Here is a 235,378-nt window from a genome sequence, read left to right as displayed (position 1 = left end):
TTCTCCATGTGTAAAATGAGTGCAGGACTGTTCCCAGGAATCAGCCAAGTTCTTGGCCTCCGTGGAGAAAATTCTGGGGAAGACCAGTTGTCAAATATTGCTGGAAAGAAATTCAGAACAATTGCAGTCTCTTGGACACAGGGACAGCCACCCACCTACCCACCTTTCTGACTCCCCTGCAGCCCCCAGAGGCACTGTTACCCCCGCTGTAAGGAAGAAGAAAGAGAGACTGGGAGAAGGGATCCCACTGGGAGCTATTTCCTTGCCCTGTGCCTCACCCAGTAACGTGATTTGGGACCCTTCTGAGGCAGGTAGGAGGGAAGACTAGAGAATCCCTTCCATGGAGCTCATAGAATGGTGACCCTTCCTGGGGACTCAGACTGCCATCTGGAAACACATGTCTAAACCGAAAGTCGGGGCTCAATACAGAGATGGCTGAGAGAGGAGGAGTGACTCACCCAAGATCACACAGTGAGCCAGTGACAGAGCTGGTCCTGCAGCCTAGGCCAGGGCAGGCCTAGTTCCGAGGAGGGTTGGAGATGCTCTCAGGCGCTGGTGCTGGAGACCACAGAGCAGCCACTATGGAGAGGGGAGCCTTGCTGGGGTGATAAGATACAGGGAGGAGGAAGGACCACCCAAACCCTGCCAGGACTCTGTTCTGCCTCAGGCCCTCCCTGCCCACCACTAGACAACCATCCAATGCCCAAATGCCAGCAACCCACTCCTTTGTACCTCACTGCCTCTGAGGTCTGCTCCCCTTCCCTGTCATCAGAATTTGCTCTTCCTATTGAGACTGCAATCAGAGAATCATTATTTGGACAGCATCCATTAGGTCTTTCCCATTTACCCCCACCGACTGCCCAGGGTCCATCATAATGCCTGGTCACAGGGAACAGGAATTCCTCTTCAGGAGAACCGGGAAGCAGGGGCACTTCAAATGGATGCCTTCCAAAACTTCGAGCTCAGCCGTCAGCCGCAGCTTGGAGCAACTCACCTTTCATCCATGTCTATCTGTTCCCAAATTCAGCAGAATATTATTACCTGGCTCTGACCAAGCAGAGCCCCTGCCGTCAGGGAACATCTAGTCTGGTCTGGAAGTGAGCTGATTCACAGCAAAAGTCCAGCCCTGAAACCCCAGCTGCAGGCAGCCAGCCTGTGCCAATTTCCAAAAGTGAAGTCTGTCAATGAGCAAATCTGAAAAGTGAGGAGGAGGAAGGACCCGAAGTACTAAAGGACTTCAAAGGAGGGAAAGAGCTGTCCTCTGATCTTTCTCAGACAGCAGAACATGACCAGAGAAGGAAAGAAATGGCAGCTTGGAAGAGACCAGAAAATGTATTCATTCATTCATTCATTCATTCATTCATTCATTCATTCATTCATTCTTGCAACAGAAGAACAGCTTCTATGTGCCAGGTCATGTGTGCCAACACTGGGGATACAGCTGTGCACAAGATTCACAGGGTTCTTGCCCTCACAAGGCTTCTAGCCCAGTGGGGGGAGTTGACCATCATCAAAAATGAGACAAATACCTATAAACTTAGCATTGTGATATGTGCTTTGAAAGAGACATACTAATGTTCCAAATGTGTAGCAAGGATTTTGACCTGGGAGTGAGGTGGAGTTGGGGAAAGGCCTAGAACGGTCTAGTTTGAAAAGGGCCATGAAAGAGGAGTGAGCCAGGTAAGGTGGGAGGGAGGGATGTACCAGGAGAGGACAAGCTGGGGCTAAAAATAACTAATTGAATATAATTTTAAAAAGTTTTTAAAAATAAAATAAAAAATAAAGACACAAGTGACATTTTGATACATTCTAAAAATAAATAACTAAATAGGGGTGCCTGGATGGCTCAGTTGGTTAAGCATCCGACTCCTGATTTTGACTCAGGTCAAATCAGGTCATGATCTCAGGGCTGTGAGATTGAGCCCCATGTCGGGCTCCACACTGGTGGTAGAGCTTGCTTAGGATTCTCTCTCTGCCTCTGCCCTTCCCCCCTCCCTCTAAATAAATAAATAAATAAATAAATAAATAAATAAATAAATAAGTATGTCACCAGCAAGTAACGCCCCCCCCCATGGGGGTGAGGGCTGCAGGGGATCTCCAGGATGTCTGAAGCCCTTCTGTAATTTCTGTTCCTCACTGGTCTCCTCTAAAAGGACAATTTAACTCAAGAAAACGGCACAGAGATTCCTCAAAAAATTAAAAATAAAACTACCGTGTGATCCAGGAATCCCACTTCTGGGTTTATATCCAAAGGAAATTAAATCCGTATCTCAAAGAGATATCAGCACTCCCATGTTCATTGAAGCATTATTCACAATAGCCAAGTTGGAAACAACTTAAATTGTCCAACAACAGATGACTGGTTGAAGGAAATGTGGTAAAAATACGTATCACATATATGTATATGTGTTTGCGGTGGAATATTATTCAGCCATAAAAAAAATAAGGAAATTGTGCCCTTTACAAAACTATGGATGAACCTGGAGGACATTATGCTAAGTAAAATAAGCCAGACAGATATGTGCAACCTAAAAATACTCAAACTCATAGAACCAGAAAATAGATGATGGTTGCCAGGGGCTAGGGGTGGGAGAAATGGGGAGATGTTGGGCAAAGGTTATAAACTTACAATTATAAGATGAATAAGTTCTGGGATCTGATGTACAGTATGATTACTATAGTAAACGATACTGTATTGTATACTTGAAAGTCGCTAAGGGAGTAGATTTTAAGTGTTCTCACCGTAAACACATACACACACACAGGCACACAAAATGGTAACTATGTGAGGTGCTGAATGTGTTAGTTAACTTAATTGTGGTAATCATATCACACTGTATGCATATGTTAAATCATCACATTGTATACCTTTTTAAAAATTACGCTATACAACCTACTTTTTAAAGGAAAGAATTATTTCCCCTACACAGATGCTTCCAGGGAAACACAGTATGATGCATCGCCTGCCCCCGACAGCTGGTCAGAGCTGCTGAGCCACTGCTAATTAGTAAGGATCCTGTTGGCCTCCCTCCTGCCCTCAATGGTGCCAACCCAAATCAGGGTCTAGTCACAAAAAAGGGACGTCATTACCAGAACCTCAAGAGAAAGAAAAAAGCTGGCCAAAAAGCCAGACTGTGGGGAAGAGGAGGCTGATGAGGAAAGATAGACATAAAAGCAAGATGCAGACATCACCTAAATCCACAGAGGTTCACAGTCTCAGGTCAGACTGGGGTCCTAAGCTTGAAAAACCAGGTGCCCACAGATTCACAGCTAAACCTGACAGTTGGGAGAAGATGATTCAAATGACTCTGAGGTCACTAAGCTAACATCTCCAGATGGCAGGGGAGGAACCCAGGATTTGGAGTGTAGTGACTCATCACTGAGTAGGGATTCTCCTGTTTCCTCTTCTCTGCCTCCCTTCCACACTACTTATCTGTCCAGGTCTCAGAGGAGTCCCTACCTGTTTCTACCAGCTCAGGAGCTCTTCCCCAGCAGGCCTCAAATGTGCAGTGTCCACCTCTCACTGACCAAACTGTGCTCCATGCCGAGGAATCCCATCGTGCAATGGCCAGCTCCTGAGCTCCTGTCATGCAGTGAGATTAACAGCCTAGGTGCAGAGGCTATGAGTTTGGGAAGTTACCTGGAGAGGGGAAACCACATGGCAGGTTTGAGTCTTAGCTCAGCCATCATCCAGCAGCAGACCATGGGTAGCTCATTTGACATCTGTGATCCTCCATTTGAACACCTGTAAAATGGCATAGACAAGGACCGTCTTCTGTACCTATGAGGTCTAAATGAGAGGAAGGTGCAAAGGGGCCTCACTAACAACAAAAAGGCAAAGGTGAAGGACTTAGAGAGCTGCTATGATTTTCTCTCCTTTTTCCTTTTCCTTGTTGGAAGCTCAATTGTGGGAATCAGTGTATTAGCTTCCTGTGGCTGCTGTTAACAAATTACCACAAATATGGCAGCTCAGAACAACAGAAATGTATCCTCTCAGGGTTCTGGAAGGCAGAAGTCCAAAATTGATTTCGCTGGGTGAAACCCAGGTTTCAGCAGGGCTGCACTGTTCAGATTTTAGGGGAGGATCCTTCCTTGCCTCTTCCAGCTCCCGGGGCTGCCAGCATTCCTTGGCTTGTGGTCAGATCTCTCCAATCTCTATCTCCATCTGTGTGTGTGTGTGTGTGTGTGTGTGTGTGTGTGTGTGTGTGTGTGTGTGTGTGTGTTAAAATATACATAACATAAATTGCCCATGTTAACCCTTTTTAAGTGCACTAATATATTCACAATGTTGTGCTACCATCACTACTATCCATACCCTAAGACTTTTTCGTCATCCTTCTCACCTTTCCCTGGAAACCACCATTCATTTTTCTGTCTCTATGAATTTGACTAATCTAGGTACCTTTATACAAGAGGAATAATACAATCTACCTCTATCTTCACAATGCCTTCTCTTCTTTGTCTGCCAAATCGCCCTCTGTCTCTAAGGGCATTTGTGATGGTGTTTAGGGCCCATGAGGGTAATCCAGGATCATCTATCCTCATCTCAAGATCCTTAACTTAATCACATGTGCAAAGAACTTTCTTCTAAATAAGGTAGCATTTACAGGTTCTAACAATGAGGACCTGGTATCTTTGGAGGGTCATTATTCAGTTACTGCAATCAGTGATGGTGAGGGAGTCTGGATGTGGAAGGATTTGATGAAGGAAGCAGGACTGCAGCTGCTTTGGGAAGGGTGGAGTGAGGAGGAAGGCACTGCTGGAGGGAATGAATCTAGGCCTAGAAGGATAAAAGCCAAAAAGCTGCTAGGCAAAGAGGAGGTGAGGATAAGTGAGACGGGCCAGGAAAGGGAATCAGTGAGCTGTCCCCAGGCTGCCTGCCCTTCCTCTCCAGCCCCCAACCTGTATCTGGGCATGAAGGAAGTAAAGGGAGGGACAGAAAGCTAAAAAGGACAAAATGCTCCTGGCCCTCCCTCTAAAGTTGAAACCAATAAGGAGTTGACCCCTGGTGGTCTCCATCCAATCATCTGAGCCCTGACTAGGCCTCTGCCATGCCAGGTCATGTTGGGCAAGCCCCCAGTGTTCGAGAATCACCTCTACAGTGGGGATCCAGAGGCTTACTTAGTGCCCACCATGCATACCAGCTTTGGGCTGGAACCAAAAGCCAGGTTGCTTGGTGGTGGGCTGTAGCTCTTTCCTCTATATTCCAAATCCCAGATAAGCTTCAGGAAGAAGCTACAGGATGAGATGCTGCAAGATGTCTTAGCCTACCTTCCCCAGAGCCCTGGGGTACTGACTCAGCCCTGGTCCTTAGCCTGGGGCAGCAGAAATAGCACATGGCCCAGAATCAGGAGACCTGGGTTCAGGCATTTGTTACTCTGCCAAGTGGCCTTAGACAAGTCTCTTCACCCTCTAAGACTGTTTTCTTACCTATCAAATTGGCAGAATTTGAATAACTGGTCTCTTAAGAAAGATCCTGGTATCAATTCTATGACTCTAGTCAGGGCCCTGAATTTCTCTGAACCTCTGTCTCTCAATTATAAACTGGGGACAATAAGCCCTGGACAGCTGCATGTCACAAGCATGTCAACCCCACTTCATCCTAAATCTCATCCCTCACTACATCAGCTGGCCCCAGGGCTGACTTTTTCTGTTGCTCACCATCATTTCTAAAATTGTAAAGGAAGACTATCACCCTCCCTAGACACTCCTCACCCTTGAGCTTCACAGATCTAAAGCAGGGTGGGAAGCATACCTGGCTGGAATTGTGCCTTGTACGGAAAATATCTCAGCACACCTCCAAGCACATATTTGGTACTCAATAAAATGTTAACTTTAATCTTCATCTTGGGGTGCCCAGGTGGCTCGGCCAGCTAACTGTCTGCCTTCAGCTCGGGTCACGATCCCGGGGTCCTGGGATGGAGCCCCATGTAGGGCTCTTGGCTTATCTGGGAGCCTGCCTCTCCCTCTCCTTCTGCAGCTCCCCCTGCTTGTGCACGCGAGCTCTCTCTGTCAAATAAATAAATAAAATCTTTTTTTTAAGAAGACTTTATTTATTTATTTATTTATGAGAGACAGAGAGAAAAAGGGAGGCAGAGGGAGAAGCAAGCCCCCCAAGGAGCAGGGAGCCCGATGCGGGACTCAATCCCAGGACTCTGGGATCATGACCCAAGCTAAAGGCAGACACTAAACCAACTGAGCCACCCAGGTGCCCTAAATAAAATCTTTTTTAAAAAAATCTTTATCTTCATCACCTATCTAGACTCAAAGTCATGGGACCTTGAGCTGGGGCTCTGCCCTCAAAGAGAGAAGAAAGATATGGAAAGGAAAACCTATACTGTGTGTTGGAACAAGTGGTACAACTTGAAGCTTTACAATGACCTTATTGTTATCCCATTTTATGGATGAAGCACTGAAACTCAAAAGTAGTTAAGTAACTTGCCCAAGCTGGTAAATGGCCAAGCCAGGGCTCAACCCCATGTGGGTGTAATACCAAAGCCTATATTTTAACTACTGGAAAAGAGGGTAGGGAGAGAAGGGGAGAAGGGAAAGTGAAGCCTTAGCCCTGATTCCAAGCCTACTCACCAGGCAGCATCCTTCTATTCCTCCCCTGTCTCATCCCTGTGTTGGCATTTGGCCCCAGCTATCTGTAGACGTGAGACATTTCACTGATTCACTAGTTATAGCAAATGCAGGCAAAAGCCAGCAGTATTACAGGCACTATCTTCTGTCGGACACCCTGGTGTTTTGAAACCTGAAGTCCAGAATGAGAGCAGGTGAAGCAGCAAAGTTAACTGTCACTCAAGTCCCGGAAAAGGCTTTCTGACAGCTTTCTGACAGCCACAGCTCAGTGTGACTGTCACCCCAGGTGTTCTAACTCCCTCTGCAAGATAAGACAGAGAAGCAGCTCCCAGGTAGCCAGAGGCCTGCAGGTATTGGCTGAGGAACTCATCGAAGCTCACACCTGTGAACCTTAGGCCCCCACAGCCAACTGCCACCCATCCATCAACCCACATTGAGTCTAGGATTCCAGGAACATGAAAACCAGGCTCAGAAATCCTTGGGCAACTGAAAAACCCACAAAGGTAACAGTGGAAATGGCAAGTCATTCATGTATTCAACAAATACCAGTTGAACATCTGTCTAGGGATCAGGGGTACAAAGTGAACAAAATAAATGTAGTCCCTGTCTTTCAGGAGCTTAAAACCTATGCATGTGCTTAATGGGCACAGAGTTTCCTTTTGGGATAATGACAGTGTTTTGGAAATTAATAGAAGTAACAGTTACATGCACTTGATGCCACTGAATTTTTCACTTTCAAATGATTATTTTTATATTATGTGAATTTTACCTCAATTAAAAAATAAAAAACAAAAACCCATAACCATGCACAAGGCATCAGGCCTGGAAACAATAAAAATATAATGCCCACCCAGATAATTTCTTGCCAACCTGTTGACTGGTCCTAAAATTTGTGAGTTTCATTCATTTGTTCAACAAGTCATTTGAGGAGAAAGAAAACATGAATTTATCTCACCATCAAAAGAACATCCTCTCCCATCTAATGGCTGGCTCTGATAATTCTACATTAAGAAACTTCATTCATTCATTCCTTCAGAGTATCCATTCTACACCAGACACTGGGGTTACAGCCTTGAGCAAGGCAGTCTCTGCAACGAATGTAAAAGTGCAGCTATCTCTTCAAGATATGGATTTCATTTCCTTGGTATATATACCCAGAAGTGGGAATGCTGGATCATATAGCAGTTCTATTTTTATTATTTTTATCTTTTTAAAAATATTTTTATTTGGGGGCAGTGCCTGGGTGGTGTAGTCAGTCAAGCTTCCAGTTCTTGGTTTTGGCTCAGATTATGATCCTAGGGTCCTGAGCAAACCCCAGGTCGGGCTCCATGCTCGGCGTGAAGTCTGGTTGGGATTCTCTCTCCTCTCTCCCTCTAACATAGTGATTCAACTTCTCTATATGTTACGCTATGCTCACCACAATTGTAGCTAGCATCTGTCACCATACAACACTTTGACATATCACTGACTATACTCCCTCTGCTGTGCCTTTTATTCCTGTGACTTATTCATTCCAAAACTTGAAGCCTGTACTTCCCAATCCCTTTCACCCATTTTGCCCATCCCTCCACCCTCCTTCTCTCAGGCAACCATCATTCTGTTCTCTGTATCTACAGGTCTGATTCTGCTTTTTGTTTGCTTGTTTATTCACTTGTGTTTTTTTTTTTTTTAGATATGGAAGTGACCCAAGTGTCCATCAATAGGCAAATAGATAAGGAATATGTGATACACACACACGCATGCACACACACACACACACACACACACACACACACACACACAGGAATATTACACAGTCATAAAAATGGATGAGATCTTGCCATTTGCAACAACATGCATGGACCTAGAGAGTATTATGCTAAATGAAATAAGTCAAACTGAGAAAGACAAACACCATATTATTTTACTCATATGTGGACACTATTCTTAATTTTTTGAGGAAACTCCATGTTTTCCATAGGGGCTACACCAATTTACATTACAACTGTGCCCAAATTTCCCTTTTCTCCTCATCCTCACCAACACTTATCTCTTGTTTTTGTGATAATAGCCATTTAAAAAAGCATGGGATAATATTTCGTGTGGTTTTGGTTTGCATTTCCCTGATGATTAGTGATGTCAAGTACTTTTCATGTACTTGTTGACTTCTCAGTGTTCCTTATATATTTTTGGATATTAAAAAATGATAACTATGTGAGGTAATGGATGCATTAATTAACTTACTTGTAGTAGTCATTTATATATATATATATATATATACACACATATATAATCATCACATTGTGCACCTTAAATATATATAATTTTACCAATTACACCTCAAGAAAGTAAGGGGGGAGAAAAGAAGAAAATACACACTAGTTGAAAGAGAAAGAAAAAAAAAAAGACAATCTCTGCCTTGGGGCCCTCCCAGTTCATCAAGGAAAGTTTACATCTGATATGCACATGCTGTTCCCTGTGCAAGGACACGTTCTTCCCTGCTCTTCACCTGGCTAACTGTCATAATCCTTTCATCTTAACTTAAATTTTTTCCAAGAAGCGTTTTGATCTGCACCCCACCCCTAGCCTGAAAGTCTCTGAGAACTTAGTTCTCAAGCCCTATTCTCATCCTTCCTGTCTCAATTTATAATTCACATTTAGTTGCGTAGCTCTATTTACTGTCTATGAACCCCACAAGACTATAAGCATCACGAGGGAAGTACCAGTGTCTCTTGGCCATCACTGTGCCTAGTACTGGGGTTGGCATATAGTAGATGCTCAATAAATATTAGTTTGGTAGAAGTGAATTAAAATAATGAACAAACAATTAAAATGTGATAGATGCTGTAACAGTGAGGGAAGGTGAGACAGAACATGCCTTACTTTACCTCGCTAAGGGATATAGAGAGAGGCGTAAAAGAAATAATCATTAAGAGGGTATATTTGCACTGAATCTGATAAGTAGGAATTCCTGAGGCAACACCGCTGAGATGAGGTTTTGAGATGTGAGAGCACACAGTATGCATATTCAGAGAACGGTTAAGTTGTTGTGGTCTGCATGACTGGGCAGAACAGCAAGAGATAAGGCCAGAGATGTGGGCAGGAATTAGACCACAGGAGAACTTGTGTGGCATACTAAGCATCCTGGAATTCATCCCATAGAATACTGGGAAGCCCGTAAAACAGGGGTTCCTGACCCTAGACTCATAGATCCCTTAGAGGTGGATTTTGAACATCCATGGATTCTAAAATTGTATGTACAATTATGCTCAGATTTGTGTTTTCAGTTTTTATCAGGTTCTCAGATCAGTGACTCCAAAAAAAGTTAAGAACCATCACCTTCCCTGACCACGCTAACTGAAACAGCCCCACCCCCACCCCAATTCAGTGACTTTCATGGTATTCATAACAAAATGTAAGTATCTTGTTGATTTCTTTGCTACTTGCTTACTGCCTATTTTCACCTCTGAGAGGACTTTGTCTTGTTCAAGGTTCTATCTCCAGTGCGTATCACACATGGCCTAGAACATACAATGCTCAATAAATATCTGTTGACTAAATAAATTTAACTGTAGGTGTTTTTTAATTGTGGTAAAATATACATAATATAAAATTTACCATCTTAACCATTTTTTTAAAAGATTTTATTTATTTATTCGACAGAGATAGAGACAGCCAGCGAGAGAGGGAACACAAGCAGGAGGAGTGGGAGAGGAAGAAGCAGGCTCATAGCGGAGGAGCCCGATGTGGGGCTCGATCCCATAATGCTGGGATTACTCCCTGAGCCGAAGGCAGACGCTTAACCGCTGTGCCACCCAGGCGCCCCACCTCTTAACCATTTTTAAGTGCGTGGTTTAGTGGCATTAAATACATTCACAGTGTTGTGCAGCCATCACCACCATCCATCCACAGAACTCCCTTCACCTTGAAACTCTATACCCATTAAAAAATAACTCCCGGCCCCTGACAACCACCATTGTATTTTCTGTCTATATGAGTAGTCACTCCAGGTATCTCGTAGAAGTGAAATCATATAATATTTGTCCTCTTGTGACTGGCTTATTTCACTTAGCATAATGTCCTCGAAGTTCATCCATGTTGTAGCATGTGTTAGAATTTCCTTCCTTTTTAAGGCTAAAGAATTCATGTGTGGATATGGTACATTTTATTTAGCCATTCATTCAGTGATGGACACTTGGATTTCTTCCATCTGTCAGTCATTGTGAATAATGCTGTTATGAACATGATGTGTGAGTATTTTCTTAGTCCTTTTTGAAATTAAAAGTCGTCACGGGTTGGGTGAGTGGATGAATGGATAATGGATGGATAGATGGATGAATGGATGGATAGATACATGAATGGATGATGGCTGGATTGATAAATGAAAGCTCTCTGAACTGAGAGTTAGATCTGCTTCCTATTCTGACTGTGACACTTTCCATCTGCATGACACACCAGATATCAGGGATACTGTGAAGTACCAGTAACCCCCATTGTAAGAATGGCAGTAGTATTGAGTTACAGAGAATTTCAAAATATTTATTTTTTTACTATGTTCAGTTAGCCAACATATAGTACATCATTAGTTTTTGATGTGGTGTACAATGATTCATTAGTTGTGTATAACACCCATGCTCATCACCGTACCTGCCCTCCTTAATACCCATCACCCAGCTACCCCATCCCCTCACCCCCTCCCTTCTATAACCCTCAGTTTGTTTCCTAGAGTCCAGAGTCTCTCATGGTTTGTCTCCCTCTCTGATTTCTTCCCATTCAGTTTTCCCTCCCTTCCTCTACGGTCCTCCGCACTATTCCTTATGTTCCACATGTGAGTGAAACCATATGATAATTGTCTTTCTCTGCTTGACTTATTTCACCAAGCGTAATCCCCTCCAGTTCCATCTATGTTGATGCAAATGGTAGGTATTCATCCTTTCGGATGGCTGAGTAATATTCTTTTGTATATATGAACCACATCTTCTTTATCCATTAACAAAATATTTATAAAGATGAGTAACTCTGTGCTATTTCATGATCACAACTGGCGTGTATCAGTAAAAGGATTATGTACTGGACTTGAAGGTGTTGCTGACTAAGAAGAATGGGGTTTCCCAGAGTGGTAACCCTGGGAAAAAAAGGTAGAGATTCCAGTTGGGCAAAAAACCCAACAAATATGAAACAAGCATAACATGAGTCAAAATAGCAAAAACAGAGTCACTGAAAATTCAGGACCTTGAGCCAGAAGAAGATACTGGCAGGAAAGAGATCCAAATGCCAAAGAGGTGTGTATAGATGAAGGGTATAGGGAGAGGAGATTTTGAGGATATTGAGCTCTGCTCTGAACTGGCCCACAAGATTTGTTCATCCATAATCTCACCATCCATAGCAACTGTAAGAACCAACCCCAACAGAAAAATTAACAAAAAAATATAAACCATCCAAGCCTCTCTCTATATATATATATAGACAGTCTATATTAAAGGAACACAGGAGCGCCTGGGTGGCTCAGACGGTTAAGCGGTCAACTTTTGATTTCTGCCCAGGTCATGATCTCAGGGTCGTGGGATCAAGCCCCACATCTGGCTCTGTCCTGGGCATGGAGCCTGCTTAAGATCCTCTTTCTCAGGGCACATGGATGGGTCAGTCAGTTGAGTGTCCAACTCTTGATTTTGGCTCAGGCCATGATCTTGGTGTTGTAGAATTGAGGGCTCAGGTCATGATCTCCGGGTCATGGGATTGAGCCCCACATCAGGCTCCACACTCAGTGTGGAGTCTGCTTGAGAGTCTCTCCTTCTCCCCCAGCCCCTCCCCCCACTCATGTTCTCTCTCTCTCTCTCCCCCTCTAAAATAAATAAATAAATAAATGAAATCTTTTTAAAAAATCCTCTTTTTCCCTCTACCTCTGCCCCTTCTCCCCCCACTGAATTCTCTCTCTCAAAAAAAAAGGAATACAAATGACATATAAACATATTAAAAGATGTCCAATCTCTTTCCAAAATGACAAACACAAATTAAAACTATAGTGAGATACTATTATTTACCTATCAGACTGGAGAAGATCACAAACAAATTCATAATGCATCATGTTATAAGAGAAAACATGTACTCTCACACATCACAGGTTGGAGCATAAATTGATACCATCTCCAACAGATAATTTGAGGACATCCATCAAAATTATATCTAGAGAGGGGCGCCTGGGTGGCTCAGTCGGTTAAGAGTCTGCCTTCAGCTTAGGTCATGATCCTGGAGTCCTGGGATGGAGCCCTGCATCAGACTCCTTGCTCATCAGGAAGCCTGCTTCTCCCTCTGCCTCTGCCTGCTGCTCCCCCTGCTTGTGTTCTCACTCTCTCACTAGCTCTCTCTCTGTGTCAAATAAATAAATAAAATCTTTTAAAAAAATTATATCAAGAGAATGGGAAGACAAGCTGAAGACGGGGAGAAAATACTTACAAAGGACATATCTGATAAAGGACTGCTAAACAAACTATCAAAGAATTCTTAAAACTTAACAATAAGAAAATGAGTAACCCAACTAAGAAGTAGGCAAAAGATCTGAACAGACTCCACCTCAAAGAAGATATACAGATATCTTTTGATATGCAAATAAAGATATGCAAATAAGCATATGAAAAGATGCTCAACATCATGTCATTAGATAATTACAAACTAAAACAACAAGATGCCACTACACACCTATTAGAATGACCAAAACCCAACACACTGACAACAACAAACGCCGGCAAGGATGTGGAACAACAGGAACTCTCATTCATTTCTGGTGCAAACGAAAAATGTACAGCCACTTCGAAAGACTCTGGACTCTGGGAAGCAAACTGAAAGTTACAGAAGGGAGGGGGGTGGGGGATGGGGTAACAGGGTGAAGGGTATTAAGGAGGGCACATGTGGTGACGAGCACTGGGTGTTATACGCAACTAATGAATTGTTGAACACTGTATCAAAAACTAATGATGTATTACATGTTGGTTAATTGAACATAATAAAAAAATCAATCAATCAGTCAAAAAAAAAAAAAGAAAAGAAAGGCAGTTTCTTACAAAACTAAACATATTCCTACCATACAATTCAGCAGTTGTGTTCTTTGGTATTTACTCAAAGGAGCTGAAAACATGTTTGCATAAAAACCTGCACACAGATGTTTATAGCAGCTTTATTCATAATTGCCAAAACTTGGAAGCAACCAAGATGTCTTTCAGTAGGTGAATGAATAAGTAAACTGTGGTGCATGCAGAAAATGGAATATTATTTAATGATAAAAAGAAGTAAGCTATTAAGTCATGAAAAGACATGGAGGAATGTTTAAAGTATATTAATAAGTGAAAAAAGCCAATCTGAAAAAAAGTATATGCTGTATAATTCTAACTATATGACTTTTCATAAAAGACAAAACTATGGAAGCAGTCAAAAGACCCATGGTTGCCAGGAGTTAGACTGGAAAAGCAGATGAATACCTGAGCACAGAGAATTTATTCTGTATGATATTATAATGGTGGATACAAGTTATTACACATTTGTCAAAACTCATAGAGTGATGAGCACTGACTGTTATACCCAACTAACGAATCGTTGAATGCTACATCAAAAACTAACAATGTAGTATATGTTGGCTAACTGAACATAATAAAAGAAACACTCATAGAATGAACAACACCAAGAGTGAACTCTAATGTAAGCTATGGACTTTGGGTGATAATGAGGCGTTAATGTATATTCATCAATTATAACAAATGTTTGACTTTGATACAGGATATTGATGGTGACACAGGCTGAGAATGGGGCTAAAGGGGTGGTAATATGGGAACTTCGTTCTTTCACTCAATTTTGCTGTCACCTAACACTGCTCAAAAAATAAAGTCTATTTTTAAAATTATAGATGTATATTACCTTTGACCCAACAATTTTACTTCTAAGAATTTGTATTACAGATAGGCTTACATAAAGGTTAAATGATCTATGTTCAAAGTTATTTATTGCAACACTAGTTGTAATAGAAAAAGATTAGAAGCAACTTAAACGCCCATCCATAAACGACCGGTTGAATATATTACGGTTTATCCACTTAGTGGATACAATGCAGCCATTAAAAAAAAAAAAGGAAAAGAAAACTCTTTTGTATGAATCTGGATTGATCTCAAAGTGATTTTGTTAGGTTAAAAAATCAAAGTGTGCAGAACAATATATAGTATGCTAACATTAGTATTAAAATAGAGGGTGGGGAAGAATATAGGTACAGAACTGCCTATGTGTACATTAAAAATCTCTTGGATACTGGAAAACTGGCAAAATTGATTGGCTTCAGGGGGAAAAGTTGGGTGACTGGGAGGCTTTCTCCTTATATACTTATGTATTTTATGAACCATGGGAATGTATTGTTTACTGGACCCATAGATAGCAGGAGGAAGGGAGGGAAGAAAGTCAAGAGAGAGAAGGAGACTAAATACTACACTAGGATCACTGAATATCCAAGCAGTTAGGGACTTCAGAGATCTTCAAATTTGCCTCAATAATATACTTACTTACTCAACAAATGTATCTTGAGTGTCCTGTATATGCCTGGCATTATTCCAGTTGCCATAGATAGCAAGATGCAAGGGTACAAAGGTACACAATCTAATGGGGAAAGACCTTACAGTTTACTAGTGAGACACTGAGGCCCAGAGAATGGATGGACCCTGGACAAGGTCAAGCAGTTTGTTGGTGGGAAAGCCAGGGCTAAACCCCAGGTCTATGGGCTCCTGTTTGGTTTTATTATCTCCCCTGGGCTTAAAGTAAAGCAAAGGAAATGGACTTGATTACACAGGCAATGTTTATGAGTGTGAAGATAACTGAACCACAAAACTGGCTTCTCAAAAAGAGCTTTCCTTTCCTACACATAGAAAACTTTCTAATAGTCATTGCCAGCCAAAGTACAGATCTCTCAATGCTATTTAATACCATCTTCATCCTATACTTGCATGATTATTTGGGAGTCATTATAAATAATTACTGTTCATACACACACACACACACACACACACACACGCCCCTTCCCAAACGATGATTCATCTGTTTCCGCTGAGACACCAAAAATACTAAGGAAAAACAATAAAGCAGAGACCCAGCTAAAGAATGATCTTCTGTACGAGCAAGAGGGAAAAACCTAACTCACAGTCAAGTGTCCCTGATCTCCTGGATTTTCTGAGTCTTAGGCAAACTCCTCAATAGGTTTTTTCCAAGTTTGGGAAATCCTTCCAGGAAACAAGAAAAGAAGAGTGTCATTCTCGCTACCTTGGATGACAGAGGTGCAACAGCAACAGCCTGAGGCTTAGCCTGATGTTTTAGGTTGGTTTTTATTAAATTATTATATAACATGTTTCAGAATAAAACCTTACATACACAAACACATATATACCCACATGGGCATATACACAAATGTATACCCCAAAGCACATGATAAAAATCTAAGATGAAGAACCATTCGTTTTAGATGGGCTACACTTACAGAAAGAACCGCTGTGATGACCCAAAATGCAAAATCCTAAAATCTCTGTCTTTGGAGTGATTCTACAATTGGAGGAGGGCCTGTGGTTTGATCTTTCAAACTCTGACAGGTAGGCAGGACAAGGAATTGGTCCTTGCTAAGACTGCAATTGCTGATAGAGAAAGGATTTTGTTTAGGGGTTGTACTTGAAAAGAGTGGAGAAGCCAGATTTTGTTATATGAGCTTGGGCCATGGACCCAAGCATAGGGCCTCATTTCTAATGGAGGGCCACCGTAAAGCCCATTTGCTCTGCTCTCCAGCCAGCGGTAGTCATTCCAGGTCCCAGTTTCAATGTCTTATTTTGACTCATTGTGAGTCACTCCCCACTTGTTTCCCACTTCCACTCCTTGGGAAAGCACCGGGGCTGGGAGGGCTTCCTCTGGTATTCACCAAAGTAATGGTCCCATGTGAAAGAGCTGTGAGCTCTTTGGGGCAAAGGCCTACTTAATACAACTGTCATTAACATGATTACACCCACACAGCCCTGATATGGGAGGACTGTTTGTACCTTCTTGAGCATAGGACGCTGCTGATGAGTAGCCTTAAGAGCCAATTCTGTAATGCCTGAATAGGGCATGTGTCAGGTTCACCATTTCTACAACCTGTAAGAATAATAGACTCTTGGGTTGAAAAGAGTTAAGAGCATTCAACGGACCCCCTCATTCTATAGTGGAAATTGATACCCAAAGAGGAAGGGTTACTTGTCCAAAGCCATAGCATGGTCTCTGAACTCCTAATCCAATGCTCTGCCTTCTCCAAAAACATTGTTCAAAACAAATTCACAATTTCTTATAAAGTTAAAACTATACTTATCCTATGACTTATAATTACACTCTTAAATATTTATTCAAGAGAAGTCAAAGCATATACTATGATCTGAATGTGCCCCCCAAATTCATATGTTGATGAGTAGTGATGGTTGCACAATAGTATGAATGTAGTGAAAACCATTGAACTTTGCACTTGAAAATGGTTAAGATTATAAATTTTAAGTTATGTCTATTTTACCACAATAAAAGTGGAAGGAGAAAAAGAAAAGAAAAGGAACATGGGGCTTTCTTGCTGGTCTGTAAAGCCACAGAGGAAAAACACTGTATGATTCCACTTAAATGAGGCATCTAGAATAGGCAAATTCACAGAAATTGAAAGTAGAATAGAGATTTCCATGAGCTGGGAAGAGGGGAAATAGAGAGCTAGGTTTAAGGATATAGAATTTCAGTTTGGGATGATGGAAAAGTTCTGAAGATGGATTGCAGTCACGGTTTCTCAGCAGTATGAATGTACTTAATGCCACTAAACTTAAAATGGTTAAAATGGTAAATTTTATGTTATATACACTCTACCACAATAAAAAAAGAAAAATTCCTGCGAAAAAAAAAATCTAAATCCCACTATGGTAAGAATATGCGAGAACCCACAATTTCACACTCTGCTGAGGGGAGTGCCATCTGTAGAGCTGCTTGGTGTCACATATAAAAATCTTAAAAATAGGGGCGCCTGGGTGGCGCAGTTGTTAAGCATCTGCCTTCGGCTCAGGGCGTGAGCCCAGCATTCTGGGATCGAGCCCCACATTGGGCTCCTCCACTAGGAGCCTGCTTCTTCCTCTCCCACTCCCCCGCTTGTGCTCCCTCTCTCGCTGGCTGTCTCTGTCAAATAAATAAATAAATAAATAATCTTAAAAAAAAATCTTAAAAATAATCAAGTCCTTTGACTAACAGATTCTGTCCTAGGAATTTATCCTAAAAAAAAATAATCAGACAAGTGTGAGAGACATTCATCTCAGTAATATCGACAATCATAACAACTTTAAATGGCCTAAACATCAAAAACTAAGATATGTATTAAATAAACATAAATATATCAATATGCTAAATTAATTTATGGTCATAAAAAGAATGTTTAGATCTACAAAATGTTATTCATAGTGCATCTCATTTTGTAAACATGTGATGCTTATTTATAAGTAGATAATATAAATATGAATATATTTAATACATAGCTGTGTTGCATTTAATACATATTTTAAAGTCTGAAAGGATATATACACCAAATGTTAACAGTAGCAATTTATAGGATATGGGCTTAAGAATAACTGTTTTTCTTTTGGCTTGTCAATATGGCCTTTTTTTTTCAAATAAAATTATGTATTGCAGGCATAATTAGAAAAAAAAACAAATGAATACAGGCAAGATTCACATCTAACCTGTCCTCTTACTGCTGGATGTCAAAGGGGCTATCTGTGGGACAAGAAGTGACTCTGTTGGCAAGATTTGTTCTGTTGCAATCAACAAAAGAGTAACCTGACATTTGGGCTCAATGGTCCAACATTGCGATTTTTATAATGCCTGATAAAAAGATTTACCTAAGTACACACTTACATAAGTACAGGTGTAGGCAGAAGATGATCTCCACAGTGATTTTCTATTCTGAATTTAACACAGATTTATTAGTATCTTTGAGGAATCAAGAAAGGCTTTACAGAGAAGGCAACATAAAAATACCTATTTAAAAGTCAGAGGAAAGACAAATACCATATGATCTCACGTATATGTGGAATCTAAAAACAAGAAGAATTTATAGACACAGAGAACAGACTGGTGGTTGCCAGAGGCAGGGGCTTTGGGGATGGGCAAAATGGGCAAAGGTGGTCAAAAGGTACAAACTTCCAGTTGTAAAATAAATAAGTCCTGGGGACGTAATAAACAACATTGGGACTATAGTTAATAATACTGATTGTATATTTGAAAAGTTGCTAAGAGAGTATTTCTTAAAAGTTTTCATCACAAGGAAAAAAAAACTGTAACTATGTGTGGTGATACATGTTAACTAGACTTATTGTGATTATCATTTTGCAATATGCATAATATAAAATAATTACACTATACACCTGAAACTAACATAATATTATATGCCAATTATACCTCAATAAAAAGAAGAAAGAAACCTATCTAATTAAATATAGCTATTTTATGTATAAAGCTTGTCTGATATGACAGGTGGAGGGAACTGCATGGGCAAAAGCCAGGGATCACAAATAGTCCGAGTTGGATGGAAATGTACTGTATCTGTTTATATAATTGCATAAATTGCTATTGAATAATTTCTATGTGCCACACACACACTGCTCTAGGCATTAGAGGGACCACAGTGAAGAAGACACAGTCCTCATTCACATTCTAATTGTAAAAGATAAATCTTTTAAAAATAAGCAAATAGTACATATAATATATTAGGCAATGATAGGTCCGAGAAAGGAAAATAAAGCAGAATACAAAGATAAAGATGGCCAGAAAAAGGCAGGGGGATCAAGTAGGACCCCTAATGAACAGTATGGAAGGAATGAGGGACTAAGCCACGGGATGTCCGGGGGAAGGCCCTCCCAGGTAGGGAGAGCAAATGCAAGGCCCCTGAGAGAATAAGAATAAGTATTTGACAGACAGACTCCAGACTATGTTATTAAAGACCTTGGATGCCCCTTAATCCAGGGGCAGGAATTCTTCCAGGAATTTAACGCAAGGCAAAAACTTTGGACTAGGAACCAAGTTTCCTGGATTCAAGTCCTGAGTCTGCTTCTAATTTGCTTTTAGATCTTGGGCTAATGACTTATTCAGTTTCTACATGCATCAAATGCAAGCAACTATCCGTCTTCAGGGGAGGCTCAAAGGAAGATGGAGGGTGTGGAAGTGTTTAGAACGGGCACAGTTCTTTTCAAAGAGGGAAAGGGTATGACTGCGGCACGTGTAGAAGGGCTGGGAGAACAACGGGTCCTCACCATTTGGAGAAAGCTCTCTTTTAAAAAGGTATTGAATGAGGAAGTCAGTTGTTCTAAAAGATGGAAGGGAGAGGTAGCATGAATATCCCCCAAATCACCTTGCAGCCCCCACTCAAGGCCAGAATATAAGACTCAGAGACTATGAGAAAGACCATCCATGGAAACCACCTACAAAAAATGCTGAGATGACCTGAGATGGCCTGAAGCACTCCAGATTTCTGGAGTCATATGTGTGTGTGTTAGGGGATGGTCACGGCCAGGACAAGTCCTAATCTGTAGGAGAAAGGAGATAAAGTGTACAGGCCAGGGGAGCAGAGCCAAACAATAGGGCAAAGTTCAAGGTCTTGCACTAAACCCCCACTCCCTTAGACCCAGGGAATGATTCTCTGGAGACCATTGTTAGAATAACAACAAAAGAACTATCATTAAGCAATGGGTTTGCTATCATTTATTGACCACTGTAACAAGTGATTTACAAACATTACCCTCCCCTTTAATCCTTACAACACCCTTATGTGATAGGTGATATTATCCTCAATTTGTAGATAAGAACACTGAGACTTAGAAAGATTATGTAACTCGTAAAGGACAGAACTAGAATTTGAACCCATTGCTCTTAACACACATTAAAAATATGTGCCCACAAAGTATACATATATCAAATCATTGCAATGCACACTTTAAATATATACAATTTTATTTGTCAATTATATCTAAGTAAAGGGGGCGGGGAGTAGGAAAATAAAAGATGTGCCCAAAGAAGGTATCCAGGGGAGGAAAAAAAAAATCCTGGTCAGGAACTCAGAATGTTGGCTTCCAGTCCCTGCTCCACTCCTCACTCACCATGTCACCCCGACAAATCTTCCCCTCTCTGACCTACTCGTCCTCTGTGAAACCATCAGAGTCTCAGCAACACAGCTCCACCAGCATCTCCCTGCCTCCTTGGCTCATTGTCTTCCTTCATCCTCTTGGAGATCCCAACATCGTGCTACCACCCCTTTTCCCACATCCGCTGCGCCAGAGTCAGGTTCTGATGGGGGCTTGTGGGCGGAGGGTTGGAGAGGAGATTTCAGAGAGCTCTGCTCAGCTCAGGACCCTTGGCTCTTTCCTTGCGACCTTTAGCAAAGCTCATAACTTGAGCCTTATCACATAACGAGTCTGGTTCTTTCAGAGGTCAATAAACCACACACTCCCCTCTCAGAAGGTACACAATTTATGTGATAACCTAAGTCATGCCAACACACCCCACTGCAAAAATGTTTAACAGGAGCAGAGTCTTGAATACTGTTATCACAGCTCCCTGGTTACACATGTGTAACAAAGCCACTGTGGCTCCTCAGCTACCTCACTGAGGAGCCCAGAGCTAAAGTCTTGAGAAGCCAACTCACTGCACCCAGAAAGTCAACTGGTCTGCCCTTCTAAATCTGCTCTCCTTGGTTGCAACTCACTAAGCTCCCTTTGAAGACCCGGAAATTACATAGCTTGAATGTGAGCTCTGGGAAGTTCACTAGAGAGGGCATAAATCATTCTCCAGCTTTCACAAACGGGACACTGAGGCCCAGTGAGGCCTCCTGGCTCAGCTGGAACCAGAACTCAAGTCTTCTGCTCCCACGCCGCCACCTTGATATTTGCCCTCATTTCACTCCTCAGCAGGTTTGATAAGTCAGTGCTATGACAAAGACACCCACGCAGTGCTCTAGAGCTTTCAGATAGGGCATTGAATGAAGGCTGTGTTCTGGGAGGCAGGGGTTCAGAAAAAGCTCCCCAGAAGAGTGATGTAAGCAGTGTCACAAAAGATCAGTGATAATGACGCAGGGGAAGGGAGCTAACTGAGCTAGACGGAGAGAAGGTACAGCATGTGACTAGAAATATAGAGGCAATTTGGAGCACACAGCTGGTGCTCAATAAGTATTTACCAAATAAGAGACAGCCTGGGTCAAGGGCAGAGCCCTGGGATTCTCTGCCACAGTCATTACATATAAACTTGGATAAGTCTCACTTCTTCCCTGAGCTCACTGTGCTCAGATGATCCATGAGGATAGCCCCAGTTCCATGATGCTTTATTTGGAAAGGAACACTAGGCCTTGGGATAGTATGCCTTCGTTCCTCCAGCTGAGTCAGGCAGGGGCATGTTTTTACCTGCTCAATTCAGGAAGAATTTGGCCTAAGAGGCTGGCACCACCCTCTTCAGGTCATACCTGTCTCTTAAGCAAAAAACACTGATCACCTTATGGGCACTGGCACACCCTCTTCCTGGGAAATTTTCCTCTTCACAGCTGGGGTGAGGAGCCCAGATATTTCAGGGAGCTACTTGGCCTCAGAGTCTATTCACAGAACACCTGGAGTGGAGCAAGGGCAGTCATTGAATTCAGGGCAAAAATAAGCAACTTCAGTGAATGTAAATTTGATTATTCTGGTGAGAAACAAATAAATTACATTTTAAAACTATCATTTTGAAGGGGAAAGTACTGATTAATATAAAACTAGTCAACTTTGTCAATTCAGTATTTTTTCCAGTTTTATTGAGATACAACCGACATATAACATTAAGTTTAAGGCGTACAATGTGATGGTTTGATACATGTATATATTGCAAAATGATAACTATTATAAAATTAGTTAACACCTCCATTACCTCACATAATTACCATTTTGTACTGTGCCAAGAACAAAGTAGATTTAAGATCTACTCCTTAGCAACTCTCAAGTCTATAATAGAGTATTGTTAACTATAGTTTAATTCAGTATTAAATTAGCTACTTAGGAAAAAAAGGTCATTGTATTTGGTGAAAAACTCCATCTGAATTATTTGCATCGTATAACCCAAAAGATCTGGTTCATTCTTTCCATTTATTAACTGTTTCAGTATTGCATGTGGTCCTAGAGAAAGAGTAATAGACAAGATCTCAAACACAGCCCATGTTAGGACTGACAAATGCAAGAGTAGCATCTTGAATACCCACCTGCTCCAAGAAGGAAAAGGGGTGAAGATGGCAGGGGGCACATGTATTAGTTCCCTATAAATGCTATAACAAATTACCACAAACCTGGCAACCTAAAACAACACACAGATTAGATTCAAGCAACAAAACTCAGTTTAAATCTACATAAGGCAAAGCAAAACATCAAAAAACAAGTGTGAGTAACATATTTGTATATTGAACAAAATCATGAGAAGGGCAATAAGGGAGCTAGATTTATGCATGACTGGATCCAGAAAGCTAAATGATACCAAGACTCCCTTGTTCTTTAAAAAAAAAAAAAAATTCCCTTGTTGTAACTGTGTATCTCATCTCTGCTCCTTCGGTGTTGACTATAAACTGTGGCCAAGCATTTCCATATGGTGTGGAACAGGGTTACTACTGAAAAGTATTTTTAAATCATCCAGCATCCAGAGATAAACTCTATTTTCCTTACAGGTTTTATTTATGTTATTGTATGTAAAACCTTACAGGTTCTATTGTACGTTACTGTATTTTTATTTATGTTATTGTTATGTTATCTTACAGCCCCTGCAATATGCATGCACACACACACACACACACACACACCGACACACACAGAGGCATACATAATTATAATTATTAGGGGATCAAACTGTGTACATATAATTTTGTACCCTGCTTTTGTTACTCAGCACTTTTTAATAAAAATTTTCCTTGTGGGGCGCCTGGGTGGCACAGCGGTTAAGCGTCTGCCTTCGGCTCAGGGCGTGATCCCGGCGATCAGGGATCGAGCCCCACATCAGGCTCTTCTGCTATGAGCCTGCTTCTTCCTCTCCCACTCCCCCTGCTTGTGTTCCCTCTCTCGCTGGCTGTCTCTATCTCTGTCAAATAAATAAATAAAATCTTTAAAAAAAAAAAAATAAAAAAATAAAAATTTTCCTTGTTATTAAGTTATATTTGAAAATGAAAACATACACATCTATTCTCTTACAGTTTTGACTCTAAGTTCAGAAGTCTAAAATCAGTTTCACTGGGGCGAAATCAAGCTATCAGCAGGACTGCAACTCCTCCAGAGGCTCTGGAAGAGAATCTGTTTGCTTGTCTTTTCTGGCTTCTAGAACTGCATTCCTTGCGGCTCATGGTCTCTTTTTCCATTTTTGAAACCAAAAGCTTTGAAGCATCTTGCTGCAGTGACCACATTGCCTTCTTCTATGTCAAGCCTCCCTCTGTCTCTCTCTTACAAGAATACCCGTGATGACATTGGAACCATTGGGATAATCCAGGATAATCTCCCCCATCTCAATCCTTAATCACATCAGCAAAGTCCCATATAAGGTAACATTCACAGGTTCCAGGGATTCAAATGTGAATATCTTCACAGGCCATTATTCAGCCTCCTATGGCAAGGGAGCCACCGCAGCTAACACGGGGAAACCGGTCTCACACCAGGTCTAGTCAGAAAGAGGCAGCCAAGCCAGATGCTGGAGAGTCACATGCCAGTCTTGTGGAAAGTCATGAATCTAAAAGGAAACTCTTGGCTACCATATAATCTTGTGGGTTTGTATTTAAATAAACTTTCCCGTAGCCCCCCAGTATGTATTTAAAACAGAAACACATCAAGGGGAGTACACTTTGCTGTGCCCTCACTCCTAACAAAGGGTCCCATGCTTCTCCTAGGACTCCTCACAACACCAGCTGAGTACGACTCATGAAGCCCACTTCCCATGATTTTAGATACTATTCCTCTGGTAGAGCACTCTTCCCCTAAATACCCCATTGCTGACTCTCATCACTGTCCTGAACAACACTCTGCATATAGCTCAGCACTGGAGAAGCCAAGGGTGAGTCAGATATATACAGTCCTCAATCTCATGGAGAAATGTTACTTACATAACTCACCGTTCCTTCCTCAACAGCTTTATTCCTGCTCAGAATACTCTGCCCTTTAATAATAATATGAATAAAAATACTAACACTACCATGCTAATATTATGGCAGCTACTATGTGCTAGGCACTAGCCTAGGCATTTTTCAATATTTTGGTTAGTTTAACTTTCACAAGAATCCTATTAGGTGAGATTTATTACCAGGTTTCATAGATGAAGAAATTTACTCAGAGAAGTGAGGTGAATGGCCCAAAATCACAGGTAGTAAGAGGCATAGCTGGCGTCTGAATTTATATCTTAGTCTGTGCCTTTGGCCCAAGTAACCATCATTCAAGGCCCAGCCAAAGTCCTACCTTACCTAATTGACCCCACCCAGCAGGATTCGACCCTTATTCTAAAGTCCCAAAGCCCAGGTTTTCTCAACCTGGCTGCATATTATAACCAACTGGAGAGTTTCTGTTGTATGTTTAACATGTCAATGTGCTAGTCTCCCCTCTACCCAACTTAATAGAAAATTGTGAAGTGAGGCCCGGGGGTAGTTTTTAAAAACTCTCTCAGGCCAAAACAATTGGTCTTTACTCTTCTGAAATATCCATGTAATGCAATACAAAGACTGAGCAACTGCTCAAGATGAAAAGAAACTAAAGAGACATGACAACTGAATGCAACACATGATCTGGGTTTTTCTTTTCATTTGGGATGCTTGCCAAAATATGAATAAGGTCTGTAAATTAGATAATAGTATTACATCAATGTTAATCCCTGATTTGTTGTGGTTTTGTAAAAATAATGGCCTTGCTTTTAGAAAATCACACTAAAGGGGGCACCTGGGTGGCTCAGTTGGTTACGCATCCAACTCTTGACTCAGCTCAAGTCATGATCTCAGGGTTGTGAGATCAAGTGCCATGTCAGGCTTGACACTGGGCATGGAGCCTGCTTAAGATTCTCTCTCTCCCTCTGCTCTCCCCCACACCTCTACCTCTCTGAAAGAAAAAAAAAAAGAAAATAAAATCACACTGAGGTATTTAGGGGTAAAGAGGTATCATGCTTACAATTAACTCTGAAATCGTTCAGAAAAAAAAATTGTGTGTATGTATATACATACATATATACATATATATGGAGAGAGAGGAAACAGATGTGAGAAAATTAAAAGTTAGTGTGGCAAAATGTTACATTTGGAAGATCTGGGTGAAAGGTGTATGGGAATTCTTTGTACTATTCTTGCAACTTTTTTAAAGTTTATAACTACGTCAAAATTAAAAGTTCAAAGAATGTGAACCTTGAAAGCATTACACTAAGTGAAATAAGCCAGACATATAAGTACAAATATTGCATGATTCCACTTATAAGAGGCATCTAAAAGAGGCAAATGCAGAGACAGAAGGTAGGATAGAGATTACCAAAGGATGAAAGTACGGCAGAATGGAGTTATTGCTTCATAGGTACAGAATTTCTCTTTGGGATGATGAAAAAGTTCTTGAAATGGATAGTGGTGATGGCAGCACAACATTTTAAGCATAATTAATGCCACTGAATTGCACATTGAAAATGGTTAAAATGATAAATTTTGTGTTATTTGTATTTTACCACAATAAAAAATGTTTTTAAAAAATTGTCCAACATGGGGCACCTGGGTGGCTCAGTTGGTTAAGCATCTGCTTTTGGCTCAAGTCATAATCCTTGGGTCCTGGGATTGAGCCCCACATCAGTCTCCTTGCTTAGCGGGGAGCCAGCTTCTCCCTCTCCCTCTGCCTGCCACTCCCCCTGCTTGTGCTGTCTCCCTCACTATCTTTCTCTCTGTGTCAAATAAATAAAATCTTTTTTAAAAATTATCCAACAATGGGTTTTAATAGGCATCTGAGCCCATTTGTAGAAAATATAAGACTACAAAATTTATAATAACAATTGATTAATATCAAGCACAAATAAGACAAGACAAAGCAAAGATGAAGACCTGACTGCTTCAGTCAGTAGAGATACAATGAGCCACTTTTAGATTCAAGTAGTTCATTACTACATGAACAGCAAAAAGAAGGGCTGGCAAAGGTGCCAACTCCCTTTGGTACTTGTCTTACACACCAAAAGATGACACCAAAATAAAAAGGACCAGATGACTGCAATGTAAGTTGTGAGATATCCCATTGCTGAGGAGATAATTCTAGACTGCAGCTAAGTGATTCTACATTCTGCAGCTCTATTCCAAGGGGATGCAGAACAGCAAGCCCCATATCTCATCAGACTCTGGGAGGCAATGAAAAACTGTTTCACAACAGCCTCCCAGGGGAGATAAGAAGGTGAGTAGGAGGTGGTCTCATAGCAGCACTCCATAGGTCTTCCACCCTCAGGTGTTCCAGGAGGATCACTAGGCATTCTGCAAAGACTCAGATGTGCTTCAAGTCTTTGCTGCATCTATTAATATTTTTGAAAATTCAAAGAAAAATTCCAAAGTCTTACGGTTTAGATAAAGATTAAATAAACCCAATGAAACCTATCTCTTCACTGATTAAAACTAAAAACTCCAGACAAAATATAAAAAACAACTACCTAAATAGAAAGACATCCATGTTCATGGATTGGAGGAATTACAAAGCAATCTACAGATTCAATGCAATCGCTATCAAAATCCCAAAGACTTTTTTACAGAAATTAGAAAAACAGTCTTAAGTTTCATATGGAACCACATATGAACCACTTTTTGGTGGTCCAAAAAGTTAAAGCAATTTGGTCAAGAACAACAAAGCTGGAGGCATCACATTTCCTGATTCAAAATCTATTACAAAGCTACAGAAATAAAAATAGTATGGTATTAACATAAAAACAGACATATAGACCAATGGAACAGAAAAGAAATTTGAGGAATAAACCCAAAAGTATATAGACAATTGATCGTTGAAAAGGGTGCCAAAAACACACAATGGAAAAAGGATAGTCTCTTCAATAAATGCTTTGGGAAAACTACATATCTACACCCAAAAGAATAAAATTGAACCCTTATCTTTCATCACACACAAAACTAACTGAAAATGAATTAAAAATTTGAGCCAAAAATCTGAAACCATAAAACTCCTAGAAGAAAACATAGGGGAAATCCTCTTGACACTGGTCTCAGCAATGATTTCTTGGATATAACACCAAAAGCATAGGTAACAAAAGTAAAAGTAGGTAAATGGGGTGACATCAAACTAAAAAGCTTCCACACAGCAAAGAAAACAGTCAGTAGAATGAAAAAGGCAACCTGCAGAACGGGAGAAAATATTTGCAAACCGTATATCTGATAAGCGGTTAATTTTCAAAATATACAAGGAACTCCTACAACTCAATAACAAAAAACAAAACAAACAAATAAACAAAACATGACTTTAAAAATGTTCAAAGGATCTAAATATTTTTCCAAAGAAGACATGCAAATAACCAACAGGTATATGAGAAGATGCTCAACATCACTAATCATCAGGGAAATGCAAATCAAAACCACAATGAGACAACATCTCATATCTGTTAGGATGGCTATTATTAAAAAATAAATACAAAGTTTAGAGAGGTCATGGGGAAATTGAAACCCTTGTACATTTGGTAAGAATGTAAAACGTTACAGCCACTATAAAAAAACAGTATGGAGGTACTTCAAAAATTTTAAGAAAGAACTACCCAGCAATCCCACTTCTGGGTATATATCGAAAGGAAATCAGGGTCTCAAAAAGATATGTTCACTCCCATGTTCATTACAACCTTATCCACAATAGCCAAAATATGGGAACAACCCAATGTGTCTCTCAACAGATGAATAGAGAAAACGTCACACACACACGCGCGCACACACACACGCAAACACACACAGAGAGAGAGAGAGAGGAATATTATTCTGCCTTTAAAAAAGAAGGAAAATCCTGCCATTTGGGGCAACATGGATGAATCTGGAGGACCATGTGCTAAATGAAATAGTCACAGAAGGACAAATACTACTTGATTCCTCTTACATGAAGCATCTAAAATAGTCCAAGATATGCAGCCACTCTGGAAAACAGTATGGAGATTCCTCAAAAAGTTGAAAATAGAGCTACCCTATGACCCTGCAATTGCACTACTGGATATTTACCCCAAAGATGCAAATGCAGTGATCCAAAGGGGCACCTGCACTCCAACGTTTATAGCAGCAATGTCCACAACAGCCAAACTATGGAAAAGAGCCCAGATGTCCACTGACAGACAAATGGATAAAGAAGATGTGATATATTATATATATGTATATATATAGAGAGAGAGATGTGATATATTAATATATATTATATAATATATATATGTAATGGAATATTATGCAGCCATCAAAAATGAAATCTTGCCATTTGCAATGATATGGATAGAACTAGAGGGTATTATGTTAAGCGATATAAGTCGATAAGAGAAAGAAATTATCATAAGATCTCACCGATACGTGGAATTTAAGAAACAAGGCAGAGGATCATACAGGAAGAGAGGAAAAAATGAAACAAGATGAAACCAGAGAGGGAGACAAACCATATCATAGGAAACACACTGAGGGTTTCTGAAGGAGAGAGGGGTAGAGGGATGGGGTAACTGCGTGATCGACATTGGGGAGGGTTTGTGTTGGAATGAGCACTGGGTATTATATAAGACTGATGAATCACAGACCTGTACCCCTGAGACAAATAATACATTATAGATTAATTGAATTTGAATTAAAAAATAAATAAAATCTATAGTTGTAAACCATTAAAAAAATAATATAACCATATTGTATAAGGTAAAGACAGACACCCTTGAAATGAATGGAAAGACAGAAATTCTCAATAGAAAAATAGGAAATATTGAGAAAATAAGCCAAATGGAAAATTTAGAACTGAGAAATATAGTATTTGTAACAAAAAAAAAATCACTGGATGGCCTCAATAACAGAATGAAGATGTAGAGAAAATAGCAATTTTGAAGATTTTTCAATAAAAATTATCCAAACTGAAGAACAAAAAGGAAAAAATTGAAAAAACTAACAGAGCCTCAGGGACTTGTGGGACAATATCAAAAGGTCTGGCATTCATGTAATTAGAGTCCCTGAAGAAAAGGAGAAAAGACTGGTGCAGGAAAAATAATAATAATGGAGAAATAATGGCTGCAATTTTCCTAAATTGGAGGAAAGACACAAATTTTTCTGATTCAAGAACCTCAAAAATCTCCAAACAGGATAAACTTGAAGAAAACCATGTCCAAATACATAATAATTAAACTGAAAACCAAAAAAAATTTTTTTTAAGATTTATTTATATATTTGAGAGAGAGAGAAAGATGAGTGGGGGGAGGGGGAGAGGGAGAGAATCTCAAGCAGACTCCCCACTGAGCATGGAGCCCTGTGTGGGGCTCGATCCCACAACCCATAAGATCATGAACTTAGCTGAAACCAAGAGTCAGATGCTCAACTGACTGAGCCACCCAGGTGCCCTCCTAAAAAACTTTTTTAAAGATCTTGAAAGCAGCCAGAGAAAAACAACACATTGAATGTAGGGGAAACACAGTTTTTGTGACAAAATGTTTCTCACCAGAAATCACAGAGGCTAGAAAACAGTAAAACAACGTTTTTAATTGTTGAAAGAAAAGAACCATCAACCCAGAATTCTATATCCAGTGAAAATATCCTTTAGAAAGAAGGTGAAACAAAGACATTCTCAGATTAAAGAAAACTAAGAGAAATTTGACAGCAGACAAACCTGCTCTAAAAGAAATGCAGATACAAGCCCTTCATCTGTAATGTCATTTGCAAATATCTTCTCCCATTTCATAGGTTGCCTCTTAGTTTTGTTGACTGTTTTCTTTGTTGTGCAGAAGCTTTTTATCTTAATGAAGTTCCAAAAGTTTTTTTGCTTTTGTTTCCCTTGTCTTTGGAGACGTGTCTTGAAAGAAATTGCTGTGGTCTCGGTCAAAGAGGTTGCTGCCTATATTCTCCTCTAGGATTTTGATGGTTTCCTGTCTCACATTGAGATCTTTCATCCATTTTAAGTTTATCTTTGTGTTTGGTGTAAGAGAATGGTCGAGATTCATTCTTCTATATATAGCTGTCCAATTTTCCCAGCACCATTTATTGAAGAGACTATTTTTTTTCCATTGGCTATTTTTCCTGATTTGTCAAAGATTAGTTGACCATAGAGTTGAGGGTCCATATCTGAGCTCTCTATTCTGTTCTATTGATCTATGTGTCTATTTTTGTGCCAATACCATGCTGTGTTGGTGATCACAGCTTTGTAATATAGCTTGAAATCAGGCAATGTGATGCCCTCAGCTTTGTTTTTAAACTTTTTCAACGTTTCCTTGGTGATTCAGGGTCTTTTCTGGTTCCATACAAATTTTAGGATTGTTTGTCCCAGCTCTTTGAAAAATGCCATTGGTATTTTGATCGGGATGGTGTGGAAAGTATAGATTGCTCTGGGCAGCATAGACATTTTAATAATGTTTATTCTTCCAGTCCATGAGCATGGAATGTTTTTCCAACTTTTTGTGTCTTTCTCAATTTCTTTCACAAGTGTTCTGTAGTTTCTAGAGTATAGATCCTTTACCTCTTTGGTTAGGTTTATTCCTAGGTATCTTATGGGTTCTGGTGCTATTGTAAATGGAATCGATTCCCTAATTTCTCTGTCTGCGGTTATATCATTAGTGCAACTGATTTCTGTGCATTGATTTTGTATCCTGCCACATTACTGAATTGCTATATGAGTTCTAATAATTTGGGGTTGGAGTCTTATGGGTTTTCCACATAAAGAATCATGTCATTTGCAAAGAGAGAGAGTTTGACTTTTTCTTTGCCAATTTGAATACCTTTTCTTTCTTTTTGTTGTCTGATTGCTGATGCTAGGACTTCTAGTACTATGTTGAACAATAGTCGTGAGAGTGGGCATCATTTTCATTTTCCTGATCTTAAGGGAAAAGCTCTCAGCTTTTCCCCATTGAGAATGATATTTGCTGTGGACTTTTCATAGAAGGTTTTTATGAGATTGAGGAATGTTCCCTCTGTCCCTACACTCTGAAGAGTTCTAATCAGGAAGGGCGCTGTAGTTTGTCAAATGCTTTTTCTGCATCAATTGAGAGGATCATATAGTTCTTGTCTTTTCTATTATTAATGTGTTCTATCATATTGATTGATTTGTGAATGTTGAATGACTCTTGCATCCCAGGAATAACTCCCACCTGGTTGTGGGCTGGTATCCAAGATCTATAGAGCTTCTCAAATGCAACCCCCCAAAAAACAAATAATCAAGTCAAAAAATGGGCAGAAGACATGAACAGACACTTCTCCAAAGACATACAAATGGCTAACAGACACATGAAAAAATGTTCAACATCATTAGTCATCAGGAAAATTCAAATCAAAACCACTTTGAGATACCACCTTACACCAGTTAGAAGGGCAAAAATTAACAAGGCAGGAAACAACAAGCGTTGGAGAGGATGTAAAGAAATGGGAACCCTCTTACACTGCTGGTGGGAATGCGAGTTGGTACAGTCACTTTGGAAAACAGTATGGAGGTTCCTCAAAAAGTTAAAAATAGAGCTACCCTACGACCCAGCAAATGCACTAGTGGGTATTTACCCCAAAGATACGGAGATAGTGAAAAGAAGGGGCACATGCACCCTGATGTTCATAGCAGCAATATCCACAATAGCCAAACTGTGGAAGGAGCCAAGATGCCCTTCAACAGATAAACGGATAAAGAAGATGTGGTTCGTATATACAATGCAATATTACTCAACCATCAGAAAGGATGAATACCCACCATTTGCATCAACATGGATGGAATTGGAGGGGATTATGCTAAGTGAAATAAGTCAAGAAGAGAAATACAATTATCATATGGTTTCACTCATATGTAGAGCATAAGGAATAGCATGGAGGACATTAGGGTAAAGGAAGGGAAAACTGAAGGGGGGAATCAGAGGGGGAGACAAATCATGACAGACTATGGACTCCAGGAAATAAACTGAGGGTTTCAGGGCAGGGGGGATGGGTTAGCCCAGTGATGGGTATTAAGGAGGGCACGTATTACAATGAACACTGGGTGTTATATGCAAATAATGACTCATGGAACACTACATCAAAGACTAATGAAATACTGTATGGTAACTAACATAACATAATAAAAATAAAGAAAGAATAAAAGAAATGCAGAAAGAAAGTCTTTAAGTTGAAGAGAAGTAATCCCAGAGGAAAACCTGAAACTTCAGGAGTAAAGAAAAGGCAACAGGAATGGCAAATATTTGGGTAAGCAAACCTTACACTTCACAAAAATTAACTCAAAATGGATCCTAGACCTAAATGAAAATGCAAAACTATAAAACTCCTAGAAGACAACATAGGAGAAAATCTAGGTGGTCTTAGGTGTGTGATGACTTTTTAGATACAACCAGATAAGGTCAATCCATAAAAGAAATCATTGACAGGATGGACTTCATTAAAATTTAAAACCTGTGCTCTGCAAAAGACACTGTCAAGAGAATGAGAAGACAAGCCACAGTCTAGGAGAAAATATTTGCAAAATGCACATCTGATAAAGGACTATCATTCGAAATGCACAAGGAACTCCTAAAACTCAACAATAAGAAAAAATTTTTCAAATAAACCAAAGATCTCATCTCATGAAAGAAGACACACAGATGGAACACAGCACATGAAAAGATACTCAACATCATAATTCACTGTGGAATTGTAAATTAAAACAAATAGTGCTGGGGGAAAAAGGAACGCAGGGTTTCAGTCCAACTCCAGATCTGCTGGATCAGAAACAGCATTAAACAGATCCCCAGGTAACATGTGCACATGAAGGTCTGGGAAGCGTTGAGTTAGAGAAGGGCACAGTTGGGACATTGGCACTGCTCCCTGCTCATTAGACTAATAGAAGTTACTTCTGCTTGACTAAAAAAATAAAGTTAAATTAAAATTTTAAATAATAAAACAAATGGTGCTAGAGCAATTAGACATTCACATGCAAAAAAAAAATAACTTCAGTCTAAACCTCACACCTTATATAAAAACTCAGAATAGGGGCACCTGGCTGGCCCAGTTGGTAAAGCATGACTCTTGATCTCAGGGTTATGAGTTCGAGCCCCATGTTGGGTGTAGAGATTACCTAAAAATAAAATCTTTAGCAGGAAGATCAGTATGAGAAGGAAGGGAAGAATGAAGGGGGGTAAACAGAAGGGGGAATGAACCATGAGAGACTATGGACTCTGGGAAACAAACTGAGGACTTCAGAGGGGAGGGGGGTGGGGGACTGGGATAGGCCAGTGATGGGTATTAAGGAGGGCACGTATTGCATGGTGCACTGGGTGTTATAAGCAAATAATGAATCATGGAACACTACATCAAAAACTAAGGATATACTGTATGGTGACTAACATAACATAATAAAAAATTATTATAAAAAACTCAAAATAAAAATAGAAAAGTTAAAAATAATAGTAATAAAAATAAAATCTTTAAAAAAACTCCAAATAGACCATAGATGTAAATGTAAAACTATAAAACTTTAAAACATAGGAGAAACTCTTTGGTATCTAGAGCTAGGCAGAGTTCTTGACACCAAAAGCATTCATAAAAATAAAAATTGATAAATTGGGCCTCATCAAAGTTAAAAAAAGAACACTTCGCTCTGCTAGAGGGAAACAAACCATAACAGACGTTAATGATAGAGAACAAACTAAGGGTTAATAGAGGGAGATGGATGGAGGATGGGCTAGATGGGTGATGGGTATTAAGGAGGGCACTTGTTATGATGAGTCCTGGCTGTTGTAGGTAGGTGATGAATCACTGAATTCTACTCCTAAAACCAATATTGCACTGTATATTAACTGGAATTTAAATAAAAATTTGAAAAAAAAAAGATTATGTGCAGGATCTGTATGCTGAAAACTACAAAACATTGATGAAATACATAATAAAGGGAGAAATTTATGAGGTTTGCTTAAAGAAGCAAAATTCAACTGAGTGAATTTAAAGATCTGATTGGCTTTATTCCACGATTTCATGAATTGGGCAGCATCCCACTCAGCAGAAGATCCAAGGAGCTGTACAAAATGGAAATGGAATTCATCTGCCTTTATAGGCAGAAAGGGGTGGGACAAGAAAGTTCCTAGCAAAGAGTGGATTGTTTCAGGCAAGGTCATCTTCTTTTAGAGTAGGACAGGGCGTCTATCAGTCGGATTACCTCACTACTGCAGACCAGGTAGATTCAGATTAATTGGTTAAAAAAGAGATTGAAACTGCAATTAGGATGGAAATTTCCTCAGAATGGAAATGTGGGCTTAGCACAAATGACTCCAATTTGTACCTTTTGTCTCTTTTTTAACAGGTTCATGCATTAGAAGACTCAATATTGTTAAAAAGTCAGTTCTTCCCAAATCTAATGGATTCAACGCAATCCCAGTCAAAAATCCCAGCAGAAGGGGATGGGACAAGAAAGTTACTAGCAAAGTAAAATTTTTTGTAGATATTGAAAAGAAAGACAATTATCATATGATTTCTCTCATCTATGGAACATAGGAACTAGGAAGATCGGTAGGGGAAGAAAGGGATAAAGAAAGGGGGTAATCAGAAGGGGAAATGAAGCATGAGAGACTATGGACTCTGAGAAACAAACTGAGGGCTTCAGAGGGGAGGGGTGGGGAAATGGGATAGACCGGTGATGGGTAGTAAGGAGGGCACGTATTGCATGGTGCACTGGGTGTTATACGCGACTAATGAATCATTGAACTTTACATCAGAAATCAGGGATGTACTGTATGGTGACTAACATAATAAAAAAAATTAAAATTTAAAAAAAAAAGAAAAAAGAAAAGATCATTCTATAATTTAGAAAGGCAAAGGAATGTGAATAGCCAAAACAATTTTGAGGTAGAATAACAAAGTTGGAGAATTTACACTGTCTGTTTCAAGACTTACTGATATAAAGCTATAGTAATCAAGACAGCATTGGTGAAGGGATATATACATAGATCAACAGAAGAAAAAAAGGAGTCTAGAAATAGACTCATGCAAATATGGTCAATCGATTATATTTTTAATTAATGAATTTTATTTCTTTGAGAAGTTTTAGGTTTACAGGAAAATTGAACAGAAAGTACAGAGAGTTCTCATATACTCCCTCTCCTCTGACCTCAGTTTCCCCCATTATTAGTATCTCTCATTAGTGTGATACATTTGTTACCACTGATAAACTGATACGGATACATTATCATTAACTAAAGTCAATAGCTTGCATCAGGGTTCACTCTTTGTGTTGTATAATTCTATGGGTTTTGTGAAAGGCATAATATCATGTATCCACCATTACAGTATCACGCAAAATAGTTTCATTGTCCTCAATATCCCATGTTCCACTATTCATAACCTCCCCCATCTCCCCAACCCTTGGCAATTATTGATCTTTTTACTGTCACTACAGTTTTGCCTTATCTAGAATGTCAAATAGTTGGAATCGTACAGTAGGTAGCCTTTCCAGATGGATTTTTTTTCACTTAGCAATATGCATTTAAGTTTCCTCCATGTCTTTTCATGGCTTCATTGCTCATTTCTTTTTATTACTGTATAATATTCTGTTGTATGGATGTACCAGTTTCTTTATCCACTCACCTATTGAAGGATGACAGCTTAGCTGCTTCCAATTTTTGGCAATTATGAATAAAACTGCTATAGACATTTGTGTGCAGGTTTGTGTGGACATAAGTCTTTGACTCATTTGTGTAAATATCTAAGGAACATAATTGCTGAATCCTATGGTAAGACTATGGTTAGCTTTGTAAGAAACTTCCAAACTGTCATCCAAGGTTTCTGTACCATTTTGCTTCCCGACCAGCAGTGAATGAGTGTGCCCATTGCTCCACATCTTCATTAGTCTTTGGTGTTGTCCATGTCCATTTGATTTTTTTTAAGATTTTATTTTTAGGTAATCTTTACACCCAATGTGAGGCTCAAACCTATAACCCCAAGATCAAGAGTCATGTGCTCCACTGACTGAGCCAGCCAGGCACCCCCCATTTGATTTTTTTTTTTAACAAAGCAGCAAAGGCAATTCAATAGGTAAACAATACTATTTTCAACTTAGGGTACTGGAAAAATTGACCACCCACATGCAAAAGAATGAACTTCAACTTACACCTCACACCATATACAAAAAAAAAAAAAAAGCTCTACATGGATCATAAACATAAATGTAAAACTATAACCTTTAAAGAAATCAAAAGAGAAAATCTTCATGATCTTATATTAGGCAAAGAGTTTTTAGATATCACCCAAAAGCATAGTCCATAAAAGAAAAATTGATAAAATAGGATTTTTCAAAATTTTAAATTTTGTTTTCTAAAGACACCCACAATTTAGGAGAAAATATTAGCTAATCACATTATCTGATAAAGGACTTACTTGTATGCAGAATATATTACTTTCTAAATTCAAGAAGAAGAGAAGGGGCACCTGGGTGGCTCAGTAGGTTAAGCATCTGATTTCGGCTCAGGTCATGATCTCAAGGTCCTAGGATCAAGCCCCGCATCAGACTGTGCACTCAGCAGGGAGTCTGCTTGTCCCTCTCTCTCTTTCCCTCCCCCAGATTGTGCTCTCTCTGTCTCTCTCCCAAATAAATAAAATCTTCTTAAAAAAATTTTTTAAAGAAGAATAAGAGAACTCAATTTTTTTAATGACAAAAGATTTCAACAGACACTTCATCAAAAAAGATTATGGACAGCAAATAAGCACATAAAAAGATGCTCAACACGTCCAGTCATTAGTAATGTAAAATGAAACCACAATAAGATACCACTACAAAACTATTAAAATGATTTTTTCAAAAAACTAAAAACTGACAATACCAAGTATTGGAGAGGATGCGGAGCAACTAAAACTCTCATACATTGCCAGTGGGAATGTAAAATGATACAGTCACTCTGGAAAACAATTTGGCAGTTTCTTATCAAATTAAACATGTAATTAGCATGTGACCTAGAAATGCCCTTCATACCTATTTACTCAAATGAAATGAAAACCTGTGTTCACACAAAAACCTATACATGCCAAAAATTGGAAACAGTGTCCCTTAACTAGGGAAAGGATAAACAAACAATAGTATATTCATAAAATGGATTATTATTTCATCAATAAAAATTAAGAAACTACTACTGGTATATGGAACAACGTTAAAGATCTCATATGTATTTTGTTAAGTGAAAGAAATCAGAGTCAAGGCTACATACTATAGTATTCCATTTATGCAACATTCTAGAAAACACATAACTATAGTAATGGAGAACAAATCAGCAGTTGCCAGTGGTTGGTGGTGGGGCTTTACTACAAATAGACAGAATTGGGGGGGAGGGGTGATGGAAGTTTTCTGTATCTGTGGTGATAGTTACATGACTCTATGTTTTTGTCAAAACTCATAGAACGAAACACCCCAAAACAGTGAGTTTTAGTCTATTTTGTATATTACAAATAATTTTGGGGGGGTGCCGGGCTGACTCAGTTGGTGGAGCTGATCTCAGGGTTGTAAGTTCAAGCCCCATGTTGGGTGTAGAGATCACTTAAAAATAAAATCTTAAAAAATAATAATAACAATTTTTTTAAACTGAAGTGAAAGATCTGTGATTTCGAGCAAAAGTGAATTAATAAACTACCATTCTTTACAGTTTAATAAGAGAAAAACACCCCCAGGTGGTTTCAATACACAATCAACTTTAAGAACCATAGCGCAAGGCAGTTATTTCCCCACAAGTGTATATAGATCCCCTAGGGCTACTTTTTCTTCTCAGATTCCTCAAGAAAATAAGTCTGACCCAGGAGGTCAGTAACAAAGACCCATTGCGTTGGAAAAGGTGATCCATGAATGCCTTAAAATAAAAGTGGAGGTTGATTCCACTAGAAATGTTTCATTTGGAGAAAAGGAGACTCAAAACGCACAAAGTTATTGTCTTTAGGTATTTGAAGGGTATTCAGGTGGAAAGAACAGATATTTTTTGTGTTTCTAGTGGGCAGACAGGAAACAATGGGTGAAAAGGGCACAGAGCCCAATATAAGAAAGAGTTCTAACAACAGTTAATCTGCAAATAGAATGGGATGCCTCATGAAGGAGTGAGCTTCAAAGATTCAACAGCAGAAGTGGGTTAACCATTTATCTAAGATTTTATACAGGGCATTCCAGCCCTGGGTGAAAGATTAAATCCAATGGCCTCTTAAGTTTAGATCAATTCTAAAATTCATAAAATTCCAAGCACTGAACAGAGGAAGCTGAATTCCCTCAGACTCTTCAGCTGAGTAAAAATTGAGAGATACTACAGGTCCTACATGCCCCAAATCTCTCCTCTACCTGAAATTCCACTTCACATCCACAGACATTAATAATGCTCAAAAAGTATGGGGTGCCTGGGTGGCTCAGTCGTTAAGCGTCTGCCTTCGGCTGAGGGTGTGATCCCGGCGTTATGGGATCGAGCCCCACATCAGGCTCCTCTGCTATGAGCCTGCTTCTTCCTCTCCCACTCCCCCTGCTTGTGTTCCCTCCCTCACTGGCTGTCTCTCTCTGTCAAATAAATAAATAAATAAATAAAATCTTTTAAAAAAAATAATGCTCAAAAAGTGGAAGGCACTGGGCAGAAAAAATTGTTCAAGGGGCACCTGGGTGGCGCAATCAGTTAAGCATCTGACCCTTGATTTCAGCTAAGGTCATGATCCCAGGGTCATGAGATCAAGCCCCACGTCAGGCTCTGCACTCGGTGGGGAGTCTGTTTGAGGAGTCTCTCTCCGTCTCTGTCTGCCCCATCCATATAAAGATATGCATACAGCTTTAACCACTTCCACCTCTAAGTACCTACCCTAAAGAAACTCCTACACCTTATACATATGTGCAAAGGGACAGACATAAGAATGTTCATTGCAGGTCTGTCTGTAATAACAAAAAAAAGTAAAAGTAAAATGTAACTGTAAATCAGTTATCCTTAGAAGGGAATATCAAATAGCCATAATATATGTCATCATGGATAAATCTCAAAAACAGAATATCGAGTGAGAAAGACAATGTTGCAAAGAATTTGCAGTATGCTTCCATTATATGTACTTTTTGAAGTTTATTTACTTTTTTTGGTAATCTCTACATCCAAAGTGGGACTTGAACTCACAACCCCAAGATCAAGAGTCACAGGCTCTTCTGAGTGAGCCAGTCAGGTGCCCCTATATGTATTTTAAAACTATACATGTGTGTACGTGGAAAGAGAGCGAGAGAGAGAGACTGAGAGACAAAAAGAGAAGGTTTATGGGTATACATATATAGAAATGAAGTATAGAAATGAAGAAAGAGGGGTGCCTAGGTGGCTCAGACAGTTAAATGTCTGACTTCGGCTCAGGTCATGATCTCAGGGTCCTGGGACTGAGCTCCGCTTTGGGCTCCATGCTCTATAGGGAGTCTGCTTCTCCCTCTCCCTTACCCTCTACTCCTCCCCCAACTCATGTTCTCTCTCACTCTTTCTCTCTTTCAAATAAATAAAGTCGTTTTAAAAAAATAAATAAACACAGGAATAATAAATGAAAACTTCAAGATAGTTACTTCTGGAGAAGCAGGAAGAAAGGTTGAAGGGCAGAGCTTTCGCTGAAGCTATACAATTTAATTATTTTTTAAAAGGACAAAGCGATCTGAACCAAAGAGCACATACACAAATAAGTATAAGACAAAGAGAGAGTGTGATAATATCAGAACAAGCAAAGAGCTATGACGAAAGAGATTCATGAGCCTGGGAAGCCCCAGGAAGACTTCATGGAGGGGACAACTCAGAGCTTGGCCTTGAAGAATGGGTCAGATTCCGTAGCCTGTGATAAGATAAGGGAGAACGTGAGCAAAGGCATAGAGATGTGAACAGTAAATGAGACTGGAACCAGATCACCCCAAGCAGCTGAGGTGATGGAGTGGGAAGAGAGAAGGTGATAGGGTTTTTCCAGTAGGTGAGGATAATGTTTATTTATGTGTTTATTTATTTTGCTGGAAAGCTCTCCAGACTTTATGAGCAACTTGAAGGCCAAGTTCTGCTTTTTCACGGCCTCGCTGTATATATGATAGTATTGTGCATATAGAAAACACTTACTCAGCCAATAAAAGGATAGAATGAAAGCAGTGTCATCTAAGGGGCATAAAGCTCCTAGAGTTTTGCAAAAGGAAGGAAAGACTAGATTATTGCCTCCATTTTGCCTCTTTTTCAGAGAACTTATTGAAGGAAACCTAGGATGTGGCAGACAGTTCTGGGAAGTCTATATGTATAATGTTGGGGTTAGGGTTTAGAGCTCCCATCCTTTCTAGTGTAACACACTGCCATTGTCTTAAAAGCACAGCAAGGAAACAAAAATATTTGCAACCATTTGAAACCTGATAGAACCTGAAATAGAACAGTCAATTAAATCATCTATTTAATTCATGAAGCCGTATGTTAGTCACAGTTCTATTTGTTGGGTTTTGTGCAAACATAGATATTTTCTGTCACGGTAGAAACTAAAAGCAAAGGAAGCTACAGCGTCACCTTGTGGTGAGACCCAGCATTGCACTGAGATAGTTCCCCCAGGCTGTTCAGTGGAGCTGTGCCTTGTCTGGGTCAGGACTCACTAGATGGGGGCTGGAGTCAGCAGAAGCTAAGAGCTAGAATAAACAACAGACATGACCAGGAGTCAGGAGGCCCTGTTCTGGGGCTCCCTTGAAGTACTTGGAGGCCTTCCTTCTTCCTAACATACCTCTGGCGAGATCAGGACAGCCAAGATCAGAAAGCCTGAAAAACTATTGAAATGGGGACAGACAGAAAGAATAGCATATTACCAATGATGTCCTTTCATGGTATAGTGAGCTGGTATTGATTATCTATGAGCCTCAGACCCTCTTGAAAAAATAAATTAACCTTTTTTTCTATAAATAACTGCCTGTTAGCAGAAGCAAGGATTACCAGCTACAGATGGCCAATAGTCTCAAGTGGCAAATTCAACTACATGATCGCTGACTAGAATGTTGTGTTAAGTAGGATTCTAAAGCAGAGTTTGAGTTCAGTGGGAAGAAGGCCAATAATGATTAACACCTGTCTCAGGTATGGGAGGGAGGAATAACAATACACCTATTCTAGGTAAGTTTCCATTGCTGTAGATCTCTACGTAGCTCTAACTTCTCTGAATCTCAGTTTTTCTCATAAAATGAGGATAATTTATGCCTTCTAGGCCTACTTCACAAAAAGAAGACCTTAGATTTGAATGGTCTTGAATCATCTAAAACTATGTAAGTGTGGGATAGTACAGGTATTTCTGTTGACTTCTCTGGATGAACAAGAAAACTAATGATTCCAGAGTTCCTAGTTGCCTTCCCCAACCTAAACACAACTGAAGGAACTGAAGGACATTGCTTGAAAAATATTAGGGGCTTGACCAGACAAATTGGGTAAGCTGGAATCTAAAGAGTTTAAATCATTAGCTGGGAGGCTGGGCAGGGCCAGAGAATGGAATAAAATGAAATCAAACAGCATCATTGAAGGACCTTTATAATAATTCACCCAACAATTATTTAGTAAGTATCCACGTAAATTCATTTGCTGATTTTACAGATATTTATTGAACACCTACAGATGTTTATTGAACACCTACTATGTGCCAGTTCTGTGCCGAGACTAGGGATACAGTTGAGGATAAAACAGATATCTGCTCAAATGAAGTTCACAGCCTAGTAGGAAAGGCTGTAGTAAGGCACCTGGTTGGCTCAGTCGTTAAGCATCTGCCTTTGGCTCACGTCATGATCTCAGAGTCCTGGGATTGAGCCCCACGTCAGGCTCCCTCCTCAGTGGGGAGTCTGCTTCTCCCTCTCCCTCTGCCTCTTCTCCCTGCTCATGCTCACTCTCTCTCTATCTCAAAAAAATAAACAATCAAGAAAGAAAGAAAGAAAGAAAGAAAGGGGGAGGGAGGGAGGGAGGGAGGGAGGGAAGAAGGAAGGAAGGAAGGAAGGAAGGAAGGAAGGAAGGAAGGAAGGAAGGAAGGAAGGAAAGGAGGAAGGAAGGAAGGAAGGAAGGAAGGAAGGAAGGAAGGAAGGAAGGAAGGAAGGAAGGAAGGAAGGAAGGAAGGAAGAAAGGCTGTAGTAAACAAATAATTACCATAAAATGGTAAGTGTTATGAAAGGAGAATGTGGGATGCCAGGAGAGCCTTGGGAAGAGGCTTTATATATCTACAGGCCAGAGGTTGCAAATTCATGGTGCCTGGGATACATTCAACCACAGACAATTTTTTTAGCTAGTGCCATGTTTTAAAAGTACCTGAATAGCTTCAATGGGACATGTACTCTCCAGTTTTCCACAGTCCTCACTACTTTATATTGTGTTCTGCTCACTACTCTCACACAGTGAGGAAGCCTAGACCCTGAAAAACATGCCCTGAAGGACAGAGCCAGCTAAGTGGTGTAGGAAATGGGGTGAGGGAGTGTTCCAGGTGAGCCAATGCCCACAGAGAGAGATTATGGTACATCTGGGAAACTGGAAGGTCCACATGGCCAAAGAATGGAAGAGACCAGAGGGTTCAACTCCCCTATTTTATATATAAGGAAACTAATGTCAGAGAAAAGGGACTTTGCTCAAGTCGCACAACTACTAAAGCAAGCAACAGACTCAGGACTAAATCCAATCATCCTGCTCTCCAATGTCCAATTCTTTCCTTGCAACCCTTTCTTCTTATCCATTAGGCCTGCTAATCCTTAGTGAAGTCCCGGGGAATGCCAGGAATCCAGGCACATTTACACCAGCTGCTCACAGGGATTCAGATCAATCAAGCACAAGGTCTTTCTCTCAGAGATTGCTCCAAAGTGCCCTCCACCACTTCCTTGAGTATGAGTCAGGGCTGAACTTAGGAGCTGGCAAGTTTCAGGGGCTGGGTTCAGGACCCAGCTTATCTGTACTTTCCTGGGTGGTGTGATGACAGAGAAATACCTCTCCTGACCACAAAAGGAAGCCTAGCATTCCACCATCAGCCCTTCCTTCCTCTGGCCTAAGGTTCTATTCTGTTTTTAAATGCAAATACTCTTGGAAGAATAACACTGTCACCTTACTGTGAGTATAGCATCCAATCTGGAACACTAACACTGGAACAAAACCTAAATATTAGCCAAGTCAAACTTCTGACTAATGAGGAATACTCATGAGGAACATGAGCCCATGCTGAAGAGACTGGCCCATCATCATCCAGTGTCAAAGCCAGAATGAAACCCTGGTCTCCTAATTCCTGGTCCAGGGCTCTTTCTACTGTTCCACACTGTTTCTCATTAGGCCCTGCCCCAAGAATGTTTTCCTGGAGGAACGGAGGAGGGAAAGAAAAGGTGGCATCACACAGTGGAGAAAGGAATCAGAAAATAAATAAATAAATACATACATACATACATACATACATACATACTTAGCTTGACTTTATAATTTTTCAACTCTGGTTTAGCTCATTCTTTGATTCAACCAACATTTTTTGAGGGCCCCCCCATGTTCCAGGCACTGTGCTAGAAGCCGAGGGTAAGACAGTGTACTCCCTTGCCCTTGAGAGCTTCCAAGCTAGTGCCCCTAGCTGACCTACTTGCTCAGGTTCTGCACACACGCAACCTCCAGCCCCTTTACTAAGCCAATCAGCAAGATCATAAAAATCACTTAACTTGGTGCCTTTTTCTCTTACAAGGCACTTTATATTCATTGCCTCATTAATTTTCACATACACACACACACACACACACACACACACACACACACACACACACACCATGACAAAACATTCCCACCCATTTTACGATGAGGACGCTAAAGCTGTTTTTCCTTGGTTCAAGTTTCCTTGCTTCTCACTTGAACCACCTTCCCTCCTGGGTGGTTTGTAAGAGGGAGAAGAGAAAATAACTCACCACCTCCTCCCCTAAACTTCTCCCCTCCTCCAGCCCACAAACAAGTCTGGGGCAAGAGAGACAACCTATCACCCTATATGTTTTCTAGGAAAATTTGGAGCCTGGGGCCTGAGACTTGCTGCCCTCAGTGAATAAAACTGGGGATATCAGAGAAAAAGCCACCTATTTGATCAGCAGACTTGGTCCCTACAGAAACACGATAATCTACATGTGTACAGAAAAAGCTCCTTTCACATTTCCAATTTCATCTTGATCCTCACAACAACAGTCCCTGTGGCAGTGTCCTCTGCAGATGGAAACCAGGGCTCAAGGACAGGAAATGTCAGAGACCACAGTGAGGAATGAGGGAGCCAGACAGAAGCCCTCCTCTTCTGATGCTGTCTTCACTACATCACACTGACTCTTTGAAACTTCAGGCTTGGGGCACCTGGGTGGCACAGCGGTTGAGCGTCTGCCTTCGGCTCAGGGCGTGATCCCGGCGTTATGGGATCGAGCCCCGCATCGGGCTCCTCCGCTATGAGCCTGCTTCTTCCTCTCCCACTCCCCCTGCTTGTGTTCCCTCTCTCTCTGGCTGTCTCTATCTCTGTTGAATAAATAAATAAAATCTTTAAAAAATAAATAAAGTAGACATTACTAAAAAAAAAAAAAAAAGAAAAAAAAAAAAGAAACTTCAGGCTACCTCAGGCAAGAGTCAAGTTTTAACCAAACCCTCCCAATTCGTAAGAGAAGCCTACCAGAGTTGGAGCAAGGAGTAGTGCAGAAGCTGTTTGGGGCAAAGTTCTCAAGCCAGAGATCCAGGGGAAATCCTGGGTGTCCATCTTGGGATCATCCTTATTCATGAACACCTACCCCAAACCTCCTGAATCCCTCTTTCTTTTTTTTTTTTAATAATATTTTTTTATTCTATTATGTTTGTCACCATACAGTACATCCCTAGTTTTTGATGTAAAGTTCGATGATTCATTAGTTGCATATAACACCCAGTGCACCATGCAATGTGTGCCCTCCTTAATACCCATCACCAGCCTATCCCATTCCCCCACCCCCTCCCCTCTGAAGCCCTCAGTTTGTTTCCCAGAGTCCATAGTCTCTCATGGTTCATTCCCCTTTCTGTTTACCCCCCCTTTCTTCTTCCCTTTCTTCTCCTACCGATCTTCCTACATCTTATGTTCCATAAATGAGTGAAACCATATGATAATTGTCTTTCTCTGCTTGACTAATTTCACTTAGCATTATCTCCTCCAGTCCCATCCATGTTGCAGCAAATGTTGAGACATTGTTCTTTTTGATGGCTGAGTAATATTCCATTGTATATATAGACCACGTCTTCTTAATCCAGTTATCTGTTGAAGGGCATCTCAGCTCCTTCCACGATTTAGGATTTCAAGCTGTACTACAAAGCTGTGATCACAAAGACAGCGTGGTACTGGCACAAAAACAGACACATAGACTAATGGAACAGAATGGAGAACCCAGAAATGGACCCTCGGCTCTTTGGGCAACTAATCTCTGATCCCTCTTTCTAACCAGTTCAGGAATGCTCAGCCAGGCTGTGTCCAAACCCACACTGAATCTGTTTGATTTTCTGACTTTATCGCTTTGGGATAATGTTCTCTATGTTAACTCTTTACCCAGTAAAAGAGACATCTTTCTCACTTTTGATTTATCTTAAAGCTCTTCCTTCTAATTCTGATACATGCTACCATATAAGTAAATCTTGAAAACATTCAACATTATGTGAGGTACCTAGAATAAGCAACTTAGTAGAGACAGAAAGTAGAATAGTGGTTACCAAGGGGTAGGGAGGAGGAGTTACAGGGAGTTTAATTGTTTACTAGGTGCAGAGTTTCTGTCTGGGATGATGAAAAAGTTGTGGTTTGGTGATGGTTGCACAACTTCATGACTGTCCTTAATGACATTGAATTACACACTTAAAAATGATTTGATACAGGGCGTCTGAGTGGTGCAGTAGGTTAAACTTCAGATCTTGGTTTCAGTTTGGGTTGTGATCTTAGGGTCGTGAGATCCAGCTCTGCATCAGACTTCATGCTCAGCGCAATCTGCTTAGGACTCTCTCTCCCCCTCCTTCCACCCCTCCATGCTGTCCTCTCTCTCTCTCTCTCTCTCATAAATAAATAAATAAATAAATAAATAAATAAATCTTTTTAAAAATGATTTAATAGGTAATTTGTACATTCTATATACTTTACCACAGTGTGTGTGTGTGTGTGTGTGTGTGTGTGTGTGTGTTTAAATAGCAGCTCCTTCTAAGCTGAAGATGATGGTTATGGAAGATGTCTTATGCTGCTATGCAGTAAAAATTAAAGCCATGTTTCTTCTCTCTATCCATGTCATGGAAATACAGACAGATAAGATCTTAGTGGTTATGAACAAAGATTTTGTAGCTAGGAGATAATGCTAAGCGAAATAAGTCAAGCAGAGAGAGACAACTATCCTATGGTTTCACTCATTTATGGAACATAAGAAGTAGGAAGATAAGTAGGAGAAGAAGGGGAAGAAGAAAGGGAGGGTAAACAGAAAGGGGAATGAACCATGAGAGACTATGGACTCTGGGAAACAAACTGAGGGCTTCAGAGGGGAGGGAGGTGGGGGAATGGGATAGGCTGGTGATGGGCATTAAGGAGGGCATGTATTGCAAGGTGCACTGGGTGTTATACACAACTAATGAATCATGGAACTTTACATCGAAAACTAGGGATGTACTGTATGGTGACTAACATAATAGAATAAAAAAAATTATTATATAAAAAAAAGAACACAGCTGCATTCAGGGTTTGTTTCTATGATTTACTAGTTGTGTGACCTCGAGCAACCCATACCACAAGGCTTCCAAACTTTGTTATGCATACAAACGCCTGGGGCATCTAAACTTTTCCAGAGCCTCAGTCTCCTGGTGGAAAACAAGGGAATGCTGATAGCTATGGTCAGCTCCCTTGACCATGCCCTTGTGAAGATTAGGTGAGACAGTATATGTAAAAGTCTTAACTCAATCCCTAGCACTCAGTGAGCATTCAAAATGAATGGAGGGGGCACCTGGGTGGCACAGCGGTTAAGCGTCTGCCTTCGGCTCAGGGCGTGATCCTGGTGTTATGGGATCGAGCCCCACATCAGGCTCCTCCGCTATGAGCCTGCTTCTTCCTCTCCCACTCCCCCTGCTTGTGTTCCCTCTCTCACTGGCTGTCTCTATCTCTGTCAAATAAATAAATAAAATCTTTTTAAAAAAAAAAACAAAAAACCAAAATGAATGGAAATTAATATTCTTATTATTTTTCTATTTAATCACTGTCCTTCCAAACTTGAGAGTCATCTGTGGGTTTGTGTGTGTGTGTGTGTGTGTCTGTGTGGTTGTTTTATTTTTTGCTATGTGTGCACAATTGGCTAGATAAGAGCTCTTGCACATGCAGCAAGTTCCTTGCAAGGTTGTGTTCCCAGGAGTATGTGGACACACGTCCTGGGAGGCACGTGTTTGCTGCGGAGCAGTATGTATATGTGTATCTGTGTGTATATAAAACACTGTTTCCTTATAAGACTTTGTTGTCAATCAACTAATTCAAAAATCATTTCCTCTTACTTATCACGATATCAACCAAGGTTAATGAGTGGACAGATAATTAGGTTGATTGGTCAAAGGGAAAGATTGTGTCTTAATTGAAGTCTCTTATCCAAACCAAAGGTTTAGATATTGGAGAGAAATGTGCTGACTAGTTATAAACATTCTGATCTATAGGTTGGTAAGGCTGTAAATGCCACAAGGTGTCCCAAGTCCCCTGCCCAGCCTTCCCAGTCAGAGGTAGGAAGACTTATCTTGGGGTGCCCCTTGTGTTGAGATAGTCTTTCTATTGCCCTTCCACAAAGGCCTTCTACAGGCACAAGATAGCTAACATCTAGGAGGCAGAACCCCTGAGTTCTGATCAGCCTCTGAAGCCAGCTCCCTTGACCACACCAGAATTCCAGGGTCACCCTATACAGTATGGTACAATGGTTAATAGACCTGCATTAAAGTCAAATAAACCTGGGCTTAAATCCCAGTGCCTCCACCACCCAGCTGGTAAACGTGTGACTCAATGATTTCCTCTTTCTGAGCCTCCATTTCTTTAACTATGGAAAAAAATTTTTTTTAAGTAAAATTCCTGTTTCACCAGGTTATTAGAGAAACTCATTAAGAACTTTCATTGGAAGTCTTGAGCATAGTGCCTAATACAAGGTAATGTCCATTTACTAATAACAGCTACCCTTTATTGAACACTCACCCTGTGCCTATGTACATAGGCATCATCTCATTTAATCCTCACAACAACCCAGAATGGTAGGTACCCTTGTTATCCCCATCTTACAGATGAGGAAACCGAGGCAATGTCCCCAGGTCATGTAACTAGTAAGAGAAGAATTTGAAACCAAGCACTCTGATGCTGCTATTTTTAATATTTTTGTTATCAACAAAAATAACAACACAGAAAGGATTCCACTGTCTCCCCTCCAGCTGTAGAGGGAATTGCTCTGCCCTCGGTTTCCTCTAAGATTCCTTTAATGGTAATGTGTATCCTTTCCCCCTGTTTCATTCCCTGACTTTAGCTATGGTTCACTTATTCATACAACAAACAGTCTTTGAGCAGCTACTGTGTGCCAGGCTCTGCGCTTGCCTCTGAGGATACACTGAACGGAACGGTTGAGGTTCCTGTCTTCATGGAGTTGAGGAGCCAGCTGAGAATGAGGAGCCAAAGAATGAGAGGAGCCAGCCATGCAGAAAACCAGAGGAAGGGTGAAATGAAGGTGCGGAGGCAGGAATGAGTTTGGCTAGCATGATCTAAGATGTGACAGAAGGGCAATGTGGCTGTAGCAATGAGCAGGAGGAGATGACATGAGATGGTCCCTGCCCCTTTCTGGAGCTCCAGACCTATAGTTCACAAGCTGACTGCACAGACCTGCCTGGGTGGTCCCCACACCCCCTAATGCAATATGTCTAAAACAGAAGTCATTACTTTCTCCAGCCAAACTCCCCTCCTCTTCCCTGACCAGCCACTGCACAACCAAATACCCAGTGGCCCAAACTAAAGATCTGTTAAATATCTCCTGAATTTGTCCTCTCTCATGCTTTGGTTCAGTCCTCATCATCGCTAGCCTGAGCTGTTGGACTGGCCCCTAACTGCTTACCCTGCCTCCAGCCTCTTCACCTCCAGTACCAGTATCTCTGACAAACAAACCAGTGCCTCCCCAAAACAAACATGCAGACATGTAACTCCCCCAGTGTAAAACCTCTCATAGTTCCTCCTTTGTCTCAGGATGAAGTCTAAACTACTTAACCTGGCAAATAATATCCTTCATGGTGTGGTCTGAAACCATATTTTCAGTCTTGTCTCCCACGAGTCATCCACAAATCTCAGAGCACCACCATATCTAATTACTCTTTCATAGTACTAAGAACAACACAAGCTGTTCCCTCTACTTAAAATTCCTCTTCTGGCCCTCTCTCCTTGTAGAACTACTATTCAACCTTAAAGATACAGTTCGTTTCCTCGCTAAAGCCTTCCCTGACACCAGGCAGAATCATCCACCTCGCTCTCCTAAAGGCCCACAGCACATGACACTTACAACACAGCTACAGTACTCATGAAATGTGTTTCTGATTATATGGTTATATATTTATCTCCCCACAAGACTGAGTTCAGAAAGTCTGGGATCCTGCCCTTTGAATATAATGCATAATACACAACAGTTGCTCAATAAGTGTTTGATAGATTGATTAATTAATGAAAAATCGATAAAGCACAGAAAAAAAAATCAATGAGTCCCTCAAAAACCAGATTCAAACCTTGATCTCATTAGCACAAATCATCTTCAAGACAGCATAGAAGCTGAGACCTAACCAAAAACTAACCTTGTCTTGCCGCCTGGGAATCATAGATTGCTGGAAATAACCAAACACAGGGAAATATTAAGGTCTCAAGATAGTGATTAATCCAAGATCCCTTAGTTAGATGTCAACACAGCAGAACTGGAAGCCAAAACTCCTGCCTCTTAGTTCTGGAAGCTCCCATCTAGGACAGCTTCTATCAAAAGTTCAAAGACAAGAGAAGCAAGGTCTTCTTGTACACAGGGCCTCCAAGAAGATACCCCTTGGCTCTTGCCAAATGCACAGTCAAGATTTTCCCTGGGTTGAATTGTGTCCTCTCCAAAATTCATATGTTGAAGTCCTAATGTCCAGTAGCTCAAAATGTTATCTTATTTGGAGATAGGGTCTTTACAGAAGTAATTGAGTTAAAAATGAAGCCATTAGGGTGGGCCTTAATCCAATAAGACTAGTGTCCTTATAAAAAGGAGGAGTTTGGACATAGAGACACATATACAAGGAGAATGCCATGAGAACATGAAGACGGCCATCTATAAGCCAAGGAGAGAGGCCTGGAGCAGATCCTTTCTACGCAGCTCTCAGAAAGAACCAACCCTGCTGATACCTTGATCTCAGACTTCTAGGCTCCAGAACTGTGAGATAATAAATTTCATTTTTTTAAGACACCCAGTTTGTGTTACTTTGTGTGGCAGCCATAGAAAACTAAACGGAGCCTTCTAGAGCAGTGGTTCTCAAAGTGTGGTCCCTGGAAAAGCAGGTCAGCATCACCTGACATTTGTTAGACAGGTAAGACCTACCAGTCAGAAACTCTGGGAATGGGATCCAGTAATTTGTGTCCCAATAAAGCCCTCCCGGTGATTCTGATGCACACTACATTTGAGAACCACTCTTATAGCTACTCTATCTAGGCTGGGTTGTTTAGTGTTCCCTGAAAATTCACAACCACCCAAAACCTCAGAATGTGACCTGATTTGGAAATAGGGTCTTTGCAGATGTAATTAGTTTAGGTCATAGTGAATTACGGTGGACCCTAAGTCCAATGACTACTATCATTATAAACAGAGAAAACAGAGCAGCAGAGACATAAATACTGTGACAACAGAGGGTGAGATGCATCTATAATTCAAGGAATGCCAAGGATTACCAGGAGTCACCAGAAGCTAGCAGAGAAGAAAGAAAAGATTTTTCTCTAGAACCTTCAGAAGCAGTATGACTCTGCTAACACCTTGACTCTAGTCTCCAGAACTGTGAGAGAATAAATTTCTGTTGTTATAAGCCACTCAGTTTGTGGCAATTGGTACAGCAACCCTCAGAAAATAATACCCTGTCCAACAAAAGTCATAAGCCACACGTAGCTTTTTAATTTAGATTAGTTAAATTAAATAAAATTGAAAATTCAGTTCCTCAGTTGCACTGGTCACATTTCAAGTGCTCAGCACATATGGTTCATGGCTACTGTATTAATATAGAACCTTTCCATCAGAGCAGAAAGTTCTGTTGGATACAACTAATCTAGAGGCCCACGAGCTAAATTCAGCCCATCACCTGTTTGATATGGCCCACAAGCTAAGAATGGTTTCTACATTCTAAAGTGGCCGAAAAATTAAAAGAAGAGTATTTTGTAACATGTGAAAATTATATAAAAGGCAAATTTCAGGGGCGCCTGGGTGGCTCAGTCGTTAAGCGTCTGCCTTCGGCTCAGGGCGTGATCCCGGCGTTATGGGATCGAGCCCCAGGTCAGGTTCTTCTGCTGGGAGTCTGCATCTTCCTCTCCCACTCCCCCTGCTTGTGTTCCCTCTCTCACTGGCTGTCTCTCTCTCTCTCTCTCTCTCTCTGTTGAATGAATAAATAAAATCTTAAAAAAAAAAAAAGGCAAATTTCAGTGTCTCTAAATAAAGTATTATTGGAACACAGCCACACCCATTCATTTACATATTGTCCATGACTGCTTTTATGCTGCCACAGCAGAGTCAAGTACTTGTGACAGAGACCATATGGACCACAAAACAAGATATTTACTCTCTGACCTTCTACGGAAAAGGTTTGCCAACCCCCTGCTCTAGAGGATAATGAAGAGTGACAAGGAGAGGGTATTAGAACAAATTGGCATCATGGTCAAGCACAAAGGGATCTGTTTTTAGATGCCCATAGGCATGTTCTTCCCGGCAAGTGAAATCAAAACAAGTACTTATTATCTCTTATTTATATGCATATAGTATACATACATAGCTGACCCTTGAGCAACAAGGTTTGAAATGTGTGCATTTACTTACACATAGATTTTTTTCACTAACAACAATACAGTATTGTAAATGTATTATCTCTTCCTTATGATTTTTCTTAATAAGATTTTCTTTTCTCTAGCTTATTTTATTGTAAGAATACAGCATATAATACATATAACAAAAAAATATGTGTTAGTTGACTGTCTATGTTATTGGTAAGGCTTCTGGTCAACAGTAGGCTATCAGTAGTTAAATTTTGGGGGAGTCAAACGTTATACATGGACTTTCAACTGTGCCCCAACCCCGGCATCATTCAGGGGTCAACTGTAAATAATATCCACATATATGCACTCCCACATGCACATAGAAGATGCATAGAGAAGGGAATGGGGGGAACATATACCTAGGTATTAATGATGGTCACCTAAGAGGGAAGGTGTGAATGAGACTGGAGTTTATGTCTTCTGTTATTATCGCCCTCCATGTTTTCTGATTCTTCTGTAATACGGGGATACTGCTTTTTTAATTAAAAAAAAAAACCTGCCTGATGGAAAACAGAGCTCCTAACCTCTAGACAAGATTGTGAGGGCTGAGTCTTCCAGGCTGCCTTTATCTTTGTGTAGCTCTGAATACCTTCATGGTCTTTCCCCACCGATATTGGCTCTCAGGAAAGGATCTGCTCGGCCCATTTACACTGAGCTATTGTCAATTGATTCACAGATTACTGTGTATGTTCTTCCTCCCAGAGCAGAACAGCCTTTCAAAAAAGATCAAAGCCTAGAGCTGTAGACATAAAGGTCTACCAGTGGAATGTTAACTATCAGTTAACCAGGTAGGAGCACGGAGAGCCTTCTGGTCACCCCTGAAATCCCCAGGCACAGGAAACAGCCTATTTCAGTCACTTGCAGAGGCCTCGCCAGTGTGCGATCTTGGGCTCTGCACCCAGAAACAATTAACAAATACATACAGCTACACTTACAAAGCAGGATCCAAACTTGCAGGCTTAACCAACACTAGCCAAAAGCCTCCCAAACCCAACCCACTTTTAAGACCAGGTGATAATGACTTAGACTCAGAGATCTAAATTGAAATCCCTGCTCTGCCACTGACTCCCTGGGAAACCCCATTCCCTCTCTTTGTCCTCTCCTGGCCTCAGTTTTGTCCCAGGAAAGGAGTCAGGATTGGACAGGGTGACTTCCAAACTCTGCTTCAGCTCTGCTCCGGGGGGGATTCTCCAGTTGTGTGTATGTATGCCTGGGACAGGGTCCAGGTAATTCCTAAAGGGTCAAATGATTAACCATTGAGCTGGGTCAGCTCCAGAAAGGACTCAAAAATTAACCTGGTTACTCCTGTTTTCCCTTTTAATCTTTACCATTTAGTAACTCTGGTGAGGCATTGTCTCTCTCTAGCCTCCATGGCCCATGTGCCATCCCCTGACCCTCTACCCAGCGTGCTCCATTCCCCTCTCCCAACTTCCCTTTCCCCCGACTAAATTCTACCAATCCTCGCATCATTCGTGAGAGCTTTTCTGATTCCCCAAGGCCCCGTGACCGCGACCTCCTCTGACTACTTCACTGTACTATACTATATCCTAGTATAAGGCACTTAGCACCGACTGTCAGGGGTTTTAGTGACCTCTCCTATGGGTACTTCTTCCTACTTGGCTATTCCCCTTAGGAGTAGAAATTATGCTTATCTAAGATTTTATGCAGGGAATTCCAGCACTGAATGAAAGATTAGATCCAATGGCCTCTTAGGTCCAGATCAATGCTAAAATTCATGAATGCACAGATTCGCTGGTTGAGGATGCTGAAACACTTGAAATGCTTTTCACCAAGCTCAGAAATAAGCCCTGACCACTAGGAAATGTTTTTAACTCTTCAAAGCACCTGTATGTTCTCTTAGCTCCTTGGATCCCCACAAGAACCCTGTGAAGCAGGTGACCACTAAAGTAGAGTGTAAAGCACTTAACATGGAGGTGAAGCAATCTCCTGAGGCTTGCTGGCAAGTTGGTGATAGAGCCTGAACCACACACCAGAGTTCTTGCCCTCCATTCCTGGGCTTTCAGGTATGTGGCACGCAGTAAAATCATAGCCTCATGCTCTTTTTAAGAAACTGCAGCCTATGGCCACCTCCATATCAACCCATGAACACGCATACATTTTATAAATACCTTCATGCTGGCTCCAGCCTGCTTGGGGCTCCACACCTGTAAATCTAGGGCTGTTTTTCTCCCTTCATTTATCATCATTCTCTAAGCGAAAAACAGCCCAGTGCAGTTCCCAGTCAGATCAATATATTTTCGCTCGAAGAGATTACAAGGAGCCAGGAGACACTGAAATTGATCCTACTTGCTCTAGTATGCTTGACTCAGCTCCTTCCCTCCTCCCACTGTGTTCCAGGTAAAAGAGGCAGGTAAAAGCTTTTAGTGTGGGCAATCATCCCAATACACAACTTGGAGATGGGCTTCCCAGCCAGAATATCATCTTTGCCCTGTCCAGCATCTGTGGAACCATATTCTCTCATCATAGCCACCTTTGCTGTTCAGCAGGGTCATTCAGAAACCTGTAAGTATACGCACAAATTAATATGCAAACGACTATTAGATGCAGGTGTGTATGGAAGGTGTGTTTATGCTATTGTGTTTGAGTGTGTGTGCGCGTGTGTGTGTGTGTGACTGTGTGTCTGTGTGTTGTGCTGATGTAATGTGAACCACAACGTGTATCTGCAGGTACCCTCCTGGAAAATGTGTATATGTGCGGATGAGTATGTGACTGAGCATAAATATTTGCTCACTCACCAGTCACCAATCAGTTCAACAAAGATGTACTGATGCTGCTGGCACTGTCCAAGTTTCTGGGCATGAATAAGGCACAGAATGGAGGGGAATACACCACAGCGCGTGAGTGGTAGATGTGTTTTTCAGTACTATGTAGCTGTCTATGAAATCATTATACATAGGTATGTGTACATCAGGGTCCACATCAAGCTAGGGAAGTTCCTGATCATATAAGTGAGAGCAGATCATCTGTTGGTGCTGAAAAATGCTGCTGTGTTCTCTCCCCAAGCCCCAAGGATCAGATTTAAACAGGCCTCACCCGATCCTTGGGCCATGCATGCATCCTCTATACTCTGCCAGGATGGAAAGCTGAAATACTGCCCCCCCCCCATCGTTCCAGCCACTCCACCCCCTCCCCCACCCATAGGGAGGTAAGGCAGCGCCTGATAACAGGGCAATGAGAGTTCAGCCTGCTGGAAGCCACCTGAGCTTCACGTGTATTTATGGTTTCACAGTTAATGTTTGGCCCTGGGTTATTTTTACTTTAGGAGGTAAGCCGGAAAAGGCAGGGAAGAGATGAGGGCAAGGGAGATAAGATGCCAGGTCACCTGCAGGAGGTACCTGCTCTGACAGCTGCCTCTGGCACTGCAGGGTTCCAGGTCCTACCAAAGGAGGAAGCCACCCAAATAGAAGACAAGGGCTTTTGGGAATAGGAGTAGAAAAAGAGAGGCCTTGCAAAATGTTTGTAAGGAGCCCAGCATCCCCTCTGCAGCCTTCTAAGGGATATAAGAAGCCTCTCTACCAACAAATCAGCCAGTCTCTACTTAGTCACCTTCCAGGACATGAGGATTTCACTACCTTCAAGATGCTCTCCTAAAAATTTCACTTTTATACTAAGACAAAAATCTACCTCCTGGCAACTTCCATTCATTGGTCCTATTTTCCCCTTCAAAAAAAATTAATCTTCCTGGGAATAACTGTCTTTGATTAATGCCTCCAGAAGGTACCTGTTTCAAATGCTAATACATAACCTGGGGAAAATGTAGTATTATTTTATAGCTTATTTGAGTATGTTTCCCTCCTATTTGAAGTGTTTAAACTCCTTAAGAGCAGGGAGGTTTTATATGTGTGTGTGCGCACACTGTGTACATATTACATATATGTACATACTATGAGTGTATATATAATACATTTTATATGTATATACTGTATATACAACCATTTAATTCATGTTTACCCTATCAGACACCATGCTCAGTGTGTATACTAACTTATTTAATCTCCCCAACACTACAGAGCACTATCATTCCTATTTTACCAAAGAGAAAACTGAGAGGTTAAATACCTTAAGTGAGGTCTCCCAGCTGTAGATAGAATTCAAATTCAAACCCAGACAATTCTAATTTTAGTCCTGCCTATTAAGCACAACACTGTAATCATTCATATGCCTTGTATATAGTAAAACAAAATAAATACTAGATGAGTGGCTTATTTATTTAATTGACTAGGCCATCCATTCCCAGTAACACTTAGAATGAGTGAGTTTCTCACATCATTTGGCTGCATCTAGAGTGGGTAGGACATAGGACAAATGAATTTACGTGGGAGCCCAAGAGATAGTCTGGGACCTGGGCCACTTCCCTGGAAGACAGGGTCTCTTGACTTCAAGGTTTGCCCACTGCAGCTGAAGAGAGAGACACAAGAAAGGAAATGTGGTGGGCTTCTGAGCTTCTCCCAGAATCATTCTTGATGTGAATCTATGCAAAGAATCCTTGAGTCCTTTACCTAGAATACCTTTCTCCCCTATATCAGCCTCTCTTCCTTCAGGACCTAGCTCAAATATCACATTTTCCCTGAAGCTCAAGCTACCCATTCTTTCTCTCAAGGCAGAAGTACTCCTCTTTCAGCTGTGTTCCCACTGTACTTCACACACACCTCAATTTTAACACACATCACATCATATTGCATTTATATCTACCTCCTTAACCTATGAGGTCCTCAAATGCTGAGCTCTCTAGGTCTCTGGGACTAGCACAGTGCTTTGCAGAGATGGCACTCTGTAAATGTATGTTGAGAGTGAGTGAGAGATCAGAGAATGTGAGAGCCATCCTGCAGAAAGAAGGAACCCTTGAGCCCAAAACAAAACACCCCCCAAATGGCATACAGATGGTCATCACAGGCGTGTTCCTACCATGAGGGTTGGGATGGTGACCTCCTCCTACTCCACAGCCAGGGCCCTCTAGAGACCTCCTTACCATTTCTGGTGATAACTGAAGTATGAATCATCTGCCATCCTAACGCTCTTTGCCTTGGGGAGACCAGCCAGCCAGTCTCCAACTTTTCCTCTAGCTGTGTCAAAGAAGGAGGGGGTCCCACATTGGAAAGTTTACCATCTCAGTCTACCCAGGACTAAGAGGGAGAATCTAGAAAACCTTGGAAGCCAAGAAATCTAAGATAACTGGTAGATAGTGGAGAAAAGAATTCAGTGAGGCAAAAGTGGTCATAGGCTACAGTGGCTAAACTTCAGATAAACAAACAATAAAGAATCTGTCAGGGCAAAGAAGAAGGGCTCCCAAAGACACAGCTGTTACCCCTTGAGAATGGTACCGCCAGCCGAAAATGTCCAATGCCCGAGGCAAGGATTGCGATGAGGCCAGCTAGAGAAGGGGTAACCAGAACACAGGAAGGGCACTTAGACTGCATGTTTAATGTCTAAGTCTCACTACTCCCTAGGGCCCTTAAGGGAACTCCCACAGGGCAAGGTTTTCATGTAAGGCCTGGGAAAGAATTTACCACGCTTATATCAAAATAATCCCAAACTATGCCACAGACACATCTCAGAAACTCCTCTGGATGATACAGTTCTACACATCAGGGCTTGACTCAGCTCAAGACGAAAGCGGAACAGATGATGACAAGCACCATGAAAAGTTGCTCAACATCACTAGTCATTAGGAAAACACAAATCAAAACTACAATGAGATACCATTTCACACCCACTAGGATAGCTATAATCAATCAATCAATAACGTGTTGGTGAGGATGTGGAGAAATCAAACTCTTGCACGTTACTAGTAGGAATGTAAAATGGTACAGCCAGTGTGAAAAACAATTTGGGGGCTCCTCAAAAAGTTAAACAGAGTCACCATATGATCCAGCAATTCTACTCCTGGGTTTATATCCCGAAGAGCTGAAAACATTCCTACACACAAAAACCTGTACACAAATATTCAGAGCAGCCCTATTCACAACAGCCAAAAGATGGAAACAACTCAAATGTCCATCAGCTGACAAAAGAATAAGCTAAATGTGGTATATCCATATGATGGAATATTATTCAGCTACAAAAAGAAATGAAGCATTGGGGCACCTGGGTGTCTCAGTCAGTTAAGTGTCAGACTCTTGATTTCAGCTGGGGTCATGATCTCAGGGTCATGAAATCGAGCCCCACATTGGACTCCACGCTCAGCAGGGAGTCTGCTTGAGATTCTCTCTTTCCCCCTTCCTCAACCCCTCCCCCACTTCCACGTGCACGCACACACACACACACACCCTCTCTCTCTCTCAAATAAATAAATAAATCTTAGAAAAAAAGAAAGAAATGATGTACTGATACAACATGAATGCACCTTGAAAACATTGTGCTGAGTGAAAGAAACCAAACACAAAAGGCCACATATTTATGATTCCAAGTATACAAAATGTCCAGAATAGACAAATCCATAAAGACAGAAAGTAGATTCATGGTTGCCAAGGACTGGGGGGAGAGGAGAATGAGAGTGACTGTTAATAGGTACTGGGTTCCCTTTAGGAGTGGTAAAAGTGTTCTGGAATTAGATAGTGGTGATGTTAGCACAACCTTTTGGACATACTAAAAACCAACAAAATGTACATTTCAAATGTCAATTTTATGCTATATAAATTATATTTCAATTTTTAAAAATTAATTGTGGTTATGGTTGTATAACTCTATGAATACACCAAACGCCATCAAATTGAATATTTTAAACAAGTGAATTGTATGGTATATGAATTTTATCTCAATAAAGCTACTACCCAAAAAATTGCAAGACTATGGTTCAAATCCAGGTCTTTCCTTTTTTTTTTTTTTTTTTGAGCAGATGGGGAATTTAAAAAAAAATTTTTTTTGATGTAGTGTTCAACGATTCATAAGTTGTGTATAACATCCAATTTAGGTCTCTCCGGTCCAAAACCAACGCTTTTAACCACTACACCACACTGCCTTATTTGCAGGGTAATCCCAGAAGGGCTCTTTACCTCTCTCCTTTCCTCATGAAAGCTCTCTGAGCCTCAAAAGCTCCAGGAAAGTGGTTTCTTCTTCCCAAGCACAGTGTTCTCCAGATCAGTCCCCCTCAATAACCTCCAAGTGCCTACAATCTAAAGCCAAATCTCCTTAATCTGGAAATCAAGGCCTGTCAAGATCTGCCATCGACTTTCTTTTCCTAGGACTCTGCTCCACATGCCCAACATCCTAGCCAAATATTTCTCCCCACCTTCTCCTGAATCATGTCCTTTCCTGCTGTCTAATATGCCTGGAAAATCCTCTCTCCACCCCTCCGTTACATGGCCAAATCCTGCCCCTATGCTCTGATACCACCTGGCACCTTCTCTGAGTTCAAAGTTACACACACACACACACACACACACACACACACACACACATACACACACACTGTCCTTAATTTTGCTTCCTCTGAGCTCTCGTGCATCTCTGCTTCTCCATGCATTTGTCCCTGTACAAAGATATTTGGACATATATTCTTTAAAGACAGAGCATTTTTTTAAGAATTTATTTATTTATTTGAGAGAGAACATGAGTGGAGGGGAGGGACAGAGGCTGAAGCAGACCCCCCCACTAAGCAGGAAGCCTAACGAAGGGCTTGATCCCAGCACCCTGGGATCATGACCCGAGCCAAAGGCAGACGCTTAACTGACTAAGCCACCCAGGTGCCCCTAAGGACAGAGCATTAAACAACCCAAAGCACCCAGCACAGCATCTGGCACACAGTGGTACTCACAAAAGTCACATCAAACTAACTGAGGTGAATTCAATCTCTCATCGCCTCACCACTCCTTTCCACTAATGGCAGTTATCCTGCCAACTAGAAACACTACAGGCACAGTTTGAACAAGGTGTTTAGAATGTTAATGGATGAAAATGGGTTGCGGCCACATTTATTTCATATAAATTATGATTGAGTTTTATGGCCTTGGTTCCCTTGACTACCCAGCTGTTGGTTGGCATACCCTGCTCAGCCCAGGGGGTGGAAATGTTCCCCTGGCAGGGTGATGCCAGACAGGGGTGATATGAAAAGAAAGAGAATTCAGCATTTGAGGTACCAGTACCTACTGAGTCCTTCATACTGTAACCATATTAGGACCCCTTCTGCCCCTTCCTCAATTCTGAGACAGCCAAGGGTTTGGGGAAGTCCAGAGGGGTATGCTGCAGTTCTGCTCTAACAGGGTCCCAGGAAGGGTGGCAAAGGAGAACCAGGCCAATAGGCCCTATGCTGGGTTTTATGTAGGACTGCTTTCTATAGTAGTGCCCTTCAATTTCCTAACCACTGCAGCTCCCTGGTACCCTGACCAGCCATAACATACAATGTCCCACCAGCCCTACCCTCTTAGAGGAGCACAGACCAACAGAAATATAATGTGAGCCACAAGTGTAATTTTAAATGCCCTGGTAGCCACATTAAAAAAGGTAAAAAAGAAACAAGTAAAATTAATTTTAATAATATATTTCATTTACTCCAATAGGTCCAAAATATTAGCATTTCAACATGTAATCAATAAATTCCTTTTTTAAAAGATTTTATCTGTTTATTTGTCAGAGAGAAAGAGAGCACAAGCAGGAGGAGCAGAGGGAGAAGCAGACTCCCTGCTGAGCAAGGAGCCTGATGCAGGGCTCGATACCAGGACCCTGGGATCATGACCAGAGCTGAAGGCAGGTGCTTAAGACTGAGCCACCCAGGCATCCCCAATAAAAAAAAATCCTTAATAAGATACTCTATATTCCTTTTCCATACTAAATCTTCTAAATCTGGTGTGTATTTTACACTTGTGGGACATCTCAATTCAGACAAGCCATATGTCAAGTGCCCAACAGCCACATATGGCTAGTAGCCACTATACTGGACAGCTTAGCTCTAATTCCTTGAACAGCACTGCCCCTCCTGGCTTGACCAGCACTGTCCTGTGCCCCAAGCCAAATACTACCTTTAGACCAATCCTCTCCCCCGAGCTCCAGGCTCTTGCCAGCTGCCTGCTTGTCATCTCCACTTGCCTAACAGAAATCTTCATAAGTTCCCCAAAACTGCATTCTCTTTTTACACCCCAAAACCTATCCCTACAACCCACTCCAATTCAGTCAATGGCAATACCATCCATCCAGTTGCTGGAATTAAAATCCAAAGAGTCATCCTTTTCCTTCACCTCTGCCCCATATCCAAACAGTCAGCAAATCCTTTCAATCCAGCCCATAGATGTATCTATTCACTTGCCTCCATTTCCACTGCTACCACCCTAGTTCAGGCCAACATTATCTTGCCTGGACGATTAGAATAGCTTCTTAACTGCTTCCACTCCTACCTTCCCACTCCCTCACTCCACAACCACACAGAGCAGCCAGAGGGATCAGATCTCTCCCCACCCACATCTTTCCACCAGCTTCCCAGTGCCTTCTAATAAATCCAAACTCCTTGCCTAACTTTGCCATGTCCTTCATTTCCTGCTCCCTCCACCTCACTGCCCATCACTCTCCCACCAGCCATATGTTTCAAACCTGCTAAATTCATTCCCACTTCCTGCTCCCTCTGTCTGGAATGTTCTTCTTCCAGACCTTCTCATGGCTGGCTCTTTCTCACCATTCAGTCTCTGAGTAGCCTTCCCTTATCACCCTATCTGTCATGGTCCCCTCATAGTTAGTCATTTTCTATCCTATAACCTTCTTTTCATTTTCTTCATAGCATTCATCACTCCCTGAAATTATTTTCTGTCTCCTTCCACTATAACATAAGCTCTATGAAAGAAAGGATTTCACTTCTATTGTTCATCTCTCTTCCTCTAGCAACTAGAAAAATACCTGGCACATAGTAACATATGAATGAATGAATGAATGAATGAATGAACGAACGAATGGGTGGTAGTCCCTCAGTCTGGGACACTCACTCCTCTCCATGGTTGGCTCTTTCATTCTCAAGTCTTACATTAAGTGTCACACTCACTCCTCTCCATGGTTGGCTCTTTCATTCTCAAGTCTTACATTAAGTGTCACACTCACTCCTCTCCATGGTTGGCTCTTTCATTCTCAAGTCTTACATTAAGTGTCACCTGCCCAGAGAACCTTCCCAAACTGCTCTGCTGATTTTCTACCCCAGCATCCTCTTTGCTACCCCCATAGCACAATTTTAACTATAGCCAATTTATTGACTTTTTCTTCTTTTTCGTCTTCCTTGGACTGCTCTTAACACCACTCTATACTCTGCACTTCATAAACAGGGGCAACACCTGTACACTCCTGCCATCCCCTGCCTAGCACAAAGCCTGGCATGTGATGAATGCCCAATGTACCTGTTGAATGACTAACCAACTCTTCCTGGTGGTCCCAGTCATGCCCAGGTAAGTGACCTAGGAGAGGTATCCTACCAGATCCCTACAAGAAGCCTTTCTTTCCGGGTCTCCTCCGGCTTCCAGGAACTGCATCTCCCACTTCCCTGGTCCACTGAGGAGGCCTAGGCATGATGTGATCTGGGTACCCAACTTTGAAATAAGGGGAGAGACTGGAGCAGAAAGAAGGAAGATCACTGTCCACAGGGTATGGCCATTTCCTTCCCTCCCTCTGCCAGGGTCCACAGAGACCTCCTCCCAACAAGGGTCCCGAGAGCTCATCCATGTTGGGCTGGGGGAAGGTTTCTGACTCCTGAAACCCTCCCCAGTACCTACTCCCACCCTCAGTGGTCTGGACACATGGCCAAGCACTTGAACCCTTCCATGTAACCAGATGGAAAAAGCAAGTCTGGTCCCCATCCCCACAGGCGGCCGGTCAGAATCCAGGGTCCTTGGAGAGAGCTCCCCCCTCAGGAATTTTACTTGCGCTCAAGTCTCAGGCCTTGGAGATCAGGGAATCCACGCTCCTCACCGCTATAGACGCCCAGAGAGCAGCAGGGACTTGCCCAGAGTCACACTGCCAGCCAGAAGCCTGGGCTCCCCAGGTGGAGGTGACAGGCCACAGTAATCCAGAGGTTCTGGCCGCCTCCGCCACTTCGTTCTTCCATGCTCCCTCCCTCCCCTCAGAAAAACCACACGACCTCTTCACCCCCGGGCCTTCCCCCCACCCCCGCGGTGTCATTACAACCCACAGCCCGGAGTAGACGGTGGGGTACAGAGATTGTCTCCCCCGCTCGAGGGAGGTGCACGGTGACCCTGAGCCCAGAAGGGCTAAGCGTTTCCCACAGGGACGCACAGCGCGGCCGACGCAACGTCAAGACCAGAAGCCAGGCGTCCCCTCTCCGCTCGTCGCCGGCCCGCGCTGCGCCTCCCGGAAGGCGGGCTCTGGGCCACGCTGAGGCCGGCGCCCACGTCCGCGGCGGGGGTAGACCAGGCCGGAGCCACGGCCTCTCCCGGCTCGGCTCCCACGGCAGCTCCGCCAGCGCCCCCCCCCCAGGCCCAGCGTCCGCCCGCTTCCTCCCCGCACCCCCTGACTGCGCGGCCGGCACACCGGGACACCGGTGACGAGGACGCCGGGACGGCCGCTCGCCGCCCGCACTGCCGGGGGACTGGACTCCCTGCCGATGGGCTCTCCGCACTGGCTCCCGGACCCCTGATGGGATGGACAGACTGACAGGCTGACGGGCTGACGGGCAGGCTGCAAGGACGGCCCACGTGACTGACTGACTGACCCGCTAGCTGGCAGGACTGACGGACGGGCGGGCTGCCCTGGCCGACGGGACCCCGGATGGGACCGACAGACTGACAGGACCGACTGACGGGCAGACAGACAGGCTGGTCGTACCGGCTGAGAGGACGGCCGACGGGACTGACTGACCGGCTAGCTGGCAGGACTGACGGACGGGCGGGCTGCCCTGGCCGACGGGTGGTGGACGGCGACGACAGGCTGACCGGCTGGACTAGCTAGGGGACTGACTGGACGACTGGCTGGCTGTACCGACGGGCCGCCAACTCGACTAACTGGCAGGCTGGCGGGGGCGAGTGTTGCAGGCGGCCACCAGCCTCTCGGCCTCGCCCTCCGCCTCCAGCTCTCTTCGCGTTAACTCACCGCGCAGCCCCTCCCGCCACCCTCCGGTTCCCACGCCGCTGGAGCCCCTGAGCGGCACGCGGCGCCCCCTGGTGGCCGAGCCCGGAAGGAAGGGGCGGGGGCGCGGGGTGGGAGTCTGGAGCTGCGGGAAGCCACCCGCGTGTGTCACCCGGCGCATCAGTACCCGCTTTTCTGTACTTCGCCCCTCTTATCCGCTGCCTTCGTTCCCCCGTTGGGTCTCCTTGTCCTCCTTTCCAGTCGGAGTGGGCGGGCCCCCTCTGGACCCCGTGTCGCACTGAGGACCTGTCCGGTGACCTGATGGGGTGAGACAAGTTCACGGCTGCCCCTTAGATTCTCTAGAAGCCTGGTCATCCCGACGACTCCAGGGCCGAACTGGGGCGGGGGACCGCGGGACACTTCCGGGGCCAGGACGGCAGCAGAACACGTCGAGGGTCGAAACTTCCTACTCCCCCCAACGGGCCCCCAGAAATCTTTGAGGACTCAGGAGGGGCCTGGGGGGCACTGAGTGAGCAGGTGGGGACAAGAGCAGGTGAAACTTGCTGTTACTGGGCCCAGAGGTGCCCCTCGCCTCTGCTTGCCCCCTCCTCCCATCCCGCCAGACCTCAGTAGCGCCTGTGCAAACTCACCTACCTTCCAGAGGGCCACTTCTGGAGCGTGGTGACCACTGTTGAGCCCCTAGGTGGCAGCAAAGGCCTGAGAAAGCGGTCCCAATATGGTCCCTCTGTTCCCCTGTAACGCCAGAAAGCCTGGGAAGGATGGAGTCACTTCAGAGAGGAGGAAACTGAAGTCTAGAGGGTCAGGAACATGCTCACATCCCCCAAGCGATTCCTGCCCCAGGAGAAGAGGAGACAAGGCAGAGATAGGAGAGGCTAACAGGGAGAGTCCATAGAAAGCGGTGGCTCAGAGCACAGAAGCACTCAGACCTGCTGTCCCAATGTCCCAAGGGCATGACCCCGGGAGCCTCCTCACCTCTCTGAGGCTCCATTTCCTTACCTGTAGAATTAGGGACAAGAAGGGCACCTGCTTCATGGTTTGTTTTGAGGATTAACTGAGATGCATGGAAATCACAGCACCACGGCCTGGCACCTAGTAAGTGCTCTGTAAATAGTCAATAAATTAATACAGTAAAGCAGTGTTCCACAGGCACCCAAGACAACACCTAGCTGGTATCTGAGTGTGATGTTCTTTTTTAATGTGTCAATTTGGCCAAGTTACACTCCTGTTATCCAATCAAACACTAATCTAGATGTTGTGATGAAGTACTTTGTAGATGCAATTAAATAAATTGACTTTAAAGAAGATTATCCTAGATTATCTTGGTGGGACTGACTCAATCAGTTGAAAGACCTTAAGATCAGAGCTGGGGGTTCCCTGAGAAAAATTCTGCCTGTGGACAGCAGCTTCTGCCCTTGGCGAGAGTTCCAGCCTGTAACTATTGATTTCAGACTTGCCTAGCCAGTCCCACAATAGCATGAGTCGACTCCTTGTGATAAATTTCTTGGGGCACCTGGGTAACACAGCGGTTAAGCGGGTTAAGCGTCTGCCTTCGGCTCAGGGTGTGATCCCGGCGTTATGGGATCGAACCCCACATCAGGCTCCTCCGCTATGAGCCTGCTTCTTCCTCTCCCACTCCCCCTGCTTGTGTTCCCTCTCTCGTTGGCTGTCTCTATCTCTGTCAAATAAATAAAATCTTTTAAAAATTTTTCTTAACATGCATCTCCTACTAATACCATTTCTCTGGCTGAACCCTGACTAATGCCCAGAGGAAGTGAGGAGTGTGTGTGTATGTGTGTGTACACTGGGATCACAGAGCCCAGTCCTCATGTCTCTTCACTCCTTATTAAGTTCAGAGTGGTTTGTGCCTTGAGTCCTGTAGTTGGAGGCTATAGCAAAACCTTGGGCTAGGGTAGGTCTAGGATAAGGATGGATGGAAGGCCCAGGTATAGCCCCCTTTCTCCCTTCCACCAGCACTGCCCTGGGCTTCGGCCTCATGGATGCCACCTACTTACTTCTGGGCTTTCTCTACAGCTCCCTTTTCCCAGGGGAGACCAGACTCATTCTCCTCCCCCTGAAGCAGGTGTAGGATTAGGAATAAGGGCTCCAACCATGCTGTCTCCCCGAGAGCCAGCTGGTGAGGAGGAGGCGTCTCCCTCAGCAACCAGCTGGTCCACATGTCGCTGTACCCTGCCTCTCCCGCCTCCATCCATAGGCTGTGTGTCATGCTCACACCCACACGTCTGCCCTCTCGCCCTGATTCTAACAGCCGCTAACATTCATTGATTACAGTCTATGTTGGAGCACCGTGCCAGGCACTGTCCTCATCTCGTTTAACCTGAGCACAAACGTATGGGATGGGAATTAACACTGGCATTATCCCCATTTTACAGAGGAGGAAGCTGAGGCACAGAGCCACGGTCTCAGCCTCCCACCTGTTCCTCCTCCTTGGGAGACCCGCCCAGGGCAGAACTTTAAAGGTCAGCTGAGAACAGCTGTGGCGGACAGAAAGTAACTCTGATGGTGAAGCTTCACTGAACTGCAGGGTCTCATCACTTCTCAGACCCTCTGCTCCCCAGCACAAATGGCGGTGGTGAAGATTAAGGAGGTGAGCGGCCTGAAAGCCGTTGGTTTTCCTCCCTCCCTCCTTCTTTCCTTCCTTCCTTCTTTCTACCAGGAAACTGGGGAGGCTGGTAAACATGGGCTGGTGGAAAGAGGGTAGACTTAGGAGTCAGCAAGCCTGAGTCTGAGGCTTGGTGCAGCCACTTGTAAACTGCAAGGCCTTCAGCAAATTCTGGCAATCTGAGCCTCAGTTTTCTCATCTGTGAGGTGGGCCGGTGAGGAGCCCCCTCACTGGACTCCCGTGGGGACAGTAATGCAGCTGGCATGCACTGGCCATCAGGCCTCAGGCCTACAGCCTGCTCTCTCCACATTTATTAGGGAGTTGGTGATAATGAAGGCTCTGTGCTATAAACACAAGAGATTATTATTACTGCTCCACGGACAAGGTCCCCCACCCCCTAAGAAAACAAAACAAAACAAACGCTTCTCCTTCCAGGGCTCAGCATTTAAGGAGGCGCTCCTTTTAAAGGCTGCCCCTGACGCTGCCTGCCTCTTTAAATACTGCACCCCGCGTTGCTCTCTTGCCTGCTCTGCTTCCTGGGAGAAAGCAGAGTCACGCCCCCACCCCACCCAAGCCACTCGTGCTCTTCCAAATGCCATCCCAAGTCCTTCCTCACCCTCCTGGTTTTTTTTTTTGTTTTGTTTTGTTTTTAAGATTTTATGTATTTGAGAGGGGGGAAGGGGCAGAGGGAGTGGGAGAAGCAGACTCCCTGCTGAGCAGGGAGCCCACGATTCCAGGACCCCAGGATCATGAGCCAAAGTCAGACGCTTAACTGACTGAGCTCCCCCAGGTGTGCCACCCTCACGTTTTATCTAGTCCCTCAGCAAATCCTGTCAGCTCTACCCACTGTGTCTCTCCATCTCATTGCCACCACCAAGGTCCCCACCACCCAATGAGAGAGAGACAGCCAGCAAGAGACGGAACACAAGCAGGGGGAGTGGGAGAGGAAGAAACAGGCTCCCAGTGGAGCGGGGCTCGATCCCAGAACCCGGGATCACACCCTGAGCCGAAGGCAGATGCTTAATGACTTGGCCACCCAGGTGCCCCAGCAAGATTTTTTAAATGCAAACAGGGTCGTGTCTCCCACTCCTCAAAACATTTCCATGGGGCTTCCCAGTACTCCAAGGTCCTATGAGGCCTGGTCCCTGACATCTTCTCTGTCCTCACTGTCCACCCAGCTCCGTCCAATGCCACATTGGCCATCACCTTTCAGTTCCTGGTGCTCTGCATGCTTCCTTTGCACATGCTGTTCCCTCTGCCAAAACACTTCGCCCCACTCCATCCCAACCCCACTTAGTGAACTCCCCTCCTGCCCAGGCTGCTTCCCATACTTTCATTAAACAGGTCTCTGGTGTTCTATGCCTTCCCTTCCCATTCACTGGGTGACTGCAGGATAAGCCCCAGCCCCAGCACACACACCTACCTCTGTGAGCTCCGTTAGGCCAGGGACCCAGGCTGGGTTTGCTCACTATGGTTTCCCTGGTGCCCACACACAGAGTTGAATCAATGCTTGTTCGATGAACAATAATAGGTGAGGGAGTAAGTCACCTGCCTGATTATGGGTGTAGGCCATATTCCCTGGCTTACTTGGAGGCCCCCAGTGTTTACCTGTCATTTCCTTGTAACAATACTGGTGCCCATGTTCACTCTCAAGGGTCCCAGTTTAGTGATATGGTCAGCCTAGTTATTGGAAAGGAGAAGAGATTCACCCCAGAGCTTCTTCCCCAACCCCACACTGGTTTCCCATTTTTCCCCTACAAGGCCAAAGCATTTTCTTCTTGCTCCTGAAATATTTTTCTTCTTTTAATATTCTCCCTGCATTGCCCCAACCCCCAGATATACATAAGAATTCTGTTTGCCCATTTCACTGCAGGACTGGCCTCCCCAAGGGTTGCCATGGTGATTGAATGATGTCACTGCCCTGGAAACAGTTGCCTAGGAGATGAGTGATGTCACTTCCAGGAGGTGATTGCCATGGTAACCATCTCAGTGAAACTAGGGGGTGACCAGGAAAGTGAAGGGGGGTGGAGGGCGGATGTAGAAGGGACAAATGTGAAGGGCGGAAGGAAGGGGGGGCACAGGAAAAAAGGCCAGGAAGAGGATGGGGACCATCCCAGAGCAGTTGAAAATAACAGAATCTCAGAAATGGAAAAGCACACAAAGACCACCAAAAGGACCCACCTCATTTTTAGAGGCCACTGAGACGCCAGGACTTGCTCAAGGTCACACCACCAACTTACAAGTGATGTTAGAACAATGCCTGAGGCATCATGACCCTCTGTTTCTTATGTGGCCCATCAATAGACTGGGTGGTGAAATAAAGGATTATTTTTGGTCATTTCTTTTTAAAAACTCTAGTTCAAATCAATCGTTCATGAATTCAACAAATTCTTCGTGCTGTGCGCTAGGCCCTGTAAAGAACCTGAGTGACATTTTCATGGTCACTATAATATATATTTTTATATTATTTTATAATATATTACTTATATTAGATATTATTTATTTTATATTATGTGTTCATTGTATCTCCCCCACTAGCATGTTAGCCCCATGAGGACAGGCAGTACCCCCTGCCCAATGTCTACCATATAGTAGGAGCTCAGTGTGTTGAATGAGTGAAGACGGAGTGATAGTGTCATTGTGTGGTACAGACCCATAGTACAGGAACCCAAAGAGAGGGTCGTAAGTCACTATCAGGGAGCAGATGGGATTTCATAGATAGTATTTGAATAGGTCAAGAGAAGAAAGCCATTCCAGAAGGGAAGAGTAATGGCTTGAGCCAAAACATGTCGCATCCAGCTGAGTAGAGATTTCACTTAGTGGTGCTTTGGTTCACCTCGAGTCATACTGTAGCTCTAGCACCCATAGGCATCCCCGCTTCTGGAAGGAGCTCCAAGGATTAGGAGGAAGAAAGGCATTAAAGTCCCTGCTGCTGGATATTCCTGGAGTCCTGGAGGTAGGGGTGGGGCAAGGACTGATTTGAAAAGGCAAATGTAAAGAAAGTAACTGAGAGAAGTCTGGCTGACAAGGAAGGAAAGGGTCCCATCAAGGAAGACCTGGGATGTCAGGCTTCTAGCCTCTGCCTGAAGGCAACATGCTCATGAGAAGAACAAGGACTTTGGAGCTCTGCACAGGACAAGCTCTGCCACTTCCTAGCTGTGTGACCACATGAAAGTCTGTTTCCTCTCTGAGCCTCTCAATTGCAGCTACAACTTTGTTCATGGGATTGTTGGCTTTGATTTTTTTAATGTAAAGCCCCATTTAGCAGGGTGACTGTTAAGTCACCCACAAAACACAGTCAGCAAATGTTATTTTCCCTCTCCTCCCTGGTACAGTCTCTGCCTTCCAAAATGGCATGGGAGATACACTTTAGGAAAATGAACTTGACAGTGGATTCCTTCATTCTTTAGCTCACCCAATCTTTTGGAGCCCTTGCTTCACTAGGCATCACAGGGCCCATTAGAGGTGGAGGAGAAATGTACACAGTAATTTAGAATAATAATGCAAAGTCACCTGGCAGAAGGCTCCCAGACAGATCAGAGGTTTCCTAACAGGCAGCATTTCATTAGGCCTGAAAAGGAGGATTTGATTTGAGTGGGATGTTGGATAGATTGGAGGAGGAAGGAGAGAAACCAGAGAGGCAGGAAGGCAAGCTATTGTACTTTCCTAGGACTCCTTTTCTCCAGATGGGGATCAAAAAACCCATGGTGTAGTAGAAAGAGCCTTGAAGGACTGCCCCAGTTTTGATCTCAGTATTGCTCTTACTACCTCATACCACCTGATACCTGGTTTCCCCATCTGTTAAAAAGATTATAAAAAATAAATTAATTAAACAAATTTTTAAAAAATTATCATTTTCCTACCTTCCAGAGGTGTTGTAAAGATCCAGAGACCATACACCTTGAAATCGTTGCTTTCGTCAGTCTAATGACTGGGTTTTATAATGGAAGATGACCTGTTACGTCCCAGCCAGCTGTGAATCCGTGTTTGTGCTCCCCTGGAGGGTCTCCTGAAAACTGAGCACACTTTTGGTCTCTTGAATGACAGGCAGTCGGCAAGAGTGTATAGGAGGAGGGTGTGGAGGGCCCGACAGGTGGAATGCAGCCTCGTTTACAGAGCCAAGAGACATCCAGGACTCCCCAATCTCAAGAGATTTAAGATGGCCAAGTATTTACCGGACAATAGCTCTGTTATTAAGAACCCTATACCCTGAAGCAGCCCAAATGTCCATCAATTGATGGATAAAGAAAATGTGGTGTGTGTACACACACACACACACACACACACACACGCACACCACAGTGGAATATTACTCAACCATAAAAAAAAGAATGATCTCTTGCCATTTGCAACGACATGGATGGAGCTAGAGCTTATGCTAAGTGAAATAAATCAGTCAGAGAAAGACTGTATTTCACTCATACGTGGAATTTAAGAAACAAAACAACAAGCAAAGAGAAAAAGACAAACCAAGAAACAGACTCTCAACTACAGAGAAAAAATGGATGGTCAGCCGAAGGGGGGTGGGGGTGGGGAGAAGTTAAATTGGTGATAGGGATTAAAGAGTGCGCTTCTCGTGATGAGCACCAGATAATTAAAATAAAAACCTAAAAAAAAGAAGAAGAAGAATCCAATACCCTTTCCTCCAACTGAAACATACGAATTTTGAGCAGAGTTTGAGGAGTTGCTGAAAATCTGAAGCAATAGCACCAATAAACTTACACATCCCTTTCCAAGTAGAATTCCTTCAACTCTAAATGAAAATATTAAAAGCACTAAAAGTATCCCCAGAATGGGATGTGTGCCACATCCATTTTTCCTTCTCAATCCCAAGAGCATAGTAAAGAACCACAGACAAAGATTTGAAGAATCTGAATGTTAGTCTAGGTTCGATTACCGATCTTCCAGTGCGACTCTGGAAAAGCCATTTCATTTCTCTGGAGTTTAGTTTCCCCTCCCGTAACACTGAGATGACCCTATCATTTCATAAATTTATCTCGGTAAGTTTTAAAACATGAATGTGCAAAACCGGAAGGAAAGCTTTGAGGTTGTGCCGTAGAGAAGCCTTCCAGGTTTATGGCACCTGTGATTCATAGTTCCCTCAGGTGCTCTCAAAGAATCCCATTTATCACTTACAGGGCTAAAGTGTCATTATGTGTCCTTACGTCCCCACACCCATCCCCAGACCAAAGGAGATGCCTGACACGAAGTACTTTGAGTTGAACGAAAACATATTACAAACCCTACACTTAACTAAAAAATGAGAGACAAATCTCGAAAAGTTGTGTGGCTTGTCGAGGCTGCCTGCCTGGAACATGGCACTGGCAGAACCCGGGACACTTGGAACTCTGGATTAGGGGTCTTAGCTGTCCTCTGCGGCTTAACCAGCTGTGTGAATCCCAGAGGTCCACAACCTCCGCACCTCAGCTTTCCTCATTCACAAGCGGGGGGACAGAACCTTTCATTAGATAGCTATGAAATGGAAAGAGGAGTGTTTTTCCTAAAGCTCTTCCCATGAAAGGCATTTCAAATTTAATAAGTTTTAATGTCTACATGCTTATCACAGGCAAGTATCTTGGCCGCATAAAGCTGGTAGCTTTAAAATACCTGACCTCCTAACTGAAGTGAAACTTCATAACCACGTTAGCTAGCAATTAGGTCAACCCGAAACAGACTTCCTAAGGAGTATTTCAGGAGGACATGGGTCATACCTCTACTTCAGAATGAGAAAACAGGTTCTAAGCCTGAAAGGTCTGTGCTCCACCACAATGGAAGTTTAAAGCCAGAGACCGCTGCCGTTCTCACCGGTCTAGCATCAAGCTTTAGTCAAGGTTAAGGTATTTTAAGGCCTTTGTGTAACCCAACCAATCTTACCAAGCACGTATAGTTCCTGGGCACCAAGCTGCAGGTGATAAAAACCGTGAGGGGCTCAAGTCCCTATCACCAGAGAATGAAGTTTAGCTGGCGATGCTAGGCCTCAAGAGAAGCCCTGGGGTGAAGGCAGTTGGGAGACAGCTTAAGGTGTCCAGCCCTTTCTTTTTAATTATTACTTACAACAGAGAGAGAGTGCACACACGAGCACATGAGCAGGGTCGAGGGCCAGAAGCAGGCTCCCCACTGACCAGAGAGGCCGATGCGGGACTCGACCCAGAACCCTGGGATCATGACCTGAGCTGAAGGCAGATGCTTAACAGACTAAGCCACCCAGGTGCCTCAGCCTTTTCCTTTTTTAAACACAGATGAGAGGTTTTTCTATATTTTTTAGTTGTTGTTGTTGTTGTATTTTATTTACATATTTGTCAGAGACAGAGAGCACAAGCAGGGGGAGCAGCAGGCAGAGGGAGAAGCAGGCTCCCCACTGAGCAGGGAGCCTGATGCAGGACTCAATCCCAGGACCCTGGGATCATGACCTGAGCTGAAGGTGTATGTTTAACCGACTGAGCCAGCCAGGCGTCCTAGGAGGCCTATTTCAAAGAACACTCAAAGCTTTCTTAATTATAATCACTAAAGATTTCAGGGATCCATTTTATTATATCTAATACAGAAAGGATACGAAGAAAATGAGGACAGGTGTAAGCTCCGTATCTACCTTCAGTGTTAAATATCAACCGACATTCCAGTAGGGTGGGTCAGGCTACACCCTCCCAAGTTACACAGAAGCTTGACCTTTCCCTGGTCAGGTGCTGTAACTGAGGAAGACTGGGCATTTTGGTCGGCTCAGCTCCTGTACCAGCACCAGTTATCAGGAAGAGTGGATCAGAGAGGCTATGCCACTGGGTAGACAGAAAATAACTGAAAATTCATGAGTCTAATGTGTATACTGCAAAATGTGTAACGGAATCAGAGAGCAAGAAAACTTACTGTGCCAAAAATGCTTCGGTGTTTTAGAAATCAAAACCAGAATTCAAAATGGTAACCTGTTAAGAGAGCTCCTTGAGGAGGGGAGGGGGGAAATGAAAACCACATACATAGACATAATATCCCCAAAGCAGCATTTATTTACCCACTGAATCCAAAACATTTAATTTAGAAGTCTGGCATTTCATAATCACCCATCTTGATTGACGTGGGCTGACACACACGGTGCTGTCAGGATACACAAGGACAATAGCCAAAGAGTTACAAAAAATAAATCCATGATTCTTAAACAATCACAACCAAAAAAAAAAAAAAAGTTACAGGTATCAAAACTTTAGATGCATTGCATTGAAAAAGAAGGTTTGTGCACATAATTTAAAGAGGCAAAACAAGGCGCTACTGAAACCTCACGTTGAACAGTTTATTGTAAAGCTGATGGAAAGGAGGGGTGGTCTCTTTGTAATCAGCTTCCCTTAACAGTTTTCCATTAGCTGAAGAAAGAGGTGGGGGGTGAATTCATCTTTTGCATGCACAAGATGTACTGCTGAACAAAACACTATCAGCTTGTTTTACATGAATCATTTAAATATCAATCGTAGCCTGTGTTGGCTAATTCTCCTTTCTAAACTTCCCATTGCTTTTGCTTGGATTTCCCATAGATCAATAGGCATAGAATGCCTCATTCAGATCGCACTTGTCTGCACAATTCGAAAAGAGAGCCCCTAAGGGCTTAAAGCAACCATCAATCCAGCAATGCCCATGAAGATTTATCTGAAACTGCTTCCCAAGGGGCAGGAGAGCAGATCTGAGTAGCTGTGCTGCCAATACAGATAGGTTTAGCACTAGATATTTAGTGATTGTGGCAAGGAAGAATCAAGTGATGATGGGGGTGGTGGGTGAAGGAAGGGCCTGGGACCCGGAGACTCTTCAGTTGCCTTCTCCTGCTTCTTCATCCTGCTGGTCGCTCGTCCAGAGGGTGAGGTTGTCTCGCAGCAACTGCATGATGAGCGTGGAGTCCTTATAGGAATCCTCGTTTAGTGTGTCCAGCTCAGCTATGGCATCATCGAAGGCTTGTTTGGCTAAGAGGCAGGCCTGCTCGGGTGCATTCTGGATCTCATAGTAGAACACGGAGAAGTTGAGGGCCAGACCCAGCCGGATGGGGTGCGTCGGCTGCATGTGCTCTTTGCTGATTTCAAAGGCTTCCTTGTAGGCAGCCTCGGAAGCTTCGACCACACTGTTTTTCTTCTCCCCGGAAGCTACCTCTGCCAAGTAGCGGTAGTAATCGCCCTTCATTTTCAGGTAAAATACCTTGCTCTCATACTGGAAATCATTGCAGTTCTTGATGAGGAACTTGTCGAGCAGCGCCAGGACATCATTGCACACTGTCTCCAGCTCCTTCTCAATCTTCTCCCGGTAAGCTTTAACTTTCTCCAATTTCTTTTCATTTCCATCAGCCATGGTTTTCTGCTCAATGCTGCTTATGACCCTCCAGGAAGATCGCCTGGCACCAACCACGTTCTTGTAGGCCACCGAGAGGAGGTTCCGATCTTCATTAGAAAGAGGTTCATTGAGCTCTGTCACCTGCAAAATCCCCAAAAGTTAAACACTGAGATCCAAATCCAAAAATCTTAGAAAGAAATCTTCCTTTGAACCTGATCAACAACCCTTCTCAAGCCAGCGTGGACAAGCTAGAGAAAAACCAATCAGACATGGATCCTCTCTGAAGGAAGACCGCAGTCTAAAAAGAAGAAATAAATACTTGAAACAAAATATTCAGTGATAAGGGATTTGAGAAATTCATAATTCGGGCCTTTTAAGATGTTGCCTTCATCTTGGTAGAGGTATGAGGATAAAGATAATCATGGAAAGACTGTGATGGTACACAGTGGTGGATGAAAAAGCCCTGCAAAAGGTACTGTCAACAATAAGATCATATAATTCCTTTGCCAAATGTTCAAAGATTATAGACCGGAAGTCCATTCCAGATTCTACTTCCAACTTTAAATTCTAGAAAGAACCAACCACACCTCCCTCAAATATATATTAATAGATAAGAGCATTCACAGATGAGATCAAACACAGGTCAAATGGCCAGTTTTGCCCTGAGTGGTTACACAAGAGAATCCCAATGGGACACTCACACCTCCCCCAATCCAAATGGATACATTAGTGACAGGAATGTGCCCCCAGCCTCTGCGGAAAGGAAGCACTCAACAATAAGCTCTACTTTGACCTACCTGACAGGAAACCCTGCCTGGCCATCAAGGATGGAAGCACCAATTATTTTAAGAAGAAATGTTAAATTTCATAAATTTCATGTGTCTTTAGGTAGTTCATGATACCAACTCCAACCGAGCCAGCTATGTAGTTAGTAAAAAGGGAGTTGGACTTCGTTGTGTTGTTGAACTGTGTCCCCCAAAGTTACACTGAAGTCCTAACCTCGGGACCTGTGAATGTGACCTTATTGGGAAATAGGACCTCTACAGATGTAATCAAGTCAAGATGAGGTCACCCTGTATCAGGGTGGATCCTAAATCCAGTGACTGGCGCCCTTATAAGGAATGGGAGATTTGGAGACACACGAACACAGGGAGAATGCCACGTGATGATGGAGGCAGAGATTGGAGTGATGTGTCCACCAGTCAAGGAACGCCAAGGATTACCAAGAACCACCAGAAGCTAAAGGAGAGGCAAGGAAGGATTTTTCCCTAGAGCCTTCAGAAGGAGCACGGCCCTGCTGACACCTTGATCTTGGACTTCTAACCTTCCCAAATGAAATAATATAATTTGCTGTTTTAAGCTACAAGCTTGTGGTGCTTTGTTTGGCAGCCCAGGAAACTAATACAGACTTGGAATCAGAAAAACTTGGGTCTGGGCCCCAGCAAAGCCACTAATTTTCTAAATTGACTTCTACCTTTATAAAGTAGGGGGATGCCTTAATTATATGACTGGTAAAGGTCTTTAATTTTCGGGAAAAAAAAAAAAGAAAAACATTTAGGAAATTTAGGAAACCATAAAACACTCAACAAAGAAAAATATTACTTAAACTATAAGGACAGAAATTCCTGCAACTAAGGGGAAAGGGTTAAATGCCAGGTTCAAGGGAGAAAGTTATTAACAGCATATTAAAACAGACATGCTTTAACACGAATCGAAACGACTCAGCAGTACAGAATCAGAAATTCTAAAAGATTAAAAAAATTAACTCAAGAACATACGCAACAAATATAATCATTACGTGTAAAATTAGAAAACTGGTGCCAAGTTCTTCCTTGTCTACTAGCAACCCCCTCCCCAATAAAAATACCAACAATTCCCCCAATTCCATGTCCCCAGCACATCTACTCTTTCGCAACAAATCCCTAGCCTGGGACTGTCTCTCCACCTCTGTCTACTCAATCAACCCCACCCCACTTTTCTCTTCAGTGGGGTCTTTGGCTACAGGCTGCCTCTGCCCATCCCCTGGGAGGACTGCCTGCAAACCAGGTTCCTCATTCCTCCTCACACCGTCTGAGGCTGAGTGGTCTCCACACTTTCCTCGGTGATCTGCCCCAGTCCCAGGCAATCTCTCTACTGAGCCCAAATCCATCCTCCCTTCAAATCCAGGTGAAGACCTGTAACCCCACTCACTAGGTTTTCTCCTCCAGTGAGTTCCTTCAAACACATATGCACATTTGTTTATTGGAAATATAAAGAAATTTTACAGATATTTAATTTGGTCTTTTAAGGAAGCAACCCTTATAAATCAAAATTGTCTTGAATCCTCTGACAAATCTCAGATTGTTGAATTCCCTCTCAAATGACTCACTTTTCCAGGGCAATATTCAGTAAAACACGAGGCTAGCACAGAATCCAAGACCTCCTTAGGTCCTGCAGTAAGTCAATCTAAGGGCACTTGACACTAAAATGCAAATGCTATCCCTAAGGAGTCACTAAGATTTCACCCTGTGGCTAATAAAGGTCCTTGTCAGATCCACAAAGATACACCAGGGTAATCCTCCAGAGCGTATCTTTAAAATTGAGTGCATATGTGAAATACAGAACACCCTTATCACCCAGGGTGTCTGTACAATAGACATTATCATCACTAAAAAACACAAAAAACCATAAGAAATCTGGAGTTTAGCCTGAGCTAGCTATGTGACCTTGTCTGCGGATCAAAAGTAAAATAAAGGGCACTGGCCTAAACCATTTCCAAGGACCTCTTTCAGCTCTAATATTCTAGGATTCTGTTTTTCCTGAGCAACAATAAAAGGTGTGGAAAGGTATGAGGTTGATATTAGTGTAAATGAAATTTGGTTGTATCTGTAGGTTTCAGGAATTCACGCGGCCCTTCTCCATCAGGAACAAACTGCCCAAAAAGGCTACTGGGCAATATTTATAATGACACCTTCAGAAGAAAAATCATTTAGCAGGAGTATTAGTGTTTATGTAACAATCATCTGGTTTCCTGCCAGTCTGAATGAATCACTATCAGCATCAGCTGAGTGTGACTAACAGCTAAGCAAGCATTGTTCTTAGAACTCCAGCCAGGACCTAACTAGGAAATAACTGGATACATTTAAATATAGTATTTTTAACACTCCTGGGTTACAACTCAGTTAAGAAAGGGAAACTTATGGAAGGAAGATCATTTTATTACTTTATAACTGAGCTTTTCCCAGGTTGGAAAAGTACAGAACGAAGTGAAATCAGACGGCCTATTGAAACAAACAAGACTTACAGCCAGGCTTGATTTGTCAGCACCGGCTCCCAGTATTTCAAATTCCAAACTACTGGAGGCAGGAGAGCTAGTGAAGTCTGGTCACATACCAAGAGAAGCAGACACTGGGAGGCATGTAGTGCAGGAGAAAGGAAACCACAGCCACCAGTCCCAACCCCGCGGATACTGAAGCAGCTGGACGGCTGCATCACAGCCTATGGAGATGACTTAGTGCAGCTTTACAATGATAAATTTCCGAATGGTTTCTTATCGGGAACGTGAAGCAAAGACAAGACACAGAATTTTCAAGACAGAGAGACCTGCCCAATGGTTCCCAACCTGCTCTCTACTCCAGCCAGTTTCAACACACCCTCATTTCTGCCACACACCGGCTACCCTCAGGACAGCCATTCTTGACATGACGTCTTCGTGTGGCAGCACCCCCTCTAAGGGACTCCTCAGCTCCATTCACCTGCCCACCTCCCACCCCACTTAATCCTACTTACACTCTTTCCAAAAACCCTAAGTTGGTGGACCATTCCCATTTATAAAGGCCTATCTCTCCACGTCCCTTAAGGATTGGACTCTAGGCCGGCCACCCAACTGATGTCCTGACTCATGTCCTTACCCTACCGCCACCTTTGGCTGCGCCAACTCCCAGCCCAGGGGCACTCACTTGACCCCATTTCCTCTGCTCTGGGACTACACAGCAGTACTAAAAGTTACAAATAACCTGATAGGCTACTAACTCATTTATCTTCCTATGACACCATTCGCTTACTCAAAAATCCCTAAGGGCCTCCTCCCACTAACTCACCAGGCAATAAACTATGTGTTTGTGAGTAAAAATAGATCCACTGCCAAAAATAGCACAGGAACTATTTGGGAAAACTTAAAGTTCTTAATCTGGGAAATATCTAACCTCAAAAGTAATACTGAGCAAACAAAAAATGCCACCCCTGGACTGCCAGGCCACATTGCCAAAGTCAGGGTAAACGTTACTTCTCCTAAAGGGCACTCCCACCCTTCAGAGCTACACACACCCACGACTATCCCATCTTTTATAGTTACCCACACCCACTTGCTACCAACAGGCTTGCTTTTGATATAAGAGTTTACAACAGGAGAAAACAATTCTCATGAACAATTAGGTCAACATAACCACATCATAAAATCTTTAAGTTCTTTGGTAGAGTCCTGTATGTATTTTTTAAAAAAAGAAGAAAGAAAAAAGGGGGAAAAAAGGGGAGAGTCGGGGGAAGGAAGAAAGCTTTTTATTGGTGACTCTTCCCCTATCCTCCGAGTGAAGATTCTGCCTGGTCCCAAGGTGGCAAACTATTCATCTGTCACCACTTGCCCAGGCCTGGAAAGACCACTCCCTGTCCTCATTCGGGCTGCAGTTCTAGAAAGCCAAAGAGAAGCTAGACTTCAAGCTTAGAGCAGATGAGTTCAGGTAGTTAATAACCACTCAAAGCTTAACATTAGTCAAAATAGCCACCTTTGGATCACGGAGAGACTGCCTTTTCTTACTCTTGACATAAATGAACATTTTCGTAGGGACTGGCAGGGATTAAATACAATCCATCTGGGGCGCCTGGGTGGCTCAGTCGTTAGGCGTCTGCCTTCGGCTCAGGACGTGATCCCGGCGTTCTGGGATCAAGCCCCACATCGGGCTCCTCTGCTGGGAGCCTGCTTCTTCCTCTCCCACTCCCCCTGCTTGTGTTCCCTCTCTCGCTGGCTGTCTCTCTGTCAAATAAATAATAAAATCTTTTAAAAAATAAAATAAAATAAAATAAATACAACCCATCTGAATGGCATTGCTGCTACTGTCCCTGGAGGCACCAGCACTGAAAGCTTCAGAAGCTGTGCCAAGTCCCGGTTGCATGGAAGTGCCACCAGCCACCACCCGACAGGAAAGCCACTGCAGCGAGGAGTGCGAAGAGCACCCAAACAGCACAGCAGACCGGTGGCCTCAACTTGGACACTAGGAGGAATTTTACCAATACCCCAGACAATGAAATGTTAGGGCCTATCAGCTTATCAAATACACTTAAAAAAAAAAAAGTGGAAAAACAACTGGTGCCAAGGATACGAAACAATTTCTTAAAATACCATGAGTATAATTTAACATAGTTCTGCACTTAATTCATAGCAGGAATTCAAATTCAATTAATACTTTGCTTAAGCTAAAAAAAACTGGTGTTCAGGAGAACAAGCAAAATCCAAATGTGTAAGTCTGCCTTTTACACTCCCCTGCTACAGCTAAGAACCATACGTGCTGGATTCTGTTTTTAATCAAACTTGGCAAAAATGACTTACATCTGATAGATGAAATTACTTGTTCACGAAGCCTACTTGTGTAAAGGGCCTGCAAGTTAGTCACCAATAATGACTAATATACCACAACGTATATTAGAAATATCCCTTTCAGGGGCGCCTGGGTGGCGCAGCGGTTGAGCGTCTGCCTTCGGCTCAGGGCGTGATCCCGGCGTTCTGGGATCAAGCCCCACATCAGGCTCCTCCGCTGGGAGCCTGCTTCTTCCTCTCCCACTCCCCTGCTTGTGTTCTCTCTCTCGCTGGCTCTCTCTCTCTGCCAAATAAATAAATAAAATCTTAAAAAAAAAAAAAAAAAGAAAGAAATATCCCTTTCATGATCCCGGGGTCCTGGGATCAAGCCCTGCGTCAGGCTCCCTTCTCCCTCTCCCCACCCCCTACTTGTACTCTCTCAAGCACTCTCTCTCTCTAATAAATGAATGAAATCTTAAAAAAATATATATATATTTTATCCCTTAGCCTAGTGGCCCATTATTATACAGTGGTTAAAGTGAGAGTTCTAAATTCAAGAGTTCAAATCTTGGCTTCACAACTTGACCTCGAGAAAATTAACCTCTTTAAACCTCATTTGTAAAATGAAGTTAACAACTATCCATTGCAAAGTTGTTAAGAAAATTATATGAGAACGTATACAAGGGAGTAATAGCTACCATTTACTGAATGCCTTATAAGTAAAATATAAGTTCCATAAACTTGACAAATTGTAACATAGAAAACACATTTGGGATATCTCCTTCCAAACTATTTCTGGAAGTGTGACACTGCATTATACCACTAATACGAAATTACAGACAAAGCTCCGTGAACTGTTCACCACCTGAACTCCTTTTAATGCAGGCTACCGCAAGAATCCAGAACCCTCTTTCCTTCCTCAGCCAATATATGGCAAAGCAATACTTACATTACAAATGACCACTTAGTGGGAAATAATACTCTCTAGTTTATACATATTTCAAACTACAGTACTGATGCGGCTTTAAGATTTCACACTAACCACAATTTTGGTACACCTCAAAATCATCCTTAGTTTTAATATCTGCATCACGGTATGTCTCACCCTGAGCCACTCAGCTGAGCTCTCCTTTTATACACCGCCTGCTTGTTCATTCCCCCACTTCCCATAATCTCACAGCTGTTGGAATAAGAGCCTTTGGCCGCTGGTTGGGCCAAGTGCCTCTTCCTCTCAAACTGTTTCTTCAAGCTGCAGCTTTGTTTCCTGCACTCAAGATTTTTACAGATATTCTTCAAGTCCTTCAGATGTATTTCTCTGCCCTTTGCCAACTTTGTAATCAACTGTATCAATGTTAAAAAACACACCATGCTATCCCAAATAATTCTGATGTTTTATAAATTCACAATTACAATCTATGTTTTAATATAAAATAGCTGACTTAAGGCAATAAGAGACATGAATGAATGATGCCCACCCATGAGTATTCACCAGAAATCTCGTTATTTACTCTCTTTCCTTAAATCACGTAAGTCTAATGCACTGACATTTTTATCCCCCCTTATAGGTTTATTTCACTTTCTCATAAGATGGTATGATACCCATTTTTCGCAGGTTACAATTTGGGTAAGGTCATTCCAGGCCCCCAGCCTAGAGAGGACCTGGGTTCTTACCATCTTTCTCAATGCATTTTCCTACCGTTTCACTCTTTGTAAGCTGCTAGATATGAGATGAGGAGATCTTGAAGACACTCCAGTTCACTTCAGAAGCATTTCTTGCCTCTTCAAATTATGGGGTGAGGCAGGGAACTGCAGTTCTCAAATGACTGGAGGCAACGCTATTGTTTCCAATATGCATGAGTTTTCTTAAAGCTTACCAACACCATCCTCCAGGTGACGCTGGTACCATAAGGAACATCAATGATTACAGGCAGGCATTTATTAGGTGACCATTTAAGTTATAAAGAAAACAGAAAACAAGTTAGAAGAATAAAGACTGAAAAATGACTTGATAGCAACACCAGCATTACTAGCTTTACACTTCCAAGGACTTGAAGCCAAGAGATGTTAAGTTTCAAGGTTACAGAGTGGTGACATCAGAACATCTCACTCAGGTGCGCTGCTCCGTCTACCCTAGAACAGTCTACTTACCTGCCCTTCCATCACCCTGAAGAAAACCCACACAAACCCAGAGAGTTACCAGAATTCCCTTTTTTCAAAAGCTCTACTTTAAGCCTACAATATTAATAAAATGGGGACTGAGTTTAATGTACAAATATCAACTTGATAGGTAAACATAAGAAACTGTCTTCCACTGAACCCTGCCAAGTCCTTTCCAATGAATATATTCCATTAATTTAGATGACAAAAAAAGTTCTGACTTTTTAAAAGGAGTTACACTGAAGGAATGGTTTATTGCAATTATCAGATGACATAATTGGAGCTTAGATTGATTTTTCAATGCTGGATGGCTTATCCAACTCATAAATCATTTCAGATAGATATTACAGATTCTCAACACATGAGAGAGCCCATTAGTTTGCAAAATGCTACCTTTAAGCCTCAGAGAAAATCTGTGAACACAAGTTTCTAGCTATAGGACAGCATTATTCAAGCCTGCTTATGAAGACCAGAAAGCCATCTTGTTCTAACTGTACTTCTTTCTGGTTACATCTCTCAGTCCTTTCCTTACTTCCCATTTCAAGTTGCCTCAGGTTTGCCAGAGCTCCAGAATGTCCTTTCTAGTCATTTTCCCTTAACCTCAATTCACCCTTACTGAAGTCCCACTCACAGCATAAGTGAGGGCCTCACTAAAATGTCTAGAGAGCCCTCAGCCTGCACAATCCCAGTACCACTCCATCATGGGGGAGAAGACACTCACTCAAGTGTGACTTGCTGTGTGAACAGAAGTGGCTCTTAACCCAAAGAAAATTAAGCTCAGAACCCCTTCAGAGGAAATGTATTCATAGATTCTGTAAAATTTGCAAAATTAATATATTTTACATTCGTGTCCTTAAAGAGGGCCCCCTGAATTACAAAGACTTCAGATCCCAGACCTAGATTGTCCCTGGTTTAGACTGTCTAACCTGTGACAGTATGCCTGGGCTCAAATCAGGATCACCGATTTATCAACAAATGAGTGGTACTGCTGGTTTCCTAACACACCTAGTGCCATGTGTAATAAGAACACCACACAAGAAAGATACCTCTTCAAGTGTCTTTCTTAGCTGGATAATACTAAATACTGACCTCAGCAACATATTTCATATGATATTAATATCAAAAACCTTAAAAGCAGATTTTCAAATGATTCTGCAATTTTAGGGAGCCTCTTGATTTGTGGATTTATAAGAAATCTCACAAGGCCAGCAAAAGGACGAATGAGCCATAATGCAGGCAGTAACTGTCAAGCTTCAGCCCGCTAAAAATTGCCATGACCGCTGGTTAGGGTGCAGATTTCTGAGTCCCAACCCTAGAGCTGCAGGATCTTTAGGTCTAAGATGGGGTCCAGGCGGATCCTCCCAGGTCTCCAGAGGATGTACACTGGTTGAACATAGCAGGTTGGTGGCCGTCAGTTGTAGCTCTACCACCGTGTGACCTTGACACAGAGAAGTAATGTTCATTTAGAGAAAAGGTAAAATAAAGTTAAGAGACAGGGACAGTAAGAGGATAACCGGAACTCTTAGTCTCATATATGCAGGTGGTGTCTGATCCACGGTATGTGCTAGGGTGTGGCTGGGCACGAGTCCTTCACCGGAAATCAAGCTGCAGAATCAATCTATGAAGATCTCGGGAATGCAAAGGGACACAGCCCTGTCCTGCCAAGAAGTCACGTCTCATTTTAATCTCCAGGCAGATGCTCCCTGCATCAGACCTGGGAGTGGGGCCCCACACCCACCGCCCTCCGCCCTCCAGCTCGCGACTACGTCTAGACTGCAGAGTGGGGGGTCTTCGCACACAAAGCCAGACCCGGGCGTGGGAAGATGGAACGAGAACGATTCCGAGAACGATTCCGGCGAGCAGAGCATAACAGATCGGAATCACACAGACTCCATTCAGGTCGTGGCAGAGAAAACCAGGAGAGACAGGGCGCCACTCACTAGGTGATTCTTTATTCCAAGTTGGGGTATGGAGGAAGGCGAGAGGGAGGTGAGCCCCCACATTGGGCAGAACGGTCTAGAACGAGGAATGTGGCTCTCTCACGTTTCCTCGGGCACCCCCCCCCCAAGGCTCCGAGCTGGGATGCGGCGACCCCCGCCCGCCTGAAAGGGGCCACTGTCGCCCACCCATCCTCGTGGGGCTGCATTCCTCCCCCGAGACCCCACCCGGGCCCAGCCGCAGGAAATGGCGGGGCGGGCGCGGGAAGCGCGGGCTGCCGGCGGGCGGCCGCGCCCAGAGAGGTCGCGGGGTCGCCCCGGGCCCGGAGGGAGATGCCGCCCGGCCGCCCATCCCTCCCCTACGCCGGGCCTCACAGCCGGCCAACCCGGCCTCCCGGCGCGCTCACCGCCTTCATGGCGGAGGCCATGTCGTCGTAGCGCTCCGCCTGCTCGGCCAGCCGCGCCCGCTGCAGCAGCTGCTCTCGGTCCCCCATGTCGCTCGTGGCTCGGCCTCGCCTAGCGCCCGCACCGCTCGCCCGCTCGCCCGCTCGCCCGCCCGTGCGTCTGCTCCCTAGTCGCCGCGGAGGCCGCCGCCGCGCACGCGCACTGGCTCGCCGGCCGGCCCAAGGCTGCTGGCTGCAGGCAGCGCCGCTGATCGCGCCCTCTCGCTGGCTCGCCCCGCACGCTGTGGCTCGCGCTGCCGTCGCCGCCGGGGGAGGAGAGGCGGCCGCGCGGGGGGATGGGAGGACGGAGGACGCCTGCGCAGTGGGAGCAGCCGAGCCTGGCGGCGGGGAGTGGCGGGAGTGGGAGGGGGGGAAGGGCGGGCCGGCCCTAACGGTCTATTTCAAGGTGACGTCACCTACTATAAATAGCTGCCGCTGCCGCCGCCGCCGCCGCCGCCCCCGCCGTCCCGCCCGAGAACTGCGCAGGCGCCCTGTGAGTGCTGCATTTTACCACCGCATAGGTGGAGGTGGGAGAAGGGAGAGTAGGGTGGGGACTGCGGAGCCCGAGGAGGGGGAGCGGTGATGGCGGTTGCCTGGGTTGTTCAGTGTCACAGGTCCTCTTTGAAGCGAGTCTCTGAGGCCAGGTTGGAGGTCTGGCTTGAGAAGGGCCCAAAAAGCAAATGACTCTACTGTTTCGAGAAACCAAGGAGGTCGTGTGCCCCGAGGGGTGGGCCGGGACCGCCCCCGCCGTCTCGCCAGGCTCGAGCCCAGGCTGGCCCATGGGCTCCTTGGGGAGGCACCCTGTGCTTGGATGCATACTGGCAGGGGTAGGATCGGGTCTGGACTTTGGGGACAGCACCCCACCTGCCACTCCCAAACACATATTTCACACCCATCGGGCTGCAGAGCTGTCCTCCCACCTTTATAAGTGACTTTGGGCATACCGTGCATTCCATGAGAGGAGGGACAGGATGGCCTGACTGGGATGAGTAACATGACATCTACTAGGAGCCAGCCCAGTGCTATGCCTGTATAGGCATAAACATATGTAATCCTCACAGTCCACCCCGCACGTGGGCACAGCTGATCTCCCCATTTTTCAAAGCCAGATTAGTGACTTACTCAAGGTTACACAGCCAGCCCTTAAGTGGTGGAGCCAGGGTCTAAGTTCAAACCCAGGCTGAACTTCCTTTTGTGGCAAAGAGAGGGATAGGCTGACTGGTCACTAAGCCCGTCCCAGTTGTGGCATTCTACACTGAGGGTCCCTCATGCCAGGCCCTGGGCTGGGCCTTCGACAAACTAGGAAAATCCCAAAGACTGAAACATAGCCTCACTTAAGTACAACATGCCAAGGGAAGCTCAGGAGAAGGGACCTTAGGCTCTTTGAGAATTTTGTTGCATGCTCAGCACTGGGGAAAGGAGTGGCTATAGAATAAGTAAGATACGTCCTCTTGTCTCATAAGCTAGATCTAAATACACAAGTGCAGGTAAGCTGGACCTTGAGGCTGATGAGAGTCAGGGAAAAGGTATTAGGAAGTGGGGGTCCTGCACAGACAAAGGCTTAGCAGTTAGGACAGAAACAAAATCTGAGAGACGGTGAGAAGAAAGGCCTGGCAGTGAGAAATGAGGTTGGGCAAAACAAGGTAATGGAGTGTTTTAAATGCCAACCTGAAGATTTGAGTCATTATCCTTAGATAATTGGGAACCAGAAGAGGTGTGGAAATCCTATTTCAAGCCAAGAATCTTGCTCTGGAGAGTAAGATGCATTTGAAGGGAGAAGAGAGGGACTGGATCTTGGCTTTACCCTCTAGCAATTAGACTGGAAGGACTGTTAAATGCACTGTAGAATAGAAATCCTGAAATGTCCAGGGTGGCAGGACATTTAGAGTCACTGTCATCCAACTCTTTATCCCATAGAAGGAGAAACTGAGGTCTGAGGAGGAGAGGCTAACCCCAGTGAGTGAGCAAAGCTGGGGTCTCCATACCAGGTCTCCTGTTTCTGGGCCTTCTTCTTCCTGCTGTGATGCCAAAAGGAAGACCTCGGTACCCATGTAACAGGATTTCAGTGTGAGTCTGAGAGGAGGCCCCCACCACAGGTTTCACCAGGCTTTGAAGGGTCACCTTTGCTAACTACAAATGGAATTGAGGTTAACAAACCAGGCTGATCTTTCCCCTGGTGGATATCTTTAAAGAGCGTGATAGATGATAATTAATTGTCCACCCTCTCTCCATGAAAATGGGGTGCCAGTGAGAGGTGGGAGGAGGGCCAGCACTGGGGGGATTTCTGTGGTTCCTTCTAGCTCTTAGAGCCCTTCTAGCTTTTCTGATCATGTTAGACTCAGATAGATTTCAAAACAGTGAAAATTAGGTAGATTAGGGCATTCTAATTCTAATAAATGTCAAATGGTTCTCCCATGAAGCTTTTCTTTCCTTCTCACCAAAGTTCACTGTCTCCATTTCCTCACCTCCCTCCCACCCACCTCTCAGTCCAGCGTACTCTGGGTCTGTCTGCCCCTACTCTTTCACCCAGATGGCTCTCACGGTGGCCACCAGCAAGTAGCCTCCTGTTGTCACTCCAAGAGCATTTCATAGTTCTCATCTTCCTGGCCCTCTTGACTACACTGGGCACAACTGCTCTCCCTTCCTAGACAGGCTCTCCTCTAAGCTTCCATGACCCTGCACCCTCCTGGCCTCCCTCTGCTGCTCCTCTCCTCTGGTCTCCTGTGTGGGCTTGTCTTCTTGGCCTACCGTGAAATACTGGGGTTCTGCCCCAGGCCCTCTGCTCTTCTTACTCTGTCCTATCCTGGGCGACTCCAACCACACCCACTCTTGAGGGAACATATGCCACATTCCTAGCTCTGGGCAAGGAGCTTTGCAGAAATGGGTATATTTTTTTCCCTCAAGATTCCCCCCTGTAAGGTAGGTACAATTTCCATTCCCATCTTATGGATGGGGTAACTGGCTCGAAAATGTTCCATGATTTGGGGTGTTATACACAACTAATGAATTGTTGAACACTACATCAAAAACTAATGATGTACTATATATTGGCTAACTGAATGTAATAAAAAATAAATTTTAAAAAATATTCCATGATTTGAATAGTCACAGCTGGTAATCAGCGGAGTCAGGATTTGAACTCAGGTCTGTCAGACTCCAAACCTGATAGCCCAATGTTACCCTCTGGTGTTAGCTGAGAAGGGCTCAAGGTGTGACTCCCTTCCAGGGTGTTCAGATTGTAAAAAGTACACACAAGCCTCCTCACCTGGAGCCTGCACACTCTGGCCAGCACCCATTTCACCCTTCAGAAAGGACTGCCAACTCCTGAAAGCCTTACACATAAAGCCCAGGACAGCTGCCTTGGACGGGACACGTACTGCCAGGGCTCTAAGTCCCATCAATAAACATGGCCTTTGAACAACTCCAGAGAGAGCCCCTGAACCAGGTCAAGGGGACTAACGATTAAGGCCAAACACACCGTGTTGCCCAGAGCTCAGAGCAAATAAATCCTCAGTGCAGAGGTCACGTCGGCTGCATCTTTGTCTGCTCCAGGGTCTCACTCCGGGAACAGAGCAATCTGCCCCTGGCTCCCTGAGGACATGTGAGTGGTGTGATGGGGAAGAAGGATCTGAACTTAGTTTCAAGTTCTACTCTGCCAGTTACCAGCTGAGTACCTTTGGGCAAGTCCCTAAAACAGGACTAACCACACATATCACACCTATTTCTTTGGGTGGGGGATTGGCAAGAGCATGTATGTTCCCCACATGTGCGGCGCTGGCCCACGGGAGGCACCAGCCGTCACGACCATAGAACAAATAATTCCTTGCTGCATCCCACCCTGAGCCAGGGGTAACGACTCTTCCCCCTGCAGGACTGGATTTCCAAAGCAATGCCAGAACCTGCCGCCAGCACCAAGTGAATAGGTGACCCAGAAAAGGCACGTCCTGGTTTTTTTTTCCTCGGGTACTCTGGAACACTCTGAGGTCCCTGAGAAGTCTGGCCTCAAGGGACATACTACAGAGGAGACCTGGTATTGTTCTGGAGAAATGGCTCTCACACTGTTGGCATGGTTACCATCTTCAGCAGGAGGGGCTGCGTGCCCACAGATTAGTGTCACCCAGAAAGGATGTTAGGGTTTTTTTCTCCTCAGTTGCAGGCCTCTTGCTGCCCAGGTAATCCTTGCTGAACCAATGATAACACCACCACCAACAGCATTGGCAGTAACTGGCCAAGGGTTGACACTTTCCCCCTTATATTATCTCACCAAATTCTTACAACTCTTCGAAGGACGTTGTTATCCCCATTATATGGATGAGGAAAATGAGACCTAGAAAGGTCACCCGCAGCCTCCCAGTCACGCTCACATTCTGCCAGTTGCTGTGGCCCCATGTCCTTTTGCTGATACCAAATTGCACTCCACCCCTTCCCACCCGCCGCTCTGTGTCTGAGACCAGCCTGAGCCCACAGATTTCAGAACCATCCAGAGCCCTTCGCCACTCTTGTCAAAGCCCACTTTGGGAGCAGATCAGCTCCCCAAGGCAGCTTTTGGTATTATGAAGTGTGAAAATGTCCTGGTAGCCGCCATCTGTGAGCTAGTGGAGCTCAGAGCCCATTCTCAGCACCCGCCCCCCGCAAGCTGGTTCAGAGCAGTTCAGCTCTGAGGGAAGAAGGCGAAGCTGTTCCCCATGGAACCACAAAAAGGCTTTTTTTTGCTTCAGTTCTGCTGATGGTCAAGGAGCTTGTGTTTCTTTGCGAGAATTTTCTAGATTCTTTGGCTGGAACCATCCGGATAATTGTCTCAAGCTTCTGTGTGATTCCCACCGAGGTGGAACCAGGGGGGAGGGGTTGTGCGGTGCGTGAGAGTGCCGGACTTCCCCTCTCTGAGCCTTGGACTTCTTGTCTGTGAAATGGGAGTCTGCACTGACGGATGGAAGAGTTCGTTCTTTCTTCCAGCTCTGAAGGTCTAGGGTATTTCACTGTTGGAGGTTCCCCAAACAACAGCATGGCAACTCAAGAGGATGGAACTGGGATGCTTCAAAGGTCCAGTGTTTCCAGCCCAAGTCGAAACGTGGAGTGGAGGAGGGTAACAGGGACCTACTCCATAGCAGGCCGGGGGGCAGCAGTCTGCCAGTGCACGTCCACTCGGTTAAGGTAAGGTCAGTATTGTCATTCCAGTTTTACAGATGAGGAAACTGAGGCCCAGGGAGGTTAAGTGTCTTGCTCAACTGCAGCACAGACAGCAGGGGGAGGAGCCAGCATCCAGACCCACTCTACCTTCACTATTCTCTCCACTGCTGCCCCAGACCTTCTGAGAGCCTTTTGGTTGTTGAGCTGTGAGCATAACCGTCCTCCACTGCTGCTTAAACCACACCCTGGGAGGTAAACGAGGGGGTCGCTGAGTTTCTACTAAGGTTTCCTGCCAGGCAACTGTGCTAAAAAAAAAAACCATCTTTTCCTACCTAGTATGTTAGTAGGAGGTGAGCAGATTGCGACAGCCTTCTGTCTTCTTCCAGACAACAGTGACAGGCTGGCCCCCACTCAGGAGACAAGGGGACCTGGAAGGACCAAAGCTGAAGGCTGATCCCAGGGGCCTGGCCTCTGCAGACAGGGGAAACACAGACCCACTGCAGACCCACTGGGGTCATAGATAGGATCCTCCCCCCCACCCCTCACCCTGCTTAAAAGATATAAGCTCCTCTGTCCTGCCCTTTCCTCACATGCCTCTGGGCCACCTTTCCAAGCTCATCACCTACTCCCTGAGCATCCTAGGTTCGCCAAGTTCCCAGACTCTGCACACGAGTTTCCACCAACTAGAATGTCCTTTCCCATCCTGCTGCCTCTTCCTCTGCTTTGAAGTCCTTTAATGCCCAGCTGAGACCTCACCTCCTCAAGGGAGCCTTCCAGGTTCTCCATCAGGAAGCACTCTCCCCTCTGTCCACTCCCCCAGGACTCTGGTATCCACCACGTGCACAGAGTTATTTTGGTAAGGTTGATATGTACTAGCCAGCTGTTAGGCACCAAGCATGATGCTGTGCAATTTCACATATGATCGCATTTAATCCTCATGACAACGATGAGGTTGGGATTCCTCTTACACCCACTCAGGCGGATGGGGAAACTGAGGCTCACTTACCCACGGTCATGGAGCTAGTAGGGGCAGTCAGGATGTGCACCCAGGTCTTTCTGACCGTCAAGTTCATGTTCTTTGTCACTAATACCACCGGCTTCCCACTTCCTAAGGAAGGTGCCATTTCCCTTGCAGAATGGAAACACTGGGGAATCATTCCTCATCTGAGCCCCCACCCCGGGGCGCACCTCTCCACCAGCGTTGAATTGGATCCGATCACACCTTGTGCACACTGCAGAAATTCCACCACTAGAGTCCTCTTTGTGAGTGGCAAGGTCTTTCAGGAGGCGGAGCACTTTTAATCAGCTGACAGCCAACTGACTGTCAAGCTGGGGGAAAGATAAGCTAAGGGAGGGAGCAGGGGCAAGATTGCAGGTCAGAGGAGGCTGAAAGGCAGCGGAGGGCTGCTGGGTTGAATGTGGCAGTTACGCAGACCCTCCTCAAGTCCTCTTCCACAGTAGCTGGGGAAGCCTGGGCAGGGGCTGCACCTTTCTGAGCTTCGGTTTCCTCCTTCGTGACATGGGCCTGTTGCAACAGAGCTTGCTGTTCACACTAGACACCCGGGCTTCCACCGGGAGGAATGAGGTGGTGCTGAGTGGGTGCTGCCTCCTGGGACAGCTGGAGGATCAGCCCGGCCTGAAATGCTCTCCCTGTGAAATCACTGGGTCGTAAAGGCCTGGGGGCACCCAGAACTCACAGGATCACAGACTCACGATAACGGTCTTAGAGACAGCTCAGGTTGGCTTTCTCGCTCTCAGAGACAGCACAGCGTGGTGGAGGGATAGCCAGCTCTGGCAGCAGATGGGCCTGGTTCCAAATCCAACCTCCACTTGCTATGTGGCCCTGTGCATGTCACCTTGCCCCTCTCAGATTGGTTCCTCATCTTTAATATGGAATTAAACATAATTCCTTTGTCATAGCTCTGTCGAGAGGATCAGAGACCCAGGCAGTGACAGTCAGTATTAACTATGGGGCACTGAGGCTCAGAAAGGGAAAGTAATTCACTCACAGTCACACAGCAGGTTAGCAGCAGAAACAGGTCTATGCCCAGGCCCCCCGAAGCCAAGACCTGGGCTTATCCTTGGACAGCTGCTGTCTTACCTCAAAAGGCTGAGATGCTTGGAGATGAAGCTGAGGAACTCACTGGGATCACTGGTGAGACTCTGTGTCTCACTGAGCTGAGACAACTGCTTGCATTGCCAATGGCTGGCAAATGGCAGAAAGCCCAAGTCAGAGCCTGGGGTCATGTGTCTAGCCTGGCATCTAATCCACAATATAACCCTGGGCATGTCAGGTCACCCCTCTGAGAGTCAGTTTCTCTACTCACCAAACGGGGGTAAGGATTCCTGGCAGAGCAAAGGGATTACATGAGAGCACAGGGCTGTTTTCCTAACAGCTACCCCTGAGCTCTCGCGATACCCCAAACCCTATGCTATCACCAGCCATGGCTGCATTTAGTCTTTGTAGCAACCGTGTGAGGCGGGAGCTCAATTTGCAGATAAATGGCTGGGAAGGGTTGGAACCAGGATCTGAGCTCTGATCTAGTTCTTTCTGCCTGGAACACTTAACCCCCTCTTTCCATGCCTAACTTGGGCTCCTTCTCCAGGTTTCAGCATAACCCTGGCTTCTCTGGAAGGATCCCTAGGCCTCAGGCTGGGTCGGGCACCTGCTCGGCCCTCTGCATTGAGACTTTTTCTCCCTTCCTCCGCCAGCCAGTGGGGGAATCCCAGGAGGGAAGGACCTTGTCACACTTAGAGCTGTGTCCCCAGAGCTCAGCACTGTGCTTGGCATACAGCAGGTGCTCAATCAGTACTTGTCAAATGACTGAATGCGTCAGGTCAGCATCAGGATGCCACCCAGGCCCCGAGGAGCCGGGGAGATGGGAGGAAGACTTTGGGACTCCTGCCATGCCTTGCATTAGCCGCATCTTCTCTGGGTCCTGACAGCTAGCCCCCTGGGATGCCATTTGAGCCGGCTGAATTCCCGTCACTGTTTCACCTTGGAAAGGCAGCCACGGCCCTCGCCAAGCAGCCCAGTAACTGACGTCACAGCAGCACCAGGAGCTGTCCTGTTAATATTTAATATGGACTCCACTGTGGCAGAGCTCCAGGCTGGAAGAGCCGGAGGGGGCCGTGCAGCATCTCCATGGGGTCGTAGGGAGGGCACAGATGGAAAAGGGGTGCATAAACGGGAAAGCCCCCAGCAGAGGACCATTACAGTGGCCCATTTTAGTCCCCGGCTTAACTCAGAAAGAGCCAGGGCAGCATGTGCCTGCAGTGGGACAAGCAGACTGCTGACTGAGCCCAAGCGATAAACATATGGGGGATTAGGGGCTCCCAGGGAGATTTCCTGGAGACAGTGGGAGGGTGAGCCCTGGCGCCAGCCAGACCTGGACTCCACTCCAGGTTTGCACTGTGCAGCTGTGTGACCGGGGAGCAACTGCACCACTGAGCCTCCATTCTCCGATCTGTGAAATGGGCATAATACCTCTTGAGGGGCTGTTGTGAGAGGATTAAATAAAACAAGTGCTCTAGAGGACCCAGCTCAGCACATACTAGGACCTCAGTAAATGCTTCTCCCAGACCAGGTGCAGGGCCTGAGGTTGGAGAGAGGAGACCTGAAGGTGCTTCATGCATTCACTGGCCAGCATGGCAGGAAGAGAGGGGCCCTTGTGGACCATCTCTTCTGATCCTCTGACCCCTTTGTTGGACAGACGAGGATGGCAAGGCTCACACAGCAGAGCTGGGGTCTGACCCGGTCTGCAGTGGCCCGCCCGCCCTCCCCACCAGTGATGATGAGATGCCCCGTTTCCTGATGAGTGCTAGACAAGCAGGACCCTCATCCTCCACCCCTTCCTGGTCTCCCTCCCATATATTTCCCTGCAAATCCTGGGAGCTTCCCAAAGTGTAAATCCAACCATGGCATCCCCTGCTTAAAACCTTTCTGTGGTCCCACATTTAGGGTTGCCAGAGAAAATACAGGAGCCCAGTTAAAACTGAATTTCAGATAAAGAACAAATGATTTTTCAGTATACAAATGTTCCAAATATCGCATGCACATTATTACACTAAAAAATTCCTCATTGTTTGGGGCACCTTGGTGGCTCAGTCGGTTAAGCGTCTGCCTTCAGCTCAGGTCATGATCCCAGTGTCCTGGGCCCCACGTCAGGCTCCCTGCTCGGTCGGGAGCCTGCTTCTCCCTCTCTTCCCCTGCTTGTGCTCTCCCTCTCACTATCTGTCTCTCTCTCAAATAAATAAAATCTTTTTTTTTTTTAAGATTTTATTTATTTGAGGGGCACCTGGGTGGCTCAGTCGTTAAGCGTCTGCCTTCGGCTCAGGGCGTGATCCCGGCATTCTGGGATTGAGCCCCACATCGGGCTCCTCCACTGGGAGCCTGCTTCTTCCTCTCTCACTCCCCCAGACAGAGAGAAAGACAGCCAGTGAGAGAGGGAACACAGCAGGGGAGTGGGAGAGGAAGAAGCAGGCTCCCATCGGAGGAGCTGGCTCTGTGTCTTGCTTTGACAACAGGATGTGGCAGAAGTGACCCTTTACGAATTCAGAGCCTAAGCCTAAAGAGGCTGCACGGCCTCTTTAGGCTTCACCCTCTTGGCAAGCTGCCCCTAGATCACCATGTAAGGCCAACTGCAGGATGAGAGGCCGTGTGACAGGGAGCTGAGGTGCCCCAGCCAACAGCCAACACCAGCTACTAGAAGGCTGAGTGAGGCCTTCTCGGAACTTCCAGCGCAGCTGTGCCTCCGGCTGCATGCAGGAGAAACGGGCAGAGGAACCACCCAGGCCAACCACAGACTCATGAGAAAAAATAAATGGTTGTTATAAGCCACTAAGTTAGGGGGTTTGTTACACAGTTCGGGTTTGTTATGGGGACATCAACAACATACGACTTCGTCCTCTTCATTCAGGTGCCCGCTTAGATGTCACCTCCTCTGAGAGTCCTTTCCCAACCATCCTAGCTAAAACAGCACACTCCCCTCTGATCGCGCTCTATTCTATCATCCCGTTTCATCCTGTCCTAGGCATGGGTCCCCACCTGAAATCACGACGTATTCACTCACGGACTGGTTGCCCATCTCCTCCACTGGACAGCGGTGGGCAGGGGCCCTGATGGTTTGCTCCCATGTGGGGTCTGACACAGGGAAGATGCCACAAATTGGTGATGGCGGCGGTGAAATCGTGTGCCTGCCCCTCGCTGGTGTGGCCCTTTGGGGGGCAGAGTGGCAGGTGTGAGTTCCCACCTTGCTGCATCCTCCAAAACCAATGCCCTAGGGAGATCGGGAAGACAGGCCAGGTGTCTGGGCTTGTGTCAGGGGCAAGAGCTTCAGGGAGCCCAAGTCGAGCAGGAATGGAAGGAAATTGCCAAAACATTCATTTTCAGCAGGGGCTCAGATTCAGACCAAGGAGGTTGCTGGCTTTCTCCCTCTGTTGCCGATTACCGGCAGCCCAGCCATGTTCTCCTGAAAGATCACAAAGCTGAGAGTCCAGGCAATGGGAAACAGTGTCGAGGACACTGAGTCACTCCTCAGGGACCAAGGGTTTCCGGGTCTCCAACACAAAGCAGATCCTCTGAGCCTGCTTTCTCCAGTGCCAAAAAATAGGTAACGCCACAGCCTCAACTGAGGAAAAAGTGCACAGCCAAGAGCAAAAGAATCTGCCTTCAGAGGCCTCTTCAAGCTACCAGGCCGCATTCTGTGGGGCAGAGAGCGCATCACCACTGTCCAAACCAGACTGCTTTCCAGGAGGGTGGTGTCACGCTGAAATCCTGGCTGCACTGCTGAGTAGCTGTGGGACTTTGGCACGCTCCCGAACCTTCCCGAGCACCAGCTTCTGCATCTTCGCTCGGCACACAGTGAAGACCGAACGGCTCAGCTTGGATGAGGAGTCAGTGAGATCGCGCGTGCTCGGCACAGCTTCAAGCAACAGAAACCGTAAATGGATTGTAGTTCGGTTTATGGGTGTTTCGTCACCTACCCGTGTGCAGGCAGGGGTTGGGGTGGGGGGGAGCAGGACGGGCAGAGCAAGGTTTGAGTGAGACACGGACCCTTCCTGGGGATTGGAGCCACATTTAGGAGTTGCGTGGCAGGGACTAGGTTTATGGTGTGAACCCCTTGGTCCATGTTGGAAGCACTGGAATGCCTGATTCTACTTAGCACTGTTCTCTAGCCTTAAGAGAGGACCCCTCAGAGCAGTCCTTCAACCCTCTTGGAGGCCCCCTGAAATGGATAAGGCAATGGTTTGGAGGCAGAGCCCTGGTAAGGATTCAGGAGGTGAGGGTTGGAGGCCCAGCTCTGGCACTAATAAGTTGTGTGATGTGGAATAAATCACTTGCCCTCTCTGGGCTCTCTCTGGTGTCCTCATCTATGAAATGGGTCATTCATCCCTGAATTACCAACTCATAGGGTAGTTGGAAGATCAGATAATGTTTCAGATATAAGAATGCTTTGGAAAGCATTAGCTGTCTGATGAATAAAACTATTAAAACTGAAAGGGGTATGGGAAATCTCTGTCCCTGCTGTTCAATTATGCTGTGAACCCAAAACGGTTCTAAAAAATAAAGTCTATTTAAAAAAAAAAAAACCTGGATTCTCTAGCAAAAACCTTCTACAGCTTTTAAGTTAAGCAATATAATACGAGTTCAAATTCTAGATTGTAGTGTGCATAATTCCGGGCAAACGAGTTAACCTCTGGCACTGCAAGAGGCTTGGTTTTTCTTCTGCAGGAGCCAGGAGCCCTGGGGCAAGAGAGGGCCAGGAAGATGCTGTCAGATACAAGACAGATGAGATAAAGAGATGAAGCCTACCAGCCTCTCAAACCCCTGGGCATCCCATGGAGGAGCGTCCCCCACCTGACTGTGAGCTGAGGTGGGGGCTACCTGTTCCCTTTGCATCCCCTGCATCCCTCTGGATCTCAGCTCCACCCCAGGTAGATGGTGACTCAAGTTCTGCAGAGACTGGTCCCTCTGCCCCTGTTGCCATGGCGCTGCAGCACAGCCTGGCCAATCAGGAAGGAGATGGGTATCTGAGCCTCTGTTGCTAAAGCTGGAGCAGGACGCCTGGCCAATGGGAAGAGCAGCAGAGTGGGGCCACCATGGAAACCTCAGCCCCGAGGTTCCAACTGCGTTTTGTCTCCATGCCTCGTTTGCAGGGGGGTAGGCTGGGTTTTCTGCATTCCTTTTTGGCAAATAGCATCTCGCAGCCCCAGGAGGACATTCAGGAGTCACAACAGGGGTGCATCACAAGAGGCATCTTCAAAGAGTCAGAAAGGACCCCAAGCTTGGCACAGCACAGCTTCGGATGTTCCCTTCATTATGCTTCCCTTGTACGCTCAGCATCACCTGAGTCTTTGATCTTAGCCCATCCCCACAGATCCACTTAGCCCCATCTGTCCTAAGAAATGGCTGTAGACTGCAGAAAAAAAACCCACTCCCAAAGTAAGAAAAGGAACACAGGGCTTACCCCCAAAAGGATGCTCTTCTGCCCTGTAGCTTTGTGGCTTGGCACAAACTGCCCTCTTCCCCCAGGTGCAGGGTATGAAGGGGGGACCAAGATCAGGGTCACACACAGGTGCTGTCCCTCTCTGTAAATTTGAAGATTGGGCAAATGAGCTTTGTGATTCCTTTCAGATTTCACATTTCTAGACTTAATGCTGTTTTAATCTTCAGGCTCTGGAAAAGTGGATCCACAAAGAATAGCTTTCCAAGGGGGAGCCCTATAAATAGTGCCAATGGACACAAATAAGACTCAGGTTGCTTTGTGCCCGTAAAATGTCAGGCCAGCAAAGCCATCAGTTTTAGAGCCGAGGCCCGGATGGGTGAAGCTGCCCTCTCAAGGTCACACAGCTAGGTAGATGCAGAGCCAAGACTAGAAGCCCTAACTCTCAGGCCCAGCTCTTTAGCTTGTAACGTGCAACCTCCTTAAACCAGCCTTCTCACCCCCGTGCAGGCGACCAGGGAGCTACGCATGCCCATGCTCCCACACCCCTTATTTTGCAAACACGGGCATAATAACTTCAAGGAAAAGTGTGTCCAACCTGTTCCCCACTCTCTCCAGTCTTCCACTCTGTTGCCTGGCAACGGTTCTATCCAGAAACCTACGAGTCATCCTAGAGACCAGTCCTTCACCCTCATCCTTCCCACCAAACCCACTGCCTAATCATTTCATCTCCTAAATGGCCTTTGAGTCGCCCACTACTCCTCTCCCCTTCCCCCCACTGCTTTCCCTGGCTGAGGTTCAATCGTGAGTTTCCTGGACGACTGTTGGCTTCTCACAGGCTTCCTGCTTTTGCACTTGCTCATCCCATCCCCCACTTCCATTTTCTATAACCGCAGCCAGACAATGTTTTAAAAATACAAATCTGATCATGTTACCTGAGGCTTACTTAGAGCCTTTAAGTATAATAATCAAAATCCTTAACAAGCCCTGGGGGGCTGCGTTGTCAGGCTGACATCCCCAACTTCATCTTGCCCTTCCATGTGTTCTGCTCTAGCTGCCTGGAACGTTCTCACCCCTACCACGCTCCCAATTCTTCTCTTTACTCCTACTCACCCTTTGGCTCTCTGTTCCATGGTCACTTTCTTGGGGAGCCTTTCTCGACCTCCCTGAATCCGTCAAATTGCCCTGTCTCAGGCTCTCCTGGCACCATGTACACCTTTCATCTGTAGCATATATCACAATTGCTGTTTTACACTTATCCATGTAATTATTTCATTCATATCTGTAAGACCTGCCCCACTTGATATAAGCTTCATAAGGGCAGTGGCTTTGTCTTGTTCTATGCCTTAAACATATGGATGAGTGGATGGAAGAATGAACAGGTGTATTTATGGATGGATGGTTGGATGATGGATGGAAGGGATGGATGGAGAGGTGACTGGGTCTATGTATGTATCTATGTGGGTACTACTGGATGATAGGTGGGCATATAGATGGGTGGGTGTATAGATATATGGATGGATGGATACTCTCATTTTCCCCAGCTTACTTAGACCTAACCATATCTTCCTCTATTCTGTGACTAGCCTATCTTCCCCTTATTCATTCAACATACACCAAGCAAGTCGGATGTGCCAGGAATGTGCCCACAGCACTGTTGGAGCCCAAGGAAAGAGAGATCATCACGCCCTTGCAATTTATTTTATTTTTTATTTTTTGAGAGAGAGAGAGAGTGTGTGTGCATGGGGGGGGGGGAGAGGGGCAGAGGGAGAGAGAAAACCTCAAGCAGTTTTCACAGCCAGCACAGAGCCCGACGTGGGGCTCGATCTCACCACCCCAAGATCATGACCTGAGCTGAAATCAAGAGTCAGATGCTCAACTGACCGAGCCCCCCAGGCGCCCCTGCCCTTGCAATTCAGATAATAATAGCCTACTTCAAGTTAACACTTACTACTGTGTGCCAGGGACCACTGTATGCTCTCCTCCTGGGAAACACACTCCTTGCTCTCTTCTTACCCAGAGCCTAGCGGTGCCTCAAGGGTCAATTCTTCGCTCATCATCCAGCCTGTTGCCTGATCTCCTGTCCTCAAAACTGCCGGCGTGTAAGTCTGGGCTGCTCTTGCTGGTCCTCGTTCATAAACTACTTCATGTTACCCTTTCTCTGTGAGTCTCTTCCTCCCCCAGACTCTAAGTAAGCTCCCTGGGGGCAGGATTCACAGTCTCAGCAAGGCCAGTCTGTGGGCGGGCATTGTAAACACACTCCCTTTTATAACCCTTACAGGAGCCTGAGGGAGGCTTGATTGCCCCTATTTTCAATAGGAGGAAACTCTTGCCTGAGGTCGGATGGTAAGAACCGGTGCCGAAACCATGTGGGTTTGAATCGAAGGCCAGGGTCCTTAACTGACACCTGCAGCCTGAAGCTTTTCTCCAACAGCCCAGGATGTAGCCACTCCATCTGTGTTTGAACACTGCCAGGGTGGAGCGGCCTGGCCTATTGCTGAATAATCGCCATCAGAAACCTTATTCCAGGGGCGCCTGGGGGGGCTCAGTCGGTTAAGCGTCTGCCTTCGGCTCCGGTCATGACCTTGGGGTCCTGGAATTGAGCCCCACATGGGGCTCCCTGCTCTGCAGGGAGTCTGCTTCTCCCTCTGCCTCTCCTCCTTGCTTGTGTATTCTCTCTCTCTCAAATAAATAAATAAAATCTTTTAAAAAAAGAAAAAAAAATTTATTCTAAACGAGGGTGAAGTTTGGGGTCACTGAATAGCAGTTTCAGACAGGCATATTTTGACTTTGCAACTGCTACCCAGTGATCCCATTTCTGCCCCCTGCGTGACCAGAACAAGCATGCCCCCCTTCCACATGGTGGCTTGTCAATAATTTACAACTAGCTCTCATGTCTCCCCTCCATTTTACCCTCTGGGGGGGGGGAGCTGCAGAGAGAGCGCTAACCTGGAACTAGAGAGAGACTGGGTTCTCATCCTGGCTCACCCACTATCCACGGACCAGTACATTTCGAAACAAAATTAAGTAGGTGATTTGACAAGGGCAAAAAAAAAAAAACAAAAAACACCAAAAACGTATCACCACCTCCCATCACCCTTGTTTCATAAAAGGGCATCCTGACACATAAAAAGTAGGGCAAACAATCTGAGAACTAATTTAGCTTTATGAAAACTCTCTACATTGTCCCCATTTCTCTCATTTCACTGTGTCCTGGTGCAGACCCTGTGGGGGACTGGCCCAGGTCTACAGCCTGCAAGGACCTCTGCACCAACCAATTAAAGAAAATGCCATCAGCCAGAAAAACCAGAACAGAGCCCCCTGCCATCAGAACACTGTTTCAAGAGGGAAGGAAAAGCTGCATGTGTCTGGCACCGTGGGATAGAGGAGCTCAGGAAGCGAGACAGACTTCTCCATTGTGTCACAGCCTCATGTCCAGTTTCTGTCTTGGCTTAGATGAGCAAAGGCTCTCCCTACCCTTGTAACTCTGTGGCCACCCCTGAAAGCATGCGGCAGGCAGGGGCTGCCCAGGACCATGTCGCTCACAGGTGGAAACTACTAGAAGTCAGGAGGACCGTTGTGGCTCAACGGTGGAAGGCCGGTATAAAGCCTGGTTGGTTCTGCGAAGACAGCAGATTTTCTCTTGGGGCAGTTCTGTTCTTGATCTGACCAAAGCCTCCAACCCAAAGGCCTCCTTGCCGCTCATTCATTCTCCTATTTATTTAATGTTTACAGAAGGACTACTGTATGCAAACACTGTGCTAGCATCGGCAGTGCAAAGGTGAGCACGAAATGACTTGGTCTCTGTCCTCATGGAGCTCAGAGTCTATTAGGAAAGGCAGATATTAACGCAAATGTAGGGATGCGTGCAAACCTACGCGTGTGACAAGTGCGGGTGCAGAGACTCATGCCGCCCCGAGCACGTGAAAATAAGGGAATTCTGCTCGTCGGTGGTCACGGAGGCTGGGGCGGTAGTGACCAAGCTGAGATGGGAATGAAGAGTACGCATTGATTGACCAGGTGAAGAAGAAGGGGAAGCAACTTGCAGGCCAAGTGCCTGGTGTGGCATGAGCATCCACCATGGGAAGGGCTGAAATGGGGCCAGTGTGACCGCAGAGGGGGAAAGCGCCAGAAAAGACATGCAGGAGGGTGAGGCTCGAGAGGTAGGGCGGGGGGGCTCACAGGCTACTTATAGGCACTGGGTGTTTTTCTTAATTGAAATAGGAAACCACTGAAGGGTACTGAGTAGGCAAAGTGGCACGAGGTAAGTATTATTACTTGACGGCAAAGAGGAAACACCTGCCTCCTCCAGGAGGGAAACCGGGAATGGATGTTGACCAGACTTTGTGCTGATCACTTTGCAACATAGACATATATTGAACCGTGATGTTGGATGCCTGAAACTAACATGATGTATTACGTCAAGTATATATCAACTTAGAAAAAAACAGTGATGGGGGCGCCTGGGTGGCTCAGTCGGTGAAGTGTCCAACTCTTAATCTCAGCTCAGGTCTTGATCTCAGGGTCGTGAGTTCAAGGCCCACAGTGGGCTCCATGCTGGGTGTGGAATCTACTTAAAAAAAAAAAAACAGTGATGATGGTAGTGGTGGTGATATTAATACCAATAAAACTAATAATAGAGCTAATGTTACTGAATACTATGTCCCATACGCTGCTTTAATAAAGCATTCTTTATGCATCCATTCGTTCAGTCCTCATGTTTGCCCTGTGAGGCAGGCACTGTTAATATCCCCATTTTACAACTGACAAAACTGAGGCACAGATAGAGTAAGTAACTTGCCTGAGGTCACGTAGCTTGTAGGTGGTAGAGTTGGCAGAAAAGGGAGTGACCTCTGAGCACCTAAAGAAATTGCTCTTGTAAGGAAGTCATAGGACGGGGAAACGCTGTCCTAAACAAGAGACGTCTGGGGAGGGCAACCTGTAATAAACTCGATTTGTAACTTGGGCCCTTAGTCCATGTGGTTGGTTCTGAGAACAAACACTGGCACCCACCACGTGCTACGTATGCACACTGCGGGGAGTATAGAGGATTTGGCAGGGACGAGAAACAGTCCCAGAACTTACATTCCAGTGTGGAGAAAAGACAATGCACAAGTGGGCAAACAATGCAGATGATTTCAGGTCACAAAAAGGGCTATAAGGGAGAGATAACAGGGTAGTGTGATGGGCAGCGTGACAGGCGGGGTGCCTCTCTAGACAAAGGAGGCCTCGCTGAGAAGGCGCCAGGTGACACCGACAATGAGAAAGCAACTGAGCCATGCTCTTGGGAAGACGGTTCCAAGAAGTGGGGAGAGTCGTGCAAAGGCCCCGAGGCAGGGGCAACCTTGGGGTGTTCACGGAACAGAGAGAAGAGACGCTGCATCGTTCTGAGTGCGCAGGAAGAGAAGAGAATGGACACAGGTGCTTCCAGAAGCCCAGGCCCATAGGTCCTTGTGGGCTGTGCAAGAAGTTGGGATTTCATCCTGAATGGATGGGAAGTCACTGGAGGGTTTCAGGCAGGGGAATGGCACAGCCTGTTCTATGTTTAAAAATGAGGAGAATACATTCTTCAAGGCAAAAGAGGATGCAGGAGGACAGTCGGGGTGCTGCTGCATCAGAGGAAGGTGGAGGTGGTGAGAAGGGTCAGATTACAACATATTTTTGTTAATGGATTAGATGTGGGTGGGGTTGAGGGAAGGAAATAGAGGATAACTCCAAGGCTTTTCTGCCTGAAAAAACGGGTAGATGATGGTAGAGTGACTAAAATGGGGAAGACTGTGGGAGGAACAGGTTTGGGTGGGAGCCGGGAGGACACAGCTAAATCAAGAGTTGTGTTTTACACATATCCAGTTTGTCATCCTCTGAGATCACTCAGGAGAGGCCAAGAAGACAGCTGGACAGACAGGCTGGAGTTCAGAGGTGGGGTTGGGGCTAGAGATCTCAGGTTGAGACACACAGGCATGGTAAGTAGGTGGTGGTTAGAATCATGGGACTGGGTCACTGGAGGAAGAAAACACTGAACAGAAGTCCAGGGCCCACAGCCTGGCATCCTCCGGTGTGCAGAGACTGGACGGAGCCATGGAGGCCAGCAAGAGAGGGTGAGGAAGGCGGCCAGTGAAGGAGTCCACAAGGAGAGTCTGGCCCGGCCCAGCTCTCCACTGAGCAATCTTGTTGTCTCAGGCAAGTTGCTTCCCATCTCTAGGCCTCAGTTTCCTTTTTGTAAATGGGGGTGCGGGGGTGGCCCTACCCATTGCTGAGGTGGTTCCCCCTGGATCATTGTGTGCTACTCTCGTGTCCTTTTGCCAGATGAAGAAATCAAAGCTCAGGCTTGACCACTTCGTTTCCAGGCCTCCTACAACGGACTCGTGCTGGAAGAAATACAAAATACAACAAAACATAGCCCAAAGGCCCACCACCGAGGGGCAGGGGTCCGGGAAAGGTTATGGGACCTGGCGTAGAATCTAGATCTTGCCACATGCCAGCTGGGTGACCCTGATCCTTACAGGTACTTATCTGTAAAAGGCAGCCATTAATACCCACTATGAGGGGTTGTTGCTAGAAATAAACCAGGTGGCAAGCAAAGCACCCCACACAGCTCCAGGCATGCGGTCAATGCCACTTTCTTTCTCTTTCAGGAAGATTTCTTCCATGAATCAGAAGAAAAGGACTCCGGAGTGGCTCTACCCTTGCAGAGCAATGCAGTTCTGCTGCCGCTCAGCCCTGGGTTGCCAGCTCTGTGCCACCCCTGTCCCTCACCTGCATGGCAGGGGGGAGTCTGCAAAGACTGGTCAGCCAGCTGGAGCCTGGGGCCTGTGGGGCTGGGAGGCAGGAGGGAGGCACCCACTTCTAGGGCCAGCCGTAGCCGTAGACTGGAGCCTGTTCCCGGGCTGCATTCACTTGGCTGGCAAGGTGGGGAGATGCTGCAGCAGGAAGCAAGTTGGATCTTGGGCCAATGGGCCCTGGTGACCGGGCTCCGTGTCTCCTAGAAGCGGCCCTGGGGTGAAGGTAGCCCCTGGAGCACGGGAGCTGGGCCTGAAGCCTGGATTCCTGGTCCGGCTCGGTCATGGTTAGACTAACGGCTACACTTCTCAGGCACTTCCATGGTGCCAGACACCCAGCTAGTGTTTTACCTAAGGGTTCCTCAGCAATCCTGCATGCATGGTGAACATATTCCTATAGAAAAGATGAGGGAACTGAGGTCCAGAGAAGAGAACGTCTTGCCCAAAGTCACCAGGGCTTTCAGATACTTCTCTTGAAGATGCATCAAATGGCGGGGGTGGGGGGGAGGAACCCCTTATGTAGCCTGTATCCTGCATGCCCTGGTCTCCGCTTCCCATGGCTTCTCCCCAGGGCTTACCAAGCCTCTTTCCCTCTTAGGGTCTTCCAGCCAGGAGCTAGCCCCCTTTCCTCCCACCTCTGTGCTTTGCAAGCTCTGCCATCCATCAGATTTCCATGGAAATGCCCAGAAAACCTTCCCTGAGTCCTAGACTAGTTTGGGGGCTAGCGAACTCTCCTTGGCCTTTGCTGCACCTTTCACAACAAATTATTTCACAACCATAACACCAGCGAGCTACTAAACATTTTGTTTGCCATCCTTCTCCCTCCTGTATCCGCACGATGCCGGGCACATAGACGGCTCTCGATGTTTGTTGATGGGAGAACGACCAAACTTGTGAACGTGAATGAGAGAATGAGCCACAAATGAATCTCCCTCTTGCAGAGACGAGCTGGCGGCGATTCTGCCAGAAGACAGAATGCTTGTACAAAGAGCCATCTCCCTTGGAGTCTAAATCACAGAACCTGGGAGAAACATATCTTCCAATCACACGGACGCCGCCCAAGGAGGCATGCGTGAGGAGACCCCAAGCCGTGTGTGTTGGGAGGTAGACACCCAGCTCCCTGCATGGGTTAGGTCCCCAGACCAGGCTGGCTTCTCTGGGCCCCCCAGCCCCAATCTCGGACGCCAGCAGGGGCAGCCAGTCTCCTGGTTTCTGCAGGAGATGGTGGCGAGGGGGTGGTGGTCAGACTTGCCTTGTGTCGCAAGGGGAAGCGCGCCCCGTTTCACTTCTGCTTTGGGGCGAGACACATCCTGTGTGTCAGACCACCCAGGAGTGCTTCTGTCCTAGAGCCAACCACCAACTGCAGCCAGTGTGGAGATGAGGCACTGGAGAGCCTGGGAATGTGGCCCTCATTGCCATGGGGGGAGCCCAGGCCCCAAGCCCTGTCCTCCCTCCTTCAGGGACGTGGCTTCCCCACCGTGGAAGCCGCCTTCAGTGGGCTTCTTGCTCCCATGCCCCCACCTCTTTCTCTCTAAGGGAAGAGCCCTGGGGGTGGAGAATCCCTGCATTCAATCCTTCTCCTGCCATGTGTGTGCTCAGGAACCTTGGCTAAGTCCCTCCGCTTCCCTGAGACTGTTTCTCCTCAGCGGTGTGGGCGTACCACCACCTAGCTGCCTCCCTCAGGCTGTCCTCAGGTTTCTAGCATTCGGCCCGTGGGCAAGCACTTGCTTGGGGTTCAGTGGAAGAGCTCTTGCTATTACCTTTCTTCTGCTTTCCGTCTCTCCCTTCCCGAGCTTCAGACTAGCTGGTGCTGGACCAGGCTCCTGGCCCATCTGCCAGACACATCCAAACCAGAGTGTTTGCTCTCCATGAGGCGAGACTTCATAGGGCTGCCTCGAAGTTATGGCACATTTTGTGCGCCACCCAGACCACTTCGCAAAGCTGATGGCGTTGGGTCTTCAACTCCCATTCCTTGAAAGAGGCAGAAGAACACCGTCCTCGCCCCGCCCCCAAACTCGAGTCCAGCCAGTCAACGGACTTGCTCAGGATCGCACAGGGAGTGGGCACTGAAGTCAGACAAGACCTGCAGTGACTCCACCTGGTCGTGCAAGGTCTCAGAATACTTCATAGCACTTAACCCCTCAGGTCTCACACCCATCCCCCAGCCTCAGCATGGTTTTGGGAGCTTGGACAGGCTGCAACTGGGAGCAGGGTTTCCAGCTCACTGAAGAGAAAGGGGATAATGAAAGGGGATCATTCTGCCTGCCCCATTGGCAATGCCGGCTCCTCCTAGGAGCCTGGGTATGTTTAAAGCCTGCTCTTCTGATCCAGGACCAGGAAGAGCAAAGCCTGACAGGTGAGCAAGGTGTCGTGTCTCTGTCCCCTCTGCCCCGGGGTGTGACCCCAGGGCCCAGGCTGGCTCAGGGCTTCCCAACAGTGGACCGTTTGTCATTCTGGTTTGCACCCTGGAACTTGACTACACTAATCTCCCTCTGGAAATCAGCTGTTGAAAGTGTGGGCTGAGGTGGGTAGGTTTGGAGAAATTGATCTCCAGTTTTCTCCCTGTCAGGTTTTAGGCAGTCTCATTCTCTTGTTTGGTCTGGTGCCAAAGCCTTCCAGCCCTCTGGAATCCCTTCCGCAACCCGTCCTCCTCACCCGCCCGGAGAACTCTCACACAGCCTTCAAATTCTAGTCCAAATGCCCTTTCTCCAGTCTTCCCAGTTCCCCTACATAGAATTAGGCCCCCTCCTCTATTTCTGTAGCACTTTACGTCTGTGTCCCTCCACCAAGAGTGCAGGGCTGACATGGGTTCAGCTTTGCATAAATGTTGGCCGAATGAATGAATTCAACCAATTCTAAATGAGCCCCTATGTGTGACGGGCACTTGCAGGACACAAGGGTGAGCAAGATTTGCCCTCCGCCCTCAAGGAGGTTATATGTTATTGGAGAGACAAGCTATATGTACGAGGAAAGAGAAATACGAGAGTCATGCCACAGCACGTCAACACTCAACATGACTAGGATTCTAATCCTGGTTCTGTCCACAACTTGCGGTGTGGCCCTAAGCAGGTCCCTTAGCCGCTCTGGCCTTGGCACCTAGCAAGACTAATGGCTATAGGAGATGGGGGATGGGGCTGCCATCAAGAAAGGATTTAGAGCTTCATGATCAGGGGCAAGAGGCATGCACCTTTTCCTCCAAAGTCACAGGAAGGAGGGGCCCGCCATCTCCACCTTTTACCCTATCAGAATCTAGTTCAGGGTGTCTCAACCTCAACTCTATTGACGTTTGGGGCTGAATAAATCTTTGTTGTAGGGGTTGTCCTATGCATTATAGGGTGTTTAAGGCACCCATGAGATGCTGGTAGCGCTTCCCACAGTTGTGACACCCAAAAGTGTCATCAGACATTGCCAAATGACCCTCAAAGGGGGGCCAAAATTGCCCCCATTTGAGAACCCCTGGTGAGCTCCTGGTTCTCCTCCGGTGCTGTATCCAATGGCATGGAAAAGGGATGGGGGTTTTGCGAAATCATCAGGACAAAAATTTCACAGGCTTGCCTCTGGCAGAGCGCTGCCCACCCTCTCAAGCTCGTGTCTGCTCAGCTTCTGTGGACACAAAGGTTGAGGAGAGGCAGGACATTTCGCCTTGTAAAGGGGCGCCTTTCCTAGGACAGCGCCTGCTGTCCTACCTGTTGCTCCCAGACTGTAGGGAGGAGAAGAACCCAGAATGTGAGCTACTAGGGTTGGATGAACAAAGACAATAGAAAAATGTTTCTCTCCCAGTATGCCCTGGGCTTAAAAATAAAATTCTCTGTCTCTTTAAGAGATACCTGAGGACTAACGGGGAGAAACTGGGCCTGGATAAGCAATCTGGTACAATCCACAGTGCAGAGAGAGGAGGTAAGGGACTCAGCTCCCATCCCAGCTTCCACCAGCTGCCTCAGAGACTGACAGGGACTCCCATTCCCCCTTGGCACTCAGCTCTCCTGCCGGTCAAGGAGGGGAAAGATTTGAAATCTTGTGATCCTCAAGTCTTCTCCCAGACTCACTGCCAGAGGAGTTCAGATGGAAATGCCAGGGCTCAGCGATAGGGGTTTGCTGGTGGTCATACAGCAATGACCCCCACATACTCCCTGCACTTTGCCACCAGGGTGGGAAGAGATTTTCTTCCTGGAAGGACTCTGTGCTGATTCACTAGGGAAACAGATGAATCTTGCTGCAGCCAGAGAAGCAGATGGAGAACAAATCTAAAGACTGGTAGGAATGAGTCCTTGGCGCCTGCTTTGCCCCCTACAACCCGTGCATTCCAGGCCAGACACTGGGCAAGTATATGGCATGGCCCGAAAGCCAGAAGCTGCCCAAGCACTTGCAGGCTGGAGTCAGGGGCTGTGGGGCTGGAAGGGAAGGAGAAGACAGGGCCTTCCAGAGAGGAGCCCGGAGGCAAGGAAAAGCCACTGGCATGGGCTCAAAGTCACTGCATGCTCCCAGTAGAGCGCCTGTGAGGCCACATTCACACGTTACATGACATCTGTACACCAGCCGAGCTGTACCACACAGTACAGTCAGCTGTAAGGACCAAGGGGCCCCTAGCCAGAGCCCCAGGTCAGAGCAGCGATGCCTTACTGACCCAGCCGAGGGGGACAGCACAGTGAGCGGGGCTGGGCTCTGGGGTCCCAAAGACCTCATTCTCAGCCCCGCTGTTAGCTGTGTGGCCCTGGACTCCACTGCCTGGGCCTTCCACTCTCATCTGGTATGATGATGGTTGATAAGATTACCCAATGCGGTGGCACGTAAAGTATGTATGCTACATTGCCCGGAACACAGCCAACACTCAGAAAATGGAATGACTGGGGCGCCTGGGTGGCTCAGTCCGTTAAGTGTGTACCTTCAGCTCAGGTCATGATCTCAGGGTCCTGGTATCGAGCCCCGCATCAGGATTTCTGCTCAGCAGGGAGTCTGCTTCTCCCTCTACTCCTCCCCACCACTCATGATCTCTCTCTCCCTCTCTCTCTCAAATAAATAAAATCTTCAAAAAAAAAAAAAAGAAAGAAATGGAGTGACCGTTATTATATATGCCTGAAATGTTGGGGCTAACTGTAAATTGACTTCTACTCAGCTTTTTATCTCACTATTTCCTGTCCATGTTGGCAAAGCCTCACAGACTTCCTTAGTGTCTCGGGCACGTATCTTGTGCTTCTTCCTTTTAATTATTTTGATGGGTCTCTTTCTACACAGGGGCTATGGGCTTCCGTGCCTATCCCATGCAGTTTTGGTTTTTTTTTTAAAGATTTTATTTGACAGAGAGACAGCCAGCGAGAGAGGGAACACAAGCAGGGGGAGTGGGAGAGGAAGAAGCAGGCTCCCAGCGGAGCAGGGAGCCCGATGCAGGTCCCGATCCCAGGACCCTGGGATCACGCCCCGAGCCGAAGGCAGACGCTTAACGACTGAACCACCCAGGCGCCCCTATCCCATGCAGTTCTTGGAAGTTCCTGGCCCAGCTGCGCAGGCTTTAGCGGTCCTGTGCCTTGGGCGGCCCCGTGCAGCTCTCTACGTCTGCTGTCAGTTGTCATTTCAGCCGTCAAGTTCTCTGCCTCTACTATGTTGCCTTTTGGTGTGTGGCTTCTAATCTGCTTTGGTCTAAGAATCAGATTTCCAGGCTAGTTAGAGCTGCGTGTACTCAGGAAGAAACTCAGAGAAGGAATATGGAACAGGGTTTCTCAAACAGACCACCGAGAGCAGAGTGTCAGTTTACAGCACAGAGTCCCAGACCTCCAGAATCAGAATCTCTGGGAGAGGCTCTGGAATCTGCAACTTCACACAGGAGACCGGAGAACCACAGGTGGGGGACTAACACAGCTACTACTTCGGCTTTGAAGCCTTCTTGGCTTATTCCCATTCCTCTGGTAGAGGGTGAGGGCATTATTCTATCTCATTTCTTTTCCATCAGGTTTTTCTGCATCTCACACTCTGTGTGGTTCCCCACCCCGGATTCATTTCTACATTCAGGAGGCCGACTGGTGCTCCCCAGGTGTCCAAGGGCCTGGGTACAGCCCAGCACAACCACAAAACCAAGAAACATCTCCAGAGTTGCTCAGCTTCAGGCAACAACCCTGTTCACGATGAGAGGGAGCCAGCACGGCATGGTCAGAAGGCCCTCTTGCTGCTCTCAGCAACGTGGCACTTCTGACAAGAGAAAAAACTTCTCAGCCAAAGTTCTTGGGACCTAGATAAGGCAGAACGACCACAGCAACTAGTTAGTGGAGTACAGCCCTCGGGCCCTAGTGGGGACACTGGGCTCAGCCTCTTGACCACTCTGACTCCTATACTCCCCACGAGGCCCAAGGCCACTTCCTCTTTGAAGACTAGCCTGTCCACTCCAGCTCTCTGGTTATTCCCTTCTCTAAACTCCTGGGGTTCACAGAGTCTGGGGGCAACGGTCATCATTTTAACAGTTGATGTTGAGGGAGGAGCACAATGTTCCAGCCACTGTCACGCTCTCTACCCACATTCTCTCATGTGGTTTTCAAGACCTGGGAGGTGGTACTAGTGTCTCATTTTACAGATGAGGAAACTGAGGTTTGGAGAGATGCAGTAACTTACACAGACTCACGCTGGCAAGTGGCCCTGCTAGAATCTGAATCCAGCCACTTGCCTCCTACGCCTGCCCTCTCAACAACCACACTCCTGACTACAACCAAATGCTTAGAAAAACACTGAGCCTGGGAACCGGAGGACCTGGTCCTTATCCCAGTGCCACCTAGAGCCTGGGGCAGGTCATTCCCCGTTTCCTTAACTGGGAGAAAATGAAAACGTTGGGCAAGATCTCCAAGAACCCCTCTGCTCTAAGGCTCGTCTTACTGGACCACCCTCATCCCCTCTTATACTCGGGTGACCCCAAAGCATGTTGTGCATGTGTCTGGGCCTTGATGCCCCATTTCTGAACATGAATAAGCACTCTCCATGACTTAATTTAGGGAGCCAGGTTGGTGATGCCATCAAGGTCCTCCTTACAGTCCATGTGTACTCTCCTTTGTGCTGGACCCTGTGAGGAGCCCTGCCATGTACACCTGCTCCCTTGGTCTCACCAGCTCACTCACTCAACTCTCAGTGACTGGAGAGTGTGCCAGAAGAAATTGTCAGCCTAGGGGGCTGAAGGGGTCAGCGAATAATTACATTGTCACAAGCACAGAAGAAGAGCAACACTCAAGAGAGGTGAGTGTGTGTGTGTGTGTGTGTGTGTGTGTGTGTTGTGTGCGCACACGTGCATGGGGTTGGGAAGAAATGTGAGGCCACGTCATCTCTAACAGGTGAGGAAGCACACTTGGGAGATAGAACATTCCTAGCTCTCACAGCAAAGAAATGGCAGGGCTGGGATTTAAACCCAGGTCCTCTTGGCCCCAAGCTTCCTGCCTTTTTCTCTCCACCAAGGAATGGTTAGTCACATTTATACACCTGGTGTGGGGCCTCTGATCTGCACACACACATCCCTCCTGTCTAACCACACGCTTGCTCAGGCTGGGCTCTCTCTGCACCTGGGCAGCAGGCATGGAGGGAAGTGAGTGGGCCTGAGGGACAGGTGGGAGGACTAGTGATGGTGGAGTTGAAAGAGCATTGAGTTCTACTCCCAGATTCTTGCTTGGACAAGTGGGTGAAAGGAGGTACTGGTCAGAGAGGAAGAATACAGGGGAACTAGGGTTCAAGGGCATAGGTGTTTCAGGCCCAGCTCTGAAGGGTGAGTGGCTAGCATTCTAGCTTGTCGGCTGTCTTCTTCCACCAAGTCACTCTCTGAGCCTTCCTTTCCTGGTTCATCTTTGGAAGAGAGGAGGGCAGAAAGTAGGATACTGAGGATGCTGAGGACCACACATGACTGTGCCACATGATCTGATCCAGACAGGCCAGTGGCTGCTGCATCCAGCAACATCATGCAGGAAGCTGGCTCAGAAATGTGGCAAAGAGGACTTTACATCCGGGAATGTCAGAATGGCCGACATTCTTTTACTATCTGCTGGGAGGTAACTGCTTTCATGTAATTTTGTCTTCTGGTCCTCCCACCACCCTAACAGACAGTTTCCCATTTTATAAATGAAGGATGTTGGCACTTAACAAAGAGTAAAGGTTTGTCTGAGGGAAGGGTAGGTGACAACAGAAAACGGGATTTTTGTCAGGAACCTGTTCCTGACCAGGAATCAACCCGCATGCTTTCACATATTAACAGATCTATTCTCTCAAAATCTCTACATGCGGCCATAAATAGCTCCAATTTACAGATGAGGAAACAGGCTCTATTAAGTAACTTAAGAACCCAGTGCGGGGAGATTCAGATGCAACACCCAGTGCCTGGCCCATGAGTCCAGAGTTCATTCACTCCACCTATTCAGCCAACACCATTTCTCCAGCATCTGCTATTATGACACACATTTAGGAACAAAGAGACGAACAAAATAGGCAAGTTTCCATCATGCTAGCGTGGAAATGTGCCGAGTGTTGCCGGGAAGTACAAGGTGCTGTGGGAAGACCTGACAGGTAGCCCTCTATGCTTCTCTGGAGAAGTAACACGTGAGTGAAGAGCAGATGAACGATGGCCAGGAGTTAGCAAGGCAGAGTGGGCCTGCAGAGGAGGAATGTTCTAAGCAGATGGAACAGCATGTGCAAAGACCTGAGCCGCTAAAGAGTTAGTGATGTTCCAGGTGGTTGGAGGAACAGCCCAGGACCAGATTGCACATGGCCACGTCTAAGATGTTTGAAGTTCAACTCCCCAGAGACGTCTAAGTAAGTGGCAGGCACACTCAAAGTGGTTTTTAAATAAGACTGTAAGTGCCAAGTGGAGGATGGCCTGGAGGGAAAGCAGAGACAGGTTAGGGGCTCTCCTAGCCATACAAGAGGAAGAGGAAGAGGAAGATGAAGGAGGGCTGCGCTGGGCTGGGTGTCGCAGCAGAGGGCCTGGGAAGTAGTGGGTGGATTCACAAGCTACTGAGGAGCAAAATCAACAGGGCTTGTGTGGAGAGATGGAGGGGGAGGAAGGGACAGTACCTGTCAGGTCCCCTCTGTCCTGCAGCCCCTTATCCCTGCCACCAGCAGGTCAGGGCAGGGTGCTGAGGTTAAGGCACCATGCTGAATCCTATCCCTTTAAGAAGTGGGTTCTAAACCCTGGAGTCAATGGAGACTTTCCTTTTTTTTTTTTTTTTTTTTAAGAATGCCAGGGCACCCACGTGCCACACCTGGGCTCACACACTTAGCAAGATTCACTGCGACAGCACGAGCCTGCAGTTGCACATGGTACTATGTGTTCTGCTCACTAGGCCTGAAAGAAACTATTTTGCTCTTGCTCAAGGGCCTGTAAAAAGACATCTTTCAGTAAACCCACAACCAGACTCTCCAAGACAGTGAATTCTACAGTCCTCCTCACCTTCTGTGGCTGCCTCATTTGCCACTATGTCCCTGGTGATGGGGCCCGACTGCCCAGCCGAGGATGGGATCACTGCTGCCAGGAACCAGGCGAGGGCTGGAGATGCTGCATGTGGCACTTTATTCCTGCCTCAGATATGTACAGGTATATACAGTTGGTGTGAGCCTATGGTACACTATTTCACAAAATTATCTTACATCCTGTGCACACTTTCCGGCGGGAAGCGGCAGGCGGCTCCAAAAAGCCCACGGCTGGTGGAGGGAAAGGATGCTCGCGGGAGCCACCCCCTCTCCAAGGACATTCATGGGGGCTGCTCGCCCCCCTCACCAGTACTGAGGTCCTCCCACGGACCATCTGGGCCTCCCACCTGCTCTCAGAGCTCGTTTCTTCCCAAGTCTTTCTCCTCGAGGGGAAGAACATCTTGGGGGGGGGGGAGAAGCAGTAGCAGTGGCCCCCACTCACCGACGGGGGCACTGCCGCCCGCCACCCAGAGCCTGACTGCCCCTACTAGACACAGCAAGAGTGGAATCCTCCCTGTGCTTCAAACCGAGGTGCGGCCTGGCCTCACGGGGCGCTGGCATGCATCTTCTCCAGGCAGCTCGTCCAGAACGTGACCAGCCGGTTGTCGCGGTTGATGCAGAAGTCCGTGAAATCCCTGAGCAGCCGATCAGCAAACTTCTCATCCCCCGTGGCACTAGAGCGCCATGTCTTGGTCAGCATGGTGTTGTAGGCCCAGTTGTAGCCAACGCGCTCCTCACAGAACATGTTCTGGTTGGTGGAGCTGGTGGAGTTCCGCCGCCGCCGCTGCTGCCCTGAGAACTTGCGCCTGGAGTAGGGCAGCTGCAGGAACACTGTTCCTGAGGAGCAAGGGGAGGCCCCATGTCACCGCCACCAGGAGGGCCCCCAGGGCAGCTGGGGTGGCTTTGCAGACATAGGGTCGGTCAAAGGGAGGAGCCCCCGTGTACAGGCTCCCGTCACAGGGACCCACCTGCCCCATGTTTTGCCTGGAGTGTCTCACCTGTAACGTGGATGTACTGAGGCTTGTTCTCAGCAGGGAAATTAAAAGCAGAGGCGGAATATTTATCTTGCACAAACCCAAACCTAAGGGAGGACAGGAAGACACACAGATTAGGGCCTCCTTAGCTAAAGGGACAGGGGGAGCAAATGTGGCTAAGAGGACTTTCTGACAGCCTGAGATACAGGGACCTGGAAAGATCTCTTTCAAGATGGAACATTCAGGCTGCTCGTTTTTACCCTCACCAGACCTCCTCCCTCTAGGCCTCCTGTCATCTCCAGGTGGCTGAGAGTCCTCTCACCAGCTGCACTCCACATCCAGCCCTGTCTCTGCCTGCCACCCCTTGCCCTGCATGCCCCCCAGCTGTCCTGTCAGACCCTCCTCTGGGCGCTGTCACGTTGTCCCACCCCACACCTCTTCTTTGCCTCTCCCTGGAATCCGCATCTGGTCCAACAATGTGCTGGGTGCCCACCCACATAAGGAGAGGGGGGAAGGTCCTTATCTTAATTCACCTTAGCCACACCTTTCCCTTAGTTTTCCCAGCTAAGCACATAGTAGGTTCTCAAAAAAGGCTCTGAACTGAAATACAACGAATGATCTTAATTGAAATTCTCTTCTTAAAAATGAGGAACTGAGTCTGGGGGTCTCTGCATCGCTGTGTTCTAGAAATGGGCAGGAGAAGCCACTTTTCATCTATGACTTATTCGATTCTGCTTCTCATCTATGGTTTGTTCTATTCCGGGTTTTTCTATTTCCATCATACACATTTATTACAGCTCTACCTGCTAAGTGCTGAAAAGGACGTGTTAACAGATGTGGCTTCCGCCCCGAGTCTGAGAGGTTTCTGTCATCAAGGCAGTGAGGCAGGCAGAACTAAAGGAGGTAAAACACCTGTCTCCTTTCGCTGCGTCCTCTTTGTAAGCTACCAGCTTTACACCGGCCGTCAATCATTATTTATCACAGCACACATGAAGTCAAATATGCAAGTTAAATGGATCAGCTAACGTGCACAGCAAGCCCCATCATCTAGAGGCTGATTCCATCATGTGTAGGGATAGCTCTGGATTTTGCCATTCTCTCCCTCTACTTTTCAACCAAGTCTGCTTATTTACTCAGCACGCGATCAGCCTGACCAGAATCGTGCCTCATTTCTTCCTTAGGTCACCAGGAAAGACCTTTAATTTTAAAACAGCAATTTAACCACATGGTGCTTGGCCCCTTCACTGTCCACTTGGGGAGCACTGGAGCCAGGACTACAGTGAGGGTGGGGGCGGGGGGCACCCATCCCACCAAGACAAATATGAAGGAGGAGCCGGGGAGCCACAGCAGCGGGGTCCGGGAAAGCTGGAGCAGTTTTTCTTCTCCTTCTTCTTTTTTTTAAGATTTTATTTATTGGACTGGTTTCTAACTCTTTCAGAGATGAAACTTATGGGTGGGCTAATGTTTCATTTCAGAGCCACAATGCAACCTAGAGTTCCATTCTGTGCAAAAGCTACTCTGGGAAAGGCACTTGCTAGTTGCTGTAAAGGGAAACAAAAGAGAAAAATGCATCCCCTTGCCCTCCAGGGGCCCCTAGATTAGTGTAACAGATAGACAGAGTGTATTGGGAAAAAGCGAAGGAGGGCTTCAGAGAGCAAGGACCTAGGAATTGGTGGTGGAGCAAGACTGACAGGTGGGAAGGGGTGGGGGTTTTGAGAATGTGGGGGGAGATATGATGAAGATGGTGGGTCTGGGTGGGGGAGGGAGCACAGGTTTAGGGGCCGGACACTCAGCAGAGTCCACGCAGTGATTCGTAGGGATGGGACAGAAAACATGAAAAACTCGAAAGGCTACATCCCGAGTGACATCTAGCCAGCAAAATCCAATCACCACCCAATGATACCCAAGGGAAGCGTCAGACCTGCTTATAAACTCATCCGTTGGTTGGGGTCTTCCTAATGATACCCACTGTCTACCGAGAGCTTCCTAGGTGCCGAAACTCCAAAGAACTCTCCCAACAACCCAGTGAGTGGTGAGAAAATGAAGGTGAAGCAGTTCCAGAACGTGCTCACAGTTCCTCAGCCACATGCTGGTGGAGGCGGAGGTGAGCTAGGCCTGTCTGCTTCCCAGATCGACACCCTTTGCCACGGATCCACTGTGCTCCCCACCTTCTGCCCCCAGTCGGCACCCTCTCTTGCTGGAAGAAAGAAGTCTGGCTGTGGTGGGCTGGGGGCGGGAGCGGGTGCAAGGTGGGGTGGTAACAGCCGAATACACTTGAATAAGGAGATGGCAGGACACTGAAGACGGTGCAGCGAGAGGGTTACGGAAGTGGGAACAGAGGACTTGCTTCTGCCAGGGTTAACACGAAGCAGCAGATGAACACTGCGTGGTGCGTTCTACAGACAAAGCTGCACTGGCCTGAGGGGTAAGCAGCTAAGCCCAAGGAAGCCCCTCCCTGAGGCATATATCCTAGTGCTAGTAAATACCTACGGACTTATCTATTGCTTTTTAACCCCCATTATCTTCTCAGCACTGTCAAGGGGCTCTTGAAGCGTTTTACAGTTTTTCCTCTCATGTCATCTCCTGGACAGCTTGGCTCAAGGTCTTGTTGGAGGCTAAGGAGGGAGCTCTATGCTTTCCCTTCAACTGGAAGAAGGTAATGTGGTCTGAAAAACAACAGCTCCAGGAACTGGAGGGGTAATGCTTATCTCTGAAACCAAGGCAAAAGGTCCTGTAGGGTATGGGCAGTGGTTGGTCTTGGGTGAACTAGATCCATTTCCCCAGAAATGAAACAGAGTGGGTTTGGGTTTGGTAACTGCTACTCACCACAGTCACCGACACCCTCCTATCATGCCCTCTGGCTAAGGGACAAACCTGTGTGCAATGGCTTCCTGGAAAAGGTGCATTCGATCCCAGTACGTTTCTGGTTCGAAACCTGAAAGGAGAAAAAAGAACAAATGCCAGGGTGTGATCCCAAGGTTTGTAATTCTCCCTGGGTCTGGCTTTCTGTACCCTTCACTTCTGGTGGCCATTCCTCCCCCCTTGAGCTTAAGCGCTGCCTTTTCACATTACCTGCTTTTGAGAGACCAGCCTCCATCCCAAGGAACAAAGGTGCATTCTCACCCACCCCTTCCCTGAAGCTCTCTCAGGGTCTAGAAAGGCACTGAATAGGAGTCCTCAGCAACCGGTGTGAGCTACCAGAACTTGAGGTAAGACTCATTCTAATAACTTCCTATGCCAAAAGTGGAAAGGAACATGTATTAAAATGCAAACAAAAGATAAGCTTTAAATGCATGTTATCGGCTTCTAAGGAGAAAAAAAATTATTACCCATCTTCCATTTCCCTACAAGGAAAGACAATAGTACAAGCTCCATTTTAGGGGTAGGGAAACTGAAGTAAAGAGACTATGGACTCTGAGAAACAAACTGAGGGCTTCAGAGGGGAGGGGTGTGGGGGAATGGGATAGGCTGGTGTTGGGTAGTAAGGAGGGCACACATTGCATGGTGCACTGCGTGTTATATGCAACTAATGAATCATCGAACTTTACATCAGAAACCAGGGATGTACTGTATGGTGACTAACATAATAAAAAAACAGTAAAAAAATAAATAAAAAAAAAGAAAAGAAAACATTTGCATTTCTCTAATGAAAAAATAAATAAAATAAATAAAAATTATGTTTGGAAAAGTGATGGGCTGGGGAGGGCAGGGGAGCAGACGAGTGCCTTCCTCCATCGCCCACATCATGGCTCCAGCCTCGCTCCTTCTGCAGAACTGGTGTGAGGACCAAGAGCTGATGAGGAGGTGGAGGGCTGAGGCAGGCTGTCGCACGGCAACAGGCAACGGGCCAGCGCTGCTCTTGGGATTGAGAAGCTGAGGGCTGAAGGAGCAAATGCACAAGACAGCCTGAAGAACAGGGGCTCTCTCTCTACTCTCTCTACATTTGGAATTTTCTATCTAGAATACATTTGAGGGCTCTAGGCAACTGGAGAGCAAACAAGAAAAAAGACTTTGGCTTTAATAGGTAAAAACACACACACAGCAAATTCCTTGTCAGATTTTTAAGCTTTTGAATCCACTGTTATTGGAAGGAGAGATAACAGGAAGAAAAGCAGCGCAGAAGAAAATTGATTTTTAGATTCAAACCCGTATTCCTTTAAACTAGGACTCCTTTCTTCAGCTGTAACCATGGCAACCAACAGAGGATGCTGGTCTTGAAGCCTGGGTTACAACAGGCAGGGAAAATCAGCAGCTCATACAAAAATGTCCTCCAATGCCAGCCTTGCCAGCAATCCTGTGCTGTGACAGTGAAGGTGGAAAACCCCAGAAGAGTCTGGCTGGTGTGGGGGAAGTGTCTCCTGAGCATATTAAAAACAGCAGCATGAGGCAGTTGCCTGACTTGAAATCATCAGATACGAATATAATCATGTGGCATTTCAGGGCTGCAGTGGTCCTCTGTCAGCCACCGGGAGGTTAAACGGGAAGGGGTGTGTGTGTGTGTGTGTGTGTGTGTGTGTGTGTGTGTGTGAACAGCACTTTGTCAACTCTACGGATCACGGGACCTATGGCCTCCAGTGGCTCTGTGGGACCCGCCTCGAACCCCAAAAATCACTGTAAACACTGACTATATAAAAATGTCTTCTGAGATGCGAACAAAGAGCATACAGGTGGACCTTTGGAACACAAGCTCTTTGCACCACCAGGGCAGCCTGTCACAGGAAAAGTGCGGCAATATTTAATGTGGCCTCCCTGACCTAGCGAGACCTCTCACCCCCTGGGCCTCTTGTCTTCTACCTACCACGACACAGACTTACATGGGCACGGGAAGAAACCATTCCCTCACACCAAAAGTTCTTCCTTTCACATTTATAATTTCTGTATCTGAGAAACGAAAGGGCTACTGACGTATCGGCAGCAATTCTAACTTTTTGCTTTTAAAAAGGTCATTTGTGAGCTCACCGAGAGCTCTGTAGGAGCTGTTTATGTGTTCATCGAAATGGGCAATTAATCGGTGATAAAAAGCTCTGTGCTGCGTGAAGTAAGAAGACTTGCCGTCGATCTGTCCTACACCTGCCCTCAGAGATCTCCTGGGCCAGGGTGCAGCAGCAGGGCAGCCCCGCCCGCTCTCTGCTCCTGTCGGACCACAACCCCAACAACCCCGTCCCAGGGAAAGGGCAATCATCAGAGTCCTGCTGTCCTCCACCAAGCCCCCTCCTGCTCTGTCTTCCTTGAGATGCAGGACTCGAGTCACATGCGTGTTCCATGTGCTGACACACTACAGCTTTGCACAATAGGACGCTGTATCCTGTTTTGCATTCAATGCCACCCTTTCTTTAGCCTGTTTTCATGAAACAGCAGATTCAAGCCTCCCATAAGGTTCAAATTCCCAGAGCCCAAAGCCAGTTAGGCTGGAGCACGGAAAGGAGCATGTGGGGAGAATACCAGTGCTGCTCGTGATTTACAGTGTATCACACCCTCTCCCACCCACCATCTGCTCCAGGCCTCACGAGGGTCTTCCTGAGTTGGCAAGGCAGCTCTCATTTGAGGAATAAGGAACTTAAGACATTAAGTGACTTGTCCAGGGTTACCTGGCCACTAAGTGAAGAACCAGTATGAAACCCAGATCCTTCCGACCCCTTGTCCAAAAGCCTGCCTCTGTGCACTAGCCTGCATGGATTCGATATTCGATACCTAGAGAGGTGGCCTTGGGGGAGAGGGGTCTTACTCGCGGAGACAGAACGTCCAGAGGGGAGTGTCTCTTACTATCAAACAGGTGCTCACTGCCCTCCTTGAGCAGGCAGCTGGTGTTGAGTGGGATGAAGAGCTGGGCTCGAAGCGGATCGCCATACAGGTAACTGGGCAGCGCAAAGGGACCCTCCAGAACGGGGACCAACAAAAAGCCGCAGGAAGTGGCTTTGCGATGCCAACCCTGGACCTGGAGGGAAGCACAGAAACAGTGTCATCTCCAACTGAATTCGGACAAGAGAAAATACTTCCCAAGGAGTGAAGCCGCCGCCGTGGCGGCTGACATATTGATCGGCACGTTCATTTATTCATGGTCACTGGCTCCACACAGGTTCTGGGCAGGAAATAGCACAGTTTTACCTCCTCTGACAAATACTTGAAAAACTGTGAGTTAAGCACATGGCTCCTCCTCACAGCCCGAGCTTCTGCAACTTCAGTGTTTCTTCTGGAAGGAAGCGACTGGAGAGAGCTATTTCTTGCCTCCTAAATGGCCTTCTCATTCTATAGGATGTTGGAGGAAGGTCACAGGAGATAAGTTAAGTCCTTCTAAATTTGTCCTTTATCAAAAATTTACTAAGCCCAAAGTATCAAATAGGAAAACAATCCACTCAGGCTGGCTGGAAGGGACATGATGCAGGGCGCAAGATGACTATGGTGGCCTCTGGCCAAAAGCGATAAGCCCTGACCTGGCGGAATGAGAGCCACTCTCCGGCAAACTCCCAAAAGCTGTCTGTCCGAAGACTCTGAACGAAGGTTAACTGGGGCAGCAAGACAAACCTCCCCATCAGTAACATTTCCTTGGGAAACAGTGGCGATTTTCTATGTCTTAAGATACTTTTTGAACCATAAAACTATGTATATTAAAAAAAAAAAAGATGCATGTGTCTCTGGCATACAGATGAGTTTGTGTTAAATGTTATTCCAAAAAAATATAGCTTGGGGGGGCGCCTGGGTGGCACAGTCGTTAAGCGTCTGCCTTTGGCTCAGGGCGTGATCCCGGCGTTATGGGATCGAGCCCCACATCAGGCTCCTCCGCTATGAGCCTGCTTCTTCCTCTCCCACTCCCCTGCTTGTGTTCCCTCTCTCGCTGGTTGTCTCTATCTCTGTCAAATAAATAAATAAAATCTTAAAAAAATATATATATATAGCTTGGGGGCAGCACCTGGGTGGCTCAGTCGGTTAAGCATCTGCCTTCGGCTCAGGTCATGATCCTGGAGTCCTGGGATTGAGTCCTGAGTTGGGCTCCCTGCTCAGTGGGGAGCCTGCTTCTCCCTCTACCCCTACCCCTGCTCATGCTCTCTTTCCTTCTCTCACTCACTCACTCTCTCAAATAAATAAATATTAAAATACACACACACACACACACACACAGTTTGAGCTATAACTTGACTTAAATATAATTACATTAAAAATTGAAGGGGACCACTCTTAGCTTTTTTTCCCAGAAACACTCATAACAACAATACACCAACAACAAAACCAAGATCTCTGTTTAACCAAAATAATTTTCCTCCCTTCCTCCCTTCCTTCCTTCCTTCCTTCCTTCCTTCCTTCCTTCCTTCCTCCCTTCCATTCTTTCTTTTCTTAAAGATTTTATTTTTAAGTAATCTCTACACCCAAAGCAGGGCCCAAACCCACAACCTCGAGATCAAGAGTTGTGAGCTCTACAGACGGAGCCAGCCACATGCCCCTGACCAAAATAACTTCTAAAGCTCTTTTTATTTTACATAATATTTTAAAATATGTCCTATTTTAATATTATAAATATATATTACAATATTATAAATACTACATATTATAAAATCACATAATAAAATGTGATTTATAACAAATTTGGACATTACCTTAAAATAATAATTAATCTACACTAGAGACGTCTAAAAACTTAATAAAATACCATTGACCCTTGAACAACACAAGGTTTAGGGGCACCAATACCCTATGCAGTAAAAAATCTGAGTATAACTTTTGACTCCCCCAAAACTTAACTAATAGCCTACTGTTGACTGGAAGTCTTACCAATAAGATACACAGCTGATTCACACATATTTGTTAACATAGATACTATATGCCCACAATAAAGTAAGCTGGAGAAAGGAAAACGTTATCAAGAAAACCATAAGGAAGATAAAATACGTTTACAGTACTCTATTTATATATATTTTAAAAATCCATGTATAAGTGGATCCATGCAGTTCAAACCCATGTTGTTCAAGGGTCAAAACTGTAATGATAAAGAGATTAGCAGCTTTCAGTGGGTTTTACATGAACTGGTATCAAAGTGTACTTTGAAAAGACAGTTGCTATATTCCCCCAGGGAGATAAATACTCTTCCTCCTGCCAAACGGTACTATATGTGTGTGTCCATGAATGTTATGGTCGTGTTGTTTGAGATAGGATTATCTGGTAGGGCTTCCAAGGAGAAGGCTTAGCCTACTGGGTCAGAGGGTTAGTTCTGCCTGGAGGGAGTGGTTAGCCCAGTGTTGACTAGCTGGGGAAGAGCCAGTGTCCTCTGCAAGCTGAGCTGGACAGGTGGCTGAGTGTCTTTTTTTTTTTTTTTTTTTAAGTAGGCTCCACATCCGGCGTGGACTGCAATGCGGGGCTTGAACCCACAACCATGAGACTGAGACCTGAGCCAAGATCAAGAGTCAGACGCATAACCGACTGAGCCACCCAGGTGTCCCGCTGGGCATCTTATTTGATTTGGACCTTGAGAATGTTCCAGTGTTCCAGGGTAGAGGTCCACAGAGGCGCTAATGCCATGCAGAGGAAGACTGGGGCTGGGCAGAGAGAGACACAGACAAATCTCTTCCCTGGGATATCATGCCTTGTGGGACAAAACTAGGCCTCTGAGCCCTGGATAGAAAAACAATACACTAACAGCTGATGCTGTGCTCACTCTCTTTGGTCATCTCCTAGCTTTCTGTCAAGCCTTTCTGAACCTTCTGGCTGCTCTCAGCAAAGCGATGACATGCTTGCACCAGTGTGGGAGGAGAGCAGGACTCCATTAAAGCCACAGAAAAACACTCTTCTGGGTTGATGGGGAGAGTGTATAAAAGGAGTGGCAGACTGCAAAGATGCTTAAAGAGGGCCCCTGGAAGATACTGAGAGCCCGGCTAAAGGAGCGTTTGTTCTACAGACATTGGGACTGGGGATGCGGGTGGCCGGGCTGGCTTCTCAGCGCGAGCAGTGAGTGACCCGATTAGACAGACCGGCCAGGCCGACCAGGAGGACCAAAGACAGGCAGAAGACCAACTAAAAGACGGCTTCTCAGCTTTAGTACTCGTGACATGTACTGGGTACTTCCTCTAGCAGCTGTCCTGTGCGACATGCTATAGGGTGATGCGCGGCACCCCTGCTGTCTCCCCACTACACGCAGTGGCACTCGTCCACCACTGGTGCCAAGTAAAAATGTTCCCAGATATTACCAAATGCTCCCACAGGGGCAAAATCACACACTCCCCCCACACCTGTTGAGAGCTAGAGTTAAAGGCGGTGATGTTCACCGACGGGGGATTGGTTAAGTAAACAATGGTCTACGGCCACACCACCCTGAACGCGCCCGATCTCGTCTGATCTCGGAAGCTAAGTAACCAATGATACAAACAAAGAGCAGAACATTCTGTAGCCCTTAAAAACAATGAAGCAGAACAAAAACAAAAACACAACAACAAGGCAGACTTATTTATACTGATACTGAGGATCTGTAGGTAATAGGACCAAACAGACTGCAAATATAGTTGACCTTGGAACAACACAGGTTTGAAATGCATGGGTCCACTTACATGTGGGGTTTTTTAATGAACAGAGTACTGTAAATACACTGTCTCTTCCTTATGATTTCCTTAATAACATTTTCTTCTTTCTAGCTTACTTTATTGTAAGAATACAGTATATAATACAGAGAATATACAAAATATGTGTTAATCGACTGTTTATGTTATCCTTAAGGCTTCAGGTTAACGGTAGGCTATTAGTAGTTAAGTTTTTGGGAAGTCAAAAGCTATACTTGGATTTGGCATCCCTAACCCCTCTGTTGTTCAAGGGTCAACTACAGTATTCCAAGCTACCATATCTGTTAAAAAAAAAAAAAAAAAAAAAAGATAATAAAGCTTTGTATATGCACATACTATCTCTGGAAGTATACTCAACAAAGTGGTAGGGTGGTTGCTTTCATTTATTGATTAAAAAAATGTTTTTTAAGACTTTATTTTTTTTTTAAGCAATCTCTACGCCCAATGTGCGGCTCAAACCCACGACTCTGAGATCAAGAGTTACATGCTCTACTGACTGAGTCAGCCAGGTGCCCCAAGGGGTTGCCTGTAACTTTTGTTATTTTTTTCTTAGAATTTTTATTTAAATTCTAGTTAGTTAACATATAGTGTAATATTGGTTTCAGTAGAATTTAGTGATTCATCACTTACATATAACACCCAGTGCTCAACACAAGTGCTTTCCTTAATACCCATCACCCATTTAGCCCAACCCCCACCCACCTCCCGGTGGTTGCTTTTAGATGGAAGTCCCTGGGAACAGGGTAAGGGTGGGAGAGGGACTGACTTTTCACTCTAGACCAAGGATTCTCAATTGGGGGCAATATTCCTCCCCCCTGGGGACATGTAGCAATATCTGGAGACATTTTTGGTTGTCACAACTGGCGTGCTCCTGGCATTTAGGGTAGAGGTCACAGACGTTGCCCAACATCCTACAATGCACAGGACAGCCCCCCACAACAGAGAGTTATCCATCCCAAGAGTGCCAAGGCTGAGAAACCCTGACCTAGCTCCTTGTCAACTGTATGAATTTTTCACTGTGTTTAAATTTGTTTACAAGGCTATTCCAAACAGTCCAGGTGAAAGGTTATTGGAGCCTGAACTAAGAAAAAACAAAAGTGACATGAATCTCTACCAAGCACCCACTGTGCCCCTCGGCAAGGTGAGCCAAGGCCCTGACTACAACACGAGGAGGCTCTCACCATCTCAAAAAGGACTGCTGCGGTCACGGCCATCCAGTGGAGCTTGATCTCAAAGGCCGCATTCAGGGAGAAGTTGCCATGATAGTAACAGCTGCACCACTCCAGCCGGTCTGTGCGGTTGTTCACGTCCACATCCAGGGTCACAGTCCTCTGCTCTGGGACAGTGGCAGCTATGTCAGCACGTTGGAGGGGCCCCAGGAGAGAGAGGGGAAAGAAGGAGTGGGATGAGGTGGAAGAACAAACAACTAGGCATCCAGATATAAAACTGCTGAATCACCTACTAGAAAATCACAGATTCTAGAAGCTTCATGAAAATCATCTAGTCCAGGGGTCAGCCAACTTTTCCCATAACGGGCCCAGTAACCTGTCGGGTTTTACAGGCTATGTGGTCTCTGTTTCAGCCATTCAACCCTGCCATCGCAGTGCACCAGCAGCCAGAGACATGTAAATGAACAGGCCGGGCGGTGTTCCAGTGAAACTTTATTTACAAAACCTGAAGGATCTTTAGGCAGTAAAACTACTCTGTATACTATCATGGTGGATACACGCCATTACACATGTGTGAAAGCCCAAAATGTACAACACCAAGAGTGAACTCGAATGTAAACGGGGGACCCAGGGTGAAGACTTGTTAATGCAGGTTCGACGATGGTAACAATTGCCCCACTCTGGCTGGTGCAGGGCACGGGCCGTGGGGGAGGATGCGAGTGTGCTTAGGCAGGGGGGATATGAAAACCCTGTGTGCTTTCCACTCAATTTTGCACTGAACCTAAACGTGCCCTAAAAATAAAGTTTATTACACAACAAATAAACAAACAGATGGTAATCCAGACTTGGTTAAGCCACAGTTTGCCTCCCCCTAATCGGATCCAACTCCTTCATTTATAGATGAGGAAACAGCAGCCCATGGAGGAGAGAAATGCCTTGCCCAAGATCAGAGTCAGAACCTCAGCCAGGCTGAACCCCAGATCTTCCCCCTCCAGTGACCCACAAAGGGACACCATGGGACAGACAGCCCAGACCATAGCGAGGAGGAAGTCTTGCTTTTCTGGTTTCAACCCAGGAAGACAAAAAAAAAAATCTACAATTTTTTCTCCAGAAACGAAACTTCGTAATGAAGCTCAACACCCTGTCCCATCAACTGTGTGTTGCTCAGATTTTAGGCTGGTGCCAAACTAGCTCATCCTCTCTGGAACTCCTGCCCAGAAATCCTACTCAACCCCAGATAGGGATGGTTTAAGGACGGGTCAATCAAGTTCCTGACCAGACTAAAGGCCTGAAAGAGGCTCAGAAGTAACGGAAAGATCAGGGCTCTGCTCTGCCTGACTGGGCAGTGCCAGACCTACGTAGGGTCTCTACAAACTATTACCAGCCCCTCATTCTCCCCTGCCCCCAGGAATCCAAAGGTATCTCTTTATCTGAAGCCGTCAGCTTAGTTCTGGGTTTTGCAGGTAGAAGCCCTGAGTGGCTTTTATCGCTGACAAGGATAAAATGGCTCTTGAGTCAGCGATTTTAACGGGCAGCAGTGGAGCTACAGTCAGGACGCTGAACGGCACCCGGGTGGACTGATACGCAGCTGCTGGGTATATAGCTTATCATGCTCTCAGAACCAGAACATGCAAAATGGCAAACGTTGAGCCAGGTGCCCCTGAGAACATTGCTTCAGCTCTCCTGCTTTGGTTCCTCGTTTGCAAACTGAGATGGTGCCCACCCGGCTGCTTCCTGGAGGAGGGGTGAGGATCAGGGAAAACATGGCTGGCAGGAGGTCGCAGATTCCCCCTTTTGCCTTCTCCCATAGCCACCCCACTTGCAACTCTCCTGTTATTCCTTCCTCCCCATTTAAGCTACAAGCTCACCAATGCTCAACCTGAGGCCTGTCCGTGACTCCCATGGACACTGCTCAGCCGCCTGTGACACTTCAGGCTAAAGAACATGGTGGCTCCAACGCGAAACGTCTCATCAGAACTAGTTTCTGTCTCTGCCTTGTGTTCCTGATTCATGGCCCAACCACAGTAGCCTTTTACTTAACAGCCCCAATCGAAGGAAGAAAGCTTTGCTCTCTGGTCTTGGACAGTGTACTCCTCCCCAGGAGAAAAGCCTGGGTCACAAAAGAAAGGGCACTCGATAAACACCAGCGGTGACCTCGCACATCTTTTCTCTCCCATCTGGCGTGTTCAGTTCAGAACAAACTGGTCTGAGGAAGCCCAGGGAAGTGTCCTGTTCAGCCAAGTGCTTACAGGCTCAAGATATCACTAGCTTTCACTACTTCAGGGGTGAGATCGACAGTATGGATGCTGCCAGCAGCTAACGATGCTGACAAAGGTATAAGTCCCAGCTGAGCTGCAGCTTTCAGCGAGTTCTCTGAATCACTCCTTAGTTGCAAAAGAACAGGACAGTGAGATACACTGAGTCCCAGTACACACGGGCAAACCCAGGGGAGGAGCAGGCTGAGGGTCCTTCACCCGGGTCATAGCGAGGGGGCTAACAATGACCTGGGGACGGGCACCAGAGCCACTGGAGGAGAAGAGACTGCAGGCTCAGGTAGGGCACGAGAGATCGACATTCACAACCGGAGCTGCCCACCGACAGAAAGAGCAGTCGCAGGAGTGAGTGCCCTGTTGGGAGAAGTTTTCAAGGAGCAGCTGGCTCCCCACTTATTAGGAGTGGAATGGAAAATGTTCACGTGTCAGGGTTTGGACTGAGGCGCTTGGCAGCCTCTTCTGACCCTGAGGTCCAGTGGGGTTATCAAGAAAAAGCTGAGAAGTCAAAGGTGTGTGAGTGGGCTTAAGGGACACGGTGCTGCTTCTCCCCGGGTCTCAGATGCCCCTGTAGCTTCACAGCTCAGCCACATACGATGACATGAGTGGAGAAGTGAGAGCCACCATGCGCCAGGGCAGACAGGACTGTGTGGCACCTGTCAGGAATATTAAAACAGCTTTCTGCTGAGAAAAACAGATTTCCAGTTGAGAATCAGAAATGTTTAAAAAGGAACACATCAAAATGAAGAGGGGAGCAGGTCATAAATGATATACAGGCCTTCTTCCCCCTATAAATCATGTTAATTTTTTTTTCTGAGGCAAAAAGCCAGCACTGAGGACAGTCCAATTCAAAGACAACGCATCTTTCTCATTTAAGTAAATGACACAGCAAAAGTCTACATTCTAACCTGAAAAAAAAAAAAAGCTGGGAAGAAGTAGCTCATATCCTAACACCGAGGTCTGAGGGATGCTGCTGGATAGAATTAGCAGTGATACCAGCATGTCGGGTTTAAAAGGATAAGAAACCCACTTCCTGTGCAAGGGGTGATGGGAAAAGAAGCAGAGGAGTGAAATTCTACTACAATCACGGGAGACACTGGAAAGCTAATAAAAGGATAACTTCAAGAAAATATGCAGACACGTGAGAGTTTGTCCGGTTTCAGAATCAATGCCGACCCTCTAACACCCATGTACAAACCCCAGGCGAAGGACACCTGCTTGATAAACTACCTGCTAAAGACATAAATCCTCTCTTCTTCCTTACTCTCCCTCAGTTTTCGACAGATGACTTATTTTTCCATATGCTGCTCCTCTTTAAGTGCAATTTTTCTGAAATAATTAGGAACCAAAGCTAAACTGAAATGATTTGAATCTCACCTTGAGCTTAGGACTATGGCTGACAGGAGAGGTTTCTACCAGCCTGCTGAAGGAAAAGACTTTGGAAATGAGGATGTTCACGCAGAAATTGTCAAGATAGCCTCCAGAACCAGGATGATGATGCAAAGGGGACAGTTCCTAAGCATTTTCCAGAAGCAGTAACTCTAACTCAGGAGTAAGCAGGGACATTGGGCAATGTCAGGAAGTATTTTGTCACACTGGGTGGTGGTGGTGGGGGGTGCTACTGGTAACTAGCGGGTAAGGAGTAGGTGGCCTCTTTGTTTCCAAAAGACTTCAAGGAGGGACAGAGTTAGAAATGCAACACAAGGAAGAGGGTAAGTCATGACTACCTGGGGGAAAGAGGAGCCACTCTCTTCACAGTTTTGTCTTCTCCATGCCCCCCTCAGTTCTCACACACAGTGCTGGGCATGCTGGGGTGAGGGTATAAGGCGAGGTTCAAAGCCACATCTGGATCCAAGTGAATCTGAGGATCTGGAAACTGTGATGACTATTAACATCTCCATTCTAACAGCTAGGTAGGAATTCCAATGCGCTGGGCATTTCCAGGCAAACTAAGTAGAAGGTACAATTTCCCTGGAGTTCGGTCTACGTTACATTTCCTTCCTTCCTTCTAGAGGATTTTTAGGATCTCTCCAACCTGCCATTGAGGTAAATCTCATGACACCTGGCCTAGAGCATGCATAGCCTAAAGACATTTACAGCCCAACCCACCACTCCAGTCCTTGAGAGCAGAGGTCCCATTTCCTACCGGAGGTCACCACCATTCAATAAGTGGGTGTGCACCCCTATCTTGGAGCTGCAGGAACCAAGGAAAGGAGTGAACACTCCTAGTTTACATCCCTTGATGTGGTGAGCACATGTAGGGAGGAAGGGTGGAGGAAAGATTCATGATTAGCCTCAGTGTTTGGAATGGATAGCCTCTGAGATTCCTTCCTCTTCTGACATCCTAGGACAGTAAGTCCTGAGAGGGCTTCTGGCAGGTACTAAACCAGCAGTGAGCACCAGCTCACATCCCCCATAGTCTGGGTGCTTCTTGGGAAAAGTGACCCCATTGTCTATTCTCTCCTATTCATGCAGGTTTAGCACTGTGCCCTCATTTGAGAGCTCTTGGACACTGTTTATTGGTTGGGACAATAATGAGCTTGAACTACTCGGTCAGTAGGAGCTAGCATAGGAGCCCTCCATGTGGACACAGTACCAGTATGACAGGCGCGGTGGCCCTAATCCTGGTCCACGTGGCATTGTCCCCTCGGCTGACTGCCACTCTCCCTCAGCCACCCACCAGCGCATCCCCAGGCCCCATCTGGGCAGAGCATCTACCTAAAAGCGCAGCTGCCTGGCTCCGCCCTCCAAAGCTGCGGCTGAAGGAGCTGTGCCTGCTTGCATAGGAGGCTGGCCGGCTGGGCAGCCAGGGCAAGAGGAAAGCAGGAATCTCGGAGTGTAAAAGCTCTTCGGCCACAAAGGCCACCTCAAACCACTTGCGCTGGAAGCTGGCGAAGTCCTCCACAGCCGTCGTGTGCCAGGTGGTGGGCTGCTGCATGGCCACTGGGAAAAGCAAAGGGGAGAGAAAGTACCCTCAGCACAGATGCTCATTTTCTTACTGATGCAAGGCTGAACCTTGCAAACACGATGCTAAGTGAAAGAAGCCATATACAACAGGCCACGTTATAGGATGCCACTTAGATGAAATACCCAGAATAGGCCAATCTTAGAGACAGAAGGCAGATCGATGGTGGCCAGGGGCAGGGGGGAGGAGGAGTTTGGCAGTGACTGTTAATAACACAAAGGTTCCTTTCAGGGTGATGAAAATGATCTGTACCCTAGACAGAGGTGGTGGTGTTTGCACAGCACCGGGAACGTACAAAATGCCAGTGAAGTGTTTACGTCAGAATGGTTCACTTGATGTGATGTGAACTTTTCTTCAATTAAAAAAGATTTTTTATCCTCAGTTTCGTACTTCTAATTTCAGAACAGATAAGAGTAACCAGGTTGTTTTATTTTCCTACTTGAAGGTAAAATAGGTACCTATTGGTCCAAGTAGGATTTTAGGGGAGAGGTGGCAACGGACACAATAGCGGCTACCAGGGAAAAAACCTGCACAGATCCACTTCTGACACGTTCTTGGATAAAAGAGCAAAGTGAAGGGGCACTCGCTGCTTCATCTGATGTCTGATTCCCAAAACCCAGAGGCTGAGAAGCCATTTGTCTGCAGGATGGGAGTCACTTCCAGCCAAGGTCCCTATGGGCTCTGGGTGGACTGGAGCTGCGGCTCTGAATCCTGGGTGCCTCTAGTGCCATGTGAGCCAGCTCTGACCTTGCTGGAATGGGTCCCCTCTTGGGAATTATGTTTTCTCATTAAAAGAAAAAAAAGTTAAAATGTATCTTAGAAAACTTGCTAGGATTTGATAGTCTTTCTGGGGTAAGAAATGGGAGTCAAGCAAGTAAAAAGTGCTGTAAGTTACAGATTAGAGCCTGTCTATATTCAGAACCACCTGCACTGGATGGGGGCGGGGGAGGGGACACTATAATTAAAATTAGTAACCAAAAAATGGCCCATGGGAATTTCCTCACACCAGATCCTTTGGCCTCTTGGTTTATCTTCCATCCATGCTGTTCTGACCAAGAACATACCATACCCTTAAGAAATACTTGTCACTCCGGTTATGCTTAAATTAAGTACAAATGCTCGGGAAGTTGACAGATCTGTCTACTTAGAATACAAAGTCACATAAGGAACTCAAGAAATACCATCATTTGAAAAAGCAAGCCACCAGGAAAAACACTTGCCCCTGTGGGCCACAGCATTCGCCTCATCTCTGACCTCGGTCAGGTTCTTTGTCCATGACAATCTTGTAGAAATAGAAGCCGTAGATGAAGGTCCGCCAGACTTCACCAGATGCATGTGTGATGAGCTGCTCTTCCAGCATTTTCTAGAAGGAGAGACATTGAAACTCTGAAATTCCTGGGGAGGGACATCTTAGAGGTGCAGCCCTCAGTTCACTGGAGTCAAGGAAGTGACAGGAACATTGAGGAGACCCTACTCTTCACCCCCCATCAGCCATGATGATGGCTCAATGATAAATGCTGCTCTGGATATAAATTATATTACACGATGCAAGTGCATATTATAGTATCATCAATTATTTCAAACATACAGGAAAGTATAAAGAAGATCCAGGTATACCACCACACGACGTCAACAACCTTAACATTTTGCTATGCTGACTTCAGATCTATTAAATAACAAAACAAAACATTCTGTGGACTCTCCCATGTCCCATTCCTCTTCCTCTCTCACCAGAAATAAACGGTTAGTGGAACGTTATTCCCATACGTGTTTTTAATAATTTCATTATACATGCATGTATTGATAGAGAATGAGGTATTTTTGTGAGATTTTAAATTTTAAATAAAGCAAGTAATACAATTATCATTTTGTATATTGGATTTTCACTCAACATCATGCTTCGAACATTTGTTCCACGTTGACACATGTCCCTCCAGCTCATTCATTTTAACAGCTGTAGAAGCATTCTATTGTGTGAACAAGGAAACCTGATTCTCAGGGAGATGGAAGTATAACTAACAGGGCAAAGGCCATGCAAAACCGCCTAAGAGACCCTCAAAGAGAGAACTGATGACTGCATGCTTATTCCAATCAGTTACTGATTTTACGTTTCAGGGATGACAAGCCTGCTGGTCAGCAAATGGTATTGATTTCTGTGTGGACAGGACAGTGTGAACCACATCAGCCAATTTGACCCTTCCTATTCTTCTCCTCTCCAGTTTAATTCCAGTTCTGAACAGTGTCATTAAATTTAACAAGTGTTTTCTAGGTGCCTACCATGTGCCAAATAGCATGGGGATATGGAAATGGGGTGACAAAAGGTAGCCCAGGGACCCCTGGGGGCTCAGTCAGTTAAGTGTCTGCCTTCAGCTCAGGTCGTGACCCCAGGGTCCTGGGATCGATTCCCAAATTGGGCTCCTTGCTCAACGGGGAGCCTGCTGCTCCCTCTGCCTCCTGCTCCCCCTGCCTGTGTTCTCTCTCTTTCTCTGACAAATAATTAAATAAAATATGAAAGAAAGAAAGAAAGAAAGAAAGAAAGAAAGAAAGAAAGAAAGAAAGAAAGAAAGAGAGAGAAGAGAGAGAGAGAGAAAGAAAAAAAGAAAGAAAGAAAGAAAGAAAGAGAGAAAGAGAGAGAGAGAGAGAGAAAGAAAAAAAGAAAGAAAGAAAGAAAGAAAGAAAGAAAGAAAGAAAGAAAGAAAGAAAGAAAGAAAGAAAGAAAGAAAAAAGAGGTAGGTAGCCCAGCCCTCAAGGAGCCTGGCCAAGGTGGGAGACAATGAAATGAGATAGGCAGAATCTTCCTTCTGTTGTGCTAAGTGCTCTGACAGAGTAAGAAAAGAGTGCCAGAAGGTCCATGAGGCAGAGCCTTGGGAATGACCGGAGGGAGATGGGGGCTCAAGGCCAGAGGGAAGGCATTCCCTGGGAATCTTTCACAGACTCCACCAAGGTTCAAGAGTGCAGACTCCGTCCAGAGCATTTCAGATGATAAATTCTGCCGGGTTTTTAAGTCAAGGTATAGCGTCTTTCAAATCAAGACTTGTGCGTTCATCGATTGCAGACAGGCCTCACACTTACTAAAGGCAGAGGCTCACCACAACCAGCAGATCTCGTTACTAGAAAGGACAGCTGCTTCAGGGATTGGCTCTGGTTTCACAGGGCCTGAGCAGACGGTCCTGCGGGCCCGTGCTGTCTCACCTGCATGATGTCGATAGCCATCGCCTGCGTCTGGACGCCCTCCACGTTGTTCACCAGCCAGTGCACCACCTCCGCGCTGATGAAGCAGCATGGCGAGAGGCCCTTCTGTTCCGAGAGCAGCTGGACTCCTGTCCTGAATTGCAACGTGGTGGGCAGGGAGCAGGGTATGTGTGCATGGTGGCAACAAGCAGAAAGAGAACGTGAAAAAGAAGGGACTCCCACTAGAGCATTTAATATCTGAAGTAAGGCTCCACACGGTATAATTTCTCTACACTATTCCTAAACCCACAGAATCTGCAAGACAGGACAAAAGGAGGTGTTATGGGGGAAAAGGAGAAGAGGAAGGAAGAAGGATCTGACAAGAGAATTACCACTAGGTAATTTACATAATTACTTCATTTAATCCTTATACCAAACCTGTGACTTAACCACAAGTATCCCATTTTACACACAAGGTAATAAAGGCTCAGAGAGGTCAAGTAACTTATGCAAGGTCTCACAGCTGGTGAACATTACATCAGCTATGAAGCCACCAAATCACACTGTGTGAGCATCACCATGGCTTGGGGCTGTGAGATCCACCCGCCCTTGCACTCCTACACGTGACGAACCACTTACGAGGGGTGCTTCATGGCTTCCAGGATCTCCGTGAGGGTGGAGGATGAGGTTAAGGAGCTTGCTGCCAGCTGCTGGGAGCTGTAAACAGAGTGTGCAGTCAGCAAAGCAAGGGGGCACGGGTGCGGTCAAGAGCACGAACCTCAGGAACCACTCTCTCTACTTCCTACAGAGCTGGAGGCCAAGGATGACACTGACACTGAAGGCGTTGAAGCAAATGCTGCTCCGCTACCTCCTAGGGATGTCTCACGGGGGCTTCCTAACTTCCAAAGCGTACACATTAAGACAAAAAAAAAAGAAAGTGGTTTTGTGTCCAAACTTGTTTCCCTTAATAAGCATCTCCCATTTTAATAATGCTTCAACTACTTCCAAGAGCTCTCCCTGGATGGTTCTGGTCTTACCCCCAAGGCCTTCCCTACCTTTTAACCTCACTAGGGAACGCTAGGTAACCTGGTAAGAGCAGGGGAAAGAGAACTGCAGTATCACCACTTGCCAGCTGGAGGGACTCTAGTTTCCTCATCTGAAGACAGGGATGATACTACTCCTATCTTTTGGGATTATTGTGAGGTTACTGTATGTAAAATACTGAGTGCAGGGCTGATACCCACAAAGCCCCGAATGGTAAACAATACTGAACATAATAGCAACAATATCAACTTCTTCAAACTCTGAGAGGTTAAAGGAATAGGGGAAGGTTAAAGACCTGGGAGGTGTCAGGGTCCACGTTTGAATCCAGGTCTGCCTGTATGTAGAGCCCAGATCTTTCTACCACCTATCGCCTGTGTTCTTCCTCACTGGTCCAGGACTCAGTGGAGCATTTCAGAATCTCAGGTTTTCAAAAGCCTGTGAAGAAGACCCCTGCAAGTGAACTTCCTTCTAATGCCTGAGTCCCCACTACAAGAGTCTGAACAAGAGGCCGTCCCGTCGGCATGAACATCTTCGATGGCAGAGAACTTAGCTCCTCGATACAGCCCATTTCCCAGAGGCAGTACCAACTGCTAGTTGGTTCTTTATCACACAATGGGACCTGTTCTTTGTCATTTTCATCATCGGTGCTGATCTGTGTCCTTTTTGGTCTTCTCATCTCCAGCCCAAGAATCCCCAGTTCCCTTTTTCCTTCAAAAGCAGAACAAAACCTGCTGCTCAATGAGGAAGCAGAGAAATGTACTCCCCTCCCTAGGCAGCCCCTCCAATCTCCTCCATGTCCAGAGCCAAAAAATCAGCCGGGCTTGATATGGGCCTGGGGGGACAAAAGGGACTAGAGAAGTCCAGGCTGCCCGCTGTCTCTGAAGTGATCCCCCTCCCTCCTGGCCAGAGTGAGTGAGGTGCCCTGCACCAGAGGCGGGTAAAACAGGCAGACCGAGTGACAGAAAGGAAAGTGGGTGGCTGCTGGCAGGGTCCAGCCAGGTGAGCTGCCGCAGGGAGCCTTCTGCTCTCAGATGAAGGCATGCAAAAGTCAAATCTGAGACCATTTCACCAAGGACTGCTCAGTCAGTAGTACAGTGAGGCAACCAGAACAGACTGGGCAGAATATTATAAGGCTAATACAGCTGGGAAGGAAATCAAAAAGAAGTTTTTCAGATTTGAAAAATCACATTAAAAGCTAGGGCTCTTTCTCAAGTAAATGAGGTCCAAGCAGCTTCTTTTTCCTCTGCATACTCAGGAACAGGAAAAGGACAGCCACGGTCGGGCACAACCAGCCACTCATCTGCTGTTCCTTCATTTCCTCAAGCTGTAGCTACTGGCTGTCCGCAGTCACACACCAGGTGCCACACCAGGTGCCACACTCAACAGGACAGACTGGGTCCAGGCCCCCTTCCCAAAGCCCACTCCTGCACAATGCCTGACACTCTCCTGTGTCCCTGTGGGCACCTGCTAGCCGTCCAGTAAGGAAGGCAGGGCACAGATCCTTAGCCCCATCAAACTGGTGCTGCTAAGACCTGAGTGCCCGTGGCTTCCACGCAGAATTCACAGCTGAGTCACAATGTGGGCCTGGGACTCTGGACTCCCAGGATCCACAAACTTTGAGGCCAGACCATCCCCAGTGCCCAGGAGCATGAGTTCAGCCATTCTGAATCTTACCTGCTGTCACTGGAGTTTGCAGAGGGGAAGCTCTGCTCCCCTGAGTTCTGGGAGTTCCCAAAGGTCTGGCTGTTGCCTCTGTCCACAGACTGGCCTGTGCTTACCCCCAAACTGGTGCTGTCTAACACCGGGGTGGCCGTCTGGTCCACAGACACCTGCAGGAGATGTGAAAATGAACAAAACAACAAAATGCTTTAAGGCTATTTATATACGTGATCCCCCAGTGGTCCCTGGTGTTAGAGCTAAAGGAGTCCAGCCCAGTCTCGTGTGGGCTGCCTTCTATCAGAGCCATGCAAATTCCTGCACCCCACACCAAGGCTGATAGGAAACCGTCGTTCACAGTGAATCCCCAGAACCACAGACATGGCTCCAGCATGTGACTCAAACCACAGATTTACACTAAAGAAAAATCTCCACAGAAATAGCAAGGAAGGCAGAAGCATTCCTGTGAGACTAAGAAGTGGGAGAGAGAGTACACAATTAGAGACAAATGGGTGAGTATTTGTCAAGTGCCCTCCCTTACCATGGCCTACCCTTTGCCACCCCAACCCTCCTTTGCTGTGTCTGTCAGTGGGACAGTCAACCTTCTAAGGGCCCAGGCTCAATCCTCAGGGGCATCCGACAGCTCCCTTCCTTCTCCAGCTTCACCTCTAAAGAGAGGCCTAGTCCTGTAGCCTCACCTCTGCCGACTCACATGTATCGCCAAGTCAGAGCTGTTCTACGAGGGGAGGCTGTATCAGTCTCCTACCCGACGCCCCCGACCACAGCCTCTCCCCTGAAAATGCTACCTGCCAGCCATCTCCATTGTCCTCCTCCTAAAGGTAGTTCTAATCCCATTGCTCTGTGACTCTGAAATCTTTCAGGTCTTCCCATGAGCTACCAAACTCGCAGAGCCTTGTGGGTCCAGCACAAACAGCCCTGACCTGTGATGGCCCTGCGCAGCCCGCCACTCACCCACATACACATTTCCAGCCAAATCAGACCCCACGTATTTAATCCCGTCTGTGTGATCCGCCGACCTGAGGTGCCCTTCCCTACAACCACAGGCTAAAAACCCATCAGTCTTCAGGGCCATTTCAAATGCTGCTCCCTCAGTAAAACGTCTTCTGACTCACTCCACCCCAGCTCCCAAAGGAAATCCATCTCTCTCACTCTCTACTTTGGATCTCTGTAACCCCCTCCTGGCAGCTGCCAAATTTTTCTTCATGTAATATACTGGTCTCATTCCCTTTAAGCATCTTGGAGCACAGGACTCGTGTTTGACTAGAAGGGCTGTACCGTACCCCACAGCAAATATCTGGAGAGAAGAGCAAGCCTTCCAGACACTCCAGGAAAAATCTGACTCCCAGTCCAGTCCCTCTTACATGGGGTTCTCAAGTACCTCAAAATGGAGCCTTCTATTACCAATATTTTGTTGGATGTTGTAAAAATCACTCCTTCTAAAATGGGGTGTCCCAACCTTGGCACCATTGCCATTAGGGGCCAGGTGAGTCTGTGGGGTGGGGGGGGGACTATCCTGTGTCTTATAAGGTGTTGAACAGCATCCCTGGCTTTCACCTACTAAATGCTGGTAACGCCAGCCCCATCACCACCCTCTATTCCCAGCTGTGACAATTAAAAATACCTCCAGATAAACCAAATATGCCCTGGGAAACAAAGCTGCCCCAGTTCTTCAAGAACCATTCTCCTACATCAGGCTCAATGATTTGCAAAAAGACCACACAGACTTTGCTGGCACTGCAGCAAGAAGCAGCTTGCAATTACCAATCACCATCTGCCTCTAACCAGCAAGACTTAGAAACACATACTATACCATAAAATTAAATGAGAAGAAGCTAATTGAGGGGGGCTAGACCCAGCTCTTAGGTGCTACCTTCCAGACCCCTGTAGTTGGGTTAACTCTCATCTATGGCACCTCTGAATTGCCCCACCAGCCTAAAGAGCCAGAAATTTACATGACTCCTACAGCTTTATTTTAGCAGGAATGTGGTTAAGGAGTTATCCTCTGAATCAGAAATTGGCAAACACTTTTTGCAAAGGGGCAGAGAGTAATTATTTTAGGCTTTGTGGGCTAGATGGCCCTGTTGAAACTACTCAACTCAGCATGAAGAAGGACAGACGCAGCCAGAAAATGTAAATGAATGGGCGTGGCCCTGTTCCGGTAAGAATTATCTACAAAAGCAGATGGTGCATCAGATTTGCCCCATAGTTTCCTGACCCCCTGTGCTATATCATACAATGTCCATCTTTCAAGAGGCTGCTTAGATCTTAATACCATGAAAGGTTATGCTTCTCCCGAGCAAACGGTTTGTCTTTACCTTATGACCACTCTGAATCCTAGAATAGATGTTTCCCACTTTTCTTTGGTTCCCAGATAGTTCAGGACTGAATTTAGCACAAAACGCTAGATAATCTGTAAGACCTCAGATGATGTCCTATCTTATATTTTCTTTTCTTTTTTCTTTTCCTATATTTCCTCATTTAGTCACATTTTATTCTGGAGGTTGCATTTACTTCCATACTCCACCTGAAGTAACTTTTCAGAATAAACAGAAAGACAAGGAAAGCTGGACGGACAGAAGGGCAGTCTGCACAGAGGCCTAAAAAAGGCAAGTGACGGGAGGTGCTTGGTGTTGGACGCAACTCCATTTGAAATATATATATATTTTAGGGGCGCCTGGGTGGCTCAGTCATTGAGCGTCTGCCTTCGGCTCAGGGCCTGATCCCAGGGTCCTGGGATCGAGCCCTGCATTGGGCTCCCTGCTCCACTGGGAGCCTGCTTCTTCCTCTCCCATTCCCCCTGCTTGCGTTCCCTCTCTCGCTGGCTGTCTCTCTGTCTGATGAATAAATAAAATCTTTAAAAAAATTATTTTAAAGTAATCCCAAAGTGGGGCTCAAACTCACAACCCGGAGATCAAGAGTCACATGCTCCACCAACTGAGCCAGCCAGGCGCCCCAGAGGCAACACCATTTTAAGAACCTTGTCCCAAATCCTCCTTATAGAGGGATTCCACGTAACATGCCTAGATACCCCCACCTCCAGGAGCTGCAGTTGAATCTCTCCATCCTCTTTTGATTAAGCTACAGTTAGGGACTTGCTTCCAAAGAACAGAGTATAGAAAGGGAAAAATAGTAATTCCATAATGGAGACAGCTGACAAATACTACATCACCAAGCGATGAAGGTTCCTGTGACCAGCAATGTGTGGATTCCACGTACCCCCTAGTATGACGTGATGAGAAACAAACTTCACCGCTGAGGTATTTTTGTCAAGAACCCATAACTCCACCATGAGAAAAACATCAAACCGGCCCAGATTCAGAGGCATTCTGCAGGATACCTAGCCAGGGCTCCTCAAGACTCTCCATGTCATTAAAAAAAACAAGGAAAGACTGAGAAACTGTCACAGACCAGAGGACACTGGGGAGACATGAAAACTAAATGCAACTTGGTGCCCTTTGACTGGAGCCTGGAACAGAAAAAGGACATTAACAGAAAAACTGGTGAAACCCAAATAAAGTCTGGTATTTAGCTGATTAAACAAACAAACCCTCATCAGCAACACCAATCCCCACTCTCCTTCACCTTTCCCATGTGCCCAAAGCCATGGAAGAAGAAGATGAGGAAGCTTTTTGCCAGGGATGCCGTAGAGGTTAGCGCCATCCCCAAAAGGCACCCACAAGGACCCCCCTCCAATTCGTGTGCCTGTCAGAGCCCCACTTTCTTAGGCTGGACGGCCGTCAGCCACCAGGAAGCTGCCAGATCTGCCAGCCCAGCTCTCCAACTGTACCTTGAGGGTGGTAGATGTAACATAGTGCTTTTTCTTACCTGGAGACAAAATGCGCTAAGTGGTGTTCCTGGTTTCCCCTCACCTGGCTCCTTTAGCGCATTTAGAGGCATCAGAAAGGGACCCATGATAGAATCTCATATTCAGAGAGCTTGGGAATAACTCCCAGCTAAAATAGCCAGTTTTCCCAAGGTTCATAATATCAGGAAAGGATGGCATATCCTTCCAAATCAAACCTCTCCCCCCTGCCCTCATGGAGCTTGGCATCTAGGAGTGGGAAGGAAAAACAGACATTAGACAAGGAATGCCCATATTAGGATAGCTCTATGCCCAAGAGGAGCTCAGGATTTCTGATCTCAACTGAACCATATTTCCTCCACAGGCACAGCCTCCCTCTTCCATATGTCCATCCCAACCCCTGATTCTGCATGGCTATTTATATTTTCATATCTCAGCACCACTCTAAAAAAAAAGGAAGAGGTTATCAATATACAGACATATAATAAGATAAAATAAATACATGAGAAAATCCAGTGAACGAGGATAGAAAAAGTGAGAAAAAGAGTAAATAAGGGTAGGGAAAAGGTGAAATTCTAGAGTCTCAGTAAGTACTTCGACGATAACATTTTAAATGTCTAGACCTGTCCCATGCAATACAGTAGCTACTAGCTCTATGTGGCTATTCAAACATAAATTAATTAAAATACAATGTAAAATTCAGTTCCTCAGTTGCACCAGCCTCTTGTCAAATGCTCACTAGCCATGTGTGACTAACCATCTGTGTTGGACAGCACAGATAACAGAACATTTCCATCATGGCAAAAAGTTCTATTGGACATCGCTGGTCTAGAGCAAAGGTGGCAACAAAAATATGTATAGGGACTGGTAGATATATATTGGCACAGCTGGCTATTAAAAAAAAAAAAAAAAAAGGCTGCTCCAAGGCCCCGTGACTATTGCTGGGAAGGAAGCCAGGCCCCATGTCTAGCTTATTTTACAATACAAGACAGAAACCTGGGTTTCTGTATGAAACCTCCTTGTTTTTAAGTATTTCCAACCACTTCAAAAATTAAAAATGCACAGCAAGGCTGAACATGTTTTCAGGAGCTGGGAATGAAATGAATGTCCTGCAGGTAAAACTGTACTCCTGGCAAAAGTCTTGCACGCAGATTTCTGATAAGAACCTGACTGACGGTGGAGGGTTCAGGTGAGGGCAACGGTTGATTAATATGACCCTAAGGTCCTCTGGGGGGTGGGGGACTGAGCCCCCGGGGACATGAGCCTTTTGTTCACTCATGTCTCCAAAGAGAGAAAACAGATCAAAGGGTAAAAAGTCCACTTTTGGTCACTGACTCTGACTTCCCAGGGCTCCCACGAGCATGCCAAAAACTGCAGCCCTAACAGCTGTGGCTTCAAAGTGCACTCTGCAAAAGCCTGGGGGCCTGTGGTAGCATCTCTGGGGCCATCACAGGGCACACGTGCTGGGGGCTGGGAGCCTTCTCCAATCCCCCACATACTTAAGCCAGAATGGTTCCATGTGTGTTGGGTGATAGTTCAGGGTTCGGTGTAAATTATCCACCGGGAAAGAAAGGGTTCCTTGTTGTTATTTTTCCATTGTTTAAATAAACATTTTTGTGTCTACCTCCTCCATCTGTATCCTAGGCAGTACGTACTGAGCCCCTCCCAAGCGCCAGGCTAGGTGCTGAACCACCAATGGTGAGCAACAGACATGGCAGCCACCCTATGGGAGCTTACAGTCTCATGAAGTTGGGCACTAATCAAATTCCAGCCGTAGAAACACACAAGTAGAACTGGGAGAAGAGCAGAATGGAGGGGCACCGGAGCTATGTGAATCTACGACGCAGGATTTGACTAGAGGGTTAGGAGTTAACCAGGCCCAGAGGGAACAGTGTTTGCCCAATCACTGTGGCAGGAAACCTGGTGCCGACAACAGTGTGGAGAAAGGCTTCTGTTGCTAGAGTCCAAGAGTGAGGAAGAGGATGACAGAAGATGAGGCTGGAAAGGGAGGGAGGGCCTTGATCATGCAGAACCTTCCAGGCCATCATAAGGATTTTGGCCTTTATCCTAAAGGAAAGAAAGCCACATGTTATGGACTGAATGTGTGCCCCCAAAATTCATATGTTGAAGCCCTAATCCCTAAGTGATTATATTTGGGGGTGGTGCCTTTGGAACTGATTAGGTTTAGGTGAGGCCATGAGGGTAAAGCCATGATAGGATTAAAGTCTTCACGAGAAGAGAGACCAGAGCTCTCTGTTTTGTCTGCCACCTGAGGACATAGGAGAAGGCAGCCATCTATAAGCCAGAAGAGGGCCCTTACCAGGAAGCGAATGTATTGGCACCTTGATCTTGGACTTTTCAGGCTCCAGAACTGTAAGAAGCCAATGTGCTGCTTAAACCCCTAGTCTATGGTGTTCTGTTACACCAGTCCAAGCTAATACACCGTGGAAAGGTAAACCCTGGATGCAGGCTGGGAAACAGACTCTGCCGAGGGCCAGGATGGAAGCAAGGAGACCATGCTGGAGGCTCCTTCAGGACCATGGTGAGAAACAGTCACAGGGACCGGGGGTGGGGCAGTGGTGATGGAAATGAAGGAGAGAAGCCCATGAGTCCTTGCTGGGCTGAGCCCCTGAGCCCCACACCTGCTTGTGAGAGTAACTGGCTGGGGGTCAGGGGATGGGGGAGGGAAGAGAGCATAACATTGGCTCAGGCTTCAGGTGGCAGAAGCCTGTCCCCTTGACCGTGATATTCCTTCAGGCTCCAAACTGCAGACTAAAGATATCAGGCTGACTTCTGAGGAAAATCTCATTACCAAGGGCTTCTCAAGCCCTCCGAATTCTTGTGTCAGTTTGTGATGATAAAAATCGATTTCCAGAGAGCAGGGCACAAAGAGAACTGTATAGCTCTGTTCCAGTTATCAGATAGAGTGACATGTTCATTTTCATTAGAATGATGAATTGGTGGCACAAGGAACTGTTTCCGAGACTGGTGCATGGCCCTGCTACCTGGAACCCTCTGCGCACCGCTGTCTGTTTCAATTTTAAAGGCACTTCCTTCCCTGAGCAGAGTCAGAGTCTGGGTGATGCCCTCCCCCTTGGCCAAAAGGAACCCCTTCTCAGCAGAGAGCTGTTGTGAAGGGCAAAACTCAGAAGCAACACCTCTGCAACTCAGTCAGAGCTGGAGCATTTTGTGAGGTCCAACAGGGTCCTCCCAGAATTTCAGAGATAAAAGGCATGGGAGAAGTCACGCAGGCTCAGTGCTCTCTCTCTTTCTCTCTCTCTCGGAAAACAGCTGACTGGCCCAATCAAGCTGGTTCACTACCCGGTACCCCCAGCCCCTGTCCTCCCTCTCCTCTTCCACACACAGATGCACGAATGGGGAATTTACTACGTGCCAGTGTCTGAGCTAACCACACAGATGCTTCATCTCAGTTCCCTCTCACAGCAATCCTACAAAGAACACACAATTAGTCCCATTCTACAGATGAGAAACCTGAGGTTCAGGGAGGTTAGTGCAGCTGCCGAAAGGCTCACAACCGGTCTGACGCCATAGCCTACACACTGACAATCTTTTAACATGTAGCACCATTCTCTTAAGGAGCTCATGACCCACTCTTTGTACTTCCTGGTCTGGGAATTAGAGTGGGGAGCAGAAACTGCAGGAATAGGGAGTAGGCTCTAATATGCAGCTGCCTGACATGGACATGGAAACCTGGCATGGTAGGAATCCTATCTTAATCCCAGCTAGTACCTAGCCACCACATCCCATGCAACATGCAAGATTGTTCCTGCCTCAGGCATTATTAGAAGTGTGTTACTTGGTTTCCAAATACGTGGGGCTTTTCTAGTTACTTAGTTGTCCTTGACTTGTTACTTAACTGCTCGGTGCACAGAAAAATGCCTTACGGCGTTTCATTCCCTTGAAGTCTGTTGAGAAATGCATATTCTTTTTAATCCTCAAAACTACCCGACAAGGAAGAGATTTTTATTTCCTTCAAATGAGGAAACTGAGGTTTAGGAGGTTAATTCACATGCCTAAAGCGGCTCCCTGGTACAGTGCTGAAGACAAAATCTGAAAGGCGCCCTCTGCCCCCAGTGCCCCTCTCCACTCTCCACGCATCGTGTTAGAAAACAAACAGCGCCTTCCATGTTACGTATATTTTAACACAATGATAATAAACAAAACAAACCAAGCACAATTTCATTTTATGTCAGTATAGAGAATCCCTTGCTATATATGAGTAGAGGCAATATTTTGATTTATGTGCAAGCTTACAACACACTTGGTCGGTAATACAAACTTTATTTGCATGCCTCTCCCAACAGCTCATTTTTATATGTGATTTCCAACTGTTGGAACTCATCCATTTTCGTTGCACCTGGAATTCCGCCGTGTGAAGCTGTGTGGACCACTACATTATTATGGGACTTACAAAACAATTCTCTGCTGGCTCTGCTGATTTTTATGTTAAATTCTAATCCAAGTCCAGAACTTTTCACAAGAGAGCCTCTTGTTAGAAAGTAAAAGGTTAGTAAGTCCACCCTGAGTTTGATTTAAACCAAAAATGCAGGGTGCCTCCCACACTCCGAGATCAGAGATTCTTGATTAGAACTCAGAGATCCTGATCGGGATCTGCTCAAGGCCACACAGCTCACTGGGAAAAGGCAAGCGCAGACCTCTGAAGACCTGCACAGACAGGCACAGCACCATCTGACCTCATAAGAAAGGGAAGACTCCAGTGCTCACTACCCGCTTTCCCCCCAGGCACGGTGTGCTAAGTGGTGCAGGGGCTCAGCCATTCATGACTTGTGTGCCTCTGACCAGGTAATGTATTAAGCCTCAGTTTCTTCATCTGGAAAATGGGGTAATAACACTTATACCTCACAGACTGTTGTGAAAACTGCATGTACAAAGCCCTTTGCACAGTAGCTGGCAGAGTGAGGACTCAATCAATGTTGGCTTTCTGGCCTTCGCTAAATAGAGATCCCTCAACCTTTGCCTTTGAACCTCCCAAGTCCTGTCCTCCTTAGTCCACCTGTCTCTGCATAAACCTTCTCTACTCTTTCAAATTTCTGTAACTAAGTCAATTTCATAGGGGCCTCGATAAAGGGCAGAGAGTCCAGTTTCTCTTCCCCTAGGACCTGTCAGAACAGTGATTACTAAAGCCAATTACAGAGCAGGGGTCACGAGTCAAGCCTGTTGGTCCTGGATTTAAATCCCAGCTCTACCCTGTACTGTGTAAAGCACAACTTCTTTGTCTTCCAATTTCGGATAAATTAACTCAGAGGCTATGTAGTGAGGATGAAATGAGAGAATACTACGTGTTTGCCACGGAGCAACTGAAGACTGTTTGGTCTTAGAAGGCCTATGGAGGTCTGGTCCAAACCCTTGATTTGACAAATGAGTTAAGGGAAGTCCAGAGGCGAGGCGAGCTGCCCAGGGTCATGCACCATTAGCCTATGACAAAGCGTATGCCTATTAATAAATGTTTGCTGTTTTTCACCACTTCCTGCCACACTGCTATGAATTTATCAGGTTGTACTGGAACGAAAAAAGTTAAGCGTTCAGTTCTGAAGAAAGCATATTTCACGTTGCTTATATCATATGGACAAAACATCTAAAAGGGAAGATGCTGCTGATGTGGCAGAGAATCAGTGGCAACTACGTGGAACAGACAGGCAGACTCGGGAAACTCGTGCGTCAATGTTGATGCGCTCATCTGCTCTCCTGCATTAATCATTTGCATCCCCCTTGCCGCCGCCAACCCCGCGGAAGGGAATGCACACCTCTGAGACTGATTTCCATTTCAGCTGCCCTTCAAACTCAGTTTCAGCCCAATTCCATCTGTTCAGAGCCAAGCAGAAGGCTTCTGCGGATGGGACAGACATGCACGGGCTGCAGAGCCCTCGGAGTTTGACTGACCTGTGGGTAGAAGGCGGACGACGCTGTGCGCGGGCTGCGGACAAACTCCATAAAGAAGGCCCCGTCCTGAAGTCAGAGGAGGAGGAAGCAGCGGCGGCAGCAGCGAATGCAAGGGAGCGAAGGGACGAATGTGGACCCGTGGTGAACCATCAGGGGAAGGACAGGGGTATGAAAGAAAAAAATAAAAATAAAAACAAAGAGGGAAGGAGAGAAACAAGGGTATGTGAGGGGAATGGAGGGGAAACAAAAAGAGAGGAAGAGAGAGAGAAAGAGAGATCCACCCAGAAAGACCATATCCAAATGCAAAGCATTAGCAGGAACTCACACCTTCCTGGGCAGAATGTCCCGTCTGTGTGGAGCAAGCACAGGGATAGAAGGTGTGTCCAAGCTCCCTCAGGTCTCATCAGAGCCTGGCTTGGATGTCGCACCCTCCCACATAGCTCTGAACTGTCTTCAGACCTATGTCAAGGGAGAGGAAAAGGCCACGAGCTGCTTGGTGGGGATGGTGGGGGAAAGCCTTCAGGGGTCGCTTCCTGGCCTCCCGCCTGGCTGGGTGACCAGCAGCCCTCTTGGAGAGATACAGAGGTTTCAGGTTTTTAGTTCTGCCTGTTAATAAACATGGCAGCCAGATGGGAGAAGAGGAGTCAATGCAGGGAAAGTTGGGATCCAAAAGCAGCAATACCTTCTCCTCCACTGGTTGTATAACAAAATAACCAAGAAGCTGAGACATATATAATGTCAGAAATATATGCGCTCATAGGGTGGGGGTCGGGAGGTGGGAGCGTTCTGAAGCTGCCTTCCCCTCCGAACCCTATTCTTATGGGGTACAGGCTGCCATGTGTTTGAAACAAAAATGGCATAGAGGACTTTCCCGAAGACCCCTCCTTTCATCTTCCTTAAAGTCAAGAAGTGTCCTCTTGTCCCTTCAAAATATTTTTACTTTTTATGCATTATCACTGAAATTCGGAACTGGCACTTAATAAATCTGAAGGTCTGCTTTCTTACAACTTTTCTTCAACTCTCCAAGCAGAATCACTGAAATATGTGGGGGTCCATTTTATCAATACTGCTGCCATTTCAGATCAACCACTTTGAACCCAAGTAACAAATCATGGAAATGTGTGGCTGTGGAGATGCAATTTCAGGACCACTCTCCACATCCTAACACAAGATGCTGACTGGAGACACTGTTGGCATTTCTGAGCACGTGACCTAGAGGTCTTCCCTTTGACCGTCTCCTAACATCTTCACTTCCCTTTGACTGCTTGGGGATCTACATCCACCACAAATGATAACCATCCACGTGGATTTTAGTGTTCAGTTGGAAAATGAGAAGAAAGTTCTAAATGGCAATCTAATACTTGGCCGCTGGTGCATTTTAACCTTAATGCTTGTGGTTCTGTAAGTTCTCTACTTCTCAGTCCTGTCCCAGGCACTGGTTCTAATCCTCAAAGATAGCAATATGTATGGGTAACAGCTAGTGGGCAGCATGCATGGTGCTTACGCATTCTCATTGTTTCATCTGTGTCTTCTTTGCTAGAACATACAGAAGCAGAGGGGCTAACGCTGCTGAGATTTATGTACATGTGAAAACATTCTTTCCTGACTGACAGATCGTTCCTTATGCAGAGACCATCCTTGGGACTGTACCTAAAGTCACTTCTTAGAGCTGGGTGAGCAACCTACACCCTGCAGGCCAAATCTGGCTACTGGTTTATTATAGTCTATGAACTAAAGGTGGTTTTAAAATTTTAAATGGGGGGGCGCCTGGGTGGCTCAGTCGTTAAGCGTCTGCCTTCGGCTCAGGTCATGATCCCAGGGTCCTGGGATCAAGCCCCATGTCGGGCTCCCTGCTCAGTGGGGAGCCTGCTTCTCCCTCTCCTGCTTCCCCTGCTTGTATTCTCTCTCTCGCTGCCTCTGTCAAATAAATAAATAAAATCTTTAAAAAATAATAAAATAAAATAACATTTTAAATGGATATAGAAGTACCTACATTAAAAAAAAAAAAAAAAGAAGTGCCTACATAATAGCCTTGATCTTGTCTCTTGGCTCACAAAGCCTAAAATATTTATTTAGGTTTGCCAACCCTGGTCTACAGACTACATAAGCTGCCTAGAGCCTCAGTCGATACTCTTTCTCAGATTTTTTTTTTTTTTAAAGATTTTATTTATTTATTCGACAGAGACAGAGACAGACAGCGAGAGAGGGAACACAAGCAGGGGGAGTGGGAGAGGAAGAAGCAGGCTCATAGCGGAGGAGCCTGATGTGGGGCTCGATCCCATAACGCCGGGATCATGCCCTGAGCCGAAGGCAGACTCTTAACCGCTGTGCCACCCAGCCACCCCTCTTTCTCAGATTTTAATCCCTCCATCCTCGTGGGATAAATTTAGGAAATTTATCCCAAAGAAATTATTAGAGATGTGGCCAAATAATTATGTGCAAGGATGTTGTTTGCAGTATTATTTATAATTGTGATACAGTGTAGAATAACTATAAAAACTTAAAGAATAATTACCAAAAATCCTTTTTAAAAATCAGAAACCATCTACATTTTTAACAAAAAAGTATGTATTAAAGTCTATCCATATGATGAAATATTATGTATCTTTTAAAAATCATGCTTTTGAAAAATACCTGACTAGAAAATTTTCAAGGTATGGAAGTGAAATAAACAAATACACAGATATCGACAAGTATACAAGTTGGCCACAATTTTGAAATATAAAATACATCTACTGAATCTCCTTCATCTTCTAGTGATAGAGGCCAGATAAGAGAATGCACAGTCAACTCACCGTGACTCCCATACCAGAATGATCTCACGTTCTGAATTTCCCCGAATGAGTAGACAGAGCCAAGTTTATTTGTCTTACAGGATATGAAAAGCCTGATCTATGGAGTTTTGGGCCCCTTTACTAAACTTGCCATTCCATACAGAAGTCCGACGCCTCACATTTTGGTCTTTTCCACCACAGGATGCTTTCATTTGACTATATTTCTCAGAAGTTTAGCAGACTGATAGGAATTTCTTGATCAAAGAGTGAGCTCTCATAGGAGCTGCCCCACTAGCTTTCTACCTCCTGTCTGGGAGAGCCAAAGATGTGGCTGAAGGAAAACCAGATGGCCAATTTCACAGCTCAAGCCAGATCTTGAGACTTGACCAATATAGTTTAGCTTGACTATGTTGTATCTGCATTTATCCAGCAGTTAACTTCCTTACAATTGCGAGCAGAAACTGCTTCTATGGAAATCATAATACTTAAGAGGGTTCAGGGTAGAATTCACCCAAATCCTCAGCACGTTCGTCCCTGGATTCTAACGGCTCTTCATTTTCCCGTCCACATCGGGTTCTTGAAAGCATGAGGCAGCTCCCTGCTGGAATGGCCCCCTTTACCTTTCGTGGGCTGTCCACGTAGGTGGGAGTCATGGCAACGCTGCTGCTTTCAGCTGGCTGGGAGGAGCTCTTGGCACCGTGCACAGCTGCCTGCTGTTCTCCTAGACACCTGAAAGATGGAAAAATACGTCTGTAGCTTGCTGAAAGCCCCCTGGTAAAGGGCATACGTTAGCCAAGATGAAATGAAGACAGTTCTGTTGTCACCTCTGAAACACACACTTCTCCTTTGTTTCTCCTTCAGGCCTGACACAATACCCTAATTGCATTCATTGTCCTGAACAATCACCAGTCCTCCAAGGTAAATAAGAAAAGAGCCCAATTTAAAAAGCGCTATGGCGGTACCTGGTGCTTCCATATTACTTTGAAAAGTCAAGTGTCATGGTGTGAGTGACTCCATCCCTGAACACCATTTTTTAAATCCGCTGGGAAGACTTGTTCTCAGTTTTTATTAAATATGCCAGCAGAAGCACATTCTGAAAATTAGGGCTGCATTAGCATGTAGCATAAACTATATGGGGAAATGTGTTGACTTCCCATACATTTTGAAGGTTTATGTGTCGATTTTTCAAATGCATGCACTTCTATCCCTGCCCTGCCCCACAACCACACAAATCTAACAGACACTATCTCATAACCCAAGACTACTATGGATTCTCAGGACATCTTATCCCATCCCAGTTCTGATGTACATAAAAGCATACTTCCACATCTATTTTCCTTTTATCTCTACTAAAAATAACTATGCGCTATCGTAACTTAAATGCTCCCCCAAATTAGACTGCTTCAACACATCACTGAATTTTTATTTGGTAGATTCCAGAAGTCTCACATTACAGTCTTAAACCTTCATTATTATTGCAACATATACTTCTTGTGGTGGACACTGGGCGGCACCGCCCAGATCCCTGTGCTGTGGCCTTGCTGCCACAGTAGCTGGGCGTATTGTCCAGCCAGCTCAACTGTTGGCCTCTTCAGGGACAGCCCCAACCGGAGAGCAGCTTTGTTCAAGCTCTTGCTGCCCCATCCCCCACCCCGCAGCAGCCTACAGACAATGAATGATCAACGAGGGGGTGTACAGGTCTGGCCATGTTGATCCAACTGGGCTCATCTGTGAAGGCTGTTCTAACTGTCCAGAGCTCGAGTGAGGTGGCCCAAGGCTGTCCCTGGGCCTGCGCTGCACCTGGGCTTCTCCCTCTGTCCACTCTTGCTTCCTCCTCCCTCCCACACATGCTGAGCCCACGGACTCTCCTTAATAAACATCCTGCATGTTAAACTCCCCAAGAACCCAGTCTGTGAGACTTCCCCACTCTTAAATTCTGACATGTTTGTTACAGATTGTCAAGTAATCTCACACCGGAGATTAAAAATCAGTTTCCATGGTAACCTGTTATACTCTTTTTTCCCTACTTTTTATTATGGAAAAATTTCAAACACAAACACAAGTAAAAAGGCTAAAATAATGAGTCCCTACAAACCCAGCCCCCCAAATTGTACACTTAGAGCCAATCATGTTTCATCTATACCCCTTATCTACACACCCCAATTATTTTGAAGCAAAACTCACACATATTATTTCATCCATAAGAACGCCAGTATGCACTGTAACCCTAAAAGAAAATAACTTTTGAAAAAAACGTAACCACAATTCCAACACACTTGAAAATTTTTAAATTTTCTAATGTCAACTATTTCCCCACTTGTCTCCCCAGAATCATTTGTACAGTTTGTTTGTTCAAAACAGGTTTCAATTCAGGTCCCTACGTTGCAAAATAAGTTATGTCTCTTAACTCTCTTTTAAGCCGTAAGTTCCTCTTCATTTCTCTTTATCTTTACAATTTATTTGTTGTGAATTCAGTCTGGATGTGCTGATTTTCTCCCTTTACTGTTTATCATGCTCCTCGGTGGCTTGTACTTCCTGAGAACTAGAAGTTATATGTAATGTCTTGAGCAGATTCAGGCTCACTCTTGTGCAAGAACTCTTGAGTGGTGTTGTGCATTTCTCTCTGGAGGCCTGCAATGTCTGGCCTCTCTCTCTGGTGATATTAGTGGCCACTGGTGAACTCTGTTACATCCACAAGTTCGTTAAAGATCACACGTGGTTAACAGTCTATCATTCCTTCTGTACCTATGAGCTGCAATACTGAAAAAAGATAAACCTCCCTACACCAATTACTTGGTTACTCGGAGGTGTAATTCATAGAGGAAAAGCAGAACAAATGCTCAATTCTTTCCCACGTCCCTACACCACACTGTCTCTCTCTATCACGTTGAAGTGTGTTTTCCTCCGAGGCCCATCCACAAATGCACACTGTGACATTCTCTCGTACTTCCCCAAGGCTGCGGGGACAGGAAGCCCTGGTTACTCCCCAGCGCCCCTCAGATGCACACGACAATCCCCGTTTACTGAGCTGCCTTCCTTGTGCTGACCTGTGGACTAGGAATCAGGGATTCAGAGGAAAGTAAAACCCTGTCCTTGCCCTTGGAGGTTCCTTATCTAATGGCTCAGAAGAAGGGAAGCTGCCCCAAAACAAGCAGTTATACTATACACATGTATGTGTGAACACATACACGGAGACACACTGCCTTCTGCCAGGACGGGGTTGTCGGGCCCAGCCTCCATGGAAGCAGTGACAACTGCCTTTTGGTGGTCTCTGCTCTGACTCGGCTGTCATTGGGTTACCCTCATCTATTAGCTGCAGCTCAGCCAGCACTGGCTGCCCAGACTAGTCCCAGCCATGCAGACAATCAACAGAAGGCTGAGATGTCTGGGGCCTCTACCTTCCACGAGAGCCTGACTAAACATACATGACTTCAGATACAGATTAGAGAAACTTCAGATACAGACTAGAAGAGAACTGAAAGAAACAGACACAGTTTATGGTAAGATGGCAGGACTACAGGTGAAATTTAAAAAACTCTTTTCCATATCGCTATAATGTTGTTTTTCATAATAAAACTGGATCTGCTTGGTACAGCAAAGGCAAAAGAAAGCACACAAATAAAAAACGCTGTGTGAGCAAACATTATATAAAGGTCTGGCTCCCTCTGCTCTACCTCCTGCATTGAGAAAACATAGCAAGTCACCCAAGTCACCTGAGAATAAGTCTCAGGTCTCTCTGTCCTGCCTCCTACTATGGGGTTAGCTGAGAGTCTCTCCCTTCACATGGGGGGACACTACCACCCCAACCATCCTTCCTCTTCCAGTCTGAGCAGAAAGAGCCTCCTTGGAGCGTACTAAACGATGACTCACTGACAAATTAAAATAAGATCCCCACCACTCCCAGCTTCACACCCCTCCCAGCAACATATGTTCCTTGTTCTTTTTTCCAGCAGGAAAGATATGTGATTAGTTACAGTGAGAACCTGCCAGGCTGAGTTCTGGGCTCTTCCCTTGGTTAGATGAAGGTAAGAGGACCCAGTTCCCTCAGTAATGAGCCCAACGTACCTCTGCTTTCTTCCTCTCATTTGCCCCCCCTTCCAGTGTCCCCACCAGGTTCCCTTCTCCCCCTGTGTCCCTTCCTTTCCATTCTTTATCACCCTCTCTCCAGCCTCTGTTGCCTCCTGCCTGACTAGTGAGAGCCTGTCAAAGGGTCTCTGCCTCTTGGGCCCACCTCCGAGGCCTTCCTATACATGGGGCTCATCTGCAAAAATACTTCTGCCAAAGACACTGACTGGATGTTTCAAGATATTAAGGAATGACTATAACCGTTTAGACAAATTACAGTATTGGGACTTTTTTTTTTTGAAGGGGTACTTCTCTTTCAGTGATACATACTGAAATATTATAGACAAGGAGATATGATGCCTGAAATTCAATAAAGAACAAAAAGGGAAGGTGAGAGCAAGTGGGATATAAATGAAATAAGACTGGCCATGAATTGATAATCATCAAAGCCGCGTGATAGGTAAACAGGGATTTATCATACTAATCTACCTTATCTGTTTGAAATTTTCCTTTCAAATAAAAAAAAAACGTGCAAAGGATCCCTCTTACTATGAGAATGTGTAAGGACTGCTTGGCGTCCAACTTCCCACCTGTCTGTCCAATTGCATCTCCACTATGCCTCAAGCTCACCCAATGTGACTTTTGGAAAGCCCAGTGTGCATGGGTTCCTGCTGGGCACCACATAGCCCCTCACACTAGACAGACAAGATCTAGCCTCCCCTAACATCGGTACAGGGACCCTCAGCATCCCCTCCTCTATCAGTCCATGACTCTTTACTGTGCACATCCTATGTACCAGGCACAACACACAGCCTCCACTCTCAGAGCACAGGCAAGCCAGGGGGAACGTGAGTAAACCTTCGAGAATTCTGGTAAGGGCTTGGATGGATGTTGGCTCAAGATGCTGGGAAGCACAGAATCTGAGTTCGCTGGGAGGATAAAGGGGCAGGGAAGGCTCCCAGAGTGGGTGCCATCTGCACACAGAGGTATTTTCTCCTCTTGCCCAAGTTCCCCCCCCTCAGGGTCCAAGGTAAACTCTGGACACTGGGTGATGATGATGTGTCAATGCAGCTTTACCAGTGATAACAAATGGCCCACTCTGGTGGGGGTTCTTGACAATGGAGGACTCCATGCAGGTGTGGAGACAGGGTGTATAGGAGAAATCTCTGTCCCTTCCATGCAAGTTTGCTTTGAACTTACAACTGCTCTAAAAAATAAAATCTATTAAAAAAAACACAAATAAACAAAGAACCCCCACTTTGTGGGCCAAAGCAAATATATCTGTGGTTCAAATTAAGCCGCAGACTGCAAGGTTATAATTTCTGGCATATTTCATGTTACTTGACATTTACTGGGTATTTACTCAGCTTTCTGCTCATGTATGCATCTTTTTCTTAATCTCAGGCTCCTTGCAGATAGAAATCGTATTTCGCCCCCACTCGCAAGGTGGGGCACTGAAAACCTTTTGAGCCTGCAGGGTGGGGACGAATCACTCCCCAAGCAGGTACTTACTTCTGACTGGCCTCCATCTCCAACAGGGCGGACAGAGCTGAGGTTCCCTTCTTCCCAACTGGGGGGCCGGTTGACTCAAGGGAGTGTGTGGCAATGGGCCCGGTCATTTGTAAGCCTTTCATGGCGGTCCCTTTCTAAAGCAGGGAAGAGGAAACACGGCCATCAGCCACAGTGGGCTCCCTCAGTGGATGCCACTCGCAGTCCAGAGTGTGCCTTCTGCATCCATTGTGCATCAGGTCTCTGGGAATCTAATTCACAGAGGCAAGCAACACAGGCCCTTGTTATTCGGTAAATGCTGAAAACTGCTGTTTGCTTGAGCTGAAGGTTCGAATGCCTATTGACTCAAAACAAACTGCCTCTTTGAGGTGGATTCCACAGATCATTTCACCCTTGTCCTGGATCTAGGAAGTAAATAATACTTTATCTAAGTCACAGAAGAAGAAACTGAGTCCCAAAGAAGTTAAGTGACTTATCCCGAATCCCACTGGAGCTGGAGGTCAAGCTCTAATCATCTGGTTTCAAGATCAAAGCTCTTTCCATCATGCATGGTCTTCTGGAAATGTTTCCTTCCTTCCTTTCTTTCTTTCTTTCTTTCTTTCTTTCTTTCTTTCTTTCTTTCTTCCTTTCCTTTTCTTTCTTTCCTTCTTTCTTTCTTTCTTTCTTTCTTTCTTTCTTTCTTTCTTTCTTTCTTTTTTTGAAATGTTTCTAATCATAAGCAATGCTGTGTACAAAGGGTAGCCAGTGTACAGGGAAGAATACTGAACCTGGGGTTAAAAACACAGTTAGTGATACAACATTACTCACACTGAAAAGAAATGAACTACTGAGACGAGTGACAACTTGGATGAATACCAGAGGCATTGTGCTGAGTGAAAGAAGGCAGCTTCTCAATAGAGTACATTATATGATTCCGTGCATATGACTTGGAAAAGATGACTATATATATAGTGACAGAGAACAGACCAGTGGCTGCCAGGAGTTAGAGATGGGGGCAAAGTGTGACTATAAAGGGTGCCATGAGGGGTTTTTTTGGAAGTGATAGAACTACTCTGTATGCTGATTATAGTTGTAGTGGTTACATGAATTTATACATCTGTTAAAAGTTATAGAACTGTACACACACACCCAGAATTCCAGATCTGCCCTTTGTTGCCTGGGTGTCCTCAGACATATCCCAACCCCATGAGCCTCAGTGTCCTCACTGGGTAGTGTGTGGGTGAATGAATGCCCAAGGTGCTGGAAACTCTAAAAGTGACAGGACAGTAAGCAGGTACTGCTGCCACTACCCTCTTGAGTGACTTTTACTCAGTAACCCAGCGGGAGCAGCCAGGCTTGACATGGGGTCTCACCTGGGAAGCACATGAAGGAGCTGTGTGTCCTCAGATGCCACAGAACACTGTCACTGGCTGCCTGGTACCCTATCTCTCCCTCCCTCACCCTGCACTGGAGGAGAACACAGTCATTTGGATTTAAGATAAATGCTGGGCAGTTGTAGAGTAAATAAACTGGCCAGAGAGAGGCCCCCGACACAGGAAGAAACCAAGCACAGTCCCCAAGGGGCCCACGGAGCCCTACCCGCATCATGCGATCTGATCGATGTCGCCTGCGGATCCGGTTCAAACCTTCCACAAAGCGGATAAAGCCATCCAAGAGCTGCCACTCCTCCTCGTCTGCCCGGGGCCTGTCCCCATAGATGTCGCAGTGGGCTTCCCCTTCTGTGATACGCTTAGTGGCAGTGACACAGGCTGGCAGCAGCAGGAAGCGGGTCCTCCAGAACTTCAGCGACTCAATTAAGCTGTGAAGGGCCAAAGGGGGAAAAGGGGGTGGTGGTGAACAAAAGCAGGTTAATAAAAGTGCTCCCAGGGCACCTGGGTGGTTCAGTTGCTTGAGTGTCTGACTCTTGGTTTCAACTCAGGTCATGATCTCAGGGTCATGAGATCGAGCCCCGCATCAGGCTCTGCATTCAGTGGGGAGTCTGCTTCTCTCCCTCTCTCTCTCTGCCCCTCCCCCTGCTCTCTCTCTCTGTCTCTCTCAAATAAAAAAATAAATCTTAAAAAGAAAAAAAAAAAAAAAAAGCACTCCCCATGTAGGTCCCATCTCAACCCTGTCCTTGGCGTTGGTATGTGAGGGGCCATCTCCCCTTGCGTATGTGTTCGTCTGATGCTACATCTCATGGCTTCATTCGAAACACAAGGTCTAGAGGAAGACCATGGAGGGTACTTTTAATTTACATCCCAGAGATGTCAGGATGCTTCTGTGTACCTAGACCCAGTGGGGTTGTGGCTTTTTATCATCACAATCATAAATCACACACAGAAATCAAAACTCAAACATGAGACACCACAGGTAGTCAGGAAAAGGTTAAGAACGTGATCTACACTGGCATTCCATCAAAGAGCACTTCATCACGGAAGTTTCTATCACTGCTGTGTTGTAGTTAAACGTGCACAAAAGGCAGCACTTTAACAATCCTTCAGCGTACAGTTCTATGCCATGAAGTACATCCACATAGTTGTACAACCAACACCACCACCCTCGTCTCTGAGTTTTTAACTAACGCAGATGTGCTTTTGTTCTTCCGTGTTTTCTAAACCAAACATCATCTTGTAATCAGAAAAAAAGGACAGATATGTTAAAAGTCAGGCACGCCCAAGGTAGTTGCAATGGACAGCCAAAGCATGTTCTCTGACCTGAAGTCCTCAGAGCCAGCAGAACAGATATACTGATCCAAGTAATTCCACTTGTACTCCTCCAGCCGCTCATGGGAGAATTCCACCCAACAAGAGACAAACTCCGAGTCTGAGTGGGAAGGACAGAGGCTGTAGGTGTAGTGGATCTGGGCAGATTCATAAGGGTACCTGAAAAACAGAGGGCATGTCCAAAAGTCCAAAACAGAATCACTCCCTCCCACCCCCTTCTTCTGGACCTTTCCATTTCAATACAGTTAGCACCATCCTTGGTATTCAATCCTCAAGTGCAGTAACCAACTCATCCTGGGGGACTGGTAACAGAAATTTCTCAGTTCTTGAACTTTGTCATTCTTTTATCCTCCCATTCTTTATTTTTAATTGGCTTGCTAAGAATCAGGCTAAACATTATAAGCTGAGTCAAGTACCTTTTAGAGGCAGGTGAGTTACAACGGTAAAATAACCCTAGAAAACAAAACAGTAATTCCAAGAAAAAGGAAGCCAACCACTCAGCCTATCCTGGTTTTAATTATGTGTCACATAATTCACTATATGCACAGTATGTTTTATAAACAGAAGTTAGGATGTGGACGCAATTCAGGTCAGTAGCTGAAAACCTGAAATTTCCAAGGACTCACTTAGGAAGGTAACGTGTCACTGTGATCATCTTATCCTTCAGAGTCACTTTGTGGAATGTTCTGCCCATACTCAGCCAGTACTGGTCCTCCTCCTCAGGGCGGTTTCGGGACACAAGGCCTAACAAAGGGGTGAAAAAAAATCATTTCCTCCATCTGGTTGAGGATCATTCATTTAACAGGCAATAGCTTCTCTTCCATACACAGTCAGAAGAGGAGAAACAAAAGAAGCAACTCTTTCTCTTGAGGGGCAGTTTCATGCAAAAGACTTATTTTTGGTTAAAAAAAAAAAGTCCTTAAGTTGGCGGAATTTTCTGTTACTAAACCAGCCAGCAGCAGATTAGAGCCCAGAAGTGCTGATAGCAACCAGAAGACGCACTCACAGATGAACAGCCTGATTCCTCAGGCTCTGAGAAGGAAAGTTCTGGATTAGATGTTAATAGGCCAAGAGTCACCTCCGGGACTGAAATGGAACTCCACTCCGCACAAGCACAAGCTCCCACCCTGGCAGTGGAGGTCCTCCCCCCAGGGTGGCAGCCAGCCTGGCGTCAGCTTCCATGACTCCCACACCGCAAGAACCCTGCTTCAGTCTTAAAGGACTCCCATCCTTTCTTCAACAAACATCTGCTCCTGTTGCTTTTTCTGCCTTCTCTTCCTGAGCCACCATCAAGATCCAATGGGTCATTTGAAGTCACGGTCAAAGGCCACTTCCTCCAGAAAGCTAGCAGAACATCAGCAGTGTGAATTCTACCCTGGATGTGGCTCTACATGTATTTGTCTCACATCCTGACAAACTGGAAGTTACAGGAGGCCAGGGCCCAAATCTTGTTTGTCTTTAAATTTTCCATAGTACCTGACAAAGTGCCATGCCCACAGCAGGTTTTCAAAAAATATTAGCTGAATTGAGTTGTGCCTCAGAAAGAGGGAAATTATGAGGAATCAAGAAAAATACAAGCTTTCAAGAGAGTAAAAATAGTGCCTTGATGGACAATGGAGCCAAGACAAGATTCCCATGATCTCGAGATTCAAGAGTCCCTTCGTGCGGTTCTGAGAAACAGTCACACAGCGCAGGTAGCATGGGAGTTGTCAGGACGAGAGAATACGGCAGAGGTTGAAAGGTCTTTCATCGGGAATGTGGAAATTTCCTAGGTGATAGCAGCCAGAAGCAGGCTGCCTGTAAGAGTCCAGGCTTTGACTCAGAGGACCCCGGGTTAAACCCCAGCACTTTCATTTGCCAGCAGTGTGACCTTGGGTCCCAAATCTCCAAGTCTCACTTTCTGCAACTAGAAAGTGGGCTTGTGTCTGACTTCAGCTCAGGTCATGATCTGAGAGTCCTGGGACTGAGCACCATGTCAAGTGGAGAGTCTGCTTGTCCCTCTGCCCCTCCCCACACTTGTGTACTCTTCACTCTCTCTCAATTAAATAAAATCTTAGAAAAGAAAGAAAAGGAGAGGAAAGAAAGAAGAAAGAAAGAAAGAAAGAAAGAAAGAAAGAAAGAAAGAAAGAAAGAGAGAAGGGAAGGGAGGAAAGAAAGAGAGAGAGGGCTTGACCCGCATCTCTGTATTCCTTCTTTCTTGCAACCACCTCCTGCTGGCTGTCAGGAAGACAAGGTCATGGGATAATGTTCATGAGCACCTAGCATAGTACTGACCCCACTCTAAATTAGTTCCTGTTTTTATCCTGCACAGCACTCTTTACAATCTGTGATCAAATAAATACTTGTGGCTTAATAGTTCAACGACTGTCACACCCAGTAGACAATAAACTTGGAGGACAAGGGCTGATGATATTCTGTTCACTACTGGAACAGGGTCGTCTCATAATCAGTAGTCAACAAATCTTCAATCAGATGCAATCTCACTTATGATGGTCACTTTTTCAGTAATTATAACAACAATGATACCATATCTGTTACTACAGGAATAAAAGGATTAAATTTACTGAAGGAGAAAAATAGCTAGAAAGGGTAGAGTCAGGTGAGTGGATTCTGGCCAACTAGCCATGACATAAGGCTCATGAATCAGCCAGAGCAGAACTGGATGCCGGAGGAACTATGAACCACTAAGGGACACTGATCAGCTATTCTAGAGAAAAGTAGGTAGGAAGGCGGGATGGGGCCATTGACACTAAAGGTGAATTCATTCCACTATTCTTGGGATAAAGAACAAAATCCTTTCACATGGCCCTGTGAGGCCTGGGTCTCCTGACATGTCTGGACACATCTTTGGCTTACTCCCTGTGCTCCAGCCCACCAGTCTTCTTTTTGGTGCCCAGAAAGTGTCACAGTGTCTCCTGCCACAGGGCCTTTGCAAATACTAATCCCTCTGCCTGGCATGTTCTTCCTACCTACTCCTGCCCACCACTCCCAACCTGCTTCTCTTCCTAGTAACTCCTGCACATAGTTTAGGTCTCACCTCAAACACCACCTCCTCAAGGAAGCCGTCCCTGACCCTCCAGACCAGATCAAGTCCTGCATTAAATATTCTCATAGTCCTTTGATTTTTCCCTCACAATCTTTATCACAATGAGGAATTATATTGCATAGTTTGACTAATGTTATTTTTCCTCACTGGGCTATAAATGCCCCACAGAGCAGTAGCTTCAAAAATACTGTTGAATGAATGAGTGAACTCATATATTTATCGGTTCATATTGTTGTACACCGGGCACAATGGTTTCCGTTGTAGAAGATGAAGCTGACAGAGTCCTGGCACTCAGGAAGATTACTATTCAGTGCAGTCTAGAACATGAAAAAAAGGCAACAAGTGATAAATATCATAATGGGCTTTCAAAGAACATCGAGAGGGAGTTCAAAGCTTCATCATGAGCAACGAGACCTGGACTAGATGGACCAGCAAGCTCCCCCTACAGGTCCACACTGCTTTGATCCTCTGGCCCAAAGTACTTTAATGGAACCAAAGATGATCTGAGGTTTTGAGCTGGGAGTTGAGGAGAGTGGGGAGGCTCATTAGCTACAAGGAGGAAGCAGAAGACATGGTTACTCATGGACTGTTCTGGGAAGTGATCACTGCTTTCTGATCCTAGGCACCCACACTTTATTCTCTCTACCTGACTTATTTTAGAAGACCTCTCCAGAGCCTGGCTGTAACTCAATGGGCCTCACTGAGTCTGTCACTTATTAGTCTCTACCACTCACAAATGATCCATGCTTGCTTCATCATGCTAAGCTTCAGTGACAAACAAGAGAAGATGAATCCAGAATGGGGGGGGTAGTATAAATCCCAGGTTTAGGTAACATCTGAGAACCTGCTGTGTGCCAGGTACTGTGCCAGAAATAAATATCGGGTCTAAAATATTCACTATGTACTTTGATAGTTCAGGCCTGGCTCAGCCTGCTATTCCGAGGTGTTGCCAAAGCCAGGCTGTGACATTCCTGAACTGGGTCGTATCCCCTACCTTAAAAGGAGAGCAGTAGATTAAAGAAAGTTTTAAAATCAATCTGGGCCCAGCAGAGACTTTATTCCTCACGTAAAAGTAAATTTCAGAAAGAAAAAAAGTTTTGTTGAAAAACAATTATTCCTGAATTTATCTATTCCCTATCATCTTGAGAACCTACTCACACAAATTTAGTAGAAAAGAAAAAAATCCCAGTCCAAGGAGAACAACTCACCTCGGCTATAGAGTGGGCTGCTGCTCAGTGGGGGTGGGACGGCAGGGTTGGGTTTCTGCGCCTTGGGCTGCACGATGATTTGGTAGCCCTGCATGAGACGCTGGCAGATGAACTCTTCGAACACCTGCTGGGCCGTCATCTGCACACCCTCCTCGTCCCTCCTGAGAAAGCAGACGGTTGTTCACATGGATATGCTTGGTCCTGGGCAGACTGACACTCAGACGCCACACTCCCATCCTCCGTTTTCCTTTGACTCCACAAGCCAGCCCTGATAACCATTCCATGGGGGTTCGTAAAACTAACAATCTATAAACCAGTTTGGGGAAAAATGATCAGTTCCAAGAGGCAGAAGAAGAAGGCAGGTGATAGCTAACAGCTGTTCCTAGAACAGCTCAAATAGCTAATCTTAGAAAAAAACATCAGCTCTAGTGTGTCCAGAACAATAGGAGAAAAAGCATCAACGAGGAGCAATGGTTACAGAAGGCATAGCAACAGAACCTTAAAGAAAACATTGACAGTCATTGCTTCATAAAATTCTCGAAACAGAAAAGGAAGACACAGGTTTGAGAACACAGTGTTTTGATGCCCATCCAAAACCCTCCTCTGACACCAACCTGTCGATGTCTGCTTCTGGAAGGAGATCGTAACAGCCCTCCGTGTAGTCGTTCTGCAGGCCCTGGCGGTCAGGGAAGTAGTCGGTGGTGAGGGGGAGGCACGCCGGAGTCGTGAGAGACTTCCAGTCCACTCCAACTGTGCAACAGAAGCCTGGCACTACAGGGGGAGCAGACAGTGTCAGAACTGCCTCGTGTAACAGAGGAGAAAGGTACGTGTGGTCACCAGGGCAGGTGTGGGACGTGGGTGGGCCGGGGGGAGGAGTTCACAGTGAACGGTGGTAAAATCGCCAGGGAAGGGACGGAGAAGAAGAAAGGGGATGGGGGAGGGAGAAAGAGAGAAACAGAGTTTGTTAGACAATGCAGTGCACGTGCTCATCCAATCCCATCATGCAAATGGGATTCACAGCTGGTACTTTTCATTTTCTGCTGATCTTAAGCTACAGCCACAATGCCAGTGAGGTTACTGCAGTGCAGCGCAGGCAGAGTTACATGTGGAAGCAAATCAACATTCCAAGAGCTCAAGCCAGAGCCTCTCTGAAGGACTGCAGAGTGGCTGGTGGGGAAAGAAGAGCTCAGCCAGACTTGGGAGCCAACAGCACATGGTAGCAGAATTTAGGAATACTTTCAGAATTGTAAAAATAAGTCACAGATCCAAAAGGGTAGGAGGAGAAATCAAGGAAGGATGTCTGGGAAAGTTACAAGGCCAGAACTTCAAGAGACAGAGTTTAACAATCTAGAAAGGAAAGCTGCAATCAGCAGAGTGGGCCCAATCACATGGGTCTGTTCTGAATTGCCTGCTCTTTGGTTAAAGCAGGGTTTCTCCACCTTGGCACCACTGACATTTTGGACTGGATAATCCTTTGTTGTGGGGGGCTGTCCTCTGTATTACAGGATGTTGGAGAGTATCCCTGGACTGTACTTACTAGATGCCAGTGGCATCTCCTGGTTGTAAAAACCAAGAACATCTGCAGTCGTTGCCACATGTCCCCCCGGGGAGCAAAATCCTTCCCCAGTTGAGAATCACTGAATCAAGGTAATAGGGCAATTATCTCTTTAAGTGATTTAACCAAAGATTATTTTTCAAATCTCTAGACAAGGGAGCAATCTGAAGCGGAAACACTCCATGCCTTTGCCTCTGAGTCTCAAGCGAGGGACACCTTCAACACTTTTATCTTTTCCAGAGGGCTAATGCGGCTTACAGCGTGATACAGCCCTGTTGTCTCATCAGCCCTCACGTGGCCTCCTTGGAGCAGAGACTGCGACATCATCGACACCTTTAAACACCTGGCCAAGCCGAACCTCCCAGATGTTACTCCATCAGAAGCCTCTCTGCTTAGGGATCTTTCCACCATATAGTGACAGAGACATACACACTACCCAATACAACAGAGTCCCACTGAACCCAGAGTTGAAGGACAAGAAGAGGACCCGTGCGCTAAGTCATAGTGGGGAACTTGCCCCATGCAGCCACCACTGCCTTGGGAAAGATGATTTGACCTGCAAGAGGCCTAACTCTATGGTCTACACAGGTCTGGGGTATTTTGTTTGTGTCTGAATTCCATCTTAGTGTGGTAAGGACACTTAACATGAGAACTACTCTCTTAACAAATGTTTAAGTGTACAACACAGTATTGTTAACTTGGGCACAGTGCCGTACAGATCTCTAGAATTTAGTCATCATGCGTAACTGGCACTTTACACCACTAATCAGCAACTCTCCACTTCCGCCTCCCCTCAAGCCCCTGGCAACCACCATTCACTCTCTGATTCTATGAGTTTGACTATACACAGGCCTTGTTAACTTATCAACACTTCAAGAATTGAAAACACAACCCAAAACAGCCCAACCGATCACCCCAATTTCCCTATATGGCATATGAAGGTGTGAGCTTGTTCCTAAGTCCTTGTTGGGACCAGGAGCAGAAGGAAGACATTGGATCAAAACCAGAGTGGTAAGACAGCTGTAGCTTTATGCCCTCTTAGATTGTTCTGGCTCTCATTAGCTTCCTGTCCCTCAGGATCATAAACATCTTTCAGAAATGTTTTCTGCTGGGCACACACAGAGATACAGAGAATTCAAATGCCTGGTCCCAAATCCCATGGTGAGAAAAGCTCCTGATTCTTAGTTTCATGGTGTTCTTTCCCTGGGAAAAGACTGTGGCCTCTTTTCCAACTCCAGTATCTTCCGGCCCTACAAAGACGGCCTCTGAGGAGGACCCATTTCAAAACCATTAACAATGATAAACACGGATTACAAAATCCAATGCTAGGGTTGTACAGAAGAAACAGGCTCATCTATTCATTGCTGGAAGCGTTTTGGAAAATAATCAACCTGCCAACCGTACTTGGGGGAAATATATTCCAAGGATGTGAAGGGAAAGAAAAGATATACCCACTGCATCATGTATTATACCTGCAATCTACATTATTGCTAAGAAACCAGAAACTACCCAGATGGTTGCCAATAATAAATGATTATTCAAACTGGGATGTAACGTGTTTGATACTGCTATTAAAAATGACTAATACAAGGTGCCTGAAGAAATAGCAAAAGGATTATTAAGTTAATCATAAGTGGGGGAAAAAAGACTCGATGTATCTCTACTGGTTACAGCTAAGTAAAATAAAGGCTTTCAGGTGCTAGGATTTTTTTCTGGTACTTTGCTATTGTAGCTATTTAGAAGTGCTCTTCCTGCACAGATATTTCAATAGATAAAGATGATTTAAAAAAATGCAAACGGTCAAAAAATTTCAACTACAGGTATGTAAACAGTTCCAGTCCCTCTTATTCCTTTGTTCCCCAGAGCCATCACAAGGCCTTTTAGGGCTAAGGCCAGCTCTGGACCCGCATAAGGACCTCATGGGAATTCCGTTACCTTTCCCACATGCCCTGAATCATATTCCAGAACAGGTTATTTGGCCACCTTGCCACATTGCCTTCTGGTCCCCCAGAGATGTGTGGACTGCCCACAGGGTTCCCCCTTGCTTCCTCATGCCCTGACCACCCCCGCCCTGACCCCATCTTAATCAGCTGCCCCCTCTTACTTGGGTCTGGAGAGGTAGAAACACTGTCCTCTAGAGAATCCTTATTCTGAGTCCTAGGATTCATACCTATGGAAAGATGAAAACAGGTTGTTTTAATAAGGCTCGTTCTGCAGACAAAGTTCTGGCCAGTTACAGTTGAAAAAGCCCAAAATTATAGCTAAAAATAAAAATGTGAACCAAGTACAAATTCTATGCTGAATATTTCAAATAGCACAAAAGAGTCAATCAAAGAAAAATGAGCGATCTAAAATTTGGGAATGAGCCAAAACTTTACTCTGAGGTTATCAATACCACTCTTTGCCCAGTGACACTGTTAGCATTCACATACATGCCCACACGCACTTAAACATGCACACACACACACACACGCCCAGCAAAAAGCAACCAACCACTTATGTTAAGAAAATGATCACATTTCAAAGTCACTTCAACTAATGGGAGAAATTTTTTGCAAATACAAAATGACCCACTTAAAGTTCATTTCATTCATCAGTCATCCTTATCATCTGGAATTTTCTTCCCCAAATCATGGCTTTCTGGAATATGACCTAGGACACATCAAAACTCACCACTTTAAGAGAAAAACAATGTTTTTCCCTATCGGTGGTCTGAAAGGAAAAACAGAAAGATTCTTTGAAATGCAACTTATTGCCTGAAAAGTAACAAAATTTTAAAGTACATATCAATACTTAAATGTCCTTTTCTAAACATATATATTTACTAGAAAATTAGGATACTATAAAAAAGATTGAAAAAATCCTGTCAACTGTGGCTATCTGCGAGAAAAAGGTGGAGGAGGTAGTGGGAGGTAAACCAGAACTTGTAGTTTTTATTCTAAATACTTGTGTGTCATGTGACTCTTTCATAACAAGAATAAATATGTATAAATCCCTTGTGAAATCTTTGAAAAGACAAGCTACAAGATGGGAGAAAGCATCTGCAAATCACCTATCTGGCAAAGGACTTGACCCAGGGTATATAAAGAGACCTTAAAACTCAAGACCAAGAACACACAGAGCCTGATCAGAAATAGGGCCAAAGGTCTGAACACTTCACTAAACATATACAGAAGGCAATTAAGCACATGAGAAGATGCTCAACATCCTCAGCCAGGAGGGAAATTACCTCTACAGACCTCTCAGAAAGGCTAAAATGACAAGTCACACCAAGTGTGGATATGGATATGGAGCGATGGCAGACCTTATCCATTGCTGGCAGGAATGCAGAATGGTGCACCACTTTGGGAAACAGTTTTGTGGTTTCTTTAAAAGTTAAACAGACAAAAAAAAAAGTTAAACACAGGCATGCCTGGTTGCCTCAGCTGGAGGAGCGTGCAACTCTTGATCTCAGGGTCATGAGTCTAAGTCCTATGTTGGGTGCAGAGATTACTAAAATAAATAAACTTTAAAAAATACTAAAATAAATAAACTTTAAAAAGCATTCTGAGCAATAGGAATAGGCGCCCCTAAAATTAATAATTTTTTAAAATTTATTTGATAGAGAGACAGAGAGTGACAGTGCACACAAGCAGGGACAGTGGCAGAGAGAAAGGTAGAAGCAGGCTCGTAGGGCTCGATCCCAGGACTCTGGGATCATGACCTAAGCAGAAGACAGATGCTTAACTGACTGAGCCACCCAGGCGCCCATAAAATTAATAAATTTTTAAAAATTTAAAAAGATGGCACTTGGCCAAAACAATTTTAGAACTTCTTTTTGGGGGGCGCCTGGGTGGCTCAGTCGTTAAGCGTCTGCCTTCGGCTCAGGGCATGATCCCGGCGTTATGGGATCGAGCCCTACATTGGGCTCCTCTGCTGGGAGCCTGCTTCTCCCTCTCCCACTCCCCCTGCTTGTGTTCCCTCTCTCACTGGCTGTCTTTCTCTCTGTCAAATAAATAAATAAAATCTTAAAAAAAAAAAAAAAAAGAACTTCTTTTTTGGAACTGCCTTTAGATTTTTCTTTTTTTATTACTAGTATTAGAATAAGAAGATAAAACTTATTAAGTCAGACAAATAAAGTGTTTCATTTTATTCAAACCACTGCTATGAGGCAGGTACGAGGTAGGTACGATTCCTTTTGTACAGACAACCTGAAGCTCAGAGAAGTGAATTAACTTAGGGAAGATCACACAGGAAATAGGTGAAAGCTGCATTCAGACTCTGCTCAACCCTACAGATGCTTCATTTCCTGAACTCTCCATCTGGGCCACCAGTTTTCGGCTATTGAAAATGTTAGCAGTTCTTTGTCAACAGCCAAAAGCCATTTGGAGCTAAATTTTCTGAAAACGCTAGCTTGGCTGACAATATCCATCTTCATGCAAACACAAAGCATGGCTATTAAGAAGCAACGAGGTGGGAGGCACCTGGGTGGCTCAGTCAGCTAAATAAACGTCTGCGTTCGGCTCAGGTCGTGATGCCAGGGTCCTGAGATCAAGCTCTGAGTTGGGCTCCCTGCTCAGTGGGGAGCTTGCCTTTCCGTCTCCCTCTGACCCTCCCCCTGCTCGTGCTCGCAATCGCTCTCTCAAATAAATAAATAAAATATTAAAAAAAAAAAGAAGAAGAAGAAATGAGGTGGATTTTCTTGTTCAGCCTGAGAACTGGTATGAAGGCAACTGGTATAAATCCAGCCTTCTCAAAGCATTCTGAGCAATAGGAAATTATTAAATATATTACCTCACAGGTTTAGATGCTAAATTTTGTCATTAGAGCATTTTTTTTTTTTTTTAAGAAAACCCAAATCCCGACTGGGTCTGTAAGAACTGAAATTCTTACACTAATAAAGGAACAGTTCAACTTATAACTGCGTGGGCAATTCTTTCAGCTCAAAGAGGCAAACCAATAGGGATTCTCAGAGCAGCTCTGGCTTCTAGGCCAAAAGTAGAACTGTGCCATCTCTAACGGACAAAAGCACATTTAAGGCCACCAGCTTTTTTATGCCACACACACACACACACACACACACACTTTACTTTTAAAAAACAGCAATGAAAAATATTTACAGAAAGATATCTGGTGCTCTTTTATGAGGCTCTTCATACACAGTTTTCTTGCAGTTCAAGCCCAACAAACTTCTGCTCCCACCACCTCTGCCTTTAAGATTTTATTTTCTGTCAAATGGACTGGCTATTGGCTATGATGGCCTCACAACTTGAGATGACTAAGGTGAGACCTCATGGTCAATCAGCTCTGCTCCAACCTAACATTCGTGAATGAGACCTCACTCTCAACATTCGAAGTTAGATATTCAACTTGGGGGACAAATGCTGAAAATCGCCATCTTAGCTTTGTCTTTTGACATTTCTTCAGAGTCAAGAAATCTGAATTTTGGGGCACCTGGGTGGCTCAGTCAGTTGAGCATCCAACTCTTGATTTTGGCTCGGGTCATAATCTCAGGGTCATGGGATAGAGCCCCACATCATGCTTTGCGCTCAGCAGGGAGCCTGCTTAAGATTCTCTCTCTCCCTCTCTGTCTGCCCCTCAACCCACTTGTGCCCATGCACATGCTCGCTCTCAAAATAAATAAATAAATAAATAAATAAATAAATAAATAAATAAATAAATCTGTCTTAAAAAAAAAAAAAAAAGGAAAAGAAGAAGTCTGAACATGTTCTTTGCTTGCTAACCTCAAGCCAAAATGGGTAATCAGTGTGGAGCCTTCGGGACTGGTCCTGGCTGTCATCTAGAAGCCCATGCACGGGGCTAGTCATTTCTCCTCTCTAGGCTACAGAGACGGCACTTACCCACAAAAATCCCAACCTGGCCTGGGTGAATGACTCCGAGGCCCTTTTTTCCAGCCTCAGTGTGCTATGATTTACTTTTTACTTCAGCTGTCAGGCAGCCCCATGCACCTAATACTCAACACAAGTACCAAGCTGCAGATTCTGAGTCCCAATACCACCAGGAAAGAAAGCATGGCATCCAGTTGTTTTCTTTGTTTTCTTTTCCAAAATTATCTAGAGCACTTATCCCCAAAGAACGTAATGACAATGACTGGCAAGTCTTATAAATGGGTGCCCAGTTAAAGAAACAAGAGGGATAAAAATTATCTCCCCAGGGCGCCAGGGTGGCTCAGTCGGTTAAGCGTCTGCCTTCGGCTCAGGTCATGATTCCAGGGTCCTGGGATAGAGCCCTGTAGTGGGCTCTCAGCTCAGCGGAAAGTCTGCTTCTCCCCCCCCCCCACCCCTCCCCCTGCTTGTGCTCACTCGCTTGCACTCTCCCCCCCTCAAATAAATAAATAAGATCTTCAAAAAAAAAGACTATCTCTCCAATCTCATCGACCACCTGGTTCCTGCTGGGCAGCATGGTGAAAAACAAGTGAAGAGTACAGGTACAAGGCCCCAGCCAACAATGCTTGAAATGAAATTCTACAGGGCCAAGAGGGAAACCCACAGAGGCACCACTCCTGTGAATCGTGACTCGCATATGAATCATGTCCAAAGGCAAGAGAAAATCTGAGTCACGCTTGAGTGCCTGCAGATGGTGCAAACTGTCAAGCCCAGGAGGTGAAGGTGGGGTCACAGATGAGGTTCTCCTGTTTCTTTTCTATTTTTTAATGAATGAAAAGATAACTAGTTGTTTATTTAGACCCCACTTTGTCCTCAGATGAGAACCTACTGTGACAATTTTGCACTTAAGGAGACCGATCTATCTTTGCACCTTACAACAACCCTGTGAGGCAGGCAGGCAGGTGAAGATCTTTATGTCCATTACACAGATGATGAACTGAGCATCAGCAAAGGCTGAAGGCTAAACTCTAAAGGCCATGAGGGACAGGGCTGGGGCACTCCCTCATCTGCCGTATCATAATGTAGCAGAGGTCACAGGTTCAACCGCACAGTAACCACTAAGCCCAGCTCCCTACAAGAGCGCTTCCCTTTCATCGTTGTTACCCTGCACAAATCTGCTTCAAATAGAATTACAAGTGAATAGCTAGCCAGAGCTCCCTGAGGTGAGGAGAACTGCTGTCTTAATCATTTTGTTTCTTCTCAGGCCTTAGCACAGTGCCTACAGTTCAATAAACATTTCTGGAATGGGTAAGAGTATAGTGAGTTTGAAGAAAGCAAACCGTATTCCATGAAGATTGAGGATGGCTTGGAAGGAAAGTCACTTCAAAAACAAGCAAGGCCGAAAAAGACTATCTAAGCCTTTGAGAAAAGGAATCCAGTTAATTGTTCAGCAAGGTTATAAGACAGGGAAGAAAAGCACTCTTCAGTGGAGGGAAAGCTAACCTCAGAAAGCTTTTAGCATTCATTCAACTACCTGACATGTGCCAGGAACTGTTTTAAGTTTGAAGATACAGCCATGACTGAAACAATCCTTGCCTTGTTGGAGCTTACAATAAAAAAATACAAAATTAAAAGATCTAGTATGGCAGGTGGTATTCTGGAGAAATAATAGGCAGGGAAGATGGATGGGGAGTGCCAGGGTAAAGAGTGGCAATTTGGGTAAGACCTAAAGGAAGGAATAGAACAAGCTGTGGGTAGGATGCCGTATCATTTATCATCTCATCCAGGACACCTTCGAGACTGAAAGGAGACACGATTAATAATTATACAGGACAATGAATTCAAACCAGGACTGTCCTGGGCAAACTCAGACATGTGAACCTTTCTCATAAAGCTCTTTGGTGTGAGGGCAGAGCAGAGGGAAGAGCAAGAGAAAGCACCTCAGATGCAGAGTGAGCCTGATACATTTGGGAAACACTTCGCTAAAGTGCGAGGGGAAAGCAGGAGATGAAGTCTGAGAGTAACAAAGGGTCACAAGAGGCAGGGGGCTCTGTCGGCTACTGTGACACCTTTGGCTTTTAATCCAAGTGCACTGGGAAGCCCCCAGAGGGTTTTGTGCACAGAAGTTTCATGATCTGACTTCTATTTTCAGAGGGTCACTCAGAACTGCTGTGCTAGAAATAAACTACATGAAAGGACAAAAGGAGGAAGCTGAGAGACCAGTTAGTGGAATACTGGAACAATCCAAGCAAAAGATGAAGGTACCGGTGGAGGTGATGACATATGGAAAGATTCGAGATACATACTGACAGATCTGAGATTAATTGGCTATTGTACATGGTAATAAAAATTAGGATGATTTTTACCTAATCCTTTCTGTCGCTGGCTAACATAACTGACCAGGAAGCACAAGATCAAAGATGGAATTCAATTCCTATGGGAGCCCAATGCTACAGCCTACCTCCTGATGACCCCCGACCCCTCTGAAAATACATGCTACTGGTCATAAAGGGACGGGACAAACATAAGGATGATCCTACTTAACGCTCTCACCCTGACCAGAAAAAGAATCCAAGGAGCCCACACCTTCTCTAAGAAGCTACACATTCTAGAACATATTTATGTAATTGCACACTTGCATACCAACTAAAGAGAATAATTTTGTGGGCTGTTCAAATGCTTCTCACATATGGCAGCTTGGTCGTGGAAGCACAAATTCATTTGTCAATAAATGTGCTAAACACTGTGAGGAGAAGATGAATAAAGATAAGCTCTTTCAGTCTAGTGCAGAGATAGACATAGAAACAAACACCAGGATCATGATATGCCAAGTGGTACAACTGCGTTATGCATATGGAGCTCTGTGGAAACATGCCTACCATCTCCTGGGAAGAGAACCACCAGGGAGGGCTTCAAAGAGAAGGTATTGTTGGACTTGAATCATAAAGACTGAGCTGATGTCTGCCAGGGAGAATGAGGGTTGAAGAGAGGGGAAAAGCATATTCTGCATGGGAACTACTCCTTGCAAAGGAGTAAGAGGACAAAGATCTTCGGAGCAGCCACAAGCAATGGCTGGAATGTAACATATGCACATCTCATAGTATACCCGACAATGGCAGCCCTCATTCACTGAGCATGCCAGGCACCATTCCAAGCACCTTATACATGGATTATCACATCGGATGATACAGATGATGAAAGTGAGACGTACAGAGGTTACCTGGCCTGAGGGCCTCACTGCTCATTAGAAGTGGAGTCAGGACTCACATCCAAAGAGTCTACAGCCTGAGTTCTTTCTCCACGCATGATGTGTGGAAGTGGTGGCAAATGAGGACACAAGGCAGGCAGGAGACAGGTAATGACCAGCGTTACAGGCCATGAACCACAGGCGGGTTTTATATGTGGGGAGGAGTGGCTGGTCAGATTTGCATTTGGAACTATCTCCTTGGTGACAGTACAGAAGATTAATCACAGGGGACAGGAACAGGAGCAGGAAGATCACTTAGAAGGCTGCTATCATAATCCTGGCCAGAAATGACAGGGGTCTGAACCAAAGCAGTGGCAGTTGAGAATGGAGGGGAGGGGCCAGAGTCAGAAGAAAGAGGGAACAGAAGATGAGGAGGGGGTGGGGAAACCACAAGACATGATTTCCGTTGTCAGTACACTAAAGATGAGGTACTTGGGGTCATCCAAGCAGAGAGGCCCATCAGGTGCGTGCATCTATGGTGCAAGAGCCCAAGATGAGGAAGGCTGAACCAGGGATCCAGGTTGTAGCAGACACTTTTCCCATGCATGCATGTGTGCCAGGGAATCTTTAGCTCAGAGGACTCCGTGATGATGTCATTAGAGAATCTGCCACGACCATCCCCAAATAAGGATTCTTTGAAACTTCCTTTTTTCCTCAAAGTAGATTTCAAAATTCCAAAAGACTCATCTTCTGAGAAATCATCTGGTCTACCTTAGCTAACCCAGGCCCAGAACCACTCCAGGACTAGTCGGGGGTAAATCTTGGTGCTGTTACCACTGGAATGTAGAATCCCCCTGCTTCAGGTCACCAGTAAAACTAGCTCAAACTGTAGTCCTGTCAGCCCCAGAGCAGCCCTCCTTGGTACAACCCACCCCAAACAGCCTGGGAAGTTCAAAGTCTGGGTTCCTATAAAATGGCCCCGTGGTTTAGCAAAATGGAAAGGATGCTTTTATGATATTCTGATGGTACTTTACAGAAGTCTGGCAGCCAAGTGACATTTTCAGAACCCTGAGCGCAGGCATAAAAAGTATCTTCTCCCCAAATTGTTATTCAGTTCATTTTCTCATTTAAAGAGAAAGAATAAAAGAAAGAAACAGAGGGAGAGAAAAAAGAAGGGAAGAAATGAATTAATTATAATCCTTTAGGGATTCATTTACTACCAACTGCTTTTCAAGACTTAGCCACAGACCTCTAGAAATACTGCTGGATGAAGCAACCAACGAATGAAAGAACACTTCATTAAGCAATCTCATGCAACTTCACTTTCGCTACACCTTCTTTAAGCTAAGTTTTAGAAATGCAAGTTAGTTATAGAAAACTAAGACAGAGAAGAGCAGCCCCATTTCCACCCTGCCCCCCAAGTTTTAATGTGTTTCACACTCATGTTGAACAATAGCTGTCCTTTGAGGCTTTCCAAAATCTGCCCTCACCCACCCCAACTCCTGTTCCCCTACATCCTACTCTGAACAGTGTGATCGAAATGAGGAAGAGCAGTCTGAGTCAGGACATGTGGCCATGGGCTTAAGAGACTCACGTAATATCTCTACACCTCTGGGCATTAAGTTGCCCCATGTGCAAAATATATTTAATGGCATATGCCCTCCTAGGATGATTGCATGACAGGGTAGATATACAAGTGCTTCCAGAAAGCATATAACCTGTATCAGTATAAGTTCATACTCTCCCCGCCTCCACCTAGAACCCTCACCGGCTAACTCTCTAGGTAACCAAATTCTATGCCTTCAAGTCTGAGGTGTATGCCCACTTCTTGAAGCAATGATGTCACCCTTCTCTTTTCTGATCTTACCACTCGAACCACACTGTTCCCCTCTGGGCTTCTTCTGATTGTTTTTATGCTGCTGGGTGAGCCCCCTACTCACAGAACTGGAAGCTCCTCCAGAGCAGAGGCTACTCCTGCTGTCCCTGGGGTTACCCTCCACAGCAAGCTCTTAAGTAGCCCTTGGTCACGACTCACTGAGACAGGCTAATGATGAATGCACCTTGACCAATGTGCTCTCAGCTAAAAATGTAACGTGCAGCCCATTTATAATTCCATGCATTATACAGCACTGCTTCTAAATAGGTCACCCAAAATCATGGCTGAAATGATCCTAAAATAGACATGGCCCTGCTTTTCTGGTCCCCGTGTCTTTTCTAGATGTGAGCCTGCAACTCTGAGCATCCCAATTCTGTTACCTCTTGGATTGGTTACCTGCACCACTGTTGCTAAGCAGGCTGACAGAAAGCTCTTCTGTTCCACTGAAGTTCAAGAAGGACATGCTGTCACCAGGCTGGCGGGAAGTGCTGTGCCTGCAAAGAACAGAGCCCAGCCACCTGGCTTAATGCAGATCATCACCTCTTTCATCCTGCTCACCCTGTATCCCGGGAATTTTCATCAAAAACAGCTCTGAATATCTGGCCGCACAGGCTGGCAACAACTGGGAGCCGTATCAGAGGCTACCAGGCTGCGGTGCTCGGTATGTGTGCCAGCTCTGGCCTCCTGTGGCCTGCTTATCCTGCCCTGGCCCCCCAAAAACTGCTCTCCCACTGCCATATGGATGGCCTGCCCTTTCTTGTCCTAAGCCTCCCCAGCTCACACGAACAGGAGGATATGACCTGACTGAAAAGAGGTACCAAGTTAAGCTGATAAAGAGGGTCACGCCCTGCCCATATCTCATCCAACCCATGGCATGTCGAGGTGATTGACAAAAGGGCCAAAGACTGCCCTTTGCCAAGTATTTCCTAAAGCATCACAGGCACAGGGAGGCCAGCTGTCACCCCAGCTCATGTTTGTCAAGGCTTAAATGACTTTATTCCTGCACTGACTCTCTTGGATGCCTTGTAACGCATTCAGAACTTGATTTCAAAAGAACTGTTTCTATAAACGCAGGCCTTGATTTCCATTGCTTTTAGCACAAACAACTTATAAATTCAACAGTCGAATTTCTCAGTGACCAAAATGACAAAAGTCACAGACAGACTGCCTGAAACACGCAGCATGAACCACCTGTCTCAGCACTCGTTCTCAGCCTTGGCTGGGGTTTAGACGAAACTCATGCTTGAGGTTTATGCAGTGTGCTTTGAATGAAAGCTACAGCAGGGCCTGGATACATGTGTGGCAACAGTGTCAGGCTATTTGCTTTGCATTTGGCCCAGTGAAAGGAATGGCACTGACAAAGGAAGGGCTTCATCTCATACTGTCCCTTCAAGTCTTAGAAATATAACATTTTGTCAGCAGACTCTTCTGCCATGGTCCTGGGTGCCAGGGAGCTTCTCAAGGTACCCTCTGGAGCCCTACACACATTCTCACCTTCCAGCAGCTTCATGATACGCTAACTCCAGCAGCTCTGCAGAGGAGTGAGTTGGGTCCCTCTGCCCGCTGCCCTGCAGCTCCGCCATATTCTGTCGGGTCTGGTGATGGATCTGGATGGCCTCTCCGGATGGTCCTACCCAGACAAAGATCCACTGAGCATCATTCCCACCCAACAGCTAGTGCTTTGTACTTAGCTTTACTCTTCCTTCTTTCCAGCTGCCGGGACATGGGTGCTGGGAGAGACAGACAGGAGAGCACACCAAGGGGAACATTACACACATGACCCTCCAGCCTCTCAAAAGAACACCTCCTTTTCCGAGCAGGACTCATCCTTCTGTAGGGCCTCACATTTGTCACCCTGTTTACCCTAAGAATACGTTAGGAGCCTCTGTCTCATGCATGTCAAGCTGAGATGCTGTGGAGAAACACTGACATACAGGAGAAGAGGGCCCCTCCCAGGAGGGCTAACACAAACGGAACGACAAGGAACGCATGAGTGAAACACCAATGACTCTGTTAATACATAAGACGGTGACAAGGGTGACTCTAAGCAGCAGAGGATGAGCAAGTGCAGAAAAGACATTGGATGGGTGGGAGAGAAATCACCATTAGTGAAATCTACTAAAAAAATGCTTCCCAGGGAAGGAGAAGCTTCAGAGGTGAGCATTTAGCAAGGTTAGCAGGAACTGAAGGAGAGGGTACCTGGGCAGAAGAAATAAGGTGTGTGAAATCCCAAATGTGGAGGAGGCAAAAGACAAGCAGGAGACCACCGGACGAGCTTGGGGAAGAACAGAACCTCTGAGGATCTGAGGATGGGAGCGAGGAGATGCAAAGTTGGGGAGCTGGGCAAGGAGGGCCTCAGCTATAAGGACTGGGCGGGCAGGAGGAGGAAACAGAGGAAGTGGGGCCAGACAGTTGTGTTTTAGCAAAGGGTGCCTGACGGTTGGGAGCAAGAAGAGCTGGAGATCACACAAGAAACATTAACAGTTCTCCCAAGAGAACTCGAAGGGAGCCCATGGGGATAACAATGTAGGGAAAGAGACACTGGAAAGAAACAAATCATGTGACTGATTATGGCAGGGAGAAGGGCTGGGCAAAGAGGAGTTTGGGAGTGACCACCAATGACAGCCCAAACAACCAGATTCACTCCTTACTTATTTAACTTTTAACAACTAAAAGCAACTGGAAAAGGAAATAATTAGACATTTGCAGGCATTCAGCAGGATCCCTTCCATGAAAAACCCCGGAGTTTCATGCATCTGTTCCTTCCCAGCCCAGTCAGAGCCCATTAAGCTGAAGTTTAATTTTAGCCACAGCTTTATAAAACCTTACTGTCATCCTCTGTAGGAGAGAACACAGATCAAAAAGGATGGGCTAGGAAAAACAGTGAATTTGAAGAAAAAAAAGTTTTTTTTTAAGTTTTGATTGCTTTTGAACTTTATTCAAATGGAATCATACAGAATGTAGTTTTTTATGTCGGGCTTCTTTCATTACGTTTGTAAATTTAAACATAGGTTTGGATGTGGTTGTAGCTCGTTTTTATTCCTGTAGAGCATCTCATTATAAAAAATAGAACCCATTTACTTTATCCTTTGGTTTTTTTCCAATTTATTTTAACTAAAAAAAACAAAAAACAAAAAAAACGGCTCACCCATTTCTCAAAAAATGTTTTTGTGGTTTTTTTTTTTTTCAGTTGTCAGAGACCCCTGAGAGAACACAGAGTAACATAACTTCTGTGTAACCAAGACAATGATATCACTACCAGAGAGAGCTAGGAGTGGAAGGAAGGAACAAGAATGAGGGGCACTAGTCTTAAGAAAGAAAGCAGGTGACAAAGTACAGTCCTTTTCGAACAAAAATGAGAAGCCCTCAGGTTTATACAGCTCGGTAGTTACAAAGCCCTTTCCGAGTGTGTCCTCAAGGATTCTCACAAGAACTCCTGGAGAAAGCAGAATGGCCACGGTTAGACCCATCTCGTGGGTGGGGCACTGGACATGTACAGAAGTTGAGATACTTGAGCAAGGCCCCAGGGCTGGTTAGTGACAAGGACCAGGACTAGCAGCTCCCAGGCCAGGCTCCTTCCTGAGCAACAACTTACCCACAGGAAAAGTGTGCATCCAGCGCCTTCTGTTGGATGTGAGCTTCATGGGCATTCGTGAGGGGGCAAAGGGGTTAATCAGTGCCCGCTGGGGTGTGTATCCCCCGGGTCGAACATGCAGCATGGATTCCGCACTGCCTACGTGGAATCTTCCCGGCGCGCTAGAGTCTCGCTGTGGTGGCTCTAGCATGTTCTCCAGCACATCTGTCAGTTATTGTGGAGGCACAAAGAGAAAGCACAGAGCCTCGGTGAGACCAGGACTAGGCAGGCAATCAGCCAAGCTGACTAGAATCTTGGACATCGTACATGTTAGGGAGTGGGAGAAATGAGTAAAATCACCAAATTATAATGAAATGAAACATTTTATTTACTTTTAAATACTTGGGAGATGGGCGCCTGGGTGGCTCAGTCAGTTAAGTGTCCGACTCTTGATTTCAGCTCAGGTCATGATCTCAGGGTCCTGAGACTGAGCCCTGTGTGGGGCTCAGTGCTGAGGGTGAAGCCTGCTTGGGATTCTCTCTTCCTCTCCCCTTACCCCTCCCCCATGCTCTCAAATAAATAAATAAATAAATACTTGGGAGAAGGGGGTTCTGGTTCCTAAATTACTGGCCCAATGAAGCCACACCAAAACCTGATGGGGAGGACCACAAACTTTACACTTTAGAAAGGTGAATGCAATGACTTGAGTTGTTTCCCTGGGAGATAGGGTGAGTATATTCTATATGTGGGAGGAAGAATAAAAATAGATATTTGGGGGGCACCTGGGTGGCTCAGTCATTAAGCATCTGTCTTCGGCTCAGGTCATGATCCCAAGGTCTTGGGATCGAGCCCCACATCAGGCTCCCTGCTCAGCAGGAAGCCTGCTTCTCCCTCTCCCACTCCCCCTGCTTGTGTTCCCTCTCTTGCTGTGTCTCTCTGTCAATTAAATAAATAAAAATCTTTAAATAAAAAAAAAATAGATATTTGGTGCCCAGAAGGGCAGATCCTGGCAGAGGTAGCCAATGTGTAGGCACACGAGACTACGGCCCTTTTGTACTGGGGCTAAATAACTTCGTTCCACCCCTTGCACTGTTGATGGGAATGTGAACTGGTGCAGCCACTGTGGAAAAGGGTACAGAAGTTCCTCAAAAAATTAAAAATAGAATTACCCTATGATCTAGTAATCACACTCCAGGTATTTACCCAAAGAAAACAAAAACACTAACTCAAAGAGATACATGCAGCCCTATGTTTATAGCAGGATTATTTACAATAGCCAAATTATGGAAGCAGCCCAAGCATCCATCAACAGATCAATGGAAAAAGCTGGGGTATATACATATAATGGTATATTATTCAGCCATGAAAAAGAATGAAATCTTGCCATTTGCAACGACCTGGATGGAGCTAGAGAATATTACACTAAGCAAAATAAATCAGTCAGAGAAATACAAATACCATGTGATTTCACTCATATGTGGAATTTAGGAAACAAAACAAATGAGCAAAGGAGAAATAGAGAGAGAAACAAACCAAGAAACAGACTCTCAACTACAGAGAACAAACTGATAGTTACCAGAGGGGAGGTGGGCAGGGGGATGGGGACTAAGGAGTGCACTTGTTATCATGAGCAATGGATGACGTATGGAATTGTTGAATCACTATATTATATACCCGAAACTAATGTAACACTGTATGTTAACTACACTGGATATAACAAAAAACAAAACAAAATAAAATACATAACTTTGTTCCAGCCAACAGAACACAGGTGGAAGTGACACGCTCCAATTGAAGGCCTAGACCGCAAGTATCTCCACTCATGATATCCATTCTCTTTTCCCCTACTGTGCCAACTTTGGAGACTAGTGCTAATGATCATGTTATCCCAGAATGGAAGGAGCCTGGGGACCTAATGAGTGGGTGGATCAGAACCTCCTCCCACTGAGTCAGTGACCTGGACATAAGTAAGCAATCAAATGCCACTATGTTTAAAAAAAAAAAAAAATTCTTGGGAGAAAAGAATGAAGAAATGGATGCATCCAGTGTTGACCTGGCAAGGAGGTGGCATGATATTTAGACTTAACCTGTCCACCATCCAATGGCAGAGAGGTCCCTATTATAGAGATGGAGGCCACAGGCTACATAACCTAAGTGGATCAGAGAGCTAAAACCCACAACCAGCTCCACTGGTGTGCAGCCCATATTCACTAAGCAATCACCCACATTAGAAAGTGGGTCCAAGGGGGAATGAACCATGAGAGACTGTGGACTCTGGGAAACAAACTGAGGGCTTCAGAGGGGAGGGGGGTGGGGGATTGGGATAGGCTGGTGATGGTATTAAGGAGGGCACATATTGCATGGTGCACTGGGTGTTATACGCAAATAATGAATCATGGAACATTGCATCAAAAACGGGGGATGTACTGTATGGTGACTAATATAACAAAATAAATATTAAAAAAAAAAATAAAGTGGGTCCAAGAGATGCAAATTCCATGGCATCAAGGAATCTGTCTTGTCCACCAATATTTAGCCAATGCCTACCAAAGAACCTGGTATATAGTAATAGTTAATTCCTCAAAGCTGATTTGCATGCAAGAAGAGAACATTCAGATCTCCGTGCAAGCTGTATTTTTCACTGTTAGTTAATGAATTGATGCTCCGGTTTACCAAATAAAAAAGAATATGGTCTAGTTAGTTATCATGAAAATAAAAGGAGAAAACCCGATTTAAAAAAAGGTAAGTTCATGCTTTGAAAAGGATGAGAAATAGGACTAAGGGATAAAGTGGGTCAAATATACGTGTAGAGGAAAGGGGAAATATTTTCTGTTATGTTGGGTAGGTAAATAGATAAGACCCCCTAAACGTAGCAGAGAAACAGTAAACTAAGGGCCTATAGATTATACTGCCTTACAATATTCCGGTAAATTTGTTTTTGGCTTTCTCAATAAACTCCCAAATATCACTAAAGAACATCAAAATCAATTATAATTTTTAAGAAAACTATTTTCAAAGTTACTTTCAAAGCTATTTTCAAAGCTACAGTGTTATTTCCTCAGAGATCTGGCTTTTAGAGTAACAAAGGTTTTGAAAGAATTAATGTTTAGTTTAATTTAGCTTTTGTTACAGACCCTACTAAGAATATTTTCAGCAGGGGCGCCTGGGTGGCGCAGTCGTCAAGCGTCTGCCTTCAGCTCAGGGTGTGATCCCGGCGTTCTGGGATCGAGCCCCACATCAGGCTCCTCTGCTATGAGCCTGCTTCTTCCTCTCCCACTCCCCCTGCTTGTGTTCCCTCTCTCGCTGGCTGTCTCTCTCTGTCAAATAAATAAAATCTTTAAAAAAAAAAAAAAAAGAGTATTTTCAGCAAAATGGGAGTAACTGTCTATGCAAACTTAGAAATTTCCAGAAAGTGGGAAAAAGCTAACCTAGAAAATTTCAAATGTATTCAAATTCCTTTGAATGCTAAAACTAATTAATATAGGTGACATAGATTATATACAATAGTCATGTAATTAGTATCTATTCCTTTCTCTTTCAGCATTTCCTTTTTACACTTTGAGCCAATTAAAAAACAAATGCACTTTTTTCTGTGGTCAAAAATTTTCCTAGGCCTTTGGCACAGTATATATGGTGCTGGAGCTGATGCCTTCCCCTTCAACGTCCTAGGGCATAGAAAACACTCCTCACCCTTTGGGAATCCTTCCAGAAGCGCAACAGGGGGTAGCTGTGTGTATACAACATTCCTAAGTCAGTGATCAAAAGTCAGAAGGGCTCTGCTTCCGTCTACAGAACATCTTTGAAATTAACAAAATTATAGAGAAAGCGAATGATTAGTGAGAGTGTGTGGCTATCAAGGAGTAGCACAAGAGAGCCTTGTGGTGATGAATAGTTTGGTATCTTAATGACGATGATAATCATAAATAAATAAAGCTACACATGTGGTAAAACTGCCTAAGGGGTTCCTGGCTGGCTCAGTTAGTAGAGCATATGGCTCTTCATCTCCGAGTCATGAGTTCAAGACCCATGTTGGGCATGGTGCTTACTTAAAAAAAAAAAAAAAAAGTGCATAGAAATACACATGCACAAATGAGGACATGTTAAGCACGTGAAATCTGAATAAGCTCTGCGGCTTGTACCACTGTCAGTTTCCTGGGTTCGACATTGTCTATAGTTACACAACATGTCTCCATGGGGAGAATGAACGAAAGGTACATAGGACCTCCCTGTGTGTGTGTGTGTGTGCATGTGTAATTTGCAATTTTCCACGAATCCACAATTATTCAAAATAAAAAGTTTTTTAAAAAGTCAGGAGGGGCCTGTAGACTCCAGCTGCAGGTGCTGTTGGATGGCAGGAGAAGATACAGAAAAAGCAGCACCTGTGCTCCTTAGTGCAACCCTAGTTACCTAGCAGGGAACTGCGAGGAGAAATCTTAAAGTAGAATATGGGGCCAAGGCTGTTTTAGGGACGGCACAAATGGGGATGATAAGTACACAGGGGCGCCTGGGTGGCTCGGTCAGTTAAGCGTCCACCTTCAGCTCAGGGCATGATCTCAGGGTCCTGGGACTGAGCCCCATGTTAGCCTCCCTGCTCAACGGTGAATCCGCTTCTCCCTCTGCCTCTGTGTGCTCTCTCTCGCTCGTTCTCTCTCAAGTAAATACAGTCTTTAAAAAAATTAAAAAATCTCAAAAAAGGAAATAAGCAAACACCTTTGACTCTAGGCCTAAGAAAAGCTCTACATTAACATAAGGAAAGGTATATAGCTACAGTGCAGGGGATAAAGGTGTTAGAGACACATACATACAGCTCAGGTGACTTATACTCATTGCACTGGCATGGAAATAATTAAGATGTAGGACTTATACCCCACACCTGGTCACATCCCACCCCCCACCCCCAACCCCTGCTACAGGAAGGGAGCTGTCCCTATCTGTCCCCAGCTGTGCCCGTGCTTCAGCTCTCTGACCTCGAGTGCTGGTGTAGCCCAAGGAGCTGCTGACTTCATACTGGTGTAGGTGGGGGTGTGGGATCATCAGGATGTTGGCGCTCCTGCCCAGGGAGCTATCGTCAGAAGCCTGGCTCCTCACTTCCTCAGTGGGCAGTGCGCGGCTGGGCAGAGAAGGGCTGGATGAGACGTCGCAGGAGCTGGCGCTCTTTCGACTGTGACTCTCCCGCTCTCGCACAGACCTGACAGGTGAGAGACAATGAGTTACCAACAAGCAAGGGATGCTGCCCCACCCGGAACTAAAACACCAAAACCTGTCGCCAGCCCAGGCTACTCAGGAAACCAACAACAAAAATCCCCAATGTGATCTATGAGAGGGAAATAATGTGGGAGGTATTCTGCCTTGACCAGCTTGAGACACTATGGACACTGTGTAAGAACTGACAGTTTTCAAATGGCTCAAGTCCTGGGGTCAGAGCTGTAAAGCAGCGACTGCTCCAGTCTGACCCTACCTGATCCCCACTGATTCATCTCATATCACCGAAAATGGGACAACTAAACAGAGTAGGATACGACGCAGGAGAAAATACACAGTGCCACCTCAAGGGTCTTCCTATATGAAAAACTGAGCCTAAATCTAATCAAGCCTCTGGAGGTAACTGCTAGTTTACAGGAAATCCAGAAGAGAGGATAAGTTAAACATTATAACATAACAATCAGCCAAACGAAGAAAGCAACACAACTACAGTCACAGAAAAAAGACATTCCAATCACATGCAATGTCTGCATCCTCTTTAGATCCCAATTCAAACCAACCAACTGTAAAAATACATTTTTGAAACAATTGGGAAATCTGAATATAGACTGGCTATTAGAAGATACTAAAGAATTAGTGTTAATTTTGGTACTTGTGATTATTTATTCTTATCTGTTAGAGACATACACTATAGCATTTACAGGTTTAAAAAAAGGATTTGTTTTAGAATACTCAAGCAAAATGTAAAATGTGGGGAAAGTAAAGAAATGAGTCTGACAAGACATGGATCACTCTTCATGACACTACTCTATTTGAGCATGTTCGAACATCTCCTTAATAAAGGTTTAAAAAGCAGTATACCCTTATTAAAACATAAAACTCCCTAAGGGGGAAACCTCTGGAAGCGGTAGGAGGAAGGATCAAAAGGGGAGAAGCCCAATGGGGAGATAAAAATTCAGAATGGAAAAGTTAGCAACTATAGATTGGGTTTCCCCTCTGGCATCAGTGCTGTTCTCTTTCCGCCTGGAAGGATTTTGTCTTAAGTCAGAGCTTAAACAGCCTGAAAATAGATCCCCTGGGCTGACCATATATACATTATTACAACAGTAAATATCTGGAGACCAGTGTAAGCTCAGTCCTGTGCAGGGGACAGAGCACCAATTAAAACACGGTCTGCTCCCTCAAGGAACACATAACCTAGGTCTCTGAAATACCAAGTCTTGCCACCTTTGATTAGAAAAAAGAAAACCAGGATCTTGGACCATGAAAGCATTTTTAAATACTCCAAAGGAAAGCACTACCGAGCCCCTAAGCAGCATCTATGTGCGGGAGAGCTGCAGTTAACGGCACTAAATGTTCTCAAGATTTAGGAAATGTTTTGTCTGAGCTCTAAATGTTTTCATCTTAGAATGGGATGAGGAAAAAGGACAGAAGACAATCATGTGGCCATTATAAACTCATTTATCAATGTGAAGGGATGCATATTCTTCCAATCATTGTGCTTAAAAAAACTTGCATGTTTAAGAAGTCTGGAAAATGGACTCATGGTATTTGGTCCACTGGGGGTGGGGGAAAGCCCTGGGATAGGGATTTTTTTGTTTTGTTTTTACATAATACTCAGAAATGAATATATTGGTAAATCTAACCACATCACAATTAAAGACTATCATATGACCAAATACCATAGAGCAAATTTAAAAGCAATTAAGGAAAGTCTCTTGCCTTCTGGCAATAAAAAACCTGAAAGAAACTGTGGGCCATAGGATCTATACATATTAGTGGCAGCCCAGTGAGAAGATTCTAGAATCTGTGAATTGTTTTTCTTGGTTAGAAAAAGTGGAACACTATTTGGGGAAAATACTTCGTGCAAATATAGCTAACAAAATGTGTGGGCCAGAGAACCTGGAAAGAGAATCCCCAATGATCTACATGGTATAGCTTCCACTGGCTAATTTTAATTTAAAACATTTTCAGGGTTGCCACATGAAGGTCCCTACAGGCCCTCAGGTTTTCCCAAGCAATTTTTATATACACCCCAAAGTCAATCTGGCAAAAAAACCTGCAGGTGGCGAGGCGCTGAGCCCGGGACGGGCCTGGCAGCCTGAACACTTGGGCGTCGTAGGCATCATAATCTACTTGGATGGGAAGGGCGTTCTCAGATTCTTTCGGAGTCCCAAGAGCTGAAATGCATAAATCACACAAATTGTCATTAAAACACATTTCAACCAGATGCCTTCAGAGGGCCTTCGTCAAAATCTGCAAGGCACAGATAATCACCATCAGGTCCCTCTGAGAAAAGTGGGATAATAACCCATTCATCAGGTTGTTGAAATTAAATGACTTACATATCAAAGTGATACAGAAAATAACACTAGCACTAGGGTACCCGGGTGGCTCAATCGGTTAAGCATCCGACTCTTGATTTTGGCTCAGATCACGATCTCACCGTCATGAGATCGAGCCCCGCATCAGGCTCCTGGCTCAATGTAGAGTCTACTTTAGATTCTCTCTCTCCCTCTCCCCCATCCCCGCACGCATGTGCTCGTTCACTCTCAATCTCTCTCTCTCAAAATAAATAAATAAATAAATTAAAAAAAAAAAAAAGAAAATAGTACGGCACTAAATAAAGGGAAGGTTTTGGTAGTCGTTCATCTATGACCCCATTTTCAAAAGATCATCTTAGTATGTAGTACAGTTAGTACTTTAACATTTTCTACTCAATCCCTACAACTGACCTATGGAAAAGAAAAACAAGGTTTGTCACCATCCATTTTGGAGCTGATGGGACAAAAATATACAAAGTAGTTAAGGGACCTTCCAAAGGGAACTCAAGTCTCCCAACTTGGCTGTGAACTGTTTATGCGATGTCACATAATTTTGTTGCCACGGCTTAGCTGACTCTTTCTAAAAGGGATGAAAGGAGGTCACAAAAATACTCACATGTATCACGGCCATTTTTTGCTTTCTCAGAGGCAGGCTGTAAAATTAAATAGATAATTAATCATTCCCTCCTCTGCCAGAATAGAACCTATCATAAGGCACAATATGTAGATGGCTGCTCCCCAGAGAAGGGACCATGCCTTACCCTTCACTGTGACTGATGGAAAGGCAGGAGGGAACACTTGAGGCCCACCTACCTCAGTGTCAGGCCCTAGTAGGCCCACCTCACACCTTGGTCACCCTCAAAATTCTATCCGACAGGGACATGCACCCCACCTTCAGGTGGAGGATATTCAATTCTACAGAGAAAAGGGGACTTGCTCAAAGTCATACAGTTAGCAGGTGGCAGAGCCAAAATCCAAGTCCAGCCCCTCAAGCTCTTGGTCAGTCCACTGGCATGTCTGTCCTACCATGGCTAGCTTCTACCTGACCCCAAACCCTGCATGCATGCTTCCCCCTTCACCACGGTACTCTCACCGGTCTGCCTACACCTGCAAGAGGGCAGCACTCAGTGGATTACCCAGTTTGCCAAAATGGCATACACAGGTAGAGAGAAAATGAAAAGAGCTTTCTTTTTCCCCCCAAATAAAACTTTTCAGGACCCTTTAAACTTTCATAACAATACTGATTCTTTCCTTTTTTTTTTTTTTTTTAAGATTTTATTTATTTGACAGAGAGAGACAGCGAGAGAGGGAACACAAGCAATGGGAGTGTGAGAGGGAGAAGCAGGCTTCCCGCCGAGCAGGGAACCTGATGTGGGGCTCAATCCCAGGACCCTGAGATCATGACCTGAGCGGAAGGCAGACGCTTAACGGCTGAGCCACCCTGGCACCCCAATACTCATTCTTTCTTCTTTAAAATGATCATGTTGCAGGGGCGCCTGGGTAGCTCAGTCGGTTAGGCGTCCACCTCTTGATTTCAGCTCAGGTCATGATCTCAGGGTCGTAAGATCAAGTCCCACATCAGGCTCTGTGCTCAGCAGGGAGTCTGCTAGAGATTCTCTCTCCCTCTGCCCCTCCCCCTGCTCATACGCATGCCCGCGCACGCTCTCGTTCTTGCTCTCTCAAACAAATAAATAAATCTTAAAAAAAAAAAAAAAAAAGACAAAATGATCATGTTGCAGAGAAGTTCCTCTGTGTGCCACTTTGCCCAGAAGGTCTGTGATGAAGGCATAATACCTCAGAGGTCAGGAAGCAGCCCTTTCTGGGCAGAGTCCCTTCTCCCAGCACTTCACTACTTGGCATGGCCTATTTTAGGAGTCCTCGGAGTCCTCAAAATTAATACATTCCTTATTAAACAGGTAACATTAACCCCACCCCCCCAAAAAGGAAGAAATGGCCCTGATACTACTAACACAGCCTCAAAGGGACAGCTTTCAGAGTTTAGCTCTGCTAGAAAACAGGCAGATGGGAGAGAGAACCCTGGTATGCCACCTACATACCTAACAGTCTGTTTTTCTCTTCATATAACATCAAAAACACCCTTTAAGAGTCTTAAAACTGGCATTTTTATAAATGGCTGCGAATATATTCCATCAAGTGGCTATCCCATGGTTTATTTAGTCATTTTCCTATTATTTTCAACTTCTCACTGTTATAAATAATACAGGACCAAGACCTTATATGCATTCAATATCTTCAGTTATGTCCTTAGACCACATGGCCAAAAATGGAATTATCTGATCAAGGGGCATGAACATTTGCACTGCTCGATACACAGAGCTGAACTGCTTTTCATAAGTATGGTACACCAACCATATTGGTACTTGAGTACCAATTTCGCCACTTTTTCCAGGACTTGATATAATTACTTTGTTTTAAGCCTGTTTAGTAAGCAGGGGTGCCTGGCTGGCTCTGTCCACAGAGCATGTGACTCTTGATCTCGGGGTTGTAAGTTTGAGCCCCACGTTGGGTGTAGCAATTACTTAAAAATAAAATCTTTAAAAAATAAAGTAAAATAAAATAAACCCATTTGGTGAGCAAAAAAATAATCCTATTCTTGTTTGAATTTGCACTTCTTTTCTGCTAAGATTTGATCTTTTCATATTTCCCCTTTGCTGCAATGCATGCCCATGTCTTTGTCCTCAAAGGTATATGAGAGGTCCTAGTATCTAAATGAACCAGTCATATCGTAACAAAAATAATTCATTATTAAGGAACTAAAAATAATTGTCATATTTTTCCCAAAGATATTCCTTACAGTCTAGGGGTTTGCTTTGTTATTGATGTATTTAATGTGGAAAATCATAAAGTTCTAAGACAAATACCTTCAATTATTAATGACCGTGGGGGAGAAGATGTATCTTGGGGCCAAAATAACCATGTTGGTGTGTGACAGTCCCTAAAGGCTCTGCAGGTTGGTGACACCTACCTTCTTTCCTGCCAGTTTTATTCGCGGGGTGAAACTGTTACAAAAGAGCTGGCTTTTGGACGTATAGAAACTGTGAAAGAAAAAAGGGTCATTAATCTAAGCCTCTTTCATTTTAAACTTCGTGACACGGTTAAAACTCCAGCCATGGATTAGCCCTCTCATGACTGCCTATGTCTCAGGTTTCACTGATTCCCCCAATTCTAACTTGCTCTGTAATTACTATAAAACATTAAATATGGTTTTAATTATTGTTCTTTTATTCTCCATAAACAGTTTCACGCTAGCCCTGATTCCTAACTGGATGAGAATCTCCTCCCTGTGACAGGGATTAAATCTATTTATACCATGATACTTTTGCATCTTGATACTTGCTGGGCCCAACTCATAGGTTGAATAGCATTTGGTAAGCAAGAATAACTCAGGCAAGGGAAGAAAAAAGTGGTCTCAAGAAAAGATGGCACATGGATGGCTCAGTCCATTGAACATCTGACTCTTTATCTTAGCTCATGTCTCAATCTCAGGGTTGTGAGTTCAAGCCCTGCATTGGGCTCCACCCTGGCCATGGAGCCTACTTAAGAGGAGAGGAAAAGAAAAAGAAAAATAAAGAAAAAGGAAAGGAAAGGAAAGGAAAGGAAAGGAGGCACAAACCATCAAATTTCTATACCTTTGAAAAATTATATCTTAATGCAGTCATGTCAGGCACAAAAGAAAACTGGGAGACCCAGACTGGCCCTGGGTATACTGACTGAATGAATGAATAGAGGCTGCACAGCCTTTTCTATTTCTCAGGCATATCTCTGTATTCTCTTTTATCTATATTTAGCTTATGGGAAAGATGTTTTGAATACTAACTAATCCCCACCTTCCATCATAACTCTGATCATAAGCAAAAAAAAAAAAAGGCAGTTATCAATAGCTAACCAGGACTGTAGGGCAATCCTGGCAACTAACACTTTATGTGCACAAGAACGTAAGAATACTAACTGCAGTCAGACCTTGAATCCAACCAACCTCTGGCACTTGGCCCCTCGGAGTGGTTCCAAGGAAAGTACCATGTAGAGGATGCTGCTCTCCTGACGGATATTAATTACAAAAGATCTGAGTGGAAGTGATGAATCACTAAATTCTACTCCTGAAACCAATATTACACTATATGTTAACTAACTAGAATTTAAATAAAAATTTGAAAAAATATAAATAAATAAAAATAAAAAGATTTGTGTGGCAAAGTGATGTGAGCCAGACGAATGGGTCTCTATTAGATTTATCCACATGAAGTTCCTGTGTTTGAAGGTCAAAACAAGTCTATTACCACAATTTCAAACGGTTTAAACCAAGAGCTTCAGCTTTGCCATGAACTTGCTGTTCAACCCTTGCAAGCCACTTTCCTGTCCGGAATGCAGGTTCCTCACCGATACAGTGTGACTGGAGGGTCTCTACGATCTCTAAAACAGACTCCAGGGATAGTCTGTGATATCCCCCAAATCCTAGTTTTATAACTCTTACATATCTGCTATTAATTTACTTTTTAGATCAACTCTCATTACTAACTAATAATACTTTCAGAGTGAAAATTTTTCACTGAAGACAATTTGATTATGCTTCAGGTAAGCTCTCCAGCCTTGTGGGATGCTTCTGAAGAGGCTCGTGGACAGGATGAGAACAATGGCCTCTATAAGCAGCCGTGCATCTCAGGCCATGAGCCCTCTTTGCTCCTGTCCCTGTGTGGCTCAAGCAAACAAGGCTCACGAGGAGAAGTGCAAAGCAGGCCTCGGGATTCTGAAGCCCCACCTGTGTGAATCTATTGTCCATCTCAAATGGCATCAGAGAGCTAATTTGGCATGAAAAATAAAGTGATGAATCAGGAAACCTTCAAGTTATTATTAATTAAAATTTGAGGAAATTACAGTGCTTAAATTCATATATTTTCGTGTGCTACAGCTACTCTGTCCTTTAATTATTTCCTAAACTAAACATAAAACCATGAAATATGGTGTATAATTAAACGGTAGCTGTTTCCTTATGGGCAAAAGAATCTGAATGTCTATTCAAAGATTACAAAGCCAAAACTAATTAGAGGGCTGACAAAAAAGAAGATACATTGCTCTCTGAAATAAGTGAAAAAACAAAAAAGTTCAAAATACTATTTTACTTGAACCAAATTTTTTAAATGACGGTAACATAAACACAGGATGAGGAAGATTCTGAAGTCATCCTCTTGGGAAGCAGGCACTTCTTCTTAAAGTGACTTCGTTAAGCAATGCATGACAACATACAAAACTGAGCATCACTGAACAGTGACACATACACGTACGTAACGGAATCACACGGATGACCAGCCAGAGTCTCTCACTGGGCTGAGAAGGGAGAGGCATACTCAGAACAGGATAATTACTGGGTGACCAGACCATCCTTACAAAGCTGGCCAAAGCACTATTCCTTCTTTTTTTTTTTTTTTAAAGATTTTATTTATCTATTTGACAGAGATAGAGACAGCCAGCGAGAGAGGGAACACAGCAGGGGGAGTGGGAGAGGAAGAAGCAGGCTCATAGCTGAAGAGCCTGATGTGGGGCTCGATCCTAGAACGCCGGGATCACGCCCTGAGCTGAAGGCAGACGCTTAACCGCTGTGCCACCCAGGCGCCCCAGCACTATTCCTTCTTAGTTCTTCACCTATGAATGATTACAGCTGACCGGGAGCAACTACCATACAAGGGCAACATGGCCCATAACAAAGGTAAAGGAAAAACTACAAGGCCGAAATCAGCATTTGTGATGAATTTTCAAGCTCATCTCCAGCAAAGATTTGCAACTCAATAGAAGACAAAATTAAAGGTTCTGTTTAGCCTGCGGCACAGCCAAGCAGTCTTCTGCCCCTCATGGAGTGCCAGCTTAAAACAGACAACCCAGAGAAGGGCAGAATGCTCTGAAAGCACTAAAGAGAAAGTGGCTATTGGCTCTCCAGGACAGCACAGGAAGAACTCACAGAAGAGAGATGGTGGGGCCGGGCATTAGAGGATAAATAGGCATCTGTGAGGAAGAGGGCAGGTGGAGAGGCCCTCTAGGTGGAAAGGCTCAGAAGAGGGAGAAGTGTGCATCTGCTACGCAGAATAAAAGAGGCCAAGAGGTGGGAGAGGAGGCCTCAGATGTCAAATACCTTAGTCTTCATCAAACTGGTGTGAGGAATCAGAGAAAAAGAGCGACAGGATTTAGTTCTCATGAAATGACTTTGGGAAACAGGTAGAGCAGCGACTGACAGATGCTGGTCCCCAGGCCCCTGGGGTTTCTTGGTGGGACATGAAGACCTACTACATGAGGGGTCTACTACATGAGGACACAGAAACACTAATACTTTTTCACTACTGTGTATTTGGTTGCAAATAAGACTTACACTTAAAAAATAGGAGGGGAGGGCCTATTGCTTAAGAAAAAATTAGAAAGGAAAGAAAACCACTAGTCTAAAGAACTGATTCTCAATGAGGGGAGTGAGGAACGAAGGGGGATTGTGCCATCCAGGAGGCATGTGGCAATACAGCAGATATCTGATTTTTTTTATTTTGTTGTTTTTTAGTCTAAATGATTTCCCTCCCCAGTTTCCAATGGTTTCAACTGCATTTTAAAACTGCAGGCATTTTTAAAAATCATAAAACATTAAAAAGAAGTAATAGCCCAAGGCTTTTCACTTTTGGCAGGTTTGAGGATACCTAGTTCTCACAATTAGTTTCCAGGAGCTTATGAGCTCTACTGGCAAATTTCAAAGAAACAGTTTAACTCTCTCCAGGTATTTTGATAGGAATGTTCACTTAGCCATGGTTCTTGCAAACATGCTGGTCGTCACCCTGGGGGTGGGTGCGGTTGGCATCTGGTAGGCGGAGGTCAGGGATGCTGCTCAACATCCTACAGTGCACAGGGCAGCCCCCCAACAACAAAGATGATCTGGCCCAAAATGTCAGTAGTGTCGAGGTTGAGAAACCCGAGTCTTAAAGATGGACTGGAGGAGAGAGATCAGAAATAGACACACTATTAACGATTGCAGTTATCTGGGGCGCCTGCGGGGCTCAGTCGGTTGAGCGTCTGCCTCCGGCTCAGGTCATGATCCCAGGGCCCTGCATTGGACTCTCTGCTCAGTGGGGAGCCTGCTTCTCCCTCTCCCACTCCCCCGGACTGTGCTGTCTCTGTCAAATAAATAAAATCTTTAAAAAAAAATAAACTGATGATTACAGTTATTCAAAAAGATGAGGATGGGGTAAGGCAGTGGCACTGACAGAGGCATGAGACACACCACCCTTGAGCCTCAATCACCAGACACACTGAGGCTGTCCCATGTGAAGAAGAGGCATGGGGATTTTTCTACAGAGAATGCCAGGCACAATGTTCGTCTGCTATGATCTGTAGAAGCTGGGAATCGTAGGAGCGGGGGCTAATAATAGAAATAAGTCCTGCGAATTTGCCTTTATTTTTTTCACTCTCACTGTTCTTATGTTACTGCCACTGCTTTGCATGTACAGAAGCTCTAAGCAAATGTTGGAACTTTAGTTTCTGCATTTTCTTGACAAAAGATCTTATCGTAAGAACTTAAGAGATGTGAAGAGAAAATGGCAAGGAAGTTATTCAAAACCTGTATCAACGGGGCGCCTGAGTGCCTTTGGCTCAGGTCATGATCTCAAGGTCCTGGGATCGAGCCCCACATCGGCTCCCTGCTCATCGGGAAGCCCGCTTCTCCCTCTCCCACCTCCCACTCCTCTTGCTTGTGTTCCCTCTCTCTGTCAAATAAATAAATAAAATCTTAAAAAACAAAAACAAAAACAAAAACAAAACAATCCGTATCATCTACCATGAATCAAGGTCACACCCACCTGTGGTTTATCCAGTGAGGAATATTATAGTCATCGCCCAGACGAGAATCACGGGGTGCACTTCGATTATGCAGCTAGGAGAAAAAAGGCCAGCGCACTGATCAGCTAGAAAACAAGGAGGATGTGGAACTGCTCCAACTTTTCTGTTTTGAAGTATTCTCAAGATCACCCTAGTACTAGAACGTGGCCTTTAGGAAGCAATCCGAAATCGAATTACCTTGAACAATGGGACAGCATGTAATGGTTGCTCCCCCATGCACACCAAGTCCACACCAATTCCTAAAAAAGAGAAGACAAAAAGAGTTTGGAATGGGGGTGGGAAGAAGCAGAGAAAAAAATATCCCAATCTATTAACAATACTATTTAACTGGGTCAGGGTATGAGGCAAAGCTGCCTTCCCACCCTATGATTTATAACCTCATTTGCCTACATAGCAAAGAAGTAAACAGATGCATTTTATCTCTTTCTTCTTTACCAGGTTCCATCACAGCCTGCAATTACTGAATGCTTGACAATTAGCCTTTGACCGCTTTGTAGATCATGATATGTCAAAAAGACAACCCAGGCCTCCATTACTAAAGTTTCAAGGCCAGATAGGAAAAGGAACCTCGTAACTTCAGTAAAAAAGCAAAACAATCCATGTCATTTAACGGAGCTTCTTCATTGGCAATCAGGATTTACATTCCACCTCCATCTTGTTGTTGAAGCACAAATTTAAAGAGGCCAGGGGTACAAGTTGAGGAGGCATGGCACATCATGGAGGGAGGACTGGATCAGATGATCTGATGGTCTTCCCCAAGACAGGCTGATGGCACATTGGTTCCTTGAAACAATCCCCCCAAAAAGAGTTCTCCAGTGTCATGTATGTTTGCGAAACAGTGCCATTAGAGATAGACAAGATACACTAACATATTAAAACCTGCAATTAGGGAATCTGCCTAAACTGTGTATGACCCAGCATTTCCCAAACCACTTTGACCATGGAACCTTTTTTTGTCCCCTAACGTTACTCACATCCCCAGGATCTCTGATGCACAGAGTCAGGGAAAGCTCAGAGTTCTAAGGGTAAGTCAGGCTATAAACTCTCGGAGACAGCACAAACCAGGGAGCATTACCGTTATCTATCATCCGCTGCTTGGTCAAGATCATGAGTAGACGGTCCACTTCAAACACACCCACGCCAGGCGTGATCACCACGGACATCTGTCCAGTACGGTCAAAGTTGCGGTTGATGTAGTGCTTGTCAAACACTTGAAAAAAAGCACAAGTTTTCGAATGAAAATGTTACAGCTTTTCAGAAACCGACCACTGGCAAGCCTCTCTATGCCCTCAGAGTAGCTTATCCATGTTTCGATTGCAGCAACAGCCACATTCTGACCTGAATTCGTTAGTCATGTGCACATCCGCCTCTCCCCATCTACATTAAGAAATGCTTGCACACAAGACTATGTCGCTGTTGTCTTTGCTAACGCCCCCTCACGGATGCCTAATATTTGCCTTGTGCGGCATTAAATGCTGAAGTTTCATGGCGTTAATTTAAACAATCCATAAATGAGTCTGTATTGAAATTTACAAAAATCAAATATTAATTTAAGACAATAGTTAAAAGAATGGACTTTGTAAATCTGGCAAGTTAATTTTTATTTCTGTCCTATACAATCCTGACTTTAGAAAACCAAAGATATTCCAATATGACCAAAAGAGTCACTAATACAAGACCCTGCACTTTAGAATCCCCAGCGCCTGGGTGTAGACACATGGGCAGGTTATACGCACAGTGAAGTGACCACACATCATCACTTCCACCACTGGCCAGTGCCAATGGATACGTAATCAGAGCCGGGCCAGACTCTGCTGGGAACGTGGAATTCTGACCAGAGAGGAGAAAGCTGACAGCAGAGCTGGGAGCTGAACACTGCTCTAGGAATACCTGCTCTTGCAGTTCCTAGAGCCACCTTGGTCCCCACCTTCTTCTGTGTGATGTTCAAGCCTTTCCTGGTGACCCCACCAGGTCCCTATATCTTGAGAGTAAATTTCCTTTTTTGTGTAAACCAATTCATAGGTTTCTGTTACTTGCAAACAAAGTGTATCAGCTAACACATAAATGCAGGGACAAAGCTTCAGAAGAAATCACACCACACTGTTAACAAGGTTCCCTCTTGGAAGGAAACTGACAGCAGAGGGAGGGTGAAGATCTTCATTTTTACTTGATATACCTCTGATTATTTGAATTCTAGAAACATGAGTTCCTTTTGTAATTAAAAAAAATTTTTTTTTAATTACCTAGAAGCAATTGAGGGATGGGGTACAAAATAGTAAGAACACAGTTTTAGTAAAACAGCCCAAGGAATATTCCTTCTAGCTCTTTACTCTCAGGTTACCATGAGAAGCAGATAAGAATAGCAAGTTAATTCCCAACAGAAGACCCAAGAGCTAAATGTTCGCCATTAAAACCATCCAATCAGAAGTTACTGCTTTCAGTTAATCTTTGGGGTAGGTGGGTGCGGAGATTATCAACTGGGTCTGGGTCTTTGGACATTAGTAAAGAGAAGTTCATAGCCATGTGGTAAACAAGATGCCAGCTCACCATGGCTAGGTCCTTACTCACCGTTGAATGACAGATTGATGGCCTCTAGATAGTTTCCTTGTGCTGAGGTAGAATTATCTCCTTGAGGAAAACCCTCTGAAGCAAAACACACAAGACAAGGAAAAGTATCCCATGAAAGATGAACTCTAAAAGAACAAGTGAAAAGCGGCTCCATAGGGCCCCCCAATCTGTAGTAGGACATTACTGAACTTACTGCATACCTAATGAACAACTGGACCCAACTGGAAATAGAAACCTGACCAGAAATAGAAACTATACCCAGCACTGGGAGGGAAGCAAACATGAACCTCTTCATTGCCCAGCCTCCATCTTATACCTCCTTTCCCTGCCACACCTATCATGTGAATGCAGTACCTGCCTGTTCCAGTCGCACCAACACTGGATACTGGATGAAGAGTTTTTTAATGGTCACGAGGAGTGACGTCCACTCTTCTCTTCTTTCATTCTGCACCACCACTCTGAAAGGGATATTGTCATAAAACACTAAACAGCTATTGCATACATCAGGTCCCTCACAGGGTTTCGAAGGAAAGAAGATGGGATTCCCAAGGTTAGGATTTTTTACCATATAATAATAAGTATTAAGGTCAAACGCACACAACAAACATTAACAAAGAAATGTAATCACATCAATAGTCACATGTAAGATTGAAAACAAAAAGAAAATATTTAAAAATTGCCTTGAGATTATATTAATGCCTAGCATTGAGTAGGAATATGAAATTTTCACATAACGAATTACAATTAGGGGGTATATAAAAGGCCTAAAAGAAAACATCTATATATATGTTTTACATATATATCCAATAAACATGCCTAGGTCAGGAAACTAGATTAGCAGAAAGGGATGAGTTGGGGGGAGGGGGGGCTCGATGGCTCACTCAGTGGAGCATGAGACTCTTGATCTAGGGTTGAGTTTGAGCCCCATGTTGGGTGTAGAGATTACTTAAAAAGAAAATCTTTAAAAACGAATAAAAATAAAAATAAAAATGGGGCACCTGGCTGGCTCAGGGTTGTAAGTTGGAACCCTACTTTGAGTGCAGAGACTACTTAAAAATAAAATCTTTTTTTTTTTAAGATTTTATTCATTTATTTGAGAGAGAGGTAGTGAGAGAGCATGAGCAGGGGCAGGGGAGAGGGAGAAGCAGGCTCCCCGCTGAGCAGGGAGCCCGACGTGGGGCTCGATCCCAGGACCCTGAGATCATGACCTAAGCCAAAGGCAGATGCTTAACTGACTGAGCCACCCAGGCACCCCTTAAATATAAAATCTTGAAAAAGAAAGAAGGAAAGAGAGAGAGAGGGAGGGAGGATGGGTGGGAATCTGTTTACTGTAGACCTGTGAACCTTAGAATTTTTGAACCATGTGAATGTATTACAAAAAATAAAACTTAAATTTAAATGAAAAAATATACATTTGCATTAATCTAGTAATTTTAATGTTAGGAACTTATCCTAAAGAAACACACAGTGGGGGGCGCCTGGGTAGCTAAGTTGGTTAAGCATCTGCCTTCAGCTCAGGTCATGATCTCGGGTCCTGGGATCAAGCCCTGCATCAGGTTCCCTGCTCAGCAGGGAGCCTGCTTCTCCCTCTCCCCTGCCTCTGCACATGCTCTCTTGAGATCGCTCGCTCTCTCTCTCTCAAATAAATAAATAAAATCTTTTTTTTAAAAAGAAAGACGGAAGGAAGGAAGGAAGGAAGGAAGGAAGGAAGGAAGGAAAGAAAGAAAGAAGGAAGGAAGGAAAGAAAGAAAAGAAAAGAAAAGAAAAGAAAAGAAAAGAAAAGAAAGAAAGAAAGAAAAAGAAAGAAAGAAAGAAAGAAAAAGAAAGAAAGAAAAAAGACAGACAGACACAGGGGGCGCCTGGGTGGCACAGTCAGTTAAGTGTCTGACTCTTGGTTTTAGCTCAGATCGTGATCTCAAGTTGGGCTCTGCACTCAGCGCTGAGTCTGCTTAAGACTCTCTCTCCCTCTTCCTCTGCCCTTATCCCAACCCTCCCCCCGTTCTCTTCCTCTCTCTAAAATAAATAAATAAATAAATCTTAAAAAGAAAAGAAAATAAAAAAAGGAAAGAAAAGAAACACACAGGACCCAGAATAGTCAACCCAACGTTGAAGGAGAAGAACAAAGTTGGAGGACTAACACCAACCAACTTCAAGAAGCTACAGGAATCAAAACAGTGTGGCATTGGTAAAAGAGTAGAGAAACAGATTAATGGAAGAGAATAAATGACCCAGAAGTAGAATCCCCAAAATACATCAACAGATCTTTGACAAAGAAGCAAAGATAACACAACGTAAAAAAGATATTCTTTTCAACAAATGGTGCTGGAACAACTGGACACCCACATGCAAAAAAAAAAGAGAAGAAGAAGAAGAAGAAGAAGAAGAAGAAGAAGAAGAAACAGAAGAAACAGAAGCAGCAACAGCAGCAGCAGCAGCTAGACAGACTTTGCACTCTTCATAAAAATTAACTCAAAAATATGGTTCGATCCTGGGTTTTGGCAGAAAAAATTGAACTAACTCCAAATAGATCATAGACCTAAATATAAAATGTAAAACTATGAAACTCCTAAAAGATAACACAGCACAAAACCTAGATAACTCTGGGTAGGATGATGACTTTTTAGATTCAACACCAAAGCCACAATCCATGAAAGAAAAAAACTGATAAGCTAGACCTTATTAAAACTTTAAAACTTCTGCTCTGGAAAAGACAATGTTAAGAGAACGAGAAGACAATCCAAAAGACACATTTGATAAAGAACTGTCGTCCAAAATATACAAAGAACTCTTAAAACTCAACAATAAGAAAATGAACAACCCAATTTAGGGGCGCCTGGGTGGCACAGCGGTTAAGCGTCTGCCTTCGGCTCAGGGCGTGATCCCGGCGTTATGGGATTGAGCCCCACATCAGGCTCCTCTGCTATGAGTCTGCTTCTTCCTCTCCCACTCCCCCTGCTTGTGTTCCCTCTCTCGCTAGCTGTCTCTATCTCTGTCGAATAAATAAATAAAAATCTTTAAAAAAAAAAGAAAAAAAAAAAAGAAAATGAACAACCCAATTTAAAAATGGGCAGAACACGTAAACAGACACCTCACCACAGAAGATACACACATGGCAAATAAGTATATGAAAAGATGCTCCACATCATGTCAGATGGGGAAATGCAAATTAAAACAACAATAAGGGACCACTATACACTCATTAGAGTGGCCAAAATCCAGACCACTGACAACACCAAATGTTGGTGAGGATGTGGAGCAATAGAAACTTTCATTCATTGCTGGTGGGCATGCAAAATAATGCAGCCACTTTGGAAAAGACAGTTTGGTAGTTTCTTATGATACTAAACATACTCCTATCATATGATCTAGCAATCGTACTCTTTGGTATTTGCCCAAAGGAGCTGAAAACTTAGGTCCACACCAAAACCTATACATGGATGTTTATAGAAGCCTTATTTATTACTGCCAAAACTTGAAAGCAACCAAGATGTCCTTCAGTAGATGAATGGGCAAATTGTGGTATATGCAGACAATAGAATACTATCGAGCGCTAAAAAGAAATGAGCTATTGAGCCATGACAAGACATGAAGGAACCTTAAATGCCTCTTACTAAGTGAAAGAAGCCAACCTGAAAAGGTTACATACTGCATGATTCCAACTACATGACTTTCTGGAAAAGGCAAAACCGTACAGACTCTAAAAAGATCAGTGGTTGCCAGGGGTTGGGGGTTTGGGGGAAGGGATGAATAAGGGGAACATGAAGATTTTTAGGGTAGTAAAAATACTCTGTAAGATACTATAATAATGGAGACATGTTATTAAATATTTGTCCAAGCCCACAGAGCGTACAGTACCAAGAGTGAATCCTAAGGTAAACTATGGATTTTCGGTGATTATGGTATATCTGTGTAGGCTCATTAACTGTAACAAAGGCATCACTCTGGTAAAGGATGTTGATAATGATGAGAAGGGCATTATATAGGTGTGGGTAGAGAGGGTGTATGGGAAATCCCTGTACCTTCTCTCAATTTTGCTAGGAACCCAAAACTGCTCTAAAAAAATTAAAGTCTTAATTTAAAAAAAATGCAAGAAACATTCAGGAATGCATAACTATATATCTGCTATCATGGTGGCCATAGATCAATTTAAAAATTAGAAAAAGACTGGGGTGCCTGGGTGGCACAGTTGATTAGGCGTCCAACTCTTGGTTTCGGCTCAGGTCATGATGATCTCAGGGTCGTGAGATCAAGCCCCACATTAGACCCTGCACTCAGCATGGAGTCTGCTTGAGATTCGCTCTCCCTCTACCCCTCCTGCTTGTTCTCTCTCTCTCTCTCCTTGAAATAAATCTTTTTTAAAAATGAGAAAAAAATTAACTATCTAACAATAAGGAATTAATTAAATTATGATAAAATTTCAGACTACAACAGATATATAGCTATCAAAAATGCTATCCTCTTTGATAACTGTTTAATATGAGTAATGAAAGTTCACAATGCTATTCTCACCCAAGTATATTTGATTTTATTAAAAACAAAGCAAGCCAAAAAAAAAAAAAAAAAGATCATCCAATTTTAAAATGGGCTAAACAGGGGCTCCTGGCTGGCTCAGTTGGTGGAGCATACAACTCTTGATCTCAGGGCTGTAGGTTTAAGTCCCACATTGGGTGTAGAGATTACTTAAAAAATAAATAAATAAATCTTAAAAAAATAAAATAAAATGGGTCAAACAGAAAAAGATCTACAGAAACATACCATAGTATTAAAAGTACTTCCCTTTAGATTGCAAAGTCACTCGGGATAAAACAAAAAACAAAAAAAGATGAAAAAATTAGCTAAGAAGATGAATATACAATTCACAAAAGAGAAATGCAAAGGCCAATAAGCATGAGAAAACATTTACTCTTGATAATGAAAGAAATGACTATTATGACTCAGTGAGCTAACTTTTTTTCTATTCTAACTGGAAATGAGTCAAAAAAAGAAAGTAGTATTCAGTGTTGGCAAGGACAGAGTAATAACATGACTACTGGGAAAACAGGATTTTTTTACTTCAATGGTTTTGCAGGGCAATTTGGCTATACAGATGAAAAGCCTTAACAGATCTAGAATATCTTTGACCCAATAACTCTATTTCTAGGAACTCATCCTAAGTTTATGCTAAGTTATAAGGTTATAACTAAAGTTATATGGTTATGCTAAGGTTATAACTAAGGTTATGCTTAAAGACTGTAAGACCATTCACTGGCAGAACTTTGACAATAGTGAAAAGTTGAAAATCACTTCAGTGTTCAATAATAGTTAGCAATCAAATGAAATGTCTACATAGCAATAAAAATGATGCTGTGTAAACAGAGTATTTGATATGGAACAGCATTTGTGATATAGTAAATGGAAAATACTGGTTTAAAACATCATGTAAAAAAAGCATGGGAGTCTGTGACCAAATCTCTGTGAAAACTACTTTTTTCTCTATAAACAGAGAATAGGGTTTGATGCACCCGAGTGATGATGACTGCATCTGGGAAGTGGAATTGAGGGTATTTTGTATTTTATTACCCTGTACTCAACTAAATGATTTTCCTAAAATAAACCTGTATTGTTTTTATAGTAACAAAACACAACCAAAGCTTCTTTTGATCTAAAAAATGTTGGGGTTAACTTTTTAATGATGTGAGAAAATTTTTAATATATTAACGATATAGTCCTATACATATGTAAATCTACATTTGTAACTCATTCATGCTTTCTACAATCTGTTTTAATATGTCCATAATTATACACAAATGAATTCATACTCATTCGTATTCATTATGTAGAAATAACTTCATACATTCTTAAGCCAAAAGAGGTTCTCAGGTTCTAGGAATCAGGGGTGCCTGCCAGCTCAATCCGAAAAGCATGCAACTCTTGATGTCAGGGTCGTAAGTTCAAGCCCCATGTTGCATGTAGAGATTTTACTTAAAAATAAAATCTTAAAAAAAATAAAATAAAAAGGTTCCAGGAATCCACTGAAGTGGTACGAAGAATTTAACAGCATGAAGCGATAAATGGTGATGTTGGGGGAAGAAATGGCCCATTACGTTCATGAAACTGCCACAGGGATACAGGACCCACAAGAAGATCAACAAATAATTTAAAGTATGATCAGTATGGGGTTGAAGAATACAGTGGTCAAAAGCACAGACTCTGAACCAGACTATTTGAGTCAAGCGCATACTCCATCACTTAATCCTCCATGGACTTTGGATAAGTTACTTAAACTCTGTGTCCAAGTTTCTATATCTGTAAAATGGGATAACAGTAACCATCACAAGGAATGCTATGATATTTAAATGAAATCAATATACTTAAGTGCTTAGAACAGTGAGTGTCCCATACATAGTAAGTCCAGAATACAAATGATAACTATTATCATCTTATTACCATCTCAATAGGAGAGTGGAGCCACTCTTATTTTCTATCTTACGCTCTTCTATAAAGTTTTCAAAATTTCTATCATGTGGGAATGCAAGTTGGTACAGCCACTTTGGAAAACAGTGTGAAGGTCCCTCAAAAAGTTAAAAATAGAGCTACCCTATGTTCCAGCAATTGCACTACTGGGTATTTATCCCAAAGATACAGACGTAGTGAAGAGAAGGGCCATATGTACCCCAATGTTCATAGCAGCATTGTCCACAATAGCTAAACTGTGGAAGGAGCCGAGATGCCCTTCAACAGACGAATGGATAAAGAAGATGTGACCCATATATACAATGGAATATTACTCAGCTATCAGAAAGAACGATTACCCAACATTTGCAGCAACATGGATGGGACTGGAGGAGATTATGCTAAGTGAAATAAGTCAAGCAGAGAAAGACAATTATCATGTTTTTACTCATTTATGGAACATAAGGAATAGCAGGGAGATTGGTAGGAGAAGGAAGGGAAGGGAAGAATGAAGGGGGGGTAAACAGAAGGGGGAATGAACCACAAGAGACTATGGACTCTGGGAAACAAACTGAGGGTTTCAGAGGGGAGGGGGTTAGGGGACTGGACTAGGACAGTGATGGGTATTAAGGAGGGCACGTATTGCATGGAGCACTGGGTGTTATATGCAAACAATGAATCATGGAACACTACATCAAAAACTAATGATGTACTGTATGGTGACTAACATAATAAAAAAATTTAAAAAAAAATTTCTACCATGAAGATGCATTATTTCTTAAATGATATAAAAAGGTAATCTGGTAAGTGATAAAGGAAATACAATTGACCCTTGAACAACATGGGGGTTAGAGGCATTGACGCCCCTGCCCTGTGCAACTGAAAATCTGCATATGTATTAACTCCCCAAAAACTTAACTACTAACAGCCCACTGTTGACCAGGAGACTTACCGATAACATAAACAGTCCATTAACGTACTTTGTATGTTATAGGTATTTTATGCTATACTCTTATAATAAAATAAGCTGGACAAAAGAAAGTATTATTAAGAAAATCATAAGGAGTGGCACCTGGGTAGCTCAGTCAGTTGAGCATCTGACTCTTGATTTCAGGTCAGGTCATGATCTCAGGGTTGTGGGATAGAGCCCTGAGTCCGGCTTTGTGCTAAGAAGGGAGTCTGCTTGAGATTCTCCCCCTCTCTCTCCCTCTGCCCTTCTCCTTGCTCGCATGCATGCATACTCTCTCTCTCTCTCTCAAATAAATAAATCTTAAAAGAAAAGAAAGAAAATCATAAGGAAAATACCTTTAGAGTATTGTATTTTATCTATTGAAAAAATCCACGTTTAAGTGGACCCATGCAGTTCAAACCCATGTTGTTCAAGAGTCAACAGTATAGCGAAATGTTAATTACGGAACCCAGGTGGTAGGTGTATGAGTTTTCACTATACAATTCATCCAACTTGTCTCTGTGTTCGAAAATTTTCACAATAACATATTGTAAAAACAAACAAAAGATTATCGAAGTTAAAAATGATACATGATTCTAGAAAGAAATCTGGATCAGGAAAAATATCTCAAGAAGGAATGTCAGGACAACTGGCAAAATCTGACATTCTTTTACAATGTCCTTGCTCTTAGGAGATAGATAATGAAGTATAATCATGTGTCTATTAAATGTTAATAATTAGTAAATTTGGTGAAAAGTATACAGATATTCGTTATATTCCCCCTTCAACTTTCTCATAATTAAAAATTTTTTGAAATAAAAATTTGAAAACGTTGCCAAAAAAGCTGCGTAGAAAGTTTCCATAACTTCTATCACTCTTTGGGGCTTATCCACAATCACAATTTATATATATATATATAATTATAAAAGAAAAAAAGATTTTTTCTTAAGGAATACTATGACAAAGTTGAGAAGAAGGGAAAAATCCTCTACAAATTGGCATTTGGTGCTGGCTTGGGACTTAGGAAAGAACTAGCTAGAAAGAGATATGTTTAAGGCTCTAGGTTGGTGATGGGGAGAAGACTGGTCATCTGAGACAACAACTAAACCTACATAGTAAACTGTTTCTGCAAAACAGAGAGACATTGATTTCCCAGTCTGAGGTAGTAAGGGAAACTAGCAAAGGGTTCCTCCTCTCAGTTCCAGAAGGAAATAGTCTGAGGCAGAAAGACTGAACCAATAACAGAGTAATGTGCTTGAGAAAAGCAGTCTCTAAGGGCTTTAACAAGTGTAGTAAGGTGAGGAAATGTGCTTCGCATCAAAGGAGTTGCTTTTTATTTAAACACAAAATCTTGGGGGCACCTGGGTGGCTCAGTCGGTTGAGCATCTGCCTTTGGCTCGGGTCATGAAACCAGGGTCCTGGGATCAGCCCGGCGTTGGGCTCTCTGCTTGGCGGGGGGCCTGCTTCTCCCTCTCCCTCTGACTGCTGCTCCCTCTGCTTGTGCTCTCTCTCTCTGTGTCAGATAAATAAATAAAATCCTTAAAAAAAAAATCTTGATACCTCAGGTAAGAATAAAACAATCCATTTAAAACCTACAAAGCAAAAGGCTTTCTAAAGCCTTGAGATCTATTCGACCTGAAGTGCCAATAGTCATGTGATAATCTTCTCCAAGGATCTGAGAATTTAAAAGATCAAGGGCCTTCAGCTCCAGGCCATTGAGCAACCCCATCTGACCCTATCTGCTATGCTTCCATCATCTCACAAAGCGTCCCCTTATTCAGTGACACTGTCAGGAAATCTGGACTGATCTGCATCCTGCAGTGAGGCAATGATAAGTACAGGGCAAGGGCGCCCGGGGGGGGGGGGGGGGGGCCTCAGTCGTTAAGCGTCTGCCTTTGGCTCAGGTCATGATCCCAGGGTCCTGGGATGGAGCCCCACATTGGGCTCCTTGCTCAGCGGGAAGCCTGCTTCTCCTGCTCCCACTCCCCCAGCTTGTGTTCCTTCTCTCACCCTCTCTGTCAAATAAATAAATAAAATCTTTCTTTTTTTTTAAGATTTTATTTATTTATTTGACAGAGAGAGAGACAGCCAGCGAGAGAGAGAACACAGGCAGGGGGAGTGGGAGAGGAAGAAGCAGGCTCCCAGTGGAGGAGCCTGACGCGGGGCCCGATCCCAGGACTCTGGGATCACGCTGTGAGCCGAAGGCAGACACCCAACGACTGAGCCACCCAGGTGCCCCTAAATAAAATCTTTAGAAAAAGAGAGAGAGAGAAAGAGAGAAGTACAGGGCATCAGCAATGAGATAAGTTACTAAAAAGGTCCAACCTAAATCCAATCAAGTCTTTAGAGAGGGCTTCTCAACCTCAGCACAACTGGTATCTTGGGCTAAGTAACTCTCTGGTGCGGGCTGTCCTATGCACACTGGAGGACGCCTGGCAGCACCCCTGGCCTCTGCGCAGGGGATAGCAGTTATATAACCTCCCCCTCCTACCTCCCCCACACCATTTTGATAATTAAAAAAAAAAAAAAATCTCTAGACAGTGCCAAATGTCCTAGGTAAGTAGAGGGGGCAGCAAAATTATCCCAGCTGGAGCCTCTGGTTTACAGAAAATAAACAAACACCACCATAAGGTTGGAATAAGTCCAGAAGGGGTCTTCCATAGCCTCCCTACTCAAAAAGGGATACAAAGACCAACCTGTGCAAGCAAAGGAGCTAGCTAGACAAGCAGAATCTCAGGCCCACCCCAGGACTCCTGAACGTACTGTTATCAGCATGATCCCCGGGGGTCGTGGTTCATATGCACATGGAAGTTGGGGAAGCCCAGTACAACTCAAGATTCTTCAACACATCAAATATTTGGAGACAAAAAGGAAGGGAAATCTAAAGAAACTGCTTTAGATTTAGACTTAACAAGCAAATCAAACATAAGTTATTTCAGAGACAATTAATGAAATCTGAATATATACTAGATATTGGATATTATAGAATTAACTTTGTTCAATGTGACCATGATATTGTGGTTATATGTGAAAATGCCCTTATTTTTTTAGATATATAGAACAAAAATGTCACAATACCTATAATTTACTCTAAATCTAGCCAAAAAAAAAAAAAAGAAGCAAAGCAAAGAAACAAACACACACATGAAGCAAATATGGCATAATAATAACTGTTAAATCTAAGTGCTGGGTATGTGAATTCATTATACTATCTATTCTTCTTTTCTGGGAGTTTGAAATTTTTCACAGTACAAAGTTTGGAAAGTCTAAATGCAATGTGGTATCCTGGATTGGGTCCTGGAACAGAAAGTGGAAAAACTGATGAAATCTGAAAACCATCTGAAATTTAGTTAACAGCAACATGCCAGGGCTAATCTCACAGTTTTAACAAATGTACCTTGGTTATGAAGTGTTTACAGGGGAAACTGGGTAAAGGGTATATGGGAACACTCTCTCTGGGCTATCTTTGCAACTTCTCTCTAAACCCAGAATTATTCCAAAATGAAAAGGTTAACTTTTTTTAAGTTAGGAAAGAAACAACCAGAAAAACAAACAAACAAAAAAGGGATAGAGGGTGCCTGGGTGGCTCAGTCGGTTAAGCATCTGCCTTCGGCTCAGGTCATGATCCTGGGGTCCTGGGATCAAGGCCTGCACCGGGCTCCCTGCTCAGTAGGAAACCTGCTTCTCCCTCTCCCTCTACCCCCTGCTCGTGCTCTATCTCAAGTAAATAAATAAAATCTTAAAAAAAAAAAAAAGGCATGGCAAAGCACTCAAACATACTTATAAAAGTCTTCATAGTACCGTCCATTGTGATCCTGTCGAATTGAGGCTCGGTTTATTTCAGGAAATTCATCTGGAAGAAAGAAACAACACAGCAGATCAGAGTGAGAAGAGACATTCAGTTTCTCTGCTCCCTCTTCTGGGTTGAAAATTTGCATCACCAAAATAAATGAACGAATAAATAAACGAATGAATAAACATATATGAAGTTGGCTTTAAGATGAATCACAGCCCGCAGACCTCTCGCATCTACTAATGGACTGTGCGATTTTCCATTTTACCCTGGGCTCATAACAGAAAAAGTAGGAAAGATGAGCATTGCAAAGGGAAAGAGGTGTAAGGAATGGGTGGCAAACTTAACAAAAAAAGAACTACAGGAGAAAGACTTACTCACCAAGAGATTTTGCATCATAGAAAGTTCTAGAAAATAGGACCACTGTCACTTCATGACTACAGTTCTTCTCCTAGGAATGAGTAAAGAAAAAGGAACGTTTATTTCATTCACTTGACGATGAAGGACCCTGCATTAACATAACATTCTCAATTTTAGGAGGATCAGTGGCAGCACGCTGTATTGGATGATGTCACATAACTACAGGTTGCATAATGCAGTGAACACAGCACTGTTGTAGTGACATCTGGATTGAGTCCTGGCTCTGATATTTACCACTACGTGACCTTGGGCAAGTCACCCGTAGTTCCAGGAATGCAAAAAGTGCTTTAAAGACAGCAAATCATCAATAAGTATGGGTCACTATCTCCTAGTTCTCGATCTGGCATGAACTAGATTAGCCCAGTGTCAAAGGATCGTGGTATTTGTACCTGCTTCATGGTGTTTTTAAAATTTCTTCAGAACAGTAGTTTGGGAAACAATAAGAAAACCCATGGTGGTAGATGTGAGAATCAAACACATCCCTACATCCTACCACTGTCATAAAAATGAGGCTTGGGAGCTACTCAAGATGCAGGAGTCGAAGGCAAGGCAATGAAGTACCTTTGGATTGGGATGGGGACTAGTGAGAATAAACCTTTCCACGGAGTCTGGAGATCAACGTTCCGGAAATAAGGTGTTTACAGATGGCATGAAATTTGGCTTGCACCAGTGAGCCAGCAGGCTGTTTCAGTTCCTTTCAGATCTTCGAAGATGAAAGCTCACAGTGACCCATCTCTAATCCACCATACTCACTGACCACACAATTCAGCATTCACCCTATATATATAGGGTATATATACAACATGATGTACATTACACGCCACTTTATGTTCCCCCCATGGATATATCTCAAGTGAACAGAAATTCCTAAATACAAGCCACAGCACCAAGAGCAGAGTGCTAGGAAAGAGCAGATCTCCATTAGCCACCAACGAACTTATTGGATACCCAATGCTCCAAACTCCACTCCGGATTTATCTGATTTTGGTATAAGTGATATACAGAAAAAAATGCCTTCAAATGGGTTGGTGTGGGCATATGAGCCTCTTAACTCATGTGATGACGGGGATAACATATGACAGGTGACATGGCCTGGGATTATAATAATACAGACAGGACAGCGCAGAGGTTATGATCTCAGGCTAGGTCTGGGTGAATGGAAGGCACTGGGTTAGAATCCTCATTCTGCTTTTACATGCTGTTGATCATGGGCAAGTTACCCAACCTCTTTGAGCTGTACTTTCCCTATTTGTATAATAGGGGCAAGAGTTAGTGAGATAATATGGACAAAACACTTAACGAGATATCTGGTATGTCAAAAACACTCAATAAATGTTAACTAGGACTACTATTACTACTCCCACCACCACTATATTTTGGGCTCTGAAATGAATTCATGAACTCCCATGCTCAATCCTGCTGTCCACAGTGCTAACTTTAAGTTATTAGACAGGAGGAATAAAGAATAAACAACCTTCACCAAACATCATTAAATCAATACAGAGTGGTTACAGAAAGTTATTTTAATTCATTTTCAAGCTCCTGCTTTAAAACTAAGTTCTTGGGTGCCTAGATGGCTCCGTCGGTTAAGTGTCTGCCTTTAGCGCATGTCATGATCTCTGGGTCCTGGGATCGAGCCCCACGTCGGACTCCTGGCTCAGCAGGGAGCCTGCTTCTCCCTCTGTCTCTTTCCCTGCTTGTGATTTTCTCTCTCTCAAATGAATAAATAAAATCTTCTAAAAAAATAAAATAAAATAAAATAAAATAAAAAAATAAAACCAAGTTCTTGGGCGCCTGGGTGGCCTAGTCCGTTAAGCATCTGCCTTCAGCTCAGGTCATGATCCCAGGGTCCTGGGATTGAGCCCCACATCAGGCTTCCTGCTCGGCGGGGAGCCTGCTTCTCCCTCTCCCACTCCCTCTGCTTGTGCGTGCTCTCTCTCTCTCTGTCAAATAAATAAATAAAATCTTCAAAAAATAATGATGATAATAATAAAACCAACTTCTTGAGTTTAAAAAATAAACAAATCCTAAGAACGAAGTCCTGTAAACTAATGACTGGGCCTATGCCAAGTCCTGCCCCTACATCTAATCATATATCCACTTATAGAATCTTGGGTTAGGGGACATCTAAGAGACAACTGAACCAGACTTGAGATGAAGGTTTTCACAGACCCAATAAATGAAATGGTCATTATGTGGTCCAAGGTAACCATTATTCAGTTCACCCCAAACTTCAGGCACCATACTCAGGTAGACACCAAGGCCCGATCACAGTTAAGCCACATGACTACAGAAGCCTCCTGGCGGGTCTGCTTAATTCCAGTGTGTCCCTTCATCAAATTGCTCCTGGCCACTGGACTCTTCTTTCCTCAAATTCTCCCTGGCTTTGATCATACTGACCTGTTGCTTGAGAATCTTTAATACCTCCCACACTTCCTGTCAAGTCCAAAACTGCGGGGCTTGATGCGACCCTATCCTTCTAATCTATCTCATTATTTAATTATTCCCCACATAAATCCTCTGTGAAGTTGCCTAGACCACACCCCACTCTCACGCCCATTTACATCCTTTTGCTTGAACTGTTCATCTGACATACCCTCTCCATCTTCCTTTCCAACCATCCAAACCTTCCTCAGCCTTTCAGGCCCAAGTTCAAAAGTAAATAAAGTTTCAACCCCTAAAACATGCGGTTTGCTATTGTTTCAAATACAGAGATGCAAGCTCCCCAGCAGATCTGTAAGTTCTCCGGGGACAAGCATTGCATTTCTACTTCTGTACCCTTCAAAGCCGAAGGATATTGTTCCTGTGTTGCTGACGAAGATAGGACTTAGATTCAATTGACACCAGGATCCTACTGAGACCTTACTATGTACAGATGCTTTAAAACACCTTGTGAGGCAGGAACTATTATTAGCTCCATTTTGCAGAAAAGAGAATAGAGGCCCAGGAGACTGACTACTTCTCTATGATAAAAAATCAAATCAGAGTAGAACCATAATTTTAAACCCAGTCTGTTTTTATCCAAACTCCATGCTCTTTTCCACTACATAATGTGACCTCAAATAGCTCTCTTATTTAGGTCTTTGATCCACCTCGAGTTAATTCTTTTTAAAGATTTAAATTTTTTTTTTTTTTAGGAGAGAGAGAGAGAGAGAGAGTACTCGAGTGCGGGGAGGAGCAGGGGGAGAGGGAGAGAGGCAGACTCCCTGCTGAGCAGGAAGCCTGAAGCAGGGCTTGATCTCACAACTCTGAGATTGTGACCTGAGCCAAAATCACGAGTCGGACACTTAACCAACTGAGACACCCAGGTGCCCCACCTGGAGTTAATTTTTGTATATGGATGTGTACTGGGAGTCCAAATTCATTCTTTGGCATATGGATATTTGGCTCAGAACCATTCGTTGAAGAGACTATTCTTTCCCTCATTGAATGGACTTCACATCCTTGTCTAAAATCAACTGACCACAAATGTATGGATTGATTTCTGTACTCTCAATTCTATTCCATTGACTTATATTATCTATCTTTATGCCAGTATCACGCTGTTTTGACTACTTCAGCTTTGTAGTAAGTTTTGAAATTAGGAAGTAAGAGTCTTCCGACTGTTGTTCTTTCTCAAGGTTGTTTTGGCTATGCAGGATCCCTTGCAACTGCACATAAATTTTAGAATCAGCTTTTCCATTTCTGCAAAGAAAAAGGCCATTGGAATTTTGATAGGGACTAAACTATAGTTTGAGTAGTATTTCCACTTTAACAATATTAAGTCTCCCAATCTATGATCATGGATTGTTTTTCATTTATTTAGATCTTTGTTAATCCTACTTCAGCAAGTTTTGTAGATTTTAGTACACAAATTGTGCACCTCCTTGGATAAATTACTCCAAAGTATCTGATTCTCCCTGATGTGCTTGTAAATTGAAATTGTTTTTCAATTTCTCATTTTAAAATTTAATTCTATGTTTTTAATTTTCCTGTTCAAACTGTTCATCGTTGATAAAACACAAACAATGGTGTGTGTTGATTTTGTACACTGAACTTTGCTGAATCCATTTATTAGTTCTAATAGTTTTGTGGATTTTTTAGGATTTTCTACATATAAGAGTTCATCTGTGAATAGAGATAGTTTTACTTCTTCTTTTCCAATATGGGTGCATTCTGTTTCTTTTTCTTGCCTAGTTGCTATGGCTAGAACTTCTAGTACAACACTGAATACCAGCAGTGAAGGCGGGTGAAAAATCTTACCGTGTTCCTAAATCTTAAACGGAAAAGTTTTCAGTCTTTCACCATTGAGTCTGATGTCAGCTGTGGTTTTCTCACAAATGGCCTTTATCATGTTGAGGTGGTTAAAGTACTGTAAATCTAGAGTTTTATCAATTTAGGCTTTAGCTAAGATATTTAATTAAAGGCAGCTTAATAGAAATGGTGTATTTCTAAAATCTGCAATAGTAATGTTTATGCAATGAGATTTAGTGCATAAGAAACATACCTTCCACTTGGTAAAGAGATCAGCAAGGAAACCATTCACAGCTTTCTCAAAATATAGATCCCCTGAAAAGCAACAATGAGAAGATGGTAAAGATTATCTTTATTTCTTGTTTACAGTATCTTCTCTCAGTAAAGTAGCAGGAATGGGACCAAAGACAAGGCGGGTTCTACTGTATCTTAAAACAAAATCATAAAAGCCGGATGTATAAAAGTAGTTTCAATCTAGACTTTCTATCGAGCCAAATTTAATACTTGCCTCACTCAGTAAGAAGCCGTGGCTCTAAGGTAAAAGCCAAATTGAAAATGCTTTGATGACTGAAAAATGCAATGTTACCTTCAGAATGAGAGGACCATCTAACTTCTAAATATGAGTATTCTCACAATGATGCTTAAAGTTGGTTAGAAGATGACCCTTGGCATTCATTGAATTATTACTTGCAGTTCCTACTGTTCTTGAGTGACTCTGATGACCCATAACAGAAGTTAGTTTATAGATATGGATGAAACTAGAGTGTATTATGCTATGTAAAATAAGTCATCAGCAAAAGACAATTATATGATCTCACTCATATGTGGAATTTAAGAAACAAAACAGAGGATCATAGGGGGAGGGAGGGAAAAATAAACAAGAGAAAACCAGAGGAGAAGACAAACCATAAGAGACTCTTAATCATAGGAAACAAACTGAGGGTTGCTGGAAGGGAGGGGGCTGGGGGATGGGGTAACAGGGTGATGGACAAAAGGAGGACATGTGATATAATGAGCACTGGGTGTTATATAAGACTAATGAATCACTGAACCCTATCTCTGAAACTAATAACACACTATATGTTAATTAATTCAATTTAAATTTAAAAAATTTTAAAAGGAAATTGGTTTGTACTTTTGGTAAACACGAATTTGAAATATATGTACCATAGGGCTGGTGTGATGGACACAGTAGCCACACCTCATAGCAGCTTTACTGCCCTCTACTCATTACAAAATAACTCCAATAAAATGAGACAAATATGGAGATTTCTATGAGTGACAGAAAGAGAAATGAATGATGTCAAAGAAAGTGTTGGTTCCTAGCCATAGAATGACTTTATGACTTTTCAACCTGTAATTGCAGAACAATTAAAGATCTGAGAAGTCAGATTTTCCATTAATATTTATAACATTTCATGGAATTCACCATATAAATATATATGTGTAAAATATTTACTTTCGATTTCTTTATTTTGGCATTTGACGATTTGTAAAGATCTCAGGACACATTTTTAGAGAATATCAATAGCTTACTGTAAAATGAAACCAACTTGGGAGAAACCAGAAATGTCTACCCAGTGGCGCTACAACCAGCACTTAGGAACAGTACCATAAATATCGAAATCCCACATTTCACAGCTCATCTGAATAAATATGTAAACCATAGCCGACGTAGAACGGAACACCACCTGAAATAAACAAAAATGTAGCTGCATTAAAAAGCAATGACATATGGATTTTCACTTGTGCAAGATGAAAAAGTTCCAGAGATCCATTTCACAACAATGTAAATGTAAATGTACTCAACCCTACTGAACTGTGCACTTTAAAATGGTTAAGACAGGGGTGCCTGGGTGGCTCAGTCAGTTATGTGCCTGACTCTCTTGATTTCGGCTCAGGTCCTGATCTCAGGGTTGTGAAATCCAGCCCTGCGTTGGACTCTGCACTGGGCATGGAGCCTTGCTTGAGATTCTCTCTCTTCTTCTCCCTCTGCCCCACCCCCCGCCACTCTCATTCTCTCTAAAAATAAAAATAAAATAAAATAAAATAAAATAAAATAAAATAAAATAAAATAAAAAGTTAAGACAGAGTAGGGGAACCTGGCTGGCTCAGTCAGTAGAGCATATGACTTTTTTTTTTTTTTTTAAGATTTTATTTATTTATTTGTCAGAGAGAGAGAGAGAGAGAGTGAGCACACAAGCAGGGGGAGCAGCAGGCAGAGGGAGAAGCAGGAGCAAGGAGCCCGATGAGGGACTCAATCCCAGGACCCTGGGATGATGACCTGAGCCAAAGGCAGACACTTAACCAACTGAGCCACCCAGGGGTCCCACAGTGCGACTTTTGAACTTGGGGTTGTAAGTTCAAGCCCCACACTAGGTGTACAGATTACTTAAAAACATAATCTTAAAAAAATAAAACAAAATAAAATGGTTAAGACAGTATACCTTATATCTTTTTTACCACACACACACACAAGATAAAAAAAAAAAAAGATGGAAGATTTTTTTTTTTTTTAAGATTTTATTTATTTATTCGACAGAGAGAGAGACAGCCAGCGAGAGAGGGAACACAAGCAGGGGGAGTGGGAGGAAGAAGCAGGCTCATAGCAGAGGAGCCTGATGTGGGGCTCGATCCCATAACGCTGGGATCACACCCTGAGCCAAAGGTAGACGCTTAACCGCTGTGCCACCCAGGCGCCCCTGATGGAAGATTTTTAATTGTAACATGGGACTTCTAAAAGCAAGTTTCATCCCTGACATCATAAGCCATGAAGAGATGATTTTGTCCCTGCCCTCTACGAGCTTAGAGTAGAGGATTAAAACATTCAAAAGGGGGTGCCTGGGTGGCTCAGACGTTAAGCGTCTCTGCCTTTGGCTCAGGGTGTGATCCCGGGTCCTGGGATCGAGCCCCGCATCAGGCTCCCTGCTCCGCTGGAGACTGCTTCTTCTCTCCCATTCCCCCTGCTTGTGTTCCCTCTCTCTCTGGCTGTCTCTCTCTGTCAAATAAATAAATAAAATCTTTAAAAAAAAAAAGTCAAAAGACTGCAACACATACAAACATTCCATGAAGATTCTCATAAGAAATGAAGGAGAAGGAGCAGTAAACCTACCTAGGAAAGTCAAGAAAACGTCATTATGAATGTAGAACTTGGGCTAAGACGTGCCAGTTGATGAGCTGCCAGTCTAATAAACTATAAATTATAATTCACATCGGACACGCCCTTCATGCCCAGACTGCCTCAAGAACCAGGAAGGCTCTCCAGAAGCAAGGGAGCCTGAGACGAGTATGGAGGGATGGATGAGCAGCTTGTGAGGGGGGCAAGGCAAATCTAAATGCTCCAGGCAGGAGAGAGCAGTCTGTGCAAAGACACGGACACAAAAGAGAATATGGCACATCTGAGGAAGAGCAAATGGTTCCCAAGGGCAGGACAGGGTGGGGTAGGGGGACATATGGGACAAGTGACAAAATGAGCTCCAGACTCCACTGCCTCCCCAGATTTCTCCTCTCAGAAGTCCAACAGGTATCTCACAAACAACTTTTTTCAATCGCTCCCAAATGTCTCCTCCCAAGTCTTCCCCACCTCATAAATGACACCTCCATCTGTCCAACAAGCTGATCAATTCGTCTCTTTCCTTCACTCCTCATATCCAACCCATCGGCAAGTTTTGTGGACTCTACCTCAAAATGTATCTCACGTCTGCCCACATCCCTCCACTGCTACAGCTCCTACCTTAGTCTATGCCACAATCTTCTATCTTCCTGACTTGTTTCTCTGCTTCTACTCTTGCCCCACAAACAATGCTCTCCACAGAGCCAGAGTACTATGGGTGCTTATGCCACATCCTTTCTTCCTAAGTAAAGGGAAGCTGATTCTATTCCAAGAGGCGAGGGACCCAATTAAAAGACTAAACCTCCTGGCTTCCTGAGTAGCTACATGTGACTAAATTGTGGTCAATAAGATGTTGACAGAAATGTCACATCCTGAAGCTGACATGGCTGGAAGCTGCATCCCTCTTGTCTTTCTTCCCTTCCTCTCTCCTCTACCTGGAATATGAATGTGGTTACAGCAGCTCCAGCTGCACCGTGGAAGCCCAGTCCTGAGGATGACAGAACAGGAAAACAAAAAGAGCCTTAGATCACCAGTAATCGTGACAGTGCCACACCAGCCAGGAATGGTCTTCCCATGGACTTCTTTCACCAGAGAGAAAAAAGCTGACTTTGGAGCATCAATTTGCCACTGTTACTTTGGGTTGTTTTGTTCAACAAAATCCAACTGAATGGCTCTCTGAACTTAGACCTAGTTTGTGGTGACATGGTTAGACACACCATAAAGGTCAGAATCATCGGTAAATACAACACCCATTATGGAGTCTCCCTCATGAAAATGGAGAAGAAAAATTTAAAAAGCCAGCACACCAAGTACACATGCTCCTTCTATGGCAAAACTAAGATGAAAAGATGAGCTGTGGGCATCTGGCACCATGGTTCCTACATGAAAACAGTAGCCAGAGGTGCCTGGACCTACACCACCACTTCTGCCACCACAGTGAAGTCGGCCATCAGTGGACGAAAGGAATTCAGAGACCAGTAGAAGCTCCTCCATTTGAAACATCACTAGCCTATAATAAATAGGTTAACTTACAGTAACTACAACAACAATGAAATCCGGTTGGATGAATAAGTGATCTTTTGAAAGCATAATTCGGGAATCACTCCCCCACTTAAAACCCTTCAATGGATTTCAACTGTCCTCAGAGTAAATTCTACACTGGTTACAAGGACCTATGTGAACTGGCTGCAACCAGTCCACCTTCCCACTGACATCATTCTCCCTATTCATCTCCTATGCTTCTGCCACACCGGCCTCTCACAATTGTTTCCTCTGCTTGGAAAGCTCTTTGCCTCAACCTCCATACATTGGCTAAGTTTCACCTTTCTGGCATCTTCTCAGAGACACCTCCCTGACCACCTTTGTAAAGAAGATCTGATACTCTCTCTCACAACACTCTGTTTCCCTAAGAATATTTAATTTATCTCATTTGTTTACTAAGGCTACCTTCAGTTAGTCTTTCTCTTTACCGGATTAATTTCCTTTGGCGTACTCCTCATAATCCGTAATTACATTTATGGGCTGGGTGTCTACTTCCATCTGTCTCCCCATTAGGGTGTGTAAGCTCTTTACCAGGAGGAATCTCATCTGTGCTGTTCGCCCATGCGACCCCACTGAATGGGAATTCCCCACTTTGAATTCCCCTCTAGCATGAAGGATGTTCATAGGATGCCTGGGTAGCTCAGTCGGTTAAGCAGCTGCCTGCACCTCAGGTCATAATCCCGAGGTCCTGGAATCGAGGGCTGCCTCAGACTCCCTGCTAAGCAGGGACTCTCTCTCTGACAAATAAATAAATTTTTAGAACAAAGGATGTTCATGGATAATGTTCTGCACCAGTTTTGTTTTGTTTTTTTTAACTAATCTCTACACCCAACATGGGGCTCGAACTCATGGCCACAAGATGAAAAGCCACATGTTCTACCAACTGAGCCAGCCAGGCACCCACCTGTACCAATTTTTTTTTTTTCAAATTAAGTGTTAAAAAAAAAAAAGCACAGTAGCTGACACTCAGGAGGTGCTTCCATATTATTTATTAAATATGTGAATGAATGAGGTTGAAGAGATAAGCATATGCCAAATTATCATGGTTTTTGTAAGTTATGCTTAAGAGTGAATTTCTAGAGAAGTGGGGAAAAGCAAAAGAAGATCACTATAAAATCAATTTGTGCCCATTAGAGCTACAAAAACTTTAAAAATGTAACACCTAATGTAGGAAAAAATGAAAAACAACAGGAGATTTTTATATACTGTTACTAGGAGTATTACCTGGTCCAAAGAATTTGAAAAAATAATTTGCCATTATCTTACCTATGACCCACACATTCCTAATTACAGATTACAAATATAGTATTAAGAAGGCACCTGGGGGGCACAGTTGGTTGAGTGTCTGACTCTTGGATTCGGCTGAGATCATGATCTGAGTCGTGAGATCGAGCCTTGTGTTGGGCTCCATGCTCAGCATGGAATCTGCTTGGGACTCTCTCTCGTCTCCCTCTGCACCCCCCTCCCCCGTACTCTCTCTCTCTCTCTCAAATAAATAAATAAATCTTTAAAAATATATATATATAGGGGCTCCTGGGTGGCTCAGTCAGTTAAGTGTCCAACTATTGATTTCAGCTTAGGTCATGATCTCAGGGTTGTGAGATCAAGTCCTGCATAGGGTTCTGTGCTCAGTGGAAGTCTACTTGAGATTCTCTTCCTCTCCCTCTGCCCTCCCCCCGCTTGCACACCTGTGCTCGCTCTCTCGAATAAATAAATTTTAACACACACACATACATACGTATGTAATATTAGGCCCCAAAAAGCTAGCTAAAAAGGACTATATATTTTTTTTCACCTTAATAAAGCTCAAAAACAAGCAAAACAAATAATATACTGTTTAGGGTAAAATACATATATAATAACACTATGTAAAAAAAAAACACACAAAAATAGAATTCAGATAGTAGTTACCTATAAAGGCACTGGTTCTCAACCAGAGGTAATTTTGCTCCCCCAGGGGGCACTTGGTGGTATCTGGAGACGTTTCTGGTTGTCATGACTCACAGTATCTAGTGCACAGACGCTAGGGATGCTGCTAAACGTCCCATAATGTGTGAGACAGCACCCCCCCCCCATCACATCACTGCTATTTTGGACCAGGTTCTTCGTTCTGGACATCTGTCTTATACATTGTATCATGTTTACCAATCTTCTTCACAAAATCCTGGCTGTGACACATAAAAATGTCTTCAGACATTGCCAAAAGACCCCAGTGGAGGCAAGATCACCCACCCATTCAAACCACGGCTCTCAAAGGAGGCAGGGGATGAGAACAAGGAATAACAGACAGGTGGTTTCACCAGCATGGGTAATGTTTACAGCTGTTCAATTTGAGTTTTTCCAACTGGAATAGAGAGCCAAAGAAGGAAATTCCTTTGCAAAAGTCTCTGTTGATGTTTACCAACTGCAGTCTTCCACTGAGTTTAACTTTTCCTATGTATTAGCAGGCATCGAAGCCCACAAGATAGACATTACATTTCCATGCTTAGACCTCTTTCAGAGGAAAAAACAAAGGGGTGCCTGGGTAGTTCAGTCAGTTAAGCCTCTGCCTTTGGCTCAGGTCATGATCCCAGGGTCCTGGAATTGAGTCCCGCATCAGGCTCCCTGCTCAGCGGGGAGTCTGCTTCTCCCTCTGCCCCTCCCTCCACTTGGGCTCGCTCTCTCTCTCTCAAAAATAAATAAAAATTAAAAAAAAAAAAAAAAAGAAGAGAAAACAAAGATCGACCCCAAACTGGAGAGATCCAACTGTAAAACATTAGAATTCCAGGAGTCCTTGACAATATTACAGTATTATCTACCTGGGTAAACAGTACCCATCAGGAGATTATCAAGTTTTTGCTTGTTTCTGATTTGTTTTTGGTTTCAGGACTCAGACATAATGGTATGAAGAAACAAAACCAGAAGGCATTTTATCAGTCTCACCCTGGTGTCTTCGCTGATATAACCACACATGACCTTCTCATTCTTGACCCACAGCTCACCAGCCTGTGCCCTGAAAAGATATACACACAAGGGTTATTTCAAGTCTTAAAACACAAAGAAACAGGGATGAATTCAGGGTGGCTCACTGTACTCTGATACTTATCCCCAAATGACCTGCCCAGTTACAGATTTCCAGAGTGAATGCCCTGAACAGATTACACAACATAAAGAATTCTCTGAGTGGAGCGGAAGTGCCCTTTCTTCCTTTCTGCTGTAGGCTGGAGTGGCTGGTGTTGAGATGGGCAAGTTCATCAAACCCATGAAGGTGGTGCTGGTCCTGGTCAGACGCTACTCTGGATGCAAAGCGGTCATCATGAAGAACATTGATGATGGCACCTCAGACTGTCCCTACAGCCATGGCTGCAATTGACCGCTATCCCTGCAAAGTGACAGCTTCCATGGGCAAGAAGAAAATCGCCAAGAGGTCAAAGATCAAGTCTTTTGTGAAAGTTTATAATTGCCTCATGCCCACAGAGTCGCCTCATGCCCACAAGTTCCTCTGTGGATATCCCCTTGGACGAAACTGTCATCAATGAGGATGTCTTCAGAGACCCTGCTCTAAAACGCAAGGCCTGACAAAGGGCCAAGGTCAAGTTCGAGGTGAAGTACAAGATCAGCAAGAACAAGTGGTTCTTCCAGAAGCTGCAGTTTTAGACGTTTGTCATGAAAAATTAAAAAAAAAAAAAAAAGAATTCTCAGAGCGTATTAAATTTGTATGACAGTTCTTAATCTGGGAGACCATAGGAAATATGCAAGTCCCAGGAAGGGCTTCGGGAAATCCATGAATCCTCTGAAATCACGCAAAGTTTTCTGGGCAGAAAATTATAGTTTTTGTCAAATCTCAAAAGGGTACATGTCACAAAAATAGGAAGAACTGACAAACAATTTTGCTCATCCCAGCTTTGATATGATGAGTTTCAATGGAAACAAAATCCACCTTAATATCAGGATTAGAAGACAAGCAATCAGAAGACAGGGGACAGAGTCCCTTTTCAATGGACGCCATTCTGCTGAAAAATTTTCATGGCATCTTGGTATTGCACTTTGGGGGCTTAATGTCTTTTCCTCTGCAACTTATTAAGGGTGTAAAATGGACAGCACAGTTCAAAGAGCATGGCCTTCTGAGCTGACCAGACTTGAGTGGAACTAGTCTCGGCAGGAATCTCAGTCCTGAGTGTCCCTAAACTAGTTGAATGGCCGTGGGGAAATAACTCGGAGGCCCAGCACCTTTATCTTAAAAAAGGAAATAATGACATCCACTTTATAGAGCTGTTCGGAGAATTCAACCAGAGACTGTGGGGAAACGGTTCAAGACAGTGCTGGGATGGGCGGTGCCACAGTCAGAAGTACTAGTGGCTACTTATATTAGCAAGAACTGTAAAATGGTAAATATTAACATAAAATGCTATCCTGGAGAGGGACGCCTGGGTGGCTCATTCGGTTAAGCGTCTGCCTTCAACTCAGGTTACGATCTCAGGGTCTTGGGATCGAGTCCTGCGTCCGGCTCCCTGCTTATCAGGAGTCTGCTTTTCCCTCTCCTCCCTGCTCATGCTCTCTCTCGCTATCTCTGTCTGTCTCTCTCTCTCAAATAAATAAAATCTTTAAAAAAAAAAAATGCTATCCTGGAGAGAAAGGGGTAGCTGTTATCTGAGGACCTTGTAATCATCCCTCAACCAACCACTCAAGCCTGTCTTTCCTACCAACCCCAGCACAAATTCCTGCCTGGCCCTAAGCAATCAGTCCTCATAAAAAAGAAGAAAAGATAAAATCAAAGCAAGGAAAATGTTCTGTACCATGAGTCACAGCTCAGGCTACCTGAGAAACACTGGACAATCAGTCAGCCTTGCTGGCTCTCCCTCCTGTCTGTAAAAGAAGAAAGCTGGACCAAGCCTATGTTTTTTTAAATACGCTTCCCAACTCTGCTTTGACCAAAAGGGGTGTCTCTTGGTATTCCTTTGCCCATGCGCCTATGAGTGGACAACTGCAGCAAGCTTATCTGAGAAGGGACTTCTGTTTCTTTAACATAAGGAAGGATTCAATGTCCCATGATCTCTGAGTTCTATTAACAGAAAGCACTCTGCATACAGGCTACTAAATACCAGATTAACCAGACCTCTAAAATGAGCTTGTGTTACCACACTAACTCACCAACTTCTGCTAGTATGTATAGACAAAGTAGTGTTATAAAATTTGGGCTTAGATTGCAGCTCCTCTACTCCCCGTGGAGGTCAAGCCTCTATCTATCTATCTATCTATCTATCTATCTATCTATCTATCTATCTTTTTCCTTTCCTTTCTTTTTCTTTCTTTCTTTCAAGATTTATTTATTTATTTGACAGAGAGTGAGAGAGAGAGAGCGCACGTGCACAAGCAGGGGGAGCGGCAGGCAGAGGGACAGAGAGAAGCAGGTTCCCTGCTGAGCAAGGAGCCCAATGCAGGGCTTGATCCCAGGACCCCGCGATCATGACCTAGGCTGAAGGCAGACACTTAAACAACTGAGCCACCCAGGTGCCCCAAGCCACAATCATTCTGAGCCAGTTTTTTAAAAATCAGTAAATGTGATTAATAAGAACCCTGCCCCAACCATCTTCTACAGCTCTTGAGAAGATCCAATGAGATACATAGATGAGAGGACTTGGCAAACTATGAAACAGTTATCATTCCAACGTAAATGGTTCTTTATAGAACACACACACACACACACACACACACACACACACACAGAAAATGCAATCTTGACCTTTACTCCTAAACCTAAAATCTGCCCTTACCCAAACAGGAACTGAGAATGGCCCTGAGGTAGCTTCTCTTCTCTTTTCTGCTGGTTCAAGGGAAGAAAAACTGCCATTGACAGATGCAAACACAACATCCATTATCCCCCAGGACAAAGCCGAAGAGCACACATGGCTTCCTACAAGGGGCAGAATGGCACACTGCCAAGCCTTGAGGATGAAGGTGACCTGGGGGGCACTAGCCTTTGATTTATGTAGGAACTTGGGCAGGGCACTTTCCCTCCCTTTCCAATCGAGTGAGCTGTTGGGGATTGGTGATCTCCACTATCCTTTACAACTAAATTTCATCATTCTGTGAATGCAAAAAATAAATGCAAAGTATGGTCACTGTCATTTTATCTGTATAACACACCTTTGAACAACCTGAATGTCCCATAATGGCAGACAAGGTAAGTAAATTATGATGTATCCAGACCACAGAATATCATAGAACCATTAAAATCATGTTTACAAGGAGTTTTAACTTCACCACAAATGTTTATAAGCTTTTAAGTGGAAAAAAAGGATACAAAAGAGTACACAAAGTAACATCATCTATGTAAAAATACATGCATGTACATGTATGAATGAAAATTAAACATTGAGGGGTGCCTGACTCAGACGGTAAGGCATATGACTATTGATCTCTGGGTTGTGAGTTCAAGCCCCACTTTGGGCATGGAGATTACTTAATTAAAAATAAAAAAATAAAAGGGGCGCCTGGGTGGCACAGCGGTTGGGCGTCTGCCTTCGGCTCGGGGCGTGATCCCGGCGTTGTGGGATCGAGCCCCACATCAGGCTCCTCTGCTGTGAGCCTGCTTCTTCCTCTCCCACTCCCCCTGCTTGTGTTCCCTCTCTCGCTGGCTGTCTCTATCTCTGTCGAATAAATAAATAAATAAATCTTAAAAAAATAAAAAATAAAAAAATAAAAGAAAGAGAAGAGGGGCACCTGGGAGGCTCAGCCAGTTAAGCATCTGCCTTCGGCTCAGGTCCTGATCTCAGGGTCCTGGGATAGAGCCCTGCATCAGGCTCCCTGCTCAGTGGGGAGTCTGCTTCTCTCTCTGCTTCTCCCTCTGCCCCTCACTCCTGCTCTCTCTCTCAAATAAATAAATCTTTTTAAAAAAGAAAAAAAGAAAGAAAAAAAAGAAAAGACTGAAAGGTCACACTAAAATTTAATAGTAGTTATGTGTACATAGTTGGTTTATATTCCACTGTAAGTTTTCTTCTTCTTTTTTTTTTTTTTAATATTTCATTTATTTATTTATTTGAGAGAGAAAGCGTGACCACAAGCATGGGGAGGGGGCAGAGGGAAAAGGAGAAGAGACTCCCTGCTGAGCTGGGAGCCTGATATGGGGCTCAATCCCAGAACCCTGGGATCAGGGCCTGAGCTGAAGGCAGAAGCTTAACTGACTGAGAGACCCAGGCACCCCAAGTTTCTTCTTTATACTCTCTGTATTACCCAAATTTTCTAGAATAATTTTTTTTCAAATTATGAAAACAAAGTTTTCAGGGTTTTTTTTTTTTTTTTTTGACAGTATATAAAATCATGTATACTATATGGTATCAAGCCAAAAGGTAGGGAGAGGAAGACAGAATATTTTGGCAGAACGGCATCAAAATGTTAATAGTAGTTGATTCTGGGTAGTAATATTATGTTTCTTTTTCCTGCTGCTTTATTCATTTTCTCAAACTGTCTACACTGAGCAAGTACTAGATATAAAAATACTTAGCATATGCCTGATATCTAGCATGTGAAAAACAAGTGGTACTTAGTACTAATTCTACAGTTAAGAAAGACATTCTAAGAGAATGGCCACCACAGAATCAGACTCAAGTCAGAGAAGATCCCAGAAGATCCTCCACAGTACAGCAGACCTAGCAGGGTAACACCCAACAAGGGGCTTTAACTGTGACTGGTTAGACTGGCAGACACTGGTCTGTCTGCTTCTGGACAGCTGAGAAGTCAAGGCCAGAAATTATTCAGTGTTGCTCCCTCTGGAGTGCGAGTTAGAAAAAACAAATTTTTTTTTAAATAAAAAAAGAAACCTTAGCTAGTCAGCAGTCCCAAAACTATCTGGAAAAATGAGATCTCTTCATGATTAAATCAAACAGACTAGGTTTCTAAGTCCCATATTTTTAAAAAAGCAAAACACTAATTTTTAAGAGATAGGATTTTAGTGCAATATTTTTCTTTTAAAATTTTCTTTAATTTTTTTAAAAATACCAATTGTAGGGTTTAATATTTTGAAGACTACATTGGGAATTTAGAGAAAATCAAAATGTTTACCGTTGAAGGAAAAATGATGCTTCAAAGGCAAGGTCTCAAGGTAATGAAACTATCTCATATGTCCTTAAGTATTAACTAAATCTTTTGTTATGTGAGGCCCAAAGTATCTTTTTTTTTTTTTTTTTAAGATTTTATTTATTTATTCGACAGAGATAGAGACAGCCAACGAGAGAGGGAACACAAGCAGGGGGAGTGGGAGAAGAAGAAGCAGGCTCCCAGTGGAGGAGCCTGATGTGGGGCTCGATCCCACAACGCAGGGATCACGCCCTGAGCCGAAGGCAGACGCTTAACCGCTGTGCCACCCAGGCGCCCATTTTTTTTCTTTTTTTAATTTGCATGCCTCCTTGTAAGAAAGAAAGTGACTTTTTTAAGTTTTATTTATTTGAGAGAGAGAGAGACAGCACAAGTAGAGGGGCAGAGAGAAGCAGACTCCCCGCTGAGCAGGGATTCCCCCCCCCCAGCACGTGGGGCTCGATCCCAGGACCCCAAGACCATGACCCAACCCAAAGGCAGACACCCAACCAACTGAGCCACCCTGGAACCCCAGAAAGTAACTTTTGATTCAGTGTAGGAAGACTATAAGTCTTCTGGAGAAATAGTAGAAGACTGTGGTTTACATTTAACCATGAATGAGCAAAATATTAGGACAGATCTTTAAAAGTCTAAACCTGACATTATGTCAGGGTTTTCATTTCTGTATCTGGCACCATGTGGATATGGGCAATTGCACAGAAAAACAAGAAATTTAAGAATGAAAGGTATCTGAGTGGGTTTCTAAATCAGGGCTCAGCTAACTATAGCCTGCTGGCCAAATCCAACCCACCTCCTATATTTATGTGGCTCACAACTAAGAATGGATTTTATATTTTTAAATGTTGAAAAAACCCCAAAATAACAAAAAAAATTGCAAAACAGACCTGAGACCCATGTGGCCCAAAGTGTAAACTATTTACTCTCTGGTCCTTTACAGAAAAAGATTCTAAACCAACCATTTCATTTTGCAGAGAAGTAGACTCCGAGTCTCCCTAACCTGCCCAACATCACCCCCGCTAATCACCGGCAGTGCACAAGTAGATTATAGGTTTCCTGACTCCTGGCCCACCACCTCGGAGAGACTAAGTTGTACTGGAAAGCATGAATCTAGGTTGCATTTCTTGTTTTGCTCAAGGCTTAGTCACTTCTTGGGCTGTGCTTTAAAATCTTTTACTAAGATTTCTCAAAGAATCTTGACCCTCCAACTTTTAAACCATCCCATTTTGTGGGGAAAAAAATTAATCCTTTATTCTTTCTTTACTTTAGGATCAGTAGTTCAGACTAACCAATTAGCCCTAGCCGATTATGAAATGTTCTTTACAGAAAGGATTCTGGGGGTGCCTGATGGCTCAGCAGTTAGGTGTCTGCCCTTGGCTCAGGTCATGATTCCAGAGTCCTGGGACTGAGTCCCGCATCAGGCTCCCTGCTCAGCGGGGAGTCTGCTTCTTCCCCTTCCTCTCCCTCTGTATGCTTATGTGCACACGCATTCTCTCCCTCTTTCTCAAATAAATAAATAAATAAATAAATCGTTTGAAAGAAAGAAAGAAAGAAAGAAAGAAAGAAAGAAAGAAAGAAAGAAAGAGGGAGGGAGGGAGGGAGGGAGGAAGGAAGGAAGGAAGGAAGGAAGGAAGGAAGAAAGAAAGAAAGAAAGAAAGAAAGAAAGAAAGAAAGAAAGAAAGAATGAATTCTGGCTAAATAAAGGTAGGAGAAATGACTGAATTAGAAAATCACCACCTTGCAACAATCATTAATGGGTGAAACCATTAGGTGGAAAGTTGATGGGGAACTTCATAATGGAGGACCAGACTACCTCACTGGAACCCACTGGTCAATCCTAGCGCCATTAAAAGTGAGTCAACCGGGGGCGCCTGGGTGGCTCAGTTGGTTGAGTGTCCAACTATTTTTTTTTTTAGATTTTTATCTATTTATTTGACAGAGATAGAGACAGCCAGCGAGAGAAGGAACACAAGCAGGGGGAGTGGGAGAGGAGGAAGTAGGCTCCCAGCGGAGAAGCCCGATGCAGGGGTCGATCCCAGCACTCTGGGATCACGCCCTGAACCGAAGGCAGACACTTAACGACTGAGCCACTGAGGCGCCCCTGAGTGTCCGACTCTTGATTCTGGCTCAGGTCATGGTCTCAGGGTCCTGGGATCTAGCCCCACTTTGGGCTCTATGCTCAGCAGGGAGTCGACTTGAGATTCTCTCTCTCCCTCTCCCTCTGCCCCCAGTCACTTGTGTGTGAGCTCTCTCTCTAAAATAAATAAATAAAATCTTAAAAAAAAAAAAAAAAGGTGAATCAACCAGATGTAAATGTGCTTGTGTTACACATAATAAATTTCAGGAAAGAAACCATTTCTTCTAAGGAAAAGGATTTGTTTTTCATTATACATGTTTTTGCAATGTTTGAAGGCTTTACTCTGTGGACATTGTGCTTTTCGAATTAAAGGGCTTTCAAAAAGTCCCTTCTCTCTTCTTTACAAACTGAAATTTAGGAATCATTTTAATAAATCAAGGGCAGTACAATATGGTTAAAAAGGCAGCAAATCAGGAACGACTGGGCTAGTCATTTTGTATCTCCAAGTATGTTTCTTACTCTGTGAAACGAGAAGGTTTGATTAAATACATTCATCTAAGGCTTCTTCTAGTTCTAAAATTATGAGGTTATACCTCCTTTGTTACAGAATACCGTGATGTGCCTTCAGCAACTTCCACTCATCTTAAAACTACTATGGTGCATTGGGGGATTTTTTTGGTTTGTTGTAGCAACAACAATCTAACCTTTCATTTATTTATTTTTTACAATCTAACCCTTTAAGCTATTGTGTATTTTATTATATGGGTATCCACATGCCTCAAATGCCGAATGTAGCCCACTAGATCCTACTCCCAGGTATTAGCTGATAAGTCAAGAGTGATGTAGTATCTACCTGATGCCAGCAAATTCCACCTTCTGAGTGATATAGGCACATGTGCTGACCTAAGGAAGAAATAGAGAGACAGAGAGAGAGAAAATGAGATTCAACAACACATCAAGGCCATAAAAGGTCACAAAGAAAGCCTCCTGCCTTTCTAATTTCTTCTAACAAACCAAGGTTCAATTAACAAGGGAGTAATAGATTTACCCCATAGGCAAACCTGCTGGGGCAGGTATAACAGTGGGTTCTTAGGAGTGTGATGAGTACAGACAATAAAAGACCAGGTGGAAAATAAGTGCCCAGCTTCACTAACACGCTTATCTCCACATACCTTTGCGTACATATCTGTATTTACATACTCATTTAATTACACAACATTTATTTCTCATTTTAGCTCTCATTTTATAGAATGGAACCCTCCCCCATCCAATAAAAAATGAGCAAACATATTTTTCTCCTGAAAATATTCACAGTATGGAAATTCTACCTATAATTTGTTGCTTCATGATGCTCAAAATGCCCAGTAAGAAAAATTTTCAGTACCAGCTCACAATGAACTGATCATTTTAAATGGAAAATGTTAATTCAAAATAAAGCAGGAAAATGGGAAGAGGGTACGGAAAAAGCAGTCTAACTGGGAAGCGACAAGATCTGGGTTTAAGCCCGGTGTCGACCAGTGACTATAGTTTTTTAGTCTTGGGTAATCGTTTATCCTCTCAATCTCAATTTTCACATCTATAAATGAAAGGTAATAAATACCTGTCCATGGGGAAGTGACATGAACATGTGAAAGCTAAAGTTCCATTCAAATGTAAAATAACAGTATAATTTCCCATTCGAACCAAAAATGTGGAGTAAAAATCTATAAACAAGCAAAACAAGACTCAAAAAAACAAGAGAGAATGGAAGAAGATACACAAAGGGTTTACAACAATTATCTGTGATGACGGAATTAGAAATGATTCTATACCCTTCTCCCTACTAAATCTCTACAAGGAAAATAATTATTTAATATAACAAGAAAAGTAACAGACTTTTTTTTTTTTTAATCACATCTTACCAAACTTTTCTTTAATCGCCACATATCCCCACGGCCAATATATTGATCCTTAAAGGTTAATTCCACTAGGTCAAGGGTCACATCCTAAAAGGAGTAATCAAATATATCTCTCTGCATTACTCTGCCACACTTCATCTGAAGATAATGCACACTGAGCATGGAGAAACCTCTTAGCAAACAAGAAAACTACTGGAAGAACATTTGATAACAGAATACTGACACACAGTATTTCACGCTGCCAGAAAAGGCTTTTGAGTACAGATGATCAGACTACAACAGATGCTACAGCAGCTGGATCATGACTAAGTGCAAAGAGTAACCAAAGGAATAATTCTCTGTTTAGTCTTCATTCTGGCACATACACAGGACATTGAGCTCTGTGCTTTATTTCCCTAGATAATGTCAATGATATCTCTTAGATAATGCTTTTTACCTATTATAGCACCATTTCTCATTTCAGAAAAAAAAAAAAATGAGAACAGCTGGAGAAATTATAGTATTTTAATAGGAAATTTTACATTGAGCTTAACACATACCTATATATACAGAACCTTTTTAGGAGAACTTTTAAAAAAGGGTGAGGGCTTTAAATGCAACCTGTATAATAATACCTATAATCAAAGTGACCTATATGTGACCACATATTTAGTAGTCCAACACTATACTTAAGTAACTCACTACTTCCTTAGAGACCTAACCTTTCAGGAAGGGTTGTAATCATTCCCAAAAGATAGTCCAGTCCAGAACGAAGACATACCTTAGGGTCTACAACATTCACATAAACATCTTGATAAGGTCGCAGCCGGAACACTTGAGTCACAGTCTGGTCCACACTAATAGTTTCTGAAACAGAAGAAATCTGGATCAGTAACATATTCTGAAAAAGCAGGTAAATATATTCTAAAATATAAATAGTCATTTGACAAGAAACACAAATGATCCTTGGCCATCGGTAAGAAACATTCTCTGCCTTCCAGCATCTTAAAGCTTAGAATGCTCTACTTTTTTAGGTGAAACAAGCATGTGAAATAATACCTAAGCCTTCAGCAATTAAAAAAATGAGAGACAGAAATGGGGGGGGTATAAAGAAATTAAGGAGCAACATAAAAAAATTCAAAGAACTGTGAAAATTCAGGAGAGGAAGGAGACCATTTTTAGTTTAGAATGAAAGTAGCTGAGGTAGTTAAGGGAGAAACAAACTTTCCAATGAGCCCTTACATCTTGTAAGTAAGAAACATACCAGATGGCAGGAGATGGGGTGGTGAGGGTAAGGAGGAAATTCTTAGGATTTGGGTTTTATAAAATGCTTCCACATCATACTGAATTATAAAAGTAGTGGACAGCACAATCCTTTAGAGCAAATCAGAATTTTTTTAAAGTACTATTTAAGGAATTACCTTATTTGCTATCAATTAACATTCTGGTTCCTTAAACAGCATGATACACTCATTAGAGGAAAAAAGAAAGGATCGGATCCAGAATGAGTAAGAATGGCTGCTCTGGCTTCTCCACTTACTGACGTCAAGCAAGCCAATTCACCTCAGTGAGACTAAGCTCCCTCCCTCAATCAAGAGTTGTGTGGGAAGATAAAAAGAGACATTACAAAAAGCTCCCAGTATGGTGCCTTGCATTTGTGACAGGTAATCATCAATATGTTTCTTCATCCTCCCTCACCCAGAGTAGGCACTTAACAAACATCTTGTGAAAAAATACAATATTTAGGAAAGCGTGCTTTGCCAACATTTTTTTTCTGAGTTAAGTATAAAGCTTCACCTAGTCAGGTTAACTTTCCTCCTGACAATAAACATGGTTTCTTCAGTGCCCTCAGGATGCTGACAAATGAGATTCCTTGGCAGTTTTGATCTGACAATTTTTTTAGGGGAACACATTTTGACAAGGAAAGAACTACTATGCCCTCATTCCCTGAGATTATGAAGAGACATTCCTTACAGTTTGTGGAACAGTTTCTCTAAGTGCAAAAATAAAAACCTTAGTGAAGAGAGATGGAATTCTTACCTTTCTGTAGATCTTCCTTAAGTGACTTGACCTGCAAAAGCAGAGGGCTGGGGGAGAAAGCAACAAAGAGATGGGATGCTGTAATTAACCAGCTTTCTTCACCCCCTACAAAAGGCAAACAGATCCCTCTGGATATATTGTAACCTACCGCACAACAAGGCGAGGGAAGTTCTCTTAGAAACAAAGAAACTCTGCACTTGCCCTCCAGGAAATAGCTAAATGTTACACAATTTTTCACAGAGTTGTCATCTTGACTTTAAAAAAAACAAAAAGAATAGACTACTTTTTAGATTATTGATTTATCAAATCCTGAGGGCAGGAACAGTTTTATGTAAAGGCTATGGCTGTCTTGCCCTGCCCTGCAAGTCCCTTAAACAAAATATTTGGAAACAGTAGGCTGCCCAGTTAGTTCCCCTGATCCTAATGAGATGTTTACCTGTATTCATCATTGGGGTGAGCAATCTCCACAATGTCTCCAAGCTTGATGTGAGGAAACACTTTAGGGTTCATGACTAGCTCATCATCTGAAAGACAATTCAGCAATCTCAAGCAGAAAACAGACTCACTTGGGCGACAGGCTGTGGTATACATTCTCATGTCGGGTGCTCATGACCTCATTAGGTTAGTATTACTACCCCAAATTGAAGATGAGGTTCCATTTTAAATTGCAATACAGAGGAACTAAAGGATTCACACAAATAAAGCTAGTGAGTAACTGAGTTGGGCAGTGTTGGGGACCTTTGTCTTCAGAGCCCAACCTCTTTCTACTACCACCCCACTGACCCCAGGGAAAAAGCAGCCCTTGCTCTCTGGAACTTAAACCTCTGGGATTAACATTTTACTCCCTCGAATTATCACACACCTGGCATACAGCAGGAACAAAACAGACTGAGTCCCACAAATGCAGCACAATCCCTGATATTTATACAGTGTTCAAAGAATTTCCAAAAATACTGCCCTAATGTGATCCTCACAGTAAATCTTTGGATCTAACAGAAGTGAAGAAATGACCTAGGTGATAAAGTGAATTGCCTAAGGCTAAACAGCTAATAACAGCACAGCCAGGACTGATTACTAGCTCAGGGTTCCTTCCGCCTAAAGCCCACCACCTCTCCTATGTCATAAACAAACAAACCCGACAAGCCAAGTAAAATGCCCTAGATTTTGGATGGCAGCACTTGATCAGGGAAAAACTTTGGATACCAGTTCACATTAGGGTCCAATGAGACTCTTAAAATATAGGGAGGACATAGTTTCATATGTTTATCTACCTCCCACCCCCAACCTCACTGAGGGTGGGGAGAACTCTTTTATATATAACAAACTCAGAACCATAAAGAGGGAGTGATTTTTTTTTTTTGTTTTAATTTTGAGGGAAAGACACGAACTTTAATTATGCTAAAACCATGACAAATAAGTATATCTAAATTTCAAATATAATCAGACCCAACAAAAATTCAGCCTAGGAAAGCAAAGCACTGGGTTAATCCCAAACTTTATTTGGTATATTGCTTCCATAGGCAGTTTTATGCCAAATCCTCTATGATGCCTTCCCCTAACTTCCATAGTCTGAATTAAACTCCCTGAGCACAAATTCCACTGTTTCATTTTACCATTTCCTTTTTGCATATCTGTCTCACCAAGCTAAAAGTTCCTCAGGGACAAGGGACATTGTCATATTCATAACCTTTATGTTTAGCACAGATATGCACCTAATTTTGTTTGATGTGTTTTTATTTATAGTCCTGCAGGAGACAGGGTATAGCACCTAGCTGTCTTTGTTTTATACACATGAAAAAGTAGACTCATATACATTATATATACACTGTATATACTATAACTTTGTATCCTTCAGTCTGTCAAAAGTTATTTCTATTGTCTACTCAGTTTAACCCCACAAATGTTCAGGCAGCATCAACCACATACAATTTCTAGTATTAACAACAGACTGTGCATTTTACCAGAAATTGTGTTTTAAATACAGCAATGCCTGGTATATCCTTGTCCTGGTAATTATAAAGGTTACATTACTGAGCGGCACTGAGCCTGGAACTCTACTAAATACATACAACATTTTACTCAATCTTCACAAACTTTATGGTATCAAAACTAGTGTTTTCCCTTTTGGGGAGTCCTTGCCCTTAGGAGGATTACACGTATACAAGAGCAAATGCATAGTAAAATACAATTTTAAAAAGACTCATTGTGTTGTTAATTCCAATTTCTGAAGCAAGTAAGGATGTTGGGACAAAAAGGAAAACTACTTTACAAAAAAAAAAAAAAATCGTATTACTAACCGCCATCCTATTCTGATTTATAGACTCAAGGTGCTAAGAAAAACAAAGAAACTGTTCTAATGTGCTTGAAGTTGTAGATAAGGTAAACTAGAGGCTTGCCTGAGGTCACAGGGAAAGTTAGAAGCAGAGCTGAAAAATCTGGTTTAGTACAGAACAGTATGCTTTGTCCTGCCCCTCCTCACTATGCCTCCGAGCCTGGAAAGGTTCATGCTTTGATCATACATATCTAATGTGTATCTACTACTGCTCTCATTTAATGTAAGTTTCTTTTATCTGCCAAACCAGTGCAGACTTGGATTCTATAAGACGTATGCAATAAATATGTAATATAAAATACAAATAAATGAAGGGTAGTAGACTGACAACATTCACAATGTTCCTTAAAAGTCAGAATACAAATGCTTTTAGCAGGGGCCTGTGCTCTCTGGTGCTACTGCCCTCCCTGTAACTATATTATACTTGCCGCTTCACTCACTTAAGTTGCCTCCAGCCTCTGTTATCACGTGAGTCAGTGTGTCATTTTCAAGGCACTGGACACACCAAAAACCTCAGCCAACTTACACAACCCCCGAAGACCAATCAATACTGACCACTGCCCCCAAAGCCCTTCTTGTGGATGACGAGTTTGTAGACCTTTGTTGTTCTCATTTTGTACTGTTGTTTCCTTCAGCTGATCCAAGCTTGGGGGAGAGAAGTCATCTTGCCTCTCTGCCACTGAAACACAAAAAGGCTAGAATGTCAGACTTTTCCTTTCAACTGCTCTTTGATTTTAGGCCACTGAATATACTGGTATTGTTCAGAGGAGAGGTGGCACCAAGCCTTGGATGAAATCGCTCCTCCAATTACAAGGAGGGTTAGAGGACAAAACAGAATCTGGGAATTAAGGGGAATTCGGGCCAGGGTCTAGTCTAACCTCCAAGAAGATATTCTATCACACCCTAAAGGGAAAACCTGTAGTGAACTTGGATGAAATCGCTCCTCCAATTACAAGGAGGGTTAGAGGACAAAACAGAATCTGGGAATTAAGGGGAATTCGGGCCAGGGTCTAGTCTAACCTCCAAGAATATATTCTATCACACCCTAAAGGGAAAACCTGTAGTGAACTTGGATGAAATCGCTCCTCCAATTACAAGGAGGGTTAGAGGACAAAACAGAATCTGGGAATTAAGGGGAATTCGGGCCAGGGTCTAGTCTAACCTCCAAGAAGATATTCTATCACACCCTAAAGGGAAAACCTGTAGTGAACTGGGTACTCACTACGTTGTCTCTAAAACAATAACACCCAAATACTAAAGAGATCTTGAAAGAGGTGCGCACTCATTTTGTAGATGAAGAAGGGGTGGGCCAGAGCGAGGGACTTGCCCAAGGTCACTCAGACACTGAGACACTCTCACCATTCACGTTTCGCGGTCAGTGTCCTGGGCAAGGAGAGGATAAACAGGAGGAAGGCAGGGCTTCGTTCCCTCAATGTCCATCTATGCAAACTCTCAGCGGCTCCTCCTCCCCACCCTCATTCCGCAGCTGCGGCCACTAAAGCTCAGAGAAGCAAGGAGACTTGTCTAAGATCACACAGCAGGATGGGGAGTGGGGTCAGGACTCGAACCTGGGCCACCACCCCCTCCCTCAGACTCCACAAGCCCGGGCCCGGCGAGCAACCCCACTCACCCGCAGCTCCGGAGCCCCTTCCCTCCTCAGGCCGGGGCTCCGAGGGCCGGACCCTCCCAAGGTCCCCCGCGCCTCCTCTGGACGCCCCGCCTACGCCCCCACAGCCCCTGTGGCTTCCGTACCCAAGCTCAAGGTTCCTGTCCGCCCGCCCGGCCCCCAGAGCACTCACCTGAGAACCCGCGCAGCTCCGGTGGCTCCGCCCCGGGGACCCGCCCCCTTCCCGCCCACACGCCCCGGGCCGCTCTGGCCCGGCCTCCGCCTCATCTCGGTGTCCGCGCCACTTCCCCATCCGGGGCTCCCGCCAGGGGCGGGGCGTCGCGTGTGGCCTTTATCTCTGGCTGTCCGCTACGTTTACCGCTCGCTGGCCTGACGGCAGCGTGCCCCAGAAAGGAAATCCTTTTCCTCCCAGACATTCTCAGACAGATCCAGGCCCAAGAGCTTCGTTTCCCATTTAGTGATTCCCCAACAGGGCAAACTCA

The 235,378-nt window shown here is 44.5% G+C and overlaps 2 protein-coding genes and 2 pseudogenes across 14 annotated transcripts; 2 read left to right on the top strand and 2 right to left on the bottom strand.

The window, feature by feature from the left end:
* Window positions 1–74,877: 74,877 nt before the first annotated feature.
* Window positions 74,878–86,049, bottom strand: YWHAH (tyrosine 3-monooxygenase/tryptophan 5-monooxygenase activation protein eta). The gene is made up of 2 exons (XM_045791443.2): window positions 85,754–86,049; window positions 74,878–75,845 (listed from the first exon to the last, which is right to left on the bottom strand). The coding sequence occupies exons 1-2, from the start codon at window positions 85,838–85,840 to the stop codon at window positions 75,192–75,194; spliced, it is 741 nt and encodes a 246-aa protein (XP_045647399.1). The 5' UTR covers window positions 85,841–86,049; the 3' UTR covers window positions 74,878–75,191.
* Window positions 86,050–114,640: 28,591 nt separating this feature from the next.
* Window positions 114,641–235,122, bottom strand: DEPDC5 (DEP domain containing 5, GATOR1 subcomplex subunit). Of its 13 annotated transcripts, XM_087857247.1 has the most exons (44): window positions 234,900–235,019; window positions 234,629–234,764; window positions 233,825–233,948; window positions 231,374–231,461; window positions 230,938–230,984; window positions 229,679–229,764; window positions 228,922–229,005; window positions 227,874–227,923; window positions 219,796–219,865; window positions 213,832–213,910; window positions 212,473–212,534; window positions 207,948–208,017; window positions 207,554–207,626; window positions 196,747–196,850; window positions 196,393–196,467; window positions 194,900–195,034; window positions 194,002–194,063; window positions 193,785–193,858; window positions 188,930–188,999; window positions 186,560–186,596; window positions 185,679–185,799; window positions 183,385–183,605; window positions 178,439–178,642; window positions 176,338–176,473; window positions 175,240–175,337; window positions 166,060–166,125; window positions 163,015–163,198; window positions 162,401–162,561; window positions 158,773–158,890; window positions 158,138–158,305; window positions 157,023–157,242; window positions 155,448–155,581; window positions 150,491–150,599; window positions 147,097–147,162; window positions 137,370–137,524; window positions 135,291–135,368; window positions 134,673–134,805; window positions 132,735–132,843; window positions 131,234–131,458; window positions 126,258–126,427; window positions 121,301–121,472; window positions 118,412–118,472; window positions 115,562–115,644; window positions 114,641–115,400 (listed from the first exon to the last, which is right to left on the bottom strand). In XM_087857247.1, the coding sequence occupies exons 3-44, from the start codon at window positions 233,880–233,882 to the stop codon at window positions 115,108–115,110; spliced, it is 4,809 nt and encodes a 1,602-aa protein (XP_087713373.1). In that variant the 5' UTR covers window positions 233,883–233,948; window positions 234,629–234,764; window positions 234,900–235,019; the 3' UTR covers window positions 114,641–115,107. The 13 variants fall into 13 exon arrangements, 12 of the variants coding, with proteins under 12 accessions (XP_087713373.1, XP_045647386.1, XP_045647387.1 ...); XM_045791430.2 differs by lacking the exons at window positions 234,629–234,764; window positions 234,900–235,019 and adding an exon at window positions 235,069–235,122; XM_045791431.2 differs by lacking the exons at window positions 234,629–234,764; window positions 234,900–235,019 and adding an exon at window positions 235,022–235,061.
* On the top strand, window positions 216,535–216,813 carry LOC123788196 (large ribosomal subunit protein eL43 pseudogene; annotated as a pseudogene).
* On the top strand, window positions 220,094–220,509 carry LOC123788195 (large ribosomal subunit protein eL27 pseudogene; annotated as a pseudogene).
* Window positions 235,123–235,378: the final 256 nt, after the last annotated feature.

This window comes from Ursus americanus, chromosome 30 (assembly GCF_024610735.1).
Source record: "Ursus americanus isolate L20-20 chromosome 30, mUrsAme1.1.p, whole genome shotgun sequence".
NCBI lineage: Eukaryota > Metazoa > Chordata > Mammalia > Carnivora > Ursidae > Ursus > Ursus americanus.
Note: the sequence above shows the minus strand (reverse complement) of the source record. Positions and strands in the feature narration are given on the sequence as shown.

Excerpts from the sequence above, each read along its gene's own strand:
- YWHAH (XM_045791443.2), bottom strand. The coding sequence starts at position 85,840 with ATGGGGGACCGAGAGCAGCTGCTGCAGCGGGCGCGGCTGGCCGAGCAG. Across the intron at positions 75,846-85,753 it reads TGGCCTCCGCCATGAAGGCG|GTGACAGAGCTCAATGAACC; the intron begins GTGAGCGCGCCG and ends GGGATTTTGCAG.
- DEPDC5 (XM_045791430.2), bottom strand. The coding sequence starts at position 233,882 with ATGAGAACAACAAAGGTCTACAAACTCGTCATCCACAAGAAGGGCTTT. Across the intron at positions 229,765-230,937 it reads TAAGGAAGATCTACAGAAAG|AAACTATTAGTGTGGACCAG; the intron begins GTAAGAATTCCA and ends CTTCTGTTTCAG. Across the intron at positions 229,006-229,678 it reads TGAATGTTGTAGACCCTAAG|GATGTGACCCTTGACCTAGT; the intron begins GTATGTCTTCGT and ends TACTCCTTTTAG.